Below are 270,382 nucleotides of genomic sequence, written 5' to 3'. Positions count from 1 at the left end.
AGTAACTCAGCGGGACAGGCAGCATCTCTGGAGAGAAGGGATGGGTGACGTTTCAGGTCGAGGCTCTTGTGTACTCCAGGGTTAGATGCTAACGTCCTGTCAATAGTAGTTCAGGACTGCTCTCTGGTTAGACAATAGACAAAACACAATAGAAGCAGGGGTAGGCCATTCGGCCCTTCGAGCCAGCATCGCCATTCAACGCCCAGTCGCTCCATTCTATCAACATATGACACTCCCGCCATCCCGGGAATTAACCTTGTGAACCTACGCTGCACTCCCTCAATACCAAGAATGTCCTTCCTATAATTTGGAGACCAAAACTGCACACAATACTCCAGGTGTGGTCTCATCAGGGCCCTGTACAACTGCAGAAGGACCTCTTTGCTCCTATATCCAACTCCTCTTGTTATGAAGGCCAACATGCCATTACCTGATAACAGCTGGGAAGAAACTCTCCCTGAATCTGGAGGTGTGTGTTTTCACACTTCTCCACCTGTTGCCTGATGGGAGAGCGGAGAAAAGGGAGTGGCCGGGGTGCGACTCGTCCTTGATTATGCTGCTGGCCTTGCCAAGGCAGCGTGAGGTGTAGATGGAGTCAATAGAAGGCAGCTATAAGTCAACAAAGTGATTGAAACATCCATAGACATTTTCAGGACCATGCAGCATGGAAACAGGCCCAGCGGCCCAACTTGCCCATGCCAACCAAGATGCCCCATCCCCACTATCCCACCTACATACGTTTGGCCCATATTCTTCCAAACCTTTCCTATCCATGTATCTGTCCAAATGTCTTCAACAGGGAGGAGGAGGAGTGATTGGACGGTATAACACCATTGCTGGGGGTTCTCCATGTCCATATGTCCATGAAAATGATTTGAATGGATCAACTCTTAAAGTGAATTTCTCTCTCTCTGGCAATAGGGAAGCATGGGTTACACAGATGAAGCACAACACAAACTGCTGGAGGAACTCAGTGGGTCAGGCAGTGTCTGTGGATGGAACAGAGATGAAGAAAGGTTCCAAGCTGAAATGTTGCCTGGACATTCCCTCCACAAAAGGTGGACACAAAATGCTGGAGAAACTCAGCAGGTGAGGCAGCATCTAAGGAGAGAAGGAATCTAAGATTGAAGAAGGGTCTCAACCCGAAACGTCACCAATTCCTTCTCTCCTTAGATGCAGCCTCACCCGCTGAGTTTCTCCAGCATTTTGTGGCTTCCTTTGAGTTTACCAGCATCTGCAGATCTTTCTTAAACATTCCCTCCACAGATGCTGCCTGACCCACTGAGTTCCTCCAGAACTTTGTGCTTTGCTCAAAGTCCCAGCATCTGCTGTTCCTTGCATCTCCACATTACCTAGATGTGGACAGACACAAAACGCTGGAGTAACTCAGCGGGTCAGACAGCATCTCTGGAGAAAAGGAAGAGGTGACGTTTTTCGGGTCGAGACCCTTCTTCAATCTTAGATGTGGGTCGATTTTATCCATTTAGTTTCGTTGTGTGAGATTTTCTGGACGCAAGAATAGGAAATGATATGCCGCACTTTTGGCCCCTTTGTCTAAATTGCCAATGCATCATGCAACCAACCAAAGCTTTGCATGTTACTGGCTATTTATATACCTATTCCCTTAGGTCTGGTATCGTCATTTAATTGCCAATGATGATAAAGGCTTAGTCAGATTACTGGGGTAGGTGGCAAGTTACCATGATGCGGTTCCCAGCTAATTTAGAAGCTTAAAAAAAAAAAAAAATGCACTATGGACTCTCCCCATACTAATATGTGGACATTTAATAGGCACGGCCTTGTGTCACTCCCACCTACATCACATCATGGTTAAGGTTGACCTCATTGAGGGGAAACCACTGCAAGCTCCTTGGCAGTTGAAACTTAGCTGGGCCTCTCGAACAAAGTGGGAGTGACTCCCTGCCATGTGCTTCAGGCCATTTGGAAACAAAAGAGAATTCTCACGATCATCTCCGATCCCTGCATCGAAACATGCGCCACCTGTTTACCCTGTTCTACCACCTATTTGGCACAAAGTTGTCCTGCATTTCCCGACTGCTTATAGAACAGGCGGCAGAGATACCCCCGACACTGCTTGAAATATTGCCGCCAAGCCAGGCGTGACGTATGCGCCCAGGCCACTCACAGGGGAACGTAACATAGAAATCCACATCCGAGCTGCCAGCAGGCTAATCACACCTTGAAGAAGGGTCCCGACCCGAAATATCGTCTATCTCCTGTCTCCAGGCATGCTGCCTGGCCCGCTGAGTTACTCCACCACTTTGTGTCCATTTTTTTGCAGACCAGCGCCTGTGGTTAGAGTCATAGTCATACACCATGGAAAGAGGCCCTTTTACATGACTTACCCACGACCGACCAACATGCCCCATCTACACTTGTCCCACCTGCCCACGTTTGACCCATGTCCCTCTAAACCAGCCCTATCCATATAGCTGTCCAAATGTTTTTTAAGTTCCTTGTTTCTGCTAATCACACCAGTGGTCAATATTAATTATCAACTCAATATAATAAACCCGGGCATTTTAAAAATCTTACCCCATTACCTTTAAGCATCATAGCATCTAAAATCCTGCTGTCATTTATTTAACCTAACCTTTTTTTTAAATGTCCTGCTGTATTTAATACTGGAAGATCCTGTTGAAATAGTCACGGCAGTCAGCACAAGACATGCAACAATATCTGAGGTTTGCTTTCTCAATAATGAGGCCCAACAGGAAATCAATGTGCTGGAATTCTTCCTTGGGAACAGCCATTCATGAAGTACTACACTTGAGTTTTACTAAACACAATCTAATCACAGGTTAGAATCCGACTGCGTTATGAAACTGATATATTTTTTTCCTAAAATGTTTAATCCTGAATGTTACAATATGTTCATTAATAGACTATTCAGACAAGTCTGACGAAAGGTCCCGACCCAAAATGTCACCTTGCTTATTAAAGGAAACCCATAGAACATTGAGCAAGGATTGGACATTATGGTGGCATTTCTAACGCTTTAATTTTCAATGAGTAAAGGGCCTATCCCACGAGCATGTGCCTGCATGCGGCGAGCGCAACCGGTGCAGGCGGTGGATGGGGGAGAGTGGGGACGTGGAGAGACCCACATGGTCGCAGGAAGAACATGCAAACTCCGCGCAGACAACACCAGAGATCGGGATCAAACGCGGGTTTGCCAGAAATAGCAGCACTACCTTCCGCAAGTGTGCATCATGAGTCGGTACGCTGTTGAGAAAACGACAACCAAAGGAGTTAGCAACAGCAACAAGTTTCCCACTGGATGGTGTGTGGTTAAAGAGTGTTGTAATCGTACTGCCGAGTTAAATCATTACTGTGCTGTGAAAATATCCATGCTGACTTGCTGAATCCGTGTGCTGGACTAATGGTTCATGCAATGCATTTGTACTGAAGCAGAACAGGGAGAACTTAATGAAAAACTGCTTGAACAGAACTAAATCAGTCTCAAGAAAGAACAAAAGAGGAGACGGACAGAACAAAAAGATACAGCACAAAGGAACAGGAAACATCATTCTGAAGACATTGCTTTAATAAGATCAAGTCGAGAGACAGATGGAAACAAAGGGAAGAATAAATATCATAGTTTTAAACTAGCTGCCGCTGCCTCACAGCGAATCAGGTTCGATCCTGTCCTCGGGTGCTGCCTGTGTGGAGTTTGCACGTTCTACTTGTGTTCGTGTGGGTAACAATAGGGTATTATCGGGTAACTATTTATCTGACTTGGAAAGCTAGAACATGAAGCAATAGTCGACTGGGCGGCACAGTGGCGCAGCTGGGTAGTGCTGCTGCCTCACAGCGCCAGAGATTCTGACTCAAGCTTGACTTTTGGGTGCTGTTTGAGTGGAGTTTGCACCTTCTCCCTGTGCCCTAACCCCCCCCCCCCCCCCCCCCCCCCCCCCCCCCCCCCCCCCCCCCCCTCCGGTTTCCTCCCACATCCCCAAAACTGTTTGGGGTTGTCAGTTAATTATCATTTGTAAAATAACCCCCTGATGTATAGGGAGTGGATGTCAAAGTGGAATAACATAGTATGAACAGAATCAACTTCAAGCTCCTCTTATTCGTTTACAAAGCCCTTTTTTGGGCTTGCCCCCCCCCCCCCCCCCCCCCCATATCAAAAATCTTCTAACCCACCATTTTACCTCCAGGTCCCTCAGGTCGGCCGACATGGGGCTACTGACCATCCCGCGGTCTAGGTTTAAGTCAGGGGTGACCGCGCTTTTGCGGTTGCAGCACCTAGACCGTGGAACAGCATCCCATCCCGCTCCTCATCAGAACTGCCCCCATCATCGACTCCTTTAAGACTTAAGAGTGGTGAATCTCTGGAACTCTCTGCCACAGAGGGTAGTTGAGGCCAGTTCATCTATATTTAAGAGGGAGTTAGATGTGGCCCTTGTGGCTAAGGGGATCAGGGTGTACCAGGTACGGGATACTGAGTTGGATGATCAGCCATGATCATATTGAATGGCGGTGCAGGCTCGAAGGGCCGAATGGCCTACTCCTGCACCTATTTCTATGTTTCTATGTTTCTAAGACACGACTCAAAACCTATTTCTACTCCCTAGCATTTTTGAGCCCCTCTGAGGGAGCGCTGTAAACAGTTTCTGTATGTATTGTTAGGTCTGTTTACCGTTGTATGGATCAAATTAGTACCTGCACTGATGTGAAGCACTTTGTTCAATGTGAGTTGTTTTTAAATGTGCTATACAAATAAAATTGATTGATTGATTGATGAATGGGCGATCAATGGTTGGCGTGGGTGCGGTGGACCAAAGGGCCTCTTTCCATGCTGTATCTCTACGCTAAACTATTTTAAATGCTATGGGGCTGATGCCATAGATTTTAAGTGGTGGTTCCTTACGTGTCAATGTGAACCTTTGTTATGTCATGATGCCAAAACTGAAGGCCACTTGAGGCTGGTGACTCACCGGGTGCAGATTGCGTGTCTAAGCTACCCTGCACCATTGGACTGTGAACAAGGCAATAAGCAGAGTTGTAGCACTAGACCTACTCTATATCATCAGCAAGAAAGAGAGCATCATCATGATGAAAAACATTACCTGGTCACATAAGTAAAGGGCCTGTCCCACTGTACGAGGTAATTCAAGAGTTCTCCCGAGTGTTCCCCTGATTCGAACTGGGAGAATGTCCGTAGCGGGTCCGTAGGAGTTCGTGGATGTCTCGTAGCGGCTCACACGAGTAAAAAGTAACCATTTTTTTCATCACGAGTATTTTTTTACTCGTGGACATTTTTCACAGTGTGGAAAAAACGTCACGAGTTTACCAGATTTCCCGAGTATCTACCGTTACTCGTACGAGCCGCTACGGACCCGCTACGGACATTCTCCGAGTTCGAATCAGGGGAAAACGCGGGGGAACTCTTGAATTACCTCGTACAGTGGGACAGGCACTAAAGGCTCTCTGTCTGAAGATCATACTGTCACGCCTGTAAAGATTCCCCTCCATATCATTTCTTTCAATAATTCATGAACCACTTTTGGCTTTGATGATATTACTTTTGCAAGTGATATTGAATGCAACAGCTTTAAATTAGGTATTGTTTCCATTTTTCATGAGACACTTGAGGGAAGATGATTGGGAAGGAAGTTGCCTGTGGAGAAGTTGTAGCTGGTGTTTGAAGCGGCCATCTTTATTGACTGTTCGGCTGTTCCCAGTTACAGTTTAGTTTAGTTTATTGTCACATGTACCGAGGTACAGTAAAAAGCTTTAGTTGCGTGCTATCCAGTCAGCCTAAAGACAATACATGATTACAATCCAGCCGTTTACAGCTTTTAGATACATGATAAGGGAATAACGTTTAGTGCAAGGTGAAGCCAGCAAAGTCCAATCAAGGATAAGTTCAAAGGTTTCTTCCAACCAGGATGAAACTGTCCCTGAATTTGGAGGTGTGCGTTTTCACACTTCAATACATTTTGCATGATGGGAGAGGGGAGAAGAGGAATTGGCCAGACTGCGACTCATCCTTGATTATGCTGTTGGCCTTGCCGAGGCAGCGTGTGGTATAAATGGAGTCAATGGAAGGGAGGTTGGTTGGTCTGTCTGATGGTCTGGGCTGCGTCCATAATTTCTTGCGGTCTTGGATGGAGCTGTTCCCATACCAAGCACAGACATTGTGGGCCGAAGGGCCTGTTCTTCTGTTGTACTGATCTATGTTCTATGGTCTACACCTCTGGAATCTATCTGTATTTCTTCACCACATTCATTAGTCGAGATAGTATCTATTCCTTTTCCAGTCCTCCCATGCTTCCCTACCTTGGGTTTCTCTTCCACCTCCTCCGGGTCTATCTTCAGTTTCCGTGTAGGTCTTAATATCACTGTCTTGTTGCTTTTCATTCATCCTATTATACCTTGGCCTCTGTTCTCTGTACCACAAGTCTCTTTCTTCCTGCCTTGCTTAAAACATTTGCTTGCAACACGCAAAACATTGTCCCCTTCAAAACTAAGGCCACTGACAGGAACCATTAGCTTTGTCCCTCTCTCCCCAGATGCTTTCAGATCTGCCGGCATTTTCAGCATTTTGGGATTTTGCTTTTCAGCATTTTGTGTTTTTGTTTTTCTCAAAGATCCATCATCCAGGGTGCTTTTGTAGTTCTGGTTTAAGCTGCTACAATCAAGCCTTCCCACCCTGGTCCCAGCTTATACAGCGTTGACTAGATCCATTAACTGGACAGCCGGCAGGATCCACGTTGCATTGGCTTCACAAAGCGGCCAATGTTATTTTCACCACTAATTGCGCACAAAGGTAAATTATAAATGACCTTTTCTTCTACTAGTTAAAGATTTTAAATTTTTCTGCATCACAAATGAGCTGAATTACTCAGAGATTTATTCCTCTTCTTAAACTTTCACAATCGAGTAATGTTTACTTCTAGTTTTGCTAGGGGTGATGGGGCCAATAGACAATAGGTGCAGGAGTCAAGTCTACTCGCCCATTGTGGGAACCACAGATCTTTCCACAGAGGTGCTTGATGGTGCGGGCAGGTGAAACATTTGCGATCATAAGTTCATAAGTGATACGAGCAGAATTCGGCCATTCGGCCCATCAAGTCTATTCCGCCATTCAATCATGGCTGATCTATCTCTCCCCCCTAACCCCATTCTCCTGCCTTCTCCCCATAACCCCTGACGCCCGTACTAATCAAGAATCTATCGACTGTATCCACTGATTTGGCCTCCACAGCCTTCTGTGGCAAAGAATTCCACAGATTCACCACCCTCTGACTAAAGACATTTCTCCTTGTCTCCTTCCTAAAAAAACGTCCTTTAATTCTGAGGCTACGACCTTTAGCCCTGGACTCTCCCACGACTGGAAACATCCTCACCACATCCACTCTATCCAAACCATTCAGTATTCTGTGTGTTTCAATGAGGTCCCCTCCATTCTTCTAAACTCCAGCGAGTACATGCCCAGTGCCGACAAACGCTCATCATAGGTTAACCTGAGGTGTGGTGTGCTTCTGCTGCCACTTACACAGGAGCTCCTGAATGCTCCTGATGAATGGCCTTGAGGTTGTCAATACCATCCATTTGCTCCTCCACTTTGGGAGGTCAAGGGCTGGGAGTCAATGGGAATGTTACTAAAGAGGCTTTGATCAGGTCATAGAATCATAGAGCAGGGAAACAGGCCCTTTGGCCCAACATGCCCACACTGATCAACATGCCCCATGTACACTAGTCCGACTTGCTTAAGTTTGTCTCAGAATAAAACCCTTCTAATAGTTCTGATGAAGGGTCTTCAAACTCTGTTTCTCATTGTGGCAGAGCTGCCTGAGTTTCCAGCACCTTCCATTTACACCGCTTAAACTATTCTAAGCTGGTCATTGCAGGCCTGAAGTTCTAACAAACATGGAGTAAAACAATGTTGAACACTGCTGCCTCACAATGCCAGAGACCCGGTTGCGATCTCGATGGAGTTTGCACGTTCTCACTGTGACCGCGTGGGTTTACTCCGGGTGCTCCGGTTTCCTCCCAGACCCCAAAGACGATGCGGATCTGAAGGTTAATCGACCCTCTGTAAATTGCCTCTACTGTGTAGAATTAGTGTGTGAATGAGCGATTAACTGTGGGCATAGACTGGGTGGGGCCGAAGGGTTTGTTTCCATGCTGTAACTCTAAAACTAAAAACTTAAATAACCAGACAAAAAATGCTGGAAAATCTCGTTTCGGGTCGAGATGTCGCCAAGTCCTTCCCTCCATAGATGCTGCCTCACCTGCTGAGTTTCTCCAGTATTTTTTGTCGACCTTCGATTTTTTTCCAGCATCTGCAGTTCTTTCTTAAACAAACTAAACTAACTGTCGGAAAAAACAAAACTGCTTGGAGTTATTTTCAATTCTTTTAAATGAAATGGAATTCATCAACAAAGGACAATATAGTACTTTAATTAAAATACAAATTCACCATGCAAGTTTTTGTTCACAATGACTAGGGTGTGATCTCTCAGTAACTGCGACTCTCCTGAACATGTATTTTCCAGTTTCTGTGCAAGTTTCTGACAAGTGCACACAGGTCTGGAGTACTTCTTGTGCTGCTTAAAAAGTACAGGACTCTGAATGTCATTTAGTTCTGTACCTAACCATGTTCTTATGCAAAGGTGTTCTTTTCCTTGTCACCATGGTACATTACCACCCTGGTTGCTAAAACAGGCCACAATGCTGGAAAATGATTGCAAGCAAGCAAGCAAGCAAGCAAGCAATTCTCTTTCCTAATGCTCTGGAAATTATCCTTAAAACTGCATTTTAAACGGCCACTTCAGAATTAAAAACTCCGCTTGTATCAAAATGCATAGAGTTAAGGAGTGGATTCACAGGCCCTGGCAAAAGGTGCAGGGTCACAGTGAATAATTAGACCTTGCTTGTTGATTGCATAGCGGGCAGAGTGCCAACTTTTGATGCCTGCGGATTTGAACGATCCCAGCAGGCAGCCAGCACCAGCCTTGCTGTTGATTGACAAAACACTTCAGCGGCCAATATTGTGATGCGGGCTCCAGTTAAAACCTGCATCACAATATTGCCGATGACAGACACAGAAGGCTGGAGTAACTCAGCGGGTCAGGCAGCATCTCTGGGGGACAGGTGACGGTTCGGGTTGAGACCAGGGCTGCGGTAGACGGAGTTTTGATTAGTACGGGTGTCGGGGGTGATGTGGAGAGGGCAGGAGTATGGGGTTAGGAGGGGGAGATAAATCAGCCATGATTGAGTGGCAGAGTAGACTTGATGGGCCGAATGGCCTAATTCTGCTCCTATCACTTATTAACTTATGAAACTTCACCTGTTCCTTTTCTCCAGAGATGTTGTCTGACCCGCTGAGTTATCCAGCCTTTTGTGTCTGTCTTCGGTTTAAACCAGCATCTGCAGTTCCTCCCTGCACACCACAATATTGCCCACTGCTTTCCCCAATGCAAAGGTACACTCTGACTGAAGCGGGTACTGGTAATTGATCGGGAAGTAAAAGATTACCTGGGAAGCTATGGAGTCATAGAGTGTGATAACAGGCTCTTTGGCCCAACCAGCCCACACTGGCCAACATGTCCCATCTACACTAGTTCCACCTGCCTGTGTAAGGCCCACATCCCTCTAAACCGATCGTATCCATGTACCTGTCCAAATGTTTCTTAAAGGTTGTGATAGTTGATCTGATAAATGATAGTCAGCGTGGAGTTGGGCATGGGAAATCATGGACCTTGGATCTGAAAGAGTTTTTTGAAGAGGTCTGAGTTTGAGTAGATAATGTCTATATAGCCTTTTAGCCAGGCCTTTGACAAGGCCCCATGTGTTGGAAAAATGGGACGAGCATTTATTTCAAGAGGGCTAGAAAACAAAAACAGGAATGCAATGCTGAGGCTCTATAAGGCAATGGCCAGGCCGCATTTAGAGTATTGTGAGCTATTTTGGGCACAATATCTGGGGGAGGATGTGCTGGCTCTGGAGAGGGTCCAGAGGAGGTTTACAAGAATGATCCTAGGAATAAGTGGGTTAACTTATGGTGAGCTTTTGACAGCACTGGACCTATACTCGCTGGAGTTTAGAAGATTGAGGGGGGACCTCATTGAAAGGTACTGAATAGTGAAAGGCCTGGACAGAGTGGATGTGGAGAGGATGTTTTCACTAGTGGGAAAGCCTAGGACTATAGGTCATCGCCTCAGAATTAAAGGACATTCCTTTTCGAAGGAGATGAGAAGGAATTTCTTTAGTCAAAGGGTGGCAAATCAGTGGAATCCTTTGCCACAGAAGGCTGTGGAGGGCAAGTCAATGGATATTTTTAAAGCAGAGACAGATAGATTCTTGATTAGTATGGGCGTAAGGGGATATGGGGAGAAGGCAGGAGAATGGGGTTAGGAGAGAGATATAGATCAGCCTTGATTGAATGGCGGAGTAGACTTGATGGGCTGAATGGCCTAATTCTGCTCCTATCACTTATAACATGAGAATGGCGAGTTGGTTATTTGGGACCAGTTGGGCCGACGGGCCTGTTTCCATGCTGTGTAACTCCGTGAATCTGACTCTAGTAGGATTTTACAGTCACAGTGTTGAAAGATGGAAAGTTATTAATGGTGCAGATCGACGCTACTGTGGACACAAAATGTTGGAGTAACTCAGTAACCTAAAATTCACAATTTCACCAAATCCAATGAACTTACGCACCTGTCCCTTCAGACTTTCTGCCCTAGGAGGCCTAGGACAAAGGGTCCCGACCCGAAACGTTGCCCATTCCTTCTCTCCAGGGATGCTGCCTCACCCGCTGAGTTACTCCAGCATTTCGTGTCTACCTTCAATTTAAACCAGCATCTGCAGTTCTTTCTTACCCACTGCTGTGGACAATTCCTGAATAAGCAGTAATACATTTGACGAGCTGTTGAGTCACCTCCCTTAGTTGGCCACTCATAAAGCAAAAGAATTAACACTCTCAGATGGTGGGAATATGACATTAAAACAAAACATGTTGTAGTTATTCAACAGGTTAGGCAGCATCTGCAGTGAGAGAATATTTCAGGTCAATGAAATTTCAAATAATCAGCTATTTTAATTGTGCATCTCATATTACCAGCACTCAGTATTCTGTTCTCTCCTCGTTTGGTATTTCATATTTTATTCATCTCCTTCTATTTATACATGATTCAGATATACCTTTTGTTATTCCTCAGCTTTTACCACCCTCCCGGGGCTGATACCAGGTACATGGCACGCAGGTGATCTCCTGATCTCCACCCTTTCATGGGCATTCCCCTTCCTTCTCTCTAGCCCCACCTCTCTCTCTGAAACCATAAACTTGTTTCACTTCTAATTATTCCCCAGTTCTGAACGAGAGGACGTTCTCTTCAGAAGACGGACACAAAATACTGGAGAGACTCAGTATTTGTAAAACACACAGTGGACGAGAACAAACCGACCAAGGAAGTCAATTGTGCAGGAAGGAACTGCAGATGCTGGTCTAAACAGAAGATACACACAAAAAGCTGGTGTAAACTCAGTAAAAGCCCAGTCCCACGGTACAAGTTCATTCCAAGAGTTCTCCCGAGTTTGCCCCGATTCGAACTCGGAGATTTATGGTAATGGCTCTCGTGGACATTTTTCAACATGTTGAACTCTTGAATTACCTCATATAGTGGGACAGGCCCTTGACTCAGTAAAGACTATGCATAACTGTGTATAGTGTTTACATTTATTTTCTTCAAAGAGGGGAAGCATTATAAGATATTTGTGCATATTAATGTAAATAAGCATGAGTCAGGACATAATAAAATCAGCATGTGTATATATCTGTGTGATACACATATATAGACACACCTCGTGTTTTACCCAAAGTTTAGGCATTTTTTAAATAACCTGCTGTTTAATTAATGCCTAAAGCCTAATTTACATGCTGTATTTTTGAATCAACGTGTTCACATTTGCGCCTGTATAAAGATATATGTTTAATTTATGCAATTTTGAATTATGCGCTGCTATTCACTTAATCCCCGCATAGAACATGAGTTGCCTGAACACACACACACACACACACACACACACACACACACACACACACACACACACACACACACACACACACACACACACACACACACACACACACACACACACACACACACACACACACACACACACACACACACACACACACACGTGGTATATCTGCTTGAAGTTAGAGTTAGAAAAAGCTTTTTTTTCCGGCTGTTCTTAAGTGAGCAAAACTTCCCAGAACTTTGGCAGTAATCATGGTTCACATTAGAAAATATAATGCTAGACCTTCTGTGATGTTCTGGAAGATCTTTGCTCATTTTCCCAGCAACAGTGTGCGGCAGTGGTGAATATTTCCTCATGCATCCATGCCAGGCACCGACTGATTTGTACAGAGGCCTTGATGTCAGCAGTAAGTCCATTATAGATAGACACAAAATGCTGGAGTAACTCAGCGGGACAGGCAGCATCTCTGGATAGAAGACGTTTTGGGTCAAGACCCTTCTTCTGAAACGTCATCCATTCCTTCTCTGAATGAATGAGTGAATGGTTTATTGTCACATGTGACAAGTCACCATGTAATTCTTTGCTTGCATTCCCAAGGTAGGACAAGGACAAAGGACATTTATTGTCACATACACCAATTGGTGCAGTGAAGTTTGAGTTGCCATTGTTCCGACATTCCCGCTACGTTAATACTACGTGATTACCACGAGTTTGATTTGTTTTAAACTCGGGATCACTCGTGGGTGGACTCGCACCGTGAGACAGGGGTTTTAGTGTGGAAACAATGTTAAAAATGCTTCGGTAATCATGGAGGCAGTAATTTTGAATAACTAGTCTTTACACTGTGCCTTGTCCCTTTAAATAGAACTGGTGATGAGATTACTCCCATTGATATATCCAGGTTCCACCATACTAGGTTAATAGAAGATGCTGGCTGGAATATTGAACAAATGATTATCAACGTAGACATCTTGATCTGCTATCTGCATATACCTCATCTAAATTTCTACAAAGGCAATGATTGTACGGTTGCCAAATTTGCTGATGACATCAAAGTCAGTGGAATAGGGTATAAGGAGGCTATAAAGAGATAGGTTAAGTGAGTTAGCAGGAAATGAGTAATTGTCCATTTTGGCCATTTAGTCCATTTAAAACAAAGCGTTTTGCTGGACTGAGTAGTTGAAGAGCTCTGAGCGGCAGAGGGATCACCGTGTCCTAGTGAATGACTTGCAAAACACTAATGTGCGGTCACTGCAAGCAAGTTCCGAAGATTAGCGCAACTTAAATGTTGCTTCTGGTGGAATGCGTGTTCCCGATGTTGGGGGAGTCCAGAACCAGGGACCACCGTTTAAGAATAAGGGTTGGACATTTAGAACGGAGATGAGGAAAAACATTTTCACCCAGAGAGTTATGAATCTGTGGAATTCTCGTCCTCGGAAGGCGGTGGAGATCAATTCTCTGGATGCTTTCATGAGAGAGTTGGATAGAGCTCTTAGTGATAGCAGAGTCAAGGGATATGGAGAGAAGGCAGGAAAGGGGTACTGATTGTGGATGATCAGCCATGATCACACTGAATGGCGGTGCTGGCTCGAAGGCAGAATGGCCAACTCCAGCACCTATTGTCTATTGAAAGCAACATTACGGTGCAGATAATGGGAAGTTTGATAGAGCAACAAACTACCTCTCACTAAGTGTTTGGTGCCTATTCTTGGCTATCACTGAGGTATGGTCCTGGGAGCTGGAGCTGTTGATGGTCTTGTCAGCACTGAAGAACCCATCTGCGTCACGGTTGGGACTGAGCCACCATGCTTTCGACTTTAAAGATACAGCGTAGAAACTGTCCACTGAGTCCATGCCAACCAACCATGTCACCCTTGTTACACACACTAGACACAATTTATTCTTTGAGTTTAGCTTATTGTCACGTTTACCAAGTAACAGTGAAAAGCTTTGTTTGCATGCTAACCAGTCCGCAGAAAGACAATACTTGATTATAATCAAGCCATCTACAGTGTACAGATAAAGGGAATAACGTTTAGTGCAAGGTAAAGTCCAGTAAAGTCCTATCAAAGATAGAGACAGTCCGACGGTCTCCAATGAGGTTGATAGTAGTTCAGGACTGTTCACTGGTTGTGATAGGATGGTTCAGTTGCCTGATAACAGCTGGGAAGAAACTATCCCTGAATCTGGAGGTGTGCGTTTTCACACTACTCCACCTTTTTCTCTATGGCAGAGGGGAGAAGAGGTTGTGGCCAGGATGTGACTCGTCCTTGATGTTGCTGTTGGCCTTGCCGAGGCAATGTGAGGTCGAAATGGAGTCAATGGCAAGTAGGTCGGTCTGGGTGATGGTCTCGACCGCGTCCACATTTCTCTGCAATAAACGGATTTTTACTGAACCTAATTAACCTACAAACCTGTACGTCTTTGGAGTGTGGGCGGAAACCGGAGCATCTGGAGGAAACCCACACGGTCACAGGGAGAACGTACAAACTCCTTACAGAACCCGGGTCTCTGGCGCTGCAAGGCAGCAACTTTACGCTGCACCACTGTGCTGTCCTCTCTACAGTATGTACTGCAAGCTAGAGTGTTGCAAGCTAAACCATTCCTGAAAGGAAAATAAACCATTTAACACGCTGAGTTATTAATAGATGGAAAACTCAGAACAAGATTGAGTTTAGTTCAGCCAAATCTTGATGGGAGAGTAGATTATAAACAGTATAGAAAGACCCCAAATTATGATTCATGTCATGGAGAGAATCAATTCAAATGTGTGTTAACTTGAAAATCAGACATTTAAAAATGAAATGGTGAAGTGCTTGTTGAAGAATGTGGTATAAAGAGCTACAGTACCATATGAAAATAGGAGATAACATGAGACGTGAATGTGTAAATCGCTGAATTACAGCAAGACATCAGTACTGATTTTATGGTCACATATGTTAACACAGTGAAATAATTTTCCTTCTATAAATGAATATCAGAGCAATATGATTAATGGTGTTATCCATTGGATATCGTGGAAGAAACCATACAAGAACCACTTGGAAACAACAGGGCACAAAAATCAAAGCTATGCAGAAACCCTAGATTAGGATAAACTGTAAATAACCGTTACATTTTATTATTTTTAGCGAAACATAAGTGCTGGAGGAACTTAGTGCTTCAGATCGGCACAGCGGTAGAGTTGCTGCCTCACAGCACCAGAGACCCGGGTTCGATCCTGATTACGGGTGCTGTCTGTATGGAGTTTGTACGCTCTCCCTGTGACCGGGTGGGTTTTCTCCGGGTGCTCCGGTTCCCTCCCACACTCCAAAGAAGTACAGGTTTGTGGGTTAATTGGTTTCTGTAAACTGCCCTAGAGTGTAGGATGTGAAACTGTGTCTAACATAGAACTAGTGTACGGGTGATTGTTGGCAGCTTGAACTCGTTGGGTTGCAGGGCCTGATACCATGTTGTAACGCTAAAACAAATGGAATTATTTCCCTCAATAATTGTAAATGCATGATATCTGCCCACGTGCACAATCCAGTTAGAGAGCTGAATAAGTACACATGGGATGCAACTTCCTCCATATTGCCATAGTTGCCCCAATAAGGAACATGTGCAGATGTACATACACTACAATCACAGCAACTGGTGAACGCGGTGGCGCAGAGGTAGAGTTGCTGCCTTACAGCGTCAGAGACCCGGGTTCGATCCCGACTACGGGTGCTGTCTGTACCGAGTTTGTACGCCCACCCCGTGACCCGCGTGGGTTTGCTCCGAGATCTTCGGTTTCCACCCACACTCCAAAGACGTACAAGTTAATTGGTTAGGTAGAAATGTAAATTGTCCCTAGTGTGTGTAGGATAGTGTTAGTGTGCGGGGATCGCTGGTCTGTGCAGTCACGATGGGCCGATGGGCCTGATTCCGTGCTGTAACTAGAGGTATGAAAAGGCATAAAGAATAAAATGAACCTTCCACCACCACTGATCAGCACTGGTGCTGCTCTTCCTATATCCTATCCCAGCAATCTCACTTAGCCTGAACTCCTGGAAAAGCCGGGAGTTCTGTTCATCCCAAATCCTCGGCTGTCTGTACACGGGGATGGTTTAAAATGAAGGCTGTATGTGTAGGAAGGAACTGCGGATGCTGGTTTGCACCGAAGACAGCCACAAAATGCTGGAGTAACTCAGCGGGTCAGACTGAAGAAGGGTCTTCACCCAAAATGTCACCCATTTCTTCTATCCAGAGATGCAACCTGGTCCGCTGAGTTACTTAAAATTACGGCTGAGGGGGTTCCTGGATATAGATTAAAAGCTAAGTTACTTGTTGGATTTTCACTTACTGGTTTTTGGTTCAAGTTTGAAGATAAAGTCCAGGGTCAGACCTCAGCAACTGTACTTTGGCCGAGAAAAAACGGTGAGAAATTTGTCAAATAGAAGAAACTAAACTTCAGAATTGTGAAACTAAACTTCAGAATTGTGAGGAAGTATGGGAAAATATTATTTATATTAAACCTATTGACTAAAAAGCAAAGTTGGAACATGATCGACTGAACATTGTGACAAACCCCAAACACAATTCCTATCTGTGCTGTTTCCCATCAATGTCCTTTCATAAAATAAAAGTGTTGTGCTGTTGCAACAGGGGAAACCTAAATAAGAAACTAATCTGAGTTCCTTTGTCATGAACATCACAAGAGCATAGGGTTAAGTTTCGCAGTCATGTATTTCTCAACCTCCGGATAGAAGGCAGTAGCTACAGATGCTCAATAAAAGACGGTTCTTTTGAAGAATTGCAGCTGCTTTCTATTGCCTGCATTTGTGCAATTGTCTGATAAACCGTTGAGCTACACAATCTGAAGAGACCAAGGTTCTGCGCGCACCTGACTTTTATTGGTATTGGTACTGGTTTATTATTGTCTCGTGTTCCAAGAATACAGTGAAAAACCTTTTGTATGCTATCCAGGCAGATCATCTCATACATGAGTGCCAGTCATACCATACATAATACAACAGGTAGTCCAAAAGAAAATCGACGCAGAATGCAGAATGCAGAATGCATTCAATGTGATCATGGCTGATCATCGCCAATCAGTACCCCGTTCCTGCCTTCTCCCCATATCCCCTGACCCCATTATCTTTAAGAGCCCTATCTAGCTCTCTCTTGAATACCTCATTGAAACAGGCCCTTTGATCCACCTTGTCTGCGCCGGCCAGAGATCCCTGTACACCAGCACTTTCCCACACACTAGGGCCACTTTACAATTTCTATCAAAGCCAATTAACCTACAAACCTGTACATCTTTGGGATGTGAGGGGAAACTGGAGCATCTGGGAAAACCCCATGCAGGTCACGGGGGGAACGTACAACGTACAGACAGCACCCGCAGTCAGGATTGAACCTGGGTCTCAGGCGCTGTAAGGCAGCAACTCTACCACTGCTTCACCGTGCTGCTGATTCATTTCAGCAAGACTTAAAGGTTATCTGTAATAATCAACCGCACAAGAATAAAGAGACACTTGCAGGGGATGGAGGACATCAATGTCCATCAGCAACAGTAGCTCCCTAAGTGACCAATTGACCAAGACTCCTTCTCATCTCTAGCCTTTGTCCACCCATCTGTGAATCAACCCCTGCTCTCTCACCAGTATCCACCTATCACCTGCCTATTTGTATCCACCTATCATTGTGCCTCCCCACTCCTTTCCCAGCTTTGTCCTCCATACCACAATCAGGCTGAAGTAGGGCCTTGTCCCAAAACATCCCGATGCTGCCTGACCCCGCTGAGTTCCTCCAGCACTTTGTGCTATGATACAAAGAGATATTTACCTCTTGTACACAAGGAACAGAATCAGAAGCAAAAATGCAAAACACTTAATTCCTGTCAAAGAGATGGGTGAAATAATTGAAAATTCTGGAGCATTGAGTAATGGTGGCAGCTTCCTCAATGTCTGAGAATGAAATGAATACTGATGACAGAGCTTCCTTTTAGATGATCAAATAAATTAATTGCCACGGATGGCTGTGGAGGCTAAGTCAACGGATATTTTTAAGGCTGAGAGTGACAGATTCTTGATTAGTATGGGTGTCAAGGGTTAGGGGGAGAAGGCAGGAGAATGGGATTGAGAGGGAAAGATAGATCAGCCATGATTGAATGACGGAGCAGACTTGATGGGCCGAATGGCCTAATTCTGCTCCCATATGAAGTTATGACTAAATTCAATCTGTGACTCATGTGCATATATATGAAATCATTCTTCATTTCCCAAAAGAGGAAAACGGTTTGGTGTAGTCAGAGTGTGACATATATGTGAGGTGTGAACACATGCACAGAGCTGAACAAACAAGCTGCACATATTTGACCAGTTCTTCACAATCTCTTAGTGATTCATTCTATTCCTGGCAGTTGATGGAGTGCGAATGGGAACCCACACACATACATTACAGCCGGCATTCAACATGAGCAGCATGCTCCTCTGCATATCCTTTCCCTGTCTGCCACTCGGCTGAAAGAAACAGGCACACCCTCTCCATAGTTTAATGCGGGCTTGGATGACGGGCGCTTGAACGGGGCAGTGAATGCACTGGCTCGGAATGGACTGCCTCTGCCCTGTTCTTACCGAGCATGGACTGTGAAATCCTTAAGCAACGGGGGAGGGGGGGGGGGGGGAAGCACAAGAAGTTTACTTTAGAATATAGAGTGACTGGAGTTTTGTTTCAACACATTTCTCCAAAGAGGGACTGTTGCCAAAGAATTATTTTGGTCGCACAAGTAACATTTTGCGTTTTGTTGAGAGGGCGTGAGAAGTCAGGACCTGCTGTATAAATCCCAGGACTCCGGCGTGTACTTGTTCTGGTAAACTGGTTGATCTGCGGAGCTGTTACATTTTTTTGAGTCGCTCCACCCTCTTCTCGAAAGGGCTTGTGAACGGACTGGTTTGTGCTTGTCACCTCCTTGCTATTCACCAATGTTCACAGGGTGAGAACTAGTTACAGGAGGGAACATTCTTGTTCCAAGTATCTGTAATTTTTTAAAAAGTAATTGTGCGTATACACATAAACAGAAACTACCAGTGCTCTCGACTTTGTATTGTTCTCATCAGGTCACGCTGATAAATGGAAACATACTGATCCTAGAATTACTCCCAGCAGCTCGCTTCAGTATGTCAAGGATTGCATCAAACTATTGATTTTAATCTTTCACACCACCTAGTGGAAATTGGAAACAGATTATTTCCTTTTTTTTCAAAGATGTATTTGTTTTAATTTAGATTCACATGGCATTCTCAATCATGTTATATCAGTTAATGTACAGCAGATAGCAATGACAATATTCCTTTATTTCAGCGATACTGAGCGGAAACAGGCCCTTCGGCCCACCGAGTCTGTGCCAGCCAGCGATCCCCGCACACTAGCGCTATGCTACACACACTTGGGGGCAATTTCCAATTTTACCGAAGCCAATTAAACTACAAAGCTGTGCGGCTTTGGAGGGCGGGAGGAAACCGGAGGACCCGAGAGAAAACCCACGCAGGTCACAGGGAGAATGTACAAACTCCGTACAGACAGCACCCGTAGTCAGGATCGAATGCAGGACTCTGGCGCTGTAAGGCAGCAGCTCTACCCGCTGCGCCACCGTGCTTCTTCTCCATGTCAAGCTCGGCGTTGTGACAACTCCCATGGGCTTGTGATTATTTGACCCAGACTAATTCGCCCCATTTATGCGTCACATTTCTGCACTCATGCCTCAACAATTTCCACCAGTTGGTGCAGATTTCTAGCAGTGAAGTTTAGTTCAGTTTAGTTTAGAGATACAAAGAGCTGGAGTAACTCAGCGGGACAGGCAGCATCTTTCTCCTCCATATGGAGCGAGCTCTTACATTTCCACAGCGTAGTTAAGATTCGGAACACAGTTTTTGCAGCATAAATCTGGGCTGGGGTGTGGTCTTGAAGCATTGAATTTTCATTCTCCTTGTCTCAGTGATCGCCAGAGGCCAATTTGCGGCACGGCTGTTTCTCATTTGCATTAAGATATCAAAACACTTTTCATTTCAGATTTCCAGCAGCTGCAATATTTTAATTTTTGTTAAAGAAAAACCAGACACCAAGCTCTGGAGTAACTGAGCGGGTCAGGCAGCATCTCTGGAGAACATGGACAGGTGACGTTTCGAGTCGAGACCCTTCTACAGATTTCAGAGAGTCTGAGGAAAGGTCCTGACTGTGTTCTCCATTGATGCTGCCTGATCTGCTCAGTTACGCCAGCACTCTGTGTAAAGCAGCATCTGCAGTTCCTTGTGTCTACATTTTGATTTTGTGACTTTGGTTGAAATTTGCTTTATGTGCAATTAGCTTATGTAGACTTGTGCTGGCATCGTGGATAGATTTAATTAGCCAAGAAGTAAATGCCATCCCTGCAGATCACAAGATAACAAACAAGTACTCTATCGCTGGCTCTGCTCTATCTAGAGCCCACCAAACAATAACTGCCTGCTTGGCTATTCCTCTAAGCATCATAAAAGATGAAAGAGAACTGCAAGTAACTTTCTGCAGCAAGATGATACCTCTGAAAAGATGCCCATTTTAATCTGCAGTTATGCTGGATTGTAACCTGACATTTTAATAGCTCTTTGGAAAACACAATAGACCTCAACGTTTTAAAATAAACCCAGCAAAACTGCCTTGCCAAAAACTCCCAGTTTTTGCAAGCTTTATTTAAAAAATGTTGAAGTATATTGAGTTTTCCAATGTAATGCTGAAACACTGTTCCTTTTGTAAGGTATTACAAGCCTCACACTTCGATGTCCAATCTGCCAAAGTCCTCTGGTGATGCCAGACCTTGGGAACAATTCCACGCACTCAGGGGCAGTCCTTGCATGAACAAGGGAGGCCAATGAACACTCTGTGGCTAATCTTCAGTGCGCTTACATTAGCTCCAACACAGCTGGTGCCAGTAAAGATCTCACCACCATAAAAACAATATGATTCATGGTGATGAATCCAAACCTGCTCTCACCCACCCTGAAATAATGTGCCGGGTGAGATGCAAGATTCTGCGCCAGTCGGGCAGCGCTTAGCAGCTTCCGGCTGAAACCCTGGGCCTGCAGGGATAGTTACTTTACTTTAGAGATACAGCATGGAAACAGGCCCTTTGGCTCACCGAATCCACGCCGACACTCGCACTGTCCTCTCTTAAAGATAGCAGAGTCAAGGGGTATGGGGAGAGGGCAGGAACTGGGTACTGATTGGGGATGATCACCCATGATCACAATGAATGGCGGTGCTGGCTCGAAGGGCCGAATGGCCCACTCCTGCCCATATTGTCTATTGTCTAACCTACACACTAGGGACAATTTACAATTTTTACTGAAGCCATTTAAAGCCTGCAAACCTGTACATCTTTGGAATGTGGAAGGAAACCGGAGCACCCACGCGGATACAAGGACAACGTACAAACTCCGCACTGACATCACCCGTAGTCAGCATCATTCCCGGGCCTCTGGCGCTGTAAGGCAGCAACTCCACTGCTGCGCCACCGTGCCGAAATGAAGGAAAGAATGCAAAAGATAACTGACCATAGTTCCAATGACTGATGTGCCTAGTTACTCTCTCCATCCGAGGTACGTACTTGTCTTCAATCACATTAGGGGCACATTTCAACACCCTGCGCATAAAATCTCAGAAAGTGTCCTGAATGTGTTAACAGAGAGGTAACAGTGGCAGTCCCACTATACTGTGGATGACTCTCCTATCCATTCATATGTATACGCCTGCAAAATGACTTTCAGAAATCAGAGGACTTTTAGATTGGTACATCCATTAAAAATAAACTAACTCACTTTGTGGCTCTTCATGTGAACGTAAAATATGTTTAATGTTTACGTGCAAAATAATTCTATGTAAACCATCTTCCTATCGAGTCCACACACAAGATTAGAAGTTGTTCAGGCACAGCTGAACACACTTCTCAGCATCTGCATACAATGGTGTCTGTATTGTCGCTTCTTGTGATGTAAACCGTAAGGCTAATAGATATAGGAGCAGAATTAGGCCATTCAGCCCATCGGGTGAACTCCCCCATTCATTCAATTTCCCTCTCGACCACATTCTCTTGTCTTTTCCCTGTAGCCGTTGACACTCTTACTAATCAAGAACCTATCTATCTCGGCCTTAAAAAATGTCTTGGCCTCCACAGCCGTCTGTGGCAATGAATTCCACAGATTCACCACTCTCTGGCTAAATAAATTCCTCTTCATCTTCATTTTGAAGGTATGTCCTTCCATTCTGACGCTGGGTCCTCTGGAACAATCCTTTCCACGTCCACTCTATCCACGCCTTTCATTATCCATTAGGTTTCAATGAGATCCACTCCCCCATCCTTCGAAACTCCAGCAAGTACAGGCCCAGAGCCTACAATCGCTCCTCATACGCTAACCCAATCATCCCCGGGATCATTTTCATAAACCTCCTCTGGGCCCTCTCCAAGGCTAGATCAAATTAATTTGCACTACACACTTACGTAGAATACTTTACACCACAATTATTAATCAGCCTGAAGAAGGGTCTCGACCCAAAACGTCACCCATTCCTTCTATCCAGAGATGCTGCCTGACCCGCTGAGTTACTCCAGCTTTTTGTGTTTATCTTCGGTGTAAACCAGCAGCTGCAGTTCCCTCCTACACAGATAATTAAGTATTAGTTATTAATTACGAGGGTGTTGTCAGGACTCGAGGGTGTGAGCTATAGGCAGAAGTTGAGCAGGAGGATGAGGTGTGATCTTATAGAAGTGTATAAGATCATGAGAGATCGGGTAGATGCACAGAGTCTCTTGCCCTGAGTAGTAGAATCGAGGACCAGAGGACTTAGGTTTAAGGTGAAGAGGAAAAGATTTAATAGGAATCTGAGGGGTAACTTTTTCACACAAAGGGCGGTGGGTGTATGGAACAAGCTGCCAGAGGAGGTAGTTGAGGCTGGGACTATCCCAACATTTAAGAAGCAGTTGGCCAGGTACTTGGATAGGACAGGTTTGGAGGGATATGGACCAAATGCTGGCAGGTGGGACTAGTGCAGCTGGGACATGTGTGGGCAAGTTGGGCCGTGGGGTCTGTTTCCACGCTGTATCACTCTACGACTCTAACTGACCCAATGACTCTATGTAGAATGCTGTATACAACAGTCTGAAGAAGGGTCTCGACCAGCAATGTCACCTGTTCCTTCGCTCCATAGATGCTGCCTCACCCCGCTGAGTTTCTCCAGCATTTTTGTCTACCCTCGATTTTTCCAGCATCTGCAGTTCTTTCTTAAACTATGACTCTAACTGATTTCTCCAGCAAAGCATTGACAGGCAAACAACTTCACGTCAGCACAAAGCTATGTGTCAATCGGATGTGTGGAGATCCAAGTTAACTCCAAGTTATGAAGTAGGATTAGGTTTCTACCACTAGACTGAAACTGCACAGTAATTGCAGTGTCTGTGTGAACTGAAACCATTTGGTAATCATGCTAAGACTGCAAGTATAAGTATTCCCTTGGAACGTTTAAATGAAACGAAAGTAAACTTGTTCAGCTGCAGCCAAGCTGTTTCGGTGTCCCGCTCTATATTCTGCTACATGTTTTTGTTTGTTATTCTCATCGAGAGTTCTCTTCTCTTCCGGTTACTGTGCATGTTCATACACGGTGAAGACTTGAAAGGGCGCAAACCTTCAGATGTCTGGCAGGCCCTCTTTGAGATAGCTTCAAAAATAAACAATTCTATTCCCAATGGAAGCAATAAATTACAGAGGTATTAATAGATAAAATGAATGGGCAAATTTGTGACAAACAGATTTTAGTGCAGGCAGTTATGAGGTCACACACTTCAACACGAACAATTGAGCAAATGACGGCCTAAATAGTAAAGCTATAAACAGTGAACTTCAAAAAGACTTTGGGGTTGATTTAGATGATCATTAAAATAAAATGGACATGCAGCTTACAAACCAGCGGTATGAATATTGACTTCAAGAAACCCTGCTCGCTCCGTCCCTCCCCCACACAAGTCGTTGTTCCAGCTTCAAAGTGGTCTTGTTGAGTCATTGTCTGTAACTCGTTATCACCAAGCCCACAGCTGACAATGAATGACCTGTTTTCTTTATCAATGTCACTTTTTTGCATATCTTTCAATCATTTGTCTATATTTCTCTAATATCACCGTCTATATCCCCCGTTTCCCTTTCCCCTGACACTCAGTCTGAAGAAGTGTCTCGATGCGAAATGTCACCTAGTGCTTTTCTCCAGAGATGCTGTCTGGCCCGCTGAGTTACTCCAGCTTTATGTGTTTATTTTAGGTCAATTGAATGTTGGTCTTTGCATCTAGATTTCTAGCATTGAAGGGGCCTAAATTATATCACATCCATACAGAGCACTGGTCAGATCACAAACAGAAGCACGTTATAGAGTAATGGAGCTCAGAAACAGGCCTTTAACTCAACTTATCCACGCTGACCATGATGCTCATATAGGTTAGTCCCATCTGCCTGTGTTAGTCTGCATCTGCCATATCCCTATAAACCTATTCATGTACCTGTCCAAATGGGTTCGATCCAGACCACGGGTGCTGTCTGTACAGAGTTTGTACGTTCTCCCCGTGACCTGCATGGGTTTTCTCCGAGATCTCCGGTTTCCTCCCACACTTCAAAGCCATACAAGTTTGTAGGTTAATTGTTTTGGTATACATGTAAAATTGTCCCCAGTGTGTGTAGGGTTGTGCTAATGTGTGGGGATCGCTGGTCGGTGCAGACTCGGTGAGCAGGAGGGCCTGTGTCCGCACTGTATCTCTAAACTAAATGAAGTGCCATTATAATACCTGCCTAAATTACCTAAGCTGACTGATCATTCCATACACCCGCCACCCTCCGTGTGAAAAAGTTGCCTCTCAGATTCCCTTTAAACCTTGACCTCTGACCTAAATCTATATCTGGTTCGTGATTGCCCTACTCTGGGTAAAAGTTGTTCCGTTTACTATACAAATGCAATGTTGATTTGTTGCAAAGATAACAGAACACAAAGGGTTAAATTACAAGCCAAGGTTATTTAACTCTACTGTATCCAATGGTGTTTATGGATGATTTGATCAATGTCTTGGAGATATTAAAATTTAGTTTAGTTTACAAATACAGCATTGAAACTGGCTCTTCGGCCCACCGAGTCCACGCCAACCATCGATCATAGTTCTCTGCCCTACCTTGCGGTCACTGGGAGAACGTACAAACTCCGTACAGACAGCACCGGTGGTTAGGATTGCACTCGGGCCACTGGCGCTGTGAGGCAGCAACTCTACCGCTGCGCCACCGTGCCGCTTTGTGCAAGCGAAGGTTAGCTTGGATCTCCTGCAATTGATGAAAGATCAATCGTTCATTTTACATCTGAGATAGATATTGGTTAATCAAAGACATTTTGGTCTCCTAATCTGAGAAAAGACATTCTTGCCATAGAGGGAGTACAGAGAAGGTTCACCAGACTGATTCCTGGGATGTCAGGACTTTCATATGAAGAAAGACTGGATAGACTCGGCTTGTACTTGCTACAATTTAGAAGACTGAGGGGTGATCTTATAGAAACTTACAAAATTCTTAAAGGGTTGGACAGGCTAGGTGCAGGAAGATTGTTCCCGATGTTGGGGAAGTTCAGTACAAGGGGTCACAGTTTAAGGATAAGGGGGAAATCTTTTAGGACCGAGATGAGAAAAACATTTTTCACACAGAGCGTGGTGAATCTCTGGAATTCTCTGCCACAGAAGGTAGTTGAGGCCAGTTTATTGGCTATATTTAAGAGGGAGTTAGATGTGGCCCTTGTGGCTAAAGGGATCAGGGGGTATGGAGAGAAGGCAGGTACAGGATACTAAGTTGGATGATCAGCCATGATCATATTGAATGACGGTGCAGGCTCGAAGGGCCGAATGGCCTACTCCTGCACCTAATTTCTATGTTTCTATTCTGGAACATGACACGATGATGGAGTTGACTCATAAATCAGCTGTGATCTAATTGAATGGCACAGGGCTTTTTAGTCCTAACTAAGGGACTAAATAGCCCTCTCCTGTTCCTATATTCTAAACTTTACTGTTTCCATGTTAGAGCTGTCAGAGGTTATGAGGAGAAGGCAGAATGGGGTTCGGAGGGAGAGATAGATCGGCCATGATTGAACGGCGGAGTAGACTTGATGGGCCCAATGGCCTAATTCTGCTCCTATCACTTATGACCGTATGAAATGCTGGAAACACTTCAGTTAGATTTGAGCAATATCTGCAAAATCTGACAATGGAAGGAATGTTGTATTACAGCAGCTGCCTTGTCAGGATTGTTAATTTAGAAATGTTAAATAAAAGACAGCTGATTGATTTTGTTGTTCTTAGAAATTCATTTTATGGGATGTAACAAGGTGGAAATTAATTGCAGGGCTTGATTTATCCTGAGTTAGACACAACTGTGTCACCACATCTGAGTTAACCACACTGGTAAAGAGCGCAAACCACAAAAAAAAAGATCAAACTGGGTAAAAATGACTACCAGTTAAAAATTAAAAACAAACCTACATCGTTATAATAACTTCTGCTGAAAGCAACTTTTCATTTATTATTTCAAGATTTTTCTACGGTGAAATTTGGAATTCCTATTTATTGGAAGACTAGAGTTTTCATGTGACATCCACATTGCCAATTTTATTTACAAGATAAATTGGATTTCAAAATGTTCAAATGTTCTATTCAAATGTGCAATAAAGGGGATTTCGCTCCTGGATATGTATATTGCTCCTGTCCCACTTAGGAAACCTAAACGGAAACCTCCGAAGACTTTGCGCCCCACCCAAGGTTTCCGTGCGGTTCCTGGAGGTTGCAAGTGGTTGCCGGAGGTTGCAGGTAGTGGAAGCAGGTAGGGGGACTGACAAAAACCTCCGGGAACCGCACGGAAAACCTTGGGGGGGGGGGGGGGGGGGGGGGGGCGCAAAGTCTCCAGAGGTTTCCATTCAGGTTTCCTAAGTGGGACGGGTATATATGCTTTATGAACACATTTAAAATAATAGAAGGTAAATGTGATTTATTTATGACATCTGTTTAAGTACTGGCTGGTAACCATGTGTGATTGAGCTATAGACTAGAGATAGAAACTTAGAAAATAGATGCAGGAGTGGGCCATTCAGCCCTTCAAGCCAGCATCGCCATTCAATATATTCATGGCTGATCATCCAGAATCTGCAGCCCGTTCCTGCCTTCTCCTGATATCCCCTGATTCCATTAGCCCTAAGAGCTATATCCAACTCTCCCTTGAATACTTCCAGTGAACTGGCCTCCACTGCCTTCTGAGGCAGAATTCCACAGCTTCACAACTCTCTGGGTGTTTGTGGATGAACAAGAACCAAAGGTATTTATAGTATTCCAGATAAGGCGACATTATCTTCAGCCTGCCAGCAGACATCCTCTCTTGTCACCGCCAAAGAATCGCCTTAAATATGAATAAAATTAATGAATTTCAGAGGCTTGTACGCCCAACTTTTAAACGCTGGATCGAACCATCTCAAGAATATCAACATATCTTCCTTCCTCTCCCTTGTATTCTGATGGTTAACCTGGATTATACCCATAGCAATAAATGAACAGCCAAGAGACTTAACAATGAAGACCTGCCTGTCAGACCAACATGACTTGGTTGAGAATAAGTTAATCAGTGATAGGAGCAGAATTAGGCCATTCGGCCCATCAAATCTACTCCGCCATTCAACCATGGTTGATCTATCTTTACCTCTTAACCCCATTCTCCTGCCTTCTCCCCATAACCCCTGAAACTGAACTAATCAAGAATCTATCTATCTCTGCCCTATAAATATCCATTGACTTAGCCTCCACAGCGCTCTGGGCCCAGAACAATCAACTGGGGATGCAGATATGATAGTATTAATTCCTAAAGTATTCATTCATTCATGGTGGAGTTTAAGAGGCTCAAATAGATACATGGTATATGCAGGGAATGGAGGGATGTGGAGCATGTGAAGCAGAAGGGATTAGTTTAAGTAGGTACCATAAATGGTATACACATTGTCCCTGTGCCACACTGTTCTACAGTATGTTCTATGTGAATCCTAGGAGCAAGAAGGAACTTATTTGGGCTCCAGATCTATTCTAAGATGATCGCGGAGTGCTATATCAGCAAGGTGCCGGAATTATAGTCGGCCACGATTCTGCCCCTGAGCACCATCGCTAATCTTTTCTGAGCATAATCCGGAGTTGATCAAACTGCGATTTCCTCGTCAGTTAAGCCAACGGCGAGTACTGATTGCAGGCCTGCACAAGAAGGGCTGGCACTGAGTCAAAGCATGGGAAGGCATGTGTAAAAGAATACCCGTGTGAAAGCAAGCTCTCTGTACACCAATGAGAGTGAGTGTTCTCTCTGCTGCTGTAATGATCATGATTCAAATGTAAGGATCATGTGACGAATAAAATTGACTTTAACTTTGAGAGTGTAAGGGAGAACATACACCTGCAGACCATGAAACTGGCGACAGTGTACACCATGTACCTAAGCTCTTGTGTTGAGTCTGATGAAAGATCTTGACCCGAAATGTCACCTATTGCTTCTCTCCAGAGATGCTGCCTGACCCGCTGAGTTACTCCAGTGTTTTGTGTCTATCTTTGGTGTAAACCAGCATTTGCAGTTCCTTCTTGCACCATTGGAGTTGCAAGGATCCTAGTTAGCTGGTTTAGTTTAGTTTATTGCCACGTGTACCGAGGTACAGCGAAAAGCCTTTGTGCGTGCTAACCAGTTGGCGGAAAGACAATGCATGATTACAATTGAGCCGTCCACAAAGGTGCATGTATAGATACATGATGAAGGGAAAAACGTTGATAACATTTAGTGCAAGAGAAAGTCCAGTAAAGTCTAATCAAAGATAGTCCAATGGTTTCCAAAGAGGTAGATAGCAGCGCAGGGCAGGATTGCTCTATAGCTGTTGGTAGGATGTTGCCTGGTAACTCCTCAATCTGGATGTGTGCGTTTTCATACTTTTATACCTTTTCCCAGATGGGAGAGGGGAGAAGAGGGAGTAGCAGGGGTGCGACTAGTCCTTGCTTATGCTGGTGGCCTTGCCGAGGTGTCAATAGATAAGACTTTAAGACTTTTTGCCTTCCATCACAGTGAGGAGGTGCCTGGAGATTCACTGTGATGGATGTTTGTGTTAAACTGTGTTCATTGTATGTTCTGTTACTTTATTTTCTGTCATGACTGCAAGGTACCCAATTTCGTTCAAACTAAAAGTTTGAATGACAATAAAGGAAACTCAACTCAACTCAACGGAAGGGAGGTTGTTTTTTTGTGATGGTCTGGGCTGCGTCAACAAGGCACTGATTACCTGAAATGCTACAAAATGCTGAAAAGAAAAATTGTGCTGCGTGTCATTGCAGTCAGCAGCGATAGTGTTTTGGACACAAAATGCTGGAGTAACTCAGCGGGTCAGGCAGCATCTCTGGAGAGAAGGAATGGGTGACATTTCGGGTCGAGACCCTTCTTCAGACTTAAAGTCAGGGGAGAGGGAAACTACTGAAGAAGGGTCTCAACCCAAAACGTCACTCATTCCTACTCTCCAGAGATGCTGTCTGTCCTGGTGAATTACCACCAGCATTTTGTGTCTATCTTCGATTTTAACCAATATCTGCAGTTCTTTCTTATACTGATTAGCTGAATGTGCGTACCCCAGAGAGTGTAAGCATCCCGTACTCTGGCCAGTGTCAGCACTGTGGACCTTCCCAAGCATATAACAACTGCTCGAGCAAGATTAAGCATTGTGTATCACAGATTAAATACCATGCACCCTGACAGTGACAAGCACAATGTCTTCTTCTTTTCGCATCCATCTTGTTACAAATGTTGGCCTCGCTGTCAACGTCCGTCCTGAAAAGGACGCAAGCTTCCCGCGACAATCAGTGGAAGCCATCACTTGTCGCAGTAGGTGATGGTGGTAGCAGAATTAGCTCAGGATACTTCCAGTTTCCAGCCCCCGCGACGTGGACGCTTCTGCTATGCACAGTGTGTAATGGCAGGTAAAATGTTATGCACTGTAGCAGGTTCCCTTCAATAAGAAGTATATACATGAGCTAAAGGATCAATAGCGTAGCACTTTTGGGCGGCGCAATGGCACAGCGGTAGAGCTACTGCGTCACAGCGCCAGAGGTGGCCTCAGGTGCTGTCTGTGCGGAGTTTGCATGTTCTCCCTGTGATCACGTGGATTTCCTCCAGGTACTCCGGTTTCCTGCCACATCCCAAAGAAAAGTAGGGTTTGTAGGTTAATTGGCCTCTGTAAATTGTAGTGTGGTAAGATAACTAATGTGAATGAATTATCATTGGTCGGTGTGGACTTGGTAGGTGAAGGGCCTGTTTTCATGCTGTATCTCTAAAAACTAAAAAGGAAATCTAAATGAACAGGATATGAACATAACCTTTCTAATCTTCCAGGCCTACATAAAGCACCTCTTTCCCATAACTTTCTCTTAACCCCATCTTTCTTTCTCATCTCTTTGTGTTCTGTACATAATTTAAATCTAAAGTTTCAAGGCCTGGTTTAAATTTACTGATTAGACCCCAAGTGTTTCAATGAGGATTATTCAACCTATTAGGTTGGAGCTTCATTGTCTTTAGTTCCGCACACAGATGCCCAGTTGAAAGAACTCGGATCAAAGGCGGCGTTAAAGCACGACTTAGCTTAAAGGTCTGTGGAAAGATTGTGGACAGCTGTTGGCAAAATGAATGGGGCACCAATCGGGGCCTTGCTTATATTGCTGCCGGCCACCTCTCCATGTAAGGTGAACTCGACAGATCATGGAGGGACTTAATCTGTCATGTGAATGAGCATTTATATCTTCGTTCCAAGGCCTGAAACAATGACGCATTATAAAGATGTCCAGGTCCACCACCGTTTTTTTCTGGTACTCTTGGTCCCTGAGCCTTGCCGTACAGGTATTAACCACTTTGCCGAACCAACAGTGGTCACTGGCGTGGGTGGCGCCGAAATGCCCGGGTGCCGAGACACCAAGTCTGCCTCAGAAGTCGGCTATGGGAACGGATCTGCCGGCTCTGGCTGGGCCGGAGTTCCAGAGCCCTGGGAGCGGGAGGCAAATTCGACCCGCCGAGCGGCTTGCGGAAGTCCCGATGAGGTTGGGATTGGCTGCCTCATCCGGGCCTAGGCACCACATTTCCGGGGGGACTTCCGGGGGGGGGGGGGGGGGGATTCCAAGTGCGTTGTCGTAATGATGTCCACATTTTAGGAGATGCCGGACCACCAGTGGGCATAAAATCGGCGGTGGACCTGTATACAGCAGGAAAACTGGAAGTGGAGATGAGGGTAAATACTAACAGAATATGGGACGGTAGCCCAAAATAATTAGCCTGCAATCATCAGCAACATTTGCGACAAGAAATGTAAATTGCTTTAATTTGACAACATAAAACTGAAGTTATTTTGCACAGAACAAATTCTATTGGAATGACAGAGGCCCTCATAAAATATTACAAAGAGAGACGCTAAACAGAACTATATGAAACAGAATAAAGGGGAGGTCATTTAAGACTGAGGTGAGAAAAAACTTTTTCACCCAGAGAGTTGTGAATTTATGGAATTCCCTGCCACAGAGGGCAGTGGAGGCCAAATCACTGGATGGATTTAAGAGAGAGTTAGATAAAGCTCTTGGGGCTAGTGGAGTCAAGGGATATGGGGAGAAGGCAGGCACGGGCTATTGATAGGGGACGATCAGCCATGATCACAATGAATGGCGGTGCTGGCTCGAAGGGCCGAATGGCCTCCTCCTGCACCTATTTTCTATGTTTCTAGAATTACAGTTGGTGTAAGAAAGAACTGCAGATGCTGGTTTAAATCGAAGGTAGACACAAAATGCTGGAGTAACTAAGCGGGCGAGGCAGCATCTCTGGAGAGAAGGAATGGGCGACGTCGAACATTCCTTCTCTCCAGAGATGCTGCCTCACCCACTGAGTTACTCCAGCATTTTGTGTCTACCTTAGAATTACAGTAGGAATATTCTCTTCCTGTCTGGAGTAACCATTCTGCAATGTGCAAATTATTTTGTTTGATCATCAGTGGGCGAGTTGAATGGTGGAACTCTGCTGCATTTTCCTGTCAGCTTATGAGTTGTTTTTCATTTTATTGGTAAATCTGAAGGCATGCTACCAATGCAGAAATGTACTGTACTCAATTAGCCTAAACACGGAACCACCAGATGTGTATCCAGACATAGGTTGAAGAGCAGGCTTTCAAATACAACTATTGCGGAAAACTCATTTCAGAATTCAAAGAGTAAAAAATAAATGACTATCCACAAGTGGGTTTCCTTCACCGACCGTCGGTGGTTTCTGCATTTTCATGGAAGATTCATAACTTTATGCTTCTAAATGAAATTCAGATTGTGGCCCATTCATCCTGATTACAAATCATCCTATCTTCTTTTCCATTCAAAATATGACACTAGGTTAATGCCTAGTGGCAAACTGCAAAGTGACTCCACATAACTTGGGTATCGACTCCATCTGCACTTCACCTTGGAAAAGCAGCCAACATAATCAAAGTCTGAAGAAAGGTCTCGACCCGAAACGTCACCCATTCCTTCTCTCCAGAGATGCTGCCTGTTACTCCAGCATTTTGTGTATCGTCTTCGGTGTAAACCAGCATCTGCAGTTCCTTCCTGCACATAATCAAAGGCTTGTCCCACCCCGGTCATTCCTACTCCTTGCTCCAGCCAGGCAGAAGGTAGAGTAGCTTGAAAGCGCACACCCCCAGACCCAGGAACAGTTTCTTCCCCTCTTGTTGTCAGGCTTCTGAATGCTCCTTCTATCGGCTAGGGTACTAGCTGATTCACCTCTACCCCATTTCGGTCAATGGACTTTGTCTATGGATTCGGTGCAATGCAATGCTGGGAACTGTCTTCGCCACTCGGTAGCATTGTCTTTGCTCTATGTATTGTACTTCCGTTTAGCTTTGTTGTATCTATGTATAGCAGTGGTCGACTTGCTGCCTTACAGCGAATGCAGCGCCGAAGACCCAGGTTCGATCCCGACTACCGGTGCTGTCTGTACGGAGTTTGCACGTTCTCCCCGTGACCTACGTGGGTTTTCTCCGAGATCTTCGGTTTACTCCCACACTCCAAAGACGTACAGGTTTGTAGGTTAATTGGCTTGGTAAATGTAACAAATTGTCCCTAGTGGGTGTAGGGTGGTGTTAATGTGCAGGGATCATTGGTCGTCACAGACACGGTGGGCCGAAGGGCCTGTTTCTGCGCTATATCTCTAAACTAATAGCATGATTTACAATAGGATTTATAATATGTTGGGAGAAAGATTTCATCCGATCTTTATAAATTTACAAAGCCACAGATATAACGGGTACATTTCAGTATTCACTACTTTTAGAACAGTCTTTAGAACAAGCGAAAGAATGCTTTAAATGTCAACAATTATTCTTTTGTGAGGTTTTAATTTCCAAACTAGAATTAAGATTATAAATATTGTAAAAATAGCATGATAAACCACTTGATGTTCCAGGGTAGACAAAAATGCTGGAGAAACTCAGCAGGTGAGGCAGCATCTATGGAGCGAAGGAAATAGGCAACGTTTCGGGTCAAAACCCTTCTTCCGACCAGGGTACTAATTTCTGAAAACCCAGGATACATGTACATCTACACTTTGAAAATGTTACGCCTCACAGCGCCAGATATCTGGGTTCTATCCTGACCTCGGGTGCTGTCTTTGTGGGGTTTGCATGTTCTGCACGTGACTGCGTGCTCCGTTTCCTCCCACATCCCAAAGACGTGCCGGTTTTGCTTCTGTAAATTGACCCTAATGTGTAGGGAGTGAATGAGACAGTTGGATAAGAGAACTAGCGTGAATGGGTGATCGATGGTTGGTGTGTAGTCGGTGAGCCAAATGGTCTGTTTCTATGCTGTCTCTCTAAAATAAAACAAATAGAATTGTGGTCCACATAGCTGTCCTGTATTTCCAAGACATGCATCTTGGACTGATTAATATTTAAGACAGAAAATGCTAAACATGCTCAGATGGTCAGGAAACATATGTAGAGAGAGAAATGGGGTAAATATTTTAGTCTGATGATTAGTGTGGTCATTGACCTGAAAATCTAAGCCTGATTCCAAAGATACTCTCCAGGCCCGCTAAGTATTTCCAGCATTTTCTGTTATTTCCGATTTCTAGCACATCTTACTTTTCTTTTCATTTCAAACAGATTGTATTTCTTCCACATGCTCACACCAAAGCATGCTTCTGAACTTGTAATTGTTCCATCAAAAATGAAGAAGGGGTGAAGGCCTCTTAGCAAGCTCTCACATGCCACTTGCTGGCTTGTTCGAAACATTGAGAAACTGAACATGCAATGGTTTTTTTTGCCTACTATTGTTTCTGAAAATGATCTGAAAATCCTAATACCAGCCAGCATAAATAGAGTGCCAAGAGGAGGAAGCAATCATTTGATTAATTTTCCCTTTAGGAAAATAGTGCACAAGGTTATTGTTTGCAAAAGCTTTTCACGATACATGTGACAATTAACTAAACTGAACTGGAGAGACACAAAAAGCTGGAGTAACTCAGCAGGTCAGGCAGCATCTCTGGAGAAAAGGAATAGATGACGTTTCGGGTCAAGACCCCTCTGCAGGATGCATACCCCAATTTTGTTAGCCCTTGCTGTCTCCTCCCTTTCCTATCTCTCCCTCAGCCCTCGGGCTCCTCCTCTTCCTTTTTCATTTCTTCTCCCTGCCCACCCATCAGTCTGAAGAAGGGTTTCGGGCCGAAACGTTGCATATTTCCTTCGCTCCCAAGATGCTGCTGCACCCGCTGAGTTTCTCAAGGTTTTTCGTGTACCTTCGATTTTCCAGCATCTGCAGTTCCTTCTTAAAAACTAAATGCATATACTTCCAGTAGTGTTGTAACATGTGGAAATACCAGGAATTATAGACACAAGCTAAATTAAGGATTTTAGGAAAACTTTAGACAACACAATAAAGGAAAAACATATAATAATAATAAGGAACTGAAGATGCAGGTATATACCAAGTGCTGGAGTAAGTCAGTGGGTCAGGCAGCATCTCTGGAGGGGTCAAGGAAAGAGGGTTCACGTTGCAGCCCTGTTTCCACCAATCTTTCCACTACCACGCACAAGAAGCGACAAGACAGACACCATTGTACGCAGATGCCCAGAGGTGTGTTCAGCTCTGGCTGAACAAATTCTAATCTTGTGTGTGGTCTTGATAAGAAGAAGAAGCATCTCTGGAGAAAATGGAGAGGCCATGTTTCATGTCGGGACACTTCATCAAAGAAAAAGCCTGATTGTGACATTGAAGCAGCAACCGATTGACAATCTGAAACAGTTTCTAAAAGTTTGGCTCTCTTGGGATCCACTAAAATCTTTATTATCATTGTTTGGTCAATGATTGTGGCAATTTTGTTAATTAATGGGTGAGCAGTAGGAAACATCAGACTCATGTCTCCATATATCCCCACACAAGCATGGGAAAGAGATAAGCAGTTATGGAAGGGTAGACTGCAGATAGACTTAATTTGTTTTCATAGTTTATGTTTTATTTTGAAAAGGACAGCAATGAGTAACGTTACATGATTAGTTTATTTTAGTTTAAAGATACAGCGAAGAAAGCAGGCCTTTCGGCCCACCAAGTCCGTACAGACCAGCAATCCCCAATTAACCCCAAAAAACTTGTAGGTCTTTGGAGGAAAATGAAGATCTCAGAGAAAACCCACGCAGGCCTCAGGGAGAATGTACAAACTCCGCAGTAGGGATTGAACCCGGGTTCCTGGTGCTGTAAGGCAGCAACTCTACTGCGCCACCATCGTGTCTGTACTCTATTTCTAGTAGGATCATCGAAAGAAATGGCTTGGATTGTCTTGTTCTTTTGAAGTTCACACTTGCTGTGTCTCTGATAAACTATTACATTCTAACAATAACCCTGCCGACTAGACCTTTTTAACTCAGAAGCATCACCACCGGGTGGCGCCAACAATGGCTGCCTCGCCAGCAGTCCGTCACGTCCCTTCTCTGTTTGTATTATTATAAGTATGTTTTAAATGTGTGTTTCAATGTTTCTTGGTTAGTTTATGTCTGGAGAAGGGAGGGGGGGAATGGGGGAAACATTTTTCAGTCACTTACCTTGACGGAGATGCAACATTCTCAGTGTCTCATCTCCAACCCCCACCCCCCCCACCACGGCCCAACAACTGGAGTGGTCTGGCCTTTCCTGGAGACCGGCCAGGAACTTCATGCCACAGGCGCGGCGTGGACTTTAACATCGCGGAGCTGTGAACCTTTGCCGAGGATCATCAGAAGAAGTGCTCCGGCCGTGGGCCCTGTGGACTTTTAACACCGTGAAGCCCCGGTCTCTGGTAAGAAGCGGCCGACTAGGGAACTCCAATCCGTCCCGACATCGGAGTTTCCATCATCCCGACGAGAGGGCCTTAACATTGGACCGTAGTGGCGAACTGCGGAGGGTTCAAAGGCCCCGACCACGGGTGAACAAAAGAGGAAGATGACTGAGCTTTATTGCCTTCCATCACAGTGAGGAATGTTGATTCCACTGTGGTGGATGTTTATGTTAAATTTTTATTTTATGTGTGTATTGCGTTCTTTTCACTTAGTATGGCGGTATGGTAACTCAGATTTCACTGTTCCTTAATTGGTTAGGTGACAATAAATGCAAACTCGAACTCGAACTTGAACATTTCTTTCAAACAGTTCCCAAAATCACCACTTTCTTTTCTAGCAAGATTTTACATTTCTTCTTTTGAGTACAAGTCACTCGTTGGAAGGGCCGACTGAGAAAGTATTTTTCATTCTTCACGTCCACCATAGATAAGGTCTAGGAAAGATTTTGTCAAGCTTGAAAAGGTTCAGAGAAGATTGACCAGGTTGTTGCCAGGACTTGAGGGACTGAAATAGGGAGAAGTTAAGCAGGCTAGGGCTTTATTCTTTGGAACACAGGGGGATGAGGGGTGATCTTATAGAGGTGTATAAAATCACGAGAGGAATAGATCGGGTAGATGCATAGAGTCTCTGGCACAGAGTAGGTGAATTGAGGACCAGAGGACAATAGACAATAGGTCGAACTCGAACTTGAACATTTCTTTCAAACAGTTCCCAAAATCACCACTTTCTTTTCTAGCAAGATTTTACACTTCTCCTTTAGAGTACAAGTCACTCGTTGGAAGGGCCGACTGAGAAAGTATTTTTCATTCTTCAGAGCCCCATAGCTAAGGTCTAGAAAGTATTGTCAGAGAAAAGGCCTCCAAGATTGCCCTCTTGTTGCCAGGACTTGAGGGACTGAAATCCACAGACTCACCTAGGGCTTTATTCTTTGGAACAAAAAGTGTTTCCTCGTCTCTGTTCTAAATGGCATACCCCTTATTCTCTAACAGAGGGAACAAAATCTTGAGAGGAATAGTGTAGTGCAAAGTCTTGGCACAGAGTTAAGGACATAGGTTGAAGGACAAGAGGGGAGATGATTAGGCCAATGGAAACTTCAGGCCATACCGCCATTTACACAAAGGGTTGTGGGCTGTATGGAACAAGCTGCCAGATCCTGTAGTTGAGGCAGGTACTGATCGCAACATTTAAGAAGCTAGCTTCTCTTGACAGTATCCATGGATAGGACTCCACCGTTAGGAGGAAGAGGACCAAACTAGGTAGGTGGGGCTAGTGTAGCTCAGACATGGCATACCCCTTGTCTTAAACTGGGCCCCCTAGTTTCTGGTCTCCCCACTCGGGAACACTTTTCCTGCCTCTAGTGTGTCCAGACCCTTAATAACCCTTAAGGACCTAGGTTTGAGTAAGAGGGGAGATGATTTAATGGAAACTAAGGGACTTTTTTACACCAAGGGTGAGGGTGTATGGGTGAAGCTCAGATAAGGTAGTTGAGGCAGGTACTATCGCAACATTTAAGAAGCATTTAGACAGATACATGGATAGGACAGGTTAGGAGGAATATGGACCAAACATAGGTAGGTGGGGCTTGTGTAGCTCAGACATGTTGGCCGGTGTGGGCAAGTTGGGCTTGCTTCCACACTGTATCACTTTATGACTCCACAGATGCTGCCTGACCTGCCGAGTAACTCCAGCACATGATAGTCTATTGTTTATAGACTATCATAGTGTCATTTACTTCGAATATCTGATAAACAGATGGTATATATATATATATATATATATATATATATATATATATATATATATATATAGTTGTGGCATCAAAGCTGCAGCGAGCCAGAATGTGATGGTTGTGTTTGACAGCCAGTGAGCAATAAACACACTTGACCCGAGACAAGGGGCCGCTTTGCCAGTATCAAAGATGGCGGCTATTTATTCGTCCTACCGGTGAAAAACACGAAGTTCTCCCCCTGGCCAATGTTGTCGAGTTCATGCGTTTGGTTTGACGCTGATGTTGCTGAAGACGATTAAAATAAAGTTTTTAATGTGTCTCGGCGTAGGTGGGCGGGCGGCCGGGCTGGGCCGCGGCTGGAGGTCTCGGCGGCCGGCGAGACGCGGCAGTGTCTCACGGCAGGGTTCGGCTCGGTTCGGCGGCCGGATCACGTGTCAGGGCTCGGCTCGGCAGCCGGGGTGACGGTTAATGGATCACGTGTCAGGGTTCGCCACAGCTCGGCCAAAGATCGGCTCGGCGGCCCGGGGGGGGGGGCGGGGGGGCGTGATCACGTGTCAGGGTTCGGCTCGGTTCGGCGGCCGGGGTGTCAGGGTTCGGCGGCCGGGGGGTGACGGTTAATGGATCACGTGTCAGGGTTCGGCTCAGCTCGGCGGCCCGGCCGGGGGGGGGGGGGGGGGACCGTGATCACGTGCCAGGGTTCGGTTCGGCGGCCGGATCACGTGTCAGGATTCGGCACAGCTCGGCGGCCCGGCCGGGGGGGGCGGGACCACGATCACATGGCAGGTCGGGCGCGGTGCTCGGCGGGACGGCTCCTTCCAGCTGACGGTCCTCCGGACGAGACCTCCAGCTGACGTGGAGCCATGGCGCCCAAAGGCAGCAGCAAACAGCAGTCCGAGGAGGATTTACTGCTGCAGGACTTCAGCAGGAACGTGTCGGCCAAGTCATCGGCGCTCTTCTACGGGAACGCGTTCATCGTGTCGGCCATTCCCATCTGTGAGTAGCCGGGGCGCCGGGCGGTGTGAGGCGACGTGGCAGCGGCGGCGGCGGCGGCTCGTGATTCACCGGGCCCGTGGACACAGCGGCCGCGCAGCTTGACATGGATTCAGTCTGAAGAAGGGTCTGGGTCACAAACCTCACCTATTCCTTCTCTCCTGAGATTTCATCGGTGAAAGGAGCAGAATTAGGCCAATCGGCCCATCGAGTCCACTCCGCCATTCAATCATGGCTGACACATCTCTCCCTCCTCATCCCATTCTCCTGCCTTCTCCCCATAACCCTGACACCCGAACTGAAAGGTGGAAGAAATGGGTACACACCCAAGGGGGTGGGGGATGGAGGCGGTGAAAGGAGGTGAAAGCAGGTGAAGGACGGGAGGGTTGGTGTTAGAAACATAGAAAATAGGTGCATGAGTAGGCCATTCGGCCCTTCGAGCCTGCACCGCCATTCATTATGATCATGGCTGATCATCCAACTCAGTATCCTGTACCTGCCTTCTCCATACCCCCTGATTCCTTTAGCCACAAGGGCCACATCTAACTCCCTCTTAAATATAGCCAATGAACTGGCCTCAACTACCTTCTGTGGCAGAGAATTCCAGAGATTCAGCACTCTCTGTGTGAAAAATGTTTTCCTCATCTCGGTCCTAAAAGATTTCCCCCTTATCCTTAAACTGTGACCCCTTGTTCTGGAATGCTTAATATTGGAGATTCCTTTCATGAGAGAGCTAGATAGGGCTCTTAAAGATAGCGGAGTCAAGGGATTATGGGGAGAAGGCAGGAACGGGATACTGATTGAGGATGATCAGCCATGATCACATTGAATGGTGGTGCTGCCTCGAAGGGCCGAAAGGCCTACTCCTGCACCTATTGTCTAATCAAGAATCTATCAATCTCTGCTTAAAATATCCACTGACTTGGCCTCCACAGCCGTCTGTGGCAAATAATTCCACAGATTCACCACCCTCTGTCTAAAGAAAGTCCTCCTCATTCTCCTTCCTATAGGAACGTCCTTTTAATTCTGAGGCTGTGACCTCTAGTCCTAGACTCTCCCACTAGTGGAAACGTCCTTGCCACATACACTCTGCCTGATGCTGCCTGACCTGCTGAGTTACCGTGGCATTTTGTGTCTTATCTTTGGTCTAAATCAGCATCTGCAGTTCCTTCCGACACAAGCTCTCCAGGGATGTTACCTGACCCCCATCAGCGAGTTATTCTTGTGTGAACATTGAATTCTCCAATTTTGGATAATAACCCTATTCCTTCCTTTACCCCCCCCTTTCTGTGCTGTACCTATTTCTCCCACTATTTCACCCATCCTCTTCCACCTAGATCCCCATGCTGTACCTACAAACTGGAGGAATCTCCAATATTAAGCAACACCAACCCTACCCTCATTTCATTTCCCTTCCCCCCCCCCCCCTCCTTTCCTCTGCTCTGCCTTGGGTGTGTACCAATTTCTTCCGCCGTTCTGCGACCCCCACCCAAGCTATTCTTGTGCCTGGTGGTACTCGTTTTCAGACCCCTAAACGTTGTTCCCATGGGTAAGAGTGAAATGAGAGCATGGCCATGATGGGTGTGGGTCTTTCCTGGTTGCCTTTATGGGGCAGACCTTCGTAAAGGTCCCTCTGGTTGGATGGTCAGGACCTGTGATGGACTGGGCTGTGTTACATCTGGAGAACTAAGCTAAAGTTCTCCAGTTTTAGTGTGTTATTTGCAAACTAATTTTGAATATTTCTTCCAAGGTCAGGAAAATGTGATAATTTTTACACTTTTAGAGGTTTTTCCATAAACAATAAACTGCGTCAAATTATTTAAATTTCCTGCTTTTTTAATTTCTACTAAATCCACTGTAGAATTGAAATCTAAATCTCATGCCTTGTCACTCTTTCATCATGAACAACTTTCATAATTGTACAACTTCTGTCAAGTAGAAGCTATACTTCACCCTCGTTAAACCTCATTTGGATTACGCAGTTGCAGCATTGGACCCATACACAAATAAAAACATTTCTTTCATCGAATGTGTCCAAAGACAGGCAGCTCGATTTGTTACTAACACCTATGAGAGAGAAGCGAGTGTCACCAAACTTCTGAATTCTCTGGGGTGGAACCCTCTCCAAGACAGACATGAAGCTCACCGTTTGACCTGTTTTTACAAAATGTTAAATGGTCAGCTCGACATCGATTATAAGACCTACACCAACCCCAAACCAATTAGGAGCAGACGAGGGCATTCAATCCAATTTGTGATCCCAGCTACAAAGACAGATGTGCACAGCAATTCGTTCTGCCCCCGCACAATTAAAGCATGGAATAATCTCCACCCTACTATAGTTACCCAACCAGATGCAACTAAATTTTAAGTAGCTCTTTCTTCCCTTTCTGGCTTAAGTCCTCCCTCCACCACCTCCAGTTTAAATTCCACTTGGAATATTTTGGAGGACCAAGAAACCAAGAAGAAGAACTCTCTGCTGCTGGTGTACATTCTTAATTGTGAAAATAATCATTCCCAAACTTATTCCTTCAGGGCTCTATTGGAGGATCTGGCATATGGACCTTGTCCAATCTGCAGTTCTATACTGTGTTATGACCCTTGTCAGCACCTACCTTGTGGCATTTGCGTACAAAAATGTGAAGTTTGTCCTGAAACACAAGTAAGTAATTCCTGTAGTGCTAGCTTTTTTTTGCACACTGGCTGTGCTAGGCAATATTAACGTATGTGTGTGTGTGTCTAGGGTGGCACAGAAGAGGGAAGATGCTGTTTCCAAGGAAGTCACCCGGAAACTCTCGGAGGCTGACAACAGGAAGATGTCTCGCAAAGAGAAGGATGAGAGGTATTTTAAGTCATGCAATTTTTATCCACTAAGCTTGTCTCGGTATCTTGTAAATCCATTTTTGAATACAAAGGAGTTTTTCCTCTCAATGTGAACATTTGCACAAATGTTTTTGTTGATTTCACTCCAGTCAGACATATGGAAATAACTTTATTCTCTCTCTCCCACCCCCTCTCCCCTCCCTCGCAATAGAATTCTGTGGAAGAAGAATGAGGTTGCTGACTACGAAGCTACAACCTTTTCAATCTTTTACAACAACACCTTATTTCTGGTTATAGTGATCATTGCTTCATTCTTCATACTGAAGAATTTCAATCCAACGGTGTATCCTTTTTAATGCTGGTTTAGCAATGTGGATTTATTTTTGCATTTTCATATTATGCCGAGTCCCAAGAGGTAGGTTTAATACATAAATAGTTATTAAGTAACCCAGTTGTGGCTAACTTATTAAAAAATCGTAAAATGAATGGTTGGAGGTTGACCATCCAATAATTTGGTCTCAAACCCATGATTTTGACCTGTACAGTAGTTTGCCCACTTAATGATGGCACTCATTTTGTCCATGAAACCCATTGTGGTACAGGATTAGTATGGGTGTCAGAGGTTATGGGGAGAAGGCAGGAGAATGGAGTTAGGAGAGATAGATCAGCCATGATTGAATGGCGGAGTAGACTTGAAGGGCCGAATGGCCTTAGTTCATGCCATCAGGTCAGAAGATGTGGAGGGCCAATAATTAAATCAGTTTGCCTCCAAAGCAGGTAGTTCAGGTAAGGAGGTGCTTATTGCCTGCTAGATCTGATTCATGTGTTATTGTATAAAGATTATTTTCCTTAATTTTAATCTCAGGAACTACATCCTGTCCATCTGTGTTTCATCTGGGGTTATTGCTTTACTTTCCACTGGCTCAAAGTGATTAACATTGGCTTCGTGAGCTGATGTTAAGATTTGAATGATCTTGCGTTCTTGAGGATGAGGTCATTTAGATCTTCACAATCTACAGAATTAAGAGCCCAGACCACAGTATTGGCCACTTAACTGAGATAACAAGAGTTCTATGAACTGCATTTTTTTAATTTCATGTTATCGGATGTGGATATACTGTAATAAAAATGCATTTTGCAACAAATTTCTATTTGCAGATCTATTACTATAAGCTTTATCGTACATGTTGGTTGTTTTCTTATGCGTACATATCAGGGTTTATTAATGTTCTAAAAATATTAGAGGCAAAGCTGAAGTCATGTTTGGGCATTGAGTTATACCCAGGCATACATTTTACATTACAAATATACATTATTTTAGCGTGTTTTTTTTAATGTGGTTATAGAATTGTACAAATTCTGAAAATCTGTAGATGATACTGCAAAACTCATATTTTTTTACACTGCTTTGAACCATAACCCTGCTTAGAAATGCAATCACATAGCGTAAGTGATTTTCCACCCCATCCCTCCCCTCTGTAAAGAAGCACGGCAGTAACCATTTCTAGGCTTGTCAAATGGAAAATGTGACTGGATTAATTCTTGTGACCTTGACTTCATTCCCCATGCAATGCTGCTTTTAAGTGCAAGGAAACTTGGACCGCATCATATTGAGTCCTCGTGTAACATTCTTTCTGTGCTTTCAAGTCTGGTGCCAACATCCAGACACACACACGCACATCTGAGGTTTTATGGAATAGCGCTCGCAACCATAGTCTTTCTATCCCATCAGATAACATTTTTAATGATCAAGCTACTAATGGGTGAGAACCTTCACTAGAAATGGTGAATAACAAACGCTGGAAATGTTCAGCTTGGTAAAGTAACAGCATGCTGTGGTAATCTTGTTCTTGCACAGAGGGGTCAATTGTGATTGATTCAATGGACTGCCTGTACTCAGTGCCTGTGCAGTTGCACTAAGTTGTTGTACCTCAATGTTACGGGTTATTCTGGAGGCCTAGGTTCTGTGGGAAGAGCAGTCTATTGATGACAACTAAGCCAAAGTCAAACCGAATCAAAGAGTTAAAAATAGTTGAAATTGATTGTAACATGTTGGTCTAATATGTTTAATTTTAATGTAGCATATTGTTAATTTAGTGGTGAGTCCAGTGGCAGAGTGGGAGCTCGGGTGCACGTGTCTGACTTTGCCAGTGGTCTGAAGGTTGAAAACACAATGTACAGTGGAAGTCAAATGCACATCCACAAAGCACAAGCCAGCAGACTACATCTTCCTAGAACTGCAGGCAGCATCTTTGGAGAGAAGAAACGGATGGTGTTTCAGGTTTAGACCCTTTGGTATAAACCAGCACCTGCAGTTGCTTCCTATATATTGTATGTCGAAGTTGGGAGATTATGTCACAGTTATACAAGATGTTGGTGCGGCTGCTTTTGGAGTATTGTGTTCAGTTTTGGTCACCCTGCTATAGGAAGGATGTTAAGTTGGAAAGTGTGTTAGATTTAAAGGATGTTAGAACATTGAACAGGTACATGGATAGGAAAGGGTTAGGGGGCAAATGCGGACAGGTGGTACTAGCATAGATGGGACACCTTGGTCGGCATGGGCAGGTTGGGCCGAAGGGCCTGTTCCATACTGTATGATTTAAGATGAAGTTGCCTTTTATGAGCTGTGGTGCTGGCAGCAGCTTCTCCACACTTCAATAATTCTCCCTGCTGCTTGTCTGAACAATGCATCCAGTGTGACCACATCTGAGAATTGTTGGATGAGATAGGACTCAGGAGCAACAGAAAGGGACAAGCCTCCAGTGCGATACAAGTTTGTACAGGAGGCAATTGAAACTTAATGGAGTGGAATGTTTTCCATTGGAGTATTAAACCTAGTGTGTTAATACTGTCATAATCAATGACTAAAAATAAGAGTTCATTTTTTTATTTATCTGTCATGCACAAATAATACATTCCAAAAAGAATTACTTCTACATTGTCTGTAATCCATTGAACAAGAAAAACAAAGCATTTATTCCTGAGATGTTGCACCCTTAAGAACACAGGCAATAGCTACAGGCATATCGTATAACCTAAATTAAAGCCCAAGCATATACAATATCATCTAATAACTCTCGGCGATCCAATTAAAATGTCAACTGGTTAGACATGGATTATTCTGCAGTAAATCAACAGCAGAAGATATTGTGTGGCAGAACCAATTAGCTAATAGTACACCTGTACCTAATCAAGCTTTGCCTTTAAATGCTCAAATCTTAATCACTAGCAAGTCATTTTGTAAAGATGCATAAACTTTAACTGATATTTGTAAAATAGTCAACGTGCATAGTACTCGGAAGTTTCACGCTGCAAAGCAAGTGAGGATGAACTCATTGATCATCATCCTCAAATCAAACTACTTTATTTCTACTTTGCACTGTCGTTATGCCCAATTTTGATAATGTCTGCACGGGGAACAAACATGGATTCTTATTACAAGCTTTATGGATTTTAATTACCTGAAATTATCTTGGCTTGGTTTAATATGCTGATGGGTTAATTATTTAGCCCCTTGAGATGGTCCTACAATTCAGTTATATAATGATTTATATCTGATTTATATCTGTAAAACCTGGATAGTATAATACTAGGCGGTATCTTTTAGGTAAAAGATTAAATATCCACAGCCTTTTCAAGGACACGATCGAGACTGGATGCTTAGATATAACTTTAAAAACTTCACGAGCAAAGAAAATTGTATCGTACCTATCCAGGGCCGAATATACTTCCTGAGGTACATTGCCAAAACTGATGACAATGTGGTCTGACTTGGGCCAGCTATAACTAAAGTGTTGCTTCACCCTTTTTTTTGCTTCAACTCTTTTCACTATGAAGGCCTTTATGTATATTCTCCGCCTCTTTGCATTAGCCTTTTTAATGAATACTGCACTCCACCTTTTTATTTGTCCTTGGATCCATCACATGTAACTTGCCCACTCACTTTACCCAAGTAATGTTAACTTTTTTCCCGTTTATGTAAGGAATGTTAACACATCCCACACAATACCTTTTACGAATACGTCTCTCTCTGATCAACACTGTGACACGTGTGATAGAGCTCAAAGCCCCAATTCAATGAAAGCATCGTAAACCAGACATTTACATAATAGAAAATAGAACTTCCTTAAATAAACTTCCATTCTGAACAGGTCTGTTGAGAAATTCCACGTAGTTTAACATGAGTGAGTGCAACATAGTTCCATGCAGGTTAAAGCTTTTGACTATTGCAGGTAGTATCTACTCGAGAACAAGTTAAAACAAGCATTTGTTTTCAGCATATTTTACACTGCAAAAAAAGGTATGCAAAATTTGTCACTGTGGCAATTCATTGATGTAAGCAGACTTTGCTTGGTCTAAGAAAACTACATGCCCTAGCTGAAAGTGAGCCATCAACTGCATATGATAGGCAATATACTGGGCAAGGTTTCAATGGGAGGAAAAATAATACTGGGATTAATAGTTCAAGGTTGCACAAGCTATGGACTTGCATGATCTAATTGTTTTTAATGCAAAGAATGATAAAGGTAGAACTCAGTTTTGCTGAGTAATAAAAGTCAGGAACCACCTTACTAACCAAGGACTGTGCTTCTGGACAAAGAGCACATTCTCTCATTGCAACGGCATGCACCTGTGGGAATTCAGCAGGAAACAGCTTTAGGTTCACATTAACCAGAGAGTGGTTCGGCAAGTAAAGAGTACCACTGTCATCATGCATTCTCAGTTGATATCATGCTGCTTTAAGTTAGGATCTATAATCCTTCTTGCTGTATGGTTTGTTGCCAAGTATGCTATCAATCTCAGCCACTGTCTGTGTTGTCATCTTTGAGACCACCTGAAGTGATTTAAAAGCATTTCAATTAAACGCCAAGGCATGAATCTCCAAACAAAGAACTTGAATTCGTCAGAGCATTCACAGTGCAAGAAAATCCTAGGGTGCTAATAAATCACAATCGTTACTGTTAGATAAAGACACAGATTGCTGGAGAAACTTGGTGGGTTCCTGGAGAACATGGATAGGGACCCTCTTCAGAAGAACGTTCTGAAGGAGAAGGGTCTTGACCCAAAACATCGCCTATCCATGTACTCCTGGGGTGCTTGCTGCCTGACCCACTGAGTTTCTCCAGCACTGTGTCTTTTTGTAATTCAGCATCTGTGGCTCCTTGTTCCTACTTCTTCTCCATCATTACATTGCTCTGTGCAAATTAGGCCCATCAAGTCCACACCAACCGTTGATCATCCATTCATGCTAATTCTGGCATCCCGCTTTCTTCCCACACAATAGCAGCAATTTACAGTGGCCAATTAACCTACAAACCCGCACCTCTTTGAGAAATGGGAGGAAACTATTTAGATTCTGGGAAGAAGTCAGGAGAATGGGTTTGAGAGAGAAAGATGGGTTAGCCATGATTGAATGGTGGAGCAGACCTGTTAGGTCAAATGGCCTAATTCTGCTTTGTGTCTTATGCCTTTGATAAGGTGCCACATAGGCGGCTGGTAAGCCCATGGGATAAAAGTGAGCAGATACTAGCATGGATATTAGGTTGGCTGGATGGCTCAAGGCAAAGAGTGGCAATAAAGGTTTCTCTGGTTGGCTGCCAGTGACTAATGGAGTTCCGCAGGGCTCGGTGCTGGGGCCACTGCTCTTCATGTTGTATATTAATGACTTGAAGGGGGGGTGTTGAAGGCTCTGGCCAAAATTTGCGGATGATACAAAAATAGGTGGAGGGGCGGGTAGAGTAGAGAAAGCAGGGACTCTGCAGAAGGGCTTGGATAGGTTGGGAGAGTGGGCAGAGAAGTGGCAGATGGAATATAGAGTAGCAAAGTGTGGAGTCGTGCATTTTGTTAGTAGGAATAAAGGAGTAGATTATTTTCTAAATGGGGAGAGAATCCAGAATTGGAGGTGCAAAGGGACTTGGGAGTGCTGGTGCAGGATTCCCATAAAGTTAAATCTGCAAGTCGAATCGGTAATAAGGAAAACAAACGCAATGCTAGCATTAATTTCTTGAGGGCTTGTATACAAAAACAGTGATGTAATGCTGAGGCTCTATAAGGTGCTGGACAGGCCACATTTGGAATATTGTGAGCAATTTTGGGCACCATATCTGAGGAAGGATGTGCTGGCTCTGGAGAGAGTCCAGAGAAGGTTTACAAAAATGATCCCAGGAATGAGTAGGTTCACCTATGATGAGAGTTTGACAGCACTGGGCCTGTATTCGCTGGAGTTTAGAAAAATGAGGGGGGACCTCATTGAAATGTACAAAATAGTGAAAGGCTTGGATAGAGTGGATGTGGAGAGGATGTTTCCACTTGTGGGAGAGTCTAGGACTAGCGGTCAAAGCCTCAAAATTAAAGAGATGAGGAGGAATTTCTTTAGTCAGAGGGTGGTGAATCTGGAATTATTTGCCACGGAAGGCTGTGGAGGCAAAGTTAGTGGATATATTTAAGGCAGAGATAGATAGATTCTTGATTAGTACGGGTGTCGTAGGTTATGGGGATAAGGCAAGAGAATGGGGTTAAGAGGGAGAGATAGATCAGCCATAATTAAATGGTAGAGTAGACTAGATGTGCCGAATGACCAAATGTTACTCCTATAACTTATGAACATATCTCCCTCCTATGAGGTATAGACCAAATTTCAATGCAAGTTGCTGAATGAGTATTGGTCAAAAAAGGTGCAGGGGTTATGACTGTTCCCAACCAGAATGACATAATTAATTAGAGTAAACTACATTTGTTCAGATCAATAGTGCTAAAAACAATGTAGAATTGGAGCTTTACCGAATCAATAATTAGTACCGAGGTAGCCCAATGTAATGGATGAGAATCTCATTTCACACAAAGCTTTTAATAACACGGGCTTTCCCCCCTCCCATTGCTCAGCATTGTTAATATTTCTTTAAGGAAGTTTATTTGAGAGTTCAGCTCCTAACTTTAGAGAGAGAGAGTGTGGAAACAGGCCCTACGCCCCACTCTAGCCAGCAATTACCAGCCCTATACAACACACTAGGGTCAATTTACTATTTTACCAAACCCAATTAATCTACAAACCTGTACATCTTCCGAGTGTGGGAGGAAACCGGAGCACCTGGCGAAAACCCACCCAGGTCACGGGGAGGCACGTACAAACTCCGTACAGACAGCACCCGTAGTCAGGATCAACTCTGGGTCTCAGCAACTCTGCAGCTCTGTCACTCTGCCACGCTTAACCCCATGCATTAGCCCGTGATTTATTTCTTCTGTGAAGTTTCTTTTTGTGACTGATGAATTCCATCTGTACAGTCCTGTCATTAACAATGGTTGAAGGCTTCGTTAGTTACTTGCCTGTATGGCGCCAAGGTTTTCTGTGAGCTGTTCTGCATTGGAGGCTCCTAGGAGGACAGAGCTGACCCCTTCCGTGCGCAGACACCAGGCTGAAAATACAAGAAAACTGCAGTGAGTTCCATGCTGGGGCTTACAAGGATCGGGAGCCTCTTCAGTAGACCGAGCACGTGGCCACACTAGACTTTAGAATTGCACCAAAACATGGCGTTGCCCGCAAGTGTAAATATGTAAAAAGAGTTTCACTGCACATTAGCACCTGTAACAAATAATGCACCACTGAATCATTGAGTTCGCAATAGAATGTCACAGTTCTGTGGGAAGAGCATGTTCTGACTTAGGGACTTCAACCTGAAGCAATAACTCTGATTCGAAGAATATGTACATTCTTCAAGTAATTCTACTTAAAGTTGTACAGGGCCATTGTGAGACCACACCTGGAGTATTTTGCGCAGTTTTGGTCTCCAAATTTGAGAAAGGACATTTTTGCAATTGAGGGAGTGCAGCGTAGGTTCAAAAGAAACTTTCACGAGAGAGCTAGATAGGGCTCTTGAAGATAGCGGAGTCAGGGGATATGGGGAGAAGGCAGGAACGGGGTACTGATTGTGGATGATCAGCCATGATCACATTGAATGGCTTGAAGGGCCGAATGGCCTACTCCTGCACCTATTGTCTATTGTGCTCTTGATGGGTTGCTTGAACAGCAACTAGAAAGCTTGGACAAGCTGTGTGGGAAAAACTTTAAAATGTTGGTAGAGTTGCCCGAAACTGAGATTTTGGGCATAGTCTTGTGAATGTTCAGGAGTTACAGCTGCTTTGTATCTTAATTGTTGGATCTATCGTGCATTATTTCACTTGTAGTAGTGGTGGGGCAAGAGGCTGAGTGCAGGAATACCATATCTACAATGATCTCAATTTTTGGAGTCATCAAACTTATTAGTGCAGATAGACACAAAATGCTGGAGTAGCTCAGCGGGACAGGCAGCATCTCTGGAGGAGAGAAGGAATGGGTGACGTTTCGGGTCGAGACCCTTCTTGGGGACAAATATCAAGGAAAATGTAGAATGGATCATCGTTGATCAACATAGATCTATTCTCAGACTTTCAGTCTAAAGAAGGGTCCCGACCCAAAATGTCTCCCACTCCTTCTATCCAGAGTTGCTGCTTGTCCCGCTGGGTTACTCCAGCATTTTATGAGTATCTTGGCTGCAAACCAGCATCTGCAGTTCCTTCCTACACATGATAATGCAGATTTCACTTTAGCCCGCTGGTTACAATATGCTTTTAAAAAAATTCAGAGTGGTTTCAAACAAAATCAAAAATGCCAGAAGCATTTTATTTCTGGATCTTTTCCAACGGTGCTCACCTATTGCCAACTGGGGCAGCGTACAGCTCAGTCGCTCCACGATGGGTGCGAGATCCTTCAGTTTAGCCTGCTGTTTCCTTCCTTCCTCGCTGATAATTTTGTCCTTTAACCACTGGTAACACTGAAAGCAGGAAAATCTCAGCATAACTCTCACAAGTCAGACTTTAGTCAGGGAGTGGTGAATCTGTGGAAGGCTGTGGAGGCCAAGTCAGTGGATATTTTTAAGGCAGAGATAGATAGATTCTTGATGTCGGAGTACAAGTGTCGGGGGGTTATGGGGAGAAGGCAGGGGAATGTGGTTAGGAGGGAGAGTTAGATCAGCCATGATTGAATGGCAGAGTAGACTTGATGGGCCTAATTCTGCTCCCATCACTTATGACCTTATGACTTATGATAACATTCAACCTTCTTTAATCATCATCTGTAACTTATTTCAATGCAGTAGCCCATTGGCCAGTGGTATGAATATTGATTTCTCTAACTTCAAGTAACCCTTGCTTTCCCTCTCTCTCTCTCCGTCCCTTCCCCCACCCTAGTTCTCTGACTAGTTTCACTGGCCTCCTGATTGATTTTACTGTTTGGATGCCTTGTTGTCATGTTACCCTGCAGAGAGGGAGGGCACTGAGAGATTCTCTGAAATGGATCCAAGGATGAGGTTTTTATGTGGATAGACGGGAGAAACTGGGATTTTTCTCCTTGTACTGAGGTAGGTGATGGAGATACTTGGTCATAAAGGGTCTAGACGTGGGAGAAAGCTAGAAGCTGTATCTATTGGTGCAATAAGCCAAGAACTAGAGGCCAGAGAGAATACAAAGTAACATCAGGAAGTGAAACGTACTACTGGGGACGTACAGTCGTGTAGCAGTACAGCATAGAAACGGGCCCCTTGGCTCACTATACCTGTGTGTAGCATGATGATCCACCTCTTGTATACCTGCACATAATCCATATCCCTCCATTCCCTGCATATACACATGCCTATCTAAAAGTCTCTTAAATGCCACTGCCTACCAGCCTCAAATACCAACCAAAGCAGCACGTTCCAGGCACTCATTTCCCTGTGTAAAACATTGTTCCACACATCCGCTTTCAACGTCCTTCTCACGTTAAAGCTTTACCCTCTGGTTTAGAGATTCAGCATGGAAACAGGCCCTTTGGCCCACTGAGTCTGTGCCGACCAGCACCCCTGCACATTAACACTCCCCTACGCACACATGCACACACCAATTTTACATTTTTATACCAAGCCAATTAACCTACACACCCGTACGTCTTTGGAGTGTGGGAGGAAACCGAAGATCTCGGAGAAAACCCATGTGGTCACAGGGAAAAACGTATGAACTTCGAACAGGCAGCACCCGTAGTCGGGATCGAACTGGGGTCTCTGGCGTGCTGCTCTAGTCTTTGATTTTTCCATCCTGGGGAAAAGATTCTGACTACCCACCCAAGCTACACCTCCCATAATTTTATATTGGATTCCATATTCAAGATGCCGCTCAAGCCAGGCGACTATCTGCCTGGTGGTCCCAGAAGTGAATCTGCAATCACGCAGTGCTTCGTTTTAAACCTCTGCTTCCAACAGCAGCAGTTCTTATTTTAACTATGCTCTTAATCTCCTCTCAGATCTTTAATCAGACTTTACTGCACTTTATCTTGCATTGAACGCTATTCCTTTTATCATGTATCTGTACACAGTAGATACCTCGATTGTAATTGTGTACAGTCTTTCCACAGACTCGTTAGCACGCAACCAAAGCATTTCACTCGACCGCTGTACACATGACAATAAACTAAACTAATAACTAACTGAAGAAGGGTCCGAAGTCTGAAGAAGGGTCTCGACCCGAAACGTCACCCATCCCTTCGCACCATAGACGCTGAGTTTCTCCAGCATTATTGTCTACCTTTAACAAATATCTCCGATCTCCTAGGAACCTCCGGCATTGCAGAGAAATGCAATTCATATCCCCCCCCATTTCTTGCATATACACATGCCTATCTAAAAGTCTCTGAAATGCCACTACCTACCAGCCTCAAATACCAACCCTTCCAGGCACTCACTCGGAGACTATCCAAGGTCCATTTCCTTCGAAAGGAAACTGAATATATACTTCATACGGAAAATATTGCAGGGTTATGTGATGTGTGTAGGATGAATGGGACCAGCAGGAGTGTTCGTGTGAGATGCTGGTACTGATCTGGTGAATACATTGTAGCCTCACCTCCAGCAAAATGACTTTTTTCCCCCAATCACGAACTTCATTAAAAACCAAGCGGTTTATTCCTTGTTTGTTTTACCTTTAAAGAAGCCCGTGAGCTATCGGGTACTCCAATATCATACTTTCCACTAATGATTCCACAGGCCAGTGGAGACCAAGTCATTGCCCCGACTCCTGTAGAGAGATGGCAGAGGGCAAGTCAATTGACATTCGCCAACATCGAGAAACAAGAAGGGAGACAAAAATGCTGGAGAAACTCAGCGGGTGACGCAGCATCTATGGTGCAAAGGAATAGGTGACGTTTTGGGTCGAGACCCTTCTTCAGACTGATTGGGGGGGGGGGGGGGGGTGCAAAGTGCGAAGAAGAAAAGAAGAGGTGGAGGCTGTGGGAGAGCTGGGAAGGGGAGGGGAGAAAGCAAGGACTACCTGAAATTGGAGAAGTCAATGTTCATGCCACTGGGGTGTAAAATACCCAAGCAAAATATGAGGTGCTGCTCCTCCAATTTGCGGTGGGACTCACTCTGGCCATGGAGGAGGCCCAGGACAGAAAGGTCAAATTCAGAATGGGAGGGGTAGTTGAAATGCTGAGCCACTGGGAGATCAGGTTGGTTGGTGCAAACCGAGCGGAGGTGTTGGGCGAAGTGATCGCCAAGCCTACGCTTGGTCCCACCGATGTAGACACCTAGAGCAGCGGATGCAGTAGATGAGGTTGGAGGAGGTGCAGGTGAACCTCTGCTGCACCTGGAAAGACTGTTTAGGTCCTTGGATGGAGTCGAGCGGGGAGGTAAAGCGACAAGTGTAGCATTTCTTGCGGTTGCAAGGGAAAGTACCAGGGGAGGGGAGGGGATGGTTTGAGTGGGAAGGGACAAATTGACCTGTGGTGGGATAGAGAGATATAATAGAGATATATATATCAGATGATCTTTGAAGAAACACCACTTACATTTATATTCACCCCTCTGATCACATTAAATATACTTGGGAAAACAGATTCAATATAGTAGATTCACCCGCAAAAGGTATTTATGTACAATGGTGCTATATAGCACATTACTACAGTGTACTATGTTTACATATTCTGTTGTGCTGCTACAAGTAAGAATTTCATTTGTCTATCTGGGCCACATGACAATAAAACACTCTGACTCGTGATTTTATACCGATTCTTGTTTCTGTAGAAGAGACGTAATGTGACTTGCACTAAATACACACGTGTAGAATTATTTCAGAATACTGGGCTGGGTAAGAAATGAATTGGACATTAATGCCCTCAGTCAGCATAACTGTGGAATAATGTGTCAGCTTGTCTTGGTGATCCTTGCTTGAAACAGGTTATTGATTCTAATGCAGTATGGGCTTTGCACATTGGACATGGGTCAATGCTTGCGTGAAGCAATGAACAAATAAGTTGCGGTGTAATTTTGCTGCTCATGAGAAATATTTTAACAGTGCCGCAATCTATTCCGTCATTCCAGGCGGATATTAAATATTGCCAGCCGGCATTTCCATCATAAAAAAAAAAAGATCAATTGTCCCATTGCCTTTTGAGGGATCTTACTTGTCATTGCAAATGATGCACTTCGATGAACAGGAAAGGTGAAGCTTCTGGCGCATGTTAAAAAGCAATTTAATCCCATCTTTACTTCATAATTCTGAAGCAGTAAATGGAACGTGGGCTAAAATATTGAGTTACAACCCAACTGCTTTGCTCGTCTGGGATTTTTTAATGTAAATTTATAAATGCATGGAATAGCTTCAATCATCTCCCGCAGTGGTGAAAATACTCAACCATTGAATTCATCATTACTACTGCTGTGACCACAATGAGCAGTTTGACAAGGCCCGGATCCCAGGCTCCATCCACTGCACTCAGTACAATGCAAACACTCACCGATTTTATGATAAAGTTCAGGCAGCTGGACCTCAATCTTTTCTCTCTGAAAAATATGATATTCAGCTTGCTCACAGACCGGAGGGATCAAATTAAATTGTCTTGCCACCGAATAGGCTTCCTAGAAGAAAGCAAAATCAGTGTTTGGTTTATTGTCACATGTACCGTGAAAAGCTTTTATAGATAATAGACAATAGGATTAGAGGGAGGCCATTCGGCCCTTCGAGCCAGCACTGCCAATTCAATATGATCATGGCTGATCATCTGTTCCTGCTTTCTCCCCATGTCCCCTGACTCTGCTTTTGTTGCATGTTATCCAGTTAGCAGAAAGACAATATATGATTACCATCGATCCATTTACAGTGTATCGATACCTGATAATGTTCCCGATGTTGGGGGCGTCCAGAAACAGGGGCCACTGTTTAAGAGTAAGGGGAAGCCATTTAGAACGGAGATGAAAACACTTTTTCACATAGAGAGTTGTGAGTCTGTGGAATTCTCTGCCTCAGAGGGTGGTGGAGGCCAGTTCTCTGGATACTTTCAAGAGAGAGCTCCTGCACCTGTTGTCTATTGATAAGGGAATAACGTTTAGTGCAAGGTTAAGCCAGCAAAGTCCGATCAAGGATAGTCCGAGGGTCACCGATGAGGTAGATATTAGTTCAGGACTGCTCTCTGGTTGTTGTAGGATGATTCAGTTGCCATCCCAGATAACAGCTGGGAAGAAACTGTCCCTGAACCTGGAGGTGTGCGTTTTCAGACCATCATAGAACATTTCACACAGAGGGTGGTGGATATGTGGAACCAGCTGCCAGAGGAGGTAGTTGAGGCACGTACTATAACAACATTTAAAATAATGAAGCTGCATCTGGACAGGTTCATGGATAGGAAAGGTTTAGTGGACTAAGGGCCAGACGCGGGCAGGTGGGACGAGTTTAGATGGGGCATCTTGGTCTGCACCGACAGGTGGGACCAAAGGGTCCGTTTCCATGCTGTGATGACTCTGAAAATTCAAAGTGGGCTCTAATAATACTCAGAGATATTGGGTGACGAGGCTGACTTGTTGGTGTACAACTTCTGAAAGCAGCATTTCAGAAATTGGAACTGAAGTACAAAGCATTAGACATTATTCCCTTGCAAATTAATAACTTATTGGGTAAATATTTGTAATTGTTTCCTTTGGAAACTCGTTTCATCTTTGTCTTAATTTATTAATCTATGTTAAACAAAAACCCCCAAAAGAGCAGAAGATATTGAAAGTAAGGTTGGAGAGTGCAGGCGCGGTATATGGCTGCCCTGCCGACAGCCTGCCTTGTCCTTCTCTTCTCTTGTTACTGTGTTACTTGTATGTTTTTAATCTATCTTTAGTTTTTGTATTAGGTTGGGGGAAATCTTTTTAATCTCTTCCCTCGACGGAGAATCGACTTTTTCTGTTTCGTATCTCTGTCCGCACTGCGGCTTTAACATCGCAGAGCTGCGGTCCCTTTGTTTGGGATCGACTACGGGAGCTCCATCCACAGGAGCTTTGACCGCCCCGATCGCGGGAGTTTCAATCACCCCGACTGCGGAAGTTTCGATTACCCCGACCGCGGAGAAAAGAGGAAAGAAGGTATCCGTTTGTTTGCCTTCCATCACAGTGGGGAATGTGAGGTCGCCGTAAACACTAGATGGACGTGCTGCATACACAGGGAGTGCCGTGAGTGCAGTGATCTCGGTGTTTTGCGGAGACATGGCTCCATGTGGACATCCCGGAGTCTAGTGCGAGTGTGGCCAGCTTTCTGACTTTTTGGGCGGACAGGGACTGAGGAGAGAGTGACAGCGGTCGGTACAACTCTGGTCGATTCACGGTGAAGGAGCGTGCGTGTGGCCCGGACATTGAACTGATGGCTGTGGGTCTCCGCATATGCTGTGTGCCCTGGGGATTCTCACACGCCGTTGTGGTGGCTGTTTAAGTCCATGTTTAATTTTTATGTTGTTATGTATCTTGTTGTTTTTTTATATGACTTGGCAAACTAAATTCCTTGTGTGTTTACATACTTGGCTAATAAATTAGTTACAATTACAATGAAATTAACATAATAAATTACAATTACAATGAAATGAGGGGTCAGTCAGTGGTGAAAAGGAGAGGATACATGGAACATGATGGGTTCATGGCCCATCCATGAGCCAACGTGGATACATCATGATGGAATATTATAACCAGATTGCCAATCTATACAGCGTGGAAACAGGCCCTTCAGCCCAACTTGCCCACGCTGATCAACATGTTCCATCTACACTAGTCCCACCTACCTGCATTTGGCCCATATCCCTCTAAACCTATCCCACTCATTTAACTGTCTAAATGTTCCTTAAACATTGCGATGGTACTTGCCTTCACCATCTCCGGCAGCTCGTTCCATACACCCACCATTACCCCTTAGTGTAAAAATATTACCCTTCAGGTTCCTATTAAATCTTTCCCTGTTCACCTTAAACCTATGTCTTCTACTTCTCGATTTCACTACTCTGGGCAAGAGACTAAGTGTTTACCCGATTCATTCCTCTCATGATTTTATACACCTCTATAAGATCACCCCTCATCCTCCTGCGCTTCATGGAATAGAGTAATGGGACTGTCCATGTTGAACATTTTTCAGGGACCCTGGTGACAATTTTTGCTGTTGTAGGTGTTGTAGGTGAATTCCATTAGTCCCTGGCAGTTGCCAAAAGAGTTGCCTTAGTGGGACAGGCCCATTAGCCTGCTCAACCTCTCCTTATAGTTCAGGCCCTCGAGCCTTGACAACATCCTTGTGAATCCTCTCTGCAGCTTGTAAATCCTTTCCAGCTTGACAACATCTTTCCTATAACAGCTATGTCCCATATCTCCATTTCACGAGGGGACACAATTGCAGCAACGTTTTGTTCTACTGTTCAGGATTTCATTTGGAAAGTGTTGCACAAGAGACTATTGTTAATTAGTAAAGAACTGTCGGCAAACGCCTACTTTTGGATTTTTGTCACATGAAATAAGCCCAATTAAATGAAGTAACAGAGGATTAGCAGCTTTCTGCTGCTTATAGATAAACGATGGCTTCTGAATAAGCAAGGAAGCTCATTTTAAGAAGTTAATCCTGACAGACAAAATAGATTTTTTTTTAGCGCCTGATGAAAAGGCCAAGGCCTTAAAATAACATTGTGACGAGCTGATAGCAAACATTTAAATTGCTGCCTGAAAATTCCTTTAAATGCATGAAGAATTTCTGTCAAGACTACTTAAACAACTGCAATTCCAAAATAGTTTTCACACACTTACTAATGAGAATTTTTAAAAGAAATCTACACTGATAGTATTTTATTTATGGATTAAGCACAATTTATGTCGGAAGGAACTGGCGTGGATTAGGGTTAATGTGCCATTATTTAGAACATAGAACAGCACAGCATGGGAATGTACTCATTGCCCCACGATATCTGCTCCGGGCATGATGGATGCCTAGAGAAAGTAATCTCATAGACAGACACAAAATGCTGGAGTAACTCAACGGGTCAGGCAGCAACTCTGGAGAGAAGGATGGGTGACATTTTGGGTTTGGGTCCTAAGAAGGGTTCCGACCTGAAACGTCACCCATCCTTTTTCGCCAGAGATGCTGCCCGACCCGCTGAGTTACTCCAGCACTGTGTGATATCTTGAGCACAATTTACGCAGTTTAGAGTCAATGCTACTGAGTTTTAGTATCTATTTGAAATTATAAATGGCCATTTGCAACTTTAGAAGTGTGTGTTGTGCATTTCATAAGTGAGAGGAGTAGAATTAGGTCATTCGGCCCATCAGGTCTACTTTGCCATTCAATCATGGCTGATCTATATCTCCCTCCTAACCCCATTCTCCTGCCTTCCCCCCATAACCCCTGACACCCGCACTAATCAAAAATCTATCCATCTCTGTCTTCAAAATAACCATTGACTTGGCCTCCACAGCCTTCTGTGGCAATGAATTCTGCAGATTCACCACCCTCTGACTAAGGAAATTCCTCCTCATCTCCTTCCTAAAGGGGCGTCCATTAATTCTGATGCTGTGACCTCTGGTTCTAGACTCTCCCACCAGTGGAGACATCCTCTCCACATCCACCCGATCCAAGGCTTGGATTTACGTCTGATAGTATTTCAGAGATGCTTACCATGATCTCCATGGCACTCCATCGGGAAGTGCCCCAGTACATGGCCATTCCTTGGTTTATCACGTACGACATGGCCCGGACAATCTCTAACACCCAGGCGGGCGGGGTGGAGGGAACAAAACAAGAAGGTCAAAATTAAAAGTCAACTGAAAGTGACGGGAAACACAGCAATGATGAGCGTGGATCTGTCTGCAGTTGCTGGTGCCATTGTCAATGTTACTTATACAATATCTAGTAATGCAAACCGGAAATAATGTACATCCATTTATTATTTACTTTTCTGAAGAAGATACAAAGTGCCGGAGTAACTCAGTGGGTCAGGCGGCATCTCAGGAGAACGTGGATAGGTGACCTTTCGGATCAGTAGTTGGTTGTGGGGGAGGAGAGAAGGAAGAGAGGAGAGGCAGGCTAAAGCATGGCAGGCTGACTCTGTTGGGAAGGGTTACTGAGAGGCAGGTGGTTGAACTGTTCTGATCTGTGCTCATCCTTTGCTAGAGCCATTTAAAATAAAATGAGATGCCCAGGGCTGGCTTTGGGCTTTGTTGAACTTTTCACAACAATGCTGCTCATACAAAGCTATCAAGGTACACAAGTCCAGTTTGATGCATGATATTATTGGTTGCTATCTGCCGCTGCACATTGTAAATGAACAAATTCAACAGTTTGTGTCTGAGGAAGGGTCCCAACCTGAAACATCACCCATCCTTTATCTCCGGAGATGCTGCCTGAACCGCTGAGTTACTCCGGCACTTTGGGTCTAAATTCAACAGCTCATCAGCTTCAAACCCCGGAACAAAATTAATTTCGTGACATCGACATTACGGCCACGCAGTTTAATCTAGTTTAGTTTAGTCTTGAGATACAGCGCGGAAACGGGCCCTTCTGACTCCGCACTGAGCAGTGATCCCCTGCACCCTACTCATTTATACCAAGCCAATTAACCTACAAACCCGTACATTTTTGGAGTGTGGGAAGCTGGAGCACCCAGAGAAAATCCACGGGGTTAGGGGGAGAACGTACAAAGTCCGTACAGACAGCACCCGTAGTCAGGTCTCTGGCGCTGTAAGGCAGCAACTCTACCACTGCGCCACCGTGCCACCCTTGAAAACATTGGAAGAGTTGTTTTCTTTACTCTAATGGAGCGCTTTAAAAACAGCCCACTCAAATGGGTACATAAACAGTAGGATAGGGAACAGGAGCAGGGCATTGGGCCCTTCGAGCCAGTTATCAAGATCTGTGTTCAATTTGCTGCACTTGACTACTGCAGCCACCAGGGGATGCTGTTCACTCAGTAATGATCAAAGAGCGGTAATGTTGCTGGACTAAACCTGGAGGAAGCTCACATATCCTAAGGCAAGGAGCGTTCTCAGTGAAACTCAGCTGGCATCCAGAAGGAACTTTACACTCCAGCAAGGTGGCAGAAAGCAGATATCAGAGTATATTTCTGCCAGCTGCAATGTATAATGTCTAGAGAATGGTCTTGACCAGAAACATCACCCATCCACACTCTCCAGAGATGCTGCCTGACCTGTTGAGTTACTCCAGAAACTTTATGTTCTCTAATAGTCTGGGTTTTATGTTTGTATTTTATAGATACAAAAAGCTGGAATAACTCAGTGGGTCAGGCAGCATTTCTGGAGAAAAGGAATAGTTGACATTATGGGTCGAGACCCTTCTTCCAGACCCGAAACGTCACCCATTTCATTTCTCCAGAGATACAGTCTGACCTACTGAGCTACTCCAGCTTTTTGTGTCTATCTTCTTTTTAAACCAGCGCCTGCAGTTCCTTCCTACTCTTTACATTTGTATTATACCAGCGCAGAACTAGCAAGATGTTTTACTCAAAAAAGATCCAAAGTGCTGGAGTAAGTCAGCGGGTCAGGCAGCATCCCTGGAGAACATGGATAGGTGACGTTTCGGATCGGGACTCTTCTTCAGACTGATCGTAGTTGGGGGTGGGGTGTGCGGAGGAAAGCTGGAGGAGAGGAGGGGCAGGGCAGAGCGTGGCAAGTGATAGGTGGATAGCGGTGACAGGGAGGGGAAGGGGGTGGTGATGGTGTTTAGCAGATGGTTGGACAAAGGCCAGAGATGTAAAGACAAATAGTGTGAGATAGGGAGTAAGGATAGAAGAGGCATGAATTGTGAAGCTGGAGGAAGGAATAGAGGTGGGGGGGGGTTGTTGAAAGGGAGAAGTAGGTGTGAATTTGGTCCTTGAGGTTTTACTGAACTGGAAGGCAAAATGGGAATATCACTGTTCCCAGCTACATGATCCAATAAAATCCCATTGAACTATTGAACTCAATAAATGAAAATCGAACACTGTTAGAAATCTGTTAGAATATAAACATCAAGTGCTGGAAACACTCGGCGTGTGTGTGGAAGGAGAAATGGAGATAATGTTTCAGGTTGAAGACCCTTCTTCAGCTCTGTTTTATCTGTGTTCTATCTGAGGCAGCTGGGTATCTAGGAGTGACAAATGCACCTTGAAAAGGCAACTGTACATTGGAGAGCTTGACACCACTGCGGGTTTGAACAGGTTGCTTGCTACCTTCTGCTGCCGCAGTTTGCCAAATGAAGGCTGCTGCTGTATGACTATCCCCTCCGGGCTGCTGATGAAAGGACTTGCTGCCTCAGCAAAGACCAGGGACTATTAATGGCTGCTGTGGAAGATGATGATCAATTCAGGTTGAGGGAAAATAACCATTCTGAAGAAGGGTCTCAACCTGAAACGGAGTCTGAAGAAGGGTCTTGACCTGAAGCGTCACCCATTCCTTCTATCCAGAGCTGCTGCCTGTCCTGCTGAGTTACTCCAGAATTTTGTGTCTATCTTCACTGAATATAGACTTCAGACTTTAATTAAACTTAAGGGATACAGTGTGGAAACGGACCCTTCGGCCCACTGAATCCATGCTAACCAGCGATCATCCCAAATACTAGCACTGTCCTACACACTAGAGACAATTTAGTGGTGCATAAATAGCACATTGCATTGATCGTTCTAGTTTTTTTTAAACATATAATAAATCCAGACTATTTAATGTACTTTGTCAACAATAAATCAGGCAATCGATGTTGTGCAAGTGATAGTTTTGGGGTCGAGGGAAAACTAGATCAGCCATGAGTGATTAGCGGAGAAGAATCGATGGGCTGAATGGCCTAATTTCACTTCTATGACGTATTAACATGATTTTAATCAAATATAATGATGAGAGGCAGAGCTGAGTCGACAGTCAGGACCATTTACCCTGGATGGAAAAATTAAATACTAGAGGGCATAACTGTCTAGTGAGAGGTCAAAGTTGAAAGGAAATGCACAATACTCCACATGCGGCTTCATCAATGTCTTAAGAGTATTATGTGTTAAGGAATTGCAGATGCTGGTATACACCGAAGATACGTGGACACAGAATGCTGGAGTAACTCAGCGGGTCAGGCATCATCTTCTGGAGGGAAAGGATGGGTGACGTTTCGGGTCGAGACCCTTCTTCAGACTGAAAGTAGAGGAGAGGGAACAGGAGGTAGGAAAAGGCCAGAACTAATCAGGGGCGGCAACAGGTGACCAAGGAAGGGTGGAGCCCACAATGGCCCATTGTTGGCTGGGGAAGAGGCACTGACGAAGGGATACAGTGTTCAGTTTTGGAACACTAGGCGAGGACAGCAGTGGCTGTACAGAGGATACAGCAAGATCAAGTCAGTACGATCCAGGCCCACACACACACTCTGGCAAGTCTTTCCCAAGGGGTGGCTTGGTTAGATTTTAATCACATGGCCCAGAGCCATTTGTACAATCTGATTGACCTCGTCAGCTTCCCAGTATTCCTTGATGTCACTGTGCTATATAACATCTCACTTACATTTATTCTCCATTTCATTTCTCATGTCTGGCTTCCACACATTAATTGATTCCACGATTCTCAATGACTGACTATTATGTTGGTTTTTTCCCCCCAGCTACGTCGCACTTATTGGGCTGTTAATTAAGAGGCCCCTGAAGATTACCAACAAAAGTATCTCAAACATTGCTCCCTCCGCCAATTGAATTATATCTCAACCAGTGAAGACCATTCCAATCTAGTCGCTTTCAGGAGCTCACTTCTAGCCTTTCATCTTTATTCCTCAATCTACCTTTTCAATTACTATGATTAAACTAACCGTATCTAGTCTACTCTCGTTCGAGTCCGAGATACAGCGTGGAAACAGGCCCTTCGGCCCAACTTGTCCCAGCTAAACTAGTCCCACCTGCCCGTGTTTGGCCCATATCCATCCTAACCTGTCCTATCTGTGTACCTATCTACATGCATCTTAAACATTGGGATGGTCCCTGCCTCAACTGCCTCCTCTGGCAGCTCATTTTATACCTCCACTACCTTTGGTGTGAAAACGTTACCCCTCAGATTCCTATTAAATTGTTTCCCCTTCACCTTAAACTTTTGTCCCCTGGTTCTCTATTAACCTTCTCTGGGCATGATGCATCCACCCGATCTATTGCTCTCATGATTTTAGACACCTCTATAAGATCTTTAGCATTTCTATAACAGCCTTCTTATAAAGAACACAAGGTCATTATCAGTATGGGTGCAGACAGAAAACTGGAAAATTCCTTATTTTCCTGCCCAGTGGACACTTCATAAGATTATTAATGAATAAGACATGAGAAACTGCAGGTGCTGTTTACAAAAAAAAACACGCACAAAGTACTGGAGTAACTTTGTGTTCAGGCAGCATCTCTGGAGAACATGGATAGGTTATGTTCCAAGTCAGGATTGTAATGGGGTGGGGGGGGGGGTGGGTGGGAAGAGGTACGTTCTCCCTGTGATCATGTAGGTTTTCATATTGAGTTAATATCAGGGCTAATGATAATACATTTAAGGGCTTGCGTGATTAATAAATAGATTTTGGAGGTTCACTTTTGCCACCCTGTTTGAGAGCGTATAGGCAGGTCAAGTAAATAAGTGAGTAAGTTTAAGTTTATTGGCCAAGTATTCACATACAAGGAATTTGCCATGGTGCTCCGCCCGGAAGTGACAACATGACATACAGTACCATATAACCATATAACCATATAACAATTACAGCACGGAAACAGGCCATCTCGGCCCTACAAGTCCGTGCCGAACAACTTTTTTTCCCTTAGTCCCACCTGCCTGCACGCATACCATAACCCTCCATTCCCTTCTCATCCATATGCCTATCCAATTTATTTTTAAATGATACCAATGAACCTGCCTCCACCACTTCCACTGGAAGCTCATTCCACACCGCTACCACTCTCTGAGTAAAGAAGTTCCCCCTCATATTACCCCTAAACTTCTGTCCCTTAATTCTGAAGTCATGTCCTCTTGTTTGAATCTTCCCTATTCTCAAAGGGAAAAGCTTGTCCACATCAACTCTGTCTATCCCTCTCGTCATTTTAAACACCTCTATCAAGTCCCCCCTTAATCTTCTGTGCTCCAGAGAATAAAGACCTAACTTATTCAACCTATCTCTGTAACTTAGTTGTTGAAACCCAGGCAACATTCTAGTAAATCTCCTCTGTACTCTCTCTATTTTGTTGACATCCTTCCTATAATTGGGCGACCAAAATTGTACACCATACTCCAGATTTGGTCTCACCAATGCCTTGTACAATTTTAACATTACATCCCAGCTTCTATACTCAATGCTCCGATTTATAAAGGCTAGCATACCAAAAGCTTTCTTTACCACCCTATCTATATGAGATTCCACCTTCAAGGAACTATGCACGGTTATACCCAGATCCCTCTGTTCAACTGTATTCTTCAATTCCCTACCATTTACCATGTACGTCCTATTTTGATTTGTCCTGCCAAGGTGTAGCACCTCACATTTATCAGCATTAAACTCCATCTGCCATCTTTCAGCCCATTTTTCCAAATGGCCTAAATCACTCTGTAGACTTTGGAAATCCTCTTCATTATCCACAACACCCCCTAACTTGGTAGGAATGACACATAAACAAGAGTACGTTGGGCTTTGAGAGGGAGCATCACTGACCTTCCATCGGAGTGTTGGTGTCTGGTCGGTTGGCAAACACGACGTCAACATACTCCAGTTGCATTCGCTTCAGAGAAGCCTTTAAACCTAGAAGCAACACAAAATGGAAAGGTGTGCATTCTGTCAGTAACTGTGGGCGTCCAGACTATAACGCTGCCTCCTCTTGCACCGTCAGTGGCTGGGGGTGTGTCGCAGTCAATGTTCACCACGTTCCACAAATTACAACACTATCACGTGTAGGAAGTAACTGCAGATGCTGGCTTAAACCGAAGATAGACAATAAAAATGCTGGAGTAACTCCGCGGGACAGGCAGAATCTCCGCAGAGAAGGAATAGGCGGCATTTCGGGTCGAGACCCTCCTTCTGTTGTTTCCCTCTCCCCTGACTCTCAGTCTGAAGAATGGTCTCGACCCGAAACGTCACCCATTCCTTCTCTCCGGAGATGCTGCCTGTCCTGCTGAGTCACTCCAGCAGTTTTTGTCCACAACACTATCGCTCCTGACTGCAATAACCTTCTGCACAGTTTTTCTTGTATTTCTGCATAATAGTCGCCCCCAACATATTTTATGGGATGAATGAACAGATTGCGTACAACTTTATTGTGATGGGCTCAGAATGCGAGGAGTGAAGGCGATGAAACAAGCTGATAAAGGATAAAGTAGGGATATGTCTGTGGAAATGAGACGTTTCTGCAGAGGTTGAATATTCATTTTATCCCGATTTCCCTATGGCTTTTAAACTGCCTCCTTCACGTCACAGTCAAACAGCACGGAAACTGGCCCTTCGGCCCGACTCATCCATGGCAACCAAGATGCCCCATCCAAGCTAGTCCCATTTACCTGCACTGGTCCCACATCCCTCTAAAGCATGGTTTTCCATGTACAGTACCTGCCCGGACTGGTACTGGTCTAAACTGCAGACAGACACAAAGTGCTGGAGTAACTCACCCAGTCAGACAGCATCACTGGGGGAAAAGGAATAGGTGAAGTTTCGGGTCGAGATCCTTCTTCAAATTTAAGGATGGTTTTTGTGGCTACGGTGCAGCTACAGCTACATGCTCGTCACTTAGCTTTGAATCTACCGGCACAATATCTGTGAGAGCAATTGATCATCTCACTTTGTTACAAAGCTTCGCTTTAAGAGAGGAAAGGAGATTGAAGATAGGTCCGTGGCCTTATCCTATTGTCAATATGAGGGCATTCTCTAATTATCAATATGATCCCTGCCATCTAAATTGGTGTGGCACAGCTGGTAGAGCCACTGCCTCACAGCCCCAGAGACCCGGGTTCGATCCTGAGCTCGGGTGCTGTCTATGTGGAGTTTGCACGCTCTTCCTGTGACCGTGTGGAGTTTCTTCCTATCACATCCTAAAGATGTGCAGGTTTTGTAGGATGATTGGCTTCTGTGAAATGACCTGCTAGTGTGTAGGGAGTGGATGAGAAAGTGGGATACATAGACCTAGTGTGTAGAAGGGTGACCGATGATCGGCGTAGAGTCGGTGGGTTGTAGTGACAGTTTCCGTGGCTGTATCTCTCAACTAAACTGAACTCAATTGCACAGCATCATAAGCTCATAGGTTCAGGGAGCAGAGCTCCGCCATTCAATCATGTCCGCTCTATCAATTCCCTCTCAACCCCATTCTCCTGCCATCCCCCCACAACCGCTCATCAAGAATCTGTCAATCTCTGCCTTAAAAATATCCATTGACTTGGTGTCTGCTGTTGTCTGTGGATGCAATGAATCCACAGATTCACCAAACCTTTGAGTAAATACATTTCTCCTTATCTTCTTTCCAAAGGTACGTCCTTTAATTCTGAGGCTATGATCTCTGGTCTTAGACTCTCCCACTGGTGGAAACATCCTCTCCACATCCACTCTATCCAAGCCTTTCACTATTCTGGATGTTTCAATGAGGTCCCCCACCCCCTCATCCTTCGAAACTCCAGGGTGTTCAGTCCCAGTGCCGACAAACGGCCATCATAAGTTAACCCACTCATTCCTGGGATGATTTCCGTCAGATCCTAGGATGAACCCGTTCTCAATGAGGTGCCGCCCGTCCCCCTCATCCTTCTAAACTCCTTTGCTGAAAACAGGTGCCTGGTACAGGCAGCGAAAAAGTTAAACCCTCCAAGAGCCTGTATTCATATTTCCATGCAAGCATTGTGCAGAGTCTGAATACATCAGCCTACACTACAGAGAAACGCTGTCACGACCACAATCCATCTAACCGCACATGAGTGGGCGGATCAGCTCTACAGATACAAGACCATCACACACTGAGGATGGATCATTATCCCTTAAAGTCCCTGGTACAATATTTATATCCGCTCTTCCAATAAGTAGCATAATTGCATCGTGACAGCTGTGGCATACTGACACTGGTACATAACACAGCGCAGCAAACAGCTTCACACAATCAGAGGCAAATAGTCAAATAGTGAGTGAATTAGGCTCTGCCGCATGTTATATACCTTCAATGATATGCTTCCGTGAAAGGCCTCTCTCCGTCTCGGCCCTGCGGACGAGATTTAAGACTTGTTAATCGTTTGCGCACATCAATAAAATCTCAAATAACATCTGACACTTTCAGTCGACGAAGATAATAAATTAGGTTGCTTAAGAAAGAACTGCAGATGCTGGAAACATCGATGGAAAGCAAAAAGCTGGAGAAACTCAGCGGGTGAGGCAGCATCTATGGAGCGAAGGAATGGGTGACATGTCGCCCATTCCTTCGCTCCATAGATGCTGCCTCACCCGCTGAGTTTCTCCAGCTTTTTGTCTGCCATAGTAATTAGGTCAATCGCATTCATCAAGGCTTTCGGTTCAGAGACCGATTTGCAAAGAAATGTTCTGATGGCTTTTCAGATCGCAAACATTTAAAAAAGAAAAAAATCAAAAATATTTTATCGAATTATTATTTTAAAAAAATGATATTTATGAACCAAAACAATGGTAACACACACACCACCATCAGGCAAATCAACAAATGATCTAATCATTAAATTTTCAAACAACTGTATCGCCATCCACGTCAATGATACGTTCCACCCCCCGCGGTGCCCAGAGGTCCCGGGCGTCCCCCACCAGCACGTAGACCCTCTCAAGTACCATCCGGACGCGGACGTAACCCCGGAAAAGCGGCAGGCAGCCGGCTCGGGCAGAGCCCTCTCCCCCCTGGCGCAGTGACACGCGGATGGCCAGCTTGGCCAGGCCCAGGAGCAACCCGACCAGGACCCAGACCGATTCCTGGGATGTCAGGACTTTCATATGAAGAAAGACTGGATAGACTCGGCTTGTACTCGCTAGAATTTAGAAGATTGAGGGGGGATCTTATAGAAACATACAAAATTCTTAAGGGGTTGGACAGGCTAGATGCAGGAAGATTGTTCCCGATGTTGGGGAAGTCCAGAACAAGGGATCACAGTTTAAGGATAAGGGGGGAAATCTTTTAGGACCGAGATGAGAAAAACATTTTTCACACAGAGAGTGGTGAATCTCTGGAATTCTCTGCCACAGAAGGTAGTTGAGGCCAGTTCATTGGCTATATTTAAGAGGGAATTAGATGTGGCCCTTGTGGCTAAAGGGATGGAGAGAAGGCTGGTACTGGATAGTGAGTTGGATGATCAGCCATGATCACATTGAATGGCGGTGCTGGCTTGAAGGGCTGAATGGCCTACTCCTGCACCTATTGTCTATGTCCTCACTGCAGCAGAGTTCGGCCGGAGCTTTACCCGTTGTAAGATGGGACCGCCACCCACTCAGTCTCCAAACAATCGCTATAATCGTTCATAATGAAAGCCCACGTGAGTCACGGGGAGAACGTGCAGACTCCGCACAGACAAGCGCCCGTAGTCGGGAACGAACCCGGTGCCTCCGGCGCTGAGAGGCAGCAACTCTACCCGCTGCGCCACCGCGCCGCTGATAATTGCCTTTGCTTTCGTGCAGGTAATCCAACGGAACAAAATAAATTACAATTCACTTCTGACTGTAATCACGACAGGCAGATGCAGAAAGAAGAGAGTGTGGGGACCACACTGAACACTCACTTCCCGCCCCAGTACAGCTTTGTTGTTATCACCAGGCTGGAGCGTCTGAAAGAGAAACACAGCGTCACCATCATAACTTCATAAGGTCATTAGGTCATAAGGTCATAAGGCATAAGATCCTAAGAGATAGGGGCAGAATTAGGCCCTGAGGCCACATACTAAAGCCGTGCAGGTTTGTAGATTAATTGGTGTCCAAAATCACCCCCTAGTGTGTAGGGAGTGGATGAGAAAGTGGATACATAGAACTAGGGTGTGAAAGGATGATCGTGTGCATGTGTGTCTGCCTTTGCGTGTGTGGCTGTAAATATGCGTGTGTGTTTCACGTGGCAGTGTGTGTGTTCTGTGCGTTGTGTGCGTGTGCGTGTGTCACGTGTGTCATTAGCCCGTGTGTGTGTGAGGCCACATACTGTGCGTGTGTACGTGGTGTCGCGTAGTGTGTGTGTGTGTGCACGTGTGTGTGTGTCTGTGCATGTGTCTCTGTGTGTGTGTGTGTGTGTGTTTGTGTGTGTGTGTGTGTGTGTGTGGTTTGTGTGTGGGTCTGTGTGTGTGTGTGTGTGCGGTGTGTGTGTGTGTGTGTGTGTGTGTGTGTGTGTGTGTGTGTGTGTGTGTGTGTGTGTGTGTGTGTGTGTGTGTGTGCATGTCTGTGTGTGTGTGTGTGTGTGTGTGTGTGTGTGTGTCTGTGCGTGTGTGTGTGTGTGTGTGTCTGTGCGTGTGTGTGTGTGTGTGCGCACATGTTTGTGTACTTATACACATATATTCATATATAGAACACACATACTGTTATTATATATATTACATGCACATAAACAAATATATGTATGTGCATGTACGTATGTATAATATGTATGTGTGAGTGTGTGTATATACACATATATATTTATATATCTATATATGTATACACATATATAAAACATAGACATATTTTAAATATTAAAACATCAGTAAATGAGCTTTAAAGTATCACAGATGAATTGAACAAGATGATCTATAAATCACCCATGTCCCGATGTATCCCCAAGTTTAAATGCATTATCATTACTGCAAACTCTTCCAAAATCACTCCTCTCTTTCCTTAAATCCCAACCTATCAACTTCCCAATGCTCGTTCCTGAATTTCACTTTGTGCTTTGTGGACAGATTGTGTTTGATAAACCTCCTGCGAAATACCTCGTAGCGTTAAAGGTGATTGATGCCTGTTGGTGATCGTCATGGAGATGTCTAGATTAGCAGCGAGTGATTTAATGCTAAACGTACTCTCAGGACTCAACGGTACAGAGATGAAATTAAGGGAGTGTTGTTAAACGGATACGGTCGGGAGGACAGCAACTCATTTCTTTTAACATTAACTGACGGTTAGTGCTGCATGACAAGCCGGCTGCCAGTGGGAATATATAGTAACCGCCATCACCCGGATTAAATAAGCCATGAATTTATTCCTCAATTCAAATATTCAGCTTCCCCAGGAGCGATGGAGTCCCCGAGGCAACTGAAATATACAGGGGGAAGAATGTTTCCAGATTCTGTGCAAATGCAGGGGTTTTCAACAATATGCAGATGGTTTACGATTTACAGGTTCACTGCCTTCAGTTTAGTTTAATTTAGTTTGGAGATGCAGCGGGGAAACAGGCCCTTCGGCCCACCGAGTCTAAGCCGACCAGCGATCACCTGTACACGAGTTTTATCCTACACATATCAGGGATGAATGGCCACATGTGGTTTTTACACCTTTGAAACAATTCACCATTGATCAGCGGTTAACCTGTTATTAGAAAACAATTTTTCAATATACATTGAAACATAGAAACATAGAAACTTAACAAATGGGTGCAGTAAAGGACACCTCTATTTCCAGTTATATGTGGAATTTATACCTGAAAAATCTATTTATGATTGTATGCAGATACTGACCACCCTCTGAGTTGCCCATGGTGGATCCTTTTAAATCTCTCCCTCTCACCTTAAACCCATGCACTCTAATTTTAGAATCCTCTAACTTGGGGAAAAATACTTTATTGATGTCCCTCGTGATCTAGTGAAGGCAGAATGCATGGAGATTGGAATGTGTTTCTGAAGAAAGATAATGGAAAAAAAAAATAGGAAACTCTAAACTGTCCCAAGATTCTTGAATTCAGCAATAAAAATATTACCTCCAGCCTTTCTTCTTGATGATGTTCCCGAGTATAATCTCTGCCCTGAAACAAGATTGAATTAATTAATAGATAAACAAAGAACTGCAGATTTAGATTTACAATAGAAGGGTCCTCGACCCAGAACGTCCGATCCATATTCTCCAGAGACGCTGCCTGACCCGCTGAGGTACTCTAGCACCTTGTCTCTTCTTTCCAGTTAACTAATTACTTTTAGAGATACAACGTGGAAACAGGCCCTTTGACCCACCGCGTCCACGCCGACCAGCGATCACCCGTGCACTAGTTCTATCCTACACACTCGGGAAAATCTACAGAAGCCAATTAACCGATAAACCTGCATGTTGTTGGAAACTGGAGGAAACCAGAACACCTGGAGAAAAGCCACGCGGTCACAGGGAGAACGTGCAAACACCGTACAGATAGCACCCGAGGTCAGGATCGAACCTGGGGCTCTGACGCTGTGAGGCAGCAATTCTACCGCTGCGCCACCGTGCCGCGCCGAATGTTGCAATTTCTAGCAGCTAACAGTATTAGAGGCACCTGAAGAAGTGGCCGATTGGGGAACTCCAAGACTATGCTCCGGTCCATCCCGACATCGGAGTTTCGATCATCCCGATGAAAGGGCCTGAACACCTGTAGTGGCGACTGCGGAGGGTTCAAGGCCCCGACCACGGGTGAACAAAGGAGGAAGCTGACTGAACTTTATTGCCATCCATCACAGTGAGGAATGTTGATTCCACTGTGGTGGATGTTTATGTTCAATTCTATTGTGTATTGTAGCAATGTTACAAAATTTTGAGATTTAAAAAATCAAGTCTGCAATTTATCCCATCAGATAAAGCATAAAAAGAAGTTTAATTTGACACTTAATTCACTTTTATATCTCAAGTATTTAAAAAGTTATGGCCATTTTCATACTCGGAAATTAGCATCTTGTTCCCTATTGATTTTCTATGGACAAAACAAAAAAGCTGTGATCATGGACAGTCAAAAGCTCATAACTTTCTTAAAAATTAAGAGAACTGAATGAAATTTTCAGTTATCATAGATTGAAGCATTCTGAAACAAATATAAAATAATCTTACTTGGATGACCTGAAATTAAAGCATATAATTAGTTTGTTACCCAATTGTAGCTAATTTCAAACTTCAATTACTAGATCTAAACATAACCATATAACCATATAACAATTACAGCACGGAAACAGGCCATCTCGGCCCTACAAGTCCGTGCTGAACAACTTTTTTCCCTTAATCCCACCTGCCTGCACTCATACCATAACCCTCCATTCCCTTCTCATCCATATGCCTATCCAATTTATTTTTAAATGATACCAACGAACCTGCTTCCACCACTTCCACTGGAGCTCATTCCACACCGCTACTACTCTCTGAGTAAAGAAGTTCCCCCTCATGTTACCCCTAAACTTCTGTCCCTTAATTCTGAAGTAATGTCCTCTTGTTTGAATCTTCCCTATTCTCAAAGGGAAAAGCTGATCCACGTCAACTCTGTCTATCCCTCTCATCATTTTAAAGACCTCTATCAAGTCCCCCCTTAACCTTCTGCACTCCAGAGAATAAAGACCTATAAAGACATATAAACATCTATCCATTTCTTAATAAATGATTAACATTTTTAAATAGCCTAAGTGTCCAAATAATATTCACAAATAATTCACAATAAAACATGATTTTTAAATCTCATTGACATTAATTTATAGGCCAAATGGAAGGAATTTAGTGTTCAATTGCTGTAAATTAATGTCCATTTAAATCAGCTTTCTAGTGGGATCCTGTGAACGTGCTGGTTTAGAACGTTCACATTGCGCTGGATTTGTGCCCTCAAATGCCCAGAAAAATACTGCGGGATATAATGGGCCCAAAATTAGCTACTTGCAACTTTAAACTTTGTATAAAGGGATCTTAAGGAGCCCTTTTTAACGTAAAAATAAACAGCCTACCTTCCGTTTTCCCGTGTATTAGATCCGACCCGTTGTCGGCGGTCGTGGGTTTAGAGGTTAATTGTTAACCTACTATAACAAGTAAAGAAATCCCTTAAAACTAAAAATAGCTCCAGCTATGGAATCTTCCAGCGATTTTTCGTTAATAATTAACTAGGCTGAAAAACCTCGATTTGAACAGCCTAGGGAAAATCGCGTTTTAAACCCGCCCCCCTCTAAACGGCTCCAAAACCACGCACACGGGCTGGGACAGATTTTCAGCGACGCTTCAGGTAGGCTTTGCAACATACCTATGTATTGTGTACTTTTCACTTAGTATGGCTGTACGGTAACTCAAATATCACTGTACCTTAATGGGTGAATGTGACAATAAATGTGAACTTGAACCTGAACTTGAACAAGAATGTAAATTTGACTGCTACTTGTCACATGACAAATACCTCAGTTAATGAATCTTCATTAGAAACAAATGTAATGCATTGAAACATGATCGTGGTCGGTGGAGTACAACGCTTGCAGCAGGGATATCATAATAGCATCCCTGGAGTATGTTGCAGTCTTAAAGTATCCAAAGTGCTGTAAATGAGCTATTGAACTGAGTTCTGCTACTTCACAGAGAATTACCCCAGTCACCTGAAGCATTAGCAACCATGAAAGGCTCGGCTCTGGAGAAGTAATTGGCTCTGTGACCATGGGCATTTAGGCAAAATCTCATGTGGAAAAGAAAATACATGCATATTAATCCAGTGATCCAATGAAATTTGTAACAATAATCTATCAATATTTTAAAGACTTACTAAACCTCGATTTGAGACTAGCCTAATGATTCAAAAGAAATGACAGTAAAAAAATAATAATCAGTTCGGTGCAGCCTGCACTGGTGATTTAATAGTCCGATGCTTCTCTCTTGTCACGTGTGCATTTGTTTCACACAACCTGGCGGCACGGTGGCACAGTGGTAGAGCTACTGCATCACAGCGCCAGAGACCAGGCTTTGATCCTGACTGCCGGTGCTTGTCTGTAGGGAGGTTGTACGTTCTCCCCGTGACCCGCGTGGGGTTTCTCCGAGATCTTTGGTTTCCTCCCACACTCCAAAGACGTACGGGATTGTAGGTTGTGTCGGAAGGAACTGCAGATGCTGTTTTTAACCGAAGATGGACATAAAATGCCGGAGTAACTCAGCGGGACAGGCAGCATCTCTGGAGAGAAGGAACGGGTGACGTTCCGGGTCGAGATCCGGGTCCCAACCCGAAACGTCACCCGTTCCTTCTCTCCGGAGATGCTGCCTGTCCTGCTGAGTAACTCCAGCATTTTATGTCTATCAGCTTTGTAGGTTAATTGGCTTGGTATAAATATAAATTGTCCCTAGTGTGTGTTTGGTAGTGTTTATGTGCAGGGACCGCTGGTCGACTCGGTGGGCCGAAGGGCCTGCTTCCGTGCTGTACCTCTAAACTAAACAAAACTAAACACAGTCGCCACAGAACTGAAGTGTTTTATGAAATATCTCAATGCAGAAACGTTAATTTTTCTGGCTGTGGTGTTGTTGAGGCGGTTGCAAATAATTCTGATCGTGTTCTTTTCTCGAAGCTGTACAAGAGAGGAAAACTTTTGCAAACAGGCTTTTAAAAAAAAAAATAAAAACAGTTCCATTCTCCCCAGAGAATAGAATTTCTGTTGGAAATTTCAGTTCAGTAAATCAAGTTTCACCTCCTTCCGTTAAACAGATATTCAGATGCAATTGTGACAGAGAGGAGTAAAAAAAAAAAGTCCCCCTAATTACTCTGCTTTTCAACACTTCACTCTCCACACAGTGACAGATACCTTTCATTTTAATGACAATCGCTCCACCTGTTTGGAATCTAACCTTTTCACACCAATTATTTCTGTTCAGAGTTCTAAAAGAGGCATGTCGTTTTTGGAGGTGAACTTTCAATGCAAGATATCCTATCACCAGATATAATCCTATTAGGCAGGAGAGTCTTATTAAAAACAAACCACTCTCAGGAAGTATACATCACAGGCAAGAAGGACATTTATTATGGATTTTCAGACGTGGTGAAAAAGAGGGAAAAAAAAACAATAAAGGAGAGGATATTAAGTGGTACGGAGGAACAAAGGCAGTGCATAGCAACGGAATCTTAAGAGGTAGCTAGGCAGGTCAAGAAAGTGGTTCAGAAGACGCCTGGGGTGTGTTGCTGCATTGGCTGAGGTACAGAGTGCTGGAAGGGAGGTCAGGCGACCACTGTACAAATCACTACCAGGACCACAGCCAAGTTCTGCAAACAGTTCTGGTCAGGGCTATGTTTTCTCGCACACCAAAAAAAAGGTGCTAGCAGCATGAACGATTAATAAACATATGTGTGGGTGGAGTGGCTGGGAAAGGATAATGACGTTTGATTCCATTAAAAGGTGACAGTGTGTCACACACCGCCTCATACTGTCACGAAGGAAAGGCACTGCTTTTGGTCAGCACTGTACAGGAAGGATGTGAATCATTTGAAAAGAGCTCAGAGGATGTGGGCGGCACGGTGGCGCAGCGGTAGAGTTGCTGCCTCACAGCGCCAGAGACCCGGGTTCGACCCTGACTGCGGGTGCTGTCTGTACGGAGTTGGTACCATCTCCCCGTGACCTGCGTGGGTTTTCTCCGGGTGCTCCGGATTCCTCCCAACCTCCAAAGACGTACAGGATTGTCGGTTTAATTGGCTTGGATAAAATTGGAAAGTTGCCCCTGGTGTGTGTAGGATAGTACTCGTGTACGGGGTGGTCACTGAATTGATTGAATTGAATGAACACTAAAGTGAAGTCCAAAGCACATTGGGAGAAGATGTTCACTTACTTGCCAGCTGCGTATACCTCTGCAGTATCAAACAGATTGACTCCATGTTCATAAGCAATTGTCATTAGTTCCTCAGCCACCTGCCAAGGCAAAATGCAATACAAAAGTTGAGTTGGAAATTGGATAAATTGCCTAATTACATGCTCCAGGGCCATTCCCATTGTTCCCAGTTCAAGGTTTGTGACGAGCCAGCAGTTCCATTCTCTGTGCCAATCCCCATCTTGTGTTGTGTGATGTGCAGTACATGAAAGCTCATCTCGGACATTTTTCACTATTGGAGCAGCACGGAGCCAATAGAGTCATTTTATTCACCAGAGGGTGGGTGGTATGTGGAAAGGCAAAGGGAGAAACAGGAATCCTCAGCACATCAATTAAAAATATAGAAAATAGGTGCAGGGGTAGGCCATTCGGTCCTTCGAGCCAGCACTGCCATTCAATATGTTCATGGCTGATCATCCACAATCAGTACCCCGTTCCTGCCTTCTCCCCATATCCCTTAATTCTGTTAGCCCTAAGAGCTAAATGTAACTCTCTCTAGAAAACATCCAGTGAATTGGCCTCCACTGCCTTCTGTGGCAGTCAATTTCACAGACTCACAACTCTCTGTGTGAAAAAGGTTTTTCCTTTTAGATCTCCGTTCTAAATGGCCTACCCCTTATTCTTATACTGTGACGCCTTGTTCTAGTCAGCACTGCACAGGAAGGATGTGAATCGTTTGAAAAGACCACTTTCTACAGAAGCACAATTGAGTCGGTCATGACCAGCTGCATCTCTACGTGGTGCGGCAGCTGTACAGCTGCGGACTGGAAGTGCCTTCAGAGAGTGGTGAGGACAGCGGAAAAAATCATTGGGACTTCTCTTCCTTCCATCATGGACATGGGGTACAAGCGCTGTCTGATTAGAGCTAAGGGCATTACCAGAGCCCCCACACACCCACAATTTGGACTGTTTATACTGCTTAACTCTGGGAGGAGGTACCGCAGCATGAAGAGCGGGACAACCAGGTTCTGCAACAGTGTTTAAGAAGGAACTGCAGATGCTGGAGGATCGAAGGTTACACAAAAAAAGCTGGAGAAACTCAGCGGGTGCAGCAGCATCTATGGAGCGAAGGAAATAGGCAACGTTTCGGGCCGAAACCCTTGGGTTTCGGCCCGAAACGTTGCCTATTTCCTTCGCTCCATAGATGCTGCTGCACCCGCTGAGGTTCTGCAACAGCTTCATCCCCCAGGCCATAAGATTACTGAACAATCAACAAAACCGAGGCTAGAACTTTTTAAATATCGACACTTTTTAAAAACTTTTTATATATATTTATTTTACAGAACCATGCGCATGAGGCATTTTTTTGGATGCTTTTTACTATTTACTAGCACTTTTTACTATTACCTGGTTTTATACAACTCGTTGACAAAATATGGATGCCCTGTTTCTGAAACGTTCTCCAGTTAATTGATGAAACCTATCTCAATTTACATCGGTAAACTAAATTATCTTCATAGACTCTATTTGAACTTTGAATAAATCACTTAGAGACCAAATTTCCACTGTTGTTGTTTTTGTTTTTGCATGAAAATTTAAGCTAAGAGTTCATAGTGGTTCGTTTTCTGGGAGAGGACATTGCTAATGGAATTTGTAAAGTGAATCTTGCCCTCAGTGCAGAGATGTGGTCTGTAATTAAATGTCTTGATTTTCAGAACTAATTCTGAAGCAGTGTCTTGTTTTCACGTAAACCATGAGATTGGAGTCGTCCTGTTTTGTACCGCTCTTTATAAATTTAAGTGGATGTTTGTGGAATGCGTCAATTCTACATTAATCAAACAAAGCGCTTCTATACATCGTGGCAATTTAGCACCTGTCGCAGCAGCACCTAAGAAAACCATGAAATAAACAGTCTGAAGAAGGGTTTTGGCCCGAAACGTTGCCTATTTTCTTCGCTCCACAGATGTTGCTCCATCCGCTGAGTTTCTCCAGCATTTCTGTGTACCATCGATTTTCCAGCATCTGAAGTTCCTTCCTAAACACTAACCAACAGGTATTTATACGTATTAGAGAGCGCTTTGGTGTCATTATCTTTCCAACCGAGTGGCCAGGATAGATTTGCGCAATTTCATCTATTCCATAGATAAGTCGGGCACCATCTTATTATAGGGTAACAATGAATCTTACTCAGAAAGCTAGAACATGAAGCAATACTAACACGTTAGCGTGGCACAGTGGCGCAGTTGGTAATGCTGCTGCCTCACAGCGCCAGAGATTCGACATCAATCTTGGCTTTTGGGTGCTGTCTGTGTGGAGTTTACACGTTCCCCCTGTGACTGTGTGGGTTTCCTCCGGGCGCTCCGGTTTCCTCCCACACCCCAAAGACATGCAGATTTGTAGGTTAATTGGCTTCTGTAAAAATTGTGATTTGTCAGAATTTTATTTTGATTTCTTTCGTCAGAGGGTGGTGAATCTGTGGAATGTATTGCCACAGACGGCTGTGGAGGCCAAGTCAATGGATATTTTTGAAGGGGGAGATTGACAGGTTCTTGATTAGAAAAGATGTCAGGGGTTATGGGGAGAAGGCAGGAGAATGGGGTTAGGAGGAAGATATAGATCAGCCATGATGGAATGGCAGAGTAGACCTGATGGGCCGAATGGCCTAATTCTGCTCCTATAAATTAGGAACAAATGAAATCTAGCCTTTAACTTCCTGTCATCTAGATTTCCGGGCAATCTTCAGTGAAGGCCTCTATTCTTCTGCAACCTGCACCTGTACTCCACATCCACAGCCACCAATGGAACAAGCTTAGTCAAGCTTAGAACAAAATGCACCAGATTACTAGGAATTGCTCAACATACAGCATGATGAGCATCTGATGGCACTAGGCATCTTCCCACTGGAGTTTAGATGGATGAGGGGGGACCTCATTGAAATTAACAGAATAGTGAAAGGCCTGGATAGAGTGGATGTGGAGAGGATGTTTCCACTAGTGGGAGAGTCTAAGACCAGAGGTCATGGACTCAGAATTAAAGGACGTTCCTTTAGAAAGGAGATGAGGAGGAATTTCTTTAGTCAGAGGGTGGTGAATCTGTGGAATTCATTGCCACAGAAGGCTGTGGAGGTGAAGTCAATGGATATTTTTAAGGCAGAGATAGATAGATTCTTGATGAGTACAGGTGTCAGGGGTTATGGGGAGAAGGCAGGAGAATGGGGTTAGGAAGGAGAGATAGATCAGCCATGATTGAATGGCGGTGTAGATTTGATGGGCTGAATGGCCTAATTCTGCTCCTATCACTTATGATTTTATGAACTTGGTTTGGACATTCCACAGTGGGTAAGAACGTGTCTCAGGTGACAAACACAACATTATTTCTATAATTCCTTCATTCTGTAAACAGTAAATAACCAAGTCACTGCAATATATCAGGTAGTTCCTACCTCATCAGTGATCTGACCTCCAAATGTCACCCAGGTTCCTAGAAAGAAACGTAGGGAAATACACAAGTCAAGCCAACCGTAGTTGCATAAGACACGGACAAATGAACTGATTGCTTCAGAGAGTTCTTTCTCAAATTAAAACGGTCTTTGAAAACAAGACATATACATGACATGTATTACATACAGGACATATACATAATTGAAAAGATTATCTTTCCCTCTCTATCCCACCCCCAGCCAAGTTGCACCAGCTTCTTGCTTTCACCCAACAAACAGCCAACAACGACTTGTTTCCTTTATCAACAATACTTTTTTGCATATCTTTCATTCATTGTTCTTTATCTCTCTACATCATCGTCTATATCTATCGTTTCCCTTATCCCTAGCTAGTCTGGAGAAGGGTCTCGACCCGAAAACGTCACCCATTCCTTCTCTCCAGCGATGCTGCCTGTCCCGCTGAGTTACTCCAGCTTTTTGTGTTTGTCTTAGGTCTTACTTTAGCCATTGACAGGCTTTGGCACATAGGGTGAGCAGAAGGTTATTTGGCCCCTTGAGCCTGTTGCGATATTCACGGACAGGGCAGGTGTGACCCAGCTCTGCCTTTGCCCTCTAAGCATTTGCATCACTGATTATTGAGAAATCTATCAGTCTCTTAGTTAAAATGAACAATTACTTGAGTACCAAGTACACAGGTTCTTCCTTAAGCTAGGGTACTGGCCATTTCTCCTCGACCTCATTACGGATATTGGACTTAGTCTATGAACCTGACGCACTACAATACTGAGAATTATATTCAGCACTCTGTATCTTCCCCTTTTGCCCTACTTGAGTTTACGATTGTATTTGTGTATTGTATACCTGATTTGATTGAATAGCATGAAAAACAAGGCTTTACATGTGGCAATGATAAATCTAAACCTAATCATCCAGTGACAATTTCAAATCCCATCACGGAAGCTTTGGAAATATTTTTTAATTAATTAAGCAAAGCTGGAATGAAAAGCCTGTGCAGTAATTTATGACAATGGAACTGTCAGATTATTATTAAAATTAAAACACTTGGTTCTCTAGCCTTCAGGGAAGGCTATCTGTCATTACCTGATCAAGCTTGCAAGATAGGCTAGGTCGTAAATTGCAATCAAAACTACTTTGAAATTCCAAGCAGACAGCAAGGGCACCGGTTAACTTTTCACACTGCCGTTGCGGACTCTGGGCCTTGCAGTCCGGAACCTGGGCCTCGCGAGCTGGAGCCTGGGCCTTGCAGGCCAGAGCCTGGGCCTCACGAGCCGAGCATGGGCCCCTAGGGACAGAGCCTTGCAGGCCGAAGGTGGAGCCTCGCAAGTCGACGAAGCCCACAGCCAACAGCCCCTGGGTGGACGTACTCGGTGGGCCGAAGGGCCTGTTTCCATGCGGTATTTCTAAACTAAACCTAACTAAACAAATTGAATGACAGCAATTATGGCAAAAGACCATTACTGAGGAACGTTCTCAGCAGATTTGACAACTTGCGTGAAATTTGAGTGAATGCGGAATATTAAGGTAGAATGTTATTGAATTGAATTGAATTGAATAACCTTTAATAATTCTTTACAGGAAATTACAGTGCCACAACAGCTTCAAGACAGACATAACACCACACATTTCCTCAGATAGCTTCAATACTTAATAAGTTAAAATACAAAATGAATACAATGAATGAATACTAAATACTATGTTAGACTCACTTCCCTCTTACGTCTAACATGCCTTTCTCAGAAATAGTTGAGTGACTTTTCAAATAGCCTAGTGAACTCTCTCTGCAGCAATTGTACTCTTTATTCAGTAATGAGATCTAAATTATGAACACTGCTGAGAGTCAAGTGTGCAAACGAGAGACCAAGGGGGATGAAGATCAAGGAAAATGTCAAGAAAATAGATCCTTCTGATTCAATGTTACATCGTCTGCCTCCTTGTCATCTTCCCTGAGCTAACAAGATTTATTCGACATTTTCCTTCGAACCCTTTGATCTCTCATCTGAAGAATGGTCTCGACCCAAATGGTCACCCATTCCTTCTCTCCAGAGATGCTGCCTGTCCCGCTGAGTTACTCCAGAATTTTGTGTCTATCTTTGGTTTAAACCAGCATCTGCAGTTCCTTCCTACATACTACACCTTCCATGTTTTCCCTTCAACTCACTCAACTTGGCCCTATCCTCCTGAAGCCTCTTCCCATCCTTTAGACTTTTGATTTTAGAGATACAGCATGGAAACAGGCCCTTCGGCCCACCGAGTCCATGCCGACCATCGACCCCATCCATAGAAAGATGGAAACATAGAAAATAGGTGCAGGAGTAGGCCATTCGGCCTTTCAAGCCAGCACCGCCATTCAATATGACCATGGCTGATCGACCAAAATCAGTACCCCGTTCCTGCTTTCTCCCCATATCCCTTGATTCCGTTAGCAGTTAGTCCAGTAGCATTATCCTACACACTGGGAACAATTTTACAAAAAACATCCAAACCTGCACAACATTAGAGTGTGGGAGGAGACACGTCAGGGGGAGTTCCCCCACCACGGGTACCATGTAATCCCGTGCTACCTGCTCCATCGGATAGTAGACGACTAAACCGTCTCCCCCACCTGATTTGCCAGGCGAGGAGGGGCTGTGGACCCCCCCTGCAGGACCAAAAACAAGACCTGTCAAAGGGCGGATGAGCTCCTAGCGAGCCGATGGCCTCCACACAGAAAACCCACGCAGTCTCAGAGAGAACCAACGTTAGTTAACATGTTTTCCAGGGATGCTACCTCACCCGCTCAGTTACTCCAGCGGTTTGTGTCTTCCCTCGGTAAACCAGAATTTACAGTTTCTACAAGCGTAGTTCGGCATTACCAGAAAAATCATTCCATTTGCATTCCACTATTTAAGACTGTGTACTGATAAAAATGGTTACCTCTGCCCACAAATAGTTTAAATCAAACTGCACCTAATCTACCTTTGCCTGTGCTCTGTGGATGGCTCAGTTGTATTCATGTGTAGTCTTTTCTTTGGACTGGATAGCAGGCACCTCGCTCTACCTCAGTATACGTGACGATAATAAACTAAACTAAATTCATAGATGCCAAGACATTTTGCAGAGCCAAGGGACTTCATGCTGTTGGCCAAAAGCAAATACGTTTGAGAGCAGATTCAAAAATAAAACTTCAAAGGGGCATGGCTTTAGATTCAATCTGCACTTGGATTGCTGATTAGCCCCAAAGGTGAGATCCTACTCCCACAGCAGAGCAGGAAACTTTCCAGATGCTGCTGTGATCCCGGCGTGCATCATCACTCGCATCCAGCCAGTTGGTGGATACCCAAGATATTAATTTATTAGCTTGCTTACAGACGATGCCGGTTACTTTCCTTGGCTGCGGTTTTATAATTGTGAGAACAACCTCCAACCAAGTTTCAAACGAAGCGAGCCTCATATTTCGCTTGCAGACAAAAATGCTGGAGAAACTCAGCGGGTGAGGCAGCATCTATGGAGCGAAGGAATAGGTAACGTTTCAGGTGAAGACCCTTCTTCAAACAGAAGGGTCTCGACCCGAAACATCACCTATTCCTTCGCTCCATAGATGCTGCCTCACCCACTGAGTTTCTCCAGCATTTTGTGTCTATCTTTGATTTTTCCAGCATCTGCAGTTCTTTCTTAAACATCTCCTATTTCGCTTGGGTAGTTGACACCCCAGCGGTATGAACATTGACTTCTCTAATTTCAGATAGCCCTTGCTTTTTCCTCCTTCCCCTCCCCCTTCCCAGCTCTCCCACAAAGCCTACTGTCTCCTCCTCTTCCTTTCTTTTCCCAGCCCCCCCCCCCACCCCCCGACATCAGTCTGAGGAAGGGTCTCGACCCGAAATGTCGCCTATTCCTTCCCTCCATAGATGCTGCCTCACCCGCTGAGTTTCTCCAGCATTTTGTGTCTACCTTCGATTTTTCCAGCATCTTTCTTCAACATGCTTCTCATCGTAATGTTGTGCCAACATCAGTGGTGCAGCGGGGAGAGCCACTACGTCACAGCGCCAGAGATCCCGGGTCCGATTCAAACCATCGATTCCTTGACTTGTACTCACTCCGAACAACTCTCCGCACCAGAGGTGGAGCCCCACAAAATACCCCCATCCTGACCACCATCTTGACCCAAATGATGCCATAAAACATGTTACTTACCGAGCCCCAGACACGATACTCGCAGTCCAGACTTTCCCAGGTTCCTTGAAATTAAAGACAGTAAATTACTATGAATGCCAAGAAAAATGCACATCTTATTCATCTTCTAAACATTATAAAAAAAGTAGGATTGCAATCAACCTTACATTGGAGAAAGGGACAAGTTATTGTCCACTTTCAGTACTATGTTTGGAGAAGATTATGGTGGCGCAGCGGGAGAGCTGCTGCCTTACAGCGCTTACAGCGCCGGAGACCCTGGTTCAATCCGAACTAGGGGCACTGTCTGTACGGAGTTTGCACGTTCTCCCCGTGACCTGCTTGGGTTTTCACCGAGATCTTCAGTTGCCCCCCGCACTCCAAAGACGTACAGGTTTGTCGGTTAACTGGTTTGGTATTAAAAATGTAAAATGTAAAAAAAATTGTCCCTAGTGTGTGTAAGATAGCGCTGGTATGCGGGGATCGCTGGTCAGTGCGGACTTGGTGGGCCGAAGGGCCTGTTTCCGCGCTGTATCTCTGCACTAAACAAAACCAAACTAAACTACTGTGTCTGGAGATGATTCATGACTTTGTTATTGAATGAACACAAATGTTCTGGGCTGTAGTTAATGATAAATATAAACTGTGGCACTGTCTACAACTTGTTTAACTGCACGGCAGTATTAAAATAATACACTCCGCAATGAATGAATTCTACAGACGTTTTCTGTATTTAAGTAATCAGCAAGAACAGAGAGTCCAAACTAATGCTAATGCCAGGGAAAACCAGGGCTAATTTTAGTTTAGTTTAGTTTATTATTGTCATGTGTACCAAGGTACAGTGGAAAACGTTAGTTTGCATCCAAGATAAGACTGTATATGATTACAATCTCGCTGTCCACTGGGCTCAGATAGACGACAATGGTCACAACATGTAGTGCAAATTAAAGTCCGATTAAAGAAAGTTTAAAGGTCTCCAATGAGGTAGATGGGAGGTCAGCACTGCACTCCAGCTGATAAGAGGATGGTGAAGAGGTCCGCGTGTGGTACAAACACTCATTTAATATTTAAACACACAGTTTAATATTAGTACAAATGCGATGGCTGCCAAGTGAAATCTAGCTCTGTCGTTTGTTGCACCCTGTCACTCCCACCATCGGGCAGAAGGTACAAAGCCTTGTCAAAGCCAAATGTTATAAAAGTTAACATCAGAAACTTCCATCATTTTTAAAAATCTGCTGCGGGACCATTGTAAGTGTCCTTGTCTCCTGTGAAAGTAACAATGGTGTATCGTGAACAACATTCATTCGTTTGATTTTTTTTTGTAGTAATAGGAGTAGAATTAGGCCATTCGGCCCATCATGTCTACTCCACCATTCAATCATGGCTGATCTATCTCTCCCTCCTAACCCCATTCTCCTGCCATCAGTCTATTCAGTTGCAAGGTCTATAACACACAGACCATGATAGCAGTTTGATAAGACACAGATTGCTGGAGTAACTCAGCGGGGCAGACAGCATCTCATGAAAAAAAGGAATAGGTGTCGTTTCGGGTCGAGACCCTTTTTCGGACGTTTTCTTCAGAGATGCTGTCCGACCCGCTGAGTTAATTCCAGCTTTTTGCGTCTATCTTCGGTTTAAACCAGCATTTGCAGTTCCTTCCTGCATGATAGCAATTTTCAGGTACAAAGCATTGCTTTTGCAACATGCCTGCTCTGTACACCTGTACTGGCAGCTTTGAACTCACCAGAGACCGACAATGGGACATGGGGAACTTCTTGGGAACAGCTGGATTCTACCTTTCACTGTTGTCAACCCGTCCCAGCAGGCTGGCCATTTAGAACAGCTCTGGAAATTGACGAAGAGTCCCTATCTGAAATGTCACCTATTCATGTTTAAGAAGGAACTGCAGATGCTGGAAAATCGAGGGTACACAAAAAAGCTGGAGAAACTCAGCGGATGCAGCAGCATCTATGGAGCGAAGGAAATAGGCAACGTTTCGGGCCGAAACGTTGCCTATTTCCTTCGCTCCATAGATGCTGCTGCACCCGCTGAGTTTCTCCAGCTTTTTTGTGTCACCTATTCATGTTCTCCAGAGATGCTGTCTGACCCGCTGATGTATTGCAAAATAAATTGCTTGTTAGAACCCACATGAAATTAATAAACCTGTTGTGATGCTCTGTTAAGAATTTTATTGTTTCGTTTCAGTAAATATACGACAGTAAAGAACCTGTCCTATTTAGGCGATTTTTTTCGGCGACAGCCGGAGAATAGGCTGTGGTCACATGGTCGCTGGGTGACGTCTGTATTGTCGTGAGTTGTCTCAAGTGTCGTAACTTATTTCTTGTCTCCGCTGGTGTTTGAAATGTTCAAAACCTTTTGGCGACAGTGGGCTTGGCGTTGCCTTTCGTCTCCTGTCGTAGGTACGTTGGTTGTCGGCGGGTGATGACCTCGGTAAATTCCATTGGCGACTACCTACGTCCACCTACGCCAACCGGCGACAGGTACCGGCGACTGAATTGTCTTCAGTTGTCGCCAACAGGGTCGTAGCTTGTCGCGGGTGGACGTAGGTTTCAATTCAATTCAATTCAACTTTAATGTCGCACAAATACAAGTATCAGTCGCGAAATGAGTTTTGCGTCGTCCGTAGTAGTTGTACATAAAGGTGGACTCCTAAGTCGAGACGATTGGGTCGGTGATTGTCGGTAGCTTGCCATAGCTTGACTTTGACTAGGTGGTAGGTTGTCGTAGACATTGTCGTAGGGGGGGGGGGTCCAGTCAGCGCTTTCTCGGCGACCTGCTACGACTGTGACAGTCGCCGAAAAAATCGCCTAAGTGGGACAAGCCCTATATACACACTTCTCTTCTAAGTGGGATAACATTGAAAGACACAGCATGGAAACAGGCCCTTCGGCCCACCGAGTCCATGCTGACCGTTGATCACCTACTCACACAGATTCTATATTATCCCATTTTCTCATCAACTGCAAACACTAGGGGCAATATACAGCGAGCCAATTAAGCTACAAACCTGCATGTCTTTGGGATGTGGGAGGAGACCAGAGCACCCGGAGGAAACCCACACGGTCACGGGGAGAACGTGCAAACGCCACGCAGACAGCACACGAGGTCAGGATCGAACCCGGCTCTCTGGCGCTGTGAGGCAGCAGCTCTTACCCACTGTGCCACCGTGCCAACCTAATGGACAATCTGTTCTGATATTTCAGTCACCAAGCAGTGTTTGCAACAGAAGGGAATTTGCATATTGTGAAGAGGCTCAGACCATTTGAAAAATAAAAGGACAATTAAGGAGAATACGGAGCTGCCATAAAAGTTGAAATTGTGCACTTGGGACGGCTGCCTTCCAGAATTTATTACTGTGTTCCAGACTTTAAATTCCTCGATGTATTAGTGTGAATAGCAATCTGTTTCTAGCCTGTACAGATATAACTCCACAATCATATTTCAACAATGAATACATTATAAATAGGTACATTGGACTTCACTGATAGTAAAAGCTGTCGGCTGCACTACAATTACATAAATCTGGAATATAGAAAAACGGCACAACCATCAAAACGACCAGATTATTGGGGCCTTAACAAAAGGAAATCGGTCCTTATTGAAACATAAACACCGGAGGAGCTCAGCAGGACAGGCAGCATCTGTGGAGGGTATAGACAAGTAATGTTTCTGTTTGAGACCCCCTTCCCCGAAATCTGTCCACATCCAGTCTCCAGGAGCAATGTGTAGGAAGGAACTGAAGATGCTGGTTTACACCGTAGACACAATATGCTGGAGTAACTCAGCGGGACAGGCAGCATCTCTGGAGAGAAGGAATGTGTGGCGGGTAGTTTTGGGTTTCCACGCGGATGTTGCTGGAGACGAGACTAAACTCGGCCCACTGGAGCTGTGATACAGGGCTCTGCTCAAAGCATGACTGAGCCATTTGTGTCTTGAACCATCTCATATATTGGGGTTTTTATAACATAGAAGGAGTCCTTTATGGCTCTTTGAACAATCCTATCCCCCCCCCCCCCTCCTATTTCCATGCAAGGGCAGTCACGGGTCGTGGCATTCCATTCCTCCCTGAGTTTCACTTCAAGCCCATGTGCGGCTCATCAGCTAAACGTTTCTTGCCATTGATAATGTGGCACGGTGGCGCAGTGGGTAGAGACCCGGGTTCGATCCCGACTACGGGCGCTGTCTGTACGGAGTTTGTACGTTCTCCCCGTGACCTGCGTGGGTTTTCTCCGAGATCTTCGGTTTCCTCCCACACTCCAAAGACGTACAGATTTGTAGGTTAATTGGCTTGGTAAATGTAAAAATTGTCCCTAGTGTGTGTAGGATAGTGTTAGTGTGTGGGGATCACTGGTCGGCGCGGACACGGTGGGCCGAAGGGCCTGTTTCCGCGCTGTATCTCTAAACTAAACTAAACTATTCCTTCTCATGTGTAGGAAAGAACTGCAGATGCCGGTTTACACTGAAGAGAGACACAAAATGCTGGAGTAAACCAGCAGGACATCTAGAGTTGAAGATGATAAAGGATTGTATCGACCCAAAACGTCACCCATTCCTTCTCTCTAGAGATGCTGCCTGACCCACTGAGTTACTCCAGCATTTTGTGTCTATCTGCAGGCAAGTGGTTAACTCTTGACTACAATGCAACACTAGAGGTGAGAGGGGGAAGATTTGATGGAGATATGCCGGGCAAGTTGTTGTTTTACACAGAGGTGGGGGTGGATGCCTGGAATGCACTGCCAGAGGTGGTGGTGGAGGCAGACACGATAGTGGCATTGAAGTGGCTTTTTGATGGGCACATGGAATCTCTTGCACTAAAAGTTTAGTTTAGCTGAGTTTAGCTGGGCGACGTTTCGAGGTGTGGTCTTTGTACGCAGTTGCTATTCTGAGGCCCCTCTACTTTCTGCTCCTCATTTTCTCAACTGGCGCCTAGACTCGAAATCTCAATAATAAGGGCATCAGAGTTCACAAGGAGAAAGTAGGAGAGAAAAAAAGTAGATTGACCACGATCAGCAGGCTGTGGAGGCCGGGACAATGGATATTATTACGGCAGAGATAGATAGATTCTTGATTGGTACAGGTGTCTGGATTTATGGGGAGGATAATGGGGTCGAGAGGGAAAGATAGATCAGCCGTGATTGAATGGTGGAGTAGACTTGAGGGTCTAATTCTCCTATCACTTATGAACTAATGAATGGCGGAGCATTCTCGATGGGCCAAATGGCCTAATTCTGCTCCTAGGTCTTATGATGTTATGAAACATGCCCTGCCCACGCGCTCCACAGATGCTGCCTGACCCGTTGAGTCACTCCAGTACTTGGTGCTTTCAAGAAGAGAATCTTCAAAGCGGGATTAAGTTATTGTGAGGATGCATTGAGTGTGCATTCAGTGCACAGTGAATCAGAATTTAAATGAACACTTTGCGAAGTTATGCACAAGCAGATCTAAAAGAAGAAAATCTAAAATTTAAGTCTTTATAATCTGCACCAGAAATGAGATGAGAAGACGGCTTTAGGAAAAGTGCTGACAGCTACAATTGGCATGTCGGGCAATAATTTAAATCTCGGCAGAATTGGGATGATTTATTTGGCAGCTGCAGGTTGGAGTAATTAGCTGAAGTTCATTACTTCTCATGTGGCAGTGTGCCCATTTCAAACATTCCCCAATTGTTCAACAGACACGCAGCTATTTGTGGATCAGGTATGAGTTTTTGTGTTGCGGCATTCAAACAAAACTCAACACCATTTTGCTGACATTCCTAAACCGACGATTATTCACCGCCTTAAAAATGGCACAAAAGTGCCGGTGTAACTCAGCGGGTCAGGCAGCGTCTTTAGACTTTAGAGATACAGCTCGGAAACAGGCCCTTCGGCCCACTGAGTCCAAACCGACCAGCGGTCACCCCGTACTCCAGCACTATCCTACTCACTGGGGACGATTTACGGTTAACAGAAGCCAATGAACATTACAAACCTGTACATCTGTGGGGTGCGGGAGGGAAGCGGAGCACCTGGAGAAAACCCACATGGTCACAGGGAGAACGTACAAACTCCATACAGGCAGCACCCGTAGTCAGGATCGAATATGGGTCTCTGGCGCTGTGAGGCAGTGGTCTCTGCCCAATCTCTGGAGATCATGTATGTGTGACATTTTGGGACAGGAACCTTCTTCAGATTTCTGTCTACCTCTGACCCCACTCCTTACCCCTGTCGGGTTTTCACTCCCCCCCAGACCTTCCTCTTTCTGATACACAATAGTCAGTCCTCAGGGAGGCCTTACCATTGTACCTCTACGCACACACAGGTGCTGGTTTATACTGAATATAGACACAAAATGATGGAGTAACTCAGCAATCTCTGGAGAGAAGTAATCGGTGACGTTTCGGGTCGAGACCCTTCTTCAGACTGAGAGTCAGGGGATAGGGAGACACAGGGATATGGACGGGTAAGGTGTGAAAATGAGAGACCAAAGGGGACAAAGACCAAGGAAAATGTGGAATCATTGTTAGCTAGGGGAAGGTGACAACGAGGTTTACAAAGATTAAAGTATAAGCAGGTGGACATGTTTTTTTTATGGTAAACCAGCATCTGCAGTTGTCCTCAATTGTAAGACTAGAACAAGGTGGTAAGATCTCAAAGACTTTACACCATGGACTCCAATACTGGTGCCCAGAAATTAATCTATTATAATTAATATTATAGGGTCAGAGACTGTGATATGCAATAGTTTCACTTTCTGGATTGCTACCCACCCAATACGTGACCCCTCATTTAAAATTGAATTAAATATCACAAATTAAAGTTATTGCTAAAATTAATAAACGCTAATTAAAACATAGATCTATATTACACAATGCTGGAGTGTGCGGGGAGGGGGTGTTGTTTTGTTGTTAGATGTTAAATTCAATGTTCATACTGTTGGTTTGGAACTCTTCAATCCTTTTGTCTCACACTTTTTTTTCCATCTCTGGTCTTTTGTCCAACCTTCTTATGCAGAGCCTTTTTAAGACAGAGATTGACAGATCCTTAATTAGTGCGGGGGTCAGGGTTTATGGGGAGAAGGCAGAGGAATGGGGTGAGGAGGGAGAGATAGATCAGCCACGTTTGAATGGCGGAGTAGACTTGATGGGCCCAATGGCCTAATTCTGCTCCTATCTCTTACGACCTACTGCCTATAATATTTTCGTAGGTTTAATTTAGAGATACAGCGCAGAAACAGGCCCTTCGGCCCACTGGGTCCGCGCCGACCAGCGATCCCCGCACACTAACACTATCCTACACTCACTAGGGACAATTTTTACATTTACCAAACCAATTAACCTACAAGCCTGTACGTCTTTGGAGTGCGGGAGGAAACCGAAGATCTCGGAAAAACCCACGCAGGTCACGGGGAGAGCGTACCAACTCCGTACAGACAGCACCCGTAGTTGGGATCGAACCCGGGTCTCCGGCGCTGCATTCGCCGTAAGGCAGCAACTCTACTACGGCGCCACCGTGCCGCACCACGTATAAATTTGTCTAGGTCTAGTTCAGATTCAGATTCAGATTCAATTTTAATTGTCATTTTCAGTGTACAGTACAGAGACAACGAAATAGGTCTAGTGCTCAGCCAGTGAATCAAGGTTAACTCTCACTAACGTGTGCCCTTTTCTATTTTCCACACGGTCGTTTGTCATTCGGAGTAAATAAAGTCTCACAAATACGAAGACATAAATATTTAAATCATTTTAGATTGAGCCCCCAAAAACGCACATTATGGCACTGGGTTAAAAACACACTGCTGGTATTTTATTAACCTTGCTGTCTCTCCAAAACATTTTCATTGACTGGATTAGATCTACTGCTGTCAACAATGACCCTAATAAAATGATCTGACCCCTCGGTAATGGAATTCGTTCAATATAGGGTTTGACTTCTTGATTAACAGAAGGCATTTTCAGGAGCAAACAATCAACTCGTTTTTTTCCATTGTCTTGAAGTGTGAAAAGTGGCAACTTCCAGACATATATCAGTACCAGGCACTCGTGTGTACAAAAGCAGGTATAAATATTTAATACCCTTTTTCAATAAGTTGATCATTTAACTTGAGCGATACCGTTGTTACTTTGAACAACCTTTGAGGAATTTTAAAAGCTTTGGCACTGAACTTTATGATGCCTGTACGACACCTTGCGATCAATGAACATCAAATCACGGCCAGACTGTGAAGCGGAAATAAAATTAGACGCTTCCCCTCCATAAATTCATACATCACAGGAGCAGAATTAGGCCATTCGGCCCATCAAGTCTACTCCACCATACAATCATAGCTGATCTTTCTTTCCTTCTCAATCCCATTCACCTGCCTTCTCCCCATAACCTCTGACACACATATATTGATTAAGAATCTATCTATCTCTGCTTTAAAAATATCCATTAACTTGGCCTCCACAGCCTTCAGTGTCAATGAATGCCACAGATTCACCACCATCTGACTAAAGAAATGTCTCTCCATCTCCTTCCCAAAGGATCGTCCTTTAAATCTGAGGCTGTGACCTCTGGTCCTAGACTCTTCCACTAGTGGAAACAACCTCTCCACATCCACTCTATCCCCGCCCAGTTCACCACAGCATTACCTAAAATAAAAACCGAAAATGCTGACCATTCTCTGCAGGTCAGGCAGCATCTCTGGTCGGAACTCTTCTTCGAACTGATCCGAAACCTAGTCTGTCCATTTCCCTCCGCAGATGCTGCCTGACCCGCGCGGTGTTGCGGTGGCACTTTGTGTTGCAGTAAGCTTGGCTTGTCTATAACGAGAAGTGAGAGGCAAGATGTGGTAACTCAGCGGGACAGGCAGCATCTCTGGAGAGAGGAATAGGGTCGAGGCATTTCGGGTCGAGACCCTTCTTCAGACCCGAAACGTCGCCCATTCCTTCTCTCCAGAGATGCTGCCTGTCCCGCTGAGTTACTCCAGCATTTTGTGTCTATCTTCGGTTTAAACCAGCATCTGCTATACTTGGGCCATCAGGTGACAGACTGCGCTAGTGAGCTTTCCTCTGTTGCTGATGTTCCACACACTCTCATATCACCTAGATTTACGCAGTCAGAGACGCTACAAGCTTATTACACTCAGTACATTTATAGTATCATGCAGAGTGGCCTCTGCAGAATCATAGAACAGTACAGCACGGGATCAGGCCCTTCGGCCCACTATGCCTGTACCAAACTAGATATGCTCTCTAGTATTTGATTTCTCCATCCTGGGAATAAAACGTTTTGACTGTCTACCTTATCTTTGCTTCCCATCATTTTATACCGTTCTATCAAGTCTCCCCTCTGCCTCCGACGCTCCAGAGAAAACACTCCAGGATTGTCCAACCTCTCTGATATCTTCTAATCCAGGAGGCATTCTGATAAACCTCTTCTCCAGAGATGCTGCCCGACTTCATAAATGTTTCCATCATCTTTTGTTTTCACTTCAAATGCTGCTTGACCGACTTCTTGCTCATCTTGGGGAATAACAGATGAAGTACAGGTACTGCCATTCTGAATAAGCTACTCAGCACGGTGGCGCAGCGATAGAGTTGCTGCCTCACTGCGCCATAGATCCAGGTTCGATCCTGAGCATTGATGCTGTCTGTATGGAGTTTTTACGTTCTCCCCGTGACCTGCGTGGGATTTCTCCGGGAAGATCCGGTTTTCTCCCACACTCCAAAGACGTACAGGTTTGTATGTAATTGGCTCGGTATAAATGTAAAATTATCCCTAGTGTGTGTAGGATAGTGCTAATGTGCGGGGATCGCTGGCTGGTGCGGACTCGGTGGGCCGAAGGGCCTGTTTGCGCGCTGTATCGCTAAACTAAATTCAACTAATGCTGGGTAGACCTGGAATTATGCACAAGATCTTCTGTAGTCCATTTATCCCACTTAGTTACTCTGCGGCCAAACTGCTGAGTCGTTACAACTGGTGACATTTTAATGGGTTGTTTAATCCCAAACCCCTTGTAATTTGATAAAGTCTTCATTTGTAAAATTACTCTGAGTTTGCCCTGGAGATTCTCTAAGCATATGGTGCTTTTTTTCCATACAAAAACATTATTTAGCAGAATTCAGCACTGACGTAGCATCAGGAAATTTGAAGCACAATTTACTTCGAGCAAAACAACTTCAGCTAATGGTATGAGCTGAAAGTTGTTTTAATAATGTTTTACTTCCTCTCATTTTAAAACCGCCACAAACCGGTGCAACTGGTAGCGTTTCATAAAGCATAGAACAGTAAGGGCATGAGAACAGGCCCTTCAGCCCACGGCACTCGTGCTGAACATGCTGTCAAGTTGCTCTAGGTGTCTACATCGGTGAGACCAAGCGTAGGTTTGGCGATCGCTTCACCCAATACCTCCGCTTGGTTCGCACTAACCAATCTGATCTCCCGGTGCCTCAGCACTTCAACTACCCATCCCATTCCGAATCCGACCTTTCTGTCCTGGCCCTCCTCCATGGCCAGAGTGAGGCCCACCTTAAATTGGAGGAGCAACACCTCATATTTTGCTTGGGTAGTTTACACCCGAGCGATATGAACAATGACTTCTCCAATTTCAGGTAGTCCTTGCTTTCTCCCTCTTTCCCCTCCCCTTCCCAGCTCTCCCACTGAAAGCCTCTTCCTTTCTTTATCCCGCCCCACCCCCTCCCCCACATCAGTCTGAAGAAGGGTCTCGACCCGAAACGTCGCCTATTTCCTTCGCTCCATAGATGCTGCTTCACCCGCTGAGTTTCTCCAGCATTTTGTCTACCTTCGATTTGTAGCATCTGTAGTTAAACACGATGTTAAGGGACTGTCATTTGCTGACAGGTCTGAATGGACAATGGAAACAATATCTCCATTCCACCCCTACCCAGTTCGACGAACAGTCTTACTGTCTCTAACTACATTTTACCTTTGTTTGCTTTGTTGTTACCGTCTCCCATCTAACAATGATCTTCTACATTTTCCTTGACCTTCATTCCCTTTGTCCTGTTTTCACACCTTACACTCCCTTATCTATGTACCTCCCACACCCTTTACGTCAGCCTGAAGAAGGGTCTCGCCCCGAAACGTCACCCATTCCTTTTCTCCAGAGATGCTGCCTGTCCCGCTGAGTTACTCCAGCATGTTGTGACTACCTTCGATTTAAACCAGCATCTGCAGTTCCTTCCTGCACATGGAAACAATATCTCTGTTAGTTAAGTGGGGGCAGATGGATGGGATAAGGGGTAATCTGGTGCATCAAGTTTTCCACACAACATGCTTCATGATGGATTCTGCACAACACACTCCGTCTTGTGGGCAAGGGTCGTTCCAAGTTCCTTCCCACCTTTCCTCTCCAACACAACTGCCAAATGTCAGGCCAACCCTGAGACACAATTCACTTCTTTCCAGATTTGTTTTTTTCTTCTCCTGGTGCTGGTCTTGCTAAATTCCACAGGGAACAAATCAATTCAATGTTATCTGCACAATTTTATCTTGCATTCTTCAACTCCAGCCTCCAATAGCCACCCAATTATTTTTAACAATGTTAATGCCCAGAATTCAAGATTGCTTCCAGACTTCAATAGATGGGTGGGGGGTGGAGCGCCGAGAATGATGGGGGGACCCTGGCATGGGGTGGGGTGGCGCAGAGAACAAAGTGCGGCACGGTGGCGCAGCGGTAGAGTTGCTGCCTTAAGGGCCCGTCCCACGAGCATGCGATTACATGCGGCAAGTGCGACCTAAGCAGAAGTTGGGGCCGCGAGGAGGTTGAGTGAGTGACATGGAGTTCAAACGAAGTCCGCGGGAAGTTCGCGCGTGATGTACGGCGTCGCGGCAGCTCCAGGCCGGCAGGCCGTTGCCTCGCGGAATTTTTGAATATGGTCAGTTTTTCAGAGCCCCGCGCGATGTCGGGACCAGCTCCGCCCAACTCCATACGGCTCCGGCGATCAAAGTGGGACCGGCCCCGCGAGGCCGTACGGCTCAAGCGACCACGTTAGGTCGCGGTTGCCGCAAGAAGTCGCTTAGGTCGCGCTTGCCGCATGGAGTCGCATGCTCGTGGGACAGGCCCTTTACAGCGCTTGTAGCGCCAGTGACCCAGATCTGATCCTGACTTTGGCTGCTGTCTGTACCGACGTTGTGGCAGGCAGGTTTGCTAGGGCTGCACGTGTGGGTTTAAACTAAATAGTGGGGGGGGGAGGGAATGACAAATTGTGAGTATAAAGATGGAGTTGAAGGGGAAGTGAGTACAGGAAAAATTACAAACGATTCTCGAATTAATGGGAAGGAAAGTTCGAGAAGGGATCAAAGAGTAAGGTCAGGGCCAATTGTGAGCAGTGTGAGGAAGGGAGATTGTGGAGGTCCTGTTAATGAGCGGGGATCGCTGGTCACAGAGGACTCGGTGTGCCGCTTCTCTGGATACTTTCAAGAGAGAGCTAGATACGCCTCTGAAAGATAGCAGAGTCAGGGGAGGGATATGGTGAGAAGGCAGGAACGGGGGTACACAAAATTGCTGGAGAAACTCAGCGGGTGCAGCAGCATCTATGGAGCGAAGGAAATAGGCGACGTTTCGGACCGAAACCCTTCTTCGGACGCAGGAACGGGGTACTGATTGGGGATGATCAGCCATGATCACATTGAATGAAGATGCTGGCTCGAAGGGCCGAATGGCCTACTCCTGCACCTATTGTCTATTGTCTACCGAGATACATGTGACAATAAACTAAACTAAACTAAAACTCAGGGATTGATTGGGGTTAACACACAAAGAACATCAGGGAACAATGTTGAATTTCCAGTTGTCACCAGGCAACAGATGCCCTCAACATGGAGCCGTGTTTATTTGCATGTATTATTGAACGCTCATGTTAATCTGTACGTTTGCTAAATTGCCCATTTATTTGTTGAAATAAGATTCATCGCACCCTGCCAGCAGGACACAAATTGGCTTCAGTAAATAGCAGATGTAGCCCAGTCCATCACATGCACCAGACTCTTCATCACTGCCTCCATTGACAATTCACGCTGATTCAGAATAGCAGCCATCATAAACAAAGACCCGTCCCACCCCGGTCATTCCTTCTTCTCCCCGCTAAACCTATATCCGGGCAATGGAGATCACTGCACATGTGTAAGGTACTGCCCTTCTCCAACGCTCAGACTTGAGGTTCTCACTGCCATCACCAGATGCTCCACCTTTGTGTCCAAGGGTTGATGGGAAGGTCACACATCTTCGAGCGGGCTTCGAGACGAGAACAACACTGAAACAATACTCTGACCTTTCGCCGAGACCTCAGACATTTTTTTTGAAAACAAAAGCTGTGAAGCTGGCCCAGACACCACTCCTGATTTAAGATGGATAAGCCAGGTAGAGACACAAAACGCTGGAGTGACTCAAGTATAAATCAGCCATTGGCTAAATGAGAAGCAGAACAGATGGCGAGGGGGATGAGATCGGATCCAGCTCTTCATTACTGTTGCTTCCTCCCATCTGGTCTACTGGATGATATGATAGCAATCCCAACATGGTGGCGCAGCGGTAGAGTTGATGCCTCACAGCGCCAGAGACCCGGTTTCGATCCTGACTACGGGTGCTGTCTGTACGGAGCTTGTACGTTCTACCCGTGACCGCGTGGGCTTTCCCTCGGCTGCTCCGGTTTAGACAACAGACAATATGTGCAGGAGTAGGCCATCCGGCCCTTCGAGCCAGCACTGCCATTCAATGTCATCATGGCTGATCATCCCCAATCAGTACTCCGTTCCTGCCTTCTCCCCATATCCACCGACTCCGCAGTCGGGAGTGCAGTGTAGGTTCACAAGGTTAATTTCCAGGATGGCAGGACTCATATGTAGCTAGAATGGAGCGGCTGGGCTTGTATACTCTGGAATTTAGAAGGATGAGAGAGGATCTTATTGAAACATATAAGATTATTAAGGGTTTGGACATGCCAGGCGCAGGAAACATGTTCCCGATGTTGGGGGAGTCCAGAACCAGGGGCCACAGTTTAAGAATAAGGCGTAAGCCATTTAGAACGGAGATGAGGAAACACATTTTCCACACAGAGAGTTGTGAGTCTGTGGAATTCTCTACCTCAGAGGGCGGTGGAGGCCGGTTCTCTGGATGCTTTCAAGAGAGAGTTAGAGAAAGATAGTGGAGTCAAGGGATATGGGGAGAAGACAGGAACGGGGAACTGATTGGGGATGATCAACCGTGATCACAGTGAATGGCGGTGCTAGCTCGAGGGCCAAATGGCCCACTCCTGCACCTACTGCACCTGTCTATTGGATGATCATCTTGTACTGTGTGCAATGAGTGCCGATGGTGGAAGTGACAAGGCTTATGCAGATGAAATGTGTAAGAAGCAACTGTAGATGCGTTGTCTGAAGAAGGGTCTCGACACAAAGCGTCACCTTCTCTCCAGAGATGCTGCCTGGCCCGCTGAGTTACTCCAGCATTTTGTGTCTATCTACGGCTTATGCATAGATATATTTTAGGGATGCCGCATGGAAGCAGGTCCTTCTTCCCACGCTGACCATCGATCACCCATTCATACCAGCTCTGTTACCCCCATTCCCCTCATCCACTTCCTCCAAACGTGGAGGAATTCTACTTATGCAGAGGGCCAATTAACCTCCATACCCACCCGTCATTGGGATGTGGAAGGAAACCGGAGCACCAGGAGGAATACCCACGAGGTCACAGGGAGAACGTGCAAACTCCACACAGTCAGCACCCGAGATCTGGATCGAACCCGGGTCTCTGGTGCTGAGGCAGCAGCTCCACCCGCTGCGCCACTGTGCTGCCCTCATTCAGTTACCTGAAAGAACAAATTATGTTCTAAGGGTTCAGAGGTGAGCCCACTGCTTAAAATGAATATTTATAGTCAGTTGCGGTTTTTATAATTTAAAATCTCTTTACCAATCATTTTTAATCTGCTCATTGCTGCAAAAATAACCATAAAAACATTTAATAAATTGCACTGGAAAAACAGGTCACTTTGATATTGCCCTGATAATATTTGAGTGACAATAGAAAGATTTCTGCATAAATGAAAGTATGGTAAAACATCTGAAATATCCGTTTTATTATTCTGAGAGTGTGATCGTTTTTTTTATTAAATCTGAAACTTTATTAACGCAGAAGAGAAAATGCAATATTCCTTTATCAGTGTTCCATAATGCATACAAAAGCATTCCTCAACGGTTGCTGTGGTATTGAAGTAACTTCAATGATCAGTCTGAAGAAGGGTCTCGACCAGAAACGTCACCCATTCCTTCTCTCCAGAGATGCTGCCACACCTGCTGAGATACTCCAGCATCTTGTGTCTACCTTCAATAATCTGGTCTGTTGATCTGGGATCATAGGGTAAACCTTGCGGCAGGGGACTGTACTTTCTTGGAATCCGTTAAATACAGTTTAGTTTCCTTTAGTTTAGTTTAGTTTAGAGATACAGCGCGGAAGCAGGCCCTTCAGCCCACTGAGTCCACGCTGACCAGCGATCCCCGCACACTAACACTATCATACACACACTGAGGGCAATTTATAATTTTTACCAAGCCAAATAGCCGACAAACCTGTACGTCTTTTGCGAGTGAGGGGAAACCGAAGCACCTGGAGAAAACTCACGCAGGTCACAGGGAGAACGTACAAACTCCATATAGACAGCACCCGTAGTCAGGATCGAACCCGGGTCTCTGGCGCTGTGAGGCAACAACTTTACAGCGCCCCCCCATACACAGCTCAAATCTCGAAAATAAAAACTTATATCTGAGTCAGAGTGATCATGAAACTACATGAAACTGGTTCACAAATGTCTCTTTGGGAAGGAGGTCTGGCCTCTTGACATGTTTACTCCTGGCTCACACTATAATGATTACATTGATCAACTGGATGGCACAGTTGGCGCAGCGGTAGAGTTGCTGCCTTACAACGTTAGTACCCGGGTTCGATCCTGACTACATGTGCTGTCTGTAGGGAGTTTGTACATTCTCCCCGTGACCTGCGTAGGGTTTTCTCCGGGTTTTCCAGTTTCCTCCCACACTCCAAACGATGTACAGGTTTTTCGCTTAGTTGGCTTCTGTAAATTGTCCCGAGAGTGTAGGATATTGCTATCGTACGGGGTGGTCGCTGGTCGGCGCAGACTCAGTGGGCCGAAGGGCCTGTTTCCGCGTTGTGTTTGTAAAGTCTAACTGCGCTTGTTCATGAAAATTATAGTATGTTTGCAACTGGGCAACCGAGTGTTGCATAAACCTGAAGTAAGCTTGTATCTCAAAAGCAACACACATTTGAAGCCTCATCTGTACATGGGTTCCCTAATGCACCAAAATCATGGTCAGCTTTTCACTCCAGTCCAAAGGAATGCAGTTTATAAATAAATTAATATAGCGCACAGCATTGTTATCCTATTAGGAGAGTCTAGGAGCAGACTCTAGGTCATAGGCTCAGAATGAAATGATGAGGAATTTCTCATTCTTGTAGTTTCATGATCACTCTCAGTGAGATTTAAGGAGATGAGGTGGTGAATCTGTGGAATTCTTTGCCACAGAAGGCTGTGGAGGCCAAGTCAATTGATGTTTTTAAGGCAGAGATAGATAGATTCTTGATTCGTACAAGTGTCGGAGGTTATGGGGTGAAGGCTGGAGAATGGGGTTCGGAGGGAGAGTTAGATCAGTCATGATTGGATGGCGTAGTAGACTTTATGGGCCGAATGGTCTAATTCTGCTCCTATCATTTATGATTTGTCTAATTCAAGCAGGTCAATAGGGGCTAGTGGAATCTAGGGATATGGGGAGAAGGCAGGCACGGGTTATTGATTGGGGATGATCAGCCGTGATCACAATGAATGGCGGTGCTGGCTCGAAGGGCCAAATGGCCTCCTCCTGCACCTAATTTCTTTGTGTTTCTAGGTCAGTGGAGTTGCAAATAAAGATTGAAACAACTTAAAAAAATATCATAATTAATACAGATCAATTTAGATTTTAAGACAAATACCACCTTGTAAATCATTTCTAACCAACAGACCCCAGTCTGTGAGGTTAGACAAGCACACCTCTTCAACCCTCACCCTGAACACCGGCGTTCCTCAGGGCTGTGTGCTGAGCCCCCTCCTCTACTCCCTCTTCACCTATGACTGCACACCTGTACATGGTACTAACACCATCATCAAGTATGCAGATGATACAACGGTGATTGGCCTCATCAGCAACAACGATGAGCTGGCCTACAGGGAGGAGGTCCAGCACTTAGCAGCATGGTGCGCTGACAACAACCTGGCCCTTAACTCCAAGAAGACCAAGGAGCTCATTGTAGACTTCAGGAAGTCCAGAGGCGGCACGCACACCCCCATCCACATTAACGGGACGGAGGTGGAACGTGTTTCTAGCTTCAGGTTCCTGGGAGTCAACATCTCCGATGACCTCTCTTGGACCCACAATACCTCTACTCTGATCAAGAAGGCTCATCAGCGTCTCTTCTTCCTGAGGAGACTGAAGAAGGTCCATCTGTCTCCTCAGATCCTGGTGAACTTCTACCGCTGCACCATCGAGAGCATCCTTACCAACTGCATCACAGTATGGTATGGCAACTGCTCTGTCTCCGACGGGAAGGCATTGCAGAGGGTGGTGAAAATTGCCCAACGCATCACCGGTTCCACGCTCCCCTCCATTGAGTCTGTCCAAAGCAAGCGCTGTCTGCGGAGGGCGCTCAGCATCGCCAAGGACTGCTCTCACCCCAACCATGGACTGTTTACCCTCCTACCATCCGGGAGGCGCTACAGGTCTCTCCGTTGCCGAACCAGCAGGTCGAGGAACAGCTTCTTTCCGGCGGCTGTCACTCTACTAAACAACGTACCTCGGTGACTGCCAATCACCACCCCACCCCCCCCCCCCGGACACTTATTATTTTTTTTCTATTCAAATCGTTTGCTATGTCGCTCTTCAAGGGAGATGCTAAATGCATTTCGTTGTCTCTGTACTGTACACTGACAATGACAATTAAAATTGAATCTGAATCTGAATCTGAAACAGCCAAACGACATTAGGTTTGGAGGGCCCTCAGTTCTGAAATAGCAGATTATTTATTTATTAATATATTTGCATTATATTTTCCAAGCGTAAAAAAAGACTCATTCCATTCCAACCACATAAATTTGATAACATTTTATTTTTTATTTTTTTATTTGTATGGCTGTATGGTGACAACACATTTCACTGTACCAACTGGTGCATGTGACAAATAAATGTATCTTGTATCTTGTAAATAAATAAATAAATAAATAAACATCCTGCTTAAGGTTTACCTAGATTGAAGTAATTAGCAGACATCTGTAGGGTTTTGTCACTAATTTGGTTTCTCTGCAAATCCTCTCAAGTTGCTGCCAAAAAGCATCTTTCATTCCCACATCATAAATGCCAAGAGCAAAGGCACATTTCTATGTGGAGTTGCTGCCAAATGGTGTGTCCTGTCCAGTCATTAATTTAATCAGATGGCTAACCACTGAAGGTAATCTGATCCAGGTCAACGGTACCGGTAACACAGACGGGCGGAGATTTACTGTCTCTATGACTCTATTTTGATAGATCTCTCTAAAAACGGAGTGAACGGGGCAACTAATTGAGTCTGTCCTCGATTTCAGAATTCTTCATCTCATGCGTTAACAGCGTGAAAAGAATAAAACAGAAATGTACATTAGATTGGGTGAATTAATTGCAAAATGTAAAGAAAGGGAAATAAAAAGAGGGAAAGAAACATTGTCTCCTTTCATTCTAATCTGATCCCAAGAACAACAGAAAATAAAATGTTACTTTTAAATCCAGAATTTTTTTTTAATTTGAAGGACAGAGTTATATCTCTAAACTAAACTGAACTAATCTAGACTAAACTAAAACGAAAGAATTCTCCCCAAACTGGGTGTTAGTTACAAAAACATTGCTGTGTACAAAGTTATTTTATCAATCAATATGATGCTGTGACCTTTGTAGTTCAGTTTTCTTTAGTTTAGTTGAGAGATACAGAGTGGAAACAGTCCCTTCGGCCCACCGAGTCTACACCGGCCAGCGATCCCCGCACATTAACACTATCCTACACACACTAGGAACAATTTACAATTTACCGAAGCCAATTAACCTACAAACCTGTACTTCTTTGGAGTGTGGGAGGAAACCGGAGTTCCCAGAGAAAACCCACACAGGTCAGAAGGTGCAAACTCCCTACAGACAGCACCCGTAGTCAGGATCGAACCCAGGTCTCTGGCGTTGTGACACCATGTACTGCTCCAAAAAGCAATGTCTGGTATTGTGTCACACACACACAACTGACATACCTGTGATGTACCTGTCTGTTGAAGCTAACACACCTGTCATGTACCTGTCTGTTGAGATTCTGGGTTTGCTTGATAGCCAGGTTTTGATGTTCCTTACATTTCCAGATGTTTCTCTTCAGATAATTATTCAACCTCTTTGAAGTTAATTGGATTTACAATCCTGTCTTTTGGGTTATATAACAAGCAATCTCTTCCTGCCATTTCCCAAAGCTGTCAACTCTGGTAATGCTTGAATACTCAATGGTGCCTGAAACCATCAAAGCTTTTTGAAATCGGATGGAACGGGCGAAGCAGTGATCGAACTGCATGGCGATCAATTTCACACATTTTAGTTGATGCAACTATAATTAACTCTTAGGGCAAATAATTAGTGAAAGAGGGGCGCAAACCTGCAAAATGGTCTTGGGGATGATGATTCTGCTATTCCAATCATTTATTAGTAAGAGAAATGATACTCAACTTTGGGAAATAGCTAAGTAACCTTTTAGATAATTGTCTATTGAACCTGTGGCTGTTTGAGCTATTCTACTTACTTTTAAATTCCATTAATGACTTAGGAAACTATATTGAAGACAGATACAGAGTGCTGGAGTAACTCAGCGGGTCAGGCAGCAACTCTAGAGAAAAAAGGATGGCCGATGTTTCGGGTCGGGACACTTCTTCAGACTGAAAGTAGAGGGGAGGGAACTGGAGGTAGGAAAAGGCCAGAACAAAGCAGGGGCGGCAACAGGTGACCAAGGAAGGGTGGAGCCCACAATGGCCCATTGTTGGCTGGGAAAGAGGTGATAATGAAGGGATACAGGGGTGTGAACAGTGGAACTAGTAGGACGGTTAGGGTGAGTGGGGGCGGGGGGGGAGGGGGAGAGGGAATGCAGGAGTCATTTGAAATTAGATAAATCACCCTTTATACCGTTGGGTTGTAAACTGCCAATTATTAAACAGCTATCTTGAATTTTACATTTGCAAGAAATCTCTCTCATGCTTTTTGTGGACGAACAATAAGCGTCTCATGAAATAAAATACTTCTCAGGAAATGGGGAAAAAAAGAGATTTTGGAATGGGTGTTTAGAACAGCCTTTCACCTCTGAGCGCCAGAGATACGGGTTCGATCCTGACCTCGGGGCGCTGCCCATGTGGAGTTTGCACACTCTCCCTGTGACCCACGTGGGTTTCCTCCGCTCGCTCCCCCGAAGACGTGTGGGTTTGTAGGTTAATTGGCCCTCTGTGAATCGCCCCTAGTGTGTATGCAGAACTGACGTGAATGGGTGGCCAGGGGCTGGCGTGGTGTCGGTGGGCCGAAGGGCCAGTTTCCAAGCTGCATCTCCAAACTAAAGTCTGAACTGTATTTGACCAGCATCTGGGTCATGCCGCATGGCTAGGTTCCTGACAGGAATGGAAGACAAGCCCTACTCGACAATACCTTGTAAAGAGGAAATTGTATTCGATCATAGCCCCAAAGTGGGTTGCTGAAGAATCTGCAAAAACATCTGCGTAAGCAGTCAGTATATCACTAACTTATTAACAAACACCATATGCCCAGTCATCCACAAACAGATAAATCTGCACCTCTGACAGATCCCAATAGATTCTCTTCTTACAGATTATCAATTTCTCTTTTTTTCTAGTAAGGGGCTGTCATAATTCAAAAAGACATGTGCTGATTATGCATTGCATAGAACATTTAAAATACACTTGGACAGACACATGCACAGGAAATGTTTAGGGGGATATGAGGGAAATTCAGTCAAGCTTAAACGGGTCATCTTGGTTAGCATGGAATGAGTTGGGCTGAAGGGCCTGTTTCCGTGCTGGACTATCATACTGTATATTCTGCCATGCTTACACAACGTATGTTAACTGCAATTTCCCCCACAGTTTGGACAGAGCATTAAACCTTTAAGCATGCTAATATAACAATATTTAAAAGATATTTGGGCAGGTTTATGGATAGGAAAAGTTTGGATGGATATGGGTCAAATGCGAGCAGCTGGGACTAGAGTAGATGGGGCACTTTGGTTGGCATGGGCAAGTTTGGCTGGCTGAAGAGATTAGCTTAGTTTAGTTTAGAGATACAGCGTGGAAACAGGCCCTTCAGCCCACCGAGTCCGCGCCATCAAGCGATCCCCGCATACATTAGTTATATTCTTCACATTAGGGACAATTCACAATATTTTTTACCAAAGCCAATTAACCTACAAACATGTACGCCTTTGGAGTGTGGGAGGAAACCGGTGCACCTGGAGAAAACCCACGCAGTCAGGGGGAGAACGTACAAACTCCGTACAGACAGCACCCGCGGTCAGGATTGAACTGGGGACTCTGGCGCTGTGAGGCAGCAACTCTACCGCTGCGCCACCGTGCCGCCCAGGCTGAAGGGCCCATTTCCATGCAGTACGACTCTATGATTATGATTGGCTGGAATAATTAAATAATTTAGATGGGGAGATCTAGCCATCATTGACTCTGATTCCATTAGCTTGGGGCGGCACAGTGGCGCAGCGGTAGAGTTGCTGCCTTGCAGCGCCGGAGACCCGGGTTCAATCCCGACTACGGGTGCTGTCTGTACGGAGTTTGTACATTCTTCCCGTGACCTTGTGGGTTTTCTCCGAGATCTTCGGTTTTCTCCCACACTCCAAAGACCTACAGGAGTGCCGGCTGATTGGCTTGGTGTAAACATAAATAGTCCCTAGTGTGTGTGTGTATAGGATAGTGTTAATATAAGTAGTAGGGGGGGGGGTCGCTGGTCGGTGCGGACCCGGTGGGCCGAAGGGCCTGTTTCCGCGCTGTATCTCTAAACTAAACTAAACCAATCTCTTCATTCAGTCACAGTGTGGAGGACACTGTAGACAGGCTGTAATTCCAGTAAACAGCTCCTTTCGATTCACATTTATCCCATTTAATTCCAAAGCCGAAGCTTCATTGGTATTGCTGGAAAAAAACAGCTGTGGCCATTTGTCTTCCTCTGCTGACGACCAAAATAAAATCCAACACTTTGAAAACAAAGTGGCGCAGACTCCTGAAATCTAAATAAAGGTTGCCTGACCCGCTGAGCAATTCCAGCATTTTCTGTTGTCACTGAGGTAAAATTTATTGCTGTGCCTCGAGAAAAGAACTGGTTTGCTTTACGAAAAGCAGGTCTCAAAGGCAGATCCACACACTTCCAAAACGTTTTGGCCAATAAATCTCCCTTGTTCCCAGAACCAGACTGACCCCAGCCCACAGATTCCAGGAGATCAGAAATCTTTCATGTGAAAGTGCCTTTTGAGAGAACAGATGCCGCAGCTTTCAAACATAAGCTGTCCCTAATTTATTCAGACACATCACTGGATGGATATATATTCCTCAGAGCTGACAGGCAGTCAGTTAATTCCATCGCATTTTATGAAGCAGATGAAAACAAATAATCTCCTTGCTCTCAATCACATTCAAATCTTTGCCTTAAATTGCAATTGGAATGTATTTAAAAGTCAAAGATTAGCTGATATGTATTTCACACACGGGCAACAGTGCAATCATTTTCCTGCGTTATCAACAAAAATAATGGGAATGTTGCTGTTATTATACCTTTATTTATAAATCCATTTAATACCTAATTATTTCTATCAGTGACGGCACGGTGGCACAGCGATAGAGTTGCTGCCTCACAGCGCCAAGGACACGGGTTCGATCCTGACTACGTGTGTTGTCTGTACATAGTTTGTACGTTCTCCCCCCGTGACCTGCGTGGGTTTTCTCCGAGATCTTCGGTTTCCTCCCACACTTCAAAGGCGTACATGTTTGTAGGATAATTGGTTTGGTAGGAATGTAAAATTGTCCCTAGTGTGTGTGGGGTAGTGTTAATGTGCGTGAATCACCAGTCGGTGCGGACTCGGGATGAAGGGCCTGTTTCTGCGCTGTATCTCTAAACTAAACTAAACTAATTAAATATTAAAATACATTGATTGATTGTCACTTACAACAAAGAATATTTCCGGACAAAATTCTTAGCAAACAGGCGCACAAAATATCATCCAATGAATAGTGCGCAATAAAAGATGAGACCGAGGAATCAAACTTGACCTGACGAAAGAACGGCAAACAAAATTACACTTGCAGAATCTCTCCCACAAAGAATTGGTGGGAAAACTGAGTAAATTGAGTGAGTCATTCTATCGACAAGGCAAGTAATAATCAGTTTAGTTTATTGTCACGTGTACCAAGATACAGTGAAAAGCTTTTGTTGCGTGCTAACCAGTGGGTCGAAAGACAATACATGATTACAATCGAGCCATTTACAGTGTATAGACACATGATAAGGGAATAACGTTTAGTGCAAGGTGAAGCCAGCAAAGTTCGATCAAGGATAGTCCGAGGGTCACATTCTTGCTCACAGAGTCAATTTCACCAGTTTCTTCCGATATCATCATCATTCCTGCAGAGAGACTGCAGATGAACACTGAATTCTGCATCTGCCGCCTTCCCCTACCCTCTTCCCACCCCTGTGCCCTTCAATGTCTTCCATGTACATCCTGCCCTCTGGCTTCACAGTTCACTCCTCTTGTCCCTTTATCTGACGCCATTTTGTCTCCTTTTCTCTTCTAACTTTTTCCCACTTATTCCAACCGCCTGCCAAACCAGCGCCTCACCTGTATCCACCTATCACTTGCAGGGCTGCGTCCTGCCCTACCTCATTCCCAGCTTTCTCCCACCTACTATGGTCAGCCATGATCAGCCATGATCATATTGAATGGCAGTGCAGGCTCGAAGGGCCGAATGGCCTACACCTATTTTCTATATTTCTGTTTCTATGTTTACTACAATCAGTCTGAAAAAGTGTCCCGACAGAAAACAGGTGTTATCTGAGGAAGGGTCCTGACCAGAAATGTCATCTGTCCATTCCCTTCACAGACACTGCCTGACCCGCTGAGTTCCTCCAGCACTTTGTGTTTTGCTCAAGATTTCAACATCTGAAGTTCCTTGTTTCTCCATTAACCTCCACGATTCTTCTATAAATCTGCTTTAATGGAACACAGTACTGTACAACGCAGGAACAATGTTTGTGCCAAACAAGTTAAATATATCTCATCTGCCTGTACATAATCCATACCCCTCTATACCTTGCATGTCCATGTGCCTATCTAAAAGCCTCTTATACATCATGTCTAGAAAGAAATATTGCGTCAGAAATGTTTCAGTATGTAATAACAAAATAAATTTTGTACGGGTTTCAGGGGTTATGGGGAGAAGGTAGGAGAATGGGGTTAGGAGGCAGAGATAGATCAGTCATGATTGAATGGCAGAGTAGGCTGGGTGGGCTGAATGGCCTAATTCTGCTCCTATCACTTGTGAACATGAAGCTTTTTGAACCAAAAGTTAAAACGCTGATCTAATTATTTTAGTGAAACCGGACAAGTGCGATTAAAGTTCTTCTATAAGACTTAAAATATTTGTTTACCTAATGCTCTCAAGTAATGATGAGGTAAAGTCTAGAACATTGATGCGAGATTGAAAGCTATTTCTATCAAACCAGGCCAGCTTCTTTAAGAAGCAAGAATCCCAGATTAACTTTAGCAGGCTCTGACCAAGAACCTGTGCTTGCTATTTGACTTGCCAAATGCTGAAGGGAGGTTTCACAGATTTGTCAGTGTAGTGGGTTATTTTAAATCAGTATTTAACACACCCCGATGGCCGCTAAAAGTAATTGGTGGAATCTGAGATAAGGCCAAAGCACAACAAAACTCTTCAAGCTATTAATTTATGAATTCTCATTGTGGCATACAGGTCTAGTCTCTCTAAAACAAGCATAAATTAATTTGATCCATAAATTAAATTAATTAGTCTGTAGAAGGGTCCAGACCTGAAATGTCACTTATCCATGTTCTCTAGAGATGCTACCGAGTTACTCCAGCACACTAGACATACAGGTTTGTAGGTTGGTATAAATGTATAAATGTAAAATTGTCCCTGGTGTGTGTAGGGTAGTGTTGATGTGCGGGGATCGCTGGTCGTTTGGTCGGTGCACTCTCCGTGGATCGAAGGGCCTGTTTCCGCGCTGCATCTCGAAACTAAACTAAAACAAAATACTCCAAATGTCTTCACTAAAAGTTTTCTAAAACTGCAACATTGCTTCCCGACTCTTATACGCAATAGCTCGACTGATGAAGGCTGAAGATACCACTTTATCTACTTAAGCTGCCACTTCAGGGAGGTATGGACTTGTACCACAAGATCTCTCTGCACGCCAATGCTATTTTCAGAATCTTGTATGCCCTTGTATGTTAGTATACTCCACACTGATCTCGTCTGAAGAAGGGTCTCGACCCGAAATGTCACCTATTCCTTCGCTCCATAGATGCTGCCTCACCCGCTGAGTATCTCCAGCATTTTTATCTACCTTTTATTATTCTCCATGTTCTTCTCCTTGGCGAATTCAGACGCAAAGTATATTATCCTGTCTACATCTTCTTACTACAATGTAGAATAAATCCTTTATCGTTCTCCTGAATTAACCTCTAGTTTTTAATGTACAAATAAAAAGCCTTGGGATTTTCCTTAATTGGCCTGGCCATTGACATCTCGTGGCCCCTTTTGGCCCTTCTAATTGCCTGCTTGAGTTCCTTCCTGCAGGCCTGATATCCCTCAAAGGCCCTGTCTGATTTCATTTTACAAAACTTCAATCAAAACTGACTAGTCTTTTCCTTCTGATTTCCATTTGCATTTCCTCAGTTCGAGCAGCATGATTTTATTTTACTTCCCAGCGTTTTAAATTCATGCATCTTAGAATATTTAATCTTTATCTTGTAATAGAATATTTGATATTTGTCACACTCCTCATTAAGCACGCTACTTTAATTATTCATGTCCATTTGACTACTTTAATTTAGAGATACAGCGCAGAAACAGGCCCTTCAGCCCACGCCGACCAACGATCACCCTGTATGCTAGCACTATCCTACACACTAGGGACCGATTACAATTTTTATCAAAGCCAATTAACCTACAAACGTGTACATCTTAAGAGTGTGGGAGGGAACCAGGGCACCCGGAGAAAACCCATGTGGTCACGGGGAGTATGTACGAACTCCATACAGACAGCACCTGTAGTCAGGATCGAACCCGGGTGTTTGGCACTGTGAGGCAGCAACTCTACCGCTGCACCACCGTGCCGACCCTATCTAGAAATAGATCTTGATTTGGTAGACATATACAAAATACGGGAGGCATAAATAGCATAGTCAGTCATAAGGTCATAAGATCATGTGATAGGAGCAGAACTAGGCCATTCGGCCCCTCAAGTCGCCATTCGATCATGGCTGATCGATATCTCCCTCCTAACCCCATTCTCCTGTCTTCTCCCCATAACCCGACACCCATACTAATCAAGAATCTGTCTATCCCTGCTATAAAAATATCCATTGACGGCCACAGCCTTCTGTTGCAAAGAATTCCACAGATACACCACCCTCTGACTAAAAAAAATCCTTTTCATCTCCTTCCTAAAGGAACATCCTTTAATTCTGAGGCTAATACCTCTAACTTTGACACTCCCACTAGTGGAAACATTCTCCCACTCTATTCAAGCCTTTCACTATTTGGTTTGTTTCAACAAAGTCCCCCCTCATTCTTCTCAACTCCAGTGAGTACAGGCCTAGGTACAGGCCCAGAGCAGTCAAATGCTCATCATGATAACCCAGTCATAATCTATTTCGCAGAACACATGTCCAATTATCACAAGGCTAAATTTACCCCTTTCACCCTGCAAGCATAAGGGCACAAAAAACGTCAAACTAGACAGCCCTGTATCCACCTATCACTTGCCCGCTCCCACCTCTCTTCCAGTTTACTCCCCCCTTCTCCAGTTCGAAGAAGGGTCCCGACTCACATCGCCTATCCATGTCGTCTATAGATGCTTGCAAACCCACCGAATTACTCCAGACTTTGTATCTAAACCAGACGGTAGCACAGCAGTAGAACTACTGCCTTACAGTGCCAGAGACCTGGGTTCGATCCTGACTACGATTGCTGTCTGTACGGAGTCTGTAAGTTCACCATATGAGCTTTCTCTGAGTGCTCTGGTTTTCTCCCGCACCCCAAAGACATGCAGCGTTGTAGGTGAATTGGCTGCTGTAAATAGTCCCCAGTGAGCAGGATATAACTAGTGTACAGGGTGATCACTGGTCGGCGTGGACTTGATGGGCCGAAGGTCCTGTTTCCGCACTGCATCTACAGTCTAGATCATGTTTTTTTTTTAATCCAGAATTTTGTTTTCTGACCTCTCCAACACAGTTTTCTCATGATTTTATAATCTGGACAATAACATATTAAAATCTGATTACGTCAGTAAATTTACATCCTTCTATAGCTCATCACCAAATTTACATCCTTCTATAGCTCATCATCATCCTTCTATAGCTCATCCTTCTATAGCTCATCACCTACAGAAACATCCTATACAGACTGGACAAGGAATAACAACCCCAAGAAAATAATCCTTCAACAAACTTAAACGTATCACACTGCTGCATAAGTCCTGTTGTTTCAGTTCTAATGGTTTAAACTAATCAATTGTGCTAAAGTTAGATGACTTGTTCACTGATTTTATGATAGGTTTTATTTGTTACTTTTAGGTTATAGGGCAAAAGTAATTAAAATGTGCCAAATATAGACTTCCATTTTAACTCTAGAATTTACTCTGCTGTTTGCATGTAAAAGTTTATTTTCAGAGATACAGCATGGAAACAGGCCCTTCTGCCCATCGAGTCAATGCCGAGCATCGATCACCCGTTCACATTAGTCCTGTGTTGCCCCACTTTCATATCCACTCCCTACACAGTCAGAATAAGGAACTGCAGATGCTGATTTACAAAAGACACAAAGTGCTGGAGTAACTCAGCGAGTCAGGCAGCATCTCAGGACACAGGTGTACAAAATCATGAGAGGAATAGATCGAGTAGATACACAGAGTCTCTTGCCCAGAGTAGGGAAATCAAGAACCAGAGGACATAGGTATCAGGTGAGGGGGGGGGGGGGAAAGATTTAATAGGAACCCGAGGGGTGACCTAGTCACAGAAAGGGTGGTGGGTATATGGAACGAGCTGCCGGAGGAGGTCATTGAGGCAGGTACTGTCACAATGTTTAAGAAACATTTAGAGAAGTACATGGATAATACAGGTTTAGAGGGATATGGACCAAATGCAGGCAGGTGGGACAAGTGGTGATGGGACATGTTGGCCAGTGTGGGCAAGTTGGGCTAAAGGGCCTGTTTCCACGCTGTAAGACTCTATGACACTATAACATGGATAGGTGACTTTTTGGGTTATGGTCCGTCTTCTGAGGCCATACAACGGAAGTTAGGATGGAACACACATCTCTGGCACTCTGAAGCAACAGCTCTATTAGTTGTGCTACTATGCAACCCAATGCACTTTGCAAGTGAGCAATAGACCACCACCATTGTAACAGCAAAGTTACGATGCAGCTTTTAAGGACTTTGGTTAGACCGTGTATGAGGTACAGCATGCAGTTCTGGTCGCCCTATTACAGGATGGCCACAAGGGTGCAGAAGTGGCTTACCAGAATGCTGCCTGGATTACAAGGTTGAACATGGATGGATTGGGGTTTTTTCTGGATCCTTGGAAGTTGGAATCCTGGATCCTTGGAATAAGGGGTAAGCCATTTAGAACGGAGATGAGGAAAAACTTTTTCACGCAGAGAGTGGTGAGTCTGTGGAATTCTCTGCCTCAGAGGGCGGTGGAGCCTGGTTCTCTGGATGCTTTCAAGAGAGAGATAGAGTTAAAGATATGGGATATGGGAAGAAGGCAGGAATGGGGTACTGATTGTGGATGATCAGCCACGATCACATTGAATGGCGGTGTTGGCTCGCAGGGCCGAATGGCCTACCCCTGCACTTACTGTCTATTGTCTATTGAGTGGAGACCTGATAGAAGCATATAAAATGATGACAGTCAGAATCTTTTTCACAAGGTGTAAATGTCAAAGACCAGTGGGGTACATACAGCTTTCAAATGAAAGCAGCAAAGTTTAATGGTGATGTGGGGTGCAAGCCTTTTTACACATAGGGTGTTAGGCCCGAAACGTTGCCTATTTCCTTTGCTCCATAGATGCTGCTGCACCCGCTGAGTTTCTCCAGCATTTTTGAGTACCTTCGAGTTTCCAACATCTGCAGTTCCTTCTTAAACACACAGGGTGTTAGGTACCTGGAACACACTGCCAGGGGTGGTGGGCGAGGCAGATATGATTGTGGTGCATAAGAGGCTTTCAGATGGATATGCAGAGAATGGAGTGATATTGATCATGTGCAAGCTGATTAGATTAACTTGGCCTTGTGTTTGGCACGGACATTGTGGGTTAAAGGACCTGTACCTCTGCTACACTGTTCTACTCTATCAACATTTATTGATTACATATGTACATGTAACGTGCACTATGAATGTGTTTGAAGTTATTTTGAGTTTCCTTTACATTCACATTATAGGAGTGGAATTAGGCCATTCAGCCCATCGAGTCCACTCTGCCATTCAATCATGCCTCATAATACCATTTTCCTGCCTTCTCCCCATAAACCTTGATACCCGTTCTAATCAAAAATTTGTCTATCTCTGCCTTAAAAAATATCCACAGACCTGGCCTCCACAGCCCTCTGTGGCAATCAATTCCACTGATTAACTACCCGCTGACTAAAGTAGTTTCTCCTCACCTCCTTTCTAAAAGAGCGCCTTTTAATCAGGAGACAGAATAAAATAATCTATTAAATGTTCATCTAGAAATATATAACGTTCCCTTAAGTGTCTTACAGCTGAAGCGATCTGGCATCTCTGTCACAGATCTTAATTCATTATCTACACCAGGGCTATTAAATAGGGTGGCCACAATGGTGCAACGGTAGAGTTGCTGCCTTACAGCGCTTGCATTGCCGAAGACCTGGGTTCGATCCTGAGTACGGGTGCTGGTGCTGTCTGTACAGAGTTTGAACGTTCTCCCCGTGACCGCGTGGGTTTACTCCAAGATCTTCGGTTTCTTCCCACACTCCAAAGAAGTACAGGTATGTAGGTTAATTGGCTTGGTGTAAAATTGTCCCTAGTGTGTGTAGGATGGTGTTAGTGTGCGGGGATCGCTAGTCGGTGTGGAACCGGTGGGCCAAAAGACCTGTTTCCTCACTGTATCTCTAAACTAAACTAAACTAAAATACCAAAACAGTAACAAATTTAGGGGTGGCATGGTGGCACAGCAGTAGAGTTGCTGCCATACAGTGACAGAAACCCGGGTTCAATCCTGACCACTGGTCTGTACTGGAGTTTGTACGTTCTCCCTGTGACCACGTGGGTTTTCTCCGGGTGCTCAGGTTTCCACCCACATTCCAAAGCCGTACAGATTTGTAGGTTAATCGGCTTTAGTAAAGATTGTAAATTGTTTGTAGTGTGTGTAGGATAGGGCTAGTGTATGGGTGATCGCTGGTCAGCGCGGACTTGGTGGTGCGAAGGGCCCGTTTCCACACTGTATCTCTAAATTAATCTAATCGGATTTGGTAAATTTCCCTACTTGGTGGATGAAGACACTTCGAAAGATATTTAAAATGCCGAGCTGTTTATAAAAGTGATACATCTTAGAAATAATAACCTATTTCGGCAAAGGCCGCTAGATTCGTGTAGGATTTAGCAATGACAGATATATTCTTGAAGAAAATCGACAATACAAAACTATAAATGCTTGGAAATGATCATCCATCCTCATCCCCATAAAGGTGTTGATAAATTGTATTTTATTTTCCATTTCAGAGGTTTTTGAAAATTTTTAAAGCATTTTGTCAAATGAAAGTGGTAAGAAATCTCTTTAATGCTTTAATCAATGCCTGTAAAGCCTCCATCTGAAGTTCTTGATTTATTTATTTCACTTGAATTAAATATGAATTTTAAAGTCTCCTCGGCCCGTGCCTGGATCTTCAAAGCACAGCTCTTCCACCAGAAGTACTTGCACCTCTTCAGCAGTCTCACGCCAGTCCACTTCTCCTCTCTTCAGGTGGCGTAGCGGTAGAGTTGCTGCCTCACAGCGCCAGAGACCCGGGTTCGATCCTGACTCCAGGGTGACATCTGTACGGAGTTTGTGCGTTCTCCCCGTGACCAACAATGCATGTTTTTTTCCGGGTGTTCCAGTTTCCCCCCACACTCCAAAGACGTGCAGGTTTGTAGGTTAACTGACTACAGTAAAAATTGTAAATTGTCCCTAGTGTGTGTAGCATAGCGTTAGTGTACGGGGATCACAGGTCGGTATGTACTCGGTGGGCCGAAGGGCCTGTTTCCCGCTGTACCTCTAAACTAAACAAGGGGATTTGTCAAGAGGTCAGACCGGAAGGTTTAGGATGATTATTGTCACGTTTACCGAGGTACAGTGAAAAGCTTTGTTTTGCATGCTATCGAATCAAATCTAATAATACGATACATAAATACAATCAAGACAAACTCAAGTACAATAGAGAGTGCAAAGGGAAAGCTACAGAGTGCTGAATGTAATTCTCAGCATGTTCAGAATTGTCATCTGTCTGTGTCTTCAATGTGAACTCCTTTTCAGAGTGCTTCGCTAAATCACTCATGCTTTGTATGAAACATTTTAAAGAAATGTGCAGCCTTTGTTCGACTGAAAATATGTTTGGCACGTGATCCACTCCTCGAAATATAGCAACCCATATTCTGGACCAATTGCTGTTACATCGCCTCGAGCGAGGCAGCTCTTATGATGGAAGTATGCAAAAGTCCACAGCAGAATCATGTCCACAGGGGCTGTTCCAACAGAGCTGTAAAAGGCATGAATCAAAGGTAGACACAAAATGCTGGAGTATCACAACGGGTGAGGCAGCATCTCTGGAGAGAAGGAACGGGCGACGTTTCGGGTCGAGACCCTCCTACACATTTAGGCATGAATCATTGGGCATCATTTTCAATTTTGATGAGGACATAAAACTAGCTGTATCCGCTTGGTCAATCATGATACACCGGCAGTCTCCCACCCCCCCCCCCCCCCCCCCCCCCCACAATGAAACAGCCGCACTCATGCACAACAATCCAAGTCACAATTGTAAACACAAAAATATTCAATATTAAAGGGGATAACTTTCCACACAATTATGTATGGGGCGGCAAGGTGGAGCAGCGGTAGAGCCAGTAGAGCCGCTGCCTTACAACGCTTTCAGCGCCAGAGACGCCGGTTCAATCCTGACTGCGGGAGCTTGTCTGAACAGAGTTTGTACGTTCTCCCCCTGATCTGCGTGGGTTTTCTCCGGGATCTTCGGTTTCCTCCCACACTCCAAATATGTGCAGGTTTGTAGGTTAATTGGCTTGGTATAAGTGTAAATTATCTCCAGTGTGTGTAGGGTAGTGTTAATATGCGGGGAATCACAGGTCGGCACGGACCCGGTGGGCCGAAGGGCCTGTTTCCACGCTGTATCTCTAAACTAAATTAAACGACAAAAACTCCAAATTGAAGAAGTCAGATCACTTAAAGAATTAAAGAGAAGGTCAACTATCTTGGCCTCTCCACTCCCCTTACCTGCTCCAATCTCACCCCCTCTGAACGCGGTGGTGCTGTTGTCGTCTTCCACGCTGACATCTACTGTGCTGAGGACGGACACCTCCTCACACCTACCCCCTGACCATGACCCCACAGACCAACACCAGGCCACCATCTCCAAGGCTGGTTCTGATCAGAAGCATCCCAACCTGAGACGTCACCTATCCATGTTCTCCAGCGATGCTGCATGGCCTGTTGAGTTACTCCAGTACCTTGTGTCTTCCTTTTCCCCAATTAACCAAGAACTCGACAGAGTACATTAGTACGGGTGTCAGGGGTTATGGGGAGAAGGCAGGAGAATGAGGTTGAGAAGGAAAGATAGAGCAGCCATGGTTGAATGGCAACATAGACTCAATGGTTAACTTAATGGACTAATCCTTCTCCCCATGACTTACAAACTTATGAATGTATGAGTTGATGTATGAGATTCTCGGGGGCATAAAACTGCCTACATCAGAATGGCTGGGCTGAAACATGACTGACTTCCTGATCTTAATTACCAGAGTGGAAAATGTGATATCTTTTTCATGCCAGTTTCGACTTGCATGTGATTCTATTAGATAAAACCCATTTCAGGTTGTTATTGTATAAAATGAAGGAAACACCAAATCAAAATAACTTGGGTTTATGGAATGATGCAACATTTCAATGCTCTCATCCAACATCCCTAACGTTGAGCTTTCTTCAGAGTTTATATAAAATCTCAAAATAGTTGGTAGATCTAATTGTAATAAGTAGTGCATGAAATGTGTATCTCCAGGGAGGGTTTGCGCTGCCGGTTTTCAGTACGGCCTCTCCTATAAATAACAAGTGAACTGATGAATTGTATTTCTGTGCATTGTTCTCAAGGAAGCCTCACTACCAATTTAACTTATACACTTTGCACTTGTTTATCAGATTTGCCAGGTTATACAATGGCTGACTACCTCTGAATGCCTTCTGATAGCAAACAGCCCCAGGATCAAATATGACTGCAGTTATTAGTGAGCATAGTGTGATGGATTCACTGGTTTAATGGAGCTAAATTAATAAGAGTTTCAAGGCTGACTGGAAGCATGGTTCATTTTGAACCCTTCACCCATCAATGCTTCCCGACTTATTGCCGGCCGTTAGTTGGACCGAGAATTATTCCCCCCCAAATGTATTAAAACAAAAAATATTTTTTTCATACATCTGCCTGTTCGCTGCACAATATTAATAGAGGAATAGAGAAATAGACAAATCAATGTCCGTACTGTTGGGTTGTCAGCTATCCAAGCGGACTATGAGGGGCTATTCCTCCAGTTGAATGAGTTTGCAATGTACTGGACACAAGTATAAAGGAGACCTGGACTGATGCAGAAACACAGCGAAAATATAATAATGAGCATCACATGCATGACGTTTCACACAGTTCACTCCGAAGTTCTCTTTTTTTTTGTTCATGTCTCCAATGTTACACACAAGTAAAAAAAAAATCACTATTTAGATGGGGTCAGAACTAAATCACTATTTCTGGTCTTTCTGATCAGAACTAAATCACCATTTAGATTTAGATGTGTTTATCTAACCAGCCATCATTTTGGCATGTGTAGGAAGGAACTGCAGATGCAGGTTTACACCGAAGATGGGCACAAAATGCTGGAATGACCCAGCGGGTCAGGCAGCATCTCTGGAGAGAAGGAATGGGTGACGTTTCAGAAAGGTCTCGACCCGAAACGTCACCCATTCCTTCTCTCCAGAGATGCTGCCTGTCCCGCTGAGTTACTCCAGCAATTTGCGTCCATCATTCCAGCATACAGTACGTGTTTATGCACAGTTCAATTTCCAGTTCATTCATATCAGGATTGCAATATCTGTTAGACACAAAATGCTGGAGTAACTCAGCGGGTCAGGCAGCATCTCTGGAGAGAAGGAATGAGCGATGTTTCGGGTCGAGACCCTTCTTCAGACTGATGTCACAGGAGGGGTGGGACAAAGATAGAATGTAGGTGGAATAAGACTGGTGGGGATGGAGAGAGAAAGCAAGGGGCTATCTGAAGTTAGAGGAGTCAATGTTCATACCGCTGGAGTGTAAAATACCCAAGCAAAATATGAGGTTGATAAAAATGCTGGAGAAACTCAGTGGGTGAAGCAGCATCTATGGAGCGAAGGAATAGGTGACATTTCGGGTCGAGACCCTTCTTCAGACTGAAGTGGGGGTAGATGGGGCAGGAAGAAGAAAGGAAGTGGCGGAGACAGTGGGCTGTGGGAGAGCTGGGAAGGGGAGGGGAAAGAGGGAGAAAGCAAGGACTACCTGAAATTGGAAAAGTCAATGTTCATACCGCTGGGGTGTAAACTACCCATGCGAAATATGAGGTGTTGCTCCTCCAATTTACAGTGGGACTCACTCTGGCCATGGAGGAGGCCCAGGACAGAAAGGTAAGATAGGGAAAGGGAGGGGGAGTTGAAGTGCTGAGCCACCGGGAGATATATTTTCTTTGTTTGCAATGGATACATGTGTTTCCTAATTGAATTCTCCAGTGGGCAAGGTCTTTCAATGAACCTAGCAGTGATTAGATCACGTTGCCTCTCAGCTGGTAAAACCACACATGTAATTAGCCAATTCAAAAGCAAAGATACACAACCAGCTCTGAAGAATCGGAAGATGCATGAAATTAAATAGAGCAATGAATTTGTACATCTTTAACAATGACAATTATAGAGTAACTTCAAGTTTCATTGCTTCTGTGGCTATAATCAGTCTGAAGAAAAGAGTAAATGAACTACAATCCCAGGTTTAAAAATGGTCCCAATCATGTGCTTGTGTTGGATGGATAACTATTTTTCAATGTGTTTCTCTGTCAGGATGGGTCTCGTTTATACTTACATCAGCAGGGTGTCACTTTCACCATTCATGTTGTTAATCATGCTCTAGCCTTGAGCTTGTTACAACTGAATGAAACAATAGTGACATTGACTATGGTGGTTGACACATAATGCTGGAGTAACTCAGCGGGGCAGGCAGCATCTCTGGAGAAAAGGAATTGTGATGTTTCAGGTCGAGACCCTTCTGAAACGTCACCGATTCCTTCTATCCAGAGAGGCGGCCTGTCCCGCTGGGTAACTCCAGCATTTTGTGTCCATCTTCAGTGTAAACCCGCATCTGCAGTTCCTTCCTACATTACATGACTACAGTGGTGGCGGCTTGTGCTACAATAAAGCCTACAGTCTAAGTACATCATGTGCTGGAGTAACTCAGTGGGTCAGGCAGCATCTCTGGAGAATAGGAGTCTGAAGAAGGATTCCAACCCGAAACGTTAATCTAATTGTTCAGCTATTGTAAACTGAAACGTGTTTCACTTAAACTTAGTCTTATCTACATCTTTTGAAGAATGAAGAATTATCGCAGAAGCATAATTCTCAGAGGAAAAAACAATTGCTGTTCATTTTTATGGAGATACTACCGACCAGAAACATCACCTATTCCTTTTCCCCAAAGATGCTGTCTGACCGGCTGAGTTACTCCAGCGTTTTGTGTCTTGACCCAAAGCGTTACCAATTCCTTTTAGAAGGGTCTCGATCCAAAACATTAACTATTCCTTTTAAAAGGGTCTCAATCTGAAACGTTACCTCTTCCCTTTCTCCAGAGATGCTGCCTGACGGGCGGAGTTACTCCAGCATTTTTTGTCTTTCTTTGGTAAAAAATCAGCATCTACAGTTCCTTCCTACACATTTGTTTTAAGAAAGAACTGCAGATGCTGGAAAAATCGAAGGTAGACAAAAATGCTGGAGAAACTCAGCGGGTGAGGCAGCATCTATGGAGATGCTTAATCACCCGCTGAGTTTCTCCAGCATTTTTGTCTACCTTCCTACACATTTTGTCTGTTCCACTGCCAAAGCTCCTCGAGGTATGTCTCTACTTTGAAGAAGTTCTCCTCTTCTCTTCAATGGGAGTTCTGCAACACTCTCTCACGGATAGCTTTGGGAATGTGTATTGACAAAGAAAGGAATAAATATAGAGTGTTTTATAAACACAATCAATTAAATAAATATTGTTTTGATTTAGTTTTGGAGATGCAGCATGGAAATTGGCCCTTCAGCCCATTGAGTCAATGCCGACCATCGATCACCCATTCACACCAGTTCCATGTTATCCCACTTTCTCATCCACTCCCCACACATTAGGATCAGTTTACATTAACCCACAAACCAACACACCTTTGGGATGTGTGAACAAACCTGATCACCTGGAAAATACCTGTACGGTCACAGTGAGAACGTACAAACTCCACACACAAGCAGCACCCGAGGTCAGGATCAAACCTGGGTCTCTGGCGCTATGGGGTAGCAACTCTACCAAGTGCACTACCATGTTGCCCAAATGTTATTTGTGGACATACACCCCGAGATTTCTTTGTTCATGCATATTACTCAGTATCCTAGCATTTACTGCAGAGGCCCCTGCTTTTCCTAGCCTTAAAGTCAAAGTCAAATTTATTCGTCACATGCACCCGAAGGTGCAGTGAAATGTATTTGCCAGCAGCGATACACTTAAAAAGAACACACAATGCACAATAAGATTTTACACAAACATCCACCACTGCATTCTTCACTGTGGTGGAAGACAGTCCTCCTCCTTGTTCAACCGTGGTCGGGGCCATATTCTTACAAAAGTATTTTATTCTATGCCATCAGTGAAATATAAAGAAAAATACTGCAAGTACACCTCATGGGAGATGAGGGCATTGTGTGCAGCCTTGGATCATAGTTAAGCATATCATTAGCCAAGGTTTAACCTTTATTTCCTTGAATTTTTTTCCTTCATTTCAAAAGGAACAAACGAGGGAAAATAAATAAATCATGGAAGATTATCAAGGCTAGGGAAAATACAATAAATGCTACGGTACCAAGTGGTAGGATAGAACAAAAATCAGGGATATTTAAAAAGTAGCAGGGCAGGTTTTAAAGGTGGTCTGAAAACAGATGGGACACATTCATTCATTTATTAATTAAGACACAGAATATAAAAGCAGAGATGCTATACATGAACTGAGCTTTTATTAATTAAGACACAGAATATAAAAGCAGAGATGCTATACATGAACTATATACAACTCGAGCTGCAGGCAAAGGCAGTCTTTGGCATGCTAGCCTTCATCAGTCATGCTATCGTGAGTTGTGAATCTGTGGAATTCTATGCCACAGAAGGCAGTAGAGGCCAATTCACTGGATGTTTTCAAGAGAGAGTTAGATTGAGGTCTTAGGGCAAATTGAATCGAAGGACATGGGGAAGCAGCAGTACTGATTTTCGACGATCAGCTATGATCATATTGAATGGCGGTGCTGGCTCAAAGGGGCGAATGGCCTACACCTGCACCTATTGCAAACGTTTCTATGTTTCTATGTATTGAGTAAGGCTGTCATGTTACAGCTCTGCAAGGTGCAACATTTCTATCATTTTAATTGGACATGACATGGAGAAGTGGACATCTACTGCACATTTCATTGACGTTGGTTTCTTACACTCGGTACAAAGATGTTGAAGTTGTGGAAACAAGGAAATGCAGATGCTGGTTAATACATGAATGGACACCAAAGTGTTGGATTAATTGATAATTTATCATCACGTGCACTTGGTACAGTTGTGAAAGTACGTTTCTTAAAAGCAGATAGCAACAAAAACTGTTAAAGGTAAAACCATGGCAATCTTTAATTGATTCATCAGACGGGAGTGGCAAAAGATCTACAATGAGCACAAACGTTGCTCAGTGCTTCTCGCGCTCCCACTCACAGAACAAAAGACAGTTAGCACATTTATACATTTTTCTTATCAGTAAAACACTCCTACCGAGTCTGAATATGGCATGACTGAAAGATTCTTTGGCCTTTCAGAATATAAGAAAAGCTGGGTTCAAATCAAGCTCATTCAATAACAAGTTACTACTTATCTCTGGAGCGTCAGCTATTTTTTTTTCAATCTTGGCTTCTTTATGGCCTTGAAAAGAAGCATATGTCATTACTGCAGGCTGCCATCTAATGCCTTTATTTAAAAGACAACCTGTCCTCCATATTGTGTTCCATATAATTTACAATTATAATTTACAAACTTGGCTCGGACAAAATTCTGAACATTAATAGCCCGTTATCTGTTATTTGCACTTTATCAGTTTATTTATTCATGCGTGTATATATTTATATAATGGTATATGGACACACTGATCTGTTTTGTAGTCAATGCCTACTATGTTCTGTTGTGCTGAAGCAAAGCAAAAATTGAATTGTCCTATCAGGGACACATGACAATAAACTCACTTGAACTTGAACTTGAACTTGAACAATGTCATTCAGACTTGGCACCGAGCCATTCTTTTGTTCTACTAGTCCATGCTTTTGTAGAAGCTTTGCAGTTTGTAAATTAGCTCTTTCACAGTGAGATTCTTCGTTTTTCACACAGTACCGGGATTTTATTTCATCCCATTTGCGGTTGTGAAATATGAAGACTTCAGGGACATCTTGGATCGTGAGTATCAGATAGAGACCCTCCTAGCTTTGCAGTTTGTAAATACCATTGCATGTATGTACCGGGGATTTTATTTCATCCCATTTGCGGCTGTGAAATATGAAGACTTCAGGGACACCTTGCGAGCGACGAAGGTTTAGTGCACAGCCTCTGCTGGTGGTTGGGAATATCATTAGCCAAGGCTGAAGCTTTAGCCTTCATCTCCCAAGGTGCAGCCATCGAAACCTTTCCCTTCATTTAAAAAAAAGAACAAATGCGAGAAAATAAATGAATCGTGGAAGTGCATCAGGGCAAGGGAAAATGCCGTAAAATCTAAAAAACTGAGCAATGGGCTGGAACAAAGAAACCTCGGGGCGTTTTGCTGTAGATCTTTGAAAGGTGCAGGGCAGGAGGGGGATTTTGACGTCAATGCCATTTTATGTGATGGCTTAATTGGGGATATTGGTAATCTTGTCAAAGGGGAGTTGAACTCCTGGGAGAAATGGTTCGTACGTTTTCAAGGTGAATTGTTGCTTTCATAGATATTTAGAAAAGATTAAATTTAGATCTCGGAGACGGCGTCCTTTCATTATTTTGTCTACTCATTGAGTTGTGTACGTGAGTACACCATCACACAACTGACTTACTCATCTAATTGTTCAGCTACTGCAAACGGAAATTTGTGTTGCTTAAAATTAGTACGCTACCTCTTTTGAAAAAAGAGAAAGATTGCAGAAGCATAATTCGTGGGAAAACCAGTTGTTGTTCATTTAAATGGAGATACTACCAACCCGAAACGTCACCAATACCTTTTCGAAGGGTCTCGACCTGAAACGTCACCTATTACTTTTCTCCAGAGATGCTGTTTGACCCACTGAATGACTCCAGCTTTTTGTCGCAATCTTCAGTTTAAACTAGCATCTGCAGTTCCTTCCTACACACTACCAAAAGAAATCCAGATCCAAGGACAGAGATTAAAAAACTATTGAAACAAAACAGTATGTTAATGATTCAAGGCAAAACAATTTAAAATAATCAGGGATAAGGTTAGAAAAGAGCAAACTGCTTATGATATTCATTGTTATGTGTACACAATGTCAGCATGTTCTTAATGTTAATCACGACCTGTAAAGCTGTTAAGGTTTACATAGAGGGATAAATTAAGAGATTTGGTCACAAATGCTTCAGATGACCAAGTTTGTGTACGTCGTAACAAAGAATCCATTTTTTTCAAACATGCATGAAAAAGTCCTAGTTATATAAATGACCACACCTGCAAACATTTCAATCCTAAATTAAAGCCACCTAGATGGTTACAAGCGCCTATTCAAACTATTCTGCAAAAAAAACATTGTTCCAGGTTAATTGCAACTCCCTTCGTGGACGCAAACTAAAATGTCTCCAGAAAGTAACGTTGGGAGCAATAATTGTAAAGAGAATAAGTAGACTACATTACCAAAGTCCTCATTGTAATTGTCCACTTCAAGTTGTCATTAATGTGGACAGCATTATTCAAGGCAATTCCACGAAAGTTACAGCTACAGAGGTATGAAATCCAAGTTCATCAAGTCGTTTACAGAGTCAGCGTCACATCGCATGGGTAATTTCGGACTGAATTTATTAGTAAATTACTCAGCAGCAGTCAGCTCTCGCAGTTAACTGCTGCAGCAACGTTATCGGGCCATAATCTGCTGTGACAAGCCATCTAAAGGCTTCTCGGTATAGTTTAGTTTTAGAGATGCAGCGCAGAAACAGGCCCTTCGGCCCACCGAGTCCGCACCAACCAGCAATCCCTCTACAATAACACTATCCTACACACTGGGGACAATTTACAATTTTACCAAGCCAATTAACCTACAAACCCGTACGTCTTTGGAATGTGGGAGCAAATCGGAGCGCCCGGATAAAACCCAGGTAGGTCACGGGGAGAACGTGCAAATTCCCTGCAGACTGACCCCCTTTGTTAGGTTTGAACCCGGATCTCTGGTGCTGTAAGGCAGCAACTCTACCGCTGTACCACCATGCTGCTCAGCTACTGTTGCTAGTTAGACATGCTGCTGCCCATGTAGATGTTTATATATTTTTTGCATGACAAGATGTGGAAAGTGCGAGCTGGCAACTAAAGTGCGAGCAGGGAACACAGGGCTCTGAGTGAACAAGATATTTTCTTAAATGGAGAAGCAAGGAACTGCAGATTCGGGTTTACAAAAAAAAGTGCAGGAGTAACTTCGCAGGTCAGGAAGTATCTCTGGACGACATGCATAGGTGACGTTTCGGATCGGTTCAGACGAATGGTCCCAACCCGAAGCGTCACCCACTCACATCCTCCAGAGATGCTGCCGGACCCGCTGAGTTACTCCAGCATTTTGTGTCTAATTTAAACCAGCATCTGTGGTTATTTCTTACGCACTTGGTGTCTATCTTCAGCTTGGAGGGGGCATCGTGATTAGGCATTCATTGTGTTTTATGAATCTTATGAATTAAATTTAATTTTTAAAACAGGATAAGGCTGATTGGAAACAATGAACTCATCAGGACATAGAAACATAGAAATTAGGTGCAGGAGTAGGCCATTCGGCCCTTCGAGCCTGCACCGTAATTCAATATGATCATGGCTGATCATCCAACTCAGTATCCCGTACCTGCCTTCTCTCCATACCCTCTGATCCCCCTTAGCCACAAGGGCCACATCTAACTCCCTCTTAAATATAGCCAATGAACTGGCCTCAACTACCCTCTGTGGCAGAGAGTTCCAGAGATTCACCACCCTCTGTGTGTGAAAAAAAGTTCTTCTCATCTCGGTTTTAAAGGATTTCCCCCTTATCCTTAAGCTGTGACCCCTTGTCCTGGACTTCCCCAACATCGGGAACAATCTTCCTGCATCTAGCCTGTCCAACCCCTTAAGAATTTTGTAAGTTTCTATAAGATCCCCTCTCAATCTTCTAAATTCTAGAGAGTATAAACCAAGTCTATCCAGTCTTTCTTCATAAGACAGTCCTGACATCCCAGGAATCAGTCTGGTGAACCGTCTCTACACTCCCTCTATGGCAATAATGTCCTTCCTCAGATTTGGAGACCAAAACTGTACGCAATACTCCAGGTGTGGTCTCACCAAGACCCTGTACAACTGCAGTAGAACCTCCCTGCTCCTATACTCAAATCCTTTTGTAATGAAAGCTAACATACCATTCGCTTTCTTTACTGCCTGGTGCACCTGCATGCCTACCTTCAATGACTGGTGTACCATGACACCCAGGTCTTGCTGCATCTCCCCCTTTCCCAATCGGCCACCATTTAGATAATAGTCTGCTTTCCCGTTTTTGCCACCAAAATGGATAACCTCACATTTATCCCCATTATACTGCATCTGCCAAACATTTGCCCACTCACCCAGCCTATCCAAGTCACCTTGCAGTCTCCTAGCATCCTCCTCACAGCTAACACTGCCCCCCAGCTTAGTGTCATCCGCAAACTTGGAGATATTGCCTTCAATTCCCTCATCCAGATCATTAATATATATTGTAAATAGCTGGGGTCCCAGTACTGAGCCTTGGGGTACCCCACTAGTCACTGCCTGCCATTGTGAAAAGGACCCGTTTACTCCTACTCTTTGCTTCCTGTTTGCCAGCCAGTTCTCTATCCACATCAATACTGAACCCCCAATGCCTTGTGCTTTAAGTTTGTACACTAATCTCTTATGTGGGACCTTGTCGACAAATCAAGGATTTGAAATGACAAAAAGAAAACAATGTTCATCGTTCAGCTTCATCAGGGTTCACCGTGCAACTGTAACAACTTCATATCATTCGATTCTTTTCAGTGGTGAACCAGGCAATGAATTGCTGCATCTGCAAAGTTAATAATAGAACCCAGAGAAACAACCTTCCGTTATTCATCTGCATTATTTGTGGAGAACAAGGTGATCTTTGTTATCCTTGCCTTATTGTGACAGTGATGTGTGGCCCATGAGAACACAGTGGTGCAGCGGGCAGAGCCAGAGACCCAGATACAATCCTGACCTCGGTTGCTGGCCGTGTGGAGTTTGCAAGTTCTCCTTGTGACCACATGAGCTTCTTCTGGGTGCTCCGCTTTCCTCCCGCATCCCAAAGATGTGCGGGTTTCTAGGTTAATTGGCCTTTGCAAATTATGTGCAGGGAGTGGATGAGAAAGTGGGATAAGTCATCAGGACAGGCAGCATCTCCGTTGATTTACTCCAGCATTTTGTGTCTGTAGCATAAAGTCATCTTGTATAAATTTAAATGTCTTATTAAAATAGACATTTTAATTTTCTCATGTAACTCTGGAGTAACTCTGCGGGACAGGCAGCATCTCTGGAGAAAATTAAAATAAATTAAAATTTGATAAGGTCCCACACAGGAGATTAGTGGGCAAAATTAAGGCACGAGGTATCGGGGGTAGAGTGCTGACATGGATAGAAAATTGGTTGGCAGACAGGAAACAAAGAGTAAGGATTAACGGGCCCCTTTCAGAATGGCAGGCAGTGACTAGTGGGGTGCCGCAAGGCTCGGTGCTGGGACCGCAGCTATTTACAATATACATCAATGATTTAGATGAAGGGATTCAAAGTAACATTAGCAAACTAGCAGATGACGCAAAGCTGGGTGGCAGTGTGAACTGTGAAGCGGATGCTATGAGAATGCAGGGTGACTTGTTCAGGTTGGGTGAGTGGGCAGATGCATGGCACATGCAGTTTAATGTGGATAAATGTGAGGTTATCCACTTTGGTAGCAAAAAGAGGAAGGCAGATTATTATCTAAATGGTGTCAAGTTGGGAAAAGGGGAAGTACAACGGGATCTGGGGATCCTTGTTCATTAGTCAATGAAAGTAAGCATGCAGGTACAGCAGGCAGTGATAAATCTTTATCCTTATTTGCACATTGCGGACAGCTTGATCGCTGTCTTCGTGTATGGTCTCTCCGCTAACTGCCTACCAGCATGCAGGCAGAAACTTTTCACTGCACATCGGTACACGTGACACCAATGAACTAAACTAACTAAATTAAAACCCATCAGTATCTGCTTTTAAATGTTACTGCCCACTCATGGCCACACGTTCTGCCCCATTTCATTATGAATCACAGGATGCTAAGTTGCCTCTCAGTGTCAAAGCTCTTTAGCAAAACACACGCTACGTCTACCTGTGGCAGGAAGCACACAGAGAGAGAAGAGAGGCCAGGACGTTTTGGTGTTAACGTGACTCGGCGGTAGCACCTACATCTGATAAAGATACAACATTTAGTGCAAGGTATAAGTTTGAAGCCTGATTAAAGTCCAATTAAAGATAGTTCAAAGGTCTCCAATGAGGTAGACCGGTGGTCAAGACCACACTCTGGCTGATTAGAGTGTTGAGGACTCTAAAACTAGAGGGCATAGGCTTAAGGCGAGAGGGGTGAGATCTGAGAGAGACCCCGGGAGCAATCCTTTCACTCCGAGGGTAATCCGTATTTGGAATGAGCTGTCAGAGGAACCATTGGAACTGGATAGAATTGCAACTAAAAGGTATATAGACAATAGACAATAGACAATAGGTGCAGGAGTAGGCCATTCAGCCCTTCGAGCCAGCACTGCCATTCAATGTGATCTTGGCTGATCATTCACAATCAGTACCCCGTTCCTACCTTCTCCCCATATCCCCTGACTCTGCTATCTGTAAGAGCCCTATCTAGATCTCTCTTGAAAGCATCCAGAGAACCAGCCTCCACTGCCCTCTGAAGCAGAGAATTCCACAGACTCACAACTCTCTGTGTGAAAAAGTGTTTCCTCATCTCCGTTCTAAATGGCCTATCCCTTATTCTTAAACTGTGGCCCCTGGTTCTGGACACCCCCAACATCGGGAACATGTTTCCTGCCTCTAGCGTGTCCAAACCCTTAATAATCTTATATGTTTCAATAAGATCCCCTCTCATCCTTCTAAATTCCAGAATATACAATATATTGGCAGATGTAGGAAAGGTTTGGAGGGACGTGGGCCAAATGCAGGTAAAGGGGACTAGCCCAATATCCCAACTGGGTTAGCATGGATAAGACGGGCTGAAGTGCCTGTTTCCTAGCTCTCTAGCTCTACAATACTATGATATTTACTTGGAAATCTTAAGTGAAAATATCCCTGTGGTTTCCGCGTTGTATCTCTTAACACTAAACTAAAGACATACCCAGAAAGAGAATGCTCTTCCCAGTTTCTAACACTTCAGGTGGGAAACATGCAAATGAAATGTTAATAAAACCAGTGAGGCAAATTGAAATGTAGTCAGGAAATGTATTTCACAATTGCTGCACAACCTGTTCAGAGTTAAAAACTCACCACAAGAAACGCAGCAAATGTTCATTGCACTGACTAACTGCAGAATGCATTGAGTATCCAATTTTCCCCAGCAGGTCTAAATTCTGGCGCAGCGGTATAATTAAATAATTTTAATATTTAAACTTTGGTTCAATGGGCAAAACGTTCATTTGCTGATTGCCCGACCATCTTCCTGGCCTCGTGAAATCCTCATCCTAACGTAAACACTCAAGAGGCTGTGGTTCATGTTATAGCAGCAGGCAAGGGGGTGGGTGTAGGGAGGAAATGCAGATGCTGGCTTAAACCGCAGATAGACACAAACATCTGCAGTAACTCAGCGGGACAGACAGCATCTCTGGATAAAAGGAATTGGTGACGTTTCGGATCAAAACCTTTCTTCAGCCTGAAGAAGGGTCACCTATTCCTTTTCTCCAGAGATGCTGTCTGTCCCACTGAGTTACTGCGGATATTTGTGTTTGCCAACTGGTCAAGAGGGTTTGGCATGATGACGTTGATGTAAACTAAACATATTTGTGAAACCAGAGCCTTACTCAAAATGTAAAGATTCCAAATGTAAAATCTAATAATTGAAAATGTAGATTTTCTGTGAATATAATCTCAGTTTTAACTAAAAGATTCATTTGGTCTCCTTATAGCAGGCACTAGATCTAACGTGGTTCAAAGTAATCTGCAGACATAGACTGACCTTATCTTAGAGCTTACACAGCCAAGTACAGTCTTTCCATCAACTTATACAGTAATATCATGATGTCCTGACTTTTGTTCTCCGTGTCATTTCCAATGAAGGCAAGTCAAGTCAAACACCTTCTTCACCACCTTGTCCACCCGAACCACCACTTTCAGGGAGCCATCTACTACTGGAGCTCTGAAGGCAGACACAAAATGCTGGAGGAACTCAGCGGGGCAGACAGCATCTCTGGTTGAGATACAACATGGTTGAGATACTTCTTCAGACCCTACCTGAAACGTCACCCATTCCTTCTCTCCAGAGATGCTTCCTGTCTCGCTGAGTGACTCCAGCATTTTGTGTCTATCTTCGGTGTAAACCAGCCACTGCAGTTCCTTCCTATATACTACTAGACCTCTCTGTTCCATAACACTCTCCAGGGCTTTACCATTCACTGTGTAGGTCCAACACTCAACATTCCACAGCGCAACACCTCACACTTGTCAAGTGGTACATTCCATCTGCCATCCTTGGCCCACCTTCCAAACTGATCCAGATCCAGTTGTAAACTTAGATATCGTTATTAGAAACACTAATTAGACAAGTGAACAACTAGTGAAACAAGAAACAAGTGCACAACAACATTGCAAACATGGACACTGCCCCTTCACAAACTCAATTCATGCCTGAGCTGCATTTTAAGGTGTATAATACACTGCGGATGTCAACATTAAAACAGAGTGCTGGAAGGTTGGCAGCATGTGTGAACTAAGAAAGCTTTAATGTTTCATTCCGAGGCCCTTTGAAATGAAAGACCATCAAGAGGAAACATGTCTTTAGTCAGAGGGTGGTGAATCTGCGGAATTCTTTGCCACAGTAGGCTATGGAGGCCAAGTGGATGGATATTTTTAAAGCAGAGATTGATAGATAGATTCTTGATTCGTACGGGTGTCAGGGGTTATGGGGAGAAGACAGGAGAATGGGTTTAGGAGGCAGAGATAGGTCAGCCATAAATGAATGGCGTAGACTTGATGGGCCGAGTGGCCCAATTTTGCTTCTATCACCTCATAACCATATACCAATTACAGCACGGAAACAGGCCATCTCGACCCTTCTAGTCCGTGCCGAACACGTATTCTCCCCTAGTCCCATATACCTGCGCTCACACCACAACCCTCCATTCCTTTCCCATCCATATAACTATCCAATTTATTTTTAAATGATAAAAACGAACCTGCCTCCACCACCTTCACTGGAAGCTCATTCCACACAGCCACCACTCTCTGAGTAAAGAAGGTCCCCCTCATGTTACCCCTAAACTTCTGTCCCTTCATTCTCAAATCATGTCCCCTTGTTTGAATCTTCCCTACTCTCAGTGGGAAAAGCTTAACCACATCAACTCTGTCTATCCCTCTCATCATTTTAAAGACCTCTATCAAGTCCCCCCTTAACCTTCTGCGCTCCAAAGAATAAAGCCCTAACTTGTTCAACCTTTCTCTGTAACTTAGTTGCTGAAACCCAGGCAACATTGTAATAAATCTCCTCTGTACTCTCTCTATTTTGTTGACATCCTTCCTATAATTAGGCGACCAAAATTGTACACCATACTCCAGAATTGGCCTCACCAATGCCTTGTACAATTTTAACATTACATCCCAACTTCTATACTCAATGCTCTGGTTTATAATGACCTAACCCAAACTATGAACACTGTTTCTCTCTCCATAGGCGCTACCTGACTTACAGAAGATTTCCAGCATGTCAGGTAGCATCTGTGGAGAGGGAAACAGTTCATATTTTCCAGCAGGTCCTATTTTTATTTCAATCTGTATGCTGTGTGAATTTGGAGAAGATACCACTTCAAAGGCTGCTGCATAAATTGAATCTGTTGCACTTGAAAGGCCAATCTCCCATATGTTGTCCTCAGATCGGATCTGGAACGCAATATCACAGATTCAGATCCGTTGAATAAATAGCAGTTCTGAATATTCAGAAGAACTGTAACAAAAGATATTAAACGGAGGGATTCAGCTGTTTTGCAGCCCTGTAGATAAACGGTACACGTCAGTGAAGAACACACAATGCAGACATTTTGCTTGTCTATAACACATACTTTAGACTTTAGGGATACAGCACGGAACCAGGCCCTTTGGCCCCCTAGTCCGCACCGACCAGCGATCATCCCGTACACTAGCACCATCCTATACTGTAGGGACAATTTTACTGAAGCTAATTAACTTACAAACCTGTACGTCTTTGGAGTGTGGGAGGAAACCAGAGCACCCATGAGGAAACCCACGCGGTCACGGGGAGAACGTGCAAACTCCGTACAGACAGCACCCATGGTCAGGATCGAACCCGGGTCTCTGGTGCTGTAAGGCAGCAACTCCACCACTGGGCCACTGTGCCGCCCCATACAGTACCTATAATATTTATAACAGAGTCCTACAGCATAAAAACAAGGCAATTCAAGTTCTCTTGCAGATACATCTTAAATGCTGTGAGAATAAGTGCCCTCAACATGGCCCGAAAGGTTTTCTGCCCAACGTAAATCTTACATACATTTAACGACTCTGGATGAAAGGTTAAGCTGCCTATTCATAAACGGGGGGTGTAAAACTATAGTTGGAATGTATAAAGGAAATGTGTATGTCTTTAACTTCAGGTAACCCTTCCCTCTCTCCCCCACCCTAGTTCTCCGACTAATTTCACTGTCCTCCTGATTAAATATTACTCATTGTATGCCTCGTTGTCACCTTCCCCTCAGCTAACAATGTACCGTTCTACATTTCCTTATTCACATCTGCTATGATCTGTCATTTTCACACCTTACCCTTCCATATCTCTAGACTCTCCCTCCCCTGACTCTCAGTCTGAAGAAGGGTCTCGACCACGAAACGTCACTCATTCCTTCTCTCTGGAGATGCTGCCTGTCCCGCTGAGTTACTCCAGCGTTTTGTGTCTGTCTAATAGTTGGAAGGGTCCCGGTAATTGCAGGCAGGTCAGGCAATGGCTCCACCCGTTCCATTTCCACCAAGGAAGAAAGAAAGAGAATCCTATCTTGACTTTCCAGACCGTACACAACGTATTCATGAGTGGAGGAATAACTGAAACTTCACAGGAGGAGCCACTCTACTGCAGAATAATAAATCTCAAGAGGAATTTATTTGTACAAACAAATATTGTTGTTTTTTCTGCGCAGAACTCAGCAACCGATGGGAGCAGGGAGAAGAAGGAATGCATCGCTCCAGAAAGGTCTTTGGTTTTCCTCTGTTCTCTACAATGCATAAAATAACAGAGCAGATTTTCCAACAACAGCTAGATCACCCAAGTTTACCATGCACATGGTGTGGCTTCCAATGTGCCGCTGCGCACATTCTTCCATCGGGAGCCCATTCCTCAGTTGCTCAATTAAATTCCCCAATGTTCAGGGCGTTTCCTTGGGCACCACCACAAACAAAATCCCATTGTATAGATTTGGACAAACGGAATTCTATTGAGTTATCTATTGAGTCAACTGCACATCTCGTATGTGTATGTGACAAATAAACTTGACTTGACTTGACTTATCTATCTATTATATATTAAAACTGTGTGGCTGCCATCTGCCGCCTGGCGTCCGGCTGCCTTTCTGTCTTTTGATTCGCTGCTCCTTCCTATCAGCTTCCAACACACTTCAAAACAAAGTTGCAAGACAGGAACACTCTGAACTTTTCACCTCAATGGGATATCACAGCAAGTGCTTCAACAGGAGGGGGAGGGCCAATTGGTATTGCAATTGGAACTGCTGCAGCAGGCAGGGAAGGTGCAATTGGAGTTTTTTTTCAATCCACTGCTGAGGGAGGCAGGGGAGTGCTGGAATCTTACTTTTGGGAACGGGTTCAGTTCTGTTGGAGAAGACGGGTGCATGGTGGAATATTGGGTTGGGGGATCACACCATTGGGGGAGCAGACCCAACGGGTCTGCACTTGGTCTAGTTATATATTAAAACTGTGTGGCTGCCGCCTGCCGCCTGGCGTCCGGCTGCCTTTCTGCCTTTTGATTCGTTCCAATGCCCAATACTCGAAGGGGGGAAGAACCAGTTTTCTTATCCAGGCCAAAGACAATTTTTTTTAGTCAATCGATGAACAGAAGAATTTGGATTCTTCGAAGATTCGAACCTTGGGTGGTTCTGGGCACAAGGGAATGCAGTTTCAGGGCAAGAGCTCTGAGATGAGGAACTTCAAGCTTGAAATTTGACACCTTTGAAGTTACCCCAGAGTACTGAGGATGCCTCATCACGAGTTGTATTCAAGGCTGAAATAAAATAGACGTTCAGACTCCCAGGGAAGAGTCATGAAGATCAGGTAGCTAAGTGGGGTTGTCACCAAGATCAGATCAGGCATAACCTTGTTGAAGGAGGGAGAACAGGCTTGACTTGCCATATGCCCTGCACCTGCTTCTATTTATAACCTTCTGTGAGGAATGTAATTTGCTTCGCAATATTAATCGTGAGAAGCTACGAAAAATGAGAATCTCAGCTGCAAGAAAAACAGAAAGATAAAACATTTTAGACCAGAAGAGCAGATAATTGTTTTGAAATCCATTTTTACTCAGTGCTAAAATGCAATATAGTTATGGCTGCAATTATATTACATAATTACATGTAGAATACTACAATGTTTTAATGCTAGTGGTCAAAAACTAATTTTTCTCCCATATATACTGTATTCCTGTACACCATCAATAATTTTCTAGAAGTTATAGTCATTAAAATTATAAGATGCTTTATTACTTCAATCAAAAGCCTTTTGGCAAAAATTATCTTTCAGGTTTTTTCCTGAAATAACACACGCACATATGGTTATCAAAATGCCGAGGGAGGATAATTTCAACATTCAGCCACATTATGGTATGGATCTAGCTATAGTTCTGTTTGCCCTCAAATAAGCTTACTATAAACAAGGAATTTATGTTGATTAAAGCAAAACAAGGTGCCAGTGTAACCCAGTGGGTCAGGCAGCATCTCTGCAAGACATGGACAGATGAAATTTCGGATCCGATTCCTTCTTTATGTTGATAGTTATGCCCTTAGGAGGAATTTACTGAAAAGACCCCAGTGGCTTCATCTTGTACATCTAAGGCATTTTTCCAGTGAAACCCACTACCAAACAAAAAATGGGGTGGGAGATTGCAACCTTCACGTGGTCCACCTGTTTTGACTAAAACAATCAAACCGACGTGCTCAAACAAGATCAAATAGAACAAGTTGACCTGCAACTTCTAGCTGTGCACCAAAAAAATAGCACGCACCAAGATTGTAATTGCACTTGGACACTCAGGGAGTCTGAAGAAGGGTCTCGACCCGAAACGTCACCTATCGCTTTTCTCCAGAGATGTTGCCTGACCCGCTGATTTACTCCAGCATTTTGTGTCTATCTTTAGTATAAACTGGCAACTGCAGTTCCTTCTAACACATAAGATTCAGGGTTTAAGAAGGAACTGCAGATGCTGGAAAATCGAAGATAGACAAAAGTGCTGGAGATACTCAGCGGGTGCAGCAGCATCATCTATGGAGCGAAGGAAATAGGCAACGTTTAGGATCAGATTTAGGATCAAGATTCAGGATCAGTTTGTATCTTCAGACAACATTATTGTTGGGTTCTTACTTACAATTAGCACTTGCAGGGCAGAGGGAATTAACTTCCTACATCTTGCCTTACTCAACGCCCATGCCAAGAGTAGTTATGTCACAGTACAACATGAAACATTAGCTAAACACAGTGCTGGAGGAACTCAACAGGTCAGGCAGCATCTGTGGAGGGAAATGGACAGACGATGTTTAGGACCGGGACCTTTCCATTACCATTTGCTGCAAATGTTGAGCTTACTGAAGACATGTTGGAGTGTCTTCAGCTTGTACATATAAGGACCTTTTCCAGTGAATCCCAACCAGGCTGAAGAATGTTTCCGTCTGTCCATTCCCTTCACAAATGCTGCCTGACCTGCTCGAAATTGTGGAGAAATGTGACTGTAGCCCAGACCAACACACAAACCAACCTCCCTACTATTGACTCAATTTATACCTCACGTAAGACCAGCAGCATAATCAAGGACCAGTCTCACCCCGTTCACTCCCTCTTCTCCCCTCTCCCATCAGGCAAGAGGTACAGAAGTGTGAAAACACACATCTCCAGACTCAGAGACAGTTTCTTCCCAGATGTTATCAGCCAATTGAACAATCCTATCAACAATAAGAGAGTGGTCCCAAGCTACTATCTACCTCAATGGAGACCCTCGGGCTATCTTTAATCGGACTTTACCTTGCACTAAACGTTATTTCCTTTATCCTACATCGGTACACTGCGAATGGCTCGATTTTAATCATGTGTCGATTCTCCTCTGGCTGGTTAGCATGCAACATAAGCAAACTGAACGCTAGCATTTATTTCAAGAAGGCTTGTATACAAAAACAGGGATGTAATGCTGATGCTCTATAAGGCGCTGGTAAGGCTGCATTTGGAATGTTGTGAGCAATTGTGGGCACCATATCCGAAGAAGGATGTGCTGGAAGAGGCAGAGATGGAGATATCTCTATGGCAGAGGCAGAGAGAGATTGATTCTTGATTAGTACAAGTGTCAGGGGTTATGGGGAGAAGGCAGGAGAATGGGGTTAGGAGGGAGAGATAGATCAGCAATGATTGAATGGCAGAGTAGACTTCATGGGCCGAATGGCCTAATTCTACTCCTATCACCTTTGACCTTATGACCTTTACTGTACTTTGGTACACGTAACTAAACTAAAGCTAAATAAAACACTAAAACTAAAACTTGCTGAGTTCCTCCAGCACTGTGTTTGGCTCAGGATTCAACAAACTGCAGTTCTTTATGGCCCCATGAGAAATCAGGTTTCATTATTTCTAATTTAAAGTTGTTAGTGCTGGATTAATTCAGTAGGTCAGGCAGCATCTCTGGAGGACATGGATAGGTGATGTTTCGGGTTGGGATCCTTCTTCAGACTGATGCAGGAGCAGTGGAGTAAACTGGAAAAGAGGTGGGGGTTGAAATCAATTCATTCAAAAGAATCTGGTACTTTAATTCTGGTCAAAATGGCTTTGCAAGATTGAATATACACATTTCTATTTATGAATTGGTATGGAAGATTGAGTGAGTGGTTTCCCACAGAGAAGTTGCAACATATCTTGTGCACGAAGTAACTAACTAATCATATTTTCATAAAATTATTCTGCTCTATCAGCTGTTTCAGCGAAATACATCACATTTATACAACAACTTGCACCAACGTTATATAATTGCGATGCAATGCATCAAAGATTTGATACAGTAATTATCAAGCAGAATTTGAAGGCACGACAGTCTATGCTATTTCTCAAGGCACGATTAACCAGAACCTATTTTATTAGGTTGGGGGGAGTTCCCCCCGCCACGGGTACCATGTAATCCCAAGTCAAGTCAAGTCAAGTCAAGTTTATTCGTCACATACACATATGAGATGTGCGGTGAAATGAAAAACGGCAATTCTTGCAGGGTTGTGCAAAAAAAACCGACAAAACAGCATGGAACAGAATCAGTAATTACATATTTGTGGGAGATTACATATTTTTGAGGAAAAAAAAAGAAAAAACGCCAATTTTAAAAAGACACCACACAACAGTAAATTGGTACAGTAAGTTAGTCCCTGGTGAGATAGTCCCCGTACTACCTGCTCCATGGTCGGATAGTCGGCCACCCGGTTTGCCAGGTGAGGAGGGGGCTGTGGACCCCCAGCAGGACCAAAAACAAGCCAACGGCCATTCACACTTCAGTAGAAGTTGCGATCACTGTCGTACGTAGCATTGTAAGGCACCGTGCCCGTTGATGTTTTCAATGATGATGATGTTGATGGTGATATTTTGTTAAAATATTGTAAAAATACATACATAAGTTGACCAATAAAGGCCCAAACCAGCATTTACTAATAAAAAGGAGTCATATTTTATTGGGTGCAATAGAGACCCACAATTAACTCAAGAATGTGATTCCCTTGTCTGAATCAGTAGATGTACAACAGCAAAGTATTAATTACAGGAAGAACTCACTTGAGTTAATTACACCAAGCAACATCTGTAGAGTCAAAACAATAGTTAATGTTTCGGGTCAAGACCCTGCATCAGAACTGCGTCCAGCATCTACAGTTTTGTTCTTCAATACGAAACGATCGCGCAGCGGTAGAGTTGCTGTCTTACTGCGAATGCAGCGCCGGAGACCCGGGTTCGATCCCGACTGTGGGTGCTGTCTGTACGGAGTTTGTACGTTCTCCCCGTGACCTGTGTGGGTTTTTTTCCGATCTTTGGTTTCCTCCCACGTCCAAAGACGTACAGGTTTGTAGGTTAATTGGCTTGGTAAACGTAAAAATTGTCCCTAGTGGGTGTAGGGTAGTGTTAGGCGCGGACCCGGTGGGCCTAAGGGCCTGTTTCCGCACTGTATCTCTAAACTAAATTAAACTAAACTAAACTTTATTTATCCCAGGAGGGAAATTGGTCTGCCAACAGTTATAAACCTCAACACGATACATGAAACATGAAATTAAAGTGTTGAGTGGAAAGTCCAAGATTGGAGACGTGCAAACATTGGGTGAGGGAGGCCCGGGGGGGGGGGAGGGGGAAGGGGAATCAGTCTACCCCACGGCTAGAAGGGGGAGGAGTTGTACAGTTTGATAGTCACAGGGGGAAAAGATCTCCTGTGGCATTCTGTGCTGCATCTTAGTGGAACCTGTCTGATACACAACAACAATCGAGAGACTGAAAATCACAGGATAATCAGCACCTTATCCATCGGCTACAAACATTCACCTCCTCCACTAACCAAGTACGTGGCTGCACTGTGTACTATCTTGAGGATATCCCACTGCAAGTTATCAAAGATTTCTTGGCATCAATTCCAAAACCTGAAAATGACTGCAGGCAGCACGGCACACAGGCAGCAGACACAAGGAGACACATAGACACCTTCAAATCACACACCAACATCTCCTGTAATTACAATACCTTGCATTCACTGGTGCTGGCAAAATCTTGGAATTCTTTACATAATAACATGTGGTGCAAAATATGAAAGAGAAAGCTCAACATCATCTTGAATAACAGGTGGACAAGTGCCTGCCTTGACAATATGACAACAACAGAATCATCTTGTACTAATTCATAGCTGAAAATAAACACTGAAAATAAATCCCTTCACTTCCCTAAATATAATTTAATTGTTAATTAAAATTCTAGTTTCCCGAAATAATATCACAACAGTTAATGAAAGGTATCTTCTGATCAATGAGGAGGTGTATTCTAAAGCAAAGAATCCATCACTGAATTAATTTGTATCACAAGCAATTCCTCCACATTACACTTAACACATAAGGTAGACCTAGTTAGAAATCATTACATGGAAATACAGGGTATGTTTAGTTTAGTTTAGTTGAGAGATACAGTGCGGAAACAGACCCTTCGGCCCACTGAGTCCGTGCCGACCAGCGATCCCCGCACCCAAGCACTATCCTACACACTAGGGACAATTTACAGTTTTGCCAAGTCAATTAGCCCACACACTTTGGAGGGTGGGAGGAAACCGGAGCTCCTGGAGAAAACCTACGCAGGTCATGGGGAGAATGTCCAAACTCCACACAGACAGCACCCCTAGTCAGGATCGAACCCTTGACACGAGAAGTTGAGTATAGGAGCAAAGAGGTCCTTCTGCAGTTGTACAGGGCCCTAGTGAGACCACACCTAGAGTATTGTGTGCAGTTTGGTCCCCTAATTTGAGGAAGGATATTCTTGTTATTGAGGGAGTGCAGTGTAGGTTCACCAGGTTAATTCCCAGGTTGGCGGGACTGTCATATGCTGAGAGAATGGAGCAGCTGGGCTTGTACACTCTGGAATTTAGAAGGATGAGAGGATATCTTATTGAAACATGTAAGATTATTAAGAGTTTGGGCATGCTAAAGGCAGGAAACATGTTCCCGATGTTGGGGGAATCCAGAATCAGTTTAAGAACAAGGGGTAAGGCATTTAGAATGGAGATGAGGTTACACTTTTTCACATAGAGAGTTGTGAGTCTGTGGAATTCTCTGCCTCAGAGGGCGGTGGAGGCCGGTTCTCTGGATACTTTCAAGAGAGAGCTTGATATGGCTCTTAAAGATAACGGAGTCAGGGGATATGGGGAGAAGGCAGGAACGGGTTATTGATTGTGGATGATCAGCCATGATCACATTGAATGGTATATAATGCACCTATAGTCTATTGTCTATTGAACCCGTATGGAAAAAATATAGTTGTAGCAGCTTGGAGCATGGGTTTGATTTAGAACATTTCGCTTGGCAGATTTTTAGTTCATATTTCTATTAAGAAATATGAACTCCATTTCTATTAAGAAATATGAACTGCATTGAAGCACTAAATTGTATCCTGCATTATCGTCAGAGGTGAAGAAAAACCCAGTGAGGAAGTGTAGGTAAGAAACAGGCAAGAAATGGGTGGAGACTGGTGGATGGTCTCCAAGCCTGCTCCAACATCATGGCTGATCCTGTACCTCAACCTCCTCGGCCTTCCAGGTCTCTCTTTTTATCGATGTACTCAAGAATCATAGTCTCAGAGTTAAATATACAATAATTTAACAGCTGGGTTGGAGAACTAATGCCCCTGTCCCACTTAGGAAACCTGAACGGAAACCTTTGGAGACTTTGCGTCCCGCCCAAGGTTTCCGTGCGGTTCCCGGAGGTTTTTGTCAGTCTCCCTACATGCTTCCACTACCTGCAACCTCTGGCAACCACCTGCAACCTCCGGGAACCGCACGGAAACCTTGGGTGGGGCGCAAAGTCTACAGAGGTTTCCGTTCAGGTTTCCTAAGTGGGACAGGGGCATAAGAGTTCACAACCTCTTGATCAAAGTTTTTGCTCATCCTATTCCAAAATGGCTAACGTGAGATTTTTTCCCCTGGATTGAGCCTTTCCAGTCTGAAGGAAAGTTTAGTTGAGTTTGGTTTATTGTCACGTGTACCGAGGTACCGTGAAAAGCTTTTGTTGTGTGCTAACCAGTCAGCAGAAAGACTATACATGATTACAATAGGGCCATCCACAGTATATAAGATACAGGATAAAGGGAATAATGTGAATAACATTTAGTGTAAGATACAGTCCAGTAAAATCCGACCAATGTTAGCGCAAGGGTCTCCAATGACATAGAATGGGACCTCGACACTTGTGTCAGAAACATGAACGCTTTGGTGAAATTATCTCTCATTCTCCTGAACGCCAGTAAGTGCAGGCTGTTCCCATTCAATCATTCCTCATGGGACCACTTCCTAAAGCCCCCTACATTAGGGCAAATATACTCTGCTCTGCTTCATACCCACACTATATCTCCCATAATTGATTGATGTGCACGCTTGTTTTGTTTCCTGAACCAGCTCACCAACAATGAGCCCTCTGGAAACTAAAACTTAACATTCAAAAGATACTGGGTTTTCTTAAAGATCTTTCTCCACGGGCAGCACAGTGGCACAAGGGTAGAGCTGCTGCCTTACGGTCTCAGAGACCCGGGTTCAATCCTGACTACGGTGCTGTTTGTATGGACTTTGTATGTTCTCCCCATGACCAGGTGGGTTTACTCCAGGTGCTCAGGTTTCCACCCACGTTCCAGCGGGGTTTGCAGGGTTGCAGGTTAATTGGCTTCAGTAAATTGCCGCTAGTGTGTAAGATAGCACTCGTGTACAGGTGATCGCTGGTCGGCGTGGACTTCGTGAACCGAAGGGTCTGTTTCCACGCCCACGTTAATTTCATGCCCACTCTGTATATGACCTGTGGCAAAGTCTTTACTTCACTCAGCTAAATACCCTTCCAACTTTAGTATCCAGCAAACATGGCAATATTACATCCTATAACTAAACAATAGTTTGCATTTACACAAAGTGCTGGAGGAACAGCAGGTAAGGCCACACCTGTGGAGCGAAAGGACAGGTAACGTTTTGGGCCGGGACCCTTCCTCAGGCTGTACAAGAGCAGTTGGACAAAAGGTTCCAACCCGAAATGTCATCTGTCCATCATCTCCCTTCACAGTTGTTGCCTGACCCGCTGAGTTCCTCCAGCACTTTGCACTTTGCTCAGGTTGCCTACATCTGCAGTTCCTTACATCTCCAATAGATTGTAAAATCATCCTACAAGAATCCCATCGGAAAGTAAATCATCTTGTGAATTGTTCAGAAGTGCCGTGGTATTTTCATCTCTGAACGATATCCAAATGTATCTGCAAATAATAGGTTGCAATTATTAGCAAATAAAAATCAGAGCTTGCTGCAAATTACTAGTTTGGAAGTATTTAGTGTTATTTTCTGCATCATCTCCTACTGACGTGCAGAAAGCATAGAGGCTCCTGTCACTTGTTTTAAATTTATGGGCAAAAATAGAGTTAATACAGGAATTACTGTAAAGCATACTGTTCATAGGCAGGGAAAAACAACCACCAATCTATTGTTTAATGAAGCAGGGAAAGTTACTTCTGCAACAATCATTAATTCTCCGCAAAGGCAGGGCTGCATTTCACTGGCGCTCTGAGCTGAGTGGTATTTGAGAAAATGACAAAATGACAAAATGTATTCTGGTTTGTGAATCTCTATATTTCTATACCTAATCACCATATCTCTATATTTGCATTAAATTTATAAAAATGAATCCATTCCTAAATAAAATTTCACAACTAGAGAAGGTGATTGAGGCAGGTTAAAAGAAAAACAAAGAAAGACTTTTAAAAGGGAGACACGGTGGTGCAGCGGTAGAGTCGCTGCCTCATAGCGGCAGAGGACCCGGGTTCCATCCTGTCTGTGCGGAGTTTGCATGTTCTCCATGTGACTCATCAAAGACCCACACCATCCTGGCCACACACTCATCTCTTTGTTGCCATCGGGTAGAAGGTACAGGGGGTTGAAATCTGGTACATCCAGATTTAGGTACAGCTTCTTCCCCACAGCCATCAGGCTATTAAACACAACATCAAACAAACTCTGAATTATAACAGCCTATTGCACTTTATCTGTTTATTTATATGTATATATATTGTCTATGGTATATGGACACACTGAACTGTTCTGTATTATGCCTTCAGTATTGTGTTGTGCTGCAGCAAGCAAGAATTTCATTGTCCTATCTGGGACACATGACAATAAACTCTCTTGACTTGACTCTTGACTCTTGACTCTTGACTCTTGACTTGACTTAGAAAGCGAATGGTATGTTAGCATTCATAGCAAAAGGATTTGAGTATAGGAGCAGGGAGGTTCTATTGCAGTTGTACAGGGTCTTGGTGAGACCACACCTGGAGTATTGCGTGCAGTTTTGGTCTCCTAATCTGAGGAAGGACATTCTTGCCGTAAAGGGAGGACAGAGAAGGTTCACCAGACTGATTCCTGGGATGTCAGGACTTTCATATGAAGAAAGACTGGATAGACTCGGCTTGTACTCGCTAGAATTTAGAAGATTGAGGGGGGTTCTTATAGAAACTTACAAAATTCTTAAGGGGTTGGACAGGCTAGATGCAGGAAGATTGTTCCCGATGTTGGGAAAGTCCAGAACAAGGGGTCACAGTTTAAGGATAAGGGGGAAATCCTTTAGGACAGAGATGAGAAAAACATTTTTCACACAGAGAGTGGTGAATCTCTGGAATTCTCTAGGTAGTTGAGGCCAGTTCATTGGCTATATTTAAGAGGGAGTTAGATGTGGCCCTTGTGGCTAAAGGGATCAGGGGGTATGGAGAGAAGGCAGGTACAGGATACTGAGTTGGATGATTAACCATGATCATATTGAATGGCGGTGCAGGCTCGAACGGCCGAATGGCCTACCCCTGCACCTATCTTCTATGTTTCTATGATTCTTGACTTGACTAGACTCGTGGATTTTCTCCAGGTGCTCTGGTTTTCTCCCAAAGACATGCAGGTTTGTAGATAAATTGGCTTCTGGAAATTGCCCCCTAGTGCGTAGGATATGCAAGCAGGATAACATTCACCTAGTGCATGGGTGATTAATGGTCGGTGTAGATTAACCCTTATTAATTCATGCCATTTATAACCTTCACTGCACAAATATGCATGCCACTCTTTACATAGTATTACGGTACTACACAAAAACTCTATCTCTCTCTCTCGGGAGTTAGTAAGCGAGATGTCAGCAGCAACTGACTATTGAAATGCGTTAGTGTAATCGATGAAATAAAGTAGGACTTTATCATGAATGTGTTTTTATTTATTGAGCCGCCAATAAACAGTCGGCATGGGCTCGGTGGGCCAAAGGGCCTGTTGCCCTGCTGTATCGCTGACGTTAATCTCATTTGGGAGAAACCTATGGGTCACAGAGAGAACATGCAAACTCCACACAGTTAGCAGAGGTCAGGATTGAACCCAAGGGAGCAGCCTTAGCATCTTCACCACTCTGCCATATTAGGGTCGGCTGCGTTCATTGCCAAGCTTCAAGTGGCTTTGATATATGGTGCATATAATACTATAATGGTATTATGTGCACAATAAGTTAGATAGACTGTGGCAAATTATGCGTGGCACAATGATGTGCTTTCAAGTCAGAACTCGGATGGATAGTTTTAATGAAGTTCTTAAAAAGTTTTCGTTTCTTCTTCCTCTGCAATATTCAACTAGCAAATAATGAATTCCGCAAACTAACAAGTCCTCTACTTTCTGACCTTCACAGAAAAACAGTTGAAGGCATAGAATGCTCTCAAAATACAAGTGTAACTTGCAGGTATTATCTAGAGATGTAGTGAAAATAATCTGCCTTTTTGTATCATTGATTCAGATGGAATACAAGTTTGGAAGCATACTGCTTTGGATGAAATTCACCTTTTCACATATTATTATATCGGCAAGCAATGAAAAACAAATTAACACCAAGATTTTCTGCAAGGTTACACATATTATCTCCTCTACGGGTTTAATATTCGAATAACCAGTGAAATAACGGAACCTTCAAGTCCTTAGTTGGAGGCAAGATCGTAGATTAGTGGCTGTGAGTATTTTGTCTAAAGTATCTGCGTTCCCCAAAACCTTTAGTTTAAAGACTTATAGTAGGTGCATGGATAGGGCAGGTTTGGAGGGATATGGACCAAACACAGGCAGGTGGGACTAGTGTAGCTGGGGCATTGTTGGCCGGTGTGGGCAAGTTGAGCCAAAGGTCCTGTTTCCACACTGTATCACTCTATGACTCAAAAGGTCACAAATATGATATTTACCAGACATTCCTAAGTAATGACCAAGAAATTGTCTAGACAAATATGTTGCACCGTACCCAAGGAACAAATCTCTTCATATACCACATAGGCAGTTCCTCTTGTCTCAAGTGTATTTCCGACTGATCTGTCTGATTGGTTCATACTTCCCAAATATATCATACATTTCCTCAGCTGTTATTTTGTATGGAAAATGTCTTACTCTTTGAATACTTCCCTCTGGAAGGCGACTCCGGACTGTCAAAGCTGCCACAGCCAGACATAAAAACAGTTTTTATCCACGAGTAGTTGCTCTACTCAACTGCCAAAAATCTGTAGCCTCTTTTTGATCTGGTATTTTGTTGGTTCGCATGCTTGATCAATGGTGTTTTATCATTAATATTTTATTATTATTAATGTTTAGTGTTTTCTGAGTCATTCGTAACCGTCACTGTATGTCATGTTGTTACTTGTGGGCGGAGCACCAAAGCAAATTCCTTGTATGTGAACACTTGGCCAATAAACTTACTTATTTACTTACTTACTTATGTCCAAGTTGCTGTTTGCTTCAGGGGGCAAATAATACAATATTCAACTTCCCGTTACCTCCTCAGAAGGCTTCGGAAGTTTGGCATGTTCCCTACTAACTCTCACCAACTTCTACAGATGCACCATCTGAAAGCATTTTATCGGGATGCATCAGGGCTTGGTTTGGGAACAGCTCCATCCAAGACCGCAAGGAATTGCAGCGAATTGTGGAATGCCTGACTGCGCAGCCCAGACCATCACACAAACCAACCTTCCTTCCATTGACTCCATTTATATCGTACACTGCACTCGGCAAGGCCAACAGCATCATCAAGGACAAGTCGCACCCCGGCCAATCCCTCTTCTCCCCTCTCCCATCTGGCAAAAGGTATCGAAGTGTGAAAACGCACACCTCCAGATTCAGGGACCGTTTCCTCCCGGCTGTTCTCAGGCAACTGAACCATCCTACCACAACCAGAGAGCAGTGCCGAACTACTATCTTGATGACCCCCGGACTACCCTTGATCGGACTTTGCTGGTTTTACCTTGCACAAAACATTATTCCCTTATCACGTAACCACCCACTGCTAATGGATCGATTGTAATCACGTATTGTCTTTCTGCTGACTGGTGAGCACGCAACAAAAAGCTTTTCACCTCAGTACACGTGACAATAAACTGAACTGAAAGATTCAAGTTCCCCAATTTGTTTTAAATTGGAGACTGAATGATAAGAAGGAGGACAGGAAGGAGATAGAGAACTTAGTAACATGGAGTCAGGACCACAACCTCTCCATCAATGTCGGCAAGATGAAGGAGCAAAGGACCAACGTCTGGAAGTGTGATGGACTCTATGCCCCAAACGGCCTCAATGGCACTGAAGGGGAAATGGTTGAGAGCTTCAGGATTCTTGGCATTAATATTACCAGCGAACTGTTGTGGACCAATCACTTTGAATGGACAGCCAAGGCAACACACCTATGCCTCTACTTCCTCAGGAGACTGCGGGAATTTGGCAAGTCATCAATAACTCTCACAAACCTCTACAGATGCACCATAAAAAAACAGACTGTCAGGTTGTATTATAGGTTGGTCTGGGAGTGGCTCTGCTCAAGACCGTAACAAATTGCAGAGAGTTCTAGATGTAGCCCAGTCCATCACACAGACTGGACTCCCAACCACTGACTCCATTTACGCCTCATGCTGCCTCATGAAAGCAGCCAACGTAATCAAAGACTTGTCCCGCCCCCGGCAGTAAATACAGAAGCTTGAAAGTGCGCACCGCCAGACTCAGGAACAGCTTCTTCCAATCTGTAATCAGGCTTCCGAATGACCCTTCCATAAGCTATGGTACTGTCCGATTCACCTCTACCCCATTGCGGACATTGGACTTTGTCTCTGGAAGTGTTTTGCCACAATGCTGAGAACTATGCCTTGCATTCATAAGTCATAGGGGCAGAATTAAGCCATTCGGCCCATCGAGTTGACTGCTTCATTCAATCATGGCAAATCTACCTTTCCCTCACAACTCCATTCTCCTGCTTTCTCCCCATAACCTTTGACACCCTTACTAATTAAGAGCCTGCCATTCTCCACCTTATAAAAGGCCAAAGACTTGGCCTCCACAGCAGTCGGTGACAATGAATTCCCCAGATTCACCACAGAAATTCCTCCTTGTCTTTCCAAAGGTACATTCAGTCTGAAGAAGTATCTCAAACTGAAACGTCACCCATTCCTTCTCTCCAGAGATGCTGCCCGTCCTGCGGAGTTACTCCAGCATTTTGTTACTACCTTCAATTTAAATCAGCATCTGCAGTTCTTTCCTTACATTCCTTTTATTCACTCTGTACTTTCCCCTTTGCTCTACCTATTGTACTTGCGTTTAACTTGATTGTGTTTGTGTGTGGTGTTATAGAAAAACGTAGAAAGAAAACATGAAAATTAGGTGCAGGAATTGGTCATTCGGCCTTTCGAGCCAGCACTGCCATTCAATATGATCTTGGCTGATCATCTAAAATCAGTACCCCGTTCCTGCGACTTCCCCATATCCCTTGATTCCTTTAGCCTGAGGAGCTATATCTAACTCTTTCTTGAAAACATCCAGTGAATTGGCCTTCACTGCCTCCTGTGGGAGAGAATTCCACAGATTCACAACTCTCTGGGTGAAAACGTTTTTCCTCATCTCAGTCCTAAATGGCCTACCCCTTATTCTTAAATTGTGACCCCTGGTTCTGAAAGTTATCTCAGACAGCATGGATAGCATGCAAAACAAAGCTTTTCACTGTAACTCATACATAACAATAATAATAAATCTAAATCTGAATTAATTTTAAAACTACTCAAGGTTTGCCGTATTGATCCATCCTCAAACACACAAAGCAATACCCCAATAAAACGAAACCAGCAAGGGAATGACAGTTCTGTAAACTGTTTTGGCGAGTAACAAGAAAAATACAACAACAAAAAATCTGCATCTTTAACAGGTAACAGAACGATTGCAAATTTTACAATCAACACATATTTGAAAGAGATGATCAATATTCCAGATAAACATATATATATATAAAAGGGTAAGACATACTGGGGAAGACTTATATAAAAGGGTAAGACATACTGTGGAACACTTATAACCAGTTCAAATTAATACTGGCAGCAGTTCAGATAGTAAATGCCTCATATCCATAATGCAATAATGATATTTATTTTGACTGTCAAAATGATTAATTACAGAATGTGGCAGACAGGATCAAATGTAACATGATGAACAGTTTTGTGAGCAAGATTGGTAATGCTAATGGTAAGAGATTTACGCAAAAAAAATCTCGTAATGAGGTTTTTTAGTTTAAGCTTTAGTATTAGAGATACAGCGCGGAAACAGGCCCTTCGGTCCACCGAGCCCGCACTGACCATCGATCCCCGCGCATTAACACACACACACATCCTACACACACTAGGGACAATTTTACACTTATACCAAGCCAATTAACCTACGCTGTACTTTCGAGTGTTGGAGGAAACCGAAGATCTCGGAGAAAACCCACGCAGGTCAGGAGGCGAACGTGCAAACTCCTCACAGACAGCATCCGCAGTCGGGATCGAACCCGGGTCTCTGGCGCTGTGAGCATTGTAAGCCAGCAACTCTATCACTGTGCCACCGTGCCGCACCTAACAAATTTTGTGGACATTGCGGTCACAATAAGAATTTTCATTCCTTACATGTTTTAAAAAATATATATACTCATTCAAGGAATTTAGGGTGGCGTTGTGGTAGAGTTGCTGCCTTACAGAACCAGAGACCCAGCTTCAATCCTGACTGTGGGTGCTCTCAGTTCGTTCTCCCAGTGGCCGCATGCACTTTCTCCAGGAGCTCCGGTTTCCTCCCACACTCCAAAGACGTGCAGGTTTGTAGGTTAATTGGATTTGGTTAAAAAAAATTGTGAATTGTCCCAATTTTGTACAGGTGTACAAGTGATCGCTGGTCGGCACGTACTTGATGGGTCAAAGGACATATTTCCGCACTGTATCTCTAAAGTCTAAAGAATGTGATCCTTATAGGTTGAGCCGCCATTTAATTCCATAGTGTGAAATTTAATTAATTTCAATTAATTCCAAGTTCACAAAATCACAAAAAGTTAGTTTGACTTGAAGTAGTTAAGGCACAAACAGCACTGTGTTCTTTATTACAAAGGGTTGGAGTTGAATCTGAATCTGAATCTGAATCTGAATCTGGAGTATAAGAATTAGGAGGTTTTGCTACAGATATACAGAGTGTTGGTGTTACCACACCTGGAACACAGCACGCTATTTGGTCCTGTTATCTAAACAAAGATTTTAGTGATATTGGAGGCAGTCCCAAGTGTTTTACCAGGCTAATTGGTAAAAACCATAGGTTTAAAGTGAAGGGGAAAAGATTTAATAGGAATCTGAGGGGTAACTTCTTCACACAAAGGGTGGTGGGTGATTGGAACAAGCTGCCAGAGGAAGTAGTAGAGGCAGGGACAATCCCAACATTTAAGAAACAGTTAGACAGGTACACGGATAGGACAGGTTTGGAAGGATGTGGACCAAACATGGACAGGTGGGACTAGTATAGCTGGGACATGTTGGCCCGTGTGGGCAAGTTGGGCCAAAGAGCCTGTTCCAACACTGTATCACTCTATGACTCTAATTCACTAAGATGAGAAGTCTGGACAGTTTTGGTCTATTTCCTTGGAGTTTAGAAGAACGAGGGGTTGGCTTTTTCACACATACACGTTCCTCAAGGAGCTTGACAGGGCAAATGCGGAGATATTTTCAATCATGATAGAGTCTCGAACATGGGAACAGAACTACAAAATAAGCAACCGGTCATTTAAAGCTGAGGCATGGGTGGTGAATGCAGACACCTTGCAGCATGTAGATGAGTACTTGAGTTACCAACACGGAGAAGGCAGTGGTAAATGTGAATAACATAGATGGGCACTCGATGGTTGGTAAGTGATGATTCACTAACTACAAGTATGTGGCCTGATGATGAAAGAATGCAATCTACAGAACACGACACTGCTACATCAGCCAACTTTGCAATGTTCCAAGCTAAAAATATAAGTTGATTTATTCACGTACATCGATCACACCGCGTTCATGAGTTCACATACATCGATTGCCCGTGTTCGATCTTGACTTTGAATACTCTGTACGTTCTCCCTGTGACCGCGTGTTCATAAATTTGGCCACTCAGCCCATCAATTCTACTCCGCCATTCAATCATTGCTGATCTCTCCTTCCCTCTCAACCCCATTCTCCTACCTTCTCCCCATAACCCCTGACACCTGTACTATTCAAGAATCCGTCAATCTCTGCCTTTGAAATATCCATTCTTCCCTTTAACTTTCCCCGCTCCCTTCACTCTCTCTGACGTGTCCTCCAAATAACTATTGGAGAATGGCCCAGAATGGCCCTCCCCTTTGTCATAAGGAAATATGAAATATCAATATAGACACTCAGTGGTGGAGTAACTCAGCGGGTCGGGCAGCATCCCTGGAGAACGTGGATTGGTGACGTTTCGGTTCAGGAGAATATTTCCTGAAAATAAAGGAACTGGGAAGACCAAAGAGCAAAGACAAAGAGACCATAGTAATTGTCGTGGATTCCATCACAAACTCCATCTCCATTCATCTTCATTTCCATGTGCCTTCTCGCCAACAATTGAAGCCATAACCAGAATATTTGCAAACTTGCCATCTTGACTGACTCAGAGATAAGCACCTCTAGATACGTTCTGCAGCATCACTATGATCACCTACTTGCATCTCTGCAACACTTCCTCCTTCAGTTTATCTACAGTTGAAACCCGCACCCTTTGTTGACTTTAAACTTGACTCCTTCAACGTACTCCTACCAAGCCTCCTTCACTCTACCTGTTATAAAGTCATCTAAAATTCTGCAGCTAGGTATAGCTTGAATATAGAACAGTCCAGCACAGGAACCCACAATGTTTGTGCCGAACATTATGTCATTTTAAATGTATCTCATCTGCCTGTACATGGTCCATATCCCTTTATCCCCTACACTTCCATGTGCCTGTCTAAAAGCCTCTTAAATACCACAGAAACCATTTTATCTGCCTCCACCACCACCCCTGGCAGTGTTCCAGACCCCGAACACTCCCTGCATAAAGAAACAGCCCGCATATCTCCATTAAACCTTCCCCCTCTCACCTTATGGCTATGTCCTACAGTGTTGGACATTTCCACCCTGGGGAAAAGGTTCTGACTGTCTACCCTATCTATGCCGCCAATAATGTCATACACTTCTATCAAGTCTCCCCTCAATCTCGGGCATCCAGAGATTCGCTTTAAAATTGAAAAGTGATCCTTTAAATACAGTCGGTATTTGAATACCTTTGGTCTAGAGGTGGCACGGTGGCACAGTGCCATAGACCCAGGTTCGAACCTGACTATAGGTGCTGTCTGTATGGAGTTTGTACGTTCTCCCTGTGACCGTGTGGGTTTTCTCCAGGTGCTCCAGTTTCCTGCCACACTACAAAAATGTACAGGTTTGTGGGTTAATTGGCATTGGTAAAAAATGGACATTGTCCCTACTTGTGTAGGATAGTGCAAGTACGGAGTGATCACTGGTTGGCATGGACTCGGTGGGCCGAACGTCCTGTTTCCGCAGTCTTGCTCCTCTTTCTCTCCATGGCCCCAAAGCTTCTGAAAATGTCACCGATCCTCCCATCAGGCATTCCGAATTTTAAATGCTTTACCCACGACAGAGGCAACTTCAGCTGCTGAATACCCTAGATCGGTACATGTACTGATTAGTACTGATTAGTACTGATTAGTACTGATTAGTACGGGTTAGTACGGGTGTCAGAGGTTGTCAGGGGAGAAGGCAAGAGAATGGGGTTAGGAGGGAGATATAGATCAGCCATGTATGAATGGCAGAGTAGACTCGATGGGCCGAATGGCCTAATTCTGCTCCGATCACTTATCATCTTATGATCTGAAATTGCTAATCAAATCTCTTCCTTCCTTTGAGAGCACCTTGAAACCTATTGGCAAGGCTGTCTCCTTATCTCATGATATGGCTTGCGTTCAAATTTTGGTTAATAACTCTCTTTTGAAGTGACTTGGAACAATTTACAACCTGGAATAAACTCGATATAAATAAAAGATTATTGCTATTGGGGGTCGCTGAAATCAGTGGCTGCTTTATAAAAGGCACAGGATGCCTGGACACATCCATGATTTGAAGAACAATTAAGTTAGAGCTCGTAAAGAGATGATATAAATGTAATACTCCCGACAGCAGTTACTGCAATAGCTACTGGTGATGTACGCTTTGCCCATTTTTTTGATAACCTGCTTTTGAATCAATTTCATCCGAGAAGATGCTTTACACACATTCCATCCTTTCCTTAGAGGAGAATTCACACATCCTTAGACACGAAACGTCACCCATCCTTTTCCTCCAGAGATGCTGCCTGACCCACGGAGTTTCCTCCAGCACTTGGTGTCTATCTTTGGTATAAACCACCATCTGCACTTCTTTGTTTTCGACTTCAATAATCTACTCGTGTGAAAGATGAGAATCCAAATCTATGTTGCCGCTGGATTTTGCATTCACATCCAAGCAGGCCACGAAGAGAGAAAAAGTATTTATCCCTTAGTAGGGTGCAGCAATTCAGATTTCACACCTTCGGGAACATGCTTGCACTAGATCTACAAACCTTCTAATGATTCTCAACAAAATAGTTTAAGAAAGAACTGCAGATGCTGGAAAAATCGAAGGTAGACAGAAATGCTGGAGAAACTCAGCGGGTGAGGCAGCATCGCCCTTGTTCAGACTGCCTTTTCCTCACAGGCTGAAGGAAGGTCTCGACCCGAAACGTCGCCTGTTCCTTCTCTCAACAAAATAGTCATTATTTATACACTGAAGATCAAGTAAAATATCAGTTATTAAAGGACCTTTGCATTTATCTTTGTTATGACTCTTGCGAGGCTTATGGACAAACAATTAAAGCGTAATATCCACGTCCACTTCAATATTATAGCGAAATAGGTTATTAAAATATTGAGAAGAGAAACACATATATCTGTGTAGGAAGGAACTGCAGTTGCTGGTTTACACCGAAGATAGACACAAAATGTTGGAGTAACTCAGCGGGACAGGCAGCATCTCTCTGGAGAGAAGGAATCGGTGACGTTTCGGGTCGAGACCCTTCTTCAGACTGCATTATTCTTACAGTTTATTTTGCGTTTATCCCAAGTTAGGAGAAAGCGATTTGACGCACAGGAAGAGATGTATGCATCAAATCTCTTCCTGGGCACGTTAAACTTTAAAAAAAAAACTTATTTATGGTATTTTTCACTGAATATCGTTATTTGCAAATATACTTTCGCACCGAGTAAAAGTGTCGATAATTTGGATGAGAAAGACAAGTAAATAATTGAACTGAGGACATTTAATGAATGGGAACCCTTTGCACAAAAGCAAACAGCTGGACATATTTAAATTCCATAAGCACCCATCACTGTTTGCATAAGTATAGCCTTATAAGCATCCGTTTCATATAAGTGGCAGCTATCCAAGGTTCTGAATCTATCAAACGTGACATTAAAATACATAATCAAATTGATTTTAACCTCATCCTTATAATTAAAGACTTTGAAGCTTAGTGAAAAGGCAAACAATTAATTTACTACAAACTCACACCCTATTGGGGTTATTTTGACTCCATGTTACAATCGGAATATCTTGCATTACTACTTTGAAGTCATCTGGCTGAGGCAGTGGAACAAGTCGCTAGGTTACGGAATAAATTTAAGGCGAACGTTTCTCCAACCTGTATTTCATCCCCGTCTGCTTTGCAGTCGACTCCTTCAAAGACATGTGGTGTTGGGGCATGAAGTGGCCAAGACTTCGGGCAATGATCGCCACCGTCCGGAATTTTGCCCGGGCCCCATTGCCTAATTTGGGGCTGCTGACGTTCTGCTTGTGCCTCTCGTCGCTGCTCCGTCCCTTCAGGTTGTGGTCGGTGCAAGCTATCGACACTTGCATCCTTTGGCCAGCGGAGACCCGAAGCAAAGATGCGAAAGGTCGGATCGACAAGCCAGCGAGACTTGGCGGTGCAGGTTGAATCAGCGGGCTGGTTTAATCCGGGGAGGTATCAGAGACACATCGCATCACGAGTACTTTGATGCTTGTCTGGTCCTGTGCAAATTGTCAGGGACCGATCACTGACCACACCAAACGTCCAGGGCTCTGTGCACATTCAAAGCTCTGTCTCTCAACCTCCCCCCCTCCCTCCCTCCTGCAGTGGCCGAACTCTTGGCTGAAGGGAAAACTCTGCACTTTGACGCTCTGCAGTGTGGATTTCCCAATGACAGATTTCCTACAGCACGTTAACTCACTGTCTCCAGCTCCGCCTCCGACCCTCCTCCCTCGCCAGTCTCGCCCGTCTCTCCCTCTCTCTCACGCCGCAGCGCCGGCTCCTCGCCCTGGTCCCAACTCCGGGCATGAGCGCCAGACCAAACCACACTGCAACACGCCTCACACTCCCAAACACACGGCCAACATTCTGGATGGATACCACTGCGAAACATGCATGTATGAATCAGCAGGCATGTTATATGTAATAGAATGCCTTCTATTCTGTATCAGCTTCTGACAAACTGTTCTACAGCAAGATTTCTGGACAGAGTGCGCTGATATTTACAAACTGCCAAGAAATAAAAAAATAAATGTAAGGGCTTGTCTTTCTTGGTACTTTCCAACATTGCCCTGTGCATTTTCAGCACAGACAAAGCCATACATCTCGGTGCTGGTGTGTAGGAAGGAACTACAGGTGCTGGGTTAAACCGAAGATAGACACAAAAAGCTGGAGTAACTCAGCGAGACAGGCAGCATCTCTGGAGAGAATGAATGGGTCTCGACCCGAAACGTCACCCATTCCCTCTCTCCAGAGATGCTGCTGCCTGTCCCGCTGGGTTACTTACTCCAGCTTTTGGTGACCATCTCGATGCTGGGTTACACTCCAAAACATCTCAGTTACAATAGACAATAGGTGCAAGAGTACCGGGCCTTCACCTATCCTTTGCTGGAACCAGACCAATTGAGCGCACGGCATTCTGTTCAAGGATACAATTCTCGACCCAAAACATCGCCTATTCCTTCTCTCCATAGATGTTGCCTCGCCCGCTGAGTTTCTCCAGCATTTTTTGTCTACCCCTTCCAATACGGTGTCTTTGAGATAGTGTGTGACATTATTAATTACAGTAAAAATGTTTGCTCGTTTCCCAGGGGTCGGTTTCATCAGTGGCATTTAATCCCCTGTCACCTGCCTCTGGTAACTGTCTCGGCATTTTTATTCAGAGATTCATTTTGAACTTTTAAAAATCAAATCTCCCCTCAGTATAGCTGCATGGTAACTCAAATGTCACTGTACTTTAATTGGTACATATGACAATTACATTGAATCTTGAATCTTGAACCTGTCCGACCTAAGGAGGGATCTCAGTTCCTTTGGTCAATTTAACTCTGGCTCTGGGGAATCAGTGTAGGGGAATCAAGAACTAGAGGACATACATGGTCAGAAGTTCAATCCTAATCAACTGGAACCTGCAAGTATTTTATTCCTCTTAAAATAGCCAAGGTTTCTTGAATATTGTTTTAAAATGCATTCTCTATTTGGCTTTCCATCTTCAAAGATTTCTATATTTCTACACTGCTAGCTTGCTTAGTCCTTCTCCCCCACTTCATTAAAACTATACACATTCATGCATGAAGAAAAACTTTTCACTGCACCCCAGTACACGTGACAATAATAAACTACACTAAACTGTGGTGACAAGAACAGGAAGGCAGGTTATTATCTGAATGGGGTCAGGTTAGGAATTATTATCTAAATGGTGTCAAGTTGGGAAAAGGGGAAGTACAACGAGACCTTGGTGTCATTGCACATCAGTCACTGAAAGCAAACATGCAGGTACAGCAGGTGGTGAAGAAAGCAAATGGCATGTTGGCCTTCATAATGAGAGGACTTGAGTATAGGAGCATACTGCAGTTGTACAGGGCCCCGGTGAGACCACACCTGGAGTATTGTGTGCAGTGTTGTTCTCCTAATTTGAGGAAGGACTTTCTTGCTATTGAGGAAGTGCAGCGCAGGTTCACGCGGTTAATTCCCAGGATGGCGGGACTGTTATATGATGAAAGAATGGAACGACTGGGCATGTATTCACTGGAATTTAGAAGGATCAGAGGGGATCTTATTGAAACATATAAAATTATTAAGGGATTGGACACGCTAGATGCAGGAAACATGTTCCCGATGTTGAGGGAGTCCAGAACCAGGGGCCACAGTTTAAGAATAAGGGGTAGGCCATTTAGAACTAAGATGAGGAAAATCTTTTTCACCCAGAGAGTTGTGAATTGTGGAATTTCCTGCCTCAGAAGACAGTGGAGGCCGATTCACTGGATGCATTCAAAAGAGAGTTACAGTGCTCTTAGGGCTAGCAGAATCAAGGGATACGGGGAGAAGGCAGGAACGGGGTACTGATCGTGGATGATCTGCCATGATCACATTGAATGGTGGTGCTGGCTCGAAGGGCCAAATGGCCTACTCCTGCACCTATTGTCTATGTATCTATGAATCTATGTTAAAAAAATCATCCCAAAACATGCTGCGTGTAAGTTTCATCAGTTATATCTCTTGCTTTTTCAGCGTCATCTAAATCTATATTTGTCTATTGTTTGCATTGAGTTTCATGGCATCAGCAGCTTTTAAAAATGCTTCCCATCTTCTTAATTCTAGGTCATTAACATACGTGGGAAAAACAACTGACTGAGTACAAACCCCTGGGGAACTCCCTCTAGTTCGAACAATAAAACTTCCTGCTGCTTTCTGCTTTCTGACCTTGAATCTAAATCAAAGCCAGAGTGTCTTTAATTCTACAGGGTTGATAGTCATATTGTGTGGAAACAGGCCCATCGGCCCATCTTGCCCACACTGACCAACGTGCTCCATCTACATTAGTCCCACCTGCCTGCGTTTGGCCCATATCCCTCTAAACCTATCCTGTCCAAATGCTTTTTTCAACAGTGTGATAGTGCCAGCCTCAACTACCTCCTCTGGCAGCTCATTCCATTCACCCACCAACCTTTATTGAAAAAAGTTGCCCCTCAGGTTCCTGTTAAATATTTCCCCTCTCACCTTAAACATGAGCACTCTGGTTCCTCATTCCACAACTCTGGGTAAAAGACCCTGTGCATTTGCCCGATCTATTCCTCTGATGATCTAATACACTTCTGTAAAATCAACCCTCATCCTCCTGCACTCAAAGGAATGAGTTGATGTCACCATTAGTCATGGTGAGGAGCAGTGCGCTCGGGTTGAACGATATCCTATTGGGTGAGCCACCACCTCACAGCGCCAGAGACCTGGCTCCAATCCTGATCTCATCGCTGTCTATGTGGAGTTTGCATGTTCTGCCTATGACTATGTGGGATTCCTTCAGGCGCTCCGTTTCATCCCACATCCACACACGTGCGGGTTTGTAGGTTAATTGGGCTCGGTAAAATTGCCACTAATGCGTATGAGTGGATGAGAAAATGGGGTGCCGTCCAACTAGTGTGAACGGGTTGGCAAGCAATTGGTGAGCTGCAGGGCCTGTTTCCATGTTGTGTACCTAAACAAAAGCTGAACCATTTCCCCACTCGCTCCCCATACCCTTCTGGAAGTTTTGAAGCTTTGCTATCTCCTCAGGATACCATTGAACTAGTGGGAACAGGTAATCGATGGTCTGCGTGGACTAGGTGGGCCAAAGGGCCTGTTTACAAGCTGCATTTTTCAATAAATCAAAACCACACTTCTATGAATAGGAAATAAAATGGCTCATAAGCTCATGGAATCATCAATCGGTTTTTGACCATCGCATTTTACAACAACAATAATTTAAACAATGCATTGATAAGTGGAAGGCAAATGTTTATAAATATATGGGGTGAATAGATAGGGGGATGCACAATCTTTCAGCCAGGGTAGGGGAATTGAAAACATGAGGATATATGCTTAAGGTGAGAGGTACAAAATCTAATATGAACCTGAGGGGCAACTTTTTCACTAAGAGAATGGTGGGTATATGGAACAAGCTGGTAGAGGAGGTAGTTGAGGCAGCATTAAAAGAAACTTGGACAGGAAGGTGGATCCACTTCTTCTTCTTGTGTACGGCGTGCACAGCCTAAAGTTGTAGGACAACTTGTTCTATTTGATCTTATTTAGGAAGGTGGATAGGAAACATGTATAGGGATATGGACCAAACCTGGACAAATGACACTAACTTGGATGGGGTATTTTGGACGGCATGGGTGAGTAGGTTAAATAACCTGTTTCTGTGCCATATGATTCTATGGCAGATGGAGCCCTGAAACCCAGTATCAGGAATAAAGTGGCTGCATCCTAAAATCTAGAACATGCTGCCATTCATCTTCCAATATATATTTGATACTATTCCACCAAATAGATTCAAATGTGAGTGGATTCAAGACAAAATTCTGGACCAGATATTTGATGAAGGTTAAAACATGACAGATTTGAAACAAGTGTTAATGTCAGGAGGCCATGTTGACTGAGATATCTCCAGGGCTGGCTTTAGGAGTATTGCTGTTTCTAATTAACATGAAAGGAGGTGAACTAGAATTGGGAGAGAGAGAGTATCATTTGTTAGTGGAAGGAATAGTTTTACGCTGAAGCCAAAACATTTTGGACTGAAATGACCCTGTTGGGGATATGTATGGTATTTGTTTGTTGAAGAAACATAGAAAACAGGTGTTGGAGTAGGCCATTCGGCTCTTCGAGCCATGGCTGATCATCCAAAATCAGTACCCTGTTCCTGCTTTCTCCTCATATCCCTTGATTCTGTTAGCACTAAGAGCTATATCTATAGCTACAGATTGAAAGATACAGCATGGAAACAGGCCCATTGGCCCACTGAGTCCAGGCCAACCATCCAGCACCCATTCAAACTAGTTCTACATCACCCAACTTTCCCATTTACAGACTATGCAATATTTGACTCGCAATATTGAAAATAAAAATTTGTGAGTAGGTGACGTTTCGGGTCGAGACCCTTCTTCAGAGTCTGAAGAAGAGTCTCGACCCGAAATATCACCTGGTCCTTTTATGACTTTCATTTTGTTGCATGTCATGTCACATTGGCAGCAGAACTGCAATAGGAACAGAATGTGTATTGAAATGACACATTGTGCTGTTAGTAATAAATATACTGTTACAACTGGAATAACAACTGGTGTACACAAGTTGTGCAGTCCCTGCAATGGATGGAATGTCTCCAGCCACGTACAACCAACACACAAAAGCAGACACAGGCACAAAGAGAGAGCTAGATAAGGTTCCTAAAGATAGTGGAGTCAAGGGATATGGGGAGAAGGCAGAAACGGGGTCCTGATTGTGGATGATCAGCCATGATCACAGTGAATGGCAGTGCTGGCTCCAAGGGCTGAATGGCCTACTCCTGCAACTATTGTCTATTGTCTATTGTCTAAAGTGCATGAGACTATGGATAGGAGATCTTCCAGGGTCGGGGCCTTTCTTCAGGCTGGAGATGCTGCCGGACCTGCTGAGCTACCCCAGCACTCTGTGTCCTCTTTTGTAAACCAGCATCTGCAGTTCCTTGTTTCTGCACAAAAGCTGAAGCTACAAAAGAGATTCGGATCAGACACATCTCCCTTCCTTTTGCTGGTTTGTTACGGCCGATCTTCAGTTGTTAACATGGATGGTTTTGGCAGCAGGTAGGCAGGTTTGGCTAACAAGACATAGAGTCATAGAGTCATACATGAAACTTGCCCACACCGACCAACATGTCCCACCAGACTGTGTTTGGGCCATATCCCTCTAAACCTATCCAATCCATGTACCCGTCCAAATGTTTCATAGCCAGGAGCATCCTGAATGGAAACAATTCAGTCCCATGATGGCCAAGGATCACCAATGGGATTTTGTGCAGTCTATAGCATTCCTATCACACTGACATTAAGTTAGATGCAGTTCTATTGTGGAGCCAAGGAGGGGTAGTGTTCATCAGGGCCTCATAGATAAAGTCCCAAGCCTCCTCTTCCTTCACCGAGGGGACCTACAATACCCCCTAGTCCATCCTAATTGTGCTTTCCAGCTAACAGCTTCTTCTGATCCTGGTGGCTGCTCAGTGAATGGAATAATCTTCACTCTTCCCCAGCTGCCAGCTGAATTATTCTGCCAAAAATGAACAGGCAGCTGATTACTGGCATTTACTGTAAAATCTGCCAGACCTCAGCTTGTATCTCCTGCAGAAATCTCATGGGACCGGATATCGCTCAGCATCGTGGACACTTTCTAGTCTGTCAGAAATCAAAATGAACTTCAGACTTTCCTTTCCAAATGGTTTCTGGATAGAACCAGGAAGATATCTATATAGGATTCCTTTACACTAATCCCATGTTCTAGTTTAAAGTAGATAAAGCTATCCTAGCTATCTATTATCTATCAAATCTATCAAATCTATTAAATAAAAATCAAAAGCAGAAGCATTAAAGACTCTGAAAGTCCCTGTTGGTCGATGCCTCATTCCAGTGTACATGGCACTCCAGTTGTAACAGTATATTTATCACCAACCGCACAGGCAATCCTGTCTCAAGTCTCCCTTCCCCTGTTTGCCTTGTCCTATGTTTCATGGGACTGTTCATAATTGTATGTGATAGGAGAAGAATTAGGCCATTTGGCCCATCATGTCTGCTTCCCCATTCGATCGTGGCTGATCTATCACACTGAATGGTCTGCTTCCACGCTGAATCTTTCCATTCAATGCAACTCAGTCAGATGAATAAAAAATTCATAAATTTCAGTTGTATCTTAAACGAGATTGGAATTGAAAAAAATAGATGGAGAATAATACTCTTTTCACCTGCTTTCATCTCGAATAATGAGTTAAAGCAGAAAGTCAGGTTTGTTAAACAGAGGACCACTCATGAAGTTAGGAAACATGCCTTCAGGCCAAAAGTGATAAAGATGTGGAATTTATCAGAAAATAGATTTTAAATATCAGCTCATTAATAGTTTTCTGAAATCAATAAATTTTTGTTTGCCAAGAATTTTAAATTCATGAAGGCAAAACGGATCAGGATATGTAAAAACAAGGAACTGCAGATGCTGGTTTACACAAAAGGAGACAGCGTGCTGGAGTGCCTCAATGGGAGAGCATGAGCAGATGGCGTTTTGGGTCAGTTTGTGACCTTCTCCGGAGAGGCGGCACGATGAGGAGGCAGCGGTAGAGTTGCTGCCTTACAGCACCAGAGACCCTGGCTCGGTCCTGACTATGGGTGCTATCGGTACAGAGTTTGCACGTTCTCCCTGTGATTGCAAGCTTTTATCCCCAAGTGGTCCAGTTTCCTCCCACACTCCAAAGGCGTACAGTTATGTAGGTTAATTAGGTTTGGTAAAGATTGTAAGATTGTCCCTAGTGTGTAGGATAGTGCTGGTGTACGGGAATCGCTGGTAGTGAGGTCTCACAGTGGGCTGAAGGGCCTGTTTCCGTGCTGTGTGTCTAAGCAGAATCATCTTGGTTTCCAAAAATGCAGATGAAAATCTGAGCCGTTCAATTAGTGATTGGATTTGCTGAAACAAAGAAGGTAGAAGATATTCACAGGATAATTGGGTTATTGTATTTTAACATTGTGTTTTTACCTGCTTGTAACTATTTATGCTGTTCCATCAGGGACTGGATTGTTTTTAGTGTTATTATGTGTGAAATGTTTTAAATTTCATGTGCGATGCTCCGCTATTCACTGGGAAATGTCTTTTCATTTTGCACTGTACAACTGTTGCTTGCAAGATGACAATAAAGGTTGATTGATTGATTGATTGATTGTAATGAAGTGGAGAAAAGATTAATGAGAAGAATGATATGGAACATAGAAAATAGGTGCAATAGTAGGACATTCGGCCCTTCAAGCCAGCACTGCCATTCAATATGATCATGGCTGATCAACCAAAATCAGTATCCCATTCCAGCTTTCTCCCCATATCCCTTGAACGTGAGGCTTATGGTTTTGATACAAGGTCTGGGGTGGTGGGGGAGGGGGGGATGGTTGGTGAGGGGGAGAGCCAGGCTGCGTTGTAAATCCCACGTGCTTATATGTCATATGTTTAAGTTGGAGACACATTAGAAAAATAACTGTGCGGAAAAGAGGCGGATTCTAGACATAGGTGGGTTAACCTCAGAATAGAAAGAAAATTAATTGGATTAACCATGCATGGAGCAGGGATAGGATGTCGGAAACGCTGACGGAATATGGAAATGCTTTGTGTGGAAATAGGGATGTTGGAAATATGTTTGAGAAAGGAACATGATATTGAATATGATATATGATATGAACATGAGCAGGATATTTAATCTCTCAACTCCTTCATGTCATTCAGCAAAATCATGTTGATTCACCTCCAAAGATGACACCAAATTCTGGAGTTGTTCGCATGTACAGTTATCATCATATCATCCATCCCATTATCCAATATTGCAGCTTTCGGCCTATCTACCACAACCATTGCCCGTTTATGATATTTCTTAACATAGTTGTTTAGTTTAGTTTAGGGATAGAACGTGGAAACAGCCACCGAGTCCGCACCGACCAGCGATCCCCGCACATTAACGCTATTCTACACACTCTAGGGACAATTTTACAATGACACCAAGCCAATTAACCTACACACCTGTACATCTTTGGAGTGTGGGAGCGAACCAAAGATCTCGTAGAAAACCCACGCGGTCACGGGGAGAAAACGTACAGTACAAACTGTGTACAGACAGCGCCCTTAGTTGGGATCAAACCCGGGTCTCTGATGCCACGTGCGCTGTAAGGCAGCAACTCTACCGCTGGGCCACCGTGCTGCCCAGATATCTGTTGTCTATCAGATACACACAATGAGAATGACATGTTCAAAGCTCTAGGGCAGCAATCAAGTGATTTAGAAAACAAGATACACGGCTACTAACATGTTGTATTAATTATTTTCATGAGCAAAACATATCTCGTATTGAATTAGTTACTAATAAGTTCCAGTTTTGTGTATTGCCATGAGTGTTGGTGGTTTCCGTGGTAACAAGGTTGCAGAATATTTCTACCATTGGCGTATTCTTGCTTTCATGGTATCAATGAACGGACCAACGCACACACTTTCAGGGGAATTAACTATGGTTGTTTGTTGAAGTGGGAACACAGAGGCAAAAGTTCATTATGTATAAATATGTATGCAAGCATTGGTCGGTGCATTCACCATTAGATTAGAATTCCTTTCCTTCAGTAGGAACATCACCAATTCATTGTAGAATATTACATCAAATACGGGACTCATTTGAGTTGCCTATAGCTACAGTATAAGTCTGTGAGATAGAATGCAAGATTTTAAACCTCCTGATAATATTAATGTTGTGGGGAGGTGATTAGGTTTTGATGTTAAAATGGAAATCAAAGACAAAAGCAACATTGTATATTGGGCGATTTTTATTTTCACTGAGGCTGGTGAAAGTGGACCAGCTCGTTTATTAAAGACAATGAAACAACAGAATATGATTGGGGTCATTTTATAGAGAAAGGCAAAAGTTTAGGCACAAAAAGCTGGAGTAACTCAGCAGGACAGGCAGCATCTCTGGAGAAAAGGAATAGGTGATGTTTCGGGTCGAGACCCTTCTTAAGACTGAGAGTCAGGGGAGAGGGAAACAAAGAGATATAGATGGTGATGTAGAGAGATGTAGAACAAATGTATGAAAGATATGCAAAGAAGTAACGAAGATAAAGGAAACAGGCCATTGTTAGCGGCGGGCTAGGTGAAAAGTAGTTACAGACAATGAGACTCAACAAGATGACTTCTTCAGACCCCAGCCTGAAGAAGGATCTCGACCCGAAATGTCACCCATTCCTTCTCTCCAGAGATGCTGCCTGTCCTGCTGAGTTACTCCAGCATTTGTCCCTGGTGGGTGTAGGATAGTGTTGATGTGCGGAGATCGCTGGTCGGTGCAATCCCGGTGGGCTGAAGGGCCTGTTTCTGCACTGTATCTATAAACTAAACTAAACTAAACTAAAAACGAAGGGTCCCAACACGACACATTGCCTATCCATTGCCTCCACAGACACTGCCTGGCCCTCTGACTTACACCACACTGAGTATTGTGCTGGCATAGAGTTTCTTGAATGAGAACGCCTACTTTACGGAGGGCTGTTCAGATGCTTCACTGATTTTGTGGGGTTGTTTACACATTTATATGCGAGCTGGCTCTCAGGGAGTCCAGTGCTGACTTCAAGTACCCGAGGCACTTTCATGTTGTGTTGTACACCACGGAGTCCATCCCATATTCCTCAGTCATTGCTAACAGCAAGGAGCTATTGGATATATTTTTAGAATCATAGTGATACAGCGTGGAGACTTTGCCCACAGCAGCCAGCATGTCCTAGCAACACTAGTCCCGCCTGCCCATGTTTGGCCCATATCCAATAGACAATAGGTGCTGGAGTAGGCCATTCAGCCCTGTGAGCCAGCACGGCCATTCAATGTGATCATGGCTGATCATTCCGAATCAGTACCCCGTTCCTGCCTTCTCCCCATATCCCCTGACTCCTCTATCTTTAAGTGCCCTATCTAGCTCTCTCTTGAAAGAATCCCTCCAAACCTGTTCTATCCATGTACAACGTCTAAAGGGGCTGTCCCAATGCGGCAACCTAATCTGCGAGTTTGGACGAGTTTGCCCTCGACTCAAGCTCGCAGCATGGCCGGCACGTGGTCCTAGGAGATCCTATGAGGTCACTGGAACTCTCCTTCATGCTGATGGGAAGTTCCCGAATACTCGAGGCCTCAGCTAGGTCGTGGAAAAATTTTCAGCATGTTGAACATTTTTCCGCAAGTAAAATTTGGTGGGCATGGTTCTTTTTAATTCGTAGTGCAGCAGAGTGGTGTCGCTATGTAGTTACAGGCAGTCGAGGGCAGCCATAGGCAATCTCCTTTGCTGACCGGGCATTTTAATTGGCTAATTGGAGTTTTCAGGACCAAGGACTGGTAGGTAAAATGCCCGCAAACTTTATTCTGGCTTCTTAGAAGTGTCTCCACTCCTTCTCTCTCCCCCCCCCCCCCCCCCCCCCCCCCCCTTCTCACCCCTTCTCTCCTCTCCTCTTCTATCACCTTCTCTCCTCCCCCCTCTCTCCCCTTCTCCTCCCCCCCCTCTCCCCCACCGCGCTCTCCCCCCCCCCCCCCCCCCCGCAGGTGTGAATTTCAGACAGCGCTCCCCCGCTTTCCCCTGGCCCGCCTTTGCGATGTCCACTCCGCACTCTCTAAAAGGTCTCCAAATATGAGGAAGGACATTATTGCCATAGAGGGAGTGCAGAGAAGGTTCACCTGATTGATTCCTGGCATGTCAGGACTTTCATATGAAGAAAGACTGGATAGACTCGGCTTGTAGTCGCTAGAATTTAGAAGATTGAGAGGGGATCTTATAGAAACTTACAAAATTCTTAAGGGGTTGGACAGGCTAGATGCAGGAAGATTGTTCCCGATGTTGGAGAAGTCCAGAACAAGGGGTCACAGCTTAAGGATAAGGGGGAAATCCTTTAAAACCGAGATGAGAAGAACTTTTTTCACACAGAGAGTGGTGAATCTCTGGAATTCTCTGCCACAGAGGGTAGTTGAGGCCAGTTCATTGGCTATATTTAAGAGGGAGTTAGATGTGGCCCTTGTGGCTAAGGGGATCAGGGGGAAGTATGGAGAGAAGGCAGGTATGGGATACTAGGTTGGATGATCAGCCATGATCATATTGAAGGGCCAAATGGCCTACTCCTGCACCTATTTTCTATGTTTCTATGTAACAAGTACCGTAAGTGCTTTTCTGTGCGGAACTCTGATTCTGTAGCATGGATCCAGTTCAATTGCAACACAAAAAATAAACCATCATGATATGACTAAAGTTACAAGAAATATGTATTTTGTTGCTAGATTCTGCAGCGTTAGCTATTTATTTCAGCTAGCTATAACTGTCCTGTCAATTCCCTTTTCCAGATTTGCAGGAAGAACTCTGACTTCTGCTTCACTCCATACAGAGGCCCAACACAGATTGGTGGAACAGCACCTGATATATCGCTTGGGCAGCTTACAACCCAGCGGTATGAACATTGATTTCTCTGACTTCAAATAACCCTTGCTTTCTCTCTCTCTCTCTGCGTCCCTCCCCCCTCCAACTAGTTTCACTGACTTCCTGATTAAATATCACTGATTGTGTTCCTCATTGTCACCTTCCCCTCGGCTACCATTCTACTTTTCCTTGATCACGTCCGCTTTGATCTGTCATTTTCACACCTGATCCATCCATACCTCTGGTCTCCCTCTCCCCTGACTCTCAGTCTGAAGAAGGGTCCCGACTCGAAATGTCACCCTTTCCATCTCTTGAGACGCGGCCTGTCCCGCTGAGTTACTCCAGCATTCTGTGTCTGACAACTGACTCCATTTAGAATCATCAGCTGTCTTCTTTTTAGATATTATTAGGATCTCGGATGTGCCGGCAGAGTCAGTATTTATTCCACATCCTGGCAGGGGTGACATGGTGGCGCAGCTGATGGAACTGCTGCCTCACAGCACCAGAGGCCCAAGTTCGATCCTGGCCTCGGGTGCAGTCTGCGCGGAGTGTGCACGTTCTCCCTGTACCGAGTGGGTTTCCTCCGGGTGCTCCGGTTTCCTCCCACATCCCAAAGACTTGCGAAACACAATCACATTTAGATAGTGCAACTAAACGTGAAAGACTAACTCTTGACAAATGCCCAAGTGCAAAATATTTATGCATTGTTAAAAAACTTGGAATGATGCCAGTTTTACATATTCTTGTTAAATAACAAGCATTGATAAACTAGAAAAAAACATCTCTGATAAAATGAAAATAGGAAATAATGGAAATATTCAGCAGTTGATGCAGTATTGTTCACATAATAATTTCAGGTGAATGATCTTTCATTGGAACAAAGGAATGTTAGAAATCATGTAGGGAGGAACTACAGGTGCTGGCTTAAACCGAAGATAGACACAAAATGCTGGAGTAACTGAAGAAGGGTCTCGACCCGAAACATCACCCATTCCTTCTCTCCAGAGATGCTGCCTGTCCCGCTGAGTTACTCCAGCATTTTGTGTCTATCTAGAGTTAGAAATCACTTAGATTGTAAGCTGCAGAGAAGTGGAAGGGATGGAGAGTTCAAAAGGAATATATTTGATCGGGTGGAGAGCGAGGGAGTGAACACAAGGGGGGGACAATGATTGCTGAGGATGGATGGCGAAGACTTGTTCGTTGCTGCTGCCGTCTGTTTCCTGAGGAGTTGATTGAGACATGCTGCATGGAAACAGGCCCTTCGGCCCACCAAGGCCACACTGACCATCGATCACCTGTTCACACAGTACTTCTACATTATCCCACTTTCGCATCCACTCCCTACAGTCACACTAGCAACAATTTACAAGGAACACTTCACTGACAAAGCCACAGGTCTTTGGGATATGGGAGGAAACCGGAGCATCTGTAGAAACCCACAGAGTCACAGGGAGAACATGCAAACTCCACACAGGTAGCAGCTGAGGTCAGGGTCAAACTGGGCCTCTGGTGGTATGAGGCAGCCACTCTACACCTACTACCCCTACACTACTGTACCACTATGTTGTAAGTAGTTAGCAGGATAAATTAATATCCAGGATTTTGTGAATGTCATCTAATAGAATGGATCACCAAGGTTAGATATTGAAATCTACGGGGGGCACGGTGGCACAGTGGTAGAGTTGCTGCCTTACAGCTCTTGCAGTGCCAGAGACCCGGGTTCTCTGTATGGGTGCTGTCTGTACAGAATTTGTACGATCTTATAAATACCCATTGACTTGGCCTCCACAGCCTTCTGTGGCAATTAATTCTCAAATTTAATCGGCTGAAAAGCTAGGGCTGTTCCCGAGAAGTGTTTCCACTTTCTGATTCATATTCTCCAAGCACTCAGTGACGTCGGAAAGGTGGTGAAATCTCGACGTTGTTTGAGTTATTCATGATGGCTTTGCATATTGGCTTTACCTTGCACTAAGCATTATTCCCTTATCATGTGTAAGAAAGAACTGCAGATGCTGGTTTAAATCAAAGGTAGATACAAAATGCTGGAGTAACTCAGCGGGTAAGGCAGCATCGCAGAGTTTGTACGATCTCCCCGTGACTGTGTGAGTTTTTCAGAGATCTTCAGTTTCCTCCCACACTCCAAAGACGTACAGGTTTGTAGGTTAATTGGCTTGGTATAAGTGTAAATTGTCCCCAGTGTGTGAGGGGCAATGTTGGTGTGCGGGGATCGCTGGTCGGTGCGGACCCGGTGGGCAAAAGGGCCTGTTTCAGCACTCTATCTGTAAACTAAACTAAACGTTAAAATAATTGAATTATTTACCATCGAGACCATTTATGGCACAAACAAAATGTTGATGTGCGGGGGCCAACATCCAGCTGGGCGCGCGCGCGTTGGTCGGTGTACTTCTAACTGGTATGTCAACTACCTCCTCTCGCAGCCGAAAACCACACTAAAATGTACTGTTTCTTTTCCCCTTCAAAGACTCTATGGGCTCTGGGCCAATCTATAGATTTTATAATGTGCACTGGAATTAATGGTAATGTCTAAAGGAAAATATTTGGAATCAGAAGGCTTAATATAATTAAGGACAAAAAAACTCAATTTGTAGCATCCTGCTAATTATCGAAGGCTTGTTTTATTAAGTTATTGATATGTGAGCCGAAAATAACTGTTTAGTCTATGGGGCCAAATAGATAATTAATGGTAATGTATTGCAACGGTTACTTTTAATATTACATTTAGCCTCTGATGTCCTGAACTTTGCTGTGAAAATATCCTCTAGGGTAATTTAGTGCTCACTCTTATTACTGTGAAAACTCGGACAGAAAATGCTAATCCACAATTAACGTCAGGTCTTGTCAGAGCCCGCCACTTATCACACAGCAACTGCCTGAACTGAGACATAAAGTGCTGGAATAACTCAGCGGGTGAGGAAGCATTTCTGGAGCGAAGGAATTGGTGACGTTCCGGGTCGAGACCCTTCTTCAGACTTATTCCCTTATCATGTATACATACACTGTAAATGGCTCGATTGTAATCATGTATTGTCTTTCCGCTGACTGCATAGCATGCAACAAAAGCTTTTCACTGTACCACGGTACATGTGACAATAAACCAAACTGACTCGGGCACCTTATTAAGGCAGACAGCCATTGCATGCAAATTTTCAACAATTATCAGTGTTGAATTCAGCAGGAAATTATTGATACAAGCTACAAGGTGCAAAATCCAGGGTATTGGCTAACATCTAAATAACTATATTTCAAAAGAGCGAAATCTAGATTAAACATGCTAAATGTTATTTTGTTGTTATCAGGCAGCTGAACCATCAACGAGATTGCAGTCCTGAACTACTATCCAACTTATTGGAGACCATCGGACTATCTTTGATCGGACTTTATCTTCCACTAAACATTACTCACGTGAGTACTATCTCTTTATCATGTATCCGCACACTGTAAATGGCTCGATTGTAATCATGTATTGTCTTTCCGCTGACTGGTTAGCACGCAACAAAGGCTTTTCACCGTACTTCTGTACGCTAAATGACAATAAACTAAACTAAACTATTGTAAACTGCTATATCTGACAAGATATAGTACACGTGACATTGTATACATTAATTGAATTATTTTCCGTTTCTTTACATATTGATATTTGGGTAGCCAAAAAAGTTTAAACTGTTAGGTTTAAAGGAATTTCATCATTCCTCTTCCTTATGTTTAATTATGTGATTTTCTTAAGATATCAGTATTACACTTTAAACAATGCAGTTCTTTCGAAAAGATCTGTCACAAGAGACAGTCTGCATGTATTTCTCTTGTCTATGAAACAATACCTTAAGGTGCTGCTGTCTTATTGACAACTTGCCACCGACAGAGTTTTCCACAGAATAGTTCCCATCAGATGACTTTCACAATATTATGACAGATCTAATTTAGCATGGCATGGTGGCGCAGCAGTAGAGTTGCTGCCTCACAGGGCCAGAGACCCGAGTTTGATCCCAACTACAGTTGGTGTCTGTATGGAGTTTGTACATTCTCCCTGTGACCTGCGTGTATTTTCGCAGAGATCTTCAGTTTCCTCTCACACTCCAAATATGTACATGTCAGTATGTTAATTAGCTTAGTTTAAATGCAAATTGTCCCTAGTTTTGTTGGATAGTGTGAGTGTGCAGGGATCGCTGGTCGGCATGCACTTAGTGGGCCGAAGGGCCTGTTTCCGCGCTGTATTTCTAAACTAAACAAAACTAATATTTACTGATCAAAACACAATGTGCAACTCAGCGGGTCATGTAGCATCTGTGGATTGGTGACATTTTAGATTGGGATAGGCACAAAATGTTGGAGTAACTCAGCGGGACGGGCTGCATCTCTGGTCCTATGAAGGGTTCAATTCAAGTCCAATCCAATCCAATCCAATCCACCCATTCCTTCTTCCCAGAGATGTTGCCTGACCCTCTGAGTGACTCCAGCATTTTGTGTCTATCTTCGGCGTAAACCAGCATCTGTTGTTCCTTCCTACACATTTCAGTTTGGGATCCTTCTTCAAAGGTCCAGATGCATAACGTCACCGATCCCTTCCCTCCACAGATGCTGCCTAACCCACTGAGTTACTCCAGCACTTTGTGTTTTGCTCACGATTCAAGCATCTGCAGTTCCTTGTGCCTGAATAATATGTAATAATATTCACTTATGATTCCTTCTAATTCATCACACCAATTTTCTACCTTTTTAAAAAATCTCTTCATGTTCATTGGATTTTTTTTTGCCAAATGGTTAATTGTGAAAAGGAAATGTTGCGTTCTATGAATTAATGCATTGTTCCTTTATCAGTGGGAAATAGATCGAGGAGTAACTTCAACTAATAAAAAAGATTTGTTTTTTCTTTGCTGTTCATTAGATTTAAATTAACACATAATTCTGTTTCTTAAACATACATTTATCACTTTTCACTCCAAGCTAAGTTACAAGGAGATCAATTTTTCAATTCATAGGCTTGATGTGTTGTTATAGAGCCATAGTCACACAGCATGGAAACAGGCCCTTCGGCCCAACTTGCCTATGCCGACCAAGATACCCCATTTGCACAGGTCCCATTTGCCTGCATTGGACCCATATCCCTCTAAACCCTTCCTACCCATCTACCTGTCCAATTGTGTTTTTAAATATGAGGAGACTTTCACATGCTTGAATGAAATGTTTAAATCTAAGCTCAATTGACCCAGGCACCAGGTCAGGCAACATCACTGGAAATAAGGAATGGGTGACGTTTCGGGTCAAGGCCCATCTTCAGGCTCCTATCTTTGTTTTTAACCAGCATCTGCAATTCGTTCCTACATAACTAAACTAAGCCAGGTCTGGCCTGGATGGGGCATGTTGGTGTCTGATCTAGACGCTTCATCCAAGCTAGTCCCATAGGGAACACCACCCCAACTGGGAAACGCATTGCAGGACCTTCATTCGTCATTGGGATAACATTACTAGAAGGACTGCCGTGGTTTAATATGGTGGCTCTCTCTCACCCTATCAGAGCATCTACTGGTGCTTGGTAAACACCAGGTGCTACCTGAGTTGAGGGGTCAAGGAAAGAGCGTTCACCTCGCGGCCCTGTTTCCACCAATCTTTTCACCTCCACGCACAAGAAGCACAAGAATGTTGCCTGGGTTTCAACAACTAAGTTACAGAGATAGGTTGAATAAGTTAGGTCTTTATTCTCTGGAGCACAGAAGGTTAAGGGGGGACCTGATAGAGGTCTTTAAAATGATGAGAGGGATAGACAGAGTTGATGTGGGCAAGCTTTTCCCTTTGAGAATAGGGAAGATTCAAACAAGAGGACATGACTTCAGAATGAAGGGACAGAAGTTTAGGGGTAATATGAGGGGGAACTTCTTTACTCAGAGAGTGGTAGCGGTGTGGAATGAGCTTCCAGTGGAAGTGGTGGAGGCAGGTTCATTGGTATCATTTAAAAATAAATTGGATAGGCATATGGATGAGAAGGGAATGGAGGGTTATGGTATGAGTGCAGGCAGGTGGGACTAAGGGGAAAAAAAAGTGTTCGGCACGGACTTGTAGGGCCGAAATGGCCTGTTTCCGTGCTGTAATTGTTATATAGTTATATGGTTATAAGAAGCGACAAGACACACACCATTGTACGCAGATGCCGTGATGTGTGTTCAGCTCTGCCTGAACAACTTCTAACCTTGTGTGTTGACTCGATAGGGAGAAGACCTGAGTTGTGCCTCTGCCTCACACATTCTGAACAATAAATAAGCTGGGAAACAAATCTCCCAGTGTGTTACTGCGATTAAGTAGAGATACTGTATGTTCCTGTCATTAAGTCTGACAATTTTGAAGGTGGATCTCAAATGATAATTGGAAAGCGGTGAGGACAAATTCTGCTGCATTACCGTGAGTCATTGCGTTTCACGGGTCAGTCGCCCGACAGTCACTTTCCAACTGCTACCAAAGGACTCTGCCGTCAGCTTCGTGTGGGTGGAGGTATCACGCCAGTGTAGAATACAGGAAAGTCGTGCTGCTGTCAGTAAATATTTGACAAATGCACACCTGCAATCTAACTATAGCCTAACTAACGATTCATATCAGATCCAAATCTCGTCTTTGGTTTTGCATTCCACTGCACGTGACAATAATAAACCAATATTAATATTGATTTCTTTTCAATTTTTACAGTTTACAGTTTAGTTTATTGTCACGTGTACCGAGGTACAGTGAAAAGATTTTGTTGTGTGCTATCCATCAGTGGAAAGACAATTCATGATTACAATCGAGCCATTTACAGTGTACAGATACATGATAAGGGAATAAGGTTTAGTGCAAGGTAAAGCCAGTAAAGTCCGATCAAGGATAGTCCGAGGGTCACCGAGGAGGTAGATAGTAGTTCAGCATCGCTCTCTGGTTGTGGTAGGATGGTTCAGTTGTCTGATAACAGCTGGGAAGAAACTGTCCCTGAATCTGGTTCAAGTAACCCTTGCATCCCCTCCTCTCTCCGTCCCTCCCCCACCCTAATCGTTTCACTATCATCCTGCTGAGTTTCACTGTTGTATTACTGACGATCACCTTCTCCACAGCCAACAATGGAACATTGTGGGCTCCACCTTTCATTGATCGTCGATGCTGGCTTTGACCTTTCATCCATTTGTTCTATGTTCCTTTTCATATCTCTCGTTTCCCTTTCCCCTGACTCTCAGTCCGAAGAAGGGTCTCGACCCGAAGCGTCGCCTATTCCTTTTCACGAAAGATGCTGCCTAACCCGCTAAGTTACTCCAACTTTTTGTGTCTATCTCAAATATTTCGGAAACCTGTCTTGTTTTTTTTTTGCTGTCTTATCTACGGCAATATTCTGAGGCTTTTGTGTGTTCCCGTAATGAGTGAACCTAATTTTAAACCATGTAGGTGCCACCACTGAAAGCAACCTTCGAATGATTCATCGTTAAGGGGTTCTTTTCTTCAAGAATGACACTCTTGTCATTTTTGACAGTCCTGGCTGACAAAAACAGAGGAGAATCGCTTGTCAAAGCTGTCGCTTGCAAGGAGCTCGCTGTCCATCCAACATCACAATATGTCAAGTGTGCATGTTGCTCAAGGCAGGCGTACGTCTGTGTGTCGGTGACAAAGCAGCGAACAGGACATGACCAAGCTGTTACTCATCACCCAAGCTTGGAAACCCTCCAACTTTATCTTCCCCAACTCCGATATTCCACTCGCTTGAACAGAGTGCCCAAACCTTGATTGAAAAGCTACAGATTGACTCCAGCTTTTTGTGTCAATCTTCTATTACAGTCGATCCATTTGCAGTGTATAGATACATGATAAGGGAATGTCGTTTAGCGCAAGGTAAAGCCAGCAACGTCCGACATTTGTTCATTTATGTTGTACTTGTTAACAATGTTGAGTTGCACACTTTGAGCCTGCAGTATAGTGGCAGCTGCCTGGGTCAAGCACTCGCCTGGACTTCCCCTCTTCCCCTGCGTCCACTTGACTTGAGCAACCCCAGCACATGCCTGGCTGTGAGGCCAGTCAGGCTGAGAGTTTCCTTCAAGCGACAGCTTTGGCAAGCGATTCCTCTCCGCTCCTTATCCACTGGGAGTGACAGGAGGAGAATGGTCACTGAGGAGACCATTCATGATGAATCGACTGATCTTACAGCTGCGAACAGCCAGGCTGCTGGAATAGCTGGCACAGTGAGAATACAGTCTTGTCCAACCAATTGTCCTGCCTGATAAATATATATGTAGGAAGGAACTGCAGATGCTGGTTTAAACCAAAGATAGACACAAAAAGCTGGAGTAACTCAGCAGGACAGGCAGCATCTCTGGAGAGAAGAAATGGGTGACGTTTCGGGTCGTGACCCTGCTTCAGAATACTTGTGTCTGAAGAAGGGTCCTGTCCCGATAAATCACATGTTCTCCAGAGATGTTGCCTGACCTGCTGGGTTTTAGACTTTAGACTTTTGACCACGTGGGTTTTCTCCAGGTGCTCTGGTTTCCCTGCACACTCCGAATCCGTGCAAGTTTGTAGGCTAATTGGCGATAAAATTGTAAATTGTGTGTAGGATAGTGTTAGTGTGCGGGGATCGCTGGTCGGTGCAGACTCGATGGGCCAAAGGGCCTGTATCTCTAAACTAAAGTAAATGAAACTCTAGAAATGCAGCAAGGAAACAGGACCTTCAGCCCACCGAGTCTGTGCCAACCAGCGATCATCCTGTACATTTACTAGCTCTATCCGACACACAATTTACATTTACAAGAGCCAATCAACCTACACACACTGTACATCTTTGGAGTGTGGGAGGAAACTGGAGCACCCGGAGAAAACCCACACAGTCGCAGGGAGAAGGTACACATTCCGTACAGACATAGTCAGGAATGAACCCGGGTCTCTGGTGGTGTAAAGCAGCAAAACCTACCACTGCGCCACCGTGCCCCATATTAACTCCAGCACTTTCTGTTATATTTTGTAAACCAGTATCTGCAGTATCTGCAGTATTTGTGTCTAAATATTTGCACCCATTTCCTTCACAGCTGAAGCAGAGGATCAAATGATTTACAGCTTACAAGGACCTTGTGCATCGGTCCAGTCTTGAACAGGTCTCTTGCATTCAGGATTGTATTTTTGCCTTACTCTAGATGTATTTTAGAGCAAAGTATTTATTTTTCATATCTCCAGGTGTGCTGGGTTAATTTGTCAATTGCATTCATGACTTTCTTCATTTCTCCATCTGAAGCAAAACCAACATTTAAAAATCTGCAACTCCTGAAAATATATAAGCCTCTATAAATCTCTTGTAAGACACTAAGTTCTGGAGGAACTCAGCGGGTCAGGCAGCACCTGTGGAGGGAATGGATAGGCAATGTTTCAGTTTGTGATCCTTCTTCAGACTGATTGTGGTGGGGGGGGTGGGGGGGGGGTGGGGAAAAGCTGGAAAAGAGAGGTGGGGGCAGGACAAAACCCGGAAAGTGATAGGTGGATACAGGTGAGGGGGTTTGAATGGCAGGTGAGTGGTGTCGGAGACAAAGGCTGGAGGTGAAAAGGGGACAAAAGGGTATGGGGTGAGAGACGGGCAGGAGTAACATGTACCGCAAAACCAGAAGGTGAGATATTGGTTGAGTGTGACAGGGGAAGAGGGTGAAATATGGTATATTAAAAAATATTTCTTGATATATAATTAATGGAAAATAAGATAGACACTAAAAGCTGGAGTAACTCAGCGGGACAGGCAGCATCTCTGGAGAGCAGGAATGGGTGACGTTTCGGGTCGAGATCCTTCTTCAGACTGCAGTTAATATAAAGTAGCCTGGTGCAGTCAAATACGTACAGCAAAACAAAGCCTTTATACATCAAGGTTTAGTCCATTTCTCTTGGTTAACTATTGCATATAGTATAAAATGTTGTTAAAAACAGTACGCAACTATTTACTAGTTAGGTGGTTGTACAATGTCAAAATGAGGTGAACCAGCACACGGTAAGAAAACAGTAGTAAATGTTAAATATTACCAGGTGAGAGGATGAGCCCAGTAAGTAAGTAGTTCAAAGATATGTGATCACCACAGAACGTGACAAAGGATGGAGTAAATGCACTCTCTTGCCCAGAGTAAGGAATCGAGAACCAGAGGACATGGGTTTAAGGTGAGGGGGGAAAGATTGAATATGAACCTGAAGGGGAATTTATATTACACAAAGGGTGTATGGAATGAGCTGCCGGAGGAGGTAGTTGAGGCAGGGACTATTGCAACATTTAAATTACATTGACAGGTACATGGATAGGGTCGTTTTAGAGGGATGCAGGCAGGTGGGACTAGTATGGATGGGACATGTTGGTTGGTGTGAGCAAGGTGGGCTGAAGGGCCTGTTTCCACACTGTATCATTCTATAACTAGGGGTTGTCAAGTGTGTTCTTTGCACCAACAACTGCCTCTGCAGCCTTAGACACAATCATTCTAAATTGCATTTGATTAAAAGTATTTAAGCTCTGCGGACAAACATCAGTGTTAGGTCAGCATCATGTGCATGTACAAAGTTGATGTGATCAACACTGCGCCAATTTCAATCTCCATCAAAGAGCAAGAAGGAAAGAGGAAGTAATTTTTCAGATGCCAGAGCTCCTCAGGATTCTACATGAAACCGTTCATCATCTTACTGGTGTATTGTTCAAGGATTATTGGTCAATTTGAGAGTAATTGCAAAGTCAAACGTTGCCAAAAAGAATATAAGTGGACATAAAGACTGGTTCCATAACCAGTGATACCCGGAGTGCTGCTTTCTTATTCCACATTGAATGGAAAAGGCTGAGCAAATGAAGGGGTGGTGGCTGAAGCAGATAAGTTAGTGGCATTTAAAAGACTTTTGGATAGGCCAGGGTCTAGGGGAATATGGATTATGTGTATGTAGACAAGATATCTTGCACCAAGCTTTATTCCCTTTATCCTGTATGTATACACTGTGGACGGCTTGGTTGCAATCATTTATACTCCTTCTGGATAACTCGCAACTAAAAAGCTTTTCACTGTACCTCGGTACACGTGACATAGAAACATAGAAACATAGAAATTAGGTGCAGGAGTAGGCCATTCGGCCCTTCGAGCCTGCACCGCCATTCAATATGGCTGATCATCCAACTCAGTATCTCGTACCTGCCTTCTCTCCATACCCTCTGATCCCTTTAGCCACAAGGGCCACATCTAACTCCCTCTTAAATATAGCCAATGAACTGGCCTCAACTATCCTCTGTGGCAGAGAGTTCCAGAGATTCACCACTCTCTGTGTGAAAAACGTTTTTCTCATCTCGGTTTAAAAGGATTTCCTCCTTATCCTTAAGCTGTGACCCCTTGTCCTGGACTTCCCCAACATCGGGAACAATCTTCCTGCATCTAGCCTGTCCAACCCCTTAAGAATTTTGTAAGTTTCTATAAGATCCCCTCTCAATCTCTTAAATTCTAGAGAGTATAAACCAAGTCTATCAAGTCTATCCAGTCTTTCTTCATAAGACAGTCCTGACATCCCAGGAATCAGTCTGGTGAACCGTCTCTGCACTCCCTCTATGGCAATAATGTCCTTCCTCAGATTTGGAGACCAAAACTGTACGTAATACTCCAGGTGTGGTCTCACCAAGACCCTGTACAACTGCAGTAGAACCTCCCTGCTACTATACTCAAATCCTTTTCCAATCAACGTTAGCCCTTTCAACAACTGCCTCTTCAATCTTTGCTCAGCAACTATTGCATTTATTGATAGTCTTTGATGTAAGGCTATAAATTGGAAAGTATTAATGTTTCCTTTAAGTTCAGGGAATTAATGTGCAAAGGAAGTCATTTTTTTAACATTAATACGTATCAAGATTATGAGCAAAAACCTTTCAGAGCCAAGAAGATGTATGTGGACAGAAGCTATTAATACTATTAATACATTTTAAAAGTAAATGATCATCACTATTATTAATGGGTAAAATTAAACGGCAATATTAAAATAACTCTCTCTCAACGATGTCCAGTGAGTTGGGTGGAATTTACTTCAATTCAAAATCTTTGACAAAAGACTGTTCATAAGTAATGGGAGCAGAATTAGGCCATTCAACCCATTAAGTCTACTCCGCCATTCAATCATGGCTGATCTCTCGCTCCCTCCTAACCCCATTCTCCTGCTTTCTCCCTATAGTCCCTGACACCCATACTAATCAAGAATCTATCTATCTCTACCTTAAAAATAGCCATTGACTTGGCTTCCACAGCCTTCTGTGACAAAGAATTCCACAGATTCACCACCTCCTGGCTAAAGAAATTCCTCCTGAATACAGAAGGAACTTCCTTTAATTCTGAGGATATGACTGACCCCTGGTCCTAGACTCTCCCACTAGTGGAAACACCCTCTCCACATCCACTCTATCCAGGCCTTTCACTATTCGGTAAGTTCTCATTCAGCTTCTTCTTCTCTTGTGAATGAAACATAAATAAACTAAAGGAATAGTTAGATGTCAAGCTGGGTGTTGAGCAGCCAGGTTGTTGGCTCTGCGTCAATGTCTGCCAGGCCCTGAGCTCCATTTGGTGGGTGGTAGAGCGGGCACCCAGAGATGACATGGTTGGCTGTCTGTTGTTCTGCTTTGCATTCACAGGCTGGGCTCTGGAGGAGCCCCCATCTCAACATGCTGAATGAATAAATGAATGAATGAATGAATTAATGTATAAGTTTATTGGCCAAATATTCACATACAAGGAATCTGCCTTGGTGCTCCGCCTGCAAGTGACAACATGACATACAGTGACAATTAGGAATGACACATGAAACATTAAACATTAATAATAAAACATTATTGATTAAACATGTGTATTAAATAAAATACCGGAGCAAAAGGAGGCTACAGATTTTTGGTTATCGAGTAGAGCAACTACTCGTGGAAAAAAAACTGTTTTTATGTCTGGCTGTGGCAGCTTTGACAGCCCGGAGTTGCCTTCCAGAGGGAAGTGATTCAAAGAGTTTGTGACCAGGGTGAGAGGTGTCAAAGATGATCTTGCCCGCTCGCTTACTGGCCCTTGCAGTGTACAGTTCATCAATGGAGGGAAGGTTGCAGCCAATAATCTTCTCAGCTGATCGGTCCATTCGCTGCAGCCTCCGGATGTCGTGCTTTGTGGCTGAGGCAAACCAGACCATGATGGAGAAGGTGAGGGCAGCCTCTACGATGGCCCTTATAGAATTGGACCATCACTGCCTGTGGCAGATTGTGCTTCCTCAGCTGCCGCAGGAAGTACATCCTCTGTTGTGCTTTTTTGACTGTGGAGTCGATAGTAGGCCCCCACTTTAGGTCCTTGGAGATGATGGTTCCCAGGAACTTAAAAGACTCCACAGATGTGACTGGTGTTGTTGATGGTGAGTGGGGTGAGGGGAGGGGGAGCTCTCCTAAAGTCTACTATCAATTCCACTGTCTTAAGAGCATTGAGCTCCAGGTTGTTGCGATGGCACCAGGCCGCCAGCTGCATCACTGGCATTGAAACGCCCAACTCCAGTACGAAGTCTGTTGAGCTTCACCCACGCTCCTCTGGGGAGGTCAGACCCTGGGCAGCTTTTATCTGGTGAAGAGATGTAGCTGTGTAATGGAGATGAGGTTGCCTTCCACTCCTGTGACCACTTGGTGGCTATCCAGTGTGCTTTTGTCTCAGTTGGCTGGATGGATGCTAGGAGTTGTATTCCATGTGGAGCAAAGGGGTGACGGGACTGCATTCGGGGCGGCCTCTGCTGTCTTCTGATAGCCTGATGGAGGAGGTGATCTGGGTCTATGGCACGATGAGATAGTGCCAGAGTTGCTGCTTACCTTCGGATCCCTGCATGCGGAATGCCTGCAAGTATTGGGAGCTGCTCGACTGGAGTAGGTTGAAGGCACCCAGGGATGGTTCATAAGGTGCTGTTAAGGCTTGTGTCTACCAGGCTAGTATGCCTGGTTCTACTCCATACGGGTGCACAGTACTCAACTGGAGCATACACAAGAACTAAGGCAGAGATGCGAAGGGTTGATGGACTGGTTCCCCAGCTTGTTCATGCCAGGCGTTGGATGAGGCTGCTACGTACCATGACTTTGTCGCCAAGACCTGCCTGGTGTTGACGAAATGTAAGCGACCTGTCCAGCTTTACGCCGAGGTAAGTGGGTGTTTGTTGGAAGTCCAAGCGCCAATTATTAACAAAGAACAATTCAGCTGTGACAAAGTGTCTCGACCTGAAATGTTTGCTCTGTGTCTCTCCCCAGGGGTGCGGCCTGACTGACTATGTATTTTCAGCATCCTCTTCTTTCTTTTAAATTTCTAGCATTTTCAGTTCGTTCGACTGCTGTTCCCATCTGCCCTGTTCCCAAATGATTTCATTGGGAAAATAAATGCAGCATCATTTATCAATGGCATGGACGTAGTTTATTTTTGAATAGAATGCTATATTATTGGGTTAGAAACAACAGTAACTCAATAAAAAGAAAATCACAAGACTTTGTTTCCAACAGTAAAATTCTTCCTCAATATAAAACGGCAATGTGACCCATTTCTGTAACAAAATGAATTCTGCTTTATCTAAAAACCATTGTCACAGTGAATGAGGCTTAATTCCCTTTTGCTTATTCAACCTTAACGATAATATGCAGTTAGGCAGTTTAGTTTATAAAATAAAATGATAAAATTGTAAGAATAATGTTTGTAAGAAGGAGTTTGAAATAAAGAATGTTTTGGTATTTTCCACTAAACTACAATGAGGCAAATGTCATGCAATAGAAAACTAACTCAAAATCTGTTGCCGAGCTTATCGAAGGTGGTGTATCGCATTAAAGAGGATATAAGGGCCTGTCGCACTTAGGCGATTTTTTTGGCAACAGCCGGAGAATAGGCTGTCGCCACATGGTCACGGGGTGACGCCTGTGTTGTTGTGAGTTGTCTCCTCAAGTGTCGTAACTTTTTTCTTGTCACCGCTGAATTTTGAAATGTTCAAAACCTTTCTGCGACAGTGGGCTTGACGTTGCCTGTCTTCTCTGTCGTAGGTTGTCGCCAGGATGACGCCAGGTGACGTTGGTTGTCGCCGGGTGATGACCTCGGTGACTTCCATTGGTGACAACCTACGTCACCCGGCGGCAGTTCCGGCGTCAAGAGAAGTCTTCAGTTGTCTTCACTTGTCGCCGACAGGGTCGTAGCTTGTCACGGGTGGGGGTAGGTTGGCTGCGGTTGTCGTGGGTTGTCGCCTGTGTGGTGGTAGATGGTTGTAGGTGTCGTAGGTGTCGTTGTGGTTGTCATAGGTGGACGTCCCAAGTCGTGAGGAATGTGTCGCCAGTTGATGTAGCTTGTCGTAGCTTGACGTCGACTAGGTGCTAGCTTATCCTAGACATTGTCAGAGGGTGGGTCCCGGCAGTCTCCTAAAAAATCGCCTAAGTGGGACAAACCCTTAATGTGTAAGAGGAAAGATGCTTCATATTTTGCATTATCTGGTATTTTCATGTGTGAAGTGTCTACAAACTCACAGCCAGGACATTTGATTGTCTCTGGAAACAACTCCATAGAATTGCACACATTCGTCTTGAAAATTGTGATTCTTCCAGGTTATTGCGCGGCACGAATGAAGCTTCTTCAACTCATACTCCATACAGACAGCACCCGTAGACAGGATCGAACCCGGGTCCCTGGCGCTGTAAGGCAGCAACTCTTTTTTTCAATTAAGTTTTCAAAAAGTAAACGCCAAATGCTAACAGACCATGGCGTAAAGTTGTTTCACCTCTCCACTGATTTTCGTGCTTACTATTTTACAGACATTATTGCTTGGAGCACAGGAGGCTGAGGGGCTGATCACATACAGTTGTACAAAATCCTGAGTTAAATTGCCCCCAGTGTGCAGGGAGTTCAAGTTCAAGTTCAAATGTATTTGTCACCTGCACCATAAGGTGAAATATAATTTACCATGCAGCGTTACAATTATAAAAGGACACAATACACAACATAATTCAACACAGACATCCACCACCGCATTCTTCACAGTGGTGGAAAGCAATACAGTTCAGACAGTCCTCCTCCTCCTCCTCCCTTGTTCACCCGTGGTCGGGGCTACGAACGGCCCGATGTTCAAGCCCTCTGGTCGGGATAGTCGGGATGGTTGGAATGCCGAAGTCAGGACTAGTGGAACACACCCTAAGGCTCCCAATTGGCCACCTCCTTACCGGAGACCGGGGCTTCAAGACGCTGTAGGCCGCAGGCCGGCGGTCGGAGCTCTTCTCCAGTGACGCCCGGCGAGGGATCACCCACTCCACGATGAAAGGTCCGCTCCGCGCCTGCCGCCAGAAGCTCCACAGACCGAGGCTCCAAGATGTTGTAGGCCGCAGGCCAGCGGTCACAAGTCTTCTCCGGGGACAGGGGGTCCGCGATATTAAAAGTCCCCGCTGCGCCGCCGCTGAAGCTCTGGGCCCGACTCCAAGAAAGGCCGCACCAAACCAGCTGTAAGGCCGCGAGGAGATGGGGCGAAGAAGCGACAAGGAAGAAAGTAGCATCTCCGGCCGAGGTCGGTGCATGAAAAACGGTTTGCCCCTATTCCCCCCGACACCACCACCCCCCCCCCCCCCCCCCCCCCCCCCCCCCCCCCCCCCCATACCCCCCCGTCCCCCCACCCCCCCCCCCACACAAGACATACAGAGAAACACTAAAAACATACTTTTGGACATACTAAAAAAAACAAAAATAGTCGCAACAACAAACCCGCTGCAGGTGAGGCAGCCGACTCACAGTGGATGAGAAAGTAGAATAACATAGAACCAGTATGAATGGGTGATCAATGGTCAGCGTGGACTCGGTGGCCAAAGGGCCTATTTCTACGCTGTATCTCTAAACTAAACTAAACCAAACTAAACTAAACTAAACCTTCAAGAACAAGAAACTGCAAATGCTGACTTCTACCAAAGATGGACTCTTTGTGTGTGCTGGAGTAACTCTGGAGAATGTGTATAGGGGACATTCGGAACCCGTCTTCACACTGTTTGTAGGAGTCGCGGGAGAGAAAGCTGGGAAAGAGGGGGGGCAGGACAGAGTATGGCCAGTAATACGTAATAAACTAAACCTAAACCTCCCTGATATCTATGACTCCACTTAAATTGTGTTGAAGGTTTACAAAAGACTGTCAACAGAGTTTGGTGGGAGAAATCGGATATCAAATGAACAACGCAGGCAACATATACACTCAGAAATGAAGCAGGTAGCACGGTGGTGCTACTGTGGTAGAGCTACTGCCTTACTGCGCCAGGTTCGATCCTGACTACGGGTGCTGTCTGTACATTCTCCCCGTGACCTGCATTGGTTTTCTCCGAGATCTTCGGATTCCTCCCACACTCCAAAGACGTACAGATTTGTAGGTTAATTGGCTCGGTATAAATGTAAATTGTCTAAAGTGTATGTAGGATAGTGTTAATCTGCGGGGATTGCTGGTCAGTGCAGACTTGGTGGGCCGAAGGGCCACGGTTTCTGCGCTGTATATCTAAACTAAACCAAGGTGACTAATAGGTCACCTCAGCAACAACACGCATAGTTGTAATGCAGCTATATCATCCAAAACAATAACCTAAATAACTATAAAAATAGACACATCATCACTTCCAAAGTCTCATCATTTCTGCTGCCGCTGAACTTTACCTTCAGCTGATTTTGTTTTTGCGTTACGTGGGTTTACACTTTGTTTCTTTGTGCTACAGCAACGCTATGTATTCTACAGCAGAGCATTTGTCCCTGGTCCTTAAATTGTGAGTTTTGAATGAGAGAAATTTTACGACAATTTGCTTCGGGTTGTCACTAATAAATGTTTCGAGGAAATGAGGGGAAACATCTTCACCCAGAAGGTTATTAAAATGTGGGAGTACAAGGAACTGCAGACGCTGGTTTACAAATAAAAGACGCAACGTGCTGGAGTAACTCAGCGGGTCAGGCAGCATCTCCGGAGAACGTACAATACAATACAATACAATACGGTTTATTTGTCACATTGCACATAAGTGCAAGTGAAATGAATATTTCAGCAGCAGTACAATTATAAAGAACACACACAAAAACACAATAAAAGTTTAACATAAACATCCACCACAGTATTCATCACTGTGGTGGAAGGCACACAATTTGGCCAGTCCTCCTCCGTTTTCCCCCGTGGTCGGGACCTCAACCCTCCGCAGCCGTTGCTGCGGGCGTCCAGTTGGTAAAAGGACAAGGTACAAGTCCAGAGTCGGCTCTTCCCCGAATATACACGTGAATAGGTAGTTCCAAATGTTTATAGTTCCAAACAGAACAAAATTCCAAACGTGGAACGATTTAACGTACAGAGACAGTGGAGCAAATGGGGAATCTCTGGTCAGAAAAATAAGATGTTTGTTAGAAATGCAAGAAACTGCAGATGCTGGAATCTTGATCAGAACACCAAGTGTTGGAGCACTCAGTGGGTCATGCGGCATCTCATGTTGCTGGGTTCGGAGAAGTGGCTAGAGGGAGATGTTTGAAAAGTACCTGGATTTGTTATATCATTAGGCATTAAAGTTTGTTTGGTAAGTTATTGCCTACCGAGATAGAACGATGCACTTTCAGGGAAAATCATAGGGTCAAATCAAGGAACAGGAGTTATCATTCATTTAGGGGTGAGCAGACTGCTATTCGAGCGAAGGAAACGGCGACGTTTCAGGTCGAGACCTTTCTTCAGACTCAACTTAGTTTAGTTTAGCTCAGTTTAGTTTAGAGATACAGCACGGAAACAGGCGTTTCGGCCGATCGTGTCTGCACCGACCAGCGATCCCCTTACACTACTCTATGCTACACACTAGGAACAATTTACAATCTTTACTGGAGCCAATGAACCTACAAACCCGTATGTCTTTGGAGCATGGGAGGAATCCAAAGTTCTCGGAGAAAACCTGCATAGGTCACAGGGAGAACATACAAACTCCGTACAGACAAGCACCCATAGCCAGGATCAAACCCGGGTCTCTGGAGCTGTAAGCGCTGTAAGGCAGCAACTCAACCGCTGCGCCACCGTGCAGGCAGATCAGATTACGTAGTATAACTTGGCATCGTGTTCAGCACAGACATTGTGGGCCGAAGGGCCTGTTTCCTGTGCTGTATAGTTCTATGGTCTACAGTAGGTTCCATGCCCAAGTGGCAAACTAGTGCAGAAGGAGCCTGTGTTTTAACATCTTGCTTGAGGTGTTACAAAACTGAAAGATTTCATCCCTTTGTGAAATGATTCTTGATCCAGTTCGAGCAACTCTATGGCGCAGCCAAAGGGATTGTTATCCTTTCAGATTTGTTATCTGAAAATTGCATTAGCAATTCCTCAGGAAATTGCTGCCTCAGGAACGGAAGGCTTTAGCAGAGACTCAGAAATACACAAGGGGAAAGATATCTAAAATGTTTGGTACATGAGCAATCACACCAAAAAAAAAATGATATGTCAATGCAGACTGGAATAGTGGAAGTCTTGCATCTATTAGTTTAAAACAAGGCAAGTTAAAGTCCTGGTGAAAATCTACTTCAATGGATAAGGACACTTCATCTGAAGTTGGTGAACACAGCACAAGACTAGATTTCAAAATAATGTACCTAATGTAAATGTAAGGTTTGGCTGCTGAAGGTGCAGGATCTTAGAACGTTAGACAATACACAATAAACAATAGATTTGCAATGCCGAACGAGTGGCACAATATTACATTTCATGCTCGGAGACATAGAAAAATATTTTGCTCCTCTGTTATAATCTTGACCGTGTTTAAAAAGTCAAGACATTTCTTATCTTCAGAATCAGCTACCCATTTCTTTAACAGAGGACATAGAAACATAGAAACATAGAAATTAGGTGCAGGAGTAGGCCATTCGGCCCTTCGAGCCTGCACCGCCATTCAATATGATCATGGCTGATCATCCAACTCAGTATCCCGTACCTGCCTTCTCTCCATACCCCCTGATCCCCTTAGCCACAAGGGCCACATCTAACTCCCTCTTAAATGTAGCCAATGAACTGGCATCAACTACCCTCTGTGGCAGAGAGTTCCAGAGATTCACCACTCTCTGTGTGAAAAAAGTTCTTCTCATCTCGGTTTTAAAGGATTTCCCCCTTATCCTTAAGCTGTGACCCCTTGTCCTAGACTTCCCTAACATCGGGAACAATCTTCCTGCATCTAGCCTGTCCAACCCCTTAAGAATTTTGTAAGTTTCTATAAGATCCCCTCTCAATCTCCTAAATTCTAGAGAGTATAAACCAAGTCTATCCAGTCTTTCTTCATAAGACAGTCCTGACATCCCAGGAATCAGTCTGGTGAACCGTCTCTGCACTCCCTCTATGGCAATAATGTCCTTCCTCAGATTTGGAGACCAAAACTGTACGCAATACTCCAGGTGTGGTCTCACCAAGACCCTGTACAACTGCAGTAGAACCTCCCTGCTCCTATACTCAAATCCTTTTGCAATGAAAGCTAACATACCATTCACTTTCTTTACTACCTGTTAGACATAGGTTTAAGGCGATGGGGAAAAGATTTAACAGGAGACTGAGGAGTAACTTTTTCAGACAAAGAGTGGTGGGTGTATGGAACAAGCTGTCAGAAGAGGTAGTTGAGGCAGGAACTATCGCAACAGTTTAAGAAACAGTTAAACAGGTCCATGGATAGGACAGGTTTGGATGGTATGGACCAAACACTGACAGGTGGGACTAGTGTAGCAGGGATATGTTGGCTGGTGTGGGCAAGTTGGGCCGAAGGGCCCGCTTCCACTCTGTGTCACTGTGTGACTCTACGAGTTGATTCAACCACTGAGGAATAATTCCCTTCCTAAAACCTCCAAGCCATTTGACCACCTGCAAGACACAAGTCGGAAGTATATTGGAATACACTGTAGGAATAAACTGAGGATGCTGGTTTATATCAAAGATAGGCACAAAATGCTGGAATAACTCAGCAGGTCAGGCAGCATCCCTGGAGATTATGGATAGGTGACGTTTCGGGTCAAGACCTCAGACTTCAGACTCACACCGTGACCGCCAGGTTCAAGAATAGCTTCTTCCCAACAACCATCAACCATACAGTACAGAAACAGGCCCTTTGGCCCAACTTGCCCATGACGACCAGAATGCCCCATCTAGACTAGTCCCACCTGCCTGCATTTGCCCCATATCGTTCCTATCCATGTGCTTGACCAAATGCCTTTACAGTACCTGCCTCAACTTCCTCCTCCAGCAGCTCGTTCCGTATACCCACCACCCTCTGTGTGGAAAAGTTGCCTCTCAGCTCTTTATTAAACTGTTCCCCTCTCACCTTAAACCTAGATACTCTGGTGCTTGATGCCTCTACTCCATGTTCTCCATGAGGGCTGCACAAACCGGAGTCAATGCAAGGAAAGATGTGTTTCTTTAGCTTACTGTCCATTGAGTGTGTAGTTTATGGGTCGTGTTTATGGGAGTGTTTCCCTCATTAAAAAGCAAGCTGCTCATTAAAAAGCAAAGTAATTGACTGAAGTACTCCAAGCAACAGATCTTTGTGCAAGGAAGCAAGAAGAATGAAAGGGATCAGACAAGGTATATGTGTGACACCTTCAGTCAGATGTGCGGTCAGCTGAAGCATGAGTCATGTGAGAGTTGATGAATGAAACAGAAATGGACACACTGGCGGAGAGAGGCACGAGGAATTACAATAGAAGGACATGCAGGTATAGAGTGAAAAAAAAATACAGAGAGCCATACAGCAGGGCAGAGAGAGAGGGTACACTAAAGAAAAAGAATAAAGTCACATTGGAGGCAGTCTAAGATCATTTCTTGGATGAAGAATGTTGATTCCCATCAAGAGCGACAAAACTAATTGGCTCTGTATTCATCAGATTTTTTAGAAAATGAAGGATAGTCATATATGTAAGAGGGAACAGCAGATGCTGGTTTAAACCAAAGGTACGCACAAAAAGCTGGAATAACTCAGCGGGACAGGCAGCATCTCTGGAGAGAAGGAATGGGTGATGTTTTGGGTCGAGACCCTTCTTCAGACGCATCAGTGATGGGAGCAGAATTAGGCCATTCGGCCCATCAGGTCTACTCTGCCATTCAATCATGGCTGATCTATCTCTCTCTCCTAACCTCATTCTCCTGTCTTCTCCCCATAACCCTTGACATCCGTACTAATCAAGAATCTATCTATCACTGCCATAAAAATATCCGTTGACTGGGCCTCCACAGCCTTATGTGGCAATGAATTCCACAGATTCACCACCCTCTGACCAAAGAAATTCCTCCTCTTCTCCTTCCTAAAGGAACGTTCTTTAATTCTGAGGATATAGAGTCATAGAGTGATACATTGTGGAAACAGGCCCTTCGGCCCAACTTGCCCACACACGCTAACATGTTCCAGCTACACTAGTCCCACCTGCCTGCGTTTGGTCCATATCCCTCCAAACTTGTCCTATCCATGAAGTCCTATCCTATTCTTAATTGTTCCAATAGTACCTGCCTCAATTACCTCATCCAGCAGCTCATTCCATACACCCATCACCCTTTGTTATAAAAAGTTACCCCTCAGGTTCCTATTAAATCTTCCCCGCCCCCATTACCTTAAACCTATGTCCTCTGGTTCTCAATTCTCATACTCTGGGAAAGAGACTCTGTGTCTGAAATCTCCTTCTTAAAATATTACTGACTTAGTTTCTACAACCCTTAGTGGCAACGTATGCTACAGATTTAGTGTTTTCTATGTACACTACACAAATAATTATTATAGTTTATGGAGTAAATGTTTGGAGAATTTGTAAATCTGGTTATAACAGGTAAATGATGTATTGCTGATACTAGGTACCTGCGAGTTTCACTGGAATAGGTTTCTTATTAATGTTGTCTTGTTGGTAAATGGCACCTCCTGCAGAATCCTTCCAGTACTTCTCTCACACTGTGTAGTTTAGTGTAGTGTAGAGATACAGCATGGAAACAGGCCCTTCAGCCCACCCAGTCCACGCCGACCATCGATCGCCCGTTCACACTCGTTCTATGTTAACCCACTGTCTCATCCACTCCCTACACACTAGGGGGTGATTTACAGAGGGCCAATCAACCTACAAGCCTGCACGTCTTTGGGATGGTGGAAGAGACTGGATCACCCGGAGGAAACCCATGTGGTCACAGGGACAACATGCAAACTCCACACAGACAGCACTCGAGGTCAGGATTGAACCCGGGTCTCTGGCGTTATGAGGCAGCAACAATATCAGCTGTGTCACTGTGATGCCCTGTTACTGTTACACAAGTTAAAACCAATTCAAGCAAGACATCGGGAATGATTTATGATGAAGAACTAGCGGACATCGCTTTGATGTGAGAAGAGAAATCAATTAATAGGAACCTGAGGGCAACTCAGAGGGTGATGAGTATTTGGAAATGTTAGGTATCACCCGGCACAATAATAACAAATGAGTCAGTAATTTACTAAATACCTTCGGACATGGTTCATCAAACTAACTTACATAAAATGGCTGGGGCCTTTCAAACTGTGTCCGGGCCGAGTCTTGCGCAGGTCCCACGTCACCTTCCCCTGATCGCCCCCTTGGGACGGTGTTGCCAATCTACAGCGCCGCATGCACCTGTGACGTTCCTGGCCGGCAGTGATGCCAGTGCGCTTATGCCAGGAGCTAACCACTCAGGACGGTTCAGGAACGAGCTGCCAGAGGAGGTCGTTGAGGCAGGTACATGGATAGGAAAGGTTTCGAGGAATATGTGGCCCAAACGCAGGCAAACTGGACTAGCATTACATGTGACCTCTTGGTCGGCATGGACGAGTTGGGCTGAAGGGCCTGTTTCTCTGCTTCATGACCCTGCTTCAAGCATTGCACATACCCAATTTTAAAAGGTGCATCTGGAAAAAGAACTTAAGAAATCAAGAGAATGAGATGTTGTTCCTTTGGGAAAGTTAACTTGCTAATTATTCTACTCAATTAAGGAAAATCAGAAGCATAATCTTGATGTGGGAGTCAATAATTTTACATCATAGGTCGTTGCAGGTCGGCGAAAATTTTCAACGTTGAAAATCCAGCGGCGACCAGAAAGATACTATGGCTCTTTGAGCGACTGAGGAGATTACTCACGACCATACAGGCTTCACCCTGGCGACATGTTGCAGGGTGAAGCCCATATGGACGTGAGTAGTCGCCCAAAGAGTCGTACCTTGTTCTGGTCGCCGCTGGATTTTTAACATGTTGAAATTTCTCGGCGACCTGTATCGAACTGTGATGGATGTCGGCAGTCGCCGAATAAGTCGCGTAAGTGGGACAGGCCCATAAGACATCCAAATGGTTTAGCTGCAACTCATCACAATTATATCAACGAATGAATAACATTACGTGTGTTAGTTGTGGAGTCATGAAGATTAATAAAGCAGTCCCTTGCCAAGCAAAACACCTCATGTTGACTGTAACAAGAGTATCACGTACAGACAACAGATGAATTACCACACTATGCAAGACTATTTATGAGTATTTAATGAACCAACCTGCTTTCCTTTGTGAAAAATTAATTTGCTTTCCACACTGAATTAATAAAAAGCTGTAAACATCAGTCTTGCTTTGAAACAGTAGTTAATCATAGATAATTACATTGAAAGCCAGTTCCTTGTAAAAGTATTTTACAGTTTATTTGCCAACACCATTCCAGGATTAGTCTTAATGTTTCACTGTGAAAATTGGAATTAATAATATAAGTAAATGTCAATCTAAATATAAATCTAAATATAAATATTTGATTCCGTTTTAAATAATTGGTTTTTAAATATTTTGTTTTCTCTTGAATTGTCCACATTAATTTTAGTAACTTTACAAGTAAGGACATTGTAGGGCGGTGCAGTGGTGCAGTGGTAGAGTTACTGCCTCACAGCACCAGAGATCCGGGTTCAATCCTGACTACGGTCTGTATGGAGTTTGTACATTCTCCCAATGACTACGTGGGTTTTCTCCGAGAATCTTCGGTTTCCTCCCACACTCCAAAGACATATGGGTTAAATGTGCGTACGACTTGGCTTAAATGTAAATTGTTGCCAGTGTGTGTAGGATTTTGTTAGTGTGCTGGGATCGCTGGTCGGTGCGGACTCAGTGGGCCGAAGGGCCTGTCACTGCGCTGTATCTCTAAACTAAACTAAACTAAACGTTAGGTAGTCTGAAGAAGGGTCTCGACCCGAAAAGTCCTTCTCTCCACAGATGCTGCCTCACCCGCTGAGTTTCTCCAGCGTTTTTGTCCACCTTCGAATTTTCCAGCATCTGCAGTTCTTTCTTAAACTAAATGTATGTAGAAATTCAATAGCTCAATGTTTGTAGCATTATGTAACGGGAATATGTGGTGCCCTCACACAGATTCAGATCATCACCGCCTTAGATGGTACAAATGTACAAGTACCTTTTTTTTTAATTTTGAACAGTGCTTCCATTAATGGGAAGCAGCGACAGTCACGATGCTGACAGCGTGAACATCAAACTACTGCATGTCATTCACAGCCAGGCTTCAGCTCTTAAAGGGATGGTCCCCATCAGCAGCAACAGATTTAATGACTGGCAAAAAATAATGAGGCAGGAGAGGGAAAGGAGCTCGCACCCTTACATAGTCATAGACATATAGCACAGAAACAGGCCATTTGGCTCAACTTGCCCACACTGACCAACATGCCCCATCTACACTCGTCCCACCTGCCGCATTTGCTCCATATCCCTCTAAACCTGTCCTATACATGTACCTGTCCAAATGTTTCTGAAACGTTGCAATAGTACCTGCCTCAACTAAACCTCCTCCGACAGCTTGTTCCATACCCTTTGCGTAAAAAAGTTGCTCATTGGGTTCCTATTAATTCTTTCCCCCCCTCATCTTAAATGAGGGGGGAAAGATTTCCCGATTACCCTACTCTGGGCAAAAGACTCTCTGCATTTTCCCAGTCTATTGCCCTCATGATCATATACACCTCTATAAGATTGGCACATTTACCTGCGCTCCAGGGGGTAATGTCCAAGCCTGCTCAACCTCTCCCTATAGCTCAGCCCTTTGAGTCCTGGCAACATCCTCGTAAATCTTCTCTGCCCCCCTTCCAGCTTGATATTTCCTATAACATGGTGGCCAAACATGAACACAATACTCTAAATGTGGCCTCACCAATGTCTTGTCCATCATTGCGGCTGCATGATTGATTGTCATCGACCAAAGTCCCTCAGATCCTAGAACGATTGTCACAGCATGAGACCCGTCGATGTTAACTATGCTTCCCCTGACATGAGCCGTGAAATCGAACTGTTCTAATTTAAGTGGATCTGACAGTTCTGAGCGTTATTTCCAGGTCATTGGGAATTTTGAAATTCTGGCAAAAAAAAACAGGGGACTGCCAACTCTGAGAGGAAACCATGGCCCAGGAGGAAGCAGATTGTCTGCTAAGTGCTGCTTAGTGTAAAAGAAACACATCCAAAGATTCTTTCAAACCCCATTCTTAGCATCTCTGATTAAAGGATCAAATAAGATTACAACTTGTTTTCAAGTATTCTGACTAAGATGAGAATTAATTGTGTTGGATTTCTGCACGGAATTTAGCAAACTGGTCACAGGCCTGTCCCACTTAGGTGACATTTTAGACAACTGCAGGAGACTATGCAGTCGCCACATGTTCGCGGGTGGTTGCCGGGGAGTTGCCTTCATGGTCGTGAGGAGTTCCCGCATTCTGGGAACTAGTCGCGCCCTCATTATGGTCGCCGTGAATTTTTCAACATGTCGAAAAATTAGCGGCGACCAGAATGAAGCCGCCATGGAAAGCAGCGAGAATTCTCGTGCCGTAGGTGGATCGCCAGGATGTCCTAGTGGGTCGCCAGGAGATCAAAGGTTTTCGGTGGTTCTCGTAGGTTGTAGCCGGTGCTGACCGGTGAATTTCATTGGCTCATTGGGAACAAAAAAGGTAAGCAGTAGTTTTCAGAATCAAGGATAACTGACGGGTAATGTTAAATGTCTGCCGAGCTTCACAGCCGTGTATCTGTGGCTTCTTAGAAGTTGTCTCCTTCTCCCCACTCTCCCCCCGCTCCCCCTCTTTTAAAGGACTTACCGTACACCGTGCTTTAGCCGTCTTTTTACAGCACCAACCTTCCTGTTCACCGCGGTGTGTGTCTGTTTCACCTTGGCTTTGCACCGTGTGAATATTTTAGACAGCGCAGCCACCCGCTGCCCTGTCCCCCGCCTGCATAACGGGCTGGTGAAGGAAGCAATGTGTTTGTGTGTGTGTGTGTGTGTGTGTGTGTGTGTGTGTGTGTGTGTGTGTGTGTGTGTGTGTGTGTGTGTGTGTGTGTGTGTGTGTGTGTGTGTGTGTGTGTGTGTGTGTGTGTGTGTGTGTGTGTGTGTGTGTGTGTGTGTGTGTGTGTGTGTGTGTGTGTGTGTGTGTGTGTTCCACTCTGACAGCCGCCGTTCCAGTTGCCAGGTTTTCAGGTGACTGCCAGCAACTTGACAGTCACCGGCAGTCCGCTGAAAAATCGCCTGAGTGGGACAGTCCCATTAAGAACACAGGCAATCAAAAATCGAATATTGTTTATTTTTCTCCTAAATATCTAAAAATATCAATTCAAGTGCAGTTAGGCTCCTGACCCAAAATAATGTCTCTCAAACGGGTGCTACCTGACCCGCTGAGTTCCTCCAGCACCTTGTGCTTTGCTCAAGATTCCAGCATCTGCAGTTCCTTGTGTCTACAGTTGGCAATCATTGGCTACTGGAGAAAACTGTACAAATATCTCAAGAGGGGTCCCAACCCGAAACGTCGCCTATCCCTATTCTCCACAGATGCTGCCGGACCCACTGAGTTACTCATTTAAGAGGCTTTTTGAAAGGCACAAGGATATGCAGAGAATGGGTGGATGTGGATCATGTGCAGGCAGAGGAGATTTGTTGAACATGGAATGAGCTGCCAGAGGAGATAATAGAATAGACAATAGACAATAGGTGCAGGAGTAGGCCATTCGGCCCTTCGAGCCAGCACCGCCATTCAATGTGAGTATACAATCAGTTCCCCGTTCCTGCCTTCTCTCCATATCCCCTGATTCCGCTATCTTCAAGCGCTCTATCTAGCTCTCTCTTGAAAGTCTCCATAGACCGGCCTCCACCGCCCTCTGAGGCAGAGAATTCCACAGACTCACCACTCTCTGTGTGAAAAAGTGTTTCCTCATCTCCGTTCTAAATGGCTTACCCCTTATTCTTAAACTATGGCCCCTGGTTCTGGACTCCCCCAACATTGGGAACATGTTACACAAAAAAAAGCTGGAGAAACTCAGCGGGTGCAGCAGCATCTATGGAGCGAAGGAAATAGGCAACGTTTCGGGCCGAAACCCTTCTTCAGTCTGAAGAAGGGTTTTGGCCCGAAACGTTGCCTATTTCCTTCGCTCCATAGATGCTGCTGCACCCGCTGAGTTTCTCCAGCTTTTTTTTGTGTAACCTTCGATTCTCCAGCATCTGCAGTTCCTTCTTAAACATTGGGAACATGTTTCCTGCCTCTAGCGTGTCTAAGCCCTTAATAATCTTATATTTCAATAAGATTGCCTCTCATCTTTCTAAATTCCAGAGTATCCAAGCCTAGATGCTCCATTCTCTCGGCATATGACAGATAGTTGAGGCAGGTAATTTAACAACTTTTAAAAGACATTTAGACAGGCACATGGATAGGAAAGGTTTAGTGGGATATGGGCCAAACATGGGCATGTGGGACTAGTGTAGATCGGGCATGTTGGTCAGCATGGGTATGTTGAGCCGAAGGGCCTGTTTCCGTGCTATATGACTCTATGACGGGCCCATGGATAAACTCTGAGTGTATCTGTAAAACAAGTTTGTTGGAGTTTGGGCTGGTCTCCATGGTAACACTGCATTTCTGTTCCAGGGCTGGCAAATGTGTATTGAGGAGATTTTGTTTAGTTTAGAGATACAACGCGGAAACAGGCCATTTGGCCCACAGAGTCCGTGCTGACCAGCGATCCCCGCACACCAACACTGTCCTTCACACGCTGGGGACAATTTACAATTTTTACCGAAGCCAATTAACCTACAAATCTGTACTTCTTTGGATTGTAGGAGGATACCGGAGATCCCCGTGCAGGTCACGGGGAAGAACATACAAACTTCGTACAGACGGCACCCGTAGTCAGGATCGAACCTGGGTCCCTGGCGCTGCAAGGCAGCAACTCTAGTGCTGCTCCACCGTGCTGCCCTGTGATGGCTGGGGTCGTTTAAGCAGGACACTCGCCTTTATGGTTTTGACATGATGGCCCTTTTGTCGCTGCCTTTTGTTTTTTTGGGAACCGTCACCTTGTGCATCTAACACTGTTCCGGCATCTAACACTGAAACGCAACCTCCACACTGCAGTAACTAGATTCCAAACTTGAAGTAGGGTCTCGGCCCGAAACGGCACCTATTCCTTTTCTCCAGAGATGCTGCCTGACCCGCTGAGTTACTCCAGCATTCTGTGTCTATCTTTGGCGTAAAACCAGCATCTGCAGTTCCTTCCGACACATTTCAGTTCGGGATCCTTCTTCAAAGGTCCAGATCCAACCTCCACACTGCAGTAACTAGATTCCAAACATTAACATTCAGGTTTCACTCCAGCTTAAGCTCACACTGATCAACTCCTCTGATGCCCCAGCAACACAATCACAACTTCTCAGCAAATTTGTGGCGGAAATATTCTCTGCCCATTTAGTGATGTCTGACTGGGTTAGATGAGCCTCGGGCAGCCAATAGTTTTTCCCTCTCTCTCTGTTCATTGTATAATCTGGGCTCAGCCTTCCTTTATCTAATGCAAGTGGACCGCAGCCAGGCTAAATGACCCTCTGCGACATTTTAAATCACTCTTGTCTCATTTTGCTGCAAATTGCAACAAAATCACACAGAGAGAAACATACTGCAGTCATTATTTTTACCACTGTCTCACCGTTTAGTCTGTGGCTGAAAAACTATCTTGTCGGAGGGAACTGCAGATGCTGATTCAAACCGAAGATAGACGCAAAATGTTGGAGTGACTCAGCGGGAACCGGCAGCATCTCTGGAGAGAAGGAATGGGTGATGTTTCGGATCGGGACTCTTCTTCAGGCTGATTCAGGCTAAAAAAACATTATTAGCTTGTTCGACCTCTTGCCTGAAATGTCACTTCAATCACTATTTGTCTTTACTGTACATTAATAAGAGGCTTATCCGAAGCAATAAATTGACAGCCACAGTGAAGATTAACATCAGCTTTTGTAAAAAACTGCATCAGTTTTCACCATGATCATTAGATCATAAGACATAGGAGCAGAATTAGGCCATTCGGCCCATCAGGATGGTCCTCCATTAGATCCTGGCTGATCTAACTATCCTCTTAACCCCATTCTCCTGCCTTCTCCCCATAACCTTTGACACCCTTACTAATCGAGAATTTATTGATCTCCGCGTTAAACATACACAATGACTTGGCCTCCACAGCCGCCTGTGACAATTAATCCCCCAGATTCACCAACCTGGTGAATTACTTGCCATTCTCAGTCTGGAAGAGTAGACCGACCCGAAAACCGCCCCTTGTCCATTGCAACCTCACTTCTCAATTTAATATATTTCACTTGGCAAAACGTTTTCCTCCCATAACCTTCTATCTTTCATAAGTTGAATATTTCATTGAAGATAATCTTAACAGCTGCTGTTCTCTTAACTAGTTAAAATTCAATTTCCAATTGCAAATATGGCATCTTCACAACCAGAACCAGCCGATAAAATGATAGCAAAACTCTTCACCTTGCTGAAAGAAGGAACTGCAGATGCTGGTTTACAAAAAAATACAATGCTGGAATAAATAAGCAAGTCGGGCAGCATCCCTGGAGAACATGGATAGGTGTTTAGTTTAGTTTTGTTCTTTATTATTATTGTTACTGAAGTACAGTGAAAGGCACTCTTGTTGCTTGCCATCCAGTCAGCAGAAAGCTATACATGATCATATCCACAGTGTGTGGATGCTGGATAAATGAAATAACGTTTAGTGCAAGATAAAGTTCAGTAACGTCCAATTAAAGATAGTCTGAGGGTCTCCAATGAAGATAGATCAGGACTGCTCTCTTGCCGGTGTTTCCTGACATTCCGGGTCAGGATCCTTCTTCAGACTCAAGGTCTGCTGACACTCCGACACCTTGTCTGAAGAAGGGTCCTCCCATCCTTCACAGAGCTCCCACTTGCTTTGTCTCTGCGCAATGTTCTCCTGTAATACTGAGCGAGATGCGTCTCTCTGTGCAATCTGTTCGACTGTCGTGTTCCTGCACCTGAACAGCTGGCGGAGTGTGAAAGCCTTGGATTGTACATGCGAGACGGTGCGATGGGACATCTGCATGTTAGGATGGAGCCCAGATTGACAGAGAGCATTGGCAAGTGAGTAATGTAATTATGCTGCTTTGAGCAGATGCCAAAGCAGTTCCTAGATTATGGGACTTTCGTTTCATTTTTTTAAAGAGATACAGCCCTTCAGCCCACTGAGTCCGTGCCGACCAGCTATCCCTGTACATTAACACTATCCAACACACTTGGGACTACTCACTATTATTACAGAAGCAAATTAACCTACAAACCTGAATGTCTTTGGAGTGTGGGAGGAAACCAGAGCATCCGGTGAAAACCCACACAGGCACAGGGAGAACGTGCAAACTCCGCACAGACAGCACCTGTAGTTAGGATCAATCCCTTGTCTCTAGTGCTCTAGGCAGCAACTCTACTGCTGCGCCACCATGCCACCCCTGCAGCATACACTTTGCATTAGGTTCTTGAACTCAGATGTCCTCATTCTTTAGGGAACAGGAGTTCCCCTCTTCGACTATAGATGAGGCTCTCACCAGGGTCTCTTCTATACCCCGTAGTTCCGCTCTCACGCCCCATCCGCCCAACTGTAACAAGGACAGAGTCCCCCTTGTCCTAATCTTACTCCCTACCAGCCGTCACATACAACAGATAATCCTCCGACATTTTCGCCATCTCCAACGGGATCCCACCACTGGCCACATCTTCCCATCTCCTCCCCTTTCGGCTTTCCGCAGAGACCGCTCCCTCTGTAACTCCCTGGTCAATCTGTCCCTTCCCACCCAAACCACCCCCTCCCCTGGTACTTTCCCTTGCAACCGCAGGAAATGCTACACTTGTCACTTTTCCTCCCCCCCTCGACTCCATCCAAGGACTCAAGCAGTCTTTCCAGGTGAGGCAGAGGTTCACCTGCACCTCCTCTAACCTCATCTACTGCATCCACTGTTCTAGGTGTCAGCTGCTCTACATCGGTGAGATCAAGCGCAGGCTTGGCGATCGCTTCACCCAACACCTCTGCTCAGTTTGCATTAACCAACCCGATCTCCCGGTGGCTCAAAACATTTTATTGGAACCTAAGGGGCAGCTTTTTCACTCTGAGAGTGGTTGGTACTGTATATGGAACATCTCTGGGGAAGTACAATAACATTTGGACAGTTGCATAGATAGTGGGAGGTTTAGAGGGATATGGGCCAAATGAGACTGATTTAGTTGGGGCATCTTGGTCGGCATGGTTGAGTTGGGCTGAAGGGCATGTTTCCAGGCTGTATTTTTCAATTCACTTCATTGAAACATAGAAACATAGAAACATAGAAATTAGGTGCAGGAGCAGGCCATTCGGCCCTTCGAGCCTGCACCGCCATTCAATATGATCATGGCTGATCATCCAACTCAGTATCCCGTACCTGCCTTCTCTCCATACCCCCTGATCCCCTTAGCCACAAGGGCCACATCTAACTCCCTCTTAAATATAGCCAATGAACTGGCCTCAACTACCCTCTGTGGCAGAGAGTTCCAGAGATTCACCACTCTCTGTGTGAAAAAAAAGTTCTTCTCATCTCGGTTTTAAAGGATTTCCCCCTTATCCTTAAGCTGTGACCCCTTGTCCTGGACTTCCCTAACATCGGGAACAATCTTCCTGCATCTAGCCTGTCCAACCCCTTAAGAATTTTGTAAGTTTTGTAAATTGAACAGCAACAGTTAATGATAGATGTGGTCATGAAACTTGTCAAAGGCAACAACACAAGGTATTGCATTACACAAAAGGAAGGGGAAATGATGATGCATTTGGCTTGTATTGACCCAGTATTAGAAATTAGAGTCAGCACAGAAAGCAGCCCTTCGGCCCGACTCCAACATGCGGGAATACCGAGATACAGACCATAGTCCCACTTGCCCACATTTGTTCCATATCCCTCTAAACCCTTCCTGTCCAATACCTGTCCAAGTGTCTTTAAAATGCTGTTATAGTACCTGCCTCAGCCAGCTCCTGTGGCACGTCGCTCCAAGCACCCACCACTCATTTTGTTTCAATTACAATTACGTATGCCAACTGAATGTCTTTAGTTTCTCTTGAAGAGATTTTACACACACATGTGTGCAAATGCACCCTCACATCCTCCTCCCCACACACACTTCCCAGTACTTATAAATGCATTATATAGAACATGAACTTATATTCCAAATTGCAAACAATCCATCCTTATTATACACTTGGCCTAATAACAAAGATGATTCTCACCTGTATGGCATCCTAGTTTGATAGGCTACTGTATCTTTATATGAGATATCATATTCCATCATGTATAGGTTCAATTCTAACTCACGCACGATCGCTAACCTTTGAACTCTCTGTCGCATTTGGACCGTTGCAGTATTTTGATTGTCCTGGGTCAATTTGCATTTCTCTTTGTTCAGGGAGTTCACGGAATATTTTCTCAGCTTTGAAATTTCGTCGAGTTTGTTTCTTGAAGATCCACTTCCAGCTGCCAACATCCTGGCTGGTTAACAGGCCAGCGTATAGAGGACCTTGAAGGGTGCCAGGGTCATCAGATGTTTGGGAAGTTTCAATTCTTCCTCCCCTTATAACCTATCCTGTCCCCACAGTGGGAAGGTGATACCTGGCCACTCGTCACTCAAAGGTGGGAGGAGCCACTCTCTGAGGTATTTGTAACATCACCTCCACTAGTATATCAGATGCATCGTGAGATAAACCACCAAGAAACTGTCCCTGAATCTCGTACACCTCCAGATTCAGGGGCAGTTTCTTCCCAGCTGTTTTCAGGTAACTGAATCATCCTACCACAACCAGACAGCAGTGCTGAACTACCATCTATCTCTTTGATGAACGTCAGACTATCCTTGATGGGACTTTGCTGGCTTTACCTTGCAGTAAATCTGTTGATCTTATAACTTGCAGGTCAAGCATTAAACTGCCAACACACTTAAATAATGCCTGGGTTTTCATATCCTCGAAACATCATTAACAACAGGTAGGTTGACCTATTAAAACATTTGCCAAACGGTTGCTCTTGTGTGAAGATGCCCACTTTACCATCGGGCTGGTCCTGTATATTTGATAATTAGCAGTATAGCGGGGACTCACAGCAGTCCAGCCAAAAATCAGTCGGAACACAAGTTGTGTAAACGAGACCTATTTATACTGTTACAGTACTGCTCCCTACTCCTCAAATGGGCACGGAATTTGCCCGACCTTAAATACCCCTAAGGGTCAACCCCGTGACCTGCTCCTCCCACACCGAGACACCTGACTCCTCCTTCCATGGGCGAGGGTTCACTCTGCCCGTGGCCTACCCCCAGGTGCCGCCACAACAGTAACATTGTGGGTTGTTTTAACTTTTGATAATGGGAATAATCATATTGTTCACCATTCTACATCCTGATTAGCTTTTGTTTCCGTTTGGACAGGGTAACATCGGACAATCACCAGAGCATTACAATCTTATATCTTGGCTGAAAGTTATAATTGCCTTGAGTTTGTCTTCACCTTATTCAGAGCCCACTGATTGTCGCCGGAAGCTTGCGTCCTTTTCAGGATGGACGATGACAGTGATGTCAACATTTATTACATGATGGACACGAAAAAAAAAAAAAAAAAAAAAGTGGACTGTACCTGAGATTGTTTCTGTGTTGTATCTCTAAACTAAACTAAATTTTAGTAACCTTTGAATCTTCAAGTTTATTGATTTTCTTTCCCCAGAAGCACGTACTTTGCTGCAGTTCTCAAAGTTTTTTAACATTAAAAAGGCATTATGCGCAATATCAATAAATGTTTAAAATGAGGTAAACATATACAGTATAATGATCTGTCCTGACATGTAATCAGGAATCTGATATTGCCATCCAAGAAGCACAAGGGAAACTCGTATACATGGGCAAACAGTGAACACTATCTACCATCTTTAATTGTTAATCCTATTACACAACACACAACATATAATTTCATGGCTGAGATGTTAGTAATTACGAGAAGACAAAAGAGATAACAAAAATTCACCTTCATAAGCTTATTTTTAAAATAATAATTCCATTAGTCAAACCATAAGATCAAATTGACTGTCGTTTTAATTTAAAAAGGGAAGAACCAAATGTAAAGTTGTTTGTGTGTATGCGGGCCTCTAAACAGACTGAAATTAAATAGATTTAGGTATATTATTGTCACATCCACAGAGGTACAGTGAAAAGCTTTGTTTAGCATTTGTTAACCGATCAGAAAATACTGAATATAATCAAACTGAACTCAGTCTGAAGAGGGTCTCGACCCGAAACGTCACCTATTCCTTTTCTCCAGAGATGCTGCCTGACCCGCTGAGCAAAGGGGAAGATACAGAACGCAGAATATAGTTTTCAGCATTGCCGCGCATTAGTTCCATAGACAAAGTCCAATGTCCGCAATGGGGTGGAGGTGAATTGCAAAGTACCCTAGATTATGGAGGGACTGTTCAGAAGTCTGGTGACAGATGGGTAGAAGCTGCTCCTGAGTCTGGTGGTGTGCTATCCAGGGATGCTGCCTGACCCACTGAGTTACTCCAGTACTTTGTGTTCTTATCTGCAAAATAACGGTTATTTACCAACAAATCCCCGATTACAACACCATATCTTAGGCATTAAAAGTATATGATGGGACCCTGGAAGATGTGAATCACTTCTCATATCTCAGAAGCCTCCTGTCAAGAAACCAGGCATTAAAGTTGAAATTCACCATCAGCCCCTTCACGCATGTCACAGCATGTCTATTGTCTATTGTCTATTACACATATTTGCTCAATCATTGTTCATCAACAGTCTTGATGTACAACAATCCACTAATCCAACCTTCCAACTCTTCAGAAATCCAAATCATTTGGTATCCTGCTCACCTGATTCTCAAGAAGTCTGAAGAAGGGTTTTGGCCCGAAACGTTGCCTATTTCCTTCGCTCCATAGATGCTGCTGCACCCGCTGAGTTTCTCCAGCTTTTTTGTGTACCACCTGATTCTCAAGTTGTCTTTAAACATGGGGCCCCATTCCCATGGTTCCTCTCACACACAGGGGCCCCACTTCCCATGGTTCCTCTCACACACAGGGCGGCACGGTGGCGCAGCGGTATAGTTGCTGCCTTACACAACCAGAGGATTCTCTGGGATTTTCGGTTTCTTCCCACACTCCAAAGGTTTGTAGGTTAATTGGCTTAGTATAATTGTAAATTGTCTGTAGTGAGTGTTGGATAAGGTTAGTGTACAGTGATCGATGGTTGGCATGGACCCGGTGGGCCAAAGGGCCTGTTTCCTCGCTGTATCTCCAAACTAAACTGAACTACAGTTGGAGGCACCACTTCCTCTCACACAGGGCACAGATATAGATCACAGAAAGGATGTTTCTACAATGATGTGGCTGTGTTGAAGCACATTGGTTATTAGGAAGGGTTGGCAAAGCTGGATTTGTTCTGAACAACACAAAATAGATTGACGGAGAGACTTAACTGAGGTGTTGAAAATTTGGGTGGATGGGCATTGAGATGCACAACTAAGAATGGAAGGGTTAGAAAGTCACGGAAACAGACCCTTCGGCCCAACTCGTCCATGTCAATCAAGATGCCTCGTCTAAGCTAGTCTCATTTGCAGAGACCCGGGTTCGATGCCGACCTTGGGTGCTGTCTGTGAGGAGTTTGCCTACTGACTGGGTGGGTTTCCTCCAGGTGCTCCAGTTTCCTCCCCTATCCCGAAGATTCATTGTCTGTAAATTGCCCCGTGTGTGAACGAGGAGGTGGGATAACCTAGAACTTGTGTGAACGGTTGATAGATAGTCTGCATGGACTCAATGGGCCTGTTTCCATGTTGTGTCTCTAAACTCTAAACTAAACTACCTGCCTCAACTACCTCCTCTGGCAGCCAATTCCATACATCCACCACCCTTTGTGTGAAAAAATTGCCCCTCAGGTTCCTAGTAAATCTTTCCCCTCTCACCTTATATCTATGTTTTCTGGTTCTTGATGCCCCTACTCTGGATTAAAAAAACTCTGCATTCACTCTATTTAATCCCCCCCATGATTCTTTTACATCATAGTTTAGTTTAGAGATACAGCACGGACACAGGCCCTTCAGCCCACCAAGTCCGCACCGACCAGCGATCCCCGCACATTAATACACTACCCCACACACACTAGGGACAATTTTCCATTATACCAAGCCAATTAACCTACAAACCTGTATGTGGTTAGAGTGTGGGAGGAAACCAAAGATCTCAGAGAAAATCCATACAAGTCACCGGGAATATGTACAAACCCGGTATAGATAGCACCCGTGGTCAGGATTGAACCCGGGTCTCTGGCGCTGTGAGGCAGCAACTCTACCGCTGCGCCACCGTACCGATCTAGAAGATCATCTCTCATGGTGAGAGAGAAGTTGGGGAAAAACATCCATCTTGCCCAGAAGGCGATGTTCGTCCGAATCTCACTGCCAGAAAGCAAAAATAAAAACACGAGCACACAGTGGATTCAAAATGATTAGAGAAGTAAAGATTATAATGCAAGATCTTATGCTCTTGTGGCTCAATAGATTATGCAGCTTTGACATAATCTGCTGAAAGCTGTAGTTATGCATCATGGTACCATCTTAAGGTCATGAAAGATCACATCTTACGCACTACAATCTAATTGATTTGGAAAGGTTTCATCTTATTATATTTCACACTTCTCACGCCTCCAGTTACAATGTGTTTTTCAGAACTCAAAAAGACAAGTATCCTGAACAAAATGGAATGTAATAGGGCTTTTTGTAAGTAAGCAGCTTTCAGGACAGCAAACCGAATATGATGCCAGGCTAAACAAATCTCCTCTGCCTGCACGTGATTCCATATCCTTCCATTCCCTGCAATAAGCGAGTTCGGTATTCCGACTGCGCATGCCCAGGTCATAGGTCACTCTGCATAAACATAGCTGGAAGCAGTGCCGCTGGGTACATGTAGACCTTCATTTTGTCCGCATTTTCTAGCTTTGATTCTTCTAGATAAGACAATACTGCTTTCAAACTATGAATTAATTGTATTTATTGTTCCTTTACAAAAAGCTACGACAATTTTGTTGCTTTGTGCTTCGTTGTGTGTGCGAGATCGTGCTGCTGACGGCCGGAGGTGTCCGAGGTCGCCCTGCAGCCGGCACGGGGGGAAGACGCTGGCTCCGGTTCGGCTCTGCTCTGGCTCTCGGGGGGGCCCGTTCCTCGGCGGGCCGGGGACCATCGGCCCAGCCTCTTGCCTTGTCAAATGGCTGCCGGTTGGCCCCCTCGGTGCTGGCGAGGAGAGGAGGCCAACCGGCCTCGATTGCGTGTATGTAGCTGTGTACATTGGCACCAACAACCAAAAGGCTTTCTGATGAATCCACCAAATGCAAAATGCACAACTTAACTGTGACAATATTCACCATTCCTTTGGCAGATGTTCATAAGTTTATAGGCTCTGGAAGCAGAATTAGGCCATTCGGCCCAACAGGTCTACTTCGCCATTCAATCATGGCTGACCTATCTTCCCCTCTCATAGAAACCATAGAAATTAGGTGCTGCCCATTCGGCCCCCTGCACCGCCATTCAATATGATCATCTGATCATCCAACTCAGTAAAAACCTGCCTTCTCTCCAACCCCCTGATCCCCTTAGCCACAAGGGCCACATCTAACTCCCTCTTAAATATAGCCAATGAACTGGCCTCAAAGACCCTCTGTGGCATTTCCTTCCAGAGATTCACCACTCTCTGCAAGGTGAAAAAGTTCTTCTCATCTCGGTTTTTTAAAGGATTTAACAAGATAGTTTTAGGGTTAAGCTGTGATCCCTTGTGTTGGACGTCCCTAACATCGGTTTCCTGCATCTAGCCTGTCCAATACCTTAAGAATTTTACCGGTTTCTATAAGATCCCCTCTCAATCTTCTAATTTTAGAGTGTTCTGTAACAAGCCTCCATCATTTGCAACCAAGACAAACCTGACAAGGAATCAGATTGCAGCACTCTACACTAAAACTAATGGCAATAATGTGATCCTCAGATTTGGAGACCAAAACTGTACGCAATACTCCAGGTGTGGTCTCACCAAGACCCTGTACAACTGCAGTAGAACCTCTCTGTTCCTATACTCAAATCCTTTTGCAATGAAAGCTAACATACCATTCGCTTTCTTTACTGCCTGCTGCACCTGCATGCCTACCTTCAATGACTGGTGTACCATGACACCCAGGTCTCGCTGCATCTCCCCCTTTCTCAATCGGCCACCATTTAGATAATAGTCTGCTTTCCTGTTTTTGCCACCAAAATGGATAACCTCACATTTATCCACATTATACTGCATCTGCCAAACATTTGCCCACTCACCCAGCCTATCCAAGTCACCCTGCAGTCTCCTAGCATCCTCCTCACAGCTAACACTGCCCCCCAGCTTAGTGTCATCCGCAAACTTGGAGATATTGCCTTCAATTCCCTCATCCAGATCATGAATATATATTGTAAATAGCTGGCGTCCCAGTACTGAGCCTTGGCTTACCCCACTTGTCACTGCCTGCCATTGTGAAAAGGACCCGTTTACTCCTACTTTGCTTCCTGTTTGCCAGCCAGTTCTCTATCCACATCAATACTGAACCCCCAATGCCTTGTGCTTTAAGTTTGTATACCCCATTGTATACCTCTCAACCCCATTCTCCTGCCCATAACCCCCGACACCCGTGTCAATCTGTCAATCTTCGCCTTAAAAATATTGATTGAATTGGGCTCCACAGACGTCTGTGGCAATGAATTCCACAGATTCACTAAAGAAATTCCTCCTCATTTCCTTTCTAAAGAAGATTATCTGTAGTAAAATGTAGAATCAAGTGTTTAGGACTTTATGGATCCCATGACGGACTTTTAACAGGATAGGGTTTAATATAATCTATCTTTTTGCAGAAAGACAAATGTGTTTATGAACAGAGACATTTGTGTGTTTTACCAGCAAGTTGAGAAAGGGGCTGGTAAAACCTCCAGTATTTCAGAGTGCTTGTAACACAAATTTGCACAGACAAAGAAACTGCAAGGACAAAGAGATTATAGTCAACCTTTAAAGACAATCTGGTCCAGATAGAACCAGGTAAACTTTTTATCCACAAAATGTTTCATATACACAGGAGAAGGGTCCCAATTATAACGTCAACAGTCCATTCCCACCCTTCATGCTGTTTGACCCCATAAGTTCCTCCAGCACTTTGTGTTTTGCTCAAGATCCCAGCATCTGCAATTCCTCGCATCTCCTCCCTTGCATCTCACCACGGGTGAACAAGGAGAAGGACTGACTGAACTTTGTGCCTTCCACCGCAGTGAAGAATGCTGTGGTGGATGTTTGTGTTAAATCTTATTGTGCATTGTGTATTCTTTTTTAATTGTACCGCTGCTGGCAAATTCATTTCACTGCACCTTTGGGTGTATGTGACGAATAAATTTGATTATTGACTATTGGCTCCACTACTCTCCTCAGTGCGATTCAGAGAAGGCATCTCTGTCCTGACTGCCAGTGTGTTTCATTAATTCTTCATGACTCTCAGTGGGAAATCTGCTTTTCCTCGTCAACTCTGTCTATCCCTGTCTCAGTGATTTTAAAATTGACGCACTTTCATCAAGTCCCCCCTATCCTTCTGCGAAAGACAAATAAGTTTAAACAGAGACATTTGCATGGGGGCGCAAGTTGAGAAAGGGGCCGGTAAAACATACAGTATCCCAGGCTTCACAAATACAGACAAAGAATGCAACAAAGAGATTATATTCAACCTTTAAAGACAATCTGGTCAGCACAGGGTCCACAAAGCCCTAAACACTTTAATCCACATTTTACTCTCCAGGTACAAAGTTCCCTGAAGATGGCATCATAGGTCAAGAAGGCTTTCTGTACATCACAAGGTCATAAGATATCAAGAGTCAAGAGTGTTTTATTATCATATGTCCCAAAACAGAACAATGAAGTTCTTACTTGAAGCGACACAACAGATTTGTAAACATAGTACTATATAGGTACAGAATTAGGCCATTTGGCCCATCGAGTGTGCTCCACCATACAATCATGGCTGATCCATATCTCCCCCCTACCTTCTCCCCATAACCTCCGACGTCATTACTAATTAAGAACCTATCAATCTCTGCTTTAAAAATACTCAATGACCTGGCCACCACAGTCATTTGTCTGCAACGAATTCCACAGATTCACCACCATCTGACTGAAGAAATTCCATTCTCCGTTCATCATTGGCCTTCATCAGCCAGAGTAATGAGTATAGAAGCTGGGATGTTATGTTACAGTACGTTGGTATGGACGCATTTAGAATATTGTGTCCAGTTTTAGTCATCCTGCTACAGGAAGGAGGCAGGTATTATCACAACATTTAAAATATATTTGGACAAGTACATGGACAAGGAAGGATGAGAGGGGTATGGGCCAAACGTGGGCAGGTAGGACTAGCAATCATAGTTTCTGCTTTTTGTTTGCAATATAAATGAAATGTGAATAACACAAGTTTATTGTTACCAAGTTAAATTATACTAATATTTAATTTATTTAACAGATTTTTTCTAATAACATTGAACTACAAATACACCACAAATACACCACTGGAATATAACAATGACCAGACCACCAGAAACAACGTGACATTATTAAATTGATGGCTGATAAAACATTTCAAACGCATTTCAAAATACAAAAAAATACATTGCAGTAAATGACACAAAGTGCTCGAATAACTCAAGAGGGTCTGGCAGCATCTCTGGAGAACATGGATAAGTGTTGTTTCTGGTGGAGACTGTCATCTATTCATGTTCTCCAGAGATGCTGCCTGACCCTCTGAGTTACTCCAGCACTTTGTCCTTCTGTGCATTACCCAGCATCTGCAGTTCCTTATTTCTACTGTTAGTACATTGCTGTACTTCGGTAGCTCCACTAGGTGGCAGATTCCAATCATTTGAGGCACTGAACAGACTTATTGTTAGGTACACAAAATTGCTGGAGAAACTCAGCGGGTGCAGCAGCATCTATGGAGCGAAGAAAATAGGCGACGTTTCGACGAGGTACAGAGTGTGAAAATGCACACACCTCTAGATTCAGGGATAGTTTCTTCCCAGCTGTTATCAGGTAACTGATCCATCCTCTCACCAAACTGAACTGACTAGATTCCTGACCTCCCACCTATCTCATTGGACTATCTTTAATCGCACTTTAGTGGACTTCATCTCGCATTAAACGTTATACCCTTTATCCTGTATCTGTACACTATGGACGGCTTGATTGTAATCATGCATAGTCTTTCCGCTGAATGCATAGCACTCAAAAATAACTTTTCCCTGTACCTTGGTACATGTGACAATAAATTAAACTAAATTATTCAAACTAGATTTGTGGCCCAGTTGCAGCCCAGCTCAATCTTCTACCCATCTACAGGGTGACAAGGTGGCGCAGTGGTAGAGTTGCTGCCTTGTGATTGAGGCAGTGCAGCGTAGGTTCACGAGATTCATCCCTGGGATGGCGGGACTGCCATAGGAGGAAAGATTGAAAAGACTAGGCTTGTATTCACTGGAGTTTAGAAGGATGAGGGGGATCTTATAGAAACATATAAAATTATAAAAGGACTGGACAAGCTAGATGCAGGAAAAAATGTTCCCAATGTTGGGCGTGTCCAGAACCAGGGGCCACAGTCTTAGAATAAAGGGGAGGCCATTGAGAAACATGGGCAGGAGAAGGAGAGGCCATGGAGACAAAACGTTTTTACTGAGAGAGTTGAGAATTTGTGGAATTCCCTGCCACAGAGGGCAGTGGAGGCCAAATCACTGGATGGATTTAAGAGAGAGTTAGATAGAGCTCTAGGGGCTAGTGGAATCAAGGGATATGGGGAGAAGGCAGGCACGGGTTATTGATTGGGGCCGATCAGCCATGATCACAATGAACGGCGGTGCTGGCTCAAAGGGCCGAATGGCCTACTCCAGCACCGATTGTCTATTGTCTATTGTCTATTGCGAACGCTGGCGGCCGTGAACTTGGTGTGTTGAAGGGCCTCTGTCTACGCTGTACCTCTAAAAAGTCTAAAGTCACTGAAGTGGATGCCGTTATTTCTTCATGCTTTACATGATTCAGTTTCTGATCCTCAGTTCCCAGATTCCTGCAACCACTGACATGGGCTATCTCTGAACTTTGTAATATTGACAAGAAGGGCCATTACCTGTACATCATGGCGACGGCACTTTGCTTCTTCAGTGGAAACCTCCCAACTCAGTCGCTCCATAAATCAGAAAGCATTTCTCCAAATAAAGAATGACACCATCCTCTGATGAAGGAAAATCAGAAGAACATTGAACAAGCCATTATGTAAAACAAGATATGATGCCAATTTACTTAGACATGAATTCTGAACAAAGATCAGTGGAGCATAGAGAAGAGAAGCTGCCTCTTGAGTCTGAAGAAGGGTCCCGACCCGAAACGTCACCCATCCCTTTTCTCCAGAGTTGCTGCCTGACCCGCTGAGTTACTCCAACACTTTGTTGGCTCACTACGTCAGAGATCCGGTTCGCTCCTGACCTCCGGCAATGTCTGTATGGAGTTCAGGCCCTTCGGCCCACAATGTCTGTGCTGAACATGATGCCAAGATAAACTAATCTCTGCCTACACATGATCCATATCCCTCCATTCCCTGCATATCCCCGTGCTATCTTAAAGCCTCGTAAACACCACTATCATATCTCGGCTACCATGACATATTAATTTCGAAAACTAAATTGCACAGTTTTAAAGTTTATTTTCAGCAATAACACAAATAGGAATGTTTATTTCATGATGTTCCTTCCGTATGTCTCCTGGGCTAATCAGGGCTCTGCCACTAAATGAACTGAGAGGGAAACTGTTCCACTGGCACTCTGCAACACTGTGTGATTGCCAAAGGCAAAAGTAAACAAGGCACTAAGCCAAGTTCTAGTGTAGGAACAAGGAAATGCAGATGCTGGGTTACAAATAAAGACACAAAGTGATGGAGTAACGCAGCGGGTCAGGCAGCATCCCCAGAGAACATGGATAGATGACGTTTCAGATCAGGACTCCTCTTCAGACTTCGGTACACAAAGTTAGTTTAGTTAAGTTAAGTTAAGTGATAGGGCATTGAAACAGGTCCATCAAGTCCACGCTGACTATCAATCAGCTGCTCACTAGTTCTAAGTCATCCCACTTTCTCATCCATTCCCTACTCCCAAGAGGGAATTTTACAGAGGCCAATTAACCCACAAACCTGCATGTGTTTGGGAGGTGGGAGGAAACTGGAGCACGTGAAGGAAACCCACGCGATTACAGGGAGAACGTGCCAACTCCACACAGACAGGACCGGAAGTCCGGATGGAACCTGGTGTTAAGGAAGCACCTCACCTGAATCCTTTGGCTTTCTCTTTGAATAAGATACTTTTTCCAAACATATTTCATTGAGCTACTGAATGGAAGGTCATTTGAAAATTCATTATTTCCATTAATGATTGAAATCCCATCAAACTCCTCAGAATGCTTGATCAAACTAAAGAAATAAAATATAAATGAGTTCAAATGGAAACCTCTTTATTCTGAACACTGAAGAAGAATTATTTGCATCATTAGCAGCTGTTCTTAAAATGGACTATTTAAATCCTTCATCTTTGGTCAGGAAGTGAGTATATTTATAACATTAGCGAGAATTTGCTCCAAACTGCTCATAAAGTTAAATTGTAATACAGTACAAAGGAACTGCAGATGCTGTTTTATATCAAAGATGGACACAGAATGCAGTGATTCAGTCCGTCAGGCAGCATCTCTGGAGAACATGGATAGGTGACGTTTTGGGTCGAGACACTTCTAAGGTGACCCGAAATGTCACCAATTCATGTGCAGGACAGAGTTGCAGATGCTGGTTTAAATCGAAGGTAGACACAAAATGCTGGAGTAACTCAGCAGGAGAGGCAGCATCTCTGGAGAGAAGGAATGGGGGACAGTCCGGACCCACGCTGGCAGGACACGTCTGACGAAGGGTCTCAACCCGAAATGTCACCCATTCCTTCTCTCCAGAGATGCTGCCTGTCCCACTAAGTTACTCCAGCATTTTGTGTCACCTATTCATTCTCTCCGGAGTTGCTGCCGGACCCGCTGAATTACTCCAGCACTTAGTGTCTATCTTTGCTCAAAAAAGTTGGCAGTCCTCTTTCTTCAGATAGCTTTATTCTGCATTATCTGTGCTGCACCTCCAGTAACTTAACTGATACACCTATTTTTCTGTCAAATCTGGATGAACCGTTCCCTTTCTGCTACAGTGATTTTGCAAAAAAACATAAGCCTCAGGACTGAACAGGTGAACGTGACATACATTCCCAGGGGTGGCGATGTGTAATGAAATAAATTAAAAAGGTTGATCTGTGTCTACACATTGTTATTTTGTTTGTGTACCTCCTTGCCCCTGTGTCCACAAGCGCTCTCTAATGTACAAGATCTTATCCCAGGGTAGAGAAATATTTTTCCACTCCCGACTTTGAAGTTGATGAACGCTAATTAACAAAAGTGCTTCACATTTAACTCTGCAAAGTTGCATTCAGGCAACTGAACCATCGCACAGCAGCCAGAGAGCAGTCCTGAACTACTATCTGTCTCATTGGGGACCCTCAAACTGCCCTCAAACAAAAGAACCACAAAGTAATTAGAGCAATACTATAGCTTGGGCAGCGTGCAACCCAGCGGCATGAATATTGATATCTCTAACTTCAAGTAACCCTTTCATTCCCTCTCCCTCCCTCCCTCCCTCCCCCCCCACCCTAGTCATTATACTAGTATTACTGTTCTGTTGAATTCCTCTGTCTGTATACTCGTTATCACTTATCCTGCAACCAACAATGGATCATTGTGGGCCCATTTCCTTGATTCTCATTACTTTTTGCATATCGGCCATTCCTTTCTCCTAGGTACCGTCTATATCTCTCGTTCCCCTTTCCACCGGTCTGAAGAAAGGTTTCGGCATGAAACGTCACCCATTCCTTCTCTCCAGAGATGCTGCCTGACCGGCTGAGTTAATCCGGTGTTTGTGTTAATCCTCGGTTTTATATAGCAATATTCATAATCTGATATTCACTTCAACATAATTAGATTGTAAATCCTTACTTCAACACACACTGGAGATGTCACAGGTATCTTACTTAATGATATTACTGATGTCAATAGTTAAGATCAATTCATGGAGACACAAGGAACTGCAGATGCTGGATTCTTGCATAGAACTCAAAGTACGAGAGTAACTCAGCGGGTGAGGCAGCATCTCAGGAGGAGGTCACGTTTTGTGTCGGGACCCAAAGTCAAAGTCAATATTATTCGTCACATACATCCAAAGGTGCAGTGAAATGAATTTGTCAGCAGCGATACACTTAAAAAGAACACACAATACACAATAAGATTTAACACGAACATCCACCACAGCATTCTTCATTGTGGTGGAAGGCTTGTTCATAGTGCTGAGTTACTCCAGCACTTTGTGTTCCACAGAAAGAGTTCATGTTATCTTCATCAGCCAATATGCGTGAACAACAATTAGGCGATTAAAAGAGTTTTTCTATAACTCGCTAGAATTTAGAAGATTGAAGGGGGATCTTATAGAAACTTACAAAATTCTTAAGGGGTTGGACAGGCTAGATGCAGGAAGATTGTTCCCGATGTTGGGGAAGTCCAGAACAAGGGGTCACAGTTTAAGGATATGGGTGAAATCTTTTAGGACCGAGATGAGAAAAACATTTTTCACACAGAATGGTGAATCTCTGGAATTCTCTGCCACAGAAGGTAGCTGAGGCCATGATCATATTGAATGGCGGTACAGGCTCGAAGGGCCGAATGGCCGACTCCTGCACCTATTTTCTATGTTTCTATAACTGATGCCAGGCTAAAACCAGGACATTTATCTCCAAAGTGTTGATGCATAAACAGTAAAATCCTTAAATAAAATACGTTTTGAATGTTGCTTCCTGTTGCCAAGCAAAGCACAACTCACAATCTACTCCTGGCACCATCTCACATACTGAACAGGAGCAGGCAAATGCAATGGTTAAATCTGAATAATGACCCACACTCTGTAGATGAAGCAGACATTTGTGGGAAGTTCTGACACAGTTCCCTGGGATTTATGAAGACAAGCCCAGCCCTAGTGTTGTATCGGAGCTGGGATGGCTGCCTGGGATGGCTGATACTCCCGCCCGTTCGTTCACACAACTTTCTCAGGCGTGTCGACAGCGATGAAGCCTGACATTCTGTTCCATTAATAGCACAGCCCCTGTCAATTGTCAGTGCTGCCACCATTCACTGGGTCAGCATATTAAAAGCTAGCACACAGTAGTGATCTCAGGAGACCAGTTCACCACAGCGTCAGTGTTCTTTATTACCAACGTGATCACCAAGAAACATCAAAAGATAGATATAGATATAGATATAGATAGATATAGATAGATAGATATAGATATGCCATTTATTGTCACTATACATGTACAGTGAAACTGAAAGCTGCTCGTACTCAGTGCATACATACAATTTTACACAAAAAACAAGAAACAGAAAAGCAAAACAGAAGGGAGATGGGGGGGGGGAATAGGTGCACAAATTCTACGGCGCTACATACATATATACAGATGGAAGTCCTGTTGGGCGGTGTAGTCAGTGCATGTGTGGATTTGAATTTATGGTAGATATAATTCTCGGGAAGCAGCTATTCCTGAGTCTGTTTGTCCTGGATTTGATAGATAGAAGCATAGAAAATAGGTGCCGGAGTAGGCCATTCGGCCCTTCCAGCCAGCACTGCCATAAAATATGGTCATGGCTGATCATCCAAAATCAGTTCCCTGTTCCTGCTTTCTCCCCATATCCCTTGATTCCATTAGCCCTAAGAGCTATATCCAACTTTCTCTTGAAAACATCCAGTTAATTGGTTTTGAATGCCTTCTGTGGCAGAGAATTCCACAAATTCACAACTCTCTGGGTGAAAAGGATTTTGCTCATCACAGTCCTAAATGACCTACCCCTTATTGTTAAACTGTGTGACCCCTGGTTCTGGACTCCCCCAACATTGGGAATTTTTTTCCTGCATCTAGCCTGTCCAATCGCTTAAGAATTTTATATGTTTCTATAAGATCTATAAGATACTGAAAGGCAGTAATCTCAATATTTATGATTTCAGTGACTACATAATCCATTGAAGTATCCGTCTGCAGAAGGCTCCCGACCCTACTCCACCACCTATTCCTTTTCTCTAGAGATGCTGCCTGGCCCGCTGAGTTACTCCAGCATTCTGTGTCTATCTTTAATACCGAATCCATTATTTTGTTTGGGGATACAGGACAATAAAACAATCATGGTTTTATATACATTTACGATTTGGATGACAATGGATTGAAGGTGGTTATTGGATTAGTGGATGACACCAAAATTGATGGACTGTGAGGGAGGATATCCAAGTTTGCGACTGGATCTAGATCATTTGGAAAGGTGGGCCAAAGAACGGCAGATGGAATTTAACTCTGACAATTGTGAGGTGGCATTTTTGTCAGTAGATCCAGGGCAGGACTTACATAGTAAATCCTTTAGGGGCGGCACGGTGGCGCAGCGGTAGAGTTGCTGCCTTACAGCGCCAGAGGCCCAGGTTCGATCCTGACTACAGGTGCTGTCTGTACGGAGTTTGTACATTCTCCACGTGACCGCGTGGATTTTCTCCGGGTGCTCCGGATTCAATAAACCATAGACAATAGACAATAGGTGCAGGAGTAGGCCATCCGGCCCTTCGAGCCAGCACTGTGATCATGGCTGATCATCCACAATCAGTACCCTGTTCCTGTGGGGTCACAGGTTAATTGGCTTCACTAAATTGTCCCTAGTGTGTAGGGTAGAACTAGTGTGTACGGATGATCATTGGTCAGCGTGGATTAAGCGGGCCAAATGGTAGGGCCCAGGAAAGTGTTCCAGTGCAGAATGACCAAGTGGTCATAGGCGTACAGTCCACTTAAAGTGTGAAGACTGGAAGACAGGGTGGTGATGAAGGTGTTTGACACGCTTGTCCTCATTGGTAAGTGGACTGAATACAGGAGTTGTAATGTTATTCCACAGCTGTACAAATCATTGGTGAGACCACGTTTGGAGTAGTGTGTGCAGTTCAGGTCACCCTGCTATGGGAGGGACGTCATTGAGATGTACAGAAAAAGAGACCTGAGGGGCACACTGCCCACCACCCACTCCTCTCTGTTGAATTGAATTGAATACTTTATTGTCACAGTGAAATTCTTTGCCTACATACGGAAGGTATGCAAATAATCACCACATAAAGGATGCTGACAAAGTTGCAAAGTATCCCACGCCAGCTGCACCCTTGTTCTCCCCCCCACCTCAAGGCCGACTGTTCTTCTTCCCCCTCCCCACCTCCCCCCTCAAGCCGGTCCCCCCCATGCCAGGTCCTCCCGTGTTGAAGCTGTGACCTCATCTTGAACTGCAATCCATGTAATTAAGTGGTTCCCGCAATAGACCTTGGAGCAGTACAGCACAAGAACAGGCCCTTCGGCCCACAATGGCTCGAATGTAATCATGTATTGTCTTGCCACTGATTGGTTAACATGCAACAAAAGCTTTTCACTCTACCTTGTGACAAGAAACTAAACTCAACCTCAAACAATGTCTGTGCCGAACATAATGCCATGACTATTTGATATCTACCTGCAATTAATCCCCAATCTCCATTCCCTGCATATCCACATGACTTTCCAAAAGTCTTTTAAACGCCACTATTATATTGACCTCAGTCACGACACTGTGTAAAAAAAGTTGCCCTGCACATCTCCTTTAAACATTGCCCCTCTCAACTTAGACCTATGCCCTCTAGTATTTGAATTTTCCATCCTGGGAAAAAATTCTGACTGTCTACCCTGTTTAAACTTCTCATAATTTTAATGCTGGTGGACTTCGGGCCGGTGACAATCAAGGAACAAGATACAAGATGGTGTGTGACTTGGACCCTAATTTGGAGTTGTTCATTGTTCCACACAGATATTCGTTCAGTGCCAGTGATCGTGTAACATGGGATATAGTTCATTCTTCCCTACAGCCATCAGTCTTTTAAACACTACTACCTCCATTAAGCTCTGAACTACATAGACTATTATTGTTATTATTGCACTACTATTGTTGTTTTTTATGTGTATGTATGTGTATGTGTGTGGGGGCGTGTATGTATGTGTGAGTATGTAATGTATGTATGTGTGAGTATGTGTATATATACACACACAAAACATTTTTTCTGGTTTATTACATTGTTTGCAGTGTACTATGTGGCCCCATAGCAGAAGCGTCCACGTCGCGGGGCTGGAAACTGGAAGTATCCTAAACTAATTCTGCTGCCATCATCATCTACTGCGACAAGTGATGGCTCCCACTGATTGTCGCCGGAAGATTGCGTCCTCTTCAAGACGGACGATGACAGCGAGGCCAACATTTGTAACAAGATGGATGCGAAAAGAAGAAGTGTACTATGTTTACATATTCTGTTGTGCTGCTGCAAGTACGAATTTCATTGTTCTATCTGGGACGAATGACAATAAAAGAACACTCTTGACTCTTGACCCGTGACTAGTTTTTGATGGGCTGGCCTTTATAAATCAGGCTGCGGATAGTATAGCCACGTTGGGGCTATAATGTTCAATTTGTAAAAGGCATCTGGGTGAGGCCAATTCTGGAGTATGGTGTACAATTTTGGTCGCCTAATTATAGGAAGGATGTCAACAAAATAGAGAGAGTACAGAGGAGATTTACTAGAATGTTGCCTGGGTTTCAGCAACTAAGTTACAGAGAAAGGTTGAACAAGTTAGGGCTTTATTCTTTGGAGCGCAGAAGGTTAAGGGGGAACTTGATAGAGGTTTTTAAAATGATGAGAGGGATAGACAGAGTTGATGTGGAAAAGCTTTTCCCACTGAGAGTAGGGAAGATTCAAACAAGGGGACATGACATGAGAATTAAGGGACTGAAGTTTAGGGGTAACATGAGGGGGAACTTCTTTACTCACAGAGAGTGGTAGCTGGTTGGAATGAGCTTCCAGTGAAGGTGGTGGAGGCAGGTTCGTTTTTATCATTTAAAAATAAATTGGATAGTTATATGGATGGGAAGGGAATGGAGGGGTATGGTCTGAGCGCAGGTATATGGGACTAGGGGAGATTATGTGTTCGGCACGGACTAGAAGGGTCGAGATGGTCTGTTTCCGTGCTGTAATTGTTATATGGTTATATGGTTATATACTTTGCGATGCATCCTCCGTGCCAGTGCTGGCTGTGGATATTACAGCCACGTGGGGCTATTGAAGCTCAATTTGAAAATGCTCTTGGGTGTGATCATAACATAGCAGCTGAGATCATACCCTGACGAACGCCACATTGAATAACTCACTCAGAGCTCAATTTGCTCCAAGTTTTAATGATAAATCATTCGTCGCAGAGTATTCTTGAATTGTTGAGCAGTCAAGTACGCCAGGTAATTTTTATCATAGGTTTAATTATTTTATAACACATGATTCTACCTCTGAACTGATTGAAATATTCTGGAAATGTGAGCAGATTAAAATTGTTTGAATAAGAGCCGTACACCTAGGTCATATGGTTGTGTGTAGTTACAATTGTAGTTGCATGAATGTGATTTGGCTGACGGGCAATTTGCTAAACTTAATAATGAGCCAGGAGCCAATATTCCTGGAACACAGACAGGAAGAGAATGGTTCAAGGATTATGAAGTGTTACACAAAACACTCAATCGCTAGAGTTTGCACCATGGATGGGAAGTCAGTGCGATGTAGTTTGTTCTGAAGTGGTTTATAGTTGAGTGCTAACCACAAACTAGAAACATTTGGTGTTGAACGTTGCCCAGTCTTTTAAAAACAGTGAATGTCTTCTGTTTTACATAATCCAAAGCATATTTGGATAATGAAAGGGTATGTGCAATCTGGAGGAAGCGTTCACATTAACAGTACAGCAAACCCTCGTTATAACAGAGCATAGGGGGGAGAACGATGTCCATTATGTTGGACTTCTTCAAAGTAGGCATAACCTGAGGACATTTTGCAGTGGAGCAGCGAGATGGAGAAGCAAGGAACTGCAGATACTGGTTTACCAAAAAGGACACAAAGTGCTGGAGTAACTCAGCGGGTCAGGCAGCATCTCTAGATATTGTGGATAGGTGATGTTTCGGGTCAGGACCCTTCTTTAGACCCTGACTTTAGATCTGGTGTCGACATTGGTTTATTAATGTCACACTAACCGAGATACAGTGAAAAACTTTTGTCTCGAACGATGAATGGCAGGCAAATATTGGAAGTGCAGACTTCGTTCAGTAAATTCTCTGCTCATTTAAAGTCTGTGGTTGATTTTAGATAAAACAGGGTATAACAAATTGTTAAATCAATGCTGTAGTCCTCTATATCAGCGGTTCAATAAGTGGCAGATGATGGAGAGTAAACCTTTGGCAAGTATGAAAGACCATGTCACATTACCTGTGATTCTAGATTGGCATTGTGCAGGTAGACACACAATGCTGGAGTAACTCAGCGGGTCAGGCAGCATCTCTGGAGAACATGGATAGGTGATGTTGCCCAGAGTGCTGGAGTAACTCATCGGGTCAGGCAGCATCTCTGGACAACATGGATAGGTGACGTTTCGGGTCCAAACTATTCTTCAGACGATCTGCAGGTTTATTGTCCGCTAATCATGCACAAGTAACTGCTTTTATTAGAATTGAAAACTCAATCCAAAAGGTTTCATTGCAACTGAGAATGGCATGAATTTTCTATGACTTTGCTATGAAATGCCAGGAATTTGCCAGAAATGAAAACAGAGGATTTTCAGCTGATAAAAGTGGCGTTAGAGTTGCTTCCTTACAGCGCCAGAGACACGAGTTCCATCCTGTCTGTGCGGACTTTCTACGTTCTCCCCATGACCTGCGTGGGTTTTCTCCAGGTGCTCCGGTCTCCTCCCACACTACAAAGACATGCAGGTTTGTAGGTTAATTGGCTTAGTATAATTGTAAATTGTGCCTAGTGTGGGCAGGATAGTGTTAGTGCACGGCGATCGCTGGTCGGCGTGGACATGGTGGGCCGAAGGGCCTGTTTCCGCGCTGCATCTCTAAGCTAAACTAAAGTAAGTGCATTATTTGCATTGTGGTGAAAGGGGGAACAGAAATATGGCAGCTTTCAGATCACAAATAGGGGGAACAAGTGTAATCTGATTTGATTCAGCCCAAGGCAAGTTTACTTAATTGATCCTTTGATTACCATGCTTCTGTCTTTCATCTGATGTGTGTCTGTGGTAGTCTGATCTTAACTTTCAAACAGGGCATGTTTGCAAGCTTTTCTGGTTTTCTCCTGGTTAAGTAATTCTTTTAAAATGAAACATTTTAAAATAAACAATTATCTTTGGTTCTAGGTTTAGTTCAGTCTCTGTAGTTTATAGGCACGCAGCTTGTGTGAAGATAGACACAAAATTCTGGAGTAACTCAGCGGGTCAGGCAGCACCTCCGGAGAAAAAGAATAGGTGATGATCCGGGTTTCAACCCTTCATCAGACTTTCTGCTTCTGACCTGAAACGTCACCTATTCTTTTTCTCCAGGGATGCTGCCTGACCCATTGAGTTACACCAGCATTTTGTGTCTATCTTCCATCAATTCCTTCCTCCACGCCTTGTTTGATGGTGGTGTGAAATCACTCCCTCAAACTCACTGACTTTTCTGTAGAAACAAGGAACTGCAGATGCTCGTTAATACACAAAAGGACACAAAGTGCTGGAGTAACTCAGCGGGTCAGGCAGCATCTCTGGAGAAACATGGATAGGTAACGTTTCGGGTCGAGACCCTTCTTCAGTCTGAACAATCAGCAACTATCCTTGTTTTCCAGAAAAGCTTCCTGACTTGCCGAGTTACTCCACGCGTTATGTTCTTCACTGATTTTGTTATTGAAGATAGACACAAAAATGCTTCAGTAACTCAGCGGCTCAGGCACCATCTCTGGAGAAAAGGAATGGGTGACGTTTCGGGTCGAGACCCTTCACCGGACTCCTTTTTTTTAAATTGCAAGACTAGGTTGGGGGAGGGACGGAGAGACTGGGAATGTTAGGGTTACTTGGAGTTAGAGTAATCAATATTCATGCCGGTGGGTTGTAAGCTAACCAAGCTAAATGTAAGGTGCTATTTTTTTTTTGGTTGAAGTTAGCAAGAGGACCAGGGATTATTGTTTTAAATGTCTATTGAAGGGTCTCCACCTGAAACGTCACCTGTTCCTTTTCTCCAGAGATGCTGCCTGACCCGCTGAGTTACTCCAGCACTTTGTGTCCATCTTCGGTGTAAACCAGCATTCCTATTTCCTTCGCTCCATAGATGTTGCCGCACCCGCTGGGTTTCTCCAGCACTTTGGTCTTCCTTCCCACACACACTCCCTTTTGTTATTGTATTTTACCTGTGACATGGATCCATTAACAGTGCACAACTATCCGATCTCAGCAACCAATGTAAAAAAAGTACTGGAAACTTACAAAGCATGTTAAGCAAAATAAGTTTACTTTGTTTCAGCCTAAAAACATGAAGTACAGTTTATGAATCCAGCATTGAGTTTAAGGTGAACTTCCTCAGAATCAGGTCATTATATATTTGTAGTATTGGTCAGAGATTAGACAAAGATTAAGAGTTAAACATTGCATAAATTACGTTATTAAAATATAAGGCACGGGCATTTTATATGTAGAATATATAATCTATAGCTTTCTTAAATGATTTAGGGCTTTAATAATGTATATTCAAGCAGCAAAAAGAGTCTAGCAATACAAACAGACTGTGTAAAAGACAGGTTTAGGTATTGAGTGTTACTGTTGAACAGGCAGTGCTTACAGCAGAGACTGACTGCGAGGTTGATGGAGAGCTCTTTTCCCGGTTACTAGTGACGCCCTTAACTAATTCATCTGTGTTCCTCTCGGGCTTCAGTACGATAATGTAACACTTGGGAACAAAAAGGCAAGCCAGCAAGCCAAAACCAGAAGCTAGAATGGCAAACATTTCTACAGCCACCATGTATTTACCCCGGGTGCTAAGGTAGGCTGGGATGAAAGAAATCCAAACGATAAAAAAGACAAGCAGGGCGAAGGTCATGAACTTGGCTTCATTAAAGTTGTCGGGCATTTGGCGCGCAACGAATGCAAAGAAGAAGCAGACTCCAGCCAGCAATGCATCGTAGCCTAACACGCAACACAGAAATGCCACAGAGCCCTCGTTGCATTCCATAATGATCTTGATGTTTTGGGACAGTGTGTTCTTGATAGGGTAAGGAGGGAAGATGAGGAGCCAAGCTGTACACAGGCAGGCGTGACACAGAACGGAAACCAAGGTAAGCATTCTTTGCTGATGAGGGCCCAATTGTTTTCCCCTTCCCCCCTCGGCTCTCTCAGCCTTGGCTATGAGCATCAGGTTAACGGCCTTGGATAACATGCAGGAAAGACAGACAGCAAAGCTGACAGCAACGAGGACCTGCCGTGTCATGCAAGACCACGCCACGGGCAGACCCACAAATACAATGGAGCTGAGAAAGCAGATAGCAAGTGAAAACAACAGCACTAAACTCAGCCCCCAGTCGTTAGCCTGTACAAGGGCCGTGTCTTTACGGGCAATGTAAACTATAGCCACGGCAAAGGAAATGCAAGCCCCAAATACAGACAATGCAATTAATGCTATGCCCAAAGGATCATTGTAACCGAGGTATTCAATTACTTTATGCACGCATTCATCCCTCTTTGCATTCGACCAGTAATCTTCAGGGCACTGAATGCATTCTCTCGAATCTGTTAATGAACATCAAAATCAAATTACATATTTTGACAAAAACATATCCATTACTTCATTCATACTTAGTCCGATGGTGCACTAGTAATTTCCCTATAATGTGCATAACCCTTCCCAAGTACATCTAAAATGACCACTCCGGGAAGCAGCATCATCGAGTCTCACCAACTTCTATAGAAAGCATTTGATCGGGACGCATCACAGGTGCAGTTCCATCCAAGACCGCAAGAAATTGCAGCGAGTTGCGGATGTGGCCCAGACCATCACGCAAACCAACAACCCTTCCGTTGACTCCATTTACACCTCATGCTGCCTCGGCAAGGCCAGCAGCATCATCAAGGACCAGTCACTCCCTCTTCTCCCCTCTTGCATCAAGCAGGAAGTACAGAAGTGTGAAAACGCACACCTCCAGTTTCAGGGACAGTTTCTTCCCTGATGTTATCAGGCGACATAACCATCCTATCAACCACTATCAACAACTACAGAGCGGTCTAAACTATAACAAAACTATAGATTCATACAGCATGGAAACAGGCCCTTCGGTCCAACCTCCCCATATCGTTCAAAATGCCCATCTACACAACTCCCACCTGCCTGCGTTTGGCCCATATCCCTCCCTCTCAGCTGTTCCCCACCTTGTCCAAATGTCTTTAAGTATCGTGATAGTAGCTGTCCATGTACTTGTCCAAATGTCTTTTGAATGTTGTTATAGTATCAGCATCCTTTACCTCTGCTGGCAGCTCTTTCCAAACACCCACCACCCTCTGTGTAAAAGATTTGGTGCATTCACCCTATCTATTCCCCTCATGATTTCATACACCTCTATTAGATCACCCTTGGCCTCCTGCATTCCAAGGAATAAAGTCCTTTGCATAAAGTTGAATAAAGTCCAATATGTGTCATTCCTAACTGGCACTGTATGTCATATTGTCATTTGCGGGCAGAGCACCAATGCAAATTCCTTGTATGTGAATACTTGGCCAATAAACATATTCATTCATTCACTCACTCATTGTGTTGTGTTGCTTTGCTCTCAGTTTTAAGGAAACAGCATCAGTAGGGTAATCAAGAAACAGAGGACATGGGTTTAATAGGAACCTGGGGGGGGGGGGGGGGGATTCTTTTCACACAGAGGAAGCGAGATATATGGAAAGAGTTGCCAGAGGAGGTAGTTGAGGCAGGTATTATAACAACATTCAAAAGACATTTGGACAAGTACATGGATAGGAAAGGTTTAAATGAATGACCCAATAGGTCACCTCTCCTTTTTCTCCAGAGATGATGCCTGTCCCACTGAATTACTCCAGCACTTTGTGTCTATCTAAGGTTTAGTGGGACACAGACCAAACGTGGGCAAATGGGACTAACCCAGATGGGGCATCCTGGGACCAAGGGTCTGTTTCCATGATGCGATTCTATGACAAGAGACATGGAGAGTAATGTAACTCACCAGTTTTATTGGTGATCTCGCCATCAGCGCATCGAATGCAATCAAAGCAACAAATGGGCTCTCCTTGTTGGATCCCCTTCCTGGTGCCAGGCCGACAGCTTTCACTGCACACGGACACTGGAGGCTGACAAATGGAACATTGGTTCAAATTAAACAGGACTTTCCAGCAGGCAGCTTACATAAATAAAAAGACTACCAGAGTGAAGCTGCCATTTCTAGGACCCAAAGGAAAATAAGGAATCAGCATAAGAACAAGTAGCATCTCAGATATGCAACAAAAGAGAATGATTTTGATTGTGTTAACTCTGAACCATCCGACCACAACTAGAGAGCAGTGCTGAACTACTATCTACCTCATTGGTGAGCAACGGACTATCCTTGATCAGACATTGCTGGCTCTACCTTGCACTAAACCTTATTCCCTTATCATGTATCTGTACACTGTAAGTGGCTCGATTGTAATCATGTATTGTCTTTCCGCTGACAGGTTAAAGCTTTTCACTGTACCTCAGTACATGTGACAATAAACTAAACTAAACTGAACTGATCTGAAGCTCCACTCTAACACTGATGCAGAAGACGTGTAGAAGTCTACAGAAGTGTTCACCCGACGCTTCTGGTTCCAGCTTCCCGGCAAGAGGGCCTGAAAGCATCGGAATGGCTACGGAGGCCACAAATAGGCCCCGACCTCAGGTGATCACAGAGGAAGACTGAACTTTCTGATGCCTTTCCCCACAGTGGAGAACGTTGATTCTGTTGTGGGGGGGACGTTCATGTTGAATTCTATAATGTGTTGTGTCATTTTTTCTTTTTTTTTCTTTTTCTATGGATGTACGGAAACTTAATTATTTCTTCTCTGTAAAGCACTTTGGTTTCAACGCGAGTTGGTTTAAACGTGCTATATAAATACAATTGACTTACTTACTTACTTACTTACTTACAATTATTACTTACTTACAATTATCTGGGATTAGTGGGCATTAGTTATAAGGAGAGGTTGGACAGACTTGGATGGTTTTCTCTGGAACGCTGGAGGTTGAGGAGCGATTGGGCCCAGATGGAGGGTGGTGCAGCGGTAGAGTTGCTGCCTCACAGCGCCAGAGACCCGGGTTTGATCCAGACTGAGGGTGCTGTCTACACAGAACTTGTACGTCCTCCCTGTGACCGCGTGTGGGTCTTCTCCAGGGTGCTCCGAGTTCAACCCACACTCCAAAAGACATACAGGTTTGAAGGTTAATTAGCACCAGTAAAATTATAAATTGTCCCTAGTGTGCAGGATAGTGCTAGTGTACGGGATGATCGCTGGTCGGCGCTGACTTGCTGGCACTAAAGACCTGTTTCCGTGCTGTATCTCTAAAGTCTAAAGTAAAGTTTAAGTCAGATAGAAGTATATAAAATTATAGATGGGCACATGATATGCAGCGAATGGGGGGGGGGGGATATGGATCGTTATTGGCAGATGTGATTAGTTTAGGTTAGCATTATGTTCGGCACAGACATTGTGGGCCGAAGGGCCTGTCCCTGTGCTGTACTTTCTATGCTCCATGTTCAAACAATGAATTGGGAGATAGTCGTCACGTTATATTTATACATCATCTGTTAAGCATTTTAAACAGCAGAATGGAATTAATAAGAATTTGCAGAATACTTCGTAAAATAGTGAATATGTAACTATTCCAATTGGGAATTTTTTTAATATCCTCATTGGCTGGTTAACATTTAGAATTAACTTCCACCGATGGACTGTAGAAAGCATACTATCGAGTTGCATCACGGCTCAGTTTGGGAACAGCTCTGCCCAAAACCGCAAGAAATTGCAGAGAATTGTGGGTGTCGCCCAGTCCATCCAACAGACCGGGCTCCCCACCATTGACTCCATCTACTCTTCACACTGCCTCAGGAGAGCATCAAGGATCATTCTCGCCCCTCTTCCCTCTTCTCCCCTCTCCCTAGGAACCTGAAGAGTCACCTTTTCTCACAAAGGGTGATGGGAGCATGGAACGAGCTGCTGGAGGAGATAGTTGAGGCAGGTACTATCGAAAACATTTAAGAAACCTTTAGACAGGTGCGTGGATAGGACAGGTTTAGAGAGATATATGGACTAAACGCAGGCAGGTGGGATTAGTGCAAATGGGACATGTTGGTTAGTGTGCGCAGGTTGGGGCGATGGGCCTGTTTCCGCGCTGTGTAACTCTAGGACTCTATGACCAGTAAGTTGCATCAACCAAAGGGGCAGCACGGTGGCGCAGCGGTAGAGTTGCTGCCTTGCAGCGCCAGAGACCCGGGTTCGATCCTGACTGCAGGTGCTGTCTGGAAGGATTTGCGCGTTCTCCCCGTGACCTGCACGGGTTTTCCCAGAGAGCTCCAGTTTCCTCCCGCACTTCAAAGACGTGCAGATTTGTAGACTAATTGGCTTGGTAAAATTGGTAAATTCTCCCTAGTGTGTGTAGGATAGCGTTAGTGTGCGGGGATCGCTGGTCGGCGTGGACACGGCCTGTTTCCGCGCTGTATCTCTAAACTAAACTAAACAAAGTGTGCAGGAAGGAACTGCAGATGCTGGTTTAGACTGAAGATGGACACAAATGCTGGAGTAACTCAGCGGGACAGGCAGCATCTCTGGAGAGAAGGAATGGCTGCCTGTTAAACGAAACAAAGTTTGACTAAACTCTGTTTGCCAAAGTGAGTGGAATTCAAATCTCCTTGTTTTGTTCTCCATAAAGCAGACGCTTCCTCACTTACATACCGTAGCCTGGCCATCATGCCAAATGATAGAGTCATCGTAGATGGTCATCTCCTTTCCAGCTGCCGCGGTCCCATTGTAACTGCCTATGACCTTGTAGCTGATGTACCCATTGGAGGTCCTCTGCCAGTTTATAATGTCATACATTGCATCAACATCTCCATTGGCATCAAAATATATTTCCTCGTCTAAAAGGCTCCGAAAACGAACATTTTTCAGGTAATACATAAGCTGCAAAAAAAGAAGCAAATTACTATTAAACCACAATGTACGTGCTATAATGCCAGGATCAGCGCTCGGCCAAGGAAACCAAGCCCAATGCCAAAGTTGTATCTAAACTGCTTATACACAGTTACATCAAGGACAATAACTAAAGATAGACACAAAATCCTGGAGTACTGTAACTCGGCGGGACAGGCAGCTTCTCTGGAGAGAAGGAATGCGTGACATTTCAGGTTCAGAAGGGTCTTGATCCAAAACGTCACCCATTCCTTCTTTCCAGAGATGCTGCCTGTCCCGCTGAATCACTCTGGCATGTTGTGTCTAGCTTCAGTTTAAACCAGCATCTGCACTTCCTTCCAATACAAAGGACAATAACTAACTCCATATGCAATAATAAGATGTCTACATGTTAGCAAGCACATAAAAGCTGATGGTGTTGATGCCAGTATATCATTGGGGTTATCAAGTGGACACCTCCCTTCACTGGTGTTAGACCCACGACAGCTCGAGAAGGCTCACTAGTCTGTCAATACAAGACAGGTTGTTAGCAAATATAAATCACAAATAGACGAATATTGCTCAGTCTAAGGATTCATATCCTGATGGGAAATGGTAAGGGCAGTGCATAAATGGTTGCAGAAATTTGCAGAAACGTTGAACTTTATAAGTTCAGTGTATTAATTTAACATCGACCTGATCTCATAGAGGTGTATAAAATCATGAGGGGAATAGATAGGGTGAATGAACAGAGTCATTGACCCAGAGTAGGGGAATCAGAAACCAGAGGGCAGAGGTTTAAGGTGAGAGGGGAAAGATTGAATAGGAAGATGAGGGACTACCTTTTCACACAAAGTGTGGTGGGTGTGTGGAATGAGCTGCCAAAGAAGGTAGTTCAAGCAGATGCAACATTTAAAAAACATTTGGACAAATATATGGATAAGAAAGGTTTTGAAGGATATAAGAAAGGTTTTGAGCGCCAATTGTAGGCAAATGGGACTAGCTTAGATGGGGCATCTTAGTCAGCATGGATGAGTTGGGCCGAAGGGCCTGTTTCAATGTTGTGTGTCTCCAAGACTATCTATGACTCTACTTCTAAATTGCATCGGTGAAATGCACTGTGAAAAAGGTATCTTGTAGGAAGGAACTGCAGATGCAGGTTTAAATCGAAGATAGACGCAAAAAGCTGGAGTAACTCAGCAGGACAGGCAGCATCTCTGGAGAGAAGGAACGGATGACGTTTCAGTTCGAGACCCAAAGCATCATCCATTCCTTCATCCAGAGATGCTGCCTGTCCCGCTGAGTTACTCCAGCATTTTGTGTCTATCTTTGTGAAAAATATATTACCATGTTAATTCCATTTGCCATCATTAATGTATAAATGAGGTACCATACTGACAGATTAGAACTTTAACATGATGGGGATTGCTAAATTTCCAGTTGATTGGCAATTCTCTTGTATGTTTTTCTCAAACAACCTCAACCTCAGCTCCTGTTATTTTAAAGTGTTTGCAAAGGTTGCATCTTGAACTCAATGTCAATGAAATATGCTCATAGCACATATCACAATGTATGTGGTATACACAGCAATATAGAAGGATGAGAGGGAATCTTATTGAAACCTATAAGATTATTTAGGGATTGGACATGGTGGAGGCAGGAAGCATGTTCCCAATGTTGGGGGAGACCAGAACCAGGGGCCACAGCTTAAGAATAAGGGGTAGGCCATTTAGAACGGGTATTATATCTAACTCGAATTATAGAGCTAGTGTATATCTAACTCATATTAATGTGCCTGTCCCACGGGCAACTCTTTAGACGACTGCCAGGGACTACTATGAATGGAATTCACCTACGACACCTGGCGACAACCTACGACAACACCTACGTCAAACTACGACAGCAAAAATTGTCGCCACTGTCGCTGAAAATTTTTCAACATGTCGAAAATCTTGCGGCAGGCGCCTGTACTCGCCTAAAAAATCGCCTAAGTGGGACAGGCCCATAACCATTGAGTACATACCTGCCAAGGTTGAAAATCTAGGATGTCTGTACACGACCCATTTACAAATGGACCTTCACCTGGCTTACAGGTATGCATATTATGAAGAGCATGAGCCACGGTGTATACAGATTTATACACACTGTACGTCAGCCTCAGCTGGGATACATCGGTGTACGTATTTTCAATATGTTTCAAATTCTCGTTTCCCTCACACGGCCGCTGAGAAAGAGGGAGGATATTATGAATTCTAGCATTAGCCCTCGTTCTGTTGTACGCTGCTGTTTTGTAATCTGCCATTCTACCGACTGCAGCACCGCTCTCAGAAAACATGCAGTCAAAGGCTCTCTCCCAGAACTCGGTTTCCAGTTTGTCTCCGTTTTTTTGTGGATTTATCTCCATGAGGTGTTGGTAAAGACCGCGGATATCGGCCCGAGGGATCGCAAACCCTATGGTCCCAGCCATCAGCGAGGAATATTCTGGTTTGGAAATCAAGGCGGAGGTGATCCAAGCCTCACTGGCGATCCATGTTCTCTCGGAGATGTTACGCCGCACCACCTCTTCAATCAATGAGCTCAGGTCGATATCAGCGGAGAAGACCACAATGATTTTGGCAGTCGATTCTTGAATGGCGTCTACGATCCGGACTATCTTGTTCTTGGCGTAAACTTTGGGGATAGTCTCAGAGAAGGAGATGCACACACCGGCCTTATCTACCTCTTCGCTAAAGCGTTTGATGCCATACTTGCCGTAGTCATCGTCTGATGCAATCATGCCAACCCATTTCCACCCGAAGCGTATCACAAGCTTGGCCATTGCGGTCGACTGGAAGGTATCGCTTGCTATGGTGCGGATAAAGGAGGGGAACTGAAACTTATCGCTCAGGATTGAGCTGGAGGCTGAATAATCCACCTGCAAAGAGTCAGCAAAGCAATTACTTTGTAATGTTACGAATCAAAACAGCACCTCAATAGCGCTATCTACACGTGGAACCTTTTGTTCCACCTATTTTATTCAGACATGCACCCGTGTACTTGGACAAGCACAGTGGCGCAGCGGTAGAGTTGCTGCCTTACAGCGCCCTAGAACTGGGTTCGATCCTGACTCCGGGTGCTGTCTGTATGGAGTTTGCACGTTCCCTACGTGGGATTTCTCCGGGTTCTCTGGTTTCAAGAGAGAGCTAGATAGGGCTCTGAACAATAGCGGAGTTAGGGGATATGGGGAGAACGCAGGGACAGGGTACTGATTGGGGATGATCAGCCAGGATCACATTAAATGGCGGTGCTGGCTCGAAGGGCCGAATGGCCTACTCCTGCACCCATTGTCTGTTGTCTATTGTCTATTGTTTCTTCCCGCACTCCAAAGACATACAGGTTTGTAGGTTAATTAGCTTCGGTAAAGATTGTAAATTGTCTCTAGTGTGTAGGATAGAGTAGTGTAAGGGGTCGACACAAACTCAGTGGGCTGAAAGGCCTGTTCCCGTGCTGTATCTCTAAACTATGTCTAAACTAAACAGGTTGCAGCCAAAGCATGGTGACTATCGCGTGCTTTTCCCAGAGAAGGATCTACTATCCGATATAACCGTGCCTACTCTTTTAAATGTCTTTTCAATCCTTAGTACCTGAGTTTGATTTGAGACTTATGTGTAGTATTATCTGCTCTGTTTTGAGCAAAACAACACTTTCCACTGCACCTCGGTACACATGGCAATAATAATAACGCCCGAGGGATCGCAAACCTAAACCGTTATTTTGTTTATTGGTTTTGCCATTAAATCACTATGCATTGAAAATATGATTTAAGTTAATATTCTCAAGCCTCCGCTTACATGGTTTCTAATCTAGTCAGCTATACTGAAGAAGGGTCACGAGCCGAAACGTCACCTAACCACGTTCTCCAGAGATGCTGCCTGACCCGCTGAGTTACCCCAGCATTTTATGTCATTTAGACTTTTGGATTGAAGATAGACACAAAATACTAGAGTAACTCAGCATCATCTATTCCTTTTCTCCAGAGATGCTGCTGGACCCGCCGAGTTATTCCAGCATTTTGTTTTTTTGATTAAGATTAAATACATTGTCTTCCAGAGAGCTGTTTTCAACATAAGCAATATTTCACTCGACTCCCTGCAGTTGGAGCACCATGAAAGTTAAATACTTCATTTTTTTACAAATTACATTCTTTAGAGATTTAACAAAGAGCTGCAAATCTGCTGAAATCTATTATTTTTGGCCTGGTTACACAGTGGGATATACACAACCTGCTATTAAACCAAACATAACTATGGATCAATGTGCATAAAATGATAACGTTACAAAAAGTTCAACTACATACATCGGGAACCTACAGTAAGATTGTGACCTATCAAAGATATATTGGGTAATTGAATTCATTAAATTTTACAATTTATCACGTGAAATACTTGGCAAATTGCAGATGGAGATTCTGCCACACTTAGTAAGGAGTAGTAACCCAAAAAATATTTTTAATAAAAATCCCAACACACGATCAGAATATATATGAACAAGGGTCTCGACTCGAAATGTTATTTCACAAATGCTGTCTGACCCGTTGAGGTAATCTGTGTTTGGCTCAAGATGCCAGCATCTGCAGTTCCTTGTGTATTCAGATTCAGATTCAGATTCAGATTCAACTTTAATTGTCATTGTCAGTGTAAAGTACCGAGACAACGAAATGCAGTTAGCATCTCCCTGGAAGAGCGACATAGAATATGATTTCAATAAATAAATCTTTTTACATGTATACAGACATAGTGTTTTTCCTGTGGGAGGAGTGTCCGGGGGGGGGGGGGGATTGGCAGTCACCGAGGTACATTGTTGAGTAGAGTGACAGCCGCAGGTAAGAAGCTGTTCCTGGACCTGCTGGTCCGGCAACGGAGAGACCTGTAGCGCCTCCCGAAGGGCCTGTTTCTGCACTGTATCTCTGAAAACTAGAGAGCAGACTTTAAGTTGAAAGGAGCAAAGTTTAAAGTAAATGTGCAGGGCTAGTTTGCAGGTCAATTTGGCTTTGGTAAAATTGTAAATTGTCCCTGTTGTAGGAAGGAACTGCAGATGCTGGTTTAAACTGAAGATAGACACAAAATGCTGGAGTAAATCAGCGGGACAGGCAGCATCTCTGGCGAGAAGGAATGGGTGACGTTTCAAGTCGAGACCTTTCTTCAGAGTCTGAAGTTCAGGGTCTTAAGAAGGACCTTGACCCGAAACCTTACCCATTCCTTCTATCCAGAAATGCTGCCTGCCCCGCTGAGTTACTCCAGCATTTTGTAAATTGTCCCTAGTGTGTGTAGGATTGTGTCAGTGTGTGGGGTGATCGCTGGTCGGTGTGGACTCGGTGAGCCTGCGTCTACGCTGTATATCTAAAGTCTCAAGATTGTTTGACGATTGTATTTTACATGGAGTTACCTGTGGAAAGTAGTACAGCCCCAGGATCCGGGCAGTGGCGATGGAGAGAGCTGACCCCCCAGCCCCGATCAGTGCCGCCAAGGGTGCCCCAGACCCACACCGGTAGTTGGGCACAGCTTCATCCTGCCCCGTCAGATACGTCAGCGTTCCTTCAACGGCTTTGGCAATGGTGAAGCAGGAGTCATAGATGGTGTAGCCCAGATGGATACCAGGCAGTATTGAACTATTCTGGTTGACTTCATTGATCGCATGCATCATCGCTCTCGCCCAACGGAAAGCTCTGAAATTGAATCTGTTCACCAAATCAATGAAGATCACGAGAAAAGTCCGTCTTTCACAAACGCACAATAATAACAACTAGAGAGCGGCCCTAGACAATAGACAATAGACAATAGGTGCAGGAGTAGGCCATTTGGCCCTTCGAGCCAGCACCGCCATTCAATGTGATCATGGCTGAAGATCCCCAATCAGTACCCCGTTCCTGCCTTCTCCCCATATACCCTGACTCCGCTATTTTTAAGAGACCTATCTAGCTCTCTTAAAAGCATCCAGAGAACCTGCCTCCACCGCCCTCTGAGGCAGAGAATTCCACAGACTCACCACTCTCTGTGAGAAGAAGTGTTTCCTCGTCTCCGTTCTAAATAGCTTACCCCTTATTCTTAAACTGTGGCCTCTGGTTCTGGACTCCCCCAACATCGGGAACATGTTTCCTGCCTCTAGTGTGTCCAAACCCTTAACAATCTTACATGTTTCAATTTCCTGTAGGTTTCCTGACCTACAGTTTCTTCCCAGCTGTTATCAGGCAACTGAACCATCCTATCATCAACCAGAAAGCGGTCCTGACCTCCCATCTACCTCATTGGAGACCCTCGGACTATCTTTAATCGGACTTTACCTGACACTAAATGGTATTCCCTTTACCATGTATTTGTACACTGTGGACGGTTCGATTGTATAATTGCGATGATAGAATGATTGGGACCCAATAATCATCTTTCTGCTGACTGGAGAGTTTGCCACAAAAAGCTTTTGTGTGACAATAAACTAAACTAAACTAGACAGAGAGGTCAATATTATTAACATTACTAGTGGGAATTAAAGGAACATAAAAGGTCAAATGTAGAAACAAAACTGAAGATGCTGATTTAAACAAAAGAGCACAAAGTGCTGGAGTAACTCAGCGGGTCAGGCGGCATCTCTGGAGAACATGGATAAGTGACGTTTTGGGTCGGGACCCTTCTTCAGACTGGTCTCGACCCATATTGTCACTTATCCATGTTCTCCAGAGATGCTGCCTGACCTGCTGAGTTACCTCAGCACATTGTGTTCATAAAAGGTAAAATATTGTCTCAAAGTGCTTCACAAAAATATGTTCAAACAATGGAATAGATGTTTCAGCTGCTTCTCAAGTGTCCTTGATTGTCATATGTTCCGTCAACAGAACAATTAAATTCGTTGTTACAGGTACTAATATGTTGGGGGATTGTAACTAAATAAAAAATAGTGAGCCTCTGGAAGGATTAAAAAAAGTTGAATTATAAAATTGATCTGCACAACTTTGTTCTACCGGTTATAGTTTAATTTAGAGTTACAACATGGAAACGGGCCTTCAGCCCACTGAGTTCACACTGACCATCGATCACCCTTCACTCTGGCATTCCAACATGGACAACTTATTTTAACTAGGAATGAACAGTAAATGATCAGACAAGACAATAATGTTTCATGCACATTCCATAGTGCACTGAGTGTGCTAAGCTTAGTAATAGCAGAAACATAGAACATAGAACAGTACAGCAGGCGAACGGGCCCTTCGGCAAACAATATATGTGCTGGAAAGGTTGCCAGGCTAAACTAATCTCATCTGCCTGTGCGTGATCCACATCCCTCCATTCCCTGTATATCCATGTGTCTGTCTAAAAGCATCTTAAACGCCACTATCACATCTGCTTCCACCACCAACAATCCCAACTGCGCATCTGGGCACCCATCACCCTCTGTGTAAAAAGAGTTTGCCCCGCACATCTCTTTTAAACTTTGGCCCTCTCACCTTAAAGCTATTCCCCTCTAGTCATCGACACTTCTACCCTGGGAGAAAGGTTCTGACAGTCTGCCTTATCTATGCCTCTGATAATTTGATGTACTTGTAGCCGGCCTCCCCTCAGCCTCCAGCGTGCCAAATGTCATGAAGCATCCGACATAAGTGAGCAACTTCCATCTGCCAAACACTAGTCAGTATGAGAAGCCGTCAGCTGCTGGAAGTTTTCTGTGGAACTGGAAACTAATGTATTTTGTTGCCTGAGAGCATTTTTTTTTAAAAGGCGATGTTAGAAAAGATTACTTAGACAAGTAATAAACGAATTGTCCGAGCATTCCGCAACCGGTAATCTCATGGCTATAATTAAGAGTTTAATTCTTACCCCTCACAGCCTGAGGCTTGCGGTGAAGTGTTGGAAGATGAGTTCATGCTCACTACTCTGTAATGAATAGGAAACATCCCTCCTACCATCACATCTCCAGGCATCTTGAAATTGTTCAAATTAAACGTCCCTTTCAATTTGCACGTCGATCGTCCAGAAACTGTTACTGAAACGATTAAACACATCACAAGACGTAAGTAACTTGGTGAATACATGTCAGGATTTTCAGGACAAGAGGGAGGAAAAAACTCGATCGCCTGTAGGTCCCCTGTTTTTATGTCACCAACCTTCAACCCATTGGTTAAAACTATGAAATGAACAGAAGAAACACCTTGAAATCATCCCAAAGGGATTTCGGATGTTATTACGAAGCAGAGCTCAGCATTTCTCCTTGTAAAATGGTTGCATTACATTTATCTGTGGATTTTTTTTAGTACTTAAGCGTTGCAAGTAAAAACGATTAATTAAAATATTTTCATGTGGGTCGTGTTTCCTAGGTATTGCAGAAAGAAAAAGTAGATTTTTTTAAAACTACTTTTGACTGCAAAATGATGGGTGGAAAAAAAAAGATTCTGCCAAGCAACTGACTTCTATGGAAACAGAGAGCCGCAGGTTTATACCAAATATAGGCATAAAGTGCTGGAGTCAAAGGGGTGGGAGATTGCAACCTTCACGTGGTCCGCCCTGTTTCGACGAATGCAATCAACCTGGTGTGCACAATCAAATAAGATCAAATAGAACCAGTTGTCCTACAACTTTAGGCTGTGCACGCCGCACGCAAGAAGAAGGAGACGGGTCAAACAGCATCTCTGGAGAAAAAAGATGGATGTTTTGTTGTTGGGACCCTTCTTCCGACTTCTATCCTGGGTTGAGTGGCTGCTTGGTTCTGCTTTTGTAAATATTTATGTACCGATGGATGTGGGTGGAGATACCAAACTGCGGGGTTACAATTGCTGGTTGATAAATACACTGCCAAAAGCAACCAGCAAACCAACCAGTTTAATTTAAATATGAGGTTGAAATCTTAGCAGAAAGTTAGGACGTTTAATTTCTGACTTGCTGAAGCTTTGAAATTGGGTTGCGTTGGTGTGAAACGTATCCGGCCAAAGACAGCTGGTAATCTCTTCTGGCAAACTGGCCCTGTGAAGCATCCCAGGTTAATTAATTACTGTAACAACATAATTGAGGAGCACCTGAGCAATTGTTATTCAAACCACTCGGATGATTGCAATCCTCAGTTAACCTTGGTCTGTGCTTCTGACAAACATCATTGAAACCACCATGGACCTCTGTATTAAACTGGGGCCTCTGGTTAGGCTGCTGATCCTGATGTCTCAGATCCCAAAGGACCGAGACACCACAAACATCCAACATCTTCCACAACCGTTAGACCAAACCCCTCGGGCTACTGGCCGTCCTTAGATCAATTCATCACGCCATCCTTGAAAGGAATTGGTTCGACTGCCAACTCAGTCCTTCAGCTTAGAACTTCTCAACTTATGATAATAAGACAAGCAGACAACTTATGACAACTTCATTATTTGTAAACCAGCATCTGATCCTGGGATGATTGGGTTAACGTTTGATGAACATTTGACGGCACTGAGCCTGCACTCGCTAGAGTTAAGAAGGATGAGAGGAGACCTAATTGAAACTTACCGAATAGTGAAAAGCCTGGACAGAGTGGATGTGGAGAGGCTGTTTCCACTAGTGGGAGAGTCTACGGCCAGTGGGCACACGGTCAGAACAAAAGGACGTACCTTTAGAAAGGAGATGAGGAGAAGATTCTTTAGTCAGAGGGTGGTGAATCTATGGAATTCATTGCCACAGATGGGTGTGAAGGTCGTGTCATTGGGTGTTCTTAAAGCGGTCCCACATTGTAGGATAGTGCTAGTGTACAAGATGAGTGCTTGTTGGTGTGGACTCGGTGGGCTCTTTCCACACTGTATCTCTAAAGTCTAAAGTCTAAAGGAAAAAATGTATGCATTTCCTCATATTATTGAATGGCAAAGTAGACTTGAATAACCTACGTCAACGTCTGTGACTTATGAACATGGTTTGATTTTCATTCAGCAATGAGGAGTAAAATTAGGTGGAGCAGTGGTGCAGTTGGCAGAACCACTTCTTCATGACACTAGAGACCCTGGTTCGATCCTGACCTCGAGTGCTGTATGTGTGGAGTTTGCACGTTCTCCCTTTAGACCACATGGGTTTCCTCTGGTACCCCAACACATCCCTAAGACGTGCGGGTTTGTAGGTTAATTGACCGTCTGTAAAATTGCCCATAATGTGTAAATAAAGAAAGCGGCATAACCTTGCACGTGTGAAAGACTAATCGACAGTCGGCATGGACTCGCAGGGCCGAAGGGCCTGTTTGTTTGCTGCAGTATAAAGACTAAAAAAAATGACAACTGTATATCTCATTGGATGAAAGAGTTTGAAACAAAACTGAGAACGACAATATCTCCCAACAGTTCAGTACAAAGATAGCATACAAAATTAAAAAAAACAACAAGGTTCCAGTACGTACCTCGCTCGTAAACACAATTAATTTAATTATTTTTAACTAAATTAATTTAACAATTACAAATCTGTTCCAAACGAATGATGACAGTGGCCCAATCTCCCCAGGCAGAAAAATATAATGAACACGAACTAAACAATTAACTTTATAGAATTGTTTACTTCCAAGGAGCTGTTCAGAGAATTAAGTTACCATGGCCATGAAGTTATAATCTCAACCCCTGCTTCACATGACGCATGGTATTGTGAAGTTTCAAGGCAATGCTTCTCTTTGTGTTGATAAAGGCACATTTTTCGACAGAAACATCACTAAACCAAACCAACCACAACAGCCGTTAATTCCTGAGGCCATGTGACAAGGGGGGCATAAATGTTTCTGTATCATTATTTTTATCATCATTGTATAAAATCATCATATAAAATAATTGGATAGTTATATGGATGGGAAGGGAATGGAGGGTATGGTCTGATGTATATAAGATTATGTCCCACGGACTAGAGGGGTCGAGATGGCCTGTTTCGTGCTGTAATTGAGTTTATGGTTTAGTTTTAGTTTAGATATATAATAGTGTGGAAAATAGGCCTTTCGATCAGTTTTACCGATATACAGTGTGGAAACAGGCCTTTCAGCCCACCGAGTGGGCATCGACCAGCGATCCCCACACATTAACACTACCCAACACGACTAAGGACAATTTACACATTCACCAAGCCAATTAACCTACAAAACCTGTATGTCTTCGGAGTGTGGAAGGAAACCGAAGATCTCGGAGAAAACCCACGCAGTCACGGGGAGAACGTACAAACTCGGTACAAACAGCAGCCGTAGTCGGGATCGAACCTGGGTCACCGGTGCTGCAAGCACTGTAAGGCAGCAACTCGCAACTCTACCGCTGCGCCACCGTGCCGCCCCTACATATTCAATGGGCTTCCCCAAATAATGACACATCTATGCTTGTTTCTTTTCTTCACTCCCTCTTTCTCTCCACCCTTCAGTTACAGAGTATGTAAGTAGCCAGACTTAAGGGGCTGTCCCACTGTACGAGGTCATTCAAGAGCTCTCCCGAGTTTAAAAAAAAAATCAAACTCGTGGTAAGCACGTAGAATGTACGTAGCAGTTACGTCGGATCTCGGGACGTCTCTTAGCGGCTCATAACGCTAACGGCAGGTACTTGGGAAACGCGGTAAGCTCGTGAAGACTCGTGAAGATTTTTCAACATGTTCAAAAATGTCCACGAGTGCCCCGAGTACCTACAAGCGGCTATTACCGTTATTCTGTGAGTTTGAATCAGGGGAAACTCGGGAGAACTCTTGAATTAGCTCGTACAGTGGGACAGGCCCTTTAGGACCAGTTTCTTCCCCCTCTGTGACCAGGCTTCTGAACATTCCTTCTATAAGCTAGGGGACCGTCCTATTCACCTCTACCCCATTGTGGACATTGGACTTTGTCTCTGGAACTGACGCACCACAATGCTGAGAACTATATTCCGTATACAACACTCTGTATAGAATATACACTCTTGTGTAGTATACACTCTTTACTCTACCTGTTGTACTTGAATTTCACTTGAATGTATTTATGGATACCTGGTTGATTGGACAGCATGAAAAACAAGGTTTGTTACTGTATTTTTGTGCACGTGGCAATAATAAACCTAAATTTGGTCTCCTAATCTGAGGAAGGACATTCTTGCCGTAGAGGGAGTGCAGAGAAGGTTCACCAGACTGATTCCTGGGATGTCAGGACTTTCTTACAAAGAAAGCCTGGATAGACTCGAATTGTACTCGCTAGAATTTAGGAGATTGAGGAGGGATCTTATAGAAACTTACAAAATTCTTAAGGGATTGGACAGGCTAGATGCAGGAAGATTGTTCCCAATGTTGGGGAAGTCCAGGACAAGGGGTCACAGCTTAAGGAAAAGGGGAAATCCTTTAGAACCGGGATGAGAAAAACATTTTTCACGCAGAGAGTGGTGAATTTGTGGAACTCTCTGCCACAGAAGGTAGTTGAGGCCAGTTCATTGGCTATATTTAAGAGGGAGTTAGATGTGGCCCTTGTGGCTAGAGGGATCAAGGGGTATGGAGAGAAGGCAGGTACGGGATACTGAGTTGGATGATCAGCCATGATCATATTGAATGGCGGTGCAGGCTCGAAGGGCCGAATGGCCTACTCCTGCGCCTATTTTCTATGTTTCTATGTTTCTAAACCTACAGCAAGACATTGTCAATATTAAGGCAGGTGGTAAATGGCAAGTGGTGTTCATACCACAATGAACATGTGCAGCAATGAGTCTCGCCACCTCCTCTTGATGCTCAGTGGCATTACCATCAACATCCTGCCTGTTAACATAGACCTCCTCCTCACTGACCACCATCAGGGCTGTACCCTCAATCCCCCGCTCTCCTCTCTTCATACCCACGACTAGGGAGCCTGACAGCTCCTACATTATCCTGAAATACAACGAGCCTTCGTTGGATGAATAACTAGTAACGAAGAGGGAGTTTGATGATCTGGTTGAGCGGTGCGAGACAACAAGCTTGCTCCCAACATGGGCAAGACCAAGGAGCTGTACTTTACTTTAAAGATACAGTATGGAAACAGGCCATTCTGCCCACCGAGTCCATGCCGACCAGCGATCACCCTGTACACAAGCAGTATCGTGCACTCTACTACAATTAAAATTTATGGAAGCCAATTAACCTACAAACCTGAACGTCTTTGGGATGTGGGAGGAAACCCATGCGGGGTTCTCACGGGGGGGGGAGGACGTACAAACTCTGTACAGACAGCACCCGTAGTCAGGATTGAACCCGGGTCTCTGGCGCTGCGCCACCGTGCTGCCCACGCTGATTACCAACTTTGGGAAGAGAAAGGCAAGTGTCCGTGCACTTCAGATTCAGATTCAGCTTCAGATTCCTGGACGTACACATCTCCCATGTTCTATCCTGAACCCAGTACTTTGATGTAACCACGAAGGAGAGCTCACTAATGCCTCTACTTCTACAAGTGCACGTCTACAAGTGCATCAGCACACAGACTGGTTGCATCTCAGTCCAATTTGGAAATCCGAATACTCAAGAACGAAGGAAGCTGCGAAAAATGGTGGACATTGCCCGGCCCATCATAGGTACTGACCTCCCCAACATTGAAGGGATCTACAGGAAGTACTGCCTCAGGATGGCAACTTCTTATATATAATCTTATTTATATAGCACATTTTCAGTCAACTTGCATTGACCCCAAAGTGCTTCACATAATTACATTACATTACACACAGGCAAAGGTGGGTGAAGTATCTTGCCCCAAGGACACAACGACAGTATGCACTCCAAGCGGGATTCGAACCGGCTACCTTCCGGTCGCCAGCCGAACACTTAGCCAATTGTGCCATCTGTCGTCCCATATAATCGTCCGATATAATCAAAGACCCACACCACCCTGGCCATGCTCACATGAGTTCCTCCAGCACTTGGTGTTTTGTTCAAGATGCTTCGCACTCCCTCGTGCCTCCAGTTTCCGGGTTATTTGGAGCGCGCCTTTAGGAACCTTTTGGCCAACACAAGCACAGGAGCCTGAGAACCATGACCTCCAGGCCTCTTCCATGGCCAGAGTGAGGCCCACCGTAAATTGGAAGAGCAGCACCTCATATTTCGCTTGGGTAGTTTACACCCCAGCGGTATGAACATTGACTTCTCCAAATTCAGGTAGTCCTTGCTTTCTCCCTCTTTCCCTTCCCTTCCCAGCTCTCCCACAGACCACTGTCTCCGCCTCTTCTTTACTTCTTCCTGCCCCCCCCCCCCCCCCCCCCCCACATCAGTCTGAAGAAGGGTCTCGACCCGAAACCTATTCCTTCGCTCCATAGATGCTGCCTCACCTGCTGAGTTTTTCCAGCATTTTTATCTGCCATCAAACAGGTCTATGTGAGATGTGGGGAGGAGTTTAAATGACTAGCAGCCATGAGCTCCAGGTGGCCATGTTGGACAGGTCACAGGTCTTCAACAAAGTATTCCTCATGTGCATCAGGACTTTATGATGTTCCACTGCCGACTGGTGGATCGTAGGGCCTGTCCCTGACTGTGCTGTACTTTTCTCCCTCTATGTTTCCATAGTATTTCAGTCCCGCAGAGTATCTGCACAACATTAACATCAGCACAAGGTGGCGCCAGAGTAACAATTACTGGGCGCAACCAGATTACTTGTTCTCTTTGGTCATCTCTACCAACTCCACATTTGATCTAAATCTTTTTATGCCCCCAGTTTCCCTCTTTCCTGCCTTTCAGTCTGAAGAAGGGTCTCGACCCGAAACGTCACCTAGTTCTTTTCTCTGGATATGTGGCCTGACCCACTGAGTTATTCCAGCATTTTGTGTCCATCTTCGGTGCAAACCAGCACCTGCAGTTCCTTCCTGCCCATAACATTCAGGATCAGTTTGTAATCCAGACAGTTGTGAATCTGTGGAATTCTTTGTCACAGAAGGCAGTGGAGGCCAATTGAGCTAGGTAGAGCTCTAAGGGATAGTGGAATCAGGGGATATGGGGAGAAGGCAGGCACAGGTTACTGATTGTGGATGATCATCCATGATCACAGTGAATGATGGTGCAGGCTCAAAGGGCCGAATGGCCTCCTCCTGTACCTTTCCTAATCCAATGAACAGAAATAATTTAATGTTAAAAAAAGACACCTGGAGTAATTCAGCGGGTCAGGCAGCATCTCTGGAGAACGTGGGTAGGTGGCGATTTTGGCCGGAACCCTTGTGGGAGAGTGATGGGGAGGAAAGAAACTGGGAGAGGAGGGGTGAGACAAAGCATGGCAGATAATAGGTGGACACAGGTGAGGGGGTGGGCTTGAGGGCAGATGGCTGGACAAAGGCCAGAGATGGGGAAAAGAGTGTGAGACTAAATGGTCGAGGGTTGCGAATTGTGAATCCAGAGGAAGGAATGGAGGAGGAGGAGGGGAGCAATAGGTATGTCCAGGTGAGGTACTGGGGGGGGGGGGGGGGGGGGGGGGGGGGGGGGGGGGGGGGGAGAAAGGGGGATTTGGGGGGCAAAAGGGTAGAGGTTACCTAAAATTGGAGAATTCAATGTGCTCCATCTTGGCAGATCACAGTGCATGGACATCCATTGGAGGAAGAGTCAAACCTTCTTAACAATGCTAAACAATTTCGAACTAAAGGAGCAGGGATAGGTAATGGCCAAGGTATATCAGAAAAAATTACAAATTGCAATACACAAACATAACATAAGGGCGGCACTGTGGCGCAGCAGTAGAGTTGCTGCTTTACAACGCCAGAGTCCGGGTGTGATCCTGACTACGGGTGCTGTCTGTGCTGACTTTGTACATTCTTCCTGTGACCATATGGGTTTTCTCCGGGTGCTCCAGTTTGCTCCCACAATCCAAAAACGTGCAGGTTTGTAGGTTAATTGCTAAGTATAAATTGTCCCCTAGTGTGTAGGATAGAACTGGTGTACTGGTGATCATTGATCGGTGCAAACTCAGTGGGCCCATGTGGCTGTTTCTATGCTGTATCTCTAAACTAAACTGAAATAAACTAATAACCTGCAGCCATAGGACAGTCCCAATGTCCAAGTTTCATGGATTGGCTCTCGGTATTTAAAGACACATATTTCTGCTTGTCAGAGGGTCATTGTGCTGTTTAAATGGCAGGATCAGAATCAGAACACCAAGTGTTGGAGGAACGCAACGGGTCAGGCAGCATCTGTGGATAGAGCTGCCAACTTTCTCACTCCCAAATAAAGGCAAAAGTTCAAAATATGGGACAAATACCCGACGGCAATTCGTTGACCGACGGTAATGGCTGGGTGAGTGATGAGTTGGCCCGGGTGATGGACAGCACACAAAGCCCAGCCGGCGGGACCGGCTGAGGAGTTTTGGCGCGCGCCCCATCCAACTCATGAACCGATGATCGGCCATGAGAAGATAGACACAAAATGCTGGAGTAACTCAGCGGGTCAGACAGCATTTGTGGAGGAAAGGAATGGCTGACATTTTGGGTCGAGGCGCGGTCTCAACCAGAAACATCACGTATTCCTTTTCTCTTGAGATGCTGTCTGACCCACTGAGTTACTCCAGCATTTTGTGTCTATCTTTGGTTTAAACCAGCATCTGCAGTTCTTTCCTACATGTTCACATATTCTGTTGTGCTGCTGCAAGTAAGGATTTCATTGTTCTGTCTGGGACAAATGACAACAAAACACTCTTGAATCAAAAGGCTGACACTGATGCGCCCCAATGAAAATACTGGCACTCTAATGGAAATGATTCGATGAAGGGCGGCATGGTGGCGCAGCGGTAGAGTTGCTGCCTTACAGCGCTTGCAGCACCGGAGACCCGGGTTCGATCCCAACTACTGGTGCTATCGGTACGGAGTTTCCACGTTCTCCCCGTCACTTGCGTGGGTTTTATCTGAGATCTTCGGTTTCCTCCCACACTCCAAAGACGTCCAGGTATGTAGGTAAATTGGCTTGTGTGCCAAGGCAGTGTTAATGTGCGGGGATCGCTGGTCGGTGCGGACTCCGTGGGCCAAAGGGCCTGTTTCCGCGCTGTATCTCTAAACTAAACCTAAGTTGTAACAATGATTAAGATTCTCTAGACACAGATTTTAATCTTTCTTGGGTCAGGAGGAAATTAGAACCTGGGAACTATACATCGAGAGAGCTTGTCATGAAAGCAGCGTTGTCATTGAAGATGCTGCCAAGCAATCTGCAATCTGAAAAGGGAGGGGTAATTAAATTAAAGTCCTACTGAGTCAACTTTGTCAATTATAGTTCTACTGAGCTACTTTGTGCTCTGATTTATGTTAATTTACCCATGGCCTTGCTAATTGTTTGAAAACTCATTCTATTATACTTCATATATTCGGCAAGAATATGGAAACATAAGCGGTGTTGTTCATTGGTTATTTCATTAGTTTAATCCCATGATTTATACTTGAGAGATAAAACAATTTATTTTTCATGTTAAATCACATGCTTGCTTGCAGTCACTTTTAGGATTTAGAGACCAGACACAAGGATTCACTTGACTGATTTTGAGTTGTTCTAAAGCGCAGAATCATTAATTCCACACTAAAACAGCACAATATTATTTCTAAATGCTAGATTGCTGAGAAGTAAAAGGAAGATGCCATATTTGATATAAACCATAACAAACAATAACTGGGCCAGCACAGTGGCACAGCTGGTAGTGCTGCTGCCTCACAGCGCCAGAGACCCCAGTTCGATCCTGCCCTCAGGTGCTGTCTGTGTGGAGTTTGCACGTTCTCCCTGTGACCGCGTGGGTTTCCTCCAGGTGCTCCGGTTTCCTCCCACATCCCAAAGACGTGTGGTTTTGTAGAGCAATTGGCCTCTGTAAATTGCCCCAAATGTGTAGGAAGAGGATGAGAAAGTGGAACATAGAACCAGTGCAAATGAGTGATCGATAGTCAGTGCAGATTTGGTGGGTTGAAGGGCCTGTTTCCATGCTGCATCTCTAAACTAAACTAAACGTGAGTGCTATGTTTCAGTTATATGTCAGGTGAGAAAGATATTCCAGTCCTGATTAGGTTTTTAGTCAGATCAATACTGTGAGTATTACCGTTGATAATGACAAGGCACAGATTACCCGCTTGATCAGCCTGGACATTCCTTCATCCATTGGACCGGTGGGGTGCAAGATCATATGGAGCTGATAAGCCGGTTCCCCATCCAAACTCATGTTGTTATAAGTTTTAGATTTAGGTTTAATATTGTCACGTGTACTGAGGCACAGTGAAAAGATTCTGTTTGCATGCTACCCAATTAAATCAGATAATACTATATATAGGTAAACACAATCACAAAAGATACCAGAGTGCGGAATATAGAACAACTATTTTGTACTTTACACAAAGCAAATATCTACATTTGTAAAGTGTAAATTACAAAATGGATCAACTTCCAATTCTGGAGACACAAGGAATTGCAGATTCTGGTTTGCAAGAAAAAACACAAAGTGCTGGAGTAACTCAGTGGGTCAGCCATTATCTATGGAGAACACGTTTTGCGTCTGGACTCTTCTTCATATTCAGCTTATCTAAATTTTCAAAAGTCCCTCTGGTGTAAAAGGGAACAGGATATATGGCAATAGACAATAGGTGCAGGAGTAGGCCATTCGAGCCAGCACTGCCATTCAATGTGATCATGGCTGATCATCCCCAATCAGTACCCCGTTCCTGCCTTCACCCCATATCCCCTGACTCCGCTATCTTTAAGAGCCCTATCTAGTTAATGACAACTCATTACTGGCTTTATCTTGCACTCAAGATTATTCACGTATTCACTGTATCATGTATCTGAACACTGTGAACGGCTCGATTGTAATCACTTATTGTCTTTCCACTGGCCTGTTAACAGGCAATAAAAACTTTTCACTGTATCTCGGTACACGTGACAATAAACTAAACTCATACTGCCTCTTGAACATTATTTAAAATCCATCACAAAAGAAAAATCATTGTTTAATTCAACAATATTTTATTCCTTGATTGAGGGGTTGTATACAACATTGCGGCACAATTGTGAGACTCCTATTTTAAATTGATATCAATGCTCAGCGTTCACTGAAACAATAACTACATGACTTACATAGCAATTTGATGTCCCGATACATTTGATGGGCATAAACACAGGCCCTTTGGCCCAACTTGCCCACACTGGCCAACATACACTCGTCCCAGTGTTTAGGCAACGTTTCGGGCCGAAACCGTCTGAAGAAGGGTTTCAGCCCGAAACGTTGCCTATTTCCTTCGCTCCATAGATGCTGCTGCACCCGCTGAGTTTATCCAGCTTTTTTGTATACATACACTCGTCCCACCTGCCCGCGTTTGGCCCATATCCCTCTAAACCTGTCCTATCCATGTACCTGTCTAAATATTTCTTAAATGTTGGGATAGTCCCAGCCTCAACTACCTCCTGTGGCAGCTCGTTCCATACACCCACCACCATTTATGAGAAAAAGTTACCACTTCAGATTCTTACTAAATCTTTTCCCCTTTAAAAGTCTGAGAAAGATTGACATGCAGAAAGAAGATGTTACGCAAGGTGTCTAAAACCCCAGGGAAATGAGTTGGGTTTAAAATAACTAAGGTTTCTGGACATTGCCTGCTGCTGCGGGAGCACGTCCCATCATCTCACGCTTTGTGTTCAGTTCAGGCTTTAACAAAATAATATAACATTTCGGGAAGAAAATGCAAATAAGCAAGCCAAAGGTGGATGCCAAAATAGCAAACACTTCCACGGCAACAATATATTTGCCTTTGCTGCTGAAGTAGGCAGGTATGAAGGAAACCCAGACCACAAAGAAGATGAGGAGGCTAAAAGAGATAAATTTGGCTTCGTTAAAATTGTTCGGCAACTTCCGAGCTAGAAATGCCAAAATGAAGCAGAGAATAGCCAAGAGCCCAATGTAAATTAAAATGGCAAATAACGTTTGCTCTGCTCCTTGGCTGCATTCTAAAATAATTTTACCAACTGCGACTGTTGCGTCCTTCTGCACAGAGATGGGTGACGACAAGAGGAATCCAATGCAGATGCATATCTGAATGAAGGTAATGGATGCTACAATCACACGGTGATACATAGGCCGAAAGCGTTTTAGGGCATTTTGGTTGGGTTTGGTCATTGTGAAAGCCAGTACCACCACAATGGTTTTAACAAGGATGCAAGAGAGGCAGAGGGAAAAACCAATACCAAATCCTATCTGACGGAGGATACAAAATTTGACCGTAGGTCGCCCAAGGAAGGCAAGCGAGGCCAGGAAGCACAATATCAGAGAAAATAAGAGGAGAAAACTAAGCTCATAGTTGTTAGCTCGTACAATGGGTGTGTTCATGAACTTCATAAATATCGCCAAAATAGCTGCAGAGATGGTGATCCCGAGTACTGAAAAGAAAGTTAAAACAATCCCCAGTGGTTCATCAAACGAAAGGAATTCCACTCCCTTCAGCAAACACGTATCCTTCTGCTTATTGGACCAGTAATCCTCCGGACACTCAAAACACTCTGAGAAACAGAAATAGAAAATGGAATAATTTGAAAATTAAGAATCACTTTGGAAGAATTGAAAAAAATCTAACTAAAATAGACACAAAGTGCTGGAGTAACTCAGTGGGTCGGTCAGGCAAGATGTAGAAACAAGGAGCATTGATGCTGCAAATGCTGGTTTGCACAAAAGTACACAATGTGCTGGAGTAAGGGTGCGGGTCAGGGATTATGTCTGGAGAACAAGGATAGGTGACATTTTGGGTCGGGTCCTATCGTCGGAAATCGTGTGAAGTTTGACTTTTTGAAGGATTTCCACTGAATTGAAAAAGCATGGAATTTCTTCAATGTTTATTATATACTCATAAGCCGGTTCTGCTCCTTGCATTCTCAGATATAGTAAAGTGTTTGTGAGAGTAGTGTCCTTAATAACATTTGTTCTCGTTATAATGCGTACCTGTGCCATTTGATATCTCGCCGTTTGCACAGGGGATGCAATCAAAACAGCAGATCGACTCTCCCTCCTCAACGTTTTTCCGAGTCCCCGGGCGACAGTTTTCACGGCACACAGAGCGAGGAACCTTCGCAAGTGTAAAGAGAACAATGTCGTGAAAAATAGCGCCATAAAGTTTAAATGGAAAATGTTGGACAAAATATCCAGCCAAACTCTCCCAATATCATTAAACGCAGAAGGGCCCCGACCCGAAACATTATCCATTTTCACCAGAGATGCTGACTGACGCACTGAGTAATGGTCCTGTCCCACGATGCGAGTTCATTCAAGACCTCTCCCGAGTTTTAAAAAAAAATCATGGTAAAATGTGGTAAAAACATAGAGGGTACATTGGAGTTCGGAGACTTTTCTTAGTGGCTCGTAACGCTAATAGAAACATAGAAACATAGAAATTAGGTGCAGGAGTAGGCCATTCGGCCCTTCGAGCCTGCACCGCCATTCAATATGATCATGGCTGATCATCCAACTCAGTATCCCGTACCTGCCTTCTCTCCATACCCCCTGGTCCCCTTAGCCACAAGGACCACATCTAACTCCCTCTTAAATATAGCCAATGAACTGGCCTCAACTACCCTCTGTGGCAGAGAGTTCCAGAGATTCACCACTCTCTGAGTGAAAAAAGTTCTTCTCATCTCGGTTTTAAAGGATTTCCCCTTTATCCTTAAGCTGTGACCCCTGGTCCTGGACTTCCCCAACATCGGGAACAATCTTCCTGCATCTAGCCTGTCCAACCCCTTAAGAATTTTGTAAGTTTCTATAAGATCCCCTCTCAATCTTCTAAATTCTAGAGAGTATAAACCAAGTCTATCCAGTCTTTCTTCATAAGACAGTCCTGACATCCCAGGAATCAGTCTGGTGAACCGTCTCTGCACTCCCTCTATGGCAATAATGTCCTTCCTCAGATTTGGAGACCAAAACTGTACGCAATACTCCAGGTGTGGTCTCACCAAGACCCTGTACAACTGCAGTGGAACCTCTCTGCTCCTATACTCAAATCCTTTTGCAATGAAAGCTAACATACCATTCGCTTTCTTTACTGCCTGCTGCACCTGCATGCCTACCTTCAATGACTGGTGTACCATGACACCCAGGTCTCGCTGCATCTCCCCCTTTCCCAATCGGCCACCATTTAGATAATGGCAGGTACTCGGGAAGACTCATGACGATTTTTCAACGTGTTGAAAAATGTCCACGAGATCCCCGAGTACCGACGAGCGGCCAATACCGTAAATCTCCGTGTTCGAATCAGGGCAAACTCGGGAGAATTCTTTGAATGAACTCGTACAGTGGGACAAGGCTTTTACTCCAGCAGTTTGCCTCTATCTTTTGTCCCAATGCCATTGCGGTTCTCATTTCCAAATCAAACCTTCATTGATCCCATGATTCTCTCCTAGTGCGTGCCCCCCCCCCCCTTCACATTTCATACTTTGCAGTTCCTTACGACATATTTTATCATTGTTTTTATAGAAGGGCGGCACTGTGGCACAGCGGTAGAGTTGCTGCCAGAGACACGGGTTCGATCCCGACTGGGGGTGCTGTCAATATTGAGTTTGTACGTTCTCCCCGTGACTCCGTGGGTTTTCACTGGGTGCTCTGGTTTCCTCCCAAACACTAAAAACGTACAGGTTTGTAGGTTAATTGTCTTCTGTAAATTGTCCCTAGCATGTAGCATAGTGCTAGCGTATGAGGTGATCGCTGGTTGGCATGGAAACGGTGGGCCGAAGGACCTGTTTCCACATGCTATCTCCAAAGTTAAGTAGAGTAGACCATTCAGCCCATCTAGTTTATGCCAGTTTTCAGAGCCATTCCATTAATCCCATTGCCACATTTATTCCCCTGGAGCCTGCTCTCTCTCTCTCTCTCACTTGCTCATCCACACCTGTCTGATTCCTCAGTTACTCACCTACACCTGGGGTAAATTCGTCATCAATTAACCAGAATATCCTTGGGGTGTGGAAGGAAATCAAATCACCCAGGGGAACCCCATGCATTTGTGGATAAGAATAAACTCCACAAAGGGAGCTCCCAAGGTCAGGATCGAACAGCAACTCACTTAAAATTCTTATCATCCTCTGCAGACCGTGGATAGGTGACGTTTTGGGTTGGGACATTTCTTCAGTCTGAAGAAGGGTTCTGACCTGAAACACCACCTATCCACGTTCTCCTGCAATGCTGACTGACTGAGTTACTCCAGCACTTTGCGTTATTTTTGCTCTTCATCTTAAGATGTTGTCCTCTTGCCATTCATCTCCACAACCATTGCCCATCATCTCAGTAAGCCAACTCTCCAACACCCTATCTGGAAATTCCACTGCCTCTCTGAAGATCTTCTAAATGCTTTGACCACTGGTCGGAGAGGAAGTAGTTAAGGCAGGAGCAAGAACAATATGTTAAAGACATTAGGGCAGGGGCATGGATAGGAAAGGTTTAGAGGGATGTGGGCCAAGCGTGGGCAAGTGAGATCAAATTAGTTTTAGCACCAATCTTCTGCCAACCATGTACAGGCATTCGTAAAGGTAAGTTATTCCAACAATCAAATATGAGCAATTTTAACAGATGTTCTGCCTATGTAAATTAGAAATAAATGCCAGTGTGTAGAATATTTACGATAATTATTTCATCCAGGGGCGTTAAGTGGCAGTCAGTATATAGAGTTGTACTTGACTTGTCTTAAGGCTTTAGAGATACAGGGACGTGAAACAGGCCCTTTGGCACACTGAGTTCGTGCCGACCAGCGTACACTAGCACTATCCATCACACTAGGGACAGTTTACAATTTTACCGGCCAGATAAACTACAAACCTGCACTTCTTTGGAATGCGATAGGAAATCGGAACACCTGGAGAAAACTCCATACAGACTACACCCAGGATTGAACCCAGGTCTCTGGCAATGTAAGGCAACAACACTACCACTGCACCACTGTTTTGCCCATTGACCATGCCGACCAAGATGCCTCATCTACACTCGAACCAACTGCCCACGTTTGGCCCATATCGAAACCTTTCAGAGTAATTCAAATTCTGATGAAGTTTTTACAGGTTCAATTATTTGTTTTACCAAACGCTTACACTTTAAATGGATTCTATTGGTTTCTGGAAAGAAAGGTTGACCTTCCATGTTGATCGTAAACCCACCTGCCTCGTGCCACCAGACCAGACCAGGTCCTGTTCTCTGAGGGTTAGCTCATGCCCCAGTTCTTCTCTGGCATCATATTCACCTACAGTCACGTAACGAATCTTTCCATTGGAAGACACCTGCCAGTTTATTATATCATACACGGCTAAAAAATCGCCGTTCTTATCAAAATATCTCTCCATCCCTGATCGGTCGACAAAGCGAACATTTTTCATGTAATGTAGAAGCTAGAAAAGAAATGTACACTCAATCACTATGTTATACAGTCAGGGCACACAAAGCAGGAGACAACAAAACATCTGATGTCGGAAGCATCAAATGTCCCTTTTCCCTTTGAGAATAGGGAAGATTCAAACAAGAGGACACGACTTCAGAATTAAGGGACAGAAGTTTAGGGGTAACATGAGGGGGAACCTCTTTACTCAGAGAGTGGTAGCAGTGTGAAATGTGCTTCCAGTGGAAGTGGTGGAGGCAGGTTCGTTGGTATCATTTAAAAATAAATTGGATAGGCATATGGATGAGAAGGGAATGGAGGGTCATGGCATGAGTGCAGGCAGGTGGGACTAAGGGAAAATAATTGTTCGGCATGGACTTGTAGGGCCGAGATGGCCTGTTTCCGTGCTGTAATTGTTATATGGTTATATGGTTAAATGTCCTTCTCTGCATTTTTACATTTAGAGCCATAACGTTATACAGCAGAGAAACAGGCCCGCCGACCCAACTTGCCCATGCGGACCAAGATGTCCCATCTAAGCCAGTCCCATTTGCCCACTTGATAGAGCCACATATCAAACCAGCTGTATCCTCTCAGGAATGCTAACTGCTTGAACGCTGGGTATTCATCTATCATTGAGGCAAACTAGAGGCACACCAGCGAGCATTTTCATGGGATGCAAAAGGGGTTTGAAACTACAATACAATACAATACGGTTTTATTCGTCACATTGCACACAAAGTGCAAGTGAAATGAATTTGTCTAAGTGGTATGATGGCGTTCAAACCCAATTCTTTGTCGGCATTGTCTAAGGTTTTGGAAGAAATTAGTATCCAACATATTTGTCACATTAAACATAAATTTATTTTGCAAGACAAAAATGAACATATTGTTTGTTTATTTAAAAAACTGTATGCAAGTTCCACAGACTATTTTATCCAAAAAAAATACACAAGTTCAAGAATTTCGGATAAATCTGTGACAACTTCGACAGGAACAAGATAGGAACAAGCGTCTTGAACTGAGATTAGTGGTGCATCCTCATAATAGAAACCTTTAAAGAGGCATAATTAACTTATTTTCCTTCTTCTCCATGCTTCGGGCTGAAGATACAGAAGCTTGAAAGAGCGCACCACCAGACTAAGGAACAGTTTCTTCCCCTCTGTTATCAGGCTTCTGAACAGTCCTTCTATACGCTAGGGTATTGTCCGATTCACCTCTACCTCATTGTGAACATTGGACTTTGCCTCTGGAACTGCTGCATTATACCTACGGTACATTCTGCACTCTTTGTATTGTATTGTATTGTATTCAAATTTATTGTCATTGTCTCAATTAGAGACAACGAAATGAATTTCCCTTTACAGTCAGTATCATAAAAATAAATAAATAATAAATATTAAAACATATTAAAAAAAATAAAATAGAATTTAAAAAAAAAGCACAAACACAGAAAGTCCACGACACAACACAACACAGTGGCACCAAGGTGAGGAAGGCACCATTGTCCAGCCAGCCTCCCCTCCGATCTTCCCAGATGTTCATCCGTGGTCTGGGCCTTCCGAGCACCCGCAGTCGCAGCCCCGGGTGGCCCGATGTTCAGGCCCTCACGCTGGGCTGGTGGAACGCCGACACCGAACCCCGACGGTGAACATCCTCCTCCTCAGCGGCCCGGACCTCCTGATCAGCCGCCTCCCGCTGCCGGAGTCTGCAGCTCCTGAGTCCACAGGCCGAGCCGGGCAGAGTCACAGGACTCACTCAGTGTCTTCCCCTTTGCTCTACCGGTTGTACTTGAATTTGACATGATTCTATTAATGTATATTATTGTCTTGTCTGATTGGATAGCATGAAAAATATTTTTTTTTCACTGATGTATCTCATCCTTTGAAGCTAAATGAGATCAAGGAGCCAAATTAAAAATAATAGGGATGTAATGCTGGTCAAACCGCATTTGGAGTATTGTGAGCAGTTTTGGGCACCATATTTGAGGAAAGGTATGCTGCCGTTGGAGGGGGTTTAGAGGAAGTTTTTGAGAATGATCCCAGGGAATGCTTGGGTTAACATATAATGAGCGTTTGAAGGGTTTAGAATGAGGGGGTACTTTATTGAAACTTACTGAATAGTGAAAGGCCTGGATAGAGTGATTGTGGAGAGGATGTTTCCACTAGTGGGAGAGTTTAGGACTAAAGGCCACAGCCTCAGAATAAAATGACGTAACTTTATAAAGGAGATGAGGAGGAATTTCTTTAGGCAGAGGTTGGTGAATCTGTGGAATTAATTGCCACGGAAGGCTGTGGAGGACAAGCCAATGGATATTTTTAAGGCAGAGGTAGAGAGATTCTTGATTAGTACGGGTGGCAAAGGTTATTAGGAGAAGGCAGGAGAATGGGGTTCGGAGGGAGAGATAGATCAGCCATGATTGAAAGGCAAAGTACACTTGATGGGCTGAAGGACCTAATTCTGCTCCCATAATTCATGAACTAACCTGCCAAGGTTCAAAAGAACGTATGTTTGCGCATGTTCCATTTTCAAAGGGCCCTTTCCCATTTCTGCAGGACTGCAGGTCTTGGAGGGCGTAAGCAATAGCGTACACAGCGTTGATAACGTTGCAGGCAATGCGGAAGTTACTGACATCCGTATAGGCGTGATCCGCTTTCCTCAGGTCTTCCAGGCCGGTACACAATTTCTTCACATCAGCTTGACTTACGTTTGATGGAAGTTTATAAGCCCACTTGCAACCAAAGATGTCTTCCCAGAGCTCAGATATGAAAGTATCATCACGGGTTGTCACCGGATTTTTTTCATAGAGGAACTCTTGGAACCCCTCAAGTTTGCATAGTGGGAGTGTTAGCCCGATGGTTCCAGTCCAGTACTTAGCATACTCTTTTCTGATAGCACTGAGTGGCCCTGATGTGCTCCAGCCCTCGGTTGCCACCCACGTTCTGTCTGTTATGTTTTGTCTCACAATCTCTTCAAGCAAGGGGACGATGTTGGTGTCGCAAGAAAAAGCAACAATGATCTTCGCGGTTGACTTTCTTATCACTTCAACAATCTCGCGGTACTTTTTTCGGGAGCCGTCGATTGGGATTGCCTCATTGAAGGCAATGCAGGCTCCCATACGCTCCACTTGAATCTTGAACATCTCGGCTGCTTGAATGCCATAGTCCACGTTATCTGCCAATACTCCCACCCACTTCCAACCAAAGTGTTTGATCAGTTTGACAAGGACCTTGGACTGAAATATATCACTTGGCATGGTGCGGAAAAATGATGGGAATCTTTCTTTGTCACTGAGACTTGGGATGGATGAAAAGTAACTGACCTGTAGAGAAACAACACAAAATGTGAATGATCATTAAGCATAGTTGTACATGTATATTCATAGTTTGTTTTCAATTCAAAAGAATGGCTAGCTTCTGGGATAATCATGTGACATTAACTGGCATCATTTATTAAATGGTTCCATTCAGTCAGAGCCGGATTTACCACTAGGCTTCATAAGCTGAAGCTTCGGGGGCCTCCGGCCAAGGTGTATAATATTTTTGACCCTGTCATAGGCCTTTCTTACATATGCTGTCACAACGCACTGTCGTCTCTAAACAACCCTTCAGTAATTTTCCTTGCCCTCCATTTCAGAATAATAATGTTTTAACCCGATAACTCAACACTAGCACTGGCAATAAATAAATAAATAAATATTGCGGCTTTCCAACCTCTTATCTCATTGGCCACGTTCGGCTGCAAATTGGTGTCAATCTGGTGGACCATCTTCCTCTCGTCGTGGGGGTGGGGGATTGGGAGGGGCCTCACAAGTGGAACAGCCTAGGGCCTCTCTTCATCTAAATCCACCACTGCATTCAGTATATATTCAAGGGCGGCATGGCGGTGCAGCGGCAGAGCTACTGCCTTACAGCGCCAGAGACCCGTGTTTGATCCTGACTATGGGTGCTTGGCTGTACTGAGTTTGGCCGTTGTCCCTGCGACCGTATGGGTTTTCTCAGAGATCTTCGGTTTCCTCACACACTCCAAAGACATACAGATTTGTAGGCTAATTGGCTTGGTATAAATGTAAATTGTCTCTTCAGCCCACCGAGTCCGCGTCGACCAGCGATCCCTGCACACTCGCACTATCCTACACACTTGGGACCATTTACAATTTTACCCAAGCAAATTAACCCAACAAACCTGTACGTCTTTGGAGTTTGGGAGGAAGCCAGAACACCAGAAGAAAACTCACATGGTCACAGGGAGAACGTACAAATTCTGTACAGATAATGCTTATGGTCGATTCAAACCCGGGTTTCTGGTGCTGCAAGGCAGTAACTCTACTGCTGAGCCACCTCTGTGAAATCTTTTCTCTCCGACAGATATTCCGGGTTTAAGTCCTGCTCCAAACAGTGGAACACAAATGCGACACTTGTCATTTTACCTCCCCCCCCCCCCCCCCTTGACTCCATCCAAGGACCTAAACAGTCTTTCCAGGCGCGGCAGAGGTTCACCTGCACCTCATCTACTGCATCCGCTGCTCTAGGTGTCAGCTGCTCTACATCGGTGAGACCAAGCGTAGGTTTGGCGATCGATTCGCCCAACACCTCCGCTCGGTTCGCAAAAAACAATCTGATCTCCCGGTGGCTCAGCACTTCAACACCCCTCCCATTCCGAATCCGACCTTTCTGTCCTGGGTCTCCTCCAAGGCCAGAGTGAGTCCCACCGTAAATTGGTGGAGCAGCACCTCATATTTCGCTTGGGTAGTTTACACCACAACGGTATGAACATTGACCTCCAATTTCAGGTAGTCTTTGCTTTCTCCCTCTTTCCCCTCCCCTTCCCAGCTCTCCCACAGCCCACTGCCTCCGCCTCTTCCTTTCTTCTTCCCGCTCCCCCCAACCCCCACATCAGTCTGAAGAAGGGTCTCGACCCAATTCCTTCGTTCCATAGATGCTGCCTCACCCGCTGAGTTTCTCCAGCTTTTTTGTCGACCTTCGATTTTTCCAGCATTTGCAGTTCCTTCTTAAAGATCTAGGCTGATCCTTTTGCCAAGGTGGAAATGTCAAGGACTAGAGACTACATACCAAAGATCCTATAGCGAGCAAGATAGTCCACTCGACGAAAAAGAGGTGGTACGGCCATGGGCAGATTCATGGGGTAATTTAAGGCCCCATTTCCGTAACCCACTTCTGTCTACGCACCAAAGATCCCATAGGATAATAGTGCGGAGATGGAAGCCGGTTACGGAAACATCCTCGTAAAAATATTTGGTAAAAATCTTCTCCTCATTTTCAGAATTTTTATTTACTAACACAAACTGTTCCCCCGCAACGTTGATTACATTGCGAGTCAGGTCGGGTCTGGTTACGGCAATGGATGAAAAAAAGGCCCACATTCCATTCCGTTGCGTACTACATGTCAGCCCATTGCATTTAGCAGGAGTGGTCTATAGGATCTTTGCTACATACCATTACTAAAACATATTATCAGTCACCTTGCTGTGTATGTTTATTGCTGTGTGCTAATTCACTGCATTATTACAGCACCAACACTTCCAAAGTAATTGATTTGCTTTAAAGTGTTTTAAGCAGTTCTTTTGTGAATCAGCATCTACAGTTTCTTGTTTCTTTTTTCAAAACTTTATATTTCAGTCTATTGTTTTTTTTCCAATTCCGAGGCCAGACTTTATGCCACCCATCAGCTCCCTGACTAAGATGGATGTAATCTCAAGCCAGTGAGATTAGTCAAATAAGACAAAAAGGTGCTGGTGTACATATCTTATTTTGGTGAGCAATCTTATTCTGTAAGACAATAAGATGCTGGTATGCATTTAATTCCATGGCAGATTATCCTCCTGCTTAGGCTGCTTAAACCGTTCAAGGAATTGGTGGCACGGTGGCACAGAGGATAGAGCTGCTGCTTTACAGCAGCAGAAACCTGGGTTCAATCCTGACTACGGGTGCTTGTCTGTGCAGAGTTTGTACGTTCTCCCCGTGACCTGCGAGGGTTTTCTCCAAGATCTTCGGTTTCCTCCCACACTCCAAAGACATACAGATTTGTAGGTTAATTGGCTTGGTATAAAAATGTGAAATTATCCGTAGTGTGTGTAGGGTAGTGTTAATGTGCGGGGATCGCTGGTCGGGACGGACTCGGTGGGCTTAAGGGCCTGTTTCCGCGCTGTATCTCTAAACTAAACTAAACTAAACTAAACTAGAGTCAAGGAACTGCAGATGATGGAATCTTGAGGAACCACAAAGTGCTGGAGGAACTCAGCGGAGGGAAGGAATAGGCAACATTTTGGGTCAGGACCATCTTTCAGACTCAACCTAATTTAATTAAGATTAACTTTTATTTTTAAAACTTTATGATCTTTTACAGGTGTCCCTGTAAAAGTGGCTCTCACCTGGGGGTACCGATAAATCCCAAGTACTGTTGCCATGGCAATTGAGATCGCTGAGGTTGATGCACCCACCACAGCAGCTAAGGTAGAATTTAACTGGCACTGGTAGTTTGGTGTGAACTTACGATGCCCAGATATCAGTGCAAACACATCTTCTATTGCTGTTGGGCTATTGTAGCAAGTATCATAGATGGCATAACCCAAAGTTACATCTGGTAACAGTGTTGAATTGTCATTTATTTCCTTAATTGCGTAGATCATTCCTTGCATCCATCGGTAATTCCTAATGTTGAATCTTGAAAAAAGAAATTCATGATGATTACAACAAAAAAGTTAATATTTAAATTCAGACTCTTGAATGAAAATACTTAAAAGAATTAAAAGGCGCTTGGACAGATACATGGATAGGAATGGTTCAAATACGGGCAGGTGGGACTTGCGATGATGGGGAATCTTTAGTTTTAGTGTAGTGTATTGTCATGCATGCAGAGGTACCTTGGTCGGCATGGACAAGTTGGGCCGAAGTGTTTGTTTCCATATTGCATGACTCTATCACTTAGGCTATTTTCAGTGAGTTGAAGAGAGGTCCAACCCTGGCAGGCAGGACTGTAATGGAACAGGGGGATAACCTTTTGAGACAGGGATGGTTCAGATAGGGTCCTGTCACAGACCGGGTAGAAGGGGCAGCAAATCCTGACCTCTCCAGATGCAGATGAAACAGAGAAAGGGGCATTTGGCAAATTACTCATACAAGGGGAAATATCTCTAACCATAAAAGATCAGAAAAAAAGTAAATAAGAGAGTAGAAAGTCAGTATGACAGGAGATGAGGGTGATAAATAGAAAGGCATTCTCATAGGTTGCCTATGAGTATAAAAGGGACATTAGGACCAAATAGAGACAAAGATGGAAATCAAGTGGTGGAAGCAAAGCCTTAACTCACTTATCTAATGAGTCATTTATATTGCACTGAGGAAGAGGCCATTTCCAAAGTTTTGGTAAAGGAGGAGAAAGTTTATTTTTAGTTGATTTTAGAGATACAACTTGGAAACAGGCCCTTCGGCCCACCGAGTCCGTGCCGACCATCGATCGCCCTTTCACACTAGTTCTGTGCTATTTCAATTTCTCAAACCGGAGCACCCGGAGGAAACCCACATGGTCACAGAGAGAATGTGCAAACTCTATATAGACAGCATCCAAGGTCAGGATTGAACCCAGGTCTCCGGCACTGTGAGACAGCAGCTCTACCGGCAGCATCACTGTGCCACTTGAAAGGGTAGAGAGTGTTAAAAAGGGAACACTGAAATGGCTGGCTGTGTGTTACATGGGGAATATACAAGTAGAAAATATTTATAAATACAGAATTTCTATTGCGTAGGCAATGAGTTAGAGGCAGGGTTGGACAAGGTCCAGGCTCACACAGGGGTGTGCCCTGCAAGGAAAGGCAACTTACCCAGAATATATTCGAAGAGCAAAGGAAGCAGAATTATGAAAGAAACTGTGGTAAATGCTTCAATAAAAAACAGGGTAATCTCACCTGAATAATAAAAAAGTTCAACTCGGTCTCAGCAAGCAAGGTTGATTGTCTCATTTACCAAACTTCCCTGCTTTGTTGTCGGGTCGTATTGCCTCAACTTGCAGCCTTTCTGATAATAACTATGCTATTCCCATTCATGCATTATCTTGTTTAAGAAGGAACTGCAGATGCTGGAAAATCGAAGGAACACAAAAATGCTGGAGAAACTCAGCGGGTGCAGCAGCATCTATGGAGCGAAGGAAATAGGCAACGTTTCGGGCCGAAACCCAAGGGTTTCGGCCCGAAACGTTGCCTATTTCCTTCGCTCCATAGATGCTGCTGCACCCGCTGAGTTTCTCCAGCATTTTTGTGTACCATACATTATCTTAACCCATGTCTTGTTTCTTTACTTGTCCCATTAGTACTCCTTTACCTTGCATTGATTCTGGATGTGCAGGAAAGAACTGCAGTTGTTGGTTTAAATTGAAGATAGACACAAATTGCTGGAGTAATTCAGCGGAACAGGCAACAACTCTGGAGAGGAGGAATGGGTGACGTTTCGGGTTGAGACCCTTCTTCAGACTGATTCTGGATGATCAGCCAAGATCATATTGAATGGGGGTGCTGGCTCGAAGGGCTGAATGTCCTACTCCTGCACATACTTTCTATGTTTATCTATGTTTTTATTACCATCCCTTTCATAGTTTATCTTTTTATACCTTCTATCCTGTCACAGACCTTCCCTTTTACTCCCTCCTCCTTCTCGATATTTCTCTTCATGTTAAAATTTGTTCTGCTGCTAATATTTTTAGTATCAGTAAAAACTCGCCCAGCAGAGGGGTGTGAGATGTGTTGTTTTCTCAATGCATTTTCCTGCATTTCACTATAAAAAGATAGTTGTTTGTAACACTGAAATCCTCTTTCTCCATTCATTGATCTGAATCCTCAAAGCATCGCCAGACCAGTCTGACCCCCACACCACCAACCCTGTGCTGCCGGCAGAGCAATGGACCTTCAAGGCCAAGCTAAGTCTTGATGTTTTTAAAGTCTTGATACTTGAAAGTTACAAGATGGCACAGTGTTTGTGCACTGCATCAGAAAACATTTTCTCACTTCTACTCGTGTATAATTGTGCTTAAGTATGGTATGGATTTTTGTGGAGGGCATGCAAAATAAAGCATTTCACTGTATCTGGTATACGTAACAATAAATAATTACTACTACTATTGAACACAACGAAGTCTGAAGAAGGTAGTCGCCCCGAAACGTCACTCATTCCTTCTATCCAGGGATGCTGTCTGTCCCGCTGAGTTACTCCAGCATTTTGTGTCGAACTCCAACTAAACCGTGAAGAATTTCACTGTGACTTGTCACATTTGACAATATTCATTCATACAACTACAATCTGCCTTGATTGCACTAGAGACTTGGGGCTATGCGTTTGTCTTTGCACTATAATGTATATTATATATATATATTAAACTTCTTTTTCCATGTATAATGGTGTATACTGAATACTATATTTACATATCTGTTGTGTAAATAAGAATTTCATTGTTTCATTTCAGTACATATGACATTAAAACACTCTTGACTACAAAGACACACAAATTGTCTTAAGCATGTCACACAGCATGTTCAAAGTGTTGTTTGAATGTGTACCCACCTTTCATTGCACATTCGGTGATTTGGCTTGGTCGTGAAAGACAAATTGGATACAGCCGCAGTGCCGTGAAGTGGGAAGACGCCTCCAATAATTATATTACCGTGTTGCAAGACCCCATTCGCTGTATATTCCTGAAGGTTACAGCCCGGCGAGGCCATCTCAAACCCTGAAAACTCAAAGGAAAACCACAGAAAACATAATCGGTAACAGAACCTCATTTTGACGACCAATGAAGCTTCTAACAACACCTTCCCCCATTTATAGAGCACTTTTGAAATCACCTGGTATTTGGTTGGTGAACTGATATAATCATCTCCAATGAGCCCCCCTCTGAGAATTGTGACTGTTACAACCGCGAGAGCATTTAGTGGTCTTGGGATCTCAAATTATGTGCAAATCAAGGGAAAGTGTACTTCAAATGTCAGGTAAACAACATTCAGCTTTCCCGTCTTAAAATTCATGGTAGATTATTGATTTAGCAGTGCTTTAAAAAAATGATTACCTCTTTCTTTGAAATGAGCGCAATTTGGCAACTGGGGAAAGAACGTATATTCTCAGAACTTTTTGGGGAAAAGCAAAAGCAGAAGAATACCTAAAATCAGAGTCGTGGAGAACTAAAACCACCTGACCCGAAATGTTGCATGTCCATTCCTTCCACAGATGTCACCTGACCTGCTGTGTCCATCCAGCACTTTGTGTTTTGTCCAAGAGTCCAGCATCTGCAGTTCTCTTTGTCGCCAATAAAACCATCCATGTCTTCACTTGCGATAAAAGCTAAAATGAATCTTCCTCAAATACAGGAATATGATTCTTCAAGAGTCAAGAGTGTTTATTGTCGTATGTTCCAAAATGGAACAGTGAAATTCTTGCTTGCAGTGTAAGAACAATAACAAAACAGAGTAACAACAACAAAAAAATGCTCAGTATATAATAAACAATAGAGTGCAAAGACAAAAACAATGCTCCCATGTCTATGTAGTTCAGAGTGTATTTGGAGGTAGTAGTGTTTAATAGTCTGATAGTTGTAGGGAATAAGCTGATCCTGAATCCGGACATTATATTTTACAGGCGTCTATACCTTCTTCCCGATATCAGGAGAGAAATGATATCACAGTTAATGAATGCGCCATCGACCTAATGAATTCAGCCAGATATCGATGGGATACCATGTTGGCTGTACATTACATTGATTCACTGTGCAACCTTGACTAACTCCTCCATACCCATTGTCATGCCCTGAGCAGCGGACTAATACTTTAAGTACTACCCACCTTTTAAGAGCTTGTGCCTCTTTAAAGCATGTTTGCAGGCATCTGGCTTCTGAAGCGAGGCTGGAAGATATTTGATAATGGGATCGTTGGGGAGAGAGCATGCTCGCTGCTTTTCTGGCACTACACTGCCTTGTTCGAGAACATGGAGAGGAGGAGAAGTGTTGTACCTCACTGGGAACGGTGTTGCACTTCAAATGCATAGATCATAAGGAATCAGTGGAGAGCGTTTTGGCCATCAACCCCAGCACTCAAACTATGAGTTTCGCCGACAACCTCAGCTCAGTCCGCAATAACCAACCTGACCTCCCGGTGGCTCAGCACTTCAACTCCCCCTCCCATTCCCAATCCGACCTCTCTGTCCTGGGTCTCCTCCATTGCTAGAATGAGCAACAGAGTGAGCAACAACGGAAATTGGAGGAACAGCACCTCATATTCCGCCTGGGGACCTTGCGTCCGGATGGCATTAACATTGAATTCTCCCAATTTTGCTAGCCCTTGCTGTCTCCTCCCCTTCCTTAACCCTCTAGCTGTCTCCTCCCACCCTTCCATCCGCCCGCCCTCGGGCTCCTCCTCCTCCCCTTTTTCTTCCTTCTCCCCCCCCCACCCCCCATCAGTCTGAAGAAGGGTTTCGGCCCGAAACGTCGCCTATTTCCTTCGCTCCATAGATGCTGCTGCACCCGCTGAGTTTCTCCAGCAATTTTGTGTACCTTCGATCTTCCAGCATCTGCAGTTCCTTCTTGAACACTCAAACTATGAGAATTTGAGTGCAGTGCTACAGAAAGTCCAATGGCACTAAAGGTATCTTCAAGGCCAATGAATGAATATCCGGATGCCAGATCTCTTAAAATCCATCTCGAGCCTCATTCTTCACTCAGTAGACGACATCCGATCACTAATTTTTAACATGACATCTATCAAAAATACACCCAGTATCGAATATTCAATTGCTTCAGTGTTGGTCTCATGCTCACACCACAGCTCAAGACCTATAATCACCTCATACACCACTTGTTTCCACAACTCCGGCATGAAACATTGCACCAACACATGACTGAAATCTCACTAACATCTTGCAAGGCAGAATTACTAGAGGCACGAATGGATATCCAACAAAATCCCCTTAGCCCAGGTAAGGAAAGGATATTTGTAATCGTTTTGAACGCACATGAGAAAGAGCACAACCATGAAAGGGGACAATATATCCAATCCTTCTCCCAGCATCCCACATCCTTCTGATGCCTCTAATTTGTTCTGATTTACAGAGAACATAGAAATGTACAGGAGAGTAACAGGGTCTCTGGGCAGAGTGTGACATCAAGATAAACAAACCCATCTGCCTACACATGATCCATATCTCTCCGTTTCCTGCATATACAGTACACATGCCATCTAAAAACCTCTCGAGCGTCATTATCATACTTCCCTCCACCACATCGGGGTGAAAAACCAGATGGCAACTTGAATAATTGCACCACAGTGTTATTTCATAAATAAATTATTTTCATTTTCAAATAAGGTGATCTCAAAGTGCGCGGCCTAGAAGAACTCCACTCTCATGAAATTTTGTGTTTCGAAGTGCGGTGTGGCTGAGGTAAATGTCATAAAACACATGTGGGGATTTCTCCCCTTTTGCGGGGACTCACAGGAAAAGACTTCTATAAAAAAAATATCCAGTAGGTTTTTTCACTGTGACAGCGTGTTCCAGGGTCCCGCCACTCTCTGGCAAGAAATTTGCTCCCACACATCTCCATTTAAACTTTGACCCCTCTGACCTTAAAGCTATGCCTTCAAGTATTTGAAAAAGGTTCTGGCTGCCTATTCCATCTATGCCTCTCATAAATGTATATCATTCTATCAGGTCTCAACCTTCAGCATTCTGGAGAAAACCTGGTAAATTAAACATGCAATCTACAGTTTTCATCTCAATCAATCAATCAAAACTTGATTGTCATTTAGAAATACATCGATATATGCAATTCTAAACAAAATTCCGTTGCAACAAAAAAATAAACAGAAGGATAAAATGGATAAAAAGATAAAATAGATAATGGTGGCAGCCCATTTACATGGCATTCAAGAGTCTGATGACTCTTGGGAAGAAGCTGTTGCAATACCTTGATGTTCTGCTCCTTATGCTACGATATCTTTTGCCTGAGGCATCTGAAATTGGAAATTGCTTTCATTGGAAATACAATATTAAAATGCATATTTAACGTCATAAATGTAGTCAGTATAACTGAATATATAACAGAACAAGGGGTTTGTGGGTTAGCAAAGTTAAAATTACTAGTCATAGTACTGTTCCTAAATTAAATGAAAAATTAGAAAATGTTGATTCTAATGGAAGTTCATTGAATAATTCTAGAAGATAGTCTCATTTTCACGGAGAAAGAGATTTTATCTCTAATATGATTTGAAAATCTTCAATGGAGTTTTGTGAATGGGTAATGTAATTCAGTATAACATGGTGCTCAGGTTTTGAACTCCTGATCATGTGCGATGGAAAGAATCTTAATTTAATTTATATCTAAAATGCAAATGCTCAGGATATTTAATTTGTTACAGTGGTCTTGGGACGAGGAGATGTGATTCTAATTAGGAATCTAATTATGGAATGTCGTTGCTTGCATTCCAGCTTCACACAGAAACATTTTTGTTCATCTGCTTTTCATCCCAGTAAGTACACATATTAATGTTTAAGAGGGAACTGCAGATGCTGGAGAATCGAAGGTTATACAGAAAAGCTGGAGAAACTCAGCAGGTGCAGCAGCATCTATGGAGCGAAGGAAATAGGCAACGTTTCGGGCCGAAACCCTTCTTCAGACTGATCGGGGGTGGGGGTGGGTCGGGACAAGAAAGGGAAAAACTGCCAGAAGGCTGGAGGGTGGGAGGAGATAGTAGGGGAGCTGAGGAAGGGGAGGAGACAGCAAGGACTAACAGAATTGGGAGAATTCGATGTTCATGCCCCGGGGGTGTAGACTCCCCAAACGGAATATGAGGTGCTGTTCCTCCAATTTCCGGTGCTGCTCGCTGTGGCCATGGAGGAGACCCAGGACAGAGAGGTCGGAGGCGGAGAGTGGGAGGGGGAGTTGAAGTGCTGAGCCACCGGGAGGTCAGCTTGGTTATTGCGGACCGAGCGGAGGTGTTCGGCGAAACGATCGCCCAACCTCCGCTTGGTCTCACCGATATAGATCTGCTGGCATCTAGAGCAGCGGACGCAATAGATGAGGTTGGAAGAGATGCAGGTAAACCTCTGTCGCACCTGGAACGACTGCTTGGGTCCTTGAACGGAGTCGAGGGGGGAGGCAAAGGGACAAGTGTTGCATCTCCTGCGGCCGCAAGGGAAAGTGCCAGGGGAGGGTGTGGACCGAGAGGGAAGGGAAGAATTGACAAGGGAGTTATGGAGGGAGCGGTCTTTGCGGAAGGCAGATATGGGGGGAGATGGGAAGATGTGGCGAGTGGTGGGGTCACGTTGGAGGTGGCGAAACTGACGGAGGATTATTTGTTGTATGTGCCGGCTGGTGGGGTGAAAGGTGAGGACTAGGGGGACTCGGCCCTTGTTGCGAGTGCGGGGATGGGGAGAGAGAGCAGTGTTGCGGGGTATGGAAGAGACCCTGGTGCGAGCCTCATTTTTGGTGGAGGAGGGGAACCCCCGTTCCCTGAATAGTGAGGACATTTCAGATGTCCTGGTGTGGAACGCCTCATCCGTGGAGCAGATGCGGCGTAGACGGAGGAATTGGGAGTAGGGGATGGAGTCCTTACAGGAAGCAGGGTGGGAAGAAGTGTAGTCCAGATAGCCATGGGAGTCAGTGGGTTTATAGTGTATGTCGGTTAGAAGTCTATCACCTGCAATGGAGATAGTGAGGTCAAGGAATGGTAGGGAAGTGTCGGAAATGGTCCAGGTGTATTTCAGTGCCGGATGGAAATTAGTGGTGAAGTGGATGAAGTCAGTCAGTTGTGTGCGGGTGCAGGAGGTGGCACCAAAGCAGTCGTCGATGTAGCGGAGGTAGAGGTTGGGGATGGGGCCCTGGTATGTATTGAACAAGGATTGCTCGACGTAACCTACAAATAGGCAGGCATAGCTGGGGCCCATGCGTGTGCCCATAGCTACGCCTTGTATTTGGAGGAAGTGGGAGGAGTCGAACGCGAAGTTATTGAGGGTAAGGACCAGCTCCGCTAGGCGGAGGAGAGTGTCAGTGGCTGGGTATGGGTTGCTTCTCTGGTCGAGGAAGAACCGGAGGGCTGTGAGACCATCGTGGTGGGGGATGGAGGTGTATAGTGATTGGACGTCCATGGTGAAGATGAGGGGGTGAGGGCCTAGAGAATTGAATGCGCGGAGACGGCGGAGAGTGTCTGAGGTGTCTTGGACATAGGTAGGGAGGGATTTAACCAAGGGTGATAGGATGGAGTCAAGGTATTTGGAAATGAGTTCGGTGGGGCACGAACAGGCGGAGACAATGGGTCTTCCGGGACAATCAGGTTTGTGGATTTTAGGGAGAAGGTAAAATCGGGCTGTGCGGGGCTGGGGAACGATGAGGTTGGAGGCTCGGTCGGGTAGGGCATTGGAGTGGATGAAGTTGGTGATGGTGCTGGAGATGGTGGCCTGGTGGTACACATATTAACATGGGCTTTGTCTGAAACTATCTGAACTGCTGCTTAATAAAAGGCAGTACATAAATCGAGTAAGCCTGCAGCAAAAACCTTGGGTAATAAAAGCAGAAAGTGCTTGAAATATGTAGAAAGGAACCGCAGATGCTGGTTTACATCGAAGATAAACACAAAATGGTGGACTAACTCAGCAGCATCTCTGGATAGAAATAATGGGTGACGTTTCGGATCGAGACCCTTCTTCAGACAGAGTCTGGGGAGAGGGAAACACAGAGATAAGTGCATGAAAACAAGACATTAAGGAAAATGTAGAATAGATTGCTGTTAGCTAGGGGAAGTTGACAACGAGGCACACAATGTAAAATTTAATTAGGGGCCAATCAGCCTGATCGACGAACTGGAAGGGGGAGGGATGGAGAGAGAGAGGGAAAGCAAGCGTTACTTGTAGTTAGAGGTCAATATTCATACCGCTGGGGTGTAAGTTGCCTAAGCGAAATATGAGGTGCTGTTCATCCAATTTGCGCTGGACCTCACTATGACAATGGAGGAGGTCCAGGACAGAAAGGTTGATATGGGAATGGGAGTTCAAGTGTTTAGCATCTGGAATCAGGTAGGTTTAGGTGGAATGTGTGGAGGTGTTCAGAGAAACGGTCGCCGATCCTGCACTTGGTCTCACTGATATATTGGCATCATCACCTGGAACAGCGGATACAGTTGATGAGGTTGGAGGAGGTGCAACTGAACCTCTACCTCACCTGAAAAGACTGTCGGGTCCTTGGACAGAGTCGAAGGAGGAGGCATAGGGACAGGTGTTGCATCTCCTGCGGTTGCATGAGGAAAGTACCTGGGGAGGGGTTAGTTTGGGTGGGAAGGGGTGAATTAACCAGGGAGTTGCGGATGGAACGGTCTCTGCGGAAAGGGGTGGAGATGGGAAGATGTGGCTAGTGGTAGGATCCCATTGGAGGTGCGGAACATGCCAGAGGACTATGTGCTGTACACAACGGTTGATGGGGTGAAAGGTGAGGACTCTGTCCCCGTTGCGACTGCGGAGAGGGGGAGCAAAAGCGGAGCTGCGAGATATCACGGAGACCCTAGTGAGGGTCTCATCTATGATGGAAGAGGGAAATCCTTGTTCCTTAAAGAATGAGCACATCTCAGATGTCCTGGTATGGAACACCTCATCTTGGACGCAGATGCGGCGTAGGAGGAATTGGGAGGCAGGGTGGGAAGAAGTGTAGTCTACGTAGCTGTGGGAGTCAGTAGTGCTGGAAATGTCAGGTAATGCAGTATTGGCAATGTGTCATTCAATATCACTGGTCTGTCCATATCATTCTCTATCCTTGTCTTTTTTTAATGTGCACTACCCCTTCTCTCCCTCCTCCCCCACCGACATGTTTCCATGCTGTATGACACTATGATAGACACTATCTTATAGAAACTTGCAAAATTCTTAAGGGGTTGGACAGACTAGATGCAGGAAGATTGTTCCCGATGTTGGGGAAGTCCAGGACAAGGGGTCACAGTTTAAGGATAAAGGGGAAATCCTTTAGGACCGAGATGAAAAAACATTTTTCACAGATAGTGGTGTGTCTCTGGAACTCTCTGCCACAGAAGGTAGTTGAGGCCAGTTCATTGGCTATATTTAAGAGGGAGTTAGATGTGGCCCTTGTGGCTAAAGGGATCGGGGGTATGGAGAGAAGGCAGGTACAGGATACTGAGTTGGATGATCAGCCATGATCATATTGAATGGCGGTGCAGGCTCGAAGGGCCGAATGGCCTACTCCTGCACCTATTTTCTATGTTTCTATGATGGGAAAATGGGAATGAAGATAATGCTCTGAGAGCAAGCATAAATTGACTGAGCCAAATGACCTTCTATATCATAAGGAAATTATATATGATAAAGATCATGCCAGCTAAACTTCTAAGTATTATTTATTTTTATAATTAAAGAACTATCTTATTATATATAATGTAATGGAACTGCATATGCTGGTTTAGAAGATAGGCACAAAATGCAGGAGTAACCTGAATTGTTCCAGTTTTTTCTAGCTTCCATTTGCCCCCCCAATCAGTCTAAAGGGCCCCGACCCAAAATGTCTCCTATCTATTTTCTCCAAAGATGCTGCCTGATGTACTGAGTTACTGCAGCATTTTGTGTATCTAGTTCTTTAAATAGGATAAAGAATCCCTTTGAAACCACCAGATTCCTTTGATCTGGTATTTTGTTGGTTCACATGCTTGATCAATGGTGTTTTATCATTAATGTTTTATTATTATTAATGTTTAGTGTTTTCTGAGTCATTCGTAACTGTCACTGCATATCATGTTGTTACTTGTGGGCGGAGCACCAAGGCAAATTCCTTGTATGTGAATACTTGGCCAATAAACTTTCTTACTAACTTAATGTTGCATATGCTGTACTAAGACCCGAGTTGTATCTTCGACTTAATATTTTTCATTTTAAGTATACTGCTTTTTTTTAAAACGTTAAATTGTTTCAGCTTAATTAACAAAAGCAGATAAATATGCTGTGAAAGATACTCTGGTGCTTTATATGACAGGTGTATTGATTAAATCATTGTAATAGTTATTTTGAAAAATGTTGTGTATATTTTTCTGTGTCCGAGTAATCACAGTAATTGGATAATTCAGCAATTATTTCTCTACCTCATCACCATTTGCACCTGCACAGCACAATCATGCAGAAAAACAGGTGGCAACCTGAATAATTGCACCACTGTGAGATTCCATAAATATATGATTTTGTTTTCAAATAAGGAAATCTCAAAGTGCATGGCCTAGAATCTCGAGAAATCCACTCTCGAGAAATTCTGTATTTCGAAGTATGGTGTGGCTGAGGTAAATATCATAAAACTCATGTAGGAATCTCCTCCCTTTTGAGGAACTAACATGAAAATACTATTCTCATGTAGCGACTCCGGACTGTCAAAGCTGCCACAGCCAGACATAAAAACAGCTTTTTTCCACGAGTAGTAGCTCTACTCAATAACCAAAAATCTGTAGCCTTTTCTCTGGTATTTTATTTAATTCACATGTTTAATCAATAATGTTTTATTATTAATGTTTAATGTTTTATGTGTCATTCCTAATTGTCACTGTATGTCGTTGTCACTTGCGGGCAGAGCACCAAGGCAAATTCCTTGTATGTGAATACTTGGCCAATAAACTTATTCATTGGCCAAGTATTCACAGAGACCCAACGCGAAACGTCATCCATCTATGCTCTCCAGGGATGTTGCAGGACCCGCTGAGTTACTCCAGCACTGTCTTTTTATACCACCTGGTTATTTGAAATCACATAAGCTGTTATTGTTGCCAACACGAGTTTCTGTGTGGTCTCTGTATTTCTAATACAGATTTCTACTGCTTAATTCTGTCCCCATAGCTCTTTTCAGTTACCAGTAATTCTCCTGAGCTCGCACTTATTTTCTCTCTATCTGATTTTTACAATGTTTCTGGATTAGGTATTTTCTTTTCTATTATTACCCTAACAACAAAGGGAAGAGATAAAGACTTTGCCTTCCATCACAGTGAGGAGATGTTGGAGACTCACTGCGATGGATGTTAATGTAAACTGTGTTAAATGTGGGTCTTGGATTGTTTTGTAATGTAAAAAACTGTAGAAATTATATTTTGTTCAAACCTAGGTTTGAATGACAATAAATTGCATTCTATATTGCATTCCATTCTATTCTAATAAATTTGAAGCATGTTATGTTCACCAGTGCCAAGATGTTTTGGGGGTCTGACTTGTCTTACCATTTTCTGTT

General features: G+C 44.2%; 4 protein-coding genes across 4 annotated transcripts; 1 reads left to right on the top strand and 3 right to left on the bottom strand.

Moving 5' to 3' along the window:
• Nucleotides 1–39,014: 39,014 nt before the first annotated feature.
• On the top strand, nt 39,015–43,164 carry ssr3 (signal sequence receptor, gamma). The gene is made up of 5 exons (XM_055646292.1): nt 39,015–39,199; nt 41,732–41,858; nt 41,940–42,038; nt 42,231–42,362; nt 42,885–43,164. The coding sequence occupies exons 1-5, from the start codon at nt 39,067–39,069 to the stop codon at nt 42,949–42,951; spliced, it is 558 nt and encodes a 185-aa protein (XP_055502267.1). The 5' UTR covers nt 39,015–39,066; the 3' UTR covers nt 42,952–43,164.
• A 1,749-nt stretch (nt 43,165–44,913) lies between these two features.
• kcnab1a (potassium voltage-gated channel subfamily A regulatory beta subunit 1a) lies at nt 44,914–154,946 on the bottom strand. Its single transcript, XM_055646291.1, has 14 exons — nt 153,988–154,946; nt 83,592–83,635; nt 79,404–79,441; nt 75,983–76,062; nt 71,184–71,228; nt 69,037–69,081; nt 67,462–67,505; nt 64,991–65,077; nt 58,976–59,061; nt 54,816–54,936; nt 53,004–53,098; nt 50,706–50,826; nt 49,343–49,431; nt 44,914–46,853 (listed from the first exon to the last, which is right to left on the bottom strand). The coding sequence occupies exons 1-14, from the start codon at nt 154,200–154,202 to the stop codon at nt 46,764–46,766; spliced, it is 1,200 nt and encodes a 399-aa protein (XP_055502266.1). The 5' UTR covers nt 154,203–154,946; the 3' UTR covers nt 44,914–46,763.
• Nucleotides 154,947–220,764: 65,818 nt separating this feature from the next.
• On the bottom strand, nt 220,765–237,216 carry LOC129703658 (vomeronasal type-2 receptor 1). The gene is made up of 6 exons (XM_055646290.1): nt 234,735–237,216; nt 232,315–232,606; nt 228,914–229,804; nt 226,675–226,902; nt 223,932–224,055; nt 220,765–222,480 (listed from the first exon to the last, which is right to left on the bottom strand). The coding sequence occupies exons 1-6, from the start codon at nt 234,947–234,949 to the stop codon at nt 221,498–221,500; spliced, it is 2,733 nt and encodes a 910-aa protein (XP_055502265.1). The 5' UTR covers nt 234,950–237,216; the 3' UTR covers nt 220,765–221,497.
• Nucleotides 237,217–246,103: 8,887 nt separating this feature from the next.
• Nucleotides 246,104–261,637, bottom strand: LOC129703161 (vomeronasal type-2 receptor 1-like). The gene is made up of 7 exons (XM_055645328.1): nt 260,694–261,637; nt 257,532–257,843; nt 253,620–254,462; nt 251,699–251,785; nt 250,902–251,153; nt 247,732–247,942; nt 246,104–247,295 (listed from the first exon to the last, which is right to left on the bottom strand). The coding sequence occupies exons 1-7, from the start codon at nt 260,925–260,927 to the stop codon at nt 246,376–246,378; spliced, it is 2,859 nt and encodes a 952-aa protein (XP_055501303.1). The 5' UTR covers nt 260,928–261,637; the 3' UTR covers nt 246,104–246,375.
• Nucleotides 261,638–270,382: the final 8,745 nt, after the last annotated feature.

Source organism: Leucoraja erinacea, chromosome 14 (genome assembly GCF_028641065.1).
Source record: "Leucoraja erinacea ecotype New England chromosome 14, Leri_hhj_1, whole genome shotgun sequence".
Lineage (NCBI taxonomy): Eukaryota > Metazoa > Chordata > Chondrichthyes > Rajiformes > Rajidae > Leucoraja > Leucoraja erinaceus.
Note: the sequence above shows the minus strand (reverse complement) of the source record. Positions and strands in the feature narration are given on the sequence as shown.

Coding starts and splice junctions, on each gene's coding strand:
- ssr3 (XM_055646292.1), top strand. CDS start 39,067: ATGGCGCCCAAAGGCAGCAGCAAACAGCAGTCCGAGGAGGATTTACTG. Junction 41,859..41,939: donor AAGTTTGTCCTGAAACACAA/GTAAGTAATTCC, acceptor GTGTGTGTCTAG/GGTGGCACAGAAGAGGGAAG. Junction 42,363..42,884: donor AAGAATTTCAATCCAACGGT/GTATCCTTTTTA, acceptor TTTTAATCTCAG/GAACTACATCCTGTCCATCT.
- kcnab1a (XM_055646291.1), bottom strand. CDS start 154,202: ATGCAAGTGTCGATAGCTTGCACCGACCACAACCTGAAGGGACGGAGC. Junction 53,099..54,815: donor TGAACTTTATCATAAAATCG/GTGAGTGTTTGC, acceptor ATCTCTCTACAG/GAGTCGGGGCAATGACTTGG. Junction 50,827..53,003: donor GCTCACGGGCTTCTTTAAAG/GTAAAACAAACA, acceptor TCCTGCTTTCAG/TGTTACCAGTGGTTAAAGGA.
- LOC129703658 (XM_055646290.1), bottom strand. CDS start 234,949: ATGTATTCACCAAGTTACTTACGTCTTGTGATGTGTTTAATCGTTTCA. Junction 232,607..234,734: donor CAAGCCTCAGGCTGTGAGGG/GTAAGAATTAAA, acceptor TTTGGTGAACAG/ATTCAATTTCAGAGCTTTCC. Junction 224,056..226,674: donor GGCATGATGGCCAGGCTACG/GTATGTAAGTGA, acceptor TCCATTTGTCAG/CCTCCAGTGTCCGTGTGCAG.
- LOC129703161 (XM_055645328.1), bottom strand. CDS start 260,927: ATGAGGTTCTGTTACCGATTATGTTTTCTGTGGTTTTCCTTTGAGTTT. Junction 251,786..253,619: donor TTGAACCTTGGCAGGTTAGT/TCATGAATTATG, acceptor GTGTGCCTCTAG/TTTGCCTCAATGATAGATGA. Junction 247,296..247,731: donor CGAGATATCAAATGGCACAG/GTACGCATTATA, acceptor TCTGTTTCTCAG/AGTGTTTTGAGTGTCCGGAG.